The sequence below is a fragment of the Engystomops pustulosus genome, chromosome 5, assembly GCF_040894005.1.
Source record: "Engystomops pustulosus chromosome 5, aEngPut4.maternal, whole genome shotgun sequence".
In the NCBI taxonomy this organism is placed as follows: Eukaryota; Metazoa; Chordata; class Amphibia; order Anura; family Leptodactylidae; genus Engystomops; species Engystomops pustulosus.
In genome coordinates, this window is record NC_092415.1 from 159,921,539 (window position 1) to 160,209,896 (window position 288,358).

Consider the following 288,358-nt stretch of genomic DNA (forward strand, 5'->3'; position numbering starts at 1 on the left):
CATGCCTCCTCCTCCACTGGGTCTACACTACAGCAGCACCCGGCCGTGGCCTTGTGATGACGTCAATGCGCCTGCTGTGTACAGACATGGCAGAGACCTGGCTGTGATGAGTAGAGCTGATTGCCTTCTGTATCACCATAGCAATTCATCCAACTCTATCACCGTCCTGAGGAGAACAGAGGCCACGATATGAGTGGAGTTGGAGGACAGAAGGCCACAATATAAGGAGGATGGAGGACACAATGGGGGTCATTTACTAAGGGCCCGATTCGCTTTTTCCCGACGTGTTACCCGAATATTTCCGATTTGCGACGATTTCCCCTGAATTGCCCCTGGATTTTGGCGCACGCGATCGGATTTTGGCGCTTCGGCGCTGGCATGCACGTGACGGAAATCGGGGGCGTGGCCAGACGAAAACCAGACGGATTCGGAAAAACCGCCGCATTTAAAAAACAAAAAGTGTTGCGGAGCTTGCACTTACCTTCACCAGGAATAGGCCAGTGTACTTGAGTGCATTTCAGCGGAGTTCAGCGCAGCAGCGCCACCTGGTGGACGTCAGAGGAACTACCTTAGTAAATCCCGTCCAGACCCGAATCCACCGCAGAGAACACGCCGCTGGATTGCGAATGGACCGGGTAAGTAAATCTGCCCCAATATCTAGGGAGATGGAAGATAGGAGGCCACAATATGAGGAGGATGGAGGACAGAAGGCCCCAATATGAGAGGGTTGAAGGATAGGAGACCACAGTATGAGGAGGATGGAGGACAGGAGGCCACAGTATGAGGAGGATGGAGGACAGGAGGCCACAGTATGAGGAGGATGGAGGACAGGAGGCCACAATATAAGGGGAGATGGAGGGCAGAAGGCCACAGTATGGTGAGGATGGAGGGCAGGGGGGTCACAATATGAGGGGGATGGAGGTGTTGCATTATGAGGTATTATATGGGTACCTAAGGGAGTTGGCTACAGGAAAAGGGCATTTAACTATGTGGGTGTTCTTTTAGAAAAAAATACTTTTTGTACTTCTTTCTCTAGCTTAACGTTGGGAGGTATTAGGACCTTCAATAAATGTACCACATATAGTGTAATTGCTGCCTGGTGTCTTTAGCTGTGTGGGGCACATCTCTACACTACAGCCCAGATTAATGAATACTGGCGCACGGTTTTCAGTGATCTGGGGCGCTCTGCACTGCTCGGGAAATGGGCACCTTTCATATAAAGCAGGCAACACAATTCTGTCGAGTTGCTGTATTAAATGTGTTGCAAACTCCAACTAAGATGCCCCTTTAAGTGCACATTTTTTCTTGCTGAAGACAGTGCAGTCGCGACACGAAACTGGCGCAGACACTTCATAAATACATGTGCACGATCCAAAGACTTTCTTTATAGTGCAAAGTAATACAGAAAACTGGCGACACCACAATAATAGAGCAGGGCTATGTCTCTAAAGATACACCATGACTTACAGTGTCATGTCACCCGCATAGCAGCTATGAGGGACATTTAGCACATGTACAATTATGCCACAATCTGCAAACTTTACCATATAAAACTTCTGTGGCTGTAGGGGGGCAGCAGGAAAGCCCCATATACACAATGAGGCCAGTGATACATGGAGATGGAAGGGAGAAGGACAGATGGGAATGGTACAGGGAATAAGCCATGCTGGAGCACATGGAGACATGTAGCTGTGGATGGAGGGTCCCTTTCAGAGAGCAGGGCTGTGCTGCGCTGTGGTATATGAGGCGCCATGTTCCACAGGTGAGACCGTACAGACACCGCAGAAACTGCCTATAGAAGGAAAGCTTCCCATCATCACTATGGACTCCACAATCACAGCCACCTCCAGGGAGAGAGCACAAAGCACAGAGGGGGAAGGGAGGCAGCGGAGAGATGCACAGGGAAGGGGAGGGCCCAGCCAATAGCACAGATAGAAGAGAGGAGGAGGAGGCGGGATAGCGGGAGGAAGAGGGGCGGAGGGACACAACGACACCGCTCTCCTTCCGAGAAGATCCAGGCGCTGGACCGGAGCTGTGTGCGAGGCTGGACCGGCAGCACACGTGTACATCCCCCGGTGCCATCACCCCCGGCTGCCGCGCACATCTGGCGGAGGACATGGACGAGGACCGCGCCGGAGAACAGATGAGACCGCTGCTCACCACGGTACGAGCCGCATTGTCTCCGCAGCTCCGCTCTGTATGGCTGCTGGACAGGAGATGTGCCCGGGCACCGCATGCTGCCACCTCAGAGTATAGGCGTGTCACTGCCCGGGGCTGTACGGGGAAACTGCCATACCGACCGTGTATGGGGCATCCAGACTGCAGCGACAGTGTATGGGACACCCGGACTGTACTATAGTGACAGTGTATGGGACACCCGGACTGTACTATAGTGACAGTGTATGGGACACCCGGACTGTACTATAGTGACAGTGTATGGGACACCCGGACTGTACTATAGTGACAGTGTATGGGACACCCAGACTGTACTATAGTGACAGTGTATGGGACACCCAGACTGTACTATAGTGACAGTGTATGGGACACCCAGACTGTACTATAGTGACAGTGTATGGGACACCCAGACTGTACTATAGTGACAGTGTATGGGACACCCAGACTGTACTATAGTGACAGTGTATGGGACACCCAGACTGTACTATAGTGACGGGGTATGGGACACCCAGACTGTACTATAGTGACGGGGCATGGGACACCCAGACTGTACTATAGTGACAGTGTATGGGGCGCCCGGACTGTACTATAGTGACAGTGTATGGGACACCCAGACTGTACTATAGTGACGGGGCATGGGACACCCAGACTGTAGCGTAGCGACGGGGCATGGGACACCCAGACTGTAGCGCAGCGACGGGGCATGGGACACCCAGACTGTACTATAGTGATAGTGTATGGGACACCCAGACTGTACTATAGTGACGGGGCATGGGACACCCAGACTGTACTATAGTGACAGTGTATGGGACACCCAGACTGTAGCGCAGCGACGGGGCATGGGACACCCAGACTGTAGCGCAGCGTTGGGGCATGGGACACCCAGACTGTAGCGCAGCGACGGGGCATGGGACACTCAGACTGTAGCGCAGCGACGGGGCATGGGACACCCAGACTGTAGCGCAGCGACGGGGCATGGGACACCCAGACTGTAGCGCAGCGACGGGGCATGGGACACCCAGACTGTAGCGCAGCGACGGGGCATGGGGCACCCAGACTGTAGCGCAGCGACGGGGCATGGGACACCCAGACTGTAGCGCAGCGACGGGGCATGGGACACCCAGACTGTAGCGCAGCGACGGGGCATGGGACACCCAGACTGTAGCGCAGCGACGGGGCATGGGACACCCAGACTGTAGCGCAGCGACGGGGCATGGGACACCCAGACTGTAGCGCAGCGACGGGGCATGGGACACCCAGACTGTAGCGCAGCGACGGGGCATGGGACACCCAGACTGTAGCGCAGCGACGGGGCATGGGACACCCAGACTGTAGCGCAGCGACGGGGCATGGGACACCCAGACTGTAGCGCAGCGACGGGGCATGGGACACCCAGACTGTAGCGCAGCGACGGGGCATGGGACACCCAGACTGTAGCGCAGCGACGGGGCATGGGACACCCAGACTGTAGCGCAGCGACGGGGCATGGGACACCCAGACTGTAGCGCAGCGACGGGGCATGGGACACCCAGACTGTAGCGCAGCGACGGGGCATGGGACACCCAGACTGTAGCGCAGCGACGGGGCATGGGACACCCAGACTGTAGCGCAGCGACGGGGCATGGGACACCCAGACTGTAGCGCAGCGACGGGGCATGGGACACCCAGACTGTAGCGCAGCGACGGGGCATGGGACACCCAGACTGTAGCGCAGCGACGGGGCATGGGACACCCAGACTGTAGCGCAGCGACGGGGCATGGGACACCCAGACTGTAGCGCAGCGACGGGGCATGGGACACCCAGACTGTAGCGCAGCGACGGGGCATGGGACACCCAGACTGTAGCGCAGCGACGGGGCATGGGACACCCAGACTGTAGCGCAGCGACGGGGCATGGGACACCCAGACTGTAGCGCAGCGACGGGGCATGGGACACCCAGACTGTAGCGCAGCGACGGGGCATGGGACACCCAGACTGTAGCGCAGCGACGGGGCATGGGACACCCAGACTGTAGCGCAGCGACGGGGCATGGGACACCCAGACTGTAGCGCAGCGACGGGGCATGGGACACCCAGACTGTAGCGCAGCGACGGGGCATGGGACACCCAGACTGTAGCGCAGCGACGGGGCATGGGACACCCAGACTGTAGCGCAGCGACGGGGCATGGGACACCCAGACTGTAGCGCAGCGACGGGGCATGGGACACCCAGACTGTAGCGCAGCGACGGGGCATGGGACACCCAGACTGTAGCGCAGCGACGGGGCATGGGACACCCAGACTGTAGCGCAGCGACGGGGCATGGGACACCCAGACTGTAGCGCAGCGACGGGGCATGGGACACCCAGACTGTAGCGCAGCGACGGGGCATGGGACACCCAGACTGTAGCGCAGCGACGGGGCATGGGACACTCAGACTGTAGCGCAGCGACGGGGCATGGGACACCCAGACTGTAGCGCAGCGACGGGGCATGGGGCACCCAGACTGTAGCGCAGCGACGGGGCATGGGGCACCCAGACTGTAGCGCAGCGACGGGGCATGGGGCACCCAGACTGTAGCGCAGCGACGGGGCATGGGACACCCAGACTGTAGCGCAGCGACGGGGCATGGGACACCCAGACTGTAGCGCAGCGACGGGGCATGGGACACCCAGACTGTAGCGCAGCGACGGGGCATGGGACACCCAGACTGTAGCGCAGCGACGGGGCATGGGACACCCAGACTGTAGCGCAGCGACGGGGCATGGGACACCCAGACTGTAGCGCAGCGACGGGGCATGGGACACCCAGACTGTAGCGCAGCGACGGGGCATGGGACACCCAGACTGTAGCGCAGCGACGGGGCATGGGACACCCAGACTGTAGCGCAGCGACGGGGCATGGGACACCCAGACTGTAGCGCAGCGACGGGGCATGGGACACCCAGACTGTAGCGCAGCGACGGGGCATGGGACACCCAGACTGTACTATACTGACATGATGCATCTATACTGTAGTACAGTGATGTCTAACCTTTTAGAGCCTGAGTGCCCAGACTTCAACCAAAAGCCACTTATTTATAGCAAAGTGCCAGCACAGCAATTTAAGCAGTAATTTATTTCTCCTTGTTCTTTGACAACTTTCAATCGTTCAGCCTCCTAAAGACACCAACGCAGTTGAAAGGAGTGGGGCAAATCCGCCTATCATTGTAGGAAGATTCTGTAGGAAGATTCTTTGAGTCCTGTCTTGTGAACTTCATGCTGGGGTGATGGCCCGGGTGCCCACAGAGAGGGCTCCAAGTGCCACCTCTGGCACCAGTGCCATAGGTTTGCCACCACTGCTGTAGTATAATGATGCTTTATGGTACTTCCATACTGTACTGACACTGTATGGGACCTCTATACTGTACTATGCCACCGCTATATGGTACATGGCTACTGTACTATACTGACTCCATGAGGTACATCCATACTGTACTATTAATGATGCTGTATGGTACTTCCATACTGTACTGACATTGTATGTTAAATCCATTCTGTACTATACTCGCACTATATGGTACATGGATACTATACTGACTCAATGAGGTACATCCATACTATAATATACTGACACTATATGGTGCATTCAAACTGACTATATGCTAAATCTATACTGTACTATGCAACCACTATATGGTACATGGATACTGTACTGACTCTATAGGGTTTATCTTAAATGACTCCATTAGGCACATTCATACTGTACAGCCACTAAATGGTAAATGGATACTGTAATGTACTGTCAATGTAAGATACAATCGTGACGTACTGACTATATACACTGCATCCCTAATGTATTTTACTGACACTATATGGTAAGTAGACACTGTGGAAGTACCATATAGCGCAAGTATTTCAATCTGTAATATATATGAACACTATATGATACATGGATACTGTAATATACTGACACTATATGCTACATGGATACTATACTACAGGTAGTCCCCGATTTAAGAGCACCTGACATACAGAAGACTCCTAGTTACAGACGGACCTCCCTGCCCACTGTGACCTCTGGTGAAGCTCTCTGGATGCTGGTAATTCGCTGAACTTTAGCCCCAGGCTGCAATGGTCAACATAAGATTTATCAAAGATGTCTGCAATTAAGTTTTGTTAATCCGTGTTTCCATGAGAACCCAAAATTTTGAAAATCCTATCGTCACAGGGATGAAAAAAACTTTGCTTGGAGTTAAGCTCCGATTTACATTTACCTTAAAGGGAACCTGACATTTCCAGTGAAGAAAGGTTACAGAAGCCCCTTACAGCTGCATTGTGAAGAGGTCTTTCTGCCTTCCCTATCATTGTGTGATTTCAGTTACCTTGCACCCTGACAGAATCCTATTCTGAGTCCCAGGTTTGTTTGGTTTGTCTACATTGAAAAAAAAAAAAAAAAGTTCATCTTTTCTGTGTCACTCACTCACTCAGCTCTCAGCCCCCACCTTTGTGTTCCTGTATAACTCCTCCCTCCCACATTGACATCCACCCACCATGGGGTGAGCTCTTTCCCTGTGTGAGTGTAGGAGGGATGAGTTGTTGTACAGAAGCACAAAGGTGGGTGCTGAAAGCTGAGGAGTGCACAGCCCAGACAAGCAAAAAGACATCATTTCAATGCAGCTATAATGGTCATCTGCAACCTGTCTTTAGTGAAAATGAGATCCCTGGTAACAGGTTCCCTTTAAAGAGGTCCTGGCAGGGAGATTTGGGCCCCTATACTACCACCAGGTAATGATGTTTTGCATCCCAAATCATCCTGTTTGAGGTCTCTCTGGGTGGCACTAGAAAAATAAAGGCTTGGGTGAGATGTGTAAGACCCATCTCTCTGCTCCTTTGCTTCTGCGCAGTAATTTGGTGAAGCTGGAGCAGTGCATCCGGGTTTTATTGCACAAGCGCATGCGCAGTGAATCCGGTTGTAGTACTCAACTTCATTGTGTGACTGCGGAGCCGCTGGAAGCTGCGGACCAAGGTAAATATACAATCTTTTTTTTTTCTTCAATAGCAGGCACAGAGGGAAAACTAAAGATTGATGTGGGACACTACTGGTCCAGGAGGACCTGTAGGTGGTTTAGTGTCCCAAATTGTCCTAACAGTTCCTCTTTACAGGAACACTCCAGTCACAGCTGATTAATTGAATAATGCACGGCGCAGGGTCTGAAGGGAGGAGCATTCCTAGAACTTAGCTGGAGTCTTGCTCCTCCCTTCCGGCTACGGCCACATGTTGCGTTTTGATTGCGTTTGACGCATGTGTTTTGAAACTGCTGAAGAGATTTGCCCAATTACATTGTTGTCAACATTGTGTCTACCAAACCCATGGGTTAACGTGATGTTGACACATGGTACATGGAGTAGCGCTCTCTGTAATACACTGGCACATGGTACATGGAGTAGCGCTCTCTGTAATACACTGGTACATGGAGTAGCGCTCTCTGTAATACACTGGTACATGGAGTAGCGCTCTCTGTAATACACTGGCACATGGTACATGGAGTAGCGCTCTCTGTAATACACTGGTACATGGTACATGGAGTAGCGCTCTCTGTAATACACTGGTACATGGTACCTGAAGTAGTGCTCTCTGTAATACACTGGCACATGGTACATGGAGTAGCGCTCTCTGTAATACACTGGCACATGGTACATGGAGTAGCGCTCTCTGTAATACACTGGCACATGGTACATGGAGTAGCGCTCTCTGTAATACACTGGTACATGGAGTAGCGCTCTCTGTAATACACTGGTACATGGTACATGGAGTAGCGCTCTCTGTAATACACTGGTACATGGTACCTGAAGTAGTGCTCTCTGTAATACACTGGCACATGGTACATGGAGTAGCGCTCTCTGTAATACACTGGTACATGGAGTAGTGCTCTCTGTAATACACATGGTACATGGAGTAGCGCTCTCTGTAATACACTGGCACATGGTACATGGAGTAGCGCTCTCTGTAATACACTGGTACATGATACATGGAGTAGTGCTCTCTGTAATACACTGGTACATTGTACATGGAGTAGCGCTCTCTGTAATACACTGGTACATGGAGTAGTGCTCTCTGTAATACACTGGCACATGGTACATGGAGTAGTGCTCTCTGTAATACACTGGTACATTGTACATGGAGTAGCGCTCTCTGTAATACACTGGTACATGATACATGGAGTAGCGCTCTCTGTAATACACTGGTACATGATACATGGAGTAGCGCTCTCTGTAATACACTGGTACATGATACATGGAGTAGTGCTCTCTGTAATACACTGGTACATGATACATGGAGTAGTGCTCTCTGTAATACACTGGCACATGGTACATGGAGTAGCGCTCTCTGTAATACACTGGTACATGATACATGGAGTAGTGGTCTCTGTAATACACTGGTAGATGATACATGGAGTAGTGCTCTCTGTAATACACTGGTACATGATACATGGAGTAGTGGTCTCTGTAATACACTGGTACATGATACATGGAGTAGTGGTCTCTGTAATACACTGGTACATGATACATGGAGTAGTGGTCTCTGTAATACACTGGCACATGGTACATGGAGTAGCGCTCTCTGTAATACACTGGTACATGATACATGGAGTAGCGCTCTCTGTAATACACTGGTACATGATACATGGAGTAGTGCTCTCTGTAATACACTGGCACATGGTACATGGAGTAGCGCTCTCTGTAATACACTGGTACATGATACATGGAGTAGCGCTCTCTGTAATACACTGGTACATGATACATGGAGTAGTGGTCTCTGTAATACACTGGTACATGATACATGGAGTAGTGGTCTCTGTAATACACTGGTACATGATACATGGAGTAGTGGTCTCTGTAATACACTGGTACATGGTACATGGAGTAGCGCTCTCTGTAATACACTGGTACATGATACATGGAGTAGCGCTCTCTGTATTACACTGGTACATTGTACATGGAGTAGCGCTCTCTGTAATACACTGGTACATGATACATGGAGTAGTGCTCTCTGTAATACACTGGTACATTGTACATGGAGTAGTGCTCTCTGTAATACACTGGTACATGGAGTAGCGCTCTCTGTAATACACTGGTACATGGAGTAGCGCTCTCTGTAATACACTGGTACATGGAGTAGCGCTCTCTGTAATACACTGGTACATGGAGTAGCGCTCTCTGTAATACACTGGTACATGGAGTAGCGCTCTCTGTAATACACTGGTACATGGAGTAGCGCTCTCTGTAATACACTGGCACATGGTACATGGAGTAGTAGTCCTTACACTATAAGGACATGTGACATAAGGAGTAGTTGTCCTTATAGTAGGATATAGATGAGGTATATACAGTAGTATATAGATTAGGTACGTAGCACCCTTGTATCCCCCCCCTAATGACAGACGCCCTGCTCTCTGTAACCCGGGGCCAGAGTCGGCTCTATTACTGCGGAGCTCCTCGCCCTGTACACTGGGGCCTCCGGGCAGCACATGTGGTGTGCGGGGTTTCCACATCCCCGGTGACGATTAATCTGTGTATTTTCTGGTGGAAATGAGTCACACGGAAGAGCTGCCCGCGCCCTCACACACAGGGTGATTCTCCGTGTAGGAGCTGTTCACACTGGGTTCCCTCCCCCGCCCCGGTTTATTCATCAGGTGCAGGACGGGCGGACACTCGCAGTCACACGAGGCAGAACTAGACGATAGTCACCATACACATTGCTGAAGATGTCACTGTAGTTATGTGATGGAGGGGTCACGTCCAGTTATACCTCAGGGAGGATGGGATTCATCAGTGCTGGGGGGTCACTATACACATTGAAGTTAGTGTGATATTACAGGCTGCATGCCCTCCTTCTTTCCTGTTGAGTGACATTTGGTAAGATTTATTATTGGCTTTTAATGTTTCTCTCATTTTATGGCTGTGTTCCTACACTTTGCTTTGGTCACAATTTTTGCACAGACTCGTACAGATTTTATGGGAAGCTCCTCGCATTATAGATTCTGCATTTATCATGTCATCTAAACTGTTTTCTCAGGGTCAATACGCATAATGCGATACCAAATTTATAGTGTTGTGTTTTGTTTTTTTTTTGTTCTTTTTTTATGACCTTCATTTATATAATGGATTATTTTTTTGGGGGGAAAATCTTTTTGCATCTTCTCCTTCCAAGTGCCATAACGTGGATTCGTAAAGACCTGTAGTTTTCATTTGTAGCCACTTGGGTTTAGAAAAACTTTTCATATAATTTATATATAAAATTGTTTATTTTATTTTTATTTCATTTAATATTGTGTGTTATGGATGATTAAAAAATGCTCAGCGTTTTTCCCTTTTTTTTTTTTTCCTCCATTTTTGCATATGGCATAGATACTGTTTTATACATCTTCTACTCTGTTTGGTATGGGGTATTAGGCCTGTGTGTGTGCGGGTGTACTCATTGCGCATTGTGCATTATGCTGTTGGCTTATGATTTATCTAGTAGATCAGGCCTCCAACATGACCTAATAGAAGGTTACTACAGGCCGCCCTGAGGTCTTTCTGGCACCCTGCTATAGCTGCTGCAGGGTGCTGATGGGTGACTGGGAGCTTAGTCTTTCTGCACCTGGTTAAATACCCAGGATCTGAAATTTTCTGATCCTATGTGTTGGGGCTAAGCCGTGATAACACAGCCCAACACTGGCACCAGCAGGACCCAATGTACTGAAATCTTCTGAGGGATTACATCAAGAGTTCAACGTAAAAACAACTGTCATTAAAGGTGCTTTCCCACAAAGAAAAGTTAGGCCCGATCGATGAGACCACCACAGATTGTAAAACGAGGGGTCCGATGGGGTCCCACATACCTTCGTCAGAGCCCCCGTCGTTCTGTTAGACTAATGGAGCAAAACGGTCATGGGCGGTTTATTCGTCTGACGGAGCGACGAGGTGTCCGACGGAGGTACGTGGAACCTTTTTTATTATTTTTTTTAAATCGCCATATTCTGACACTATCGTTGGCATATAAGGAGTATTTATATTTTGCATTCAGCGTGAGCTGATGTTTTTATTGATTTATATTTTAGGAACTGTGTGATGCTTTGATCACGTTTATGTTTGCAGTCTTTTTTTTTTTTTTTGCCACCTAGGTGTTGCTGGTGCCCAATGCTTACAGTGAACCCTTCATCGCTTATGTGGCTGGAGCTTAGGTGTATGATCTGCCGTGGCCTTGTTTAACCACAAGACAATTTTTTAATGTCTAAAAATAATGTCACAAAGAAGTTAAGACGGATCATCTTACGTGGATTGGGATTACTGTGTTTGTTGGGCTTTTTAGGCTATTGTTACTGACTTTTAACGTGCTTTAAAGGGATTACCTATCCATTTAGTGACATTTGATGTAAAACACTGGAAAGGTCAGCACCTCGTAGCAGTTATACAAACAATTCATGAAGGTTTTTTTTTCCCCCTAGAATTTATTTTTAAATTTTTCAGTTGCATTTTTTTTTTCAGTTGCAAGACGATGGCCTTGGAAATGGCGATATTTTTGTTCCCTCTCAATCGTACAATGCCTCTGCCGAAGTGATCCCAGGGTGCATAAACCTGACAACACAAGACGGATGATGGGTTCTGAATAATATTTATATATCCTTAACTAAACGATTCAAACACTGGGGCTCCTGCTCACAAAAGCTTACATTCTTCTATAGGGGTATATGTGAGTAAATGGGTAAAAGTGCTTGTTGTGTCCAATGATCCGATCATCTTTTATACAGAATAGGGTGGTACACTAGCTGCATTGTCTGTTCATTACTATCTGTACAGATAAATAGCGATTTAGGAAGCTGAAGACAATTTTTGGTAATGACCCTTCGTAAGGATGAGTGCTGTCACCAGCTCTTTGTTCCAGATTTGTCCCAGGTTTGTTGACCAGTTTCTTTGTTCTCACGTCTGTTAGCCCGCTGGTCCATTTTGGTTTCGCTATACTATACATAGCTGCTTACCAACTGTGCTTGCCCTTCACCTCCTGCATGTATGGTACAAGGTACCCCACAGGTGACTATGATGTAGTGGTTTCTTTTCCTTATTGGAAGGAGTGTGGGAGTTTGTTATGCATTGAATATGTAATAGTATGCATTAACCTCTTATGCTCCCTCTAGTGGCAGCTGCAGGCAGTAAGAATATTGTTTTGGAACTTTGTGTAGGAAGACCCAAAGCTAAAATCACGTGGGTGACACTGGCTTTGAAAAATGCAGGAGTTGAAAATTTCCAATTGTAAAAGGAGAGGGAAAACGCTTTAGAGGCTGACCAATATTTAGGAACAGTTCTGTAATTTTCCCCACTTAACTATTCTGTTGGCACTTAGTGCAACTTAATTTTTTTTAACTATATATATTTTCATAGTGTAAAAACCTGTCTGAGCTCTTTTTAATCTGCTGGTTTATGAAAATGCAACATAGAGGCGAAAGTTGCTGATCTGATGGGATGTGTATACAGCAAGCGTCTGAATTCCCTAATGGGTGCTTAACTTGTAGCTTTGAAGTGTGTGGGGTGACTGTGAATTCTGACTTTGCTGTCTGTCGGATTGCTGACCCACCTTTTGCTTTGAGCGCTTTGGAAAACTAATCCTTACACACAAAAGGTGAAGCAAATCCATCATTGACAATCAAAAAGTTAAGTCTGAGGCCAGATTATCAAGAGTCTGTGGCAGATGGTGGTTTTTGTCTGTCAGTAATGGAAATTTAATACATGTGTCCATACACACGAGAAAATGAAAGTACACGCTCTGATTATTCTTATTATGTCATGATAAAAAATCTGTTTCATTAGAAAGTCTTAATCTCTTATGGACTGCACGTGGTACATGGTACCTCCTGGAGAGATTGCAGGTGTATGAGGAGGGTTCATTCTTCATACACACCTGGTGTTTGCTGCTAACACCCGAGATCATTGCTGGCACCAATCTCTGGTGTTAACAACTTAAAATCTGCTGGCAGTGTGTCCTGTAACACCTGAGTCTGAGACGCATGGGCCTGGGATCTGTATGAAAATCCCCATACTGTATTATTCAGTATATGATAAGACCGGTTAGTGTCTAAATGGGGAGGGGGGGCAGCTGGTGCAGCATTAAAAAATAAATAAAATAAATGTGTATGTAGTTCCTCCTCGGTATCTTCCAGTATCAGGGGTCTGTGTGCAGGGGTTGAGCCACTAAATCATTTTAATATCGTCATGCAGAGCAACTCTCTATACTACATGAGGTAGGACCTTTTGGTTTGGAAGGCTCGATGTGCCTCTTTAAAGGGCATCTAGCACCTGGATATAGGAAATGTGCAAATGAGCCTGAGGGGCTTCAGGCTCCATAGGTGCTCTGCATGACGATATTTCATCCAGGTGGTAGATGTCCTTTAAGTATAGTTACCCCAGGAATCAGGGCGGATTCACATTTGCTTTTTTTAAAAAATTTCCACTAAGCCATTTTGGCTTTTTTGACAGATAAAGATTTGTTATCTCTTTCTGGCTGCAGTGATTTTTCACTGAATCCTTACTGAACCATTCTTTTCAATGTTCTTTTTCACATTTCAGTTTTTGGCATGGGCTGCTGGCCTTTTAGCTAAAAGTGGCCTCTATCTGGCATTTTCCTTGCACTCCGTTCTGGTGTCAGTACTTGTTACTGATATTTGGCCTTTAGCACATAAGAACCTGTTAGGTGTCTCATCTGACATTAGACCAATATTATTCCAAGACTCTGTGTACGTTGTCATGTAACTACTTCATATGCATGAGTAGGGCCATGCTGACAGTTCAGGATACACTTTCTTTTTTCTTTGCTGTAATCTCTTTCCAGTTTCTTAATTTTGTAAGAACCCAGACATGCTTTTTAACTTCCATAACTGTTTTGTCCAAAGATATTGACCATACAGATAGGTTTGTTCTCAAGTTGACTTTCTATGTAAGACAGGTGTCCTTAAGTAGGGGACCACCTTACAGCACAACTAAGGGTCACATGTACTGCTTTGATTCAGTTTAGAAACGCAACGCAAGGGCATATGCATTTCTATGGAAATGCATGAGATCGATGAGCAGCACCGGGTGTCTTGCCCCTATGCCAAGTGGCCATGGCACGCCCCAGTGTGCTTGTATTTTGATTCTAACGGAAATCAAAGCGGTACATGTGACCGCACCCTAATGGTCCTCTAGAGCTTCCGTAAATAACTGATGTCGTATCTTCTTTTCTGTGACAATAAAAGAAATGCACCCATTTGCAAAATTCCTGTTGCTTTTTCATAGGTCAAATATTGTGATCTCTTTTTAATGGCTAACGGAAACATAAGATGTAACAAGAAAGCTTTCAGGACAGCTAAGGTCCCTCCATCACAAGTACAAACCTTCTATAATAGAAAAGCTCTCCAAAACGGCTCCACGCATGGACAATGGCTGGACTCCAACGATGAGCTTCTACAATGCATGGAACTGATGCTGCCCGGACTAGTGTATTCCAGCATTATGAGTAAAAACTCCTTTTATTGATCACATATTAAAATCTGAACATGTCTATGTCACCATAAATAGTAGATGACGCGTTTCAAGCTTAAGGGAAAGTGCCCTTCATCCTAGCAAGCTCATATGTTCATATTATAATATGTAATCAAGGAGTCATACTTCAAAGGGGACCGGATAGGACCTAACTTGCTGATCTCTGTAATGGAACCCCCACGGATCATGAGAACAGGGTCAGAAGTACCCCTGTGGCAGCCAGAGATGATGGTCACACATGTGCGCCTACCCCGTTCATCTGTACGGAGCTGACTGAGATTGCAGAGTACAAAACCCGGCAATCTCGGTCAACTCCATAGAGGTGAACAGGCAGCCTCCGCATGTGCGCCTGGGGTACATCTGACCCCCATTCTCGTGACCTGACCCCCATGATGAGAAAGTTGGGCCCTATCCGGTGGCCTAACTTGCTTGATGGGACATCCCCTTTAATGTATGAGCTGATGCTTACATGTGACTAAGGCCAGCGTGAGGTCACAGATGTAGGCAGGTGGAATGATGAGAAAAGGACCCCCCCTCCTTTGGGTCCTATAATACAACGATTCACTTGTGTGGGGACATGGGGAACAGTTGATTCCTTCACATTTCTGGAAGCCGTGTTTAATTTGGTTTATGGGAATTTATGCATTTCATTTGCTTTTAAGGGAATGTTGTGACTTTACTACACACAGCAACCTTACAGTGAACTCATATCCAGGGAGACCATAAACAAACGGAGCCCAGAAACATTTACTGAAGGAGTCTGGCTAAATTTAGCGCCGTAAAAATTCTTCATGTAAATTCATTTTGTATAATTCTTGGAAGGTAAAACTATTGCAAGAACAAAAAATTTTCATATGGGAATGAAGTCTTCAGAAATATACGTTTATATAAGATAACACTGTTATCTCCATACAATCGGACCACTTGCTACGTGTGCTTGCTGGAATGACCACCCTGAATGCTGATGAACGGAACCGACCAGGTGGATCAAACTCTCTTGTGTGAAGCCGGCCTTACTCCATGAGCCTCTAAAATTGTGGCTTGACTCTTGTTTTTTTTTTATGATTAAAGTGAACCACCAGAGGTCCTTATTGTCAGGTGGTTAAAGGAAACCTACCATCTCGGATCTATCTATTAATGTAGATCCGGTGGCAGGTTCCTCTAATAAATGCCATTGGAGTCCCTTTTTAAGGGCTAATCCTTCTTTGCTTCATAAGTTTGTAAAGCTTTTATAGCCCTAACATGCAAATTTGTGAAAGAGGCTACTGGGGCTTGGAGTAGCCAGAGCTGAAGCTACACGGCACGGCTACTCAACGCCTAGTAGCTTCTTTCAATCCTCCTACTATATCTCATGCACGCAGCTCCTGGTAGCTGCGTGCACTCGTCTTTGCTTGAGCTGGCGGCTGCGCATGCTGGGCTCTTAAGCTAGAGCTACTGTGCATGCGCAGTAGCTCTGACTTCGGAGTCGAGTATGCGCAGCTGCCGGCACTGCATACATACTCTATGCAGGGCGCGGCAAAGTGTGTGCAACTACCAGGAGCTGCAAGGTGAAGATCTCGGGATAGGCAGATCGAAAGAGGATACTGGGCGTGAAGTAGCCGCGTCGCGTAGCTTCATCTCTGGCTACTCCACACCACAGTAGTCTCTTTCACTAATTTGCATATTAGGGCAATAAAAGATTTACAAGCTTAAATGGCACTGAAGGATTGGCCCTAAAAGGGCTTCAATGGCATTTATTAGAGGAACCTGCCACCAGATCTACCTTAATAGGTAGATCCGAGATGGTAGGTTTCCTTTAATGTCCAAAATCTGCCTGTTTCGGGCTTCCATGTGGGTGCTAAAAAAACAAAACAAACCTGTGTACTTGCATAGAGAATAGGTCTGATGAGGTGCACCTCTGTGCAGTAATCCGGTGAAGCCTTGGGAATACAACATGGCATCTTTGCACAAGTGGCATACACACGGCAATAGATCTCACAGATGAGAAGTGCTTTGCATAAGCATTTTCTCATAGTCGTGCAGCGGTTTGATGATGCCATTTGGCAAGGGACCCTTCTTGCCATTTCCGAAGTGTTTCATTAGTGTAAAGCCTTAATGAGCATTCCTCCATGCTTGTAGTTAAGGAAGCTCTGAGGATCTCCTGAGCACCTGCTGTCCTAAGGAACCTGCGTCATCCTCCTGCTCCCCTATACACTTAGTGTTTTGGTTTTAAGTCTATTAAGATTTATTCTTCTGTAGCCATGTTCCTTCAACACAGATTCATTGCTTGTTCTCAAATGTACGTGATTGAATACCCCTTATACTGGTGGTGCTTTGTAAACCGATCCTTAGTCAACGCTTCTCTTAAAAAGGACCTGTCACCCTGAGAAAACGGCACTAGGAGATGTTACTAAAGTAAGCAGCTCCTCGTGCTAAAACAAACGCAGCAGTGTTATACTGCTAGCGTTATCGGAAACCTCAGATAACGCTATCTAACACTGCAATGCTGTAGACTACAAACGCCGGACTGCTCTCAAAGCAGCCTGGCGCATTCAGGAGGGGGCGGGATTAGGGGAGGTGACTGACGCGTGGCTACGTCGGTCTATGGAGTGAGCAGTGTGTCCAGGGAAGAGACACAAAAATATGTCCTGGAAACTGTTTTTTTTTTTTGCTGGATCCTGCCAATTGTATTTGGCCAATGTGAGGAATGTTGCTTCTTGCGGCTCCCTATTCAAATCAATATACAGGCAGTCCCCTACTTAAGAACACTCGACTTACATACGACCCCTAGTTACAAACGGACCTCTGGATATTGGTAATTTATTGTACTTTAGTCCTAGGCTACAATAAACAGCCCTAACAGTTATCACAGGTGTCTGTAATGAAGCTTTAGTGTTAATATTGATTCTTATGACAACCCAACATTTTTTAAATCAAATTGTCACAGAGACCAAAAAAGTTCTGGCTGGGATTACAATGATAAAGTATACAGTTCCGACTTACATACAAATTCAACTTAAGAACAAACCTACAGACCCTATCTTGTATGTAAGCCGGGGACTGCCTGTATATACTTTAATTTTTTTTTTTACTGTACCGAAATCCCCTATTCGGCCTCTTATAGCAGGATGTTAAGTGCTTGTAAATAAGAAATGTGAATGTTATTTACACGGTGTATAGGGAAAGGGAAAAACCTCCTTAACAATGTTTCTTTCATTGGTGTCTGCAGGCCTGTAATACACCCTGGGAGTTACAGACCCTTGTGTTACTCCATAGTGATTTGTTGTATACAGTCATTCGCCCCTAAGGGAAAAAGTTTTTTGTTTTCTTCTCCTGCTCCTATTTCCTGTGTGGAAAGTAATAGGTTAAAGAAGTGGGAAGCATCATTGTATTGAGGTCCAATATGTCATGTTATCTTTTCTTTGTGCATTCTGTAAGTAGACTGTGGGGTTCTTGCTATTTTACCAGGAGGGTAACCTAAGTGCGATTCTACTAAATGCATGTTCTGCCATCCTTTCAATAAGATTTCCTTGTACTCTTTTTCACCCTTGATGGTAGCAGTGGGCAACCTTTTTTCCTTTTACATAAATTTATCAGTCCCATTGTTTAGTATATGTATGTATATATATATTTATATATATATTATTTTGGTTTGGAGTCCTTGCATATGTGGTAAATTCAATCTAATTGATTGTGTAAATGCGTAAACTATAGTCCCATTTTCCTTAGAATTGTACAACGGCAGATATTTCACAAATCGCTGGTGTTCTTTTGGTTTGGCACAACCTATATTGGGATTTGATGATGCACAATGAAAGTCTCTGTGCATCCCTTCCCTCCATTTACATGATGTGCAGGAAACTATGAAAAAGAATCTTTCAGTTCAGATGAATTATGTACAAGACATTTGGAACATCCCCATATGTCTATAGCAATTTACTCAACTTGATCAATTATTAAAAAAAAAAATATACAAATTTGCACGGAAGTTGTCAGTACTGATGACCATGTAACGTATGACATATGACTGATGAGCCTGATGACTCCATATACTGGAACCCTGGATGAGTCTTGAGTTTGTTCGGCTCAGCGTGTTCATACATGAAAGTACAGAGTGAAAGCACCAGAGCGTCCAGCAGATTCATCTGGCAGATAATAGCGGGGCCTGCAATCAGAAAGCATTTTATCCGCCTGTTTGTTTCCATCATGGCATGGAAGTTGTCTGATGGCCGTATTGATAGATTGCAGCGTGTAACTAAATATAACATGGCAAGGAGAAGAACTGTTGATAAGTTGTGCTAGGAAGAATGTTTTACGTCAGCAGAAGTCGCTATTGTGCCTCCTCCCCATTTGTCTCCAAGGAAAGTGACATCTGGCAAAGTTCATCTCTTGTCTGGCTTGTATGTGCTAATAGAGTAGGTGGGCTGCGCAGTGTATAGTGAGACTGGGGAGGAACATTCAGAGAAATGGGTAGGAAAAATACACATAGGTGCACAAGTTCATGGTGGAGTTCTTGCTTGTTAACATATAACCTATAGAATGAGGCAGAACCGCCAAAGAGGTTCAGTCCCCTCCCCGTAAGGAAAGAGAAAATGGACAACAATGGCCATTTGGCCACCTGTGGAATAACCTATATTACCCCTCTGTTATCCATACAGTATATTTGATATTTATGGCTACCAGTCTTATACAGTATATTTGTTACTCATAGCTCTATTCACTCTTACATAGTATATGTGTTGGATCCAGGTTATCCCTGGAATCGGTGATCAGTATCGCCCTCGGCTATCAGATGCTAGAAGCATCACCTGTGTGAAGCGCTGTCCCATGAAAGTAAACTATGTAGGATGAAGTTCCTGGGAATGTCAATAGACTGCAATCTTCATCTTCCCCTTTTAGTTTCATGCTTTATGCTGCTTTTGGAAATTATTCAAGGCCTTAAAGGAAATCTACCATCAAAATCCAGCAGCATAAACACTTGTAAATCCAGGCACTGTGACTGTGGTAATCTTATATATTTCTTATCCATGGCCTCCTTCCTTCTAAAATCAACTTTTAAAATTATGCTATTAAGCCAGAGAGGCCCTGGGGGCATTACCAGAGTCTCTCATTGCTGCATCTTCACAGGCTGTTGCACTGTCCCTTCCTCCCCCCTGCTCTCTCAGCAAATCTGTCTCCATCTGTCTGGTGTAATCTCACACAACGGAGGGGGGGGACAACTGCATGGAGGTGCTCTGGCAACGCCGCCCTGAATCTTTTTCTGGCTCATTAGCATAATTTGAAAAGTTGCTTTTAGAAGAAAGGAGGACATGGATAACATAAGAAGATTACCATGGTCACTGTGTCTGGATTTGTGAGTAAAGGCCCCTGGTTTATTATGATTGATTTTGATGGTAGATTGAAGGGTCTGGCCTTTTACTTGCAGGGTAGGTACCTGTAGATGGCACTGGTGAGACGGTTCTCTTCTGGTGCAGTGCTTATGTTCAGAACATTTCAGTGAAGCTTTTCACATGCTGGGCCTGTGTATTATACACATTTTTCATTCTTGGAAAGCAACTGAAGCAGCAATTCCTGTGTTTTTGTTATGAGTTACATAAAATATGCAGAGTAGACATCTGCTTATTGACTATTTTTGTGGATTGATGTGTTTTTTTTTTTCAATTTCAGAATTTCGAATAGAAAATTCTTAATGGATGTCTGTTTTTCTGTATTCATTGACTCCCTGTAGTACAACAAATGTCCCTGTAAACTTCTGATTAGCAGCGTAAACCCGACACTAATGTACTACAGGTGATCCTCCCCGGATGCTTTACTTTAGTCCCAGGCTGTAATGGTCAGCTGTTACAGGCTGTCCCCGGGTTACATACAAGATGGGTTCTGTAGGTCTGTTCTTAAGTTGAGTTTGTATGTAAGTCGGAACCGTATACTTTATTATTGTAACCCAAGTCAAAATTTTTTTGGTCTCTGGAACAATTGGATTTTAAAAATGTTGGATTGTCATAAGAACCAGGAGTAACACTAAATCTTAATTACAGACACCTGTGATAACTGTTATAGCTGTTTATTGTAGCCTAGGACTAAAGTACAGTAAATCGCCAATATCCAGAGGTCCGTTTGTAACTAGGGGTCGTATGTAAGTCAGGTGTTCTTAAGTAGGGGACTGCCTGTATTTAGTTTTATTGATAATCCATGTTCCCATGACAGAAAAAAAATTCTGAAAAGCCAATTGTCACTGGGACCAAAAAAATGTTTTGGTCTGGAGTTACAATTATAAAATTTACCAGTTCCGACTTGCATACAAATGCAACTTAAATGCAAAACTAAAGAAGCTACTTTGTATATAACCCGGGGACTGCCTGTGTATCGTAATATGCTGCTTCTTTGTATACAAGTGCTATTCTTATTTTGAGGAAGAACTTTTTGCTTTGACATCTGTTATCAACTGAGTTGGCTTGTTTTCACATGGTTCACACTTTGGGATTCTGTTCCCTAACAACATGTGATTAAATAAGCTCCGAGAATCACTTGTTTCTTAAATTGGTGGGTTAAAAATACAGGATCCTCATTTATTTATTTTTCTGATATAATAATATTTGGACGTATGTAGGGTTTACATCTACATATGGGGTGATTGTTATTTGTTTTCTGGTTGTGTAAATGTTCCTTTATTGTAATTGTAGTGACATATATATATATTTGTCATCCCATACAGTTGAAGGAAATCTACCACCAGGATGAAGGATTGTAAACCAAGTGCACTTGTATGCAGTGTGTGCCCCCACTGGCACGATCTCCTCTTCTTTTGGCTTCTTATGCCCTTGTTTATATGGGGGGGAAGGGTTTAAAAATGATGCAAATGAGCCTGAGGGTCTGTAGGCCCCATATCTGTTAATGGAGGCCGGCTTGTAAGTGTGCTTGGTTTACAATCTTTGATGCTGGTAGATTTCCTTTAAAAAGACTTTTTTAAATATATTCTGTTGAGTTAGATTTTCACTTTGTAATATTCATATTGTTGAATATGTATGTGATTGCTGAAATCTCCCTCTGGCTGCAACTTATGCCTTTTGCTTATGGGGCTTCTTCAGATACTTGACTTTTTAATCTCCTTCGCTTGAGTTCCCATCTTTAGCATTATGTCCTTGTCACACGAGTCCTAAGAACACCCATAAAAGCTTGTGTCAGCGCTGTAAACATGAACTTCATAAAATCTCCTAAAATAACGGAGTCAGGAAGACGACCTCCTCCAAGTCTTACCAGAATGATGAAAGAGCACGGCACAGCATTAAAGGATTGTAGAAAAATGTAGCTATTTCTGTAGAAGGACAGAAAGCAGAGATCTAGAAAAAAACGTGAGGAATCGATACAAAGTATTTTGGAAAGTTGTATAACTTTTCATTATGCAAAGAATAACATTTATTTGCTAAAGTGGAAACACCCCTTTAATTATCTCTTGCCTGACAGATTTGCTGCTAAACAAAACACAGGGGCGTAACTTGAGAGGGTGTGATTGCAACTGAGGCCAAGGGGGCCCATATGATGTACCTTATCCATTTGAAAAGTGCTATAAACAATACATTATAATTGGGACATATTTTGCACTGGGGCTCGGCACTGCCTTTACATTTCGTTAGCATGGACTTTAAAACAATTAGGCTGCGGTCACATGTCCATGACGCAACCCTAGTGCACAGAGGGAGGGGCCTTGGCCCAATTGCATATGCGTTTTCAGGGAAATGCATGCAATGGGTAACAGGGCCCTGGTGCCTTGCATTTCAACAATACAAGATACCGGGGTCTGGTTACCCTTCACCTTAGTTTCCCTGGAAACACATATGCGATTCGCCTGAGGCGCGCCCCGTGCAGTAGCATTGTATTATGAACACAACACTAGCAGAACATGTGACTGCGGCCTTAAACTCTTCAGCTTTTCCAAGGCCTATTCCTCGCTATTCCGTGGATGGGAGATAATCCTCTACTTGGCTACAACCCACACCTAATGCTGGAGTATGTGTGCTACTGCTAGATTTATCCTTTATTGAATGGGGACTGATGTACATGGCTATTTTTGGCTTCATAGCAGTGAATGGAGTCGCCGCACGTGTGACTAGCTGTGCCATTTATTCAGGTGTACAAGGGATTCCTGTTGTGATTGGAGGGAGTTGGACCTCTGGAATAGCCACTGATCTAGTAGAATGTGTATAGGGAATACCTTAAAATTACTGGACTGTCCCTCTAAATTAAACTTGAAGGTAGTGCAATACCTGCTTGGATACAAGAGATGGCGCTGATGGCATTGTCTTGCCTGTGGCGGGTATAATGATATGCATAGTGCAGGGATCTGGGCATCACAATGCTGGCTGGAAAGTGGTGGTGATTGTTCTTCTATACCTTAATATGACCTCGCATCATAAATAAAATACACCGAGTGCAGGATACAAGGCTCATTCATAGATGAGATGGCAATCGTTTTGTGTTTTTGCAAAATTGTAGTGGAAGAACTGCATTTGGTTTTTGATATACTTTTTGGTTCAGTTTGTTTCATTTTAACAGTCTAAACGTCTTAATTTAAAACCTCAGGTACAATTGGTCAAGGTTAATTTTACAGCTTTCAGCTTGTGGCCGGAGCAGAAAAGTTGTATCACTCACCAAGTCTAAACTTTGGTGGTTTAACCAGGGAAGGTGTAAAATAAGATAGGAAAATAAAAAAAAAAAAAGGTTACCCCAGGTGTGCCATAACTGTGTTCCGGCACCTGTTCATTCGGTTTTCCTGGCCTTGTAAGTCCCGCTCGCAAAAATAATGGTATCTCTGAAACAGGCAAATGTCTGGTATCACAGCTCTGGTCCATGTTTCCAATGGAACAATCTGTAATGACGGACATTGACCATGTTTTTCTGGCTTATAATTTCACAACCTGCACCTGATACTGACCTGTTGACGCATTTATCCACTCTAATAAGTCAAACTTGATACCAAGTATTTAGCTCCTAACCCACCAGCGTGTCTGTATGAAGGTGGTTGGCACTATGGGTTTTGTTCCCCCATTTCTACTTTCCAAAAGGAGATTACCAGATCCTTTAAAACCAGCCAATGCCACACGTGGCGTTTTAGTATCCTTGTAAAACACTTCAGTTTTGCATATTGCTTTTTAAATGGGTTTTCGGATAGTGTCTTTTCACATTTGCGGTTTCTCCCTTGCATTTTTGTGTACATGTTTTTGTGGTGCGTTTTCATCGCACATTTCAAAGTAGTTGCGGTTTTGAAAGGCATGCGATTTCATTCACAAACAGAATTTTTACAGTTTATACAAATTCCAAGAAACAAGCAATTTCAATGCATTGAAAATCTCTACCAAAAAGCCACAAAAACACCACATGTGTGCCACCAGTTTTGGGGAGGTGTCACATGTGGGGTTTTGTACCCGTTTTCAGTCCGTTTAAAAAAAAAATGCATGCCTTTTTACGATAACACATTTGTTGTTGTCAGTGTTTAATTAAGATAATTGTGAACACCTGTCAAAAAAACGCATGTGTTTTTTAATGGACTGAAAACACATGACTAAAAACTGGTTCAAAACGCCACGTGTGACACCACGTATTTCATTGTGGAGGGGTTTGGTGTGTTATGGTCATAAGTCCTATCTGCCTGTACTGGATTGACCTCCTGGCTTTGTTACACCATGTCAGAGCTATGTTTTTCAGACATGGGCTACATTCACACTACTGTATGGGGGACGTATATACGGGCGATATACGTCCCCAATAGACGCCAATGGGCGCACGGCGCCCTACGGGAGCGGTCTGGCACAACACACGTGCAGCACCGTGCCACTCCGTACCCCGGATAAAGATAGGACATGTCCTACCTTTCTCCGTAGTACGGCGTCGTGCGCCATTACTTCCTGTGGAGAGTGGCGGGGGTGAGCTGCGCTCACCTCCTCCTCCTCTCCCCGTGCACTTCCGTTGCCCGCTACGGTACGGTACGGGCGGGCAACGGCAGTGTGAATGTAGCCTTGGACAGTAGTGTATAACATCTGATTGGCAGCGCTCCCGGGTGTTGCTCTCCCACCACTGAACTACTGTACTTATGACATATCCTATGGATACTAGGCCCTAAAAACTCCTCCTTTAATAAAGAAGCACCTGAAACTCTTCTGGTGACCTTTGGGCATGGGTGTTTGTAGAGGGGCTTGCAGTAGTATTATGGGTTATTTCGGAGAGGATCTGTTACGTTTTTTTTTTTTTTTTGCTCACATTGAGTGTATCTCTTTTTTTTGTGTGACTTGTAAGCGTATTTGCCAATGTGCTATGTGTCACCTGTCGGCTTTGATAAGAGTGGCTGTAAAGTGGACCGATTTGGGGAGTGGTTCTGATAGCTGTAACATGACAATGGTTGTGTTTGTGTGGAATATACACATTAGCAGAAGTCACGTTACGTAGCAGAAGTCATCTGTTACGTTTTTTTTTTTTTTTTGCTCACATTGAGTGTATCTCTTTTTTTGTGTGACTTGTAAGCGTATTTGCCAATGTGCTATGTGTCACCTGTCGGCTTTGATAAGAGTGGCTGTAAAGTGGACCGATTTGGGGAGTGGTTCTGATAGCTGTAACATGACAATGGTTGTGTTTGTGTGGAATATACACATTAGCAGAAGTCAAGCCTGATATGAGCTTTATGCTGTTTTTGAGCCTGAGGCTCGCTGGAGGCTTTTTTTTTTTTTCTGTTTGTCTATGACATGTGCTCTCACCTGCCACATAACATGTTAACATATTACTAGTTACTTTTGTGCATTCGGGGATGACCTTTGGACAGAGACATTTCCAAGGTCTCTTCATAGCACCTTCCAATATTGCAATAGCATTATCATAGAACTTTGCAGTTCTAGAATACTGTCAAGAATTCTGTAATCCTTAGAGAACCTGACATTTAAATGAACTCGCCCAAAATAAATGCTTAATTAAAAAATATTATTAAAAAGCATTGCCATAATCTCTAAATGACAGGGAAAACGGGACTGTGGAGTCTGAGTCAAAGTTTTGAAAATTGAGGAGTTGAGAGGTTGCTTCGAAGGTTTGGCTTAACAGCTCCTCAAGCCTGCTCACTGTGGGTCAAGTCACTGTCCTGTGAGTACTGTGTATTAAATTTCACTTGCATTGCCTGGCCTCCTTGTTCCTGATTGACAGGTTTCACTACTAGGCCATGCTGCAGTGTGGAACATTGAGAGCTCTGTTTTCATTGGACATTTCATGTCATGTGACCAGGGTGATGTCATCGAAGGTTCTTTACCCAGTTACATTTGCAAAATCTACCCCATGTATGTATCTGATCACATGAAATAACCTCATGGCTCCATGGAGGTTAGGGAGGAGTAGAAATGCATGTCTATTGTAATTTCATTTAATCAGATAAGCCACCCATGTTATACTTTCCCTATTAAAGTTTGCCATCTGCTGCAGGTCATGTGAACCCCTGGCAGCATGACTCAGGACTTCCTATGACGCCCTTTTCTCTGGTGGATTGAGGGGACTACATAGTCTGCATGCCCTCTCCATCACTTCCCACGCCCAATATATAAATATAATGCAAGGATGCCCTTTTTGTTGGCGGAAATGTAATAGTTAATACAGTTTGGCTGTTCAGACGGAACGTCCCTGCATTCTATTTCTGTATAGTGCAGGTACTCCCATCCACTCCTGTGGGATCGTCCCATCGTATGGCACATACATACAGGCTGCACACGTTAGTGTGTAACTGGCCTTAAGGAGACTTGTCTAGTGAAGTCCCAGGATATAGGACCTTCATTTACAGCGAAGTGGACATTCTTGGGAGAGGAGAGCTTGACTTCAGTACTGAATTCTCTGTTTCCATGATTATACAAACAATATTCATCTCACTTCAAACTAGATTTTCTGCATTATACCTCCACACTGGGCCATTAAAGATTCATGATCTGGAAGTTGTTGACCGGTTTGACAACATACTGGTAGTGGTCAGTTTCCGCACACAGGTTCCCTTTAACTTTACTCAAAAACAGTGTGTAGTAAACGGCCATGCATCATAGATGTTTGTAAAGATGTGTCATTGATATATATTTTTTTTTTTTTCTCTTTCCTTGCTCCAGCAGAAATGAGTAAATGACTAAGAATCTGCTGATGATACAGGAACTATTACTTCTAAATGCAGGAAGCTGAAGCTTAAATTGAAGAGGATTTGTAACAAACACTTGGCTGAACTTCCTCTCAAAATATTCTTTACTAGTTCAAACCTGGAAGCCTCTTCTATAAAACAATGGCTAGATAGGGGTCTCATTTGGGAGCTATTGGGCTAGGTACAATTTGGATGGATACACGGATCACTCTTGTCAGTCCCCCACTAAGAGAATGAACCCTCTTACTTAAGAACAGTAGACTCCTTACCCACTTGCTGTAGCATCAGAGTTGATTGTAGCAGTGATTCACAACATTGTAGTCCATGGGAGTCGTGTAAACAGATAATTGCAAATGTAGACTCAAACTAAAGGGAAGTATCTTTAAATTTACAAGATGCAATAACCATGTAGTGCCCTTTACATTTGCATGTATACATTTGTCTGCAGCTCAGAGAAACGTGTGGTTTTGCACCTGCTGCATTGCACACTCCTCCCTCTCGGCAGCCTTTCGTTCTTGCCTCTTTTTGCCAGAGAGGATGATACAGAACAGCTGGTTGCGTGTAAGTGTGCAAAACCATTTAAAGGACTGTGAGGCATGAAAGGTCACATCGCTGGGGCCTATACCTCCCCTCTGTCACCTCACAAAAGATGTAGATCCTTTTTTGCATGGTACACAGTGCCCTTACGTAGTCTGGCACTATCTAGTAGAAGCACACGAACAGGAAAAATGGTCCTGCTCACCTGCCAACTTACTCATACATTTCTACAAGGAACTGAATGCTGGAGAAATGCCACAAAGCAGAGTTGTTTCATGTCATGCATTTAAAGAAATCTACCATTTTATTTCATGCATTATGAACCAAACATAGCTTGATAATGCTGTAGCTACACTGATGCTGGCACATATCTTGTTTAATTCCTGTGCTGAGTGGTTTTGCTGAAAAAACAATTATAGCATTCAGGACCTTGGGAAAGCTGGATTGCCTTCAGCCTGCCATTAATAAACACATTAAACAAGCTTTCTGAACAGTCTAGACAGGACTAATCAACCTGAGCTGGATCACTCATATACAGCAGCTGGGGGATGGTGCAGCGATTGCTTACTTCTGCCTCTCGGGGATAACACAGCGATTACAGCATTCTCTGGTGCAGTGCATAACTTATGTAAGAGGAAAAGCACAGTGCCAGACAAAGGAGCAAGAGGGCCTCAATAGAATAATTTTATAATTTGTTTTATTTTCAGCAAAACCACTGTTCAGGGATTAAACAAGGTATGTTTCAGTGTAGCTACAGCATTCTCAAGGTAAGTTTGGTTCATAATGCATCAAATCAAATGGTAGATTTTCTTTAAGGTAGAAATGCCATTTCTCCTCTATAGACTGTGGGGAGCTCCCATGTCTTGGCTTTAGGCCTAATTCACACGTCCGTGATTCGATCAGTGAGCCGACTCTGTTGTTGCAAATGTATTTTCATCATCTTCTTCCTTTTGTAGTCTCCACGGCTAATTTGGTACATAATAACTGTTACCGATACCTGACCAATACACTACATGGTTAATTGCGGTTTGAAACCCAATTCAAGCATATAATAGGAGCTGCTCTCCAACGCCGATGTGATAAGACCTTAATGCTTACAATCAGAAAATGGCAAGTATTTTGCCAGCTAACTAGGTGTTGCTAGGTCCCTAATGTAAGCTTTTAGGTCTAAATGCTTCTATGATCAGGAGTAGCTAACTATTTTGTGTGCGTGAGGTATTTAATAACGTACTGGGCGAAAAACCTTAATTTTTAGAACAGGTGGCCCCCGATATTTTTTTTCAGGTTTCACCGGCAAAATCAAAATCTGCATCAAAACTGAATAATAATCTTTACTATGCAATGAGGTGTGTTTTTAAATGCATGCGTCCGAACGCTTGTGTCTTACATGTTACCATCCGTTTTGGCTGCTTTTAAAGCGTTTTTCTGCATTGCTGGAAGTGTAGGCAGCTGTGCAAATGGTAACAGAGCTGCTTACACTTCCAGCAATGTAGAAAAACTCTTTCAAAGCATCCAAGTGCATGGTAACTTGTAAAAAACCACATCCCCTAAATGCCTTGTATGATCTCAACCACGGGGTGCATTTTAAAACGCATACGTTTTCATGTTGCTATGCGTTTTGGCTGGAATTTACCATTGAATATTCCACAGGTATCCGCGCACGGTGCAGTTGTGTCCGTGCTCCACTGTGCATGGGTTAAAGATTGTGATGTTGGTTTTGGCCTTTATCAGTAACTTTTGTGGGACTTTTTAGAATAAATGTAGATGACCCTGTAGCCTCTCCCTGGGTTATATAAATATATATATTTTTTTTTCCTAGTCACGACAGATTCTTCTCTAAATTGGGATCAGCCCTGAATACCCCTGCTGTGCCTTTCTCATGACGCGTCTTGGCTGCTATATTTAAGCTGTGCCCTCCGTTTACAAACAGAAAGCTCCTGTAATACCCATGCACCTAATATCTCATTAGTTTCTGATGTGTGTAATAACTAAATGGTGGGCCGCCTACTTTTTTTTTTTTTTGGTGTTTGCAGAAGTTAAAAGTTGAGAGCTTGTCATGTTCCCCAAATGTTGAGGGCTGTGAGATGCAGAGTGCCTGCCCCCTGTGCGGATTGGATGGGAGCTGGAGTGTGTGACTGCACCATCACAAAGCAGTCACGTCCTCTGCCTCGCACATCGCCTCTGCCTGGATTGCATTACACTCCTGCAAGTCAAGGACATGCTCTGCACTTAGGAAACCAGCATGGAGAGGAGCCGTGCCCGCAAGGATATGATGGCTGTAAGTGTGACACGGCTGCCCCTATAGCGGAGCTCTTATTTGGAAAGGCTGTGGTATGGCAGCAGGCAGTGATCTTTCTGGCTGCGTAATCCTGTGTCTGTGCGCACGTTTCATGGCTTTTCTGTTCTACATTATTCATTCTTGTCTGACACTTGAATACTGGTGGATACATGTGGGGGATTTGCATCCTTTAAGCACTGTGTGATCTCCTCGTATGGTTTTGTTTTTTTTCCCCATCTCTACGTTATGTCACAAAACAAAGGATAGAGATATATAATATATATACTGTATATCTATATCTTGTCTTGTTTACGATTACTATACAAACGGCAAAGTATAGAATACACGGACAGCAGCGTCATGTAAATGTGCTGCAGAATGACACTGATCGGCTTTAGGTTTAAGCTAAGCTGATTTCATGCCTGAAGGTAATCAGTTTACAGCCAAATGTCTGCCTTTGTGGGCACCGTGTGCCTCTGACCTCCCCCATTTGAGGCTTTTTATGTGAATCTTCCGCATACAATACAGTTGTGCAAGAGCACGAGAAATTGCTAGCGATGAGAGCAAATCCACATGTTGGGCTGCAGTCGCAGATCTCCTCCCCTCAGTCTAGGCTGCTTGGAAAAGTTTGGTATGTGTGTCATGTCCGTAGTTCTCAGTGAATGCAGCCGAGCTATTGTTCCCCTGGTGGAGGCAATCCTATACCTGTATACCTAAGGCAGTACAAATACTCACTTTATAGATTATGTATGGGGTGAAAAGTTGTTTTGGCTTTCTAAGACCATTCTGAAAATCTGCCTGTCATAAAATAAATGGAATTATTCTTTAAGAATTCTTTTACTTAACCCTTTTTTTGACTATCAATTTTATTTAATTGGGTGGGAGGGTGGAACCTCCTTAGGTAAGCAGAGTAACAGACACTGCAGTTGGAAGCCAGTGATCAGGAGCAGTAACCAAGCTCTGCCACTATGCAGAGAAGGGAGCTAGTAGCCCACAGCGTTCCTGCACAGGGAGCCTTGGGGCTGATGCACACAACACTGGGCATGTGCTGTCAGTTTTTTTGCATGGCTCTTGATTGGTTAGTGGACCATGTGACCAATCTGTAAAAAGTAGAGAATATCCTATTTTTCAGGTATTAATCATAGACTCGTCACTAGAGATGAGAAAACCCATAGTTTCAGTTCGAGTTAGCCGCATGAACAAGACGTATTGCCAGATTGCCGGCTTAACAGCCAATCTGGAAAAATGATGCTAGCCGTGGACAATCGTGTAGCAAGGCAATTTGCTGTATTGGCTGCACAGCACTCAATATATTCATACATTTCCTAAGGTGAATAACAGAGGAACAGCCCGAGAGAGTTTAAAGGGAACCTGTCATCAGAAATTGGCCTACTAAACTATTACCAGCATGGTGTCAACCAGCTTAACAGCTTCTCAATCCTGTTTCTTTTGTGGCGAAGCTTGGTCGCCTCATCTTGAAAATCCGCTTCGAAATCAGGTGTAAATTGGTTGTATAAAGTCAGTGAGGCGGAGAGTTTAAGCATAAGTCAAGCTCTCTCCACTTTTGGGAACACCTTGTGAACTACCCTGGGATTGACATCATGAGTGGACTTAAGAAGATCTGATCAATGATTTCCCTGGATGCAGAACTATCACTGACAGTGAAGGGGGCGTTCAGAGGCAGGGAGAGCTTGACTTCAGTGTTAAACTCTCCACCTCCTTGGCTTCCTAAAACCAATTTATACCTTACTTCAAAGTTGATTTTCTGGATGATACCACTCCAGACCATTAAATAAACATGATCTAGAAGCTGCTCAGCTGATTGATAGCATACAGGTAGTGGTTTACTAGGACAATTTCTGATGACCGGTTGCTTTAATATGCAATAAGTGGTCTTCATGTCTGTGTTTTTATTTTTTTTATTTTTTCTTTTGTCTTTTTAAGTCTGTTCATCCTGTGTACAGAACATTAGCGGACACCCCTCCTGTAAATGGTGACATGACAGGAGTTACCCTGTTATATACACGCCTCTCTGACATCTGTGTTTATTTTCCTTCCTCCTTTTCAGTCTATAAAACGGTGACTGTTACATTTCTAGCATAGACAGCCTTGTGTCCTACTGGTAAGGATTAGAGGCTCATCCAGAGCTTGGCTCGCACATGGCTGTAGGTGTAAAGCTTCTGCATGAAAGAGCTGCCTGTGTTCTTCACTTTTACCCTTCATGACATGTTTGTTGGGGCTGGTAGAATTACATGATGCACGGGGAGATGGATATTTACAGTGTTTTACCCCATTTTATTGAAACTTTTCCTCTCCCTTTATATTTATCTGATGTGAAACTTTACCTTGTCAATCACTGTCAATTGTAGTAACAGCCAAGACACTACTTGTTCCGAAAAAATGAAAGGCATAGGGGGTGATTGGATTTGCATTGCTTTACTCAGTTATAATATATTAGTCAAAAATCAATTCTTCATACATCGTGTAACACTTTCTGTTCACCGTTCTGAAACCTTGACAGAATTGTGGGCATTGTGTTTGTTATTTTTATGATCCCAGTACTGCAATGCAATGGCTTAAAGGAGTTGTCCACTTTCAACAAATGACTGATAATGTTTGTGCAATGAAAAGTTATATACATTTCCAATATACCTTCTGTATTAATTACTCACTGTTTTTGGGACATTGACTTCCTGGGGATATACGCCTGTCTGTGGCCATGTGATGTCACACCGGTGCACGGCTCTGACTACACATCACATGACCACACGCCGTTTTCTAGCCACAGGAAGTAAACAACAAAGCAGAGGATTGTAAAGGAACTGCAATGCTACTTTTTACTATTTCAAATAACAGGAACCACTAAAAATCCATTCATGTCAAAGGACTTTTTATCTGATCCTTTTGATATGGTTTTAGTGATGGGAGATGATGACATGGGTATAAACCCACATGGTAACAGAACCTGATCTGCAGTCCTCACTTCACTGCTGGGTAGAGATTTGGTTGCCATCACTTGCTGTTCTCCCTCCCCTCTCAATAGACGTCCAGGGAGGTGTAATCAGACATCTTGTCATGAGCTTAGTAACATAAACTTCAGCAAGGAGGGATGATAAGAGGCAATTTCCTCTGATAAGATATTTCACAGGGTTTCTTCTATTCACTTGAACTATTCCGTTATGCAGAGTTACTGACCATTTAAGTAGACTTTAACACTGGGGGTCAGTTTAGGGTCGGAATCTGACCTGCTAATATGCGTTGCATCATAATTAAGAGTTTTCCTATAACTAGATTTTTACCCATTCCTTATGATCTGATGGGTGATCCATGCCTGGTTGATGTAGGCATCGCCATCAAGAGCCCCTCCCCTGTTCCTCGTTACTGCTAAATTTATTAGACCTATAGAAAATGAACCGGAAAGTACAGAGCACTACCTTCCGTACCAGGGATCGTTTGGGTCCCAACATTGATCATATGTCCTGTACATAGTTAAAAAGCTCACAAAGCTGGAAACCCCCTGGTAAATGGTGATCACTTCTGTAATACAAGAACCACCTGAAATCCATCCCATTGGCAGGAGATGAGACTGGCGTCACCCCTGTGTTTCTGTCTTCATGCCACGACCTCTTGTGTCACCAGCACATACTGATGCAATTGTGTTGTTTTATTATTACATTTGGATGAGGCTTGAAATATTATTATGTGCCAGTTATGAATGGTCTTCTCTAGGTTGTGAGATACTTTGTGATTGCCAGTGGTTTATTCCTGGATCGTGTTCTGCGTTCCATTTAGTTAACTGCTATCTAATGTAACATCCATATTTACGGGGGCAGGCCTGTCTGTAACACTATCCAAATAGACATGCAGCTCCCACGTGAATGCACAAAACTAGGCTCAGAGGTTACCTTTTATCCGGGCACAGGTAGAGAATCTACAAGAATTTGTAGTCTTTACATTGTATAATGTTGTAAAATGGGATTGAAACCTAAATATTGTGGTTGTTAGAAAACCTGAGCAGCTGATGTTCCTGTTTAATTTTTATTGCTGTCACATCTATGTCCTTGGGCTGCGTCTCTTCTCTAAAGTAAACTGTACAAACTAAAGTGATACATACACTAGTAATATACACTCTCCATCCACTTTATTAGGTACACCATGCTAGTAACGGGTTGGACCCTCTTTTGCCTTCAGAACTGCCTCAATTCTTCGTGGCATAGATTCAACAAGGGGCTGGAAGCATTCCTCAGATTTTGGTCCATATTGACATGATGGCATCACACAGTTGCCGCAGATTTGTCGGCTGCACATCCATGATGCGAATCTCCTGTTCCACCACATCCCAAAGATGCTCTATTGGATTGAGATCTGGTGACTGTGGAGGCCATTTGAGTACAGTGAACTCATTGTCATGTTCAAGAAACCAGTCTGAGATGATTCCAGATTTATGACATGGCGCATTATCCTGCTGAAAGTAGCCATCAGATGTTGGGTACATTGTGGTCATAAAGGGATGGACATGGTCAGCAACAATACTCAGGTAGGCTGTGGCGTTGCAACGATGCTCAATTGGTACCAAGGGGCCCAAAGAGTGCCAAGAAAATATTCCTCACACCATGACACCACCACCACCAGCCTGAACCATTGATACAAGGCAGGATGGATCCATGCTTTCATGTTGTTGACGCCAAATTCTGACCCTACCATCCGAATGTCGCAGCAGAAATCGAGACTCATCAGACCAGGCAACGTTTTTCCAATCTTCTACTGTCCAATTACGATGAGCTTGTGTAAATTGTAGCCTCAGTTTCCCGTTCTTGGCTGAAAGGAGTGGCACCAGGTGTGGTCGTCTGCTGCTCTAGCCCATCTGCCTCAAAGTTCGACGTACTGTGCGTTCAGAGATGCTCGTCTACCTACCTTGGTTGTAACGGGTGGCGATTTGAGTCACTGTTGCCTTTCTATCAGCTCGAACCAGTCTGCCCATTCTCCTCTGGCATCAACAAGGCATTTCCGCTCACAGAACTGCCGCTCACTGGATGTTTTTTCTTTTTCAGACCATTCTCTGTAAACCCTAGAGATGGTTGTGCATGAAAATCCCAGTAGATCAGCAGTTTCTGAAATACTCAGACCAGCCCTTCTGGCACCAACGACCATGCCACGTTCAAAGGCACTCAAATCACCCTTCTTCCCCATACTGATGCTCGGTTTGAACTGCAGGAGATTGTCTTGACCATGTCTACATGCCTAAATGCATGTAGTTGCCGCCATGTGATTGGCTGATTATAAATTAAGTGTTAATGAGCAGTTGGACAGGTGTACCTAATAAAGTGGCCAGTGAGTGTATGTCACTTTCACAAGTTGCTTCAACGAAGTTCAAAACAAAATTTAAATGCAAAGGATTGGGACAAACCCCTCCCCTTTTGCAGTTGAATTACGTTTTGAAACGCAACGTGTGATTGCAGCCTGAGGCCTTACTCGCACATGGCGTTTTAACACATTGTAAACTTCATAGGTATAAGTTTACAATGTATAACATTCTATTTACATTGTGTTAACATTGTGTTTACATATAATGTTAACACTAAGTTAGCACCACTCGAATGCTTCTTGAGGGTGCAGCTTTATGGAGTTTTTTAAAACTTTTTGGGTTTGATAATTTGTGCAGGTATTGTGTTTGATGCCCTTTTATCAGTGCAGAGGGTGCCAGATTCACGAAGAACGGGCGCCCGAAATCCTGAATCTGTCGCACCCTGCACTATACTCAGGCAAACTGCACATAGAACGCACTGTTGGTAGCAAGTGCTCAGTTGCAAGTTCACACTGATTTTCGGTTGTAAAAGTTTCTGCAAGAAATCACTTATTATAAAATACCTTAAAGGTAACCTGTTATTTAGAATAGCTAATAGGGGGTTGTCCTGAACTCCACTGTAAAAACAAAAAAAAATTATTGCATCGTTAACTTTTAATATTTTAAAGTTTGTGGACCTCTGGTCTCCAATAGAAGTAATTTTGGTATGCAAAAAAACTGGGTGGCACAGCGATGGCATTTGTTTGCAGTCTGTTGCGTTTTTTTTTTCCCCCCTCCCTTTCCTGTGACTCTGTGGAATTGGGTGTTTTTGCCATCTAGTTTTGCAGACAGTCTGTTATTTTTGTGGATGTGAAAACAAATGCTGGACACATCGGATCTGGACACAATATTGACACAAAATGGACTGAAAATTAGATGGTTTTTTTGTGGACACGCCTGTGAGATTGAGCCCTTAATGGGGTTTAAAGAATAAAGGCAGAATGACATTATAATTTTTAGAGAATGAAATTCAACTATGACCAGGAAAGTAAAGTGATTGTTGCACAATAAGGTTTTAAGAATTCAAACCGAAAGTTAACAATGCATTCCCTTTAACCACCCCAGTTCCTCTCTGACTGGAACCCATAAAAAATAAATAATAAAAGTTTTCTACTTGCCCTGCTCTTGCTGTCTAGGGTGCAATCGGACTTCATTGCCGATACGTTGGACCTTGATGCCAAAATTTTGGTGTGCCAGTAAACTTTTGAAAAGGCATACAAATGCATGATAAAGGTGGCACACAGCCTGCTATACAGTAAATCTGCATTATTGTGTGTGTGTGGTTTGTTTTGCCATTTTTGGAAAATATAAACTCTTAGATTACGGTTTTTACCACAATCCTTAAAGAGGACCTGTCGCCCAAAATTTCGCAAAGCGGTCCGACGTATTCATGAGGGGGCGGGGGTGGGGCGTGATTAGGGGCGGTGACTGCCGCATGACGCACGGCAGTCACTGCTGGCCTATGGAGCGAGCGGGGAGGTCCGGGGAAGATCCAGCGTCTCAGACTGCCCCCTCATGAATACATTGGACAGCTTTGCGAGTGGTCCGACTATTACATTGTACCCCGCCACAGTGTTAGATGGAGTTACCGGAGGTTTCCAGTAAAGCTTTCCTTCTAACACCACAGCGTTTGTTCAAGCACTAGAGTAAGCAGCTCCTAGTGCCGAAATTTTGGGTGACAGGGATGTCCTCTTTAAAGGACATCTACCACCAGGATGAAAGACTGTATGCAAAGGAGCCTGATGGGCTCCAGGCTCCATTAATACCTATGGAGCCTGGAGCCCCTCAGGCTCATTTGCATACAGCCCTTCATCCTGGTGGTAGATCTACTTGCAAATAATCCTCACAATGCTCTATTGAGGAGTTTTCTTAGCTGTGTAATGATGTGACTGGCCATGGTATAAGCTGGTGAGGAAGCTGTCCTCCATGGAAAACGCCTGAGGCGGATATGTCTGCCAGTCACACAACATTAGCTCAGGATGAGGAAGTAGCTGCTGTGGGAAAGAGCTGAGAGATAGCTGTTTGGTTTGTAGTCATATGCTGGACATATTGCTGTCTGCATATGAAGTAGCTGATATTTCTTTATACGCCTATTTGGATTTGGCAATAGTAGCCGCTTCTCATAGGACAGACCAGGGGAATGTGAAAGATGATGTGGCGGCTTAAACATGTTGTGATTGTACGTGTCACCCATGGTATTTTACTCTTCACCACTGAATCAACACCTGCAAAGAGTTTGTATGACCTTTTTGTGTTTGTGTGGGTTTCCTCCAGGACCTCCGGTTTCCTCCCACACTCCAAAACCTACTGGTAGGTTGACTAGATTGTGAGCCCCATTGGGGACAGGGGCTGATTTGGCAAGCTTTGTGCAGCGCTACGTAATATGTGTGCGCTATATAAATACAGAATTATTATTAAACATGCAAGTAATAATCTCTGGATATCCTTGGCCTCAGTGAAATGGACAGTTTGGCTCTAGAATTGGGTGAAACTGTGCGTGAATGGATTTTGCTGGGTTGTTAAGCTTTTAATAAATGTTATGGCTGCTGTGTTACTGAAATTGCAGGTGCCATAATAATGTAACTTCACATTTGTTTTTCGCCTGAGAGCACAACGCAGTCATGTAGATCTGTAGCACATGGCCACATTCACTACAATGGGCAATGTGGTCACCCGTTTACATGGCTGTATTGCCCACCGTACCGTGAGGCAAGCGTAAAAAATGTAGAGCATGTCCTATATTCTTTAGTATTTTCGTTCCGTACCCCCCATAGAAGTCTATGGGAATGTTAAAAATCTATTTCTCATAGTTGTGCACCACATGTTTCCGTATGGGTGTAGTATCCAGTGATTTTGTGGTCTAGCAAGCAAGTAACATCATTTACCAACTTACCGTATTTTATACTGATACTTAACGGTGACATATGTGCACATACGGTTAAATGTGTATAACGCACTTAAATACATGACTGAAAAAACCATGCGTCCGGGTGAAAGGGGCCTTACTCCGTGTAGCCGAGTTGATATTTGTGAGCCCTTCATACCATGCTGCTAGTGGTTACACCTTGACATCTTGTACATCTTGTTTATTTCTTTCCTCTCCTCCCATCTGCTGAACTGGGTCACAGATCTTCATTTTGTTCCCTGTATCAGTAGGGATTATGTTTCACATGCAGGGCAGCTGTACCAATATATGTGTAATAACAAGTTCTAGAACTTGGGCTTCCTTTAGTTTTCATTTAATATAATCTGTTCCTCCTTATTATATTAAAGACTAATATATTATAGAAATTATATTTCTATATATTTTTTCTTTTTAAGGGTCATGATGAAGAGGCAGTGATTGATTTGGGGAAAACCAGCTCTACGGTCAACACAAACTATGAGAAAGAAGAACTGGAAAGTAAGTCCCTGTTCCATGTGTGTGATACCGCAGCCGTGTGAGAACATGAGCACCGTCCCTTTAAAGCTGCTTACCAACAAGTGTAATATGAATTGTCCTCTGTCCTGATGCCATACCCTTGGATGTGTGCTCTCTCTTTTCTCCAGCTCTGGAATTAGTAGCTTAAGATCGGTTATGAGACTAGCTCTGTATGTGATTTGTGGCCAATATTGCCCAATCTATTAAAGTTCAGGCTGATTATTATTATTTTATGTTGATGGTTCAGCTTTGCACCATTTCCTTCATTCATGCTTCATATATGCAGTATTTGTTGGCCTAGAATGGGTCATCTATATCAGACTGGATGGGGTCCCAACTCTTGGTGCATCACTGACCAGCTGTTTGAAGGACCATAGTGCCATCCATTTATTGGTGTGTGCGCCAGCCGCTACACATTGGGGCACATTTACTTACATTCCCATGCGAGTTCACTGAAAGTGCATTCACTAAGATTGTGCGCCCAATATCCTGCATGGGTCCCTTCCTCACTCAGGCCCGCCGTTCACCATCTTTTTAGTGGTGCATGTAAGTGCATTGTCTTGCAACACAATTTAAATCCCACACCCAGTCCAAATCGGTTGCGTCGTCTGACGGCACGCCCCCCAAATTGCGTTGCATGAAAGCCAGCGCAGCTGCGCCAAAAACAGCGCAGACACCTGTTAAATACCTGTCCAGGCTGTGCAATCCACGAAAAAGACGAACAGTCCAACAAAAGTGCGATCTGCGACCCTTGGTAAATGAGCCCCATTGTTGAGTCTTCATTGGAATTGGATGGAAATCTACCATCAAAATTCAATAATGTTAAACCAGGGACACTTGCTCATAGATCCAGGCACTATGACTGTGGTAATCTCATTTTTGTTTTCGATGGTCTTTTCCTTTTAAAAGCGACTTTTAAAATTATGCTAATGAGTCAGAGGGTGAGACTGTGTAACAGTCTGTGAAGCCAAACTGGCTAAAGTAGCCCTTAGGATCATTAGCATTATTGTAAAAGTTTGATTTTAGAAGGCAGGAGGCTATAGATAACAAATATAAGTATTGCCACAGTCGCGGTGCCTGGATCTATGGATAGGAGTCCCTGGTTTATCATGCTTGATTTTGATGGTAGTTGCCTTTAAAACATTTCCTGCAGTTGCCTCTGTAGTCCATCAGGGTCCCAGCTTTACGTCCAGCTGTAGGATGGCCTCTAGATTTTGACCGGCTGGCTGCCTGCAGGTTTTCCTTGTGTGTTTTTTTTTGTTTTTTTTTCTCCCCTACTTTGCAGATGAAGCACTTTTTTTAGTGAGAGCATATTGGTAAATTATAAATACAAAAGGGCCCAAAGTCCGGAGTTCGGAAGGTGTCTGGTGCCGGCGCTCGTGGATGAACTGCTCCGCAAATGGAAGTTACTTGAAATCGTGTTTTTATTATTATTAATAAAAACACGATTTCAAGTAACTTCCATTTGCGGAGCAGTTCATCCACGAGCGCCGGCACCAGACACCTTCCGAACTCCGGACTTTGGGCCCTTTTGTATGCATTATCACAGCGTCCTCTGATCCTTTGGAGCAGACGACCGTGAGGAAGGAGGAACCGGCAAGCTACATAGGACAACTCTGCATATAAGCGCTAACCCTAGCGCCACAAGGTGAGCGCATGATATTGACACCACATACCTCTAACATTTATACCTACTTACTACACTAGGAAAGCGCCTGTTTTTGTCTCCCTCTCTTCCCTCTTATTCCCCCCCTGCTATCGAGTTCTACCCAAAAGCTTCGGGGGCACCATACAGAGGGATTCCAATACGATTATATTGGTAAATTAGAGATAAATGCCGGATCAATATGCCTAAAATACATGTTGTGCTTGCAAAAGAGCCATAGATGGCTTGCAGGAATGTGCCTACAAAAGTTTCATTTACTGTTGGATGGAGAACCTAATGGACCTGTCCACTGCCATTATTAACTAAATGTTTTTCTGCTGAAAACTTGTGTATTTGTGACCGTTGGGGACACGTTGCCAGGATTGCAACGTGGGGGAAATTCACAAGATTGGGTTCACTGCAGATTGTTTAATCCCCACCATTCTGCTAGATGTACTTATGCATGTAAAAAGGGTTTAGAAATGCTCTTTATTGCAATTTGTATTGTATATAAAGAGCATTTCTGTAATGTTTTCATTCATTTTAGGCTAAAATAGATTTCTGACACCTTGTTGGAGGATAGATGCAATTCATGCAGCTGCTAAGGCAAGAAATTAGTAGTAGCTGAGCACAGAGATTTTCTATCTCTGCCACTAACCTAGACAGTAAATGGGGGTGCCGGAGTTAGCTGTGCACTATGCTCAGCCAATCCCAACTTTCCCATGCTATTAAATGGAGCAGAAAGAAAGAAACTTGCTTGTCCTGCTGCTGCACCCATTAGTAAAAACAGGATCCCCGTTATCCGGATTGCTGGGAGTCCCTTTCTTGTGATTTGGTTGGTGGTCCCAGCAGTTGCCCCTTCACCAATTGGTTAGTTATCCCCAATCCTGTGAAAAAAGATTAAAGGGGAGATTTGTTATACTCAGGCCCTCCTCCGTCAGTGTATAGTAGCGGCCACTACCCCACCCCCATGTCCTGCCGGATACATCAAGAGAACTGGGCCTCTTGATGGATGTTTCCGACGCGTGGCGCCAGGCCTAACTATGCCATGTCGGACCAGGTGTAGTTTTGTGTAAAAACCAGCAAGCAAGAATTTGTGATTCATTCACTGCTTTAATGCCAAAAAAAACTGGCGTAGAAGTGGTGATGAATCTCCCCTGGAATGTAGTAGGATGTGTACGCTCGTTGTGCCGCTCCAGTTATAATAATATGATAATGAGGCCCGGTTATCCAAAATGGTGGGGCTCTCAGCTCTTGAACAGATCAGCTTGTTTCCCCCATCCTGTGAACTGGGGGTAACCTGCAAACTTGGTACAAGCCCTTAACTGTATTAGGCATGAACATTAGAAGGCTTTGCTGTGAATTATTTGATGGACGACTCTCACTATTCAAGAAGAGAAGAATTGAGAAGGTTAAAATGCATCTTTCTTGACTATTCTTTACCCCAACATCTGCCATTGGGAGAAAAGCTGGGAGCCCCACCAAATAATTGATGCAGTACTTTAAAAAGGCCAAAGAAAACCTAATAAAACCTTATTGCTAGACTCTGTTGGCTGCGAAACTGTAATAGAGCCGAGTGTCTAGATTTATACAGCAGTCAGCAGATTTATCTTTTTGGCACATGGTTGAAATCGGATACAGACCAGAACCCTTGGATTAGGTCAGAGTTACAATGATGTGTTTTTGTTAAGGATTGTTTCTGAGATCTCTGAATGTTTTACCGTATCAGGAAAGTGGTTACATAATACATTCCTTCCAGGAAAGTCTAGAAGGACCAGCATGAAACTCTTAGAGTAGGAGTAGGGTGTCCGGCTCTTTTGTGCCTGCTTCTTTGTATTGGGTGACTGAGTACGATAGAAATTTAGTTACTTTTGTTTTTTAAGGGATACACGTTTTTTTCTATTGTTAATTCATAGTTCTCGTTGTGTTGCTTGGCCATTGTTGTTGCAGTATTGTGTTCTCCATGTATGGAACCACTTAGAATACATTAGATGCAAGTGTATGAGCTCAGTTTCTACGTCACAACCAGCAGCTATTTTAAGAAGATTCAGGTTGAATGTGGTTGTAGAAATCCTCACAATTATGACCTCTCTCATTCAAGTCCCCAGCACTGCTGGGATCATTGACCTGCGCTTACACGGGCAACATGCCGAAAGGGTAAAGGCCTATTTACACAAGACCATCGTGTTGCTCGCTGTGGATGTCCGTTGTCCAAATGTTACATTGACCATCAAGTGTTACTCCTGATCTCGTCTCTCCCACACACAAGAACCTTTGCAGCAATATTTTTCCTGTCAGACTGTAAAATCTACAATGTTGCCTCATTACAGATGGGAACATGGCCCAGGACTGGGTACGTGCATAGAATTTTTGTTGTATTTTTGCTGGGATTTGTGGTGTAGGTGCCACAGATCTGTATTCTGGCAGCAATTTGTGCACCCAGATCATGGCCAGATGCTGGAGCAGTTTTATCACTGTATCGGAAGTTGGATGATAAATCTGTGGTAGTATAAGACTGTCTTCTCTAACTCCACTCCTATTAGTTTGGCTTTGACACAAATGTCATCGCACCTTTATATCACCCATTGAAAACGAAAGCTCTTGATAAATGTAGCTCATTATATTTTACACTGTTTATTAGGACACAAATATAATATCATTTTTTTTTTAAAGCAGTAATATAACTCCCCATAACATCACAAAAGTGTACATGCATCCCAATATTGTATATAGTGCAAGACCCCATATTAACCCCTTAACGCTCTGCGCCGTAGCTCTACGGCGCAGAGGTATAAGGGATGTATGTAGAGGGCTCACGGGCCCTCTTTTCATACAAAGGTGGGGGTTTTTGCATTTTGCACAAAACCCCCACCGCTAATAACCGCGGACGGTGCTTGCTTGCGCAAGGGCGCCGCCATCTTTAATGCGATCGCCGCGCCCCCGAACGTCATCGGGGGCGGCGATTGGTTGCCATGGTAGCCTCGGGTCTTCTTTTGACACGAGGCTACATGGCATCTGCAGATTCGTTACAATGAGCCAGTGGCTCATTGTAATGAATGTGTTGCAAAAATGCCATATATTGCAATACAGAAGTATTGCAGTATATGGTAGGAGCGATCTGACCATCTAGGGTTAATGTACCCTAGATGGTCTAAAAAATAGTGAAAAATAAATAAAAAAAATTCATAAAATATTAAAAATTCAAATCACCCCTCTTTCCGTAGAACGGATATAAAACATAATAAACAGTAAAAATCACAAACATATTAGGTATCGCCGCGTCCCAAAATGCCCGATCTATCAAAATATAAAAACGGTTATGGCTGGTGGTGACCTCCGAGGCGGGAAATGGCGCCCAAATGTCCGAAATGCGACTTTTACACCTTTTTAGCAATGAAAACGTCGCCTCATTTCGCAAAAAATGACCCGTCACACATCTCCGTGCGCCAAAGTATGAAAAAGTTATTAGCGTCAGAAGATGGCAAAATTTTTTTTTCTTTTTTGTACACATTCGTTTAATTTTTGAAAATGTATTAAAACACAATAAAACCTATATAAATTTGGTATCACCGCGATCGCACCGAACCAAAGAATAAAGTAGGCATGTTATTTGGAGCGAAGAGTGAAAGTCGTAAAAACGGAGCCCACAAGAACGTGACGTACGTTTTTTTTTTTTTTTTTTTTTTTTTTTTTTTTCAGCTTCGCAGTACACGGCATGTTAAACTAAATAACATTACGGGAAAGTAAAATTTGTTACGCACAAAATAAGCCCTCACACAGGTCTGTACACGTAAAAATGAAAAAGTTATGGATTTTTGCAGTTGGAGAGCGAGAAATGAGCCGAAAAACCCTGCGTCCTTAAGGGGTTAAAATACAGGTTAAATCTCAATATTTTCTAAGATCACAAAAGCACAAATTTTGTGTTGTCTTTTAGGCCAAAAGGTGTTTTAAAAATACAGAATTGTGTTCTTATCCCTTTCTTTTATAATTTCTATGCAGCCGCGCATTGCTTTACTTAGTGCGACTATCACGCGTCACGTGCTGCCTGCTTCCTGGTCTAACAACACTTTTTCTTGTAATCTGCTTTGGCACTTTGCCTTGGTGAACACCCTTATAGTTTTATGGGTTTCCTTTTTTTCTTGTCTCTTTTTAGATTTATTGAGTTTTAGGTTTGTAGAAGTCCAAGTGGTTTTACTAAATGTTTGCCTGGTATGCGGAGATGTGACAAGCTACTTATAGGTTTTATTGCAAAATTTGTAGCAGGCCTCAAGCTATAGGGCAATGTGTATATATAGAACTGGTTTTGTCATACTGAAAACCAACAGTAGGTTGTCATTCAGATTTGGTCATTATGGTTATGTGGCCTTTGTGGGACTATTCATTTTTAATGGCAGAAGTAATTTTGTAAGATGGCCTTTTGATTTTTCTAAGATTCTTCCTTCTCCTTTTCCAGGTCACAGAGCAGTTTATATTGGGGTACATGTACCACTAGGTAGACAGAGCCGTAGACGCCATAGACATCGTGGGCACAAACATCACCGGAGAAGAAGAGAAAAAGAAAACGATAAAGATGATGGTCGGGAATCTCCAAACTATGGTAAACATGTGATGTCTAAAATAGTAACATTTTAACAGTTTTTGTATATTAAAATAAAGGTTCACTGCCCTTATGTGTCTAAATAGGCAGGAGAAATCTACCATCAGATCTACATGTGATAGCGGATTCTTCATGGTAGTTTTCCTTTAATGTGTAGAGAAAGTGTAAAGGTGAATGTGCAGGGATTTACTTCTATGGAGGTCCGTGGTCTGCATGTGAGAAAAGAAAGGGTGCATTCTGCAAAATTTTTTTTCTCACTGTCCACACATCAATTTTTTTTTTCTCACAAATGTGCAAACAAACCCATAGGTATCAATGGGTCAGTATGCCACCGCAAAAAAAATGTTATCAGGACTATGTCCATTGCTAGACATATCTGTAGTATTGCTGGAAAGCTGAATGAACATAGAGAAAAAATGTATAGCAGAAATGGCACATTAATTTTTACATATAGTTTCCATCTTGGTTCCTAGTGGATTCTAGATCTCACTTAAATCTTCCAGTGGATAAATCCAGTCCATGCTCATATGACAGACATGCAGGTGCACGGCTTGTTACCGTTACAGCACCCTAATTGTGAGGCTGAATAAGCAAAAGCTTTTGGATCACATTTAAATATGGAGCAAGTATGCATGTAACCGATGGGGGAGATGTATCAAAATGTCAGAAAACTGAGACCCCTGAAATGCCCTGTGTGCCTTCAGTTTAAAAGGGTTGTAGCCTCTAAAAGTGATGGAACTACCCAGAAAATGGCCCGTGTGCCAGAAAATTCGGTATTGTGGTGCAGACCTACTAATAGGAGGTGCAAAGTAGGTCTCACCAGTCTTCTACTGCACCATTAACCATCCAGCATCAGACACGATGATTAATCTGGCGGAGCAGAGATCTGTCTAGTTCTGCTCTGCAATAGTCCAATGTGTGACGCTACATCTCCCCAACGTGTAAGAACAGAATCTAGTAAACTGTGAGGAATGAATACACTAAGTATATATAAGGAAAGGTTACATATTAAATGAATGGCATATGGTTGTGAATGAATTCTCAATGTATAAGCACAGCACGCTTAAGCCAATTATGTAGATGGTAACCTTATAGCGGTAGTGTATCTGCTTGTTCTACAGATGCACATTGTTATACCAAATACAGCCACGTTATGCTGGTCGGCTCGATGCCCCTGTGTGCACTGTCCCAATATAACTATTTGCAGCCTGCAATGAGACACTTGCCCTTTGACATGTGACCCATTATGTCTGCTGGAAACTTGTTCACATTGGATTCTCCTGGAGATTTACTGCATGTCACCACTGGTGCGAGGCAATATCCTGGGACCACTTTTTTTATTACCTGTTTTTGTTTTTTTTTCTCTAATTGCATTTTTCCTGAATGAATGTGGGAAGTACAATATACATAAAACTGCTGTAAAGATCAGACAAATATACTATGTAAAGTAATTTTTCTGATATTGCTGTCAGACCAGGGTAGCGTTTTAATCTTTTGTGAATGGACCTTATGTATATAATGTGTTTTGTATTCCACGTCTCATTTATGTAATACAATCCTATCCTATGAGATCTGCTTGCTGTCTAGATGAACATCAGTAATCCATTAAAGGACAAGTAATTAAATATAACCCACAAACAAATGCATTGTATCCCAGGGAAGAGTTTCCTTGTTGTATGCGAGGGCTTCATTTGTAATCCTGTTGTAAGCTGCCACTTTGTTGCTTTGACCTTGTGCAGACACCCCATCACAGCGCGTTCAGTTTATTCTGGGCACGGAGGATGATGATGAAGAGCACATCCCACATGACCTCTTTACAGAAATGGATGAGCTATGCTTTCGGGATGGAGAGGAATGCGAGTGGAAGGAGACTGCAAGGTGAGGGGATCCTTCCTACTTTGGAGCTCAACTTGATTTAGTCAAAGTGTATTGCCTTGTCTGTGAGACAATAACATTTCTCAGAATTTTTTTCCCCTTTGTACATGGTCCTTTTTACTGTAATAGTTCACTACCTGTGGACATATTGCATCTTAAAGAGATGGACACTTTTAGCAAATTTTAATATGGTAAGTATGGAGGAGCCTAATAGGGTCAACCGTATGATACTTATGATATATAACCTGATAACGTTTGCCAGGAGCAGCGGGGTCACATGACCACAGCAGGGTGTGACTCCCCGTGTCCTGCTGACTACCGGCAGACAGAGGGGTCTGGGCACTCATTACTGTCTGAACTCCCCTTTCTATTCCCATTTATGCCTCTTTGATATGGTTTTGCAGACAGTAATGAGGGTACGGCCCATTCCATCTGCCAGCAGGACAAGGGATGTCATAGGAATCCCACGTCCTGCTGCTCAGCACTCCAAACGGTGAATGACAGACTTTATCCCGGTAGATGGTATATGGGTGACCCAGTTAGGATCTTTTACTTAGCAAATTTTAACAGGGTAAATGGCCAACTGCTAAAATGCTTCCCTAACGCCTGGGGATTTACATATTTGTCTACCTAAAGAATATTTCCATGTCTGTTTTAATACAATATTTTCATTTCACATCTCTTAAATTGTCTCTCAATGAGGTTTGTCCCTACAAGTATGTAGTAGGGAAGCCCTAGAAACACCCAAATGTTTAAGAGAAATCGCAGGGGTATGATTGAAGTACACAAAAATTGTCTTTGTCATGGGGATATGAATGTTACCAAAAACAGACCTCTGGAGAGGCGACGGGTCCTCTTCAAGGCTTTCCTGAGCTTTCAGATAATGTAACAGCATATGACATCCCATGATTCTCTGCTCCGAAGCCTATAAATAGGCTCCTCTGGAAACAATCTGCACATATTCTACCTTGTCACTTAAAGTAAAGCTGAATGCATAGAAGAAAATGGAGGAAAATGGCAAAGCTTTGCTAAGAAAAGGCAAAAGTATTTGAATAGTGTAGAACATTTGTATTTTGCCTCCTGTATAATGGAGTTGTCCTGGAAAGCTGTTAATAAGCGGTGACAGAGCAGTGTACTGGTAACATGACCTCCATGAAAAGCAGACCCCCTCCTCAGATACTCGAAGGAGAGGGCTTTTCATTCTTTACATATCAGGTTAACTAGCGAGATGGCAAATCATTTGTCTCCATCTATATGTGGAGCTGAGGGCTGAACTCTTTGCCTTTAGTCACAAGTTCCACCACCTTCTACTGACTACTAACCTCAACATCCTCAATCCGTGACGATTTCCGTTGTACATTATTTCAGAGATTTCCAGTAATCGAACCCCATGTACTTCATCCATGTGGTCTTGTGTGTTCTAGTTGCGTCACACATCCAAACCACAATCTCCTTCCAGAATATTCTTAGCTGTGTTTCCTCTTTTAACCCTTGCCCCTGATGCCTTTTTTCCCATTTTTGCTCACTTCCTTTAAAAATCCATAGCTTGTTTTAGTTTTGAGGGTGGAGCTTTATTTTCTAATATAGTGACCCGGCCAGATAGTGCACAAAAACTTTTTGGAGCAGTTGACTTTTTCCTGTGAAGTCTCATTCCCTCTTACCGCGGCTGCATGATTTTTGTCGTATTAGTCAGAAAACTGCAACAAAATAACGTCATAATTTACTTTTGATCAAAACAATTAGTCATTATAAATCTGCCCTTATATGTCCAGTTATTGGTTCCTGAAGGTTATTACTCTTTTTTTGGTTTATATAATCAATATTTTTTTTTTTGGATTTTTTATTTAATTCTCTATTTTTTTTCTTTTGGTAAAGGTGGCTTAAGTTTGAAGAGGATGTTGAAGATGGTGGAGACCGCTGGAGTAAGCCTTACGTGGCCACTCTCTCTTTGCACAGCCTCTTCGAGCTACGAAGCTGCATACTGAATGGCACAGTGATGTTGGACATGAGAGCCAGCACTATCGAGGAAATTGCAGGTGAGTTACCGTGTGTAGAAGAGGTGTAGTAATCTACTTCATATTGTAAAATGGTAACATTCGGGTCCACATTCGTCTACCATCCTGGAATAAATGTTTCAATGTCCTGCCGCTACTAACCGGGTCTGCTACCTCAGCCTGTCCTCAGCTCTGTATGATCAGAATTGGTGATAGCCTCCTTCTTATATGATGCAATTCCACTGGTGTATAAAGTACATGACAGAACCGATATGTGTAGGTTATAAACTATTCAGGATAGAAATCTCTCAATTGATTTTCTTTTGACTCAGAGAACAATGATTCCTAGTGCTGTTTTATTTTTTATGTTTCCCCCGTCTAAAGAGGCAGAAATCAATAGCGAATAACACAATTGCTTGTTTATCCAAGTGAGACTGATATATAATGGCCCCATGGCTGTCATTTATGCAGTTATTTTTACCTCTTCACTGCACATAATGTAGATGTGCTCCCTGTCTTTGGAGCTGAAGTCGGCAATGTGATCAGCGCTTCTAAAATGGGTGTCCTTCACCGCAGTGTTTTGAGCATTACTCTGGGGAAATATGCAAATATGTTTTCCAGGGTCGGAAAAAGAAAACAAATGCCTTTTAACAGCCCCCTTAACACCAAGCATGACTTGCAAGAAGCCTAATTACATGACGTGGGATACAGCCAAACCAGTATATCTATTCCAGAAGGAACTGCAGACAGCACTGTTTTGACCTGGTTGGGTCTGTTCACTACAATTTAGGGAACAAATTTGGCTAAGTGAGACTCCTGACTAGGGTCAGGATGTAAGAGCTCTCCTTATGGAGAGTTTGGATATAATGGTTTGGCTAAATCCCACATGTTATTAGGCTTTGTGTAAATCATGCTTGATGTTAAGAGGGCTGCCTTTTAAGGAAATGAAAAGAGACATTGGGGCTCATTTACTAAGGGTTCGGGGAGCGCACTTTCATCGGACTGTGCTCTTTTTTTGGGGATTACACGGCTTGGACAAGTGTCTGCGCTGGGATTTTGGCTCGCACAAGTGCAGTCACACACACCACTAGGGTACTGGGGAGGACCTCGGCCCGATTGCATATGCAGTGTCTTTTCATTAAAACAATGCAAGACATCGGTTTCTGGTTAGCGATCGCTTGCGTTTCCATGTAAAGACCTATACATATGTCCAAGGATTAATAAAGTCATGATTCCTGGCGCAAGAGGAGGGGCATGGAATCAGCTGGCATGGGGGTGGGGAATGGGCTATAGCCTAGGGCTGTTTTTGGCCCATGTATTTTAGTGTGGTCATGCAAGCGGCCACTGTCCTATCTATAAACCTACTGCCCAAGCAGTGTTTTTCTATTGTCATCGGGTTGTGCGTAGACAGCAAACACAGTGACACGGGGTCCACAAAAACGCACCATGGGATTGTTGTGGTGGTTTGCTGTTGCACACATTGGGGCACCTTTACTTACCCGTCCAACGGAGTTCACTGAAAGTGCATTGTCCAGCGATAATGCACTATGCCACGATTCATTAAGATCGCGCAGCCGTTTTTCTGCATGTGTCGCTTCCCCGCTCAGGTCCGCTGGAGTTCACCTTTCTTTGTGGTGCATGTAAGCGCATTGGATTGCAACACAATTTGAATATTAAATCCCGCGCTCAGTCCCAATCAATCTGATTGTCCGACGGCACAACCCCGATTTTATGTCAAATGCAAGCCAGCTCAGCTGCGCCAAAATCCCATGTAGTTCTCATTCTTTGAGGTATATGTGAACTTTACCCCAATGCTAATCCCATAATTAATCTTGTAGGGTGTAACCATTTGCCCTAGTATTCCTTGTACTGCTGTACCAGTCATACTTGTGACGGAAGATATTCAGTATCTTTTTTCTTGCTTTAAATCCCTGTACACATCTGGAAAGTCCAGTATGATGAAAGGTTTCTTGCAATGCCTCAGGCTGCTGAAACTAATAAACTACATGAGGACGCCCAATGCCCTATATTTTTAGTGCTAGAACATTGTGGTATGACCGGCACATTCTAAGCTGCTTTCATGTTATAAATTCTACACAGATCGTTATACAGAGACCATTATATGGCGTCCTCACCAGTTTAAATGATCAGATAAAAACTAAATGGAAAGTAAGCGTGCCTCTGATTTTAATGAATGAAATTCACATTTTAGTTTTTGTTTTTTTTTCCAATTTGTTTAGGAGATGTGCCTCTGTCCGTTACCTCTTCTGCTAAAAGGTGGATTGCAATGCTGGACAGTGGGTTACTATAATGGGACCGCACCATTTAAAATGGTCGTCCACCAAATCCCAACTTTTTACAGACTTTTAAAGGAAATCTGTCACTTACAAAACTGCTTTTTAAATCCCTTAAAGCTTTAGGGAGCTGCAGACCTGGATGTTTGCTTCCTTAGCCATAAAAACAAGCGATGTTTGCTGAATTAAAAAAAAAAAAAAGCTTTTAAAATGCCGCTAATTACACTCAGACGCTCCTGGCACGTCACACATGGCACACTCCTATTACCCTAATAATGCATGTATTTGTATACACCTCCCTCCTATCCTGAGAGCTGTTGACGTCCCCAAACTCTCAGGAAATATTGTGCATGTAAAGCTGCTGGCAGCGTGCTAGCGATGCAGATTGTGCAAACATGCGCGCGTTCCTTAGAGCAAGGGGGCATAACTGGCTCTCAGGAAGGGGGTGGGAGGTGTACTCTAATAGAAGAGCTCTGTGTGTGACGTGCCAGGAGCGCCTGAGCGTAATTGTCAGAGTTTTTGTTTAGTTTTGTAAGTGGTAGATTTCCTTTTAAAGTGGACCTGTCACCAGATTTTGAACACCCTGAGTAATTATGTCTGCTGATAAAGGGTTACAAGTCCTCCTCATATCACCTAAAATTAGCTGCCAGTGGGGCCCTGTACCTTAATTACAGATGGTTTTTCTGATATGAAAATTAGCTTTTGTGACTCTTGTCTGACATCTGTGACTCTTAGGCTGGCAGTAAACCACGCCCCATTATTGTGAATGACAGCTCTGTGTCTCTTCAAATCCCTGCTCTGCCTCCTTGTACTTTGGGACCATTTGATAATATTCAACTACAGACAACTACAAACTCTATGTACAGATGGGAAATATTGGGTCAATTTTTTTACACGGTTGCTTGTGTTTCATTCATGACATGTGACCAGTGACATCATCACAGGTACTTTATCCTTCCAAGAATAGCAAACTGTACACCATGTATGTGATTACATGAAATCCACCGCAGTTGGAATTTTTTTTCCCCCTGGCCATTCCTGAGCATCCTGCTTATACAGAGCTTTGTTTGCAATTAGTGATGCCCGTGCCATACAAAGTGATTTTGAAATTCTAAGCCTCGGTGGTGCGAGTGTGTTAACCTAATTACCGTAATTAGGTAAAATACACAATACAATTGTGCACACCAGAATTAAAAAAAATGTAGATAGAAGTTAACTGTGTGGCTCTAAAATGCGCAATTTGTAAGCACAATGTGAGCACTGGAAAATGTTGGAACCTACATGCAATGTAAATAGTAAGTGCAAACAATCATATGTATACAGTGTCAAGCACTGAGCAAATAAATTGTACAGTACAACCAATGTGCATTTGCAAGTGTAGGAAAACCAATACAAGGGTGACAGCATAAATGGCTGTGCACAATGCCTTTCACAGGTAAGAGTATACAGGCATTATATGATGAAGTAAACGGGTGGTACAAAGATACACTAGCTAATGGGATAATATACAGAATGCGTTGTCTAGTGAAGCACAAAAATAAGCGATTTAATTAAATCTTCCTTAAAAGCATAAGAAACCAGGGGCACTTGCACATAGATCCAAGCACTGTGACTGTGTTAATCATCTTATATTTGTTATCCATGGTCTCCTTTCTTCTAAAATCAACTTTTCAAATTATGCAAATTATTCTAAACGGCTCTGGGGGCATTACCAGAGACCCTCCTGTTTTGTAGCTTCACAGACTGTTAGTGTCTACCTCCCTCTGCTACCTCAGCCCCAATCTCACAGCAGCAGAGGAAGTTTCAGCACACAGTGGGAGGTGGAAAGTGCTCCTTGCACATTGTAAGATACAGCACTGAGGGTATCTGGTAACACCTCCCTGTACCCTTCTGGCTCATAATCATAATTATGAAGTTAATATTTATTTTTACAAAGAAGGGTTGATGAATAACAAATATAATGGGATTACCACAGTCACGGTGCCTAGAGTAAGTGCTCCTGGTTTATTTTTGTTTGAGTTTGATGGTAGATATCCTTTAAAGGGGTTTTCTCATAATCAACATTTATATTCTGTCTGATATTCCAGTGGTTAGGAATGGTTTTCAGCTGCCCCTGAGGTTCAAGTCCTCTCCAAGGCTCTTGGGTGTATTAAGCGTGTTACTCCATGGCTCTGTCTATATGTCAACCAACTTCCTCCTGAAACTATCTTGGAAATTAAATACATTGGTTGTAATATTTACCAGTATCTTGAAGATTAAACCACTCTCTTGGGTTTATAAATTGTTGATAACTATAATTTGTCCTTCCCTTCTTCACAGATATGGTGTTGGATAACATGACTGCTTCGGGGCAGCTGGATGACTCCATGAGGGAGTTTGTCAGAGAAGCTCTCTTGAAGCGGCATCACCACCAAAACGAGAAGAAGCTCAGTAACCGCATCCCACTGGTGCGCTCCTTCGCTGACATAGGCAAGAAACATTCTGATCCTCACTTGCTTGAACGAAACGGTGAGATAAGTTGTCACAAGCAGCTTATTCTAACCTATTTCGCTATTTGTTTCCTCTAGTAAAGCAGCAGCCCAATTCTTTTAAATTATGTCAGACTTATGATTTGCACAAATGCTTGCGAGATTAACACGTCTGCAGCAACTTTCACTTTTCTACTTATAATTCTGTAATTTAAGCTATGGAAAATTTCCTGCCAAAATCACTAGTATGGTAATCTATTGGTGGGCCCCAATTTATCTGCATCGGGATACTGGCTTCCTAACATCACTTCAGTCATTGGCTACTGCTTTACTTTTGCTTGACTTTTTTCTTTTTCTTTTATTTATTTTGATTTTTATTGTATGTTATTCCTGAGTTGTTTTTTATGGAATGTGTTTGTTGTTTTTTTCCCCCAATAATTGGTCAATAGTAGACAGTCAAATGTCATCTTAAAGAGAACATGTTGCCTTTTAAAGATCCATAACGGGCATATTTCTTTATAGTTTTCAAGGAGATTAATTTAATTTTAAAGATTTAGTTTTAATCTTTTTTATCTTTGCTTTTTTTTGTGCTAAGAAACTTCTTGTCCTCTTTGTGGTCCGAGGATGTGGTGACCGCCGTGTGAAGCCTGGCAGTCACCGAAACCTATAGTGTGGGAGGGGTTATCCGGGGGAAGAGCTAAGGAGAGAGGAGCGCTTCGGACTGCCCCCTCAACCAAGCTTACATCGGTCCGGCGTTTGGAGGGCTAGATAGTGATAAGTAGATTATAACTTCTTTTTCTTGAGATAAAGACTACCTGGTGAAGCTGCCACAATGTGTCGGGCGGAACTATTGCTTTTTGCAGCATTAGACCATGTAGTCATATACGTTAAAGACTGTCCAAGATCTTTTCAGCAGATCTTTTTGGAAATTTATCAGCAGACATTGATCTATTGTTTGCGGCTCGTCTTCCATCGGTGTGTGAGCACCCCTCAAACTGCTGATGTTAAATGACTGCCCGGGCTGAAAAGACGAACTGGAATAAGACCTACCCTATAAGGGTGATGCCACACATGGTGTTTTGAACCCGTTTTTGGTCCGTTTTTAAGCAGTCTGTACAAAATGCATTTGTTAATAAACTGTTGCAATTTAGTCCACCCCACAAAACAGAGTAAAAAATAAATCGCACCTGTTTTTCCATGGTTATCTGCCATGCCGTCAGTCTTGGAGTAACAGTGCTGTCCTTGGGGAATACTGAATTCCCAGTTGCTGCGAAAACTACTTGCGCACTTACCAGCGGTACATTATCTGTTTATTTTTCTGAGTTGGGACATTTGCCGGGTCGTCTATTTCAAGGCCCTCTGGCAGAAGATGGCTTAATGAATATTAGATTGTTCCAGTGCCCTACCAACAAGTCCTGACCTCCGGAGCAATGTCAGCTCACTGGCTTCACACAGATGGATTTAGGATAATTGGCCTTAGGCATTAATGAGCTCTGCATTGTTATGCTTCTCTCATAGACTTTCTTCTTTTTACCAGTAAATTAGCTGTGGCCTATGTATGGGAAAGCATTAAACATTACAACTTGTTACTACAAGCTAAAGATTAGACCGGAGGAAGCACGCTGAAATAAAAAATACCGGTAATAGTATCTACTGAAACTACTTATTACCTATAGCAGTGATGGCGAACCTTTTGGAGACAGAGTGCCCAAACTGCAACCAAAAGCCACTTATTTACCGTGAAGTGCCAACATGGCATTTTAAGCAGTAACTTATTGCTAGTTGTTCCTCCACATCTTTCAATCATATCGGCCCCCTGAGGCAACCAATAAAGTTGAAAGAAGGAGGGTAAATTCAGACTCTCATTGTCGCTTCTATCCAGGGTCTTTCTGTATGTAGAGGAAGAATGGTGGGTCTAGAATGAGAACCTCTAAAGATATTGCAGTTCTGTCAACACCTTTTCACTTTTCCCTCAGTTCCAAATGGTCAATGAAGTGTCGCTTTATTTGGTGAACTCTGTCCTGGAGTGATGGTCTGAGTGCCCACAGAAAGGGTCCTGAGTGCCACCTCTGGCACCCGTGCCATAGGTTCGCCACCACTGACCTATAGTGTTGTATAGTATAGCCATCGCTAAGGGATTTCCCCCTTTCTCAACAAATTTCATAATGCACCTGTACTCTGCTTCAGGGCTTACAGCAGGTGCGTACAACCTTTATTGGTCCAAGGACCATATTATCATACCGCTCAAATTAAAGGGATCACATTAGGAACCAGCAACCTGGATGCGCCAAACTCCACAGTACATCACAAATGCCACTTCAGAAAATATCTAATACTGACCCAAAAGCAGATTATAAATGCAGTGGTCAAACACGACAATAATCCTGGAAATTGCAGACGATTTAAACCGGACCAAACACTTTTCTCCTTTTTATATTTGCATAAAAACTATTGGTTTTTTTTTTGTTTTTTGTTTTTTTCCCAAGTAATCAATAATATAGTTTTGGACCCTATTCTAGACCTTCTGTTCATAGTTGGTCAATGTCAGGTGTATTCGCAGGAAAAGTTGCCTGTGCGGATACCAAACTTTTTTTTTTTTTTAATAGGGCTTAATCTGATGAACATATCTCAGGGCCTTCTGTATATATGAGCATTTTATACATCCCGTAGGACTAGGGAGGTAATTTTGTTTCTAAGGGTTTATTCCAAGATGAACTGCTTTATTTCCTAACACACAATGGTTTCTCTGGTTGACCAGGACATGGCTAGACTACAACTCTCATGATGTGATACGGGATTTCTTGCCCTCTTCTCCTGTGCATGCTTTTCATTGAATTTCTATGGATGTTTCTGGAAGGCATCATACTCATTTTGGCTTAGACTTTGTTCAGAAAGGGAGATGTGTTTCAGAGCACAGACGATGAAGACTGAATGTGACCTCACTTTTTATTTGCATCCAATAACTTAATAGGATGTGTATTACTTGTCTGCATGCAAACCCAGTCTTCCTTTTTTAGTATTTGGGTCCCCAGCTGCCATCCTCTGTTACTTTGTATCAGTAGGTTTATTTAAATTGTTGAGGTGAATGTAAGTTACTGTTTTTGCAAGTGTGCTATATTTTAGTAATTTGGCCTTTTTTGTATGAAAATTTTCTCACAGAAACTGGCTGCTTTGTTGTCCAACCAGTGGGGCCTTTCTTCTATAAGGTCACTTTGAGACAATTTTACTACTAAGGCACTATAATGCATGTCTCTTTTATGATTAAGGCCTCATTCACACGTTATTGATTTTGGTCCACGTGCTGGAGATAATGGAAGACCAGTGGAATTCTGTGTGTATTTTTCTTGACCCCTTCTTCAGAAGGGGGAAAAAAATGTTAAATGTTTGTATTTAATTCTGAGTTGGTGGGTTTGTTAACACCTTAGCGCTCTGCGCCGTAGCTGTACTGCGCTGAGTCCCGTGATTAGCGCTCAGCGCAGTACAGCTACGGCGCAGAGACGATGCCGGTTCAGCGCTGTATAGCAGCCGAACCGGCATCGCTAGCCGCGGGATTTCAGCGGTAATCTACCGCTGACATCCCCGGCTAACACCCGCGGTCGGAGTGGGCTCCGATCGCGGGTGTTTAACCCGTTAAATGCCACGGTCAACGCGACCGCGGCATTTAACATGCCTTCTGGGGGTCTTTACCCCACGATGGCCCCCCCCGCACCGTTTTCGGGGGGGGGGGCGATCGCTGTTTTGGCTCCTCTGGGGTCCGATCGGGACCCCAGAGAAGCCTTGGAGGGTTTACCTTTAAGATGGCGTCTGTGACGTCATCTTAAAGGCAAAGTGTCAGCCTATGCATCTGCATAGGCTGGCACTGATAATACCCTGCAATACATTAGTATTGCAGAGTATTATCAAGAACAAGCAATCAGATGATTGCTTGTTCATATCCCATGGTGGATCAAGTAAAAAAATGTAAAAAAAAAGGTTTTTCAATAAAAAATTACTTTATAAATCACTAAAAATGCCCATAAGCCAGAAAACATATAAAGAGACATATAACGCTCAAAAAAGTCTAAATCATAACACAAACCCCACATATATAGTATCACCGCGTCCGTAACAATCCATAGAATAAAACTAAATAACTATTGAACCCATATGATGAACGCCGTAAAAAAAAAACGTCAAAAACCCGCCAAAAATTATGATTTTTACCTATTATATCCCACTAAAAATGCAATAAAAAGTGATCAACAAAACATATGTACTCCAGAATGATATTGTTGCAAAGAACAACATGTCCCGCAAAAAACAAGCCATCAACCAGCTCTGTAGCCAAAAACGTAACAATGTTATGCCACTTGGAAGACGGCGATGCAAAAATGATAGATTTTTCCCCACATTAGGGTTTTATTTGGCAAATTTAGTAAAACATAAGAAAAAATATTAATGTCTGGTATCCCCGTAATCGTATCGACCCATAGAATAAAGATAACAGGATTATTAGGATATACGGTGAACACGTAAAAAAAAAAAAAGTAAAAAATCCAGTACAGAATTGATGCTTTTCTACTCATGACCTCAAAAAAAGTTCCAAAATTTTCAAAAGGGGGCAACCAGAAAACTAAAATCCTGGCAGCTGCAGGGTGCTCCTTCCCTTCTGCGCCTCGCTGTGCCCCCATAACACAAGTAACGGCCACGTGTGGGGGGTCGCTGCATTCAGGAGAAATTGTAGAACAAATTTTATGGTGAGTTTTCTCTTTTTATCTTTTGGAAATGTGTAAATTTTAGGGCTAAATGAACGTATAACCGACAAAATTTGATAAATTTGAAATTTCTAAATTTCACCGCCATTTTGATTCAATTACTATGAAGATCTCAAGGGGTTAACAATCTTTGTAAAAGCTGTTTCTGATAGTTTGAGGGGTGCAGATTTGAAAATGGGTTGGTTATATAGGAGGTTTTGTTGCTAAATATGTAAAATTTGATTTCAAACAGTATTTATCCCCAAAATAGTCAATTCCGAAAATACGGAAAATCGCTATTCGATTTGTAGGCCGCGTGACGTCAAAATAAATTATCCAAACATTTCAAAAATTATGAAAATGTAAAGTAGACAAATGGGAAATGTTATTCTGCAAGTTATTTAGGTGGTAAATCGATCTGCCTGAAAACGCGGTGATTTAGAATTTCGAAAATGGCAAATTTTTCTAAAAATTCATCATTTTTTTCTTTTTTTTGTAAATAAACGCAAAACTTATCAGCCAAAATTTACCACTAAAATGAAGTACAACATGTGGGGAAAAAACAATCTCAGAATCGCTTTGATAAGTAACAGCGTTCAAAAGTTATTACCACAGGAAGAGACACTGGTCAAATTTCAAAAAAAAGTTGCGAGCCTTAACCTGCAAACAGGCTGCGTCCTTAAGGGGTTAAAAGTGCAGATAGAATAAGGATGTGGTTTTTGTCATGAAACTTTGAAAGATTACACTTTAGAAAAGGTCCCAGATGGAATTATCTCAGTGTTGGACAAAAATGGGTCCCCAATGTTTTTTTACAGACCAATATGTATGAGAAATGGATAAAGATGTGTGAATGAGGCCTAAATATGATGTATGAAATTTAGAATGAATATTATGCCACAAAAACAGGGAATTACTTAAAAGGCAGAGAAAAAAACTTGTGTTATTTTTTTTTTTTTTCTTCTTTCTTTTCTTCTTTTACCTCAGGGGAAGGCCTTTCAGCCTCCCGTAACTCATTGCGAGCCGAATCTCGCCTTTCCCTTCTCCTCAATTATCTTCTTCCTCCCTCGCGAGTTGGAACCCCAGCTGGCTCCAGACAAACCACCCCTGTACCAACCCCCCAAAACACACCACCCGCCAGCCCTAAATTCAGCCGCCTGGAGTCGTCCAGCTCGCAGTGGGTCCCACAACTGCCACCTTTTACTGGTGATGTTATTCCTACAGTAATAGTTCATCCACCAGAGGACGATGACGAAAGTCATGAAGTCTCCATCCCGAAGGAAGAACATGGTGATATTTATCCAGGCAACTATTGTTCCTCTGCCTGTGTGGTGCACCGCGCTGTGAAATCGCTCACACTGGAATGTGTTTGATCACGTTTTTGCCTGAACTTAAATTATTGGCTTCATTTATGTACAACTCACTAAGTTGCTTCAGTGTGCATGCATGCAGTTTTTATTTTTCTACTACTTCGATCAAATCCTGATCGTGAAGCAGTTTGTCACGTTTTATCATAAGCATACCTGTAACGAGAACAGTCAGCTGAGATCTAGTGACATTTGTAGTTCTTGTGATGGGAGTGGTGAAGTAATGTACAGCAGGTGGCCTGCCCCTCACAAATATTACAAAGCCCAATAGTCTATGCATGTACACAGTGCAGCTACAAGAAATTATTGCGCAAATTGTATCCTTTATGGTCTGTGGAAGTGATAAAATAACTTCTCATGCCTCCTTCCTGAAACAAGTTCACACAAATTATGAATTATTTCTCTTGGGTGGATCCTGCTGGTATAAAATGAGTCTTATACACAGTCCCAGTGAGAAGAAGTCTATGGATTATTAATGTCTTCCAGCGTACAAGACCATGCAGAGCCATAACAAATATGGAACAGTAATATTTAGACAGAATGTTACTGCGGACCACAGTGTTTTCTGTACATGGCTTGGTCACCTGATGTTGGTTTTAAAGGTTTAGAGTAAAGGCCTAGTTCTGTAGAATTGCGATGAGTTTTATCCTTCCAGGGTGCAGGTATTTCATTGGTAAGTTTATAATGCAGTCCATTCTGTATGTAGCATGTTACAGAGCAGGAGGAGCAGAGCAGTTTGGTATATAGTTTTGTTTTGATATTTCTCATAGAGGGGTCTGATTGCCATCTCTCCCTGTATAAATGTGCATCATCAGTTTATGACTAATCCACTGGACACGTAAGCTTGGGAAGTGCATGGTTTAATGCTATCAAGTGCACAGAATTTTTTCCTACAAAACCTGATATCCATCTGATATCCATCTGCTCTGCTGTTCCTGCTCTATATCATGCTGCCTGCAGATGGGGCAACACTAAGAGCTTGGCAGGTTATTCCCCAGCGATACATATAGCATTCCCTAATGGTTGTATTATCAAAAGCATCTCTATAATTGGCTTATGGGGCTTAAAAGTACATACAGGCCACCTTTATCCCGTCAGTATGATGTTACATCCAGGGTGTCATCTATTTATATTACAGAAAAAGACCTGCAGCAGGACCTTTTACTTCCATAAAGTATTGGATAGCACAATGGAAACTGTTTCGCACTTCCATTAATCCGGCTGTTTTCATTGTTCTATACTTAACATGTTCTGAACTATTACTAGTCTCCTGAATATCCTGATGGTTTCTTTGCTAATGTTTATCTGATACAGGTACTGCAGTCTCATAGCTAATATCACCGTGTGCTGTATATGTCTGGATGTATGTGTGGTTTCCCTGCTTGCTCTTCTAACCACATAGCATTGTGTGTAGATGTCTCTGGGCTGTCATCACGGGTCACGCAGTTGCCACCCTGTGGCTGGCATGTGCTCCTCTCAGGTAATCCTCAGACATGGATACCCACACAACCTGTCTACAAAATATGGCCCAGATGACCTCCTAATATTACTGATGTACAGTATGCAATCTATGCGTCCTTGACGTGCTGTAACACATACATTACACAGCCCGGGGGAATAGAGCTATATGTAAAGCATGCACCGTCTACGTGAGAGGACCACTGGTTGTAAATGGAAATGCACTTGCTTTAGGTGTCCACCGTGAAATGCATGACATGACTGTATAGTGTTATATATCCAGTTTATTTGTGCAGCTGTGCATTTTAGAAATCCTGCCCATGTATAGTTGGTAGTGGAGGTAACTTATATAATACTGTGTATGAGGGTTTATAATATCTCACCAACTAGTGACTGCAATTGCATCAAAATCTCCATTTAGGGGCACCCACTAGACTAGGGGCTCCACAGAGATGTGCCCTACTTAAAAATGTTTAAGGAGCCTGTTCTCTCAAAGTATTAGAACATATGTGACTGTTGTGCAGGGTAGTGCACCCACCGCAGGCCTGGATATTGCAGGGTAGTGCACCCACCGCAGGCCTGGATATTGCAGGGTAGTGCACCCACCGCAGGCCTAGATATTGAAGTTGTATATTTACTAGAAACTATTTTTTTATTTTTAAATGTTTGACAGTATTTGATTTACCGTACAAGTGTTTGCCTCGAACTGGATTACACAACAAACTATGACAATATTCACTTAGTTTTCAGAGTAATACTACTAACATTCACATTTTTTTTTCTATATAATAATCACTAGGCCTATTTCCTTTAAAAAGGAGACTGAGAAACCAAATCCCGGTCTAACAGTATGCGTTTGTTCTTAGGGCTTTTATCTTCGCCACAGTCGACACCAGCAAATTTAGATGTTAGTAAATCCTCAGAGCTAAAGCGGAACGGAACAGGGGGCAGTCAGGAGAACAGCACTGTGGACTTCAGCAAGGTATGGTGCTTTTTCATTACTTATCTCCATGTGATGGCCTAGAAACTGTACTAAATAAGGTTTTGAGTATTTTTGATAAATGATCTCGTATGGACTGAACAAAACATTCCCTGTATTGCGGCAGATTTATCATAACCATTGGGAAGAGCACTGTGTTGTCCATAGCAACCAATGTGAACATTTAATCTACATTAGCAGTTGAGCATGTTGGTAACTCTTTTGACTTGTCTTGTACTGCTCCTGCCTTGCCTTCAGACATCATGTTTAAAGACTGAAACTTTTACCAATGGCACATACCTTCTAGGGGCCAAAACTTTTAGGGGTTTTTGTGGGCCCAAACTATTAATGACCACTCCTTTAGATGGTGGCTGAAGGTGCGTCACACCCCTGCCGGACACTTGCACGTTCCACAGTGATTCTGTCCCTGGAACCTGCAAGGTAGATGAAGTCTGAAACAATTGTGCACAGAAACAAAATTGTCTGGTAAACATAGCCTTGGATTTCAGATCTGCTCTACGTAGGAGAAAATCTGCTTCAATCTCCTGATTAAAACTTAACACAATTTTTGACAAAATGTAATATTAAAGTTTGATACATAATTCTTTATTAAAGTATATTACAGTGTCTGCTCCTTTTTTTCCCCCTGCCTTTCTTCCTTATTTAATCAGGTCCCTGCACATTGTTACCTGAGACACAGGAACTATATAGTGTCTTATGAATTGACTCTTTACATAGAGACCCTGGATAGTCTAGTCTCCCAAGATTGCTTAATCATAAAGGGAAATAGTCTGTAGTTGCAGATAATCCTTCTCTAACTTATGTGTCTGAAGTGGACAATTGTAGAAAGATTTCAGATAAACTGTTTGCTTCAGGAGAAAGAAGCAGAAAAAAGTACAAAGCAGCTTCTTAATCTAAAGAGAACCTGTCAGGCACAGCTAGTCCCACAAACCAAAGGACCTAAGTCAGCAGCTCCTGCAACTTATAAAATGAACGCACCACACTTTTTTTTCCCCACGCTCATTGTAATACCCAGAATTGTATGTTCCAGAATCTGGCCGCCTCCTGTAAACGTGGCCTCTGCACCCTCCTGCTTGGCTGCAGCACAGGGGGATGAGGAGGAAGGAGGCATTGACATAAAACACACAATTCACTTGATTACCATGCACATTGGAAAAGTGTGGGGGTTCATTTTATAATTTTCAGGAGATGCTGGCTTGTTTCAATATCGTCATACAGAGCACCACACTACAGTAAATGAGGTAGGAGCTTCGCTTTGGTGGAGCTAGAGGTTCCTTTTAATGAAGTATCTTACAAAGTATACGATTAGCACCTTCTCTCTTACCTTCTGAAATAAAGCCTCAGAGTAATTTTTTATTTTATCTCTAAAATGGTTTGGTTTTGTAATGTGGTATTCATTCCTCAGTGTTGTATCTGTACCAAACAATTCAAGCTAAATGTTCATTCAACACTTGCTACAGCTGACTAGCCTGAATGTTGTCCTGTTAGTTGCATGTTCTTCGGCTTTCTCTAAAGTAGGCTATTATTTCATGATTTATTTGTGGTACTACACTATGTGAATATCAAGCGGACCCCAATGTAAGGGTAAAGTCATAAAATAGTAGCCCAATCTGTTGATGTCCGTTTGCAGCCGTCTTCACTCTGGGGTAGGAGTGAATGCATCCTACGTCTTCTGACATATATACACCTGAACCTTTAGTTGGAGATGGGGTATACGTTTCTGATGGCATGGGAACAGAGCCATATGGCTTGGAAAATTGCATAAACTGTTACACATGTTACGTGTTTGCCACATTTCTTGTACCTACTGTGGCTCATATGATCTGACCACGATTGCTTAGTTCTGTGAGTACCTGCCCTAACGTGCATCTGCTGACCTAGTAAATCAGAACAGTAGAGCTATGGCAACTATTACTTCCAACATAATAAGTTGCACGGCTGCCGAAGGTTCTGGTCATATAAGCCACTGTCAGTCCAGGAAATATAGATAAAACGGCATTCATGTTTTCCAGTCTCTTCGGCCATCCAAGAGGGCCCTAAATAATATGCAAAAAAAGAAACTGCTGTCTGTGGGTTGAGTTCTTGTATTGTCTGCAAGTTGACAATACATTTCTAATAGTGTTGATTTTTTTTTTTTTTTTTTGCTTGGCCCTTTCTTTCTCCCCGTCAACAAGCAGGGTTATGACTCCTGGCAGTGTAATTGTGGCACCTTTGTAATGGGACGGAAGAGGTCCGCTGTAAGTTTCTGCAGACAACCACATCAGTGATTTTTAGTCTACAGTGCAAATCGTGTCCCATTGTCCAATGGTGAAGGCTCATTTGTGCTGTAGCGCCTGTTATTATACACATATGACCACTCCATTCATTCAATTTTGTTTTTTGTTTTTTTTTCCTTTTACAACAAATTTTAAACCATAAAATCCATCTCTGGTCTCATTTTTGAGGCAAACGTTTTAGTATTCATATTGTGTATAATACCAACACTGTGTAATATTAAGTATTTTATTTTTATTTCTTGTATTGTAATTGTATTTTCCTGTATGTGATCGGTGAGTATTTCTGTCACTGTCCTATCTTTTTAGTCATGTGTGTTATGACCATGGAACAAGTTCCTCTCTTGACCTTACCCAAATTGAGAAGTCATTTTTTTACCAGTAGTTTTCAGCAGTAATTCTCTTAAAATAGTGTCTTTAATTTTTACTAAGGAACACCTATTCACTGTTTCAAAAGGACCAGCATGCACAAAAGATTTGCAGTTGACAGATTTGCCCACTAAGAAAATTTGTTTCCATCCCAAATCCACTTGTATTTCATGTAATGGGTTAGACCTAAGATATGAGATTTCCTCCGTCCACAGGTATTCGGTGTTCAGTAATTTATATACTGATTGCAGTATGTTTTACTTATAGGTGGACATGAACTTCATGAGGAAAATTCCCCCGGGAGCTGAGGCATCAAATGTCTTGGTGGGAGAAGTAGAATTTTTGGATCGGCCGATTATTGCCTTTGTGCGATTAAGTCCAGCTGTTCTCCTCTCTGGTCTAACAGAGGTACCAATCCCAACAAGGTAAGGGATATTTACTTAAAGGGAACCTGTCACCAGGACTATGTACATAAAACTAGTACCTAATTCGGCTCTTGTGTCAAATTTATCCTATCCTTTCTTGTAACGGATGCTACATAATGATTGAAAACCAAACCAGTTGTGGAAGCAAGGAGCTCAGCCATGAAGTCAAGCCCTCTCCACCATCGTTCTGCCCCTCTTTCACTGTACATCACCCTCCACTGACTCTCAATCATGGCACAGACTCTCTGGGGGAGCTGTATTATAAAGTTTCTGAGGTAAAACTTTTCTAGTTGCCCATGGAAACCAATCAGAGCTCAGCTGTAATTTTATAAACGGCTGTGGGAATATGAAAGCTGAGCTGTGATTGGTTGTCCTGGTTAACTAGAATACTTCTGCTCCAAGAGACTTATGGTAAATCTCCCCCTCTGTGCTTGTTAATCTGGTGTCTAGGCGAAAGAAGAATTTCCAGATGCACTGTGCTTGTGTTGCGATTAGGCGCATGTCTGGTGCCGGGGCATAGGATATGTGTAGGAAGGAAAGAGGAGGCAGGTGTTTCTGTGGAGCGACCAAGTGAACAAGGGGAATTAAAGAAGTTTTTTATAACAATATACAGCAACTATGAGAAGTAAGAATAGGATGGATTTCCACAGATAAAGAGCTGTATAAAGTGCTAAGAGTTAAAACTGTTAGCTCTTATTTCTCCAGTGCACTATACAGAGTTAAAACTCCCATATCACCAGTGTTCCCACATGATTATTGGTGTACTGTACAATCCAAGTCATGACAGGCGTAGGATTACATGACCCATCATATCACTCTTCAGAAGTCACACAGATGACATTCTAACTAATGCTGCAATAAACCTGAAGAAACAGTGTTTATAACACTACGGATGAGGAGCAATTATTCAGAAGCTTTGTCTATTTCTTTTATAAGATGCTTGCCCCAAGTCTTGTCACTAGGCTTCCTGCAAGTCAGACATTGATGCATGGAGCGCTGTCTTATTGAAGGTTGCACAGGAGGAATACCTCGTTTTTTCCCATCTTGTAAAACTAATAACTATTTAGTGCATATAAATAAGTGTTGAGAGGTGACTGCTTCAGTTTCGTTGGAAATTTACTATTCCTCTATCTCTTTTACTGTGGGAAAGAAGATAGACACTTCCGCTCCAGTGCTGAAGGAATCCATGTGATGTAAAATCAATTGAGCTTTTCACATTATTGTTTTGTGCCTCCCCAGTCAGGAGGACGTTTATCAGCAACTGTAATCCATAAACCAATATTTCACAGCCTTTTATCTGTACAAAGTGTCCAAGCCATGAACTAATTAAATCAAAAGCAATTTGTGTTCTGCTTATATCCCCCCCCACACAGTCAGGATATAGGATATCCTCCTACTTTTCTGATTGTACGTCCCTGCTGTCAATCTTTGGCCTCACTCAGACATGGATGGACGCCCGACAGATTTTCCAACGGAAACGCGTGACTGCCCCCTTTTTAATCCTAGATCACAAATAACCTGGGTCACTCTTAAATACAGACAAATTCAGCTTCTTCTATACTGTGCTATAGTTAAAAGGGATTCCCTGGTCATGTTGTTCATATACCAGGTGAGGGCAAAAGTGTTGCCATTGCATTTAAGATAAGAAAAATGGAAAAAAAAGTGCCCTTAAAGGAGTATTCTCATCTGGGCATTGACATTTAATTCATCTGGCGTATGTATACATTTGGATGTTTAAAAAAAAAAAAAAAGTTGTAACCAAGGAGAACTATCTTGTTTCTAATGGCTACGTTTATGAAAATAATCTTCACACTGGTGATTCTTTTTAATAACATCCAATTGAAGAAATGTGTGTTTATAGTAGGTGAATTGAAGTAATTGTGAATACTCATTTTAATTTGCCTTCTTACTGTAATTTTATATCTTTTTGCAGTGTACATTTAAAAAAAAAGTGTCTCGCTCTGAGCCTTCGCCTTAATAATAAACTGACACTTGCTATTCTGTAAAGTTAGAGGTTGTCCGGGATCAGGGTTTCTTTGTATATGAGCCCAGGAGAGGAATGAAAATGACCAGCTGTAGTTGCCTGTGTCTGGTTCAGCACTTCGCCTCCTGTCCCCTCTGGGCATGACATCCACAGCTACTGACATATGTGTGTATATATAAACATTGATGGTGGAAGGAGCTGTGCTGAACTACAGAAAGGGGAGTGCCACTGTTATAATTCCCTATAGGGCCCATCTACAAAAACCAAGAACTTTATGAACTATCTTCAAATATCCGTCTTGGGGTAAGTCCAGATTAACTAACTTTTTTTTTTTTTCTTTTTTTCCTACCAGGTTCTTGTTTGTATTATTGGGTCCAACTGGAAAGGCTGCTCAATACCATGAAATAGGAAGGTCTATTGCAACATTAATGACAGATGAAGTAAGTGATTTTTATTTAATTTATTTTTCAAGTTCCAAAACTGAACAAAGTTTTAAAGAGAAACCAAATGTCAAAATAAAGTTTCCCCATCTGCTCCATTATAGAATTCCACGTATAAGCCTTTTGCTGCAGCCTCGGTCTTGAATAAAGAATAGGTAGTCTTCTGCTGTCAATGGGGACCTGTGTGTCACTCAGAGGTGTCAGACTTTCATTTATAAGGAATCTGCATGGAATGTACCATTAAAAAAAAAAACTTAAAATAGCCTAAAATATTAAGCACAGTGGTTCAGTGGTTAGCACTACAGCCTTGCAGCGCAGAGGTCCTGGTTCAAGTACCATCCAGGTCAACATTTGCAAAGAGATTGTATGTTCTTCCTCCCACACACAGAACATAGAACATTAATTAGATTGTGAGCCCCATTGGGGAGAGGGAATAATTTGCCAAGCTCTGTGCAGCGCTGTGTAATCTGTGTGCACTATATAAATAAAGGAATTCTCATTATAATAAATAATACATACTCGCCTGTCCATTACCCAAGAATTCCAAGACTGCTTCATATTCAGTTCTCCATTTACTTGCATTACTAAATGTGACTGCTGCAGCCAGTTGGTAAAACTTGGCTCCCATTATCAATAAGCTACAATGCCAGTAATACTACACAATATGCATGTAAACAGAGACCATGCTGGAGTCTGAGGAATGGACAGTACATTTATTTTAAGCTTTTTGTAGGGGTTTAAAAGGAAATCAAACCTCAAAATCAAGCATGCTACAGCAGGTGCACTTACTCATTGACTTAGTCATGGTGTCTGGATCAATATTCTTATATTTGTTATCCATGGCCTCCTTCCTTTACAATCAACTTTTAAAATGATGCTAATGATCCAGAAAGGCTATGGGGTAGGTTACCAGAGCCCCTCCGTTGTGAAGCTGTTATTGTCTTACCCACCACCTTGCTACTCCCCCCCCTCCACCTTCTCCCCATGCCTGCTGTATTGCCACACAGTGTAACAGCCAGTGAAGTTACAGCACAAACGGGCTCTGGTAAGACACTTCACAGCCCTTCTACTAGTGTTTATCATGCCGGATTTTGATGGTAGATTTCCTTTTAGGCCTTGAGTAATTTCTAAAAGCAGCGTCAGGCATGATTCATGAACTTTTAAGTGTGGTCCTTATGTCTGTGGGGTCTTCTCTTTAAAGGGTTTGGACTACTCTTATGTCTCATCAATTGTTTACTTTCATTACAGATATTTCATGATGTAGCCTACAAGGCAAAAGATAGAAATGATCTTCTTGCAGGAATAGATGAATTTTTAGACCAAGTAACCGTCCTACCTCCAGGAGAGTGGGATCCTTCCATACGTATTGAGCCACCAAAAAGCGTTCCTTCCCAGGTAAGAGCCCTCCATGGTCTCCCTGTTATGAGTTACATTTAAAGTTTAAGTCCTTCTTGATCTTTTGGTTCTTGCATGTTTAATATTTTTGCCAAATTAATAGTGCACATTGATCTTGGTCTGATGTGCCTTTTTTGGTTGTATTTGAGTGATTTTGGGGTATTTGCGTAACTGCCTTTTTCCAGCAGTTCGCTGTGTAGCAGTGATCCTGGGTTGTGCCTAATTTCTCTTTGTATTTCTCCTGCTTCCAGATGTTTGTGCCTCATTTAGCATTGATTTGTGCCTATATGGGCACAAATAATTGAGCAATAACACACCAGTCCCAACCATGCTTAGGAACGGCAATGGTATGATTTGCGAAACAAACTTGCGCCTTTTCTAAATTTGCTAAAAAAAAACCCTGCATTTGACAAAGAGCCAAAACGACAAAGACAAATGAGGTGCAAAAAGCTTGGAGAAGGGGAAAATAAGAGAAATAACCCTCTATTCTGTAAGCCGCAGTAAAATATTTCTCTGTACTCCAACAGGAAAAACGCAAGATCCCTACTATACCAAATGGTTCCACCCCAACAGGTGAGACGATAAAGGAGGAGCAGCATCATGCTGGCCCCGAGCTTCAGAGAACTGGAAGGTGTGTATCTGTAACCCGCTTCTTTCTATTACTTTCATGTATGTTTTATAGCGTGAGGAGTTAATACTTTTAGAGGATTTAGATTGCACTGCTTATAAGCGTTGTGAATAGGGGTTTGCAATCTGAATATCTTCATTTTGACAATGTAAGGCAAATATATAAAAAGGAAATTGTGAAACTATTCTAACAAAATGCAAATTCACCCACCAATGTACAATGCATGCTTGTTGTTAAGTGGACACTGTCCATGTTGTTGTATAAAATAAACCTATATAAATATGTTTATGTTAAGGTTTTCCCTTTTTTCTCAGCAATTATGGCCTCAGAATGTGTCACGAGTTAAGCCCCATGTAGTTTTATCTTAAAAATAGAAGCTAAAGCCACAGGGGCAGATCTAGTCATCTTATAACAACAGAATTCTAGTAATTTGCATTACAAAATGTCTGCGCCACATTTAGGTTTAGACATTTTGAGCACTTCTATGACTGGTACAACTAAAGGTGCGTTTTTTTGCACCATAAAGTATGTGTGGGAAAAATAATGCAGACCAGACATAATATTGGCCCAGTTTTCTGGTGTAAAATAAGCCAACTATTGGAGGTGCAAATACAACTAGACAGTCTTTGGGTGCATTCACACATTGTGTTTGCATTGCGTTTACAAACACAATGCATATGTCCGGGGACAGGGCTCTGCCTAAACGCTTTTGCGGTTTTGATGGATCAGACTGAGTCCTGCCCCAGGCATTTGAATTGCTTTTGGAAATGCTCTGCAATGCCATGAGTGAATGCGCCGATATGCTACACCATATCACCAGGCACTGTGATGCATCATAAGACTGTCCAGTCACTCTACACTGTCTTACCTTAGACATTTTTTATAAATCTGCCCCATTTGGTTATTGCCCATTTAATTAAAAAAAATCTGTTTTGATACAGAGGTCCCTGTGTTTTATGTAGCACTGAAAAAGTGATGAAAAATTTTAGAGTATACCCAGTGCCAATAAAACACCTTAAACACACTGAAGTATGCAAGTATTCATGTGCAGGTAGCCGAAGACTGAGGAAAGGGAAGGCAGGACACACCACACACATGTCACATATTCCTCTATGAGAACATGAAGATCAGATGTTGAATTCCGTAACAAATCTATTTTTACTTCTGATACCATTAGTGCATGGCGCCTGTAGGCCTCTCTAGACACATTCTGAGTATATTCTGGTGGCTTTTGCTGCTCTAATATGTCTTTGCTATGTTGTACAGATAGGGAATGGTATGTAGAGCCAAATATGACCATTGGTTTTTGTTGCATTTTGTTAATAGCTTCCATGATGCTCCTTTGCAACTATTATATACTGTATGATTTTCTTGCATAATGTTGCCATATTGTGTATATTTTCCTTTTTGCAGTCAGTATAGTAAATTGTGGGAATACAGTGGCCTTTGCCCAATTTAAATATAGTGACATCCCAAAAATAATAAACTAATGGTTATCCGTTGAGAAAGAGAGAAAAAAAGCAAGTAAGGCTTATGGAGCTGTGTACCCATATTAAATATTACATTGGCAACCCTAAGACTGTGGTCACGTTTCGCTAGCGTTGTGTCCCTAACAAAGCTAGGGTGAGTTACCAGTACCTCGGGTCTTGCATTTAAACAATACAAGACACCGGTTGTTGATGAGCGATCACATTTGTTTCACTGGAAATGCATATGCATTCGCGTCAAGCCCAGTGCGCTGTGTGTTTGTTGCGGTGCGTTGGGAAACTCCATGCTAGTGAAACGTTTGACTGCAGCCTCATAGGAGAACTGACCTCATAGATATGGTTGAAGCTGATTAAAGGTGCTGTCAAACTGTGCGTTCTTGGACCGTTTTAAACGGACTGAATACGCATGCGTTATTGTATGTTAGCCATGTGTTTGGTTTTTCTTCATTTCTGGAAGTGTAAGCAACTATGAAACGGATTAAAACCGGCCAAACGCATGGCTAACATAGAAAAACGCATGCATTTTCAGTGCCTTTAAAAACTGTCCAAGAAGGCGCGGTGTGAGAGCACCCTACAAGGGTTACAATAACTGGAGACTTCATTCAGGTGATAGTCACTTCTCGGAGCTCACTAGGCATTGAATATAGCTCTGTATTTTGCTGGTTACATTTTGCGCTTTATGGCTTTCAATTAAAATGTAACTTCAGAGACTGAGTATCTCCTGAACAGGGGTTGTACAAGATATTGTACCCCTTCATAGGGTGTAGTTAATATCTTTCATGTGGGTAGACATCTCCTTTACTACAAAGGAAATCAGAACCATAACTAAGCAAGTAGTTAGACTCCTGCAGTGTACAGTTTGACAAGTTTCATCTCACCTATTTAGGCTTTTTGGTGGTTTGATGCTTGACATCAAAAGGAAAGCTCCTTTTTTCTTGAGTGACTTCAAGGATGCATTAAGCCTGCAGTGCCTGGCCTCCGTTCTTTTCCTATACTGTGCCTGTATGTCTCCTGTAATCACTTTTGGAGGTCTTCTGGGAGAAGCCACACATAACAGAATAGTGAGTACAAAAAGAAAGATTGGTAGTGCCCAGGTTTTTATTAGACCTTCTCAGGAAGGTGTCCTTGTGCATTTGTCTCACATGTTCATGCTTGATCCAAAGAGTCTACCCCACAGTATTTGACCTACCCCCTGCTCACAGCCCTGATACAGTTTGGGGGAGACCAAGTGAACAGAAGATGCAAGGTATAAGGTAAAAACAGTGTTATCCCTGACGGCAGAGAGTCCATAAACAAGAAATGGGGCCACAGCGATCTGCAGAGAGTACTACACCAGGCAAAGTTTTTATTGATATCTTCATGTACAACCAGGTCTTGTTTGTTCTTTGGATTATGTAATCTCTCTTTTGGGTGTTTCTTTTCCTAATAAGCTAACTTGTGCAGGTATTTTTCCCCTCAACACAGTTTTTTTTTTTTTTTGTTTTAGGTGATGGGTTATCTACATACAGTGAACCTAGCGATATTACAGGGTCACATGGCCATAATGTTATAAATGTTATGTTTCCCATCCCTGTGATATTTGTGGTCTAAGTGCTAAAATATCTCCATAGTTGGGCTTCTATATTGTTACCTTGTTATGGCCATGTGAAAACCAAGCAGCATTTTCCCCACACAAAAAAAAGTGTAGATAGTGTGCAGATTCGGTTCCTTTATATTTTTGTGGTTGTCTAGGCAGTGTTTCCTGTCCAGCGTACAGGGAGAGATGAGACTTCATGCTGGGTGGGTGCAGCCTCCTAGGGCTGCTGTACACAGGCCCTGTATTATTATTAGGACCTGTGTACCATACCCATGTGTAATCTGAAGGTTGCCTTGGCTTGTGACTCCGCATTGTGTCCCAAGGGGGGAAAGACCTTGTCTAGACAACCCCTTTAATGGAAACCTACCACATGCTCGCATGATGAAATCATGCGAGCAGACCACCCTATAGGCTACTTAATGCTGATGCCGACACATATTTTTTTTTTTTTTTAGCTAAACTAAAGTTCGCCGAGGCCTAACTAAACTATTTTCTTACATAAGTAAATGAGCCCTCTGGTGCGACCCGACATCATCTTCGAGCTGGCGATGGCTTCCGATGTTTTATTATTCCCACCTCCTTCATATTACCCATCCTCCTTCAGGTTGCGAGAGCCGTGACGTCACCAAGCTTTCTGCACTTATCGCCGGCCGGCTGTGCAAGGCTTGGTGTCTGCACATGCGCGATAAGTGCTGAGAGCTTGGTGACATCATGGCTCTCGGCACCTGAAGGAGGGGGGAATAATTAAACATCGGAAGCCATTGCCAGCCTGAAGATGAAGCTTCCTATTCAGTCGCACGCACGGTTGCGTGCATGGTGCACAGAACGCGTACCACCGTGCATATATACCTTCGTATATAAAGATTACTAAAGAGTTTGAGCTGGTGCACGGCATTTGCTGCTTAGAAGCCCTATTGGAAGTGGTAGGTTTCCTTTAATTACTGGAACTGTTCTTTTTTTTTTTTTTTTAGGCCTCAAAGTTCTTTCTTTTTAAATATCAAATATATCTATCACTACAGTAAAAAAAAAAAACGAAAGGCACATCAAATATTGCTGTATAAATCTAGGACTATTTTTGTGAAGTCTGACAGCTTGATGACGTTGCCTATGAGAATTGTATCAGTAGATTCTGTATAATGTAAAATGTAAAATTCTGTCTCTTGCATCACTATAAACTGTGATGGGCTGAACACTTTATTACCAAATCACTTGTCCAAATCCTTAAAAATGTAGATTTTTATATACAATGATAGAAAAGTGTGGTTATGTATCCTCAATATTTTTATAGTGACAGCTTATTACATTAATATTTAATGGCATTCTTGAAAAACAAACTCTTCACTAGCAATAATTTCTATTCCGGCAACTATGTAAATTGTATGGGTCATCGGTTGTAAGGGATAGAGACACAGAGGTTAAGCCATGTATTGTAATACAGTTTTATTATTCCTTGTGAGACAAAAATTGGTCTGGAACTCAGTGTGTTCTGTATTTTATGTACTGTATGTTTTTGTGTTGTTTTTTTTTTTCTTTTTGTCCAGATCAGTTTTAACAAACTGTGTTAATTGTTCTCATAAGTAGTATCACATTACCTTCTAAATCATGCAACTTGATTTTCAGATCAATTGTGATTTTTATTTTTGTGGGTTTTTTTTGTGTCTTGCAAATGAAAAATGTAGCTTTTCTTTTCAGGGTTAAAAATATGTACCATGTTTTTTTGTATGTGTGTGTTTTTGTTTTGACTTTTTTTTTAATTTTTTTTTTTTTTTAACGTTTTATGTGTTTGCCTGGCTTTCACTGTAAACGCCACATAAATTCTTTTTTGTTTCTCTCAGAGTGCAATAGAGTCTCTATTTGGAGCATCACTAACGGGCATTGCCTATTCTCTCTTTGCTGGACAACCTCTCACGATATTGGGAAGTACCGGGCCTGTGTTGGTGTTTGAAAAAATACTGTATAAATTTTGCAGGTGTGTATGAGTCAGCCTTCTCTGACATGTTCCCCACAAACCAGTTTCACTACCTTTTTGTTTTTGTAGTGGAGGATTACCGTTGAATACAGGTTTTGTGGAAAGGCTTGAGTTGCTTACCGAAGTGCGTCATGCATTCCCATCATTTTAAGACAGTGACTCAGTTTGTACATGCCGTTCATGTGTACAATGAAGAATGTAATGAAATGCATAAATCTGGCTCACTTGGGCTCTTTGTCTAGTATAAGCTTATAATTTCCTTTTAGCAAGTTTCGTTTACAGCAATATTATGTGATGCTGTAGTTTACGTAACCCCATTCACTACTCTTACAAACCCCAGAATCTCTCCAGGTGTCTACAAGTGTTTAAGGGGTTCAACCAACTTTTTAAAATGTTACCCTTTCCATAGGATATCTATCTAACCAATGAGGGTCCAGCAATCTGGAGAACAGGGGTCCAGTTCTGCCTATTGGTTGTAGTGATAGGATGAGCATTCACCCTTCCTCTTCATTTAGTAGTATGGGAATGTCATACATTGCTGAGCATAGCGGCACTCCCATAGTGAATGGGGGTGATAGATAGCCAGGCGTTCCTGACACTCGCATGCTATTGAATGGAACGACATGACACATGCTCGACCTGGCAGTCCACTCATTGGTGATAATGGATTTCGGAGTGGGTCATTTTCATGTGATCAGTAGGTCACCCAGCATTGAGACCCTCACCAGTCTATCCTGATGATACACCACATTAGTTAAAGGAGTAGACTTGTACATCAATTTCATAGTGCAAATTGGACCAAAAAAAGACATTTTTGTAGAGTGGATTTTGGCAGACACTAACAGCTGGGTTTGTCCTGTAAGAAGCCTCCATCTCATAAAATACAAATGAATGGAGTTATATTCATCTGAAACTATCACTATAATGTATACACTGCTGATCCAGTTGCTGCATTTTGGACGCCCATCTATCTGATTATGAAGACCAATCCTAAGTATAGGACATTAATACAGGCGGTCCCCTACTTAAGAACACCTGACTTACAGACGCCCTCTAGTTACAAAGGGACCTCTTTAATTTACTGTACTTTAGTCCCTGGCTACAGAAATCAGCTGTAACAGTTATCACAGGTGTCTGTAATTAATCTTTATTGTTAATCCTGGTTTTTATGACAACCCAACACTTTTAAAATCTAATTGTCACAGAGACCAAAAACCTTTTAGGTGGGGGTAATAAAATATACAGTTCTGACTTGCATACAAATTTAACTTAAGAACAAACCTACAGAACCTGTCTGTATGTAACCCAGAACTTGTACATAACCCTGGGACTGACTGTATCTAGTCTTAGGCGGTTAATAAGCCTCATATAAGCACTAGTTAATGTTGTGTTTTTTTTTTTTTAAAAACTTCCATTTTTCTCTCTTCTGCTCTTTACAGTGAGTATGACCTTTCCTACCTGTCTCTGCGCACAAGTATAGGTCTATGGACGGCCTTCTTGTGTCTCTTGCTGGTGGCCACAGATGCAAGTAGTCTGGTCTGCTACATCACACGGTTTACAGAAGAAGCGTTTGCTGCTCTCATTTGTATTATATTTATTTATGAAGCTTTGGAGAAACTGTATCATTTGGGAGAAAAATATACCTTTAATAATCACAACGATATTGATTTGCTGACACAGTACTCGTAAGTATTTTCGGTCTACAGATCTGTGCTCATTCCACAAGTTTTTCTCATTTCATTCTTTGTGTGAAGTATTTAACACATTCTTGTGTCTTGAATGAACTCTGTGTAGATTTAATATATGTCCCGTAAAAACAAAACCCACCCGTCTGCAGGATTTCCTCTTGCAGTAGATTTGTCAGATATATAGGTTTTCCTTTGGTCCTGTGGCCTGGTAGCATTGTTTACTCTCCAGCTTATGGACATTTACAGGATGGGCACCAGGTTGTTTATCATTTATCATAACTAGTGCAGTCTGTACTATGTGCAGTTTGTCTGTGTAGTGTGTAGAGGGCACCAGATTAATCAAAACTGATGCACGGCCTTCATGCTGCAGAATTGGTAATAAATCTGAGCCGAGACACAAAATTGGGGCACCCCTGAGGAAGTCGCCGAATAGGTGACGATATACGCGTGGGGTCTGCTTATCTCCCTCTCTCTCTGACTATGCCTGCTCGCCTCCCGCATATGGCTTTATGGATTCCGCTCGGATATTGTATATGTTAGGCTTGTGGGCAACACTGCAATAGGGCTCTTTTTGCACAGGTCACTTTTTGCCTCATTCATCGTGTTTTTCGCTTTGGAGCCATATCTTGTTATTTATGGTTTATGAATTATTGTATCACTACTATTCAGGCAGATTGAGACAGGGAGTCCAGGGCATATTTCTGCCCTAGGTGGCACTGTATACCCCTTTGGATGTACTTTAAGTGTTTTTATTCTATTGATGTCCTGTGGTTATGGTTTGTCTGACTTTTGATCTATAAATAAACTTGATATTATATGTGGAGTCCTGTGTACGCATCCAACAGTTTTTTTTCTTTGTTTTGGGATGCATGAATGTTTCATTATTATTTCACATTAGTAGTGCCTGTCTTTACTTTTGTTTTTTAAATAACACATTTTCTAACTCATTGTTATTAACAAAAATACAGCATTTCACAGATATAATTCTAACACTATTTTGGTCGCCTCTGGTTCCGACTGTGAACCTTCTGATTTAGGGTGATTGTTCTTCTGTCTGACGCTGCACTTAGCTGCTCTCTGCACTCCAGCCTCCACACTGACATTCCAGGACGAGCTCACACAGAGACGTCCTCCTGGCATGCGGAGAATAAAGCTACAAGCAGATAAGGTCTTTATCCAGGAGAGGTGGAGGGAGGCACAGCAGATCTGACATCCAACTGTCTGAGTGTGTGTGAAGCTGAGATGTAGCAGTGCCGAGAATGTTATATTCATCTCATGGATCTCATCCCTGATCTGTCTAAGCTCTCTTTCTATGTGTCAGATACTAGTACAATGTTCAGAAGCCAAATGAAAGTGTGTATAAACTCCCTCAGTCGCACACAGCCATTGTCTCTCAACTCCCTCATTCCCCCCTCCCTCAGTAATTCTCCAACGAGTCACTCACAGACTTTTTTTTCAAAGCGCATGTTTTGGCAAATAATTGTAAAGCACAGGTTTAAAATTTCCACTCCATGCATATCAGGAGATGGCTGTGCAAAATGTCATGATTGTAAATGCAACAGTGTTGATTCCTTTAGCAGACTTTGTGTGTAGTCATTAACACAGATTTCCTGGATAAGCTGACCTATTCTTAGGATAGGTCTTCAGTGTAAGATCTGTGTGATCTGACACCCAGCACCCAGTCAACTAGCTGATTGATTGTGACATAGCTCTATATATGCTCATTGATTGGGTCACAGCGCTGTAATAGCAGACGCGTATTATACATTCTGATTGACTGGGCTGCAGCACTCCAGTAGCAGACACTGCACTATATGTTGTCATGGCATTGTCTTTCTGCTACAGATCATGTTGAGATACAGCAGCAAAGTGGTGGTTATTGAAATCTACCATTCCAAATTTGTCATGTCTACCCCAACCTCTGCAATAACGGAGTAAATAGGTGGGTAAGATTGTATGTGCTATCCACACAGTCTTAAGGCAGCGAGGTAATTTGCAGATATTGTTTTATTTGTACATAGGAGGACGACACGTTTCTGGGGTGGAGCACCCCCTTTAATCTGGCTGTAAAATACACTCTCTAATGGTTATTGTTTAATAAAATTTAAAAACATTATATATATATATATATTAGATTCTACATACTGGGGGTCATTTACTAAGGGCCTGATTCACGTTTACCCGACGTGTTACCCAAATATTTCCGATTTGCGCCGATTTCCCCTGAATTGCCCCGGGATTTTGGCGCACGCGATCGGATTGTGGTGCATCGGTGCTGGCATGCTCGCGACAGAAATCGGGGGGCGTGGCCGAACGGAAACCCGGCAGATTCGGAAAAGACGCTGCATTTAAAACAAAAAATCTGTCGCGGAGCTTGCACTTACCTTCACTCAGCCCGAGCCGATGAACTCCAGCGCGTTCCAATGCTTTTCAGCGCAGCAGCGCCACCTGGTGGATGGCGGAGGAACTGCCTTAATAAATCCCGGCCGGACCCGAATCCAGCGCAGAGAACGCGCCGCTGGATCGCGAATGGACCGGGTAAGTAAATCTGCCCCACTATGTGTGTGTCTCAAGATACATAAATATGTACAAACTGATAAAATAAGTGATGTCAGTAAAATTTAGTAGTGGTTAAAAAAAATGTTATATCATTGTGTATATAGTCATATTAGAATATAGGTATTGACTTTTAAGTTGAACAATCAAAAGTCAACAGAGGCTCCTACAATACAGGAAGGAGTATAGAAAATATATCTCTTCCTTAGGGGAATACTGATGAGGCGCTGCACAGTGCTATACACTGTAACCCAGACCGCTGTGCAGCTATATGAAATATAAAGGGATGGTAAGGAGATGAGTTTAGGTAAATGTGAGAGGGGAGAAGGATTAACTATCGGATATGCATAAAAACTTACTTGTTGTGGTCTCTAGCGCCATTACTCTCGCCAAAAGGGGAAACTGTCGTGCCCTAATGACATGACCTAGTTGGCCAGTATTGTCATACTTTTATTGTGTGTGTGTATAGGGATGTCCTCTATGCCATTGTCACTTCAGTGTTTTTTGTGGTGATCTATAATATTATCTGTATATTATTATCTGTATTTGATTTCTGAATGTTGTGTGCTATACAGGTGTGTCTGTACAGAGCCGGCTGAGCCCAGCAATAAAACCTTGTCCTTGTGGAAGGAAAGTAATATCACGATCAGTGAAGTATCCTGGAGTAATCTCACGGTGTCTGTAAGTGTCCTGCCAAGTGTGTTGTATTGTCAGTACTTTTCTGATAATGCTACCTGACCAGCCCATGGTTTATTAGGGTCATATCGATTTGCCCTTATCCTCTTAAATTTACCTGAAACCATTCCTAAATCCTGGTACATTGATTCTCTACCGATTTTTAATGTTGATGTTGATCTTTGAATCAAAGAAGGATTTTCCAGGTTTATTAGAGTAAATATTAAAGGAGCTTTCCCTCAAATGACTTGTATCCCCTTTTCCTAAGATACAGCATAAATGTCCCTGGGAGTCGAATTACTGCTCATTCCCATGGACTCGGATCATCTGCAGGAAGTCTTGACCACAGCTTAATACACTTCTTTGGGACTGCCAAAAATAACCACTACAGAAGTGCCTTAGAAGTGAATGGAGTGCAGGCCAGGCGTGCACACACACCTGTTCCTTTCAAATGCTTGTTCCTACTCTCCTTATTCTGACACGTAGCCTATATGCTGTATATTGGCATAACAAGTTGTGCAACTTTCCAGTTTGCTGGATCACTGCTTGCTGTCATGTTAACATTGTGAAGTTGGAAACTCCACATGTTAATACGCAGCTGATGTATACTGGTGGAGATTCTGTAATATCATGACAATAAGTTGGGAAGAAAGTTGCAAAACTTTTTTTTTTTTCTGCCATGATGAACATTTATGACATAAAACAAGAGGTCCCTTTTTAAAGTATTTTGGATAGTTTACATTCTTTTTAATGCATTTTGACTTTTATCCCTTCTAGGAGTGCATTTCGCATCACGGTTCATTTGACGGTCCAGCTTGTGGTCATCATGGTCCATATATACCAGATGTTTTCTTCTGGTGTATTATCTTATTTTTCACAACCTTCTTCCTTTCATCCTTCCTGAAGCAATTCAAGACTAAAAATTATTTTCCAACCAAGGTACTAAAATATGTTTTTGTGTTTATTATTTAATAACCTGTATTTAGCGTGGTCAGCTATTTCTCAAAGGCTCATCTTCTGTGGCTCTGTACTTGCATGCACAATATCAAACAAACCTATAGCAGTAGTAGAGTAGCTGTGCACTATGAGCTTACAATCTAACTTGAATGAAACTTGTTTCCTCAAGGTACGTTCTACCATCAGTGATTTTGCGGTTTTTCTGACAATAGTCATAATGGTCCTCATTGACTATCTTGTGGGAGTTCCTTCACCAAAGCTTCATGTTCCTGAAAAGTTTGAGGTAAATAAACCAGGTTTTACAAGAGAAAAGACATATATTTTTGGTTGTTTTTCACTTTTCTGCTTTCACTAAACATTCTGATTGTTTCCCCTTTAGCCCACTCTAAAAGATAGAGGATGGATTATAAGTCCTTTAGGGAGAAATCCTTGGTGGACTTTACTTGCTGCTGCCATCCCAGCCTTGTTATGCACTATCCTTATCTTCATGGATCAGCAGATCACTGCTGTGATTATTAATCGGAAGGAACATAAGCTAAAGGTAATAATGTTTTTTTTTTTTCACAGATTCGCTTTAAAATCTTTCTTTAAATAGTTTGTGAAATTCTCTATTACTTTCATATGCTTAGTGTAGATTATCCGTATCAGAGGCGGGAGCATCCAATACCCCCACTCATCAGCTGCGGTGGTCTCCAGTGCTGGGTTTATTGGTACACACTCTAATGGCCATGCCAGGGAATTGCAGGGCATTACCCATTTATAGGGAACCTGTCTGACATAATGACCTATTAGTATGTTGTGAAGCAGCTTAACACCTTCCTGATCCGCTGGAGACATCATCCAGAAAATGAGCCCTAAAGTGAGATATAAATTGGTTGTATAAAGTCAAGGAGGTGGAGAGTTTAGTTCTGCAGTCGAGGTCTATCCGCCTCAGAACTCCCCCTCTGTTGTGATTGACTTCAGGAGAACCTATTAGTATGTCCCTGCAGGTAGGGCCAATGTTTACAGTGAAGGGGGCATTCAGAGACTAGGAGAGTTTGTCGCTTAACGGGAACCTGCCATTCAAATTAAGCCACCCAAAATAAATACTTTGTTAAAAACTACAATTAAAAAGCATTGCTCTTATCCCTCATTTTCTTTGCTGGAATGTTAAAATATCAGTTTGTATACTTAGTGTCTTCGGACTCGCCTCAGGTGAGTTGCATGCGAGTCCTTCATACATGGTTCTTCCTGATCTTGATTGACAGGTCTCACTGCTACCACCATGCTGCCAGTATGGAACTAGTACTTTAAGATCGACTGCCTTGATCGAACTACAGACTTATACAGATCCCTTACGTGTCCCTTGCATACTTTTGTAAGGCAGTAGAGAATTCCTGAGGAGCAGGTGAGGGAGACTGGGGCTTTGGCTCTGCTACATCATTCACCACTCTCTCAGGAAGGTGGGGGTGAAAGAGACACTGGGGGAGATTTCTCATCAAGTTTCTGAGGTAAAACTGTTCTAGTTGCCCATGGAAACCAATTAGAGCTCAGCTTTAATTTTATAAACAGCTGTGGGGAAATGAAAGCTGAGCTCTAATTGGTTGCCATGGGGCAGTTCTGCTCTAAGAGACTTATGATAAATCTCCCCCACTGGCTATATGAAGAGAAATCATCCTTGCTCCTCACCACACCCTCAGTAATTCTCTTCAGCCCGGAAAGCAGTATTCATTTGTAAGGAGGTGGGCTAGCTTGACTGTATACTGCAGCTCCATGTCCCTATTTTAAGAAGAATGCTGGCTCCTATTCCATGGATAAAAGCATCAGTGGAACATGTATAAAAGTTACTGTGTGCGGAGGTTGCTGGTGACAGGTTCACAGTAAAACATCCTTGACTTTTTACAACCAATTTCTTTTTCCCTTCAAAGTTGGCTCTCTGAATGATATGACCATTCAGGGTAATGAAGAAACATAAGGATAATGTTGACCACCTACATGCTGGTGGTGGTAAATTAGGACATTCCCATTAAATGAAGGGCCCTCACTGATTCAGAGTGTAAACCTGTAAGTGGGGCTGCACTACAGTTCTTACCACAGAACTTTTGGCTGCTGCTGACAAAAATACTAAACCAGCCTCTGAGACCCCTAAAGAGAGGATATTGTAGTAATGTCACTAGCCTGTGTAAGCAAATATGCAACAGTAGTAAGTAGCAAGTTAATGGTGACTTTAGTATTACATTATATTATATTACAGTCCTTTTATGGTAATGTGTTTGGTTAATATATAACAATTTGCAAGTCTCCTGAGTAACGTGACTGCTGTTTTCTGTGATTTGTTTGGCTCTCCAGAAAGGGTGTGGTTATCATCTTGACCTGTTCATGGTTGCCATCATGCTGGGAATTTGTTCAATCATGGGCTTACCATGGTTTGTAGCTGCAACTGTTCTATCCATCAGCCATGTTAACAGCTTGAAAGTGGAATCGGAGTGTTCTGCTCCAGGAGAGCAGCCAAAATTCCTGGGAATCAGAGAGCAGCGAGTAACGGGCCTTCTGATCTTTGTTTTGATGGGACTCTCTGTCTTCATGACCTCTGTATTGAAGGTAAGATGAGGAGCACAATTCTTGATGACTTGACAAATGGATTTTAATGAGGATATTTTGGGTCCCTTCCATGTGTGGTGATTGTTTCAGTTTCTCAGAGATATATATATAATATAATAATTGTTCATGTATTCAGCTTATGCAATGGTGTCTGTGTTTTTACAGTTTATTCCAATGCCGGTTCTCTATGGAGTGTTCCTATATATGGGTGTTTCATCATTGAAGGGAATTCAGGTATTCACCATTTTCGTAATCATGTCATTGAATATTTTGATGAAAATGTCTTTGTAAATGATGCCTCTAAAAACATTTAATATTTTTAGACAAAATGACATTTATTCCAATCACCATTCTTTATGAAAGTCCCAAGTCCGTGCACAAAAGTGCATAGCTAGTTCTTCAAGTCTCGGACTCGGAGTCATGTTTGAGAACATATTAGTGAATGGGTCCATTCCATTCTCTACACTATGAACTCTCTTGTTTTGTTGTACACTGAACCAATCTTTTAACGTACACCTTGCAGTTCTTTGATCGTATCAAGCTGTTTGGAATGCCTGCCAAACATCAGCCGGACCTGATCTATCTCCGCTATGTTCCTCTCTGGAAAGTCCACGTGTTCACTGTCATACAGCTCACCTGCCTAGTGCTGTTATGGGTCATCAAAGCTTCTGCGGCAGCCGTTGTGTTCCCCATGATGGTAAACATTGTTTTCAATAATTACTGTAATCGTTTTACTAAAGAATATTTGGAACCTTCCCCCATCATCCCCCATTTTGTGTTGCAGGTTCTTGCCCTGGTATTTATCCGCAAACTCTTAGATTTCTGTTTTACCAAACGTGAATTGAGCTGGCTGGATGATCTGATGCCTGAGAGTAAGAAAAAGAAAGAAGATGATAAAAAGAAAAAAGAAAAGGAGGTATGTATATGGAGAGGGAAACGACCTGCATGATAGAAATGAGGCTTTATTTCTCTAGGATATCCTGCTTTATAGTCAGCTGCCTATACAGTATGCAGTATGCCCTGGCCATGGTCATTTTGTTAATTTTGTAAAGGAGTGATTCGGCTTTGACCTTCCTTTCCCTCTCTTCTTTACTAAACGAGAAGATTGGAGATGATGACCGAGAGGTATGTAAAGTGTGTGAGGTTTGCAGTCATTTACTGCTGCCAATGAAGGGATCAATTCACTTTCAATAAAGTTACTTTTTATGTAAAGATATATATTTTTTTAATTTTTGCTGTGGAAAATGTGCTTAGGATATGCATCTATGGTTGTATGCATTTCTTCTATTTGTAAAAGGAAAACCTTAGCTCTTTTGTTATAATAAGGAAGGCTTATTTACAAAAAAATAACATTTTTAGCAGAAATGCTGTTTCTCACTTTTTTTTAACAATAATTACAACTTCCTGTATCGGTGCAGGGGATGAGCACCACTCACCCACGCCCCTCTCCATAGAAATACACAGCACACGGCGCAGTATTCCGGCGAAAGATAGGACATGTCCGATCTTTCTGCAGGCTATGGAGCAGTACCATACCGCTCCCATACGGCGCCATGAGGCCATAGAAGTGTATGGGGGACATGTATACGCTGTGTATATATACGTCGGCCGTATAAACGTCCCCCATAGCTTAATGTAGCTTAATACCCGAGAGTTTCTCAGGAGCAGGGTTATCCAGTGTGCCCCCAGGCCTCCCTGTATCCATCTACACCCCCTCTTGATCTTTTATGTTTTGATAAATGCTCCATTATTGGCAAAAATTTTGTCATTTCTGTTTTGAATTTTACATAACATTTGCTAAAAAAAACTTTTGTCATGCCATTTTGAATAGCATTTACGCACAGAATCCATCACAGCACTTGGCCATGTTTTCAGTACTGCTGCGATGATCAGAATCTATTCAAACATCCTTCCTCTATCTAAGTATCTTTATGGAGGAAAGGTTTTCTCAAACAGTATTTCGGGTATGGGGATAATTTTGTGATTCATGAAAATGTGATGTTTTTGTATGTTTTCATTCTATAACCAATGTCCTTATGTCCCTGGTGTTTATATACAGTTTGTTTCAGGCATGTTCTGTACTTTATTTAGAACATGACCTAATGAGGCATATTGGACAATCCAAAGCATTGTACTTCATAGGTTTATGTTTTGTTGCTGGTTCTAGATAAATCCTAACATAATTGATGCTGTGGTAAGTTTTATGTTTCGTTTTCTTTATTATTTGTAGGAAGCTGAAAGAATGCTCCAGGCAGATGACAGTGATAATGTGCCGCTCGCCTATGAGGGCACAAATCTTCTCCAGATTCCTGTAAAGAGCTTGAAGTACAGGTATGGAGTATTCACACACAGCGTTTTAAAATGTATGTTTTGTAACACAGTTCAAAGGCTATGACGAGGGGCATGACCCGATTCCAGATGCTTTTCAACTGAAACTCGCTTGGGATCCATGTGGTGCATGTTGCTGCTCGGAAATGTTTCACTGGAAGAGTATATGGGATCTGGCCCAGCACATCCGCGCAACCTTTCAATTGTGTTTCAAAACACATGATTTTTTTGAGGATTTTTTTTTTTCAGTCCATTCAGAGCACCTACCGGCGACTATTGTAATTTCTTTGATGAACATGCAGTTTAGTTATTGAGCTTTGTGTTTAGGTTGGACAGTTTCTGGATGGCTTCCTGATGTTATGAATGTTGTGTGCAGCATGCTGCAAGCATGTTACAGCTTAAGGGGAAAGTGTCACCTGAAAATTACCTGTTTTTTTTTTCAGCTGAGCTTTAATGTTTAATAAACAAATTGATTTATCCTCCGATTTCCATTCTGGACACTGCACCTACAGAGCACAGCAGTCGCGTCATTTACATCACAGATGGGTAGGATTACAACAGAGGGGCTTTTTTTTGCCACGAGGGCCTGTGCCTTAGGTGTCCAGTTACAGAGGGGGTCGTCCTCAGGAGTAGCAATGCTTTTTTCAATGTATGGAATATAGTATAATAGGGGTGGATGACTGGGGGTTATAGTATACAGTGGTGGAGCAATGGGAGTTGTTGTATACAGGAGCATTGGTGATAGAGGAGTAGGGCTTATATACTGTGTATGGGTGGGAACACAGCTCTTGGTGGTCTTTTAGGAATGTGGGTACTAGAAAGTCAAAATGAATAGTAGTCGGTCATAATGGAGTTGTATAGGTATGTGAACAGAGATAATTGTCCCTAGGAGTGTGGGCATATGGCTGTGATGGTATATAGAAGTGCTCATAAAGGGGTTGATGGTCTAAAGGAAGGGGGGCATGGTTGTTATAATGTACATGAGGGCTAATGGGCTCATAGTATATAATAAGTGCAGTTTTAGGAATGGGATGTTATCTACAGGATAACAATTTATGAACATCACCTGAAAAGAAGTTATATACTTGTATATAGATCAATATTAGATGGCAGCTCCCATTATTGTGGACAGTACATAAAATAAAAACTATTCTCCAATAGAAAATAAATAGTGGCACATTTCACATTGGGCTCCACGGTGTTAAGAAAAAAAATTGGTGGCACCTTCCTTTTAACCCTATCTTTGCAGGATGTTTGAAGTTTTCGAACATTTTTTTACCATCTATTTAATGGACTAATGAATTATTTATTTGCTAGGTTTTCTGGGGTTTTATATATGTTTTTTTTTTAATTAAAAAGCCCCCCAAAGCATTAAAGTTGCCTAAAAAGTAAAATGAATCAGCAGTTGAGCAATGACGACCTGCACTGGCACAACACCTTATGATGGGAACTATCATATCAGTTTGGCAAACAACTATACAACTCAGACAAACTCTCTTAAAGGACCAGTTACAGCTCAGCTGCATCAGTTATTGCAATCTGTGACTGGATGCAAGAAATTCTGATTGGGAGCCGCTAAATGGTAAAACTGGATATCTTCTTCCCCAGGACGGAATGTCCAGCAATTCTATTGTTGCCAGCTTTTCCTTTTAAGATTTATTGTGGGAAGTTCCTACGTTCAGGACCACTAATGGCTAAGCATTTGTTTTATCTTGTGTAATCTATTCATGGCGTTTGCCTCCATTTTGCTGCAACACGCTTCTTCTCTGTTACTGAGGAAGTGAAAAAAATGATAATCAGCCAAGTAACTACATTAATGCTTTTGCAGATGCGGCTACTAACCACAACCTATGTTTATTCTCTAGCCTTGATCCATCAGTTGTAAACATATCAGATGAGATGGCAAAAACTGCACAGTGGAAGGCGCTTTCAATGAACCCTGAAAATGCCAAAGTAAACAAGTCTAACCAGAGGTAGCTATCTCCAGTTCACTTATCCATTATCTAATAGCACTTCTGGGTAGTAATGCTCTGAATGCAGAGATGGAATCGCATACAGAAAGTCATGTGCCAACATTTTGCGTGTAGCTTTTGTGTGTTAAGTTGGCTTTTTGATGGGGAACTTCTGTTGAATGAATTAGGGCAACATAAGATGTGTATGTGGCCAACCTCTCTAGTGTAATAGAGATGAGCAGTCTGGAAGTTCAGGCTCTGGTGCTCCCCGGACATATTCCCGGATTGGTTTCCAAACAGCCAGTCTGGAAAAATAACACCCCTAGCTATTAGCCAAGGCTGTGATTGGCTAAGGGACACCCCTGGCCAATGAAAGCCATTGCTAGGGGCGTTAAAGGGAACCTGCCACCACATTTTTCACAAGTACAGCTTGCAAGTACAGGTTCCTATAGAGGCCTATTAACTAAGTGACACCTTTCTTTTAGCTAAAAATTGTTTCCCTCAGATCCCCATAAATCGTCTGGTATCGAGTGATATCCATAGTGAGTCAAGGGGAGGTGTGGCTTCATCGGGCTGAATCCAGCATCTTATCCCTATACTGCTGCATGCTGAGAAAGCAATGTCATGTGATCAGGATAACCTCATCTCAGGTCCTTTAGCCTAAAGGACCTGATATGTCACCCTGATCATATGACATTACTGCTGCATACGGAGAAAACATGGGAATGAGATGCTGGATTCAGCCGGAGGATGTTACGCCACCTCGACTCGCTAATGGTATCCCTGGATACCAGACACAATTATAAAGATGATTATATGGGGATCTGAGGAAAACCATTTTTAGGTAAAAAAAAGTGTCATTTAGTTAAATAGAAATGTACTTGCCACTAGCTATATTCGTGAAAAATGTGGTGACTGGTTCCCTTTAATATACAGGATTCAATGTTCTTTAGCCAATCTGGTAATATGTCCGGGGTACACCCGAACCGGAAGTTAGTCTGCTCATCTGTAGTAATAAATTGTCAAAATTAAGAATGAGCGACTGGCCAAAGTCACAGCTGAATAGATTGGATAAAAATATAAAAATAAATTAATGGTATAATAGGTTTGACAAGATTTTACATTATAAAGCATCACAAGGTATTTATTACAGAGTTTTTTTTTGTTTTTTTTATTTGTAGTTCTGCTTTGTTCCTATTGACCTAATGTGTACTTAGAAGTTAAAGGGTTTATCCCAACTTATGAAATTAGCCCCTATTCTTTGGATAGGGTATAACTAAGTAATCCGGCTGCTCCGAGTACTTAACCTGCAGGGGGTTCCAATCTCTGTAGTTGAGTGCTTTAATGGCGTGGCAGGGGCAGGCTTGTTCTGCGATCTTGGCAGTTGGTATAAACCATTTAATGGTTTGTTTTCTAAAAAAAAAAAACAGGTACCATTTTATTTTGACCCCCATAGTTGGGCTAACACCAAATTGTCTCTGGCAGGTTGTCAAAGTAATGTAAAATCTTCATTTGTTGTCAATGATGTAAAGCATGGGTAAGTGAAACTGTTGAACAACATTTGAGGGACATGTGTAAAATGGAAGGTCCATTATTAAATCCGTTGTCTCTAGTGCAATCTAAGATGCTCACTTTCCCTGAAGGAAATCTAGCATCAAAATCTGTCATGATGAATCAGTGACACTTGCTCATAGATCCTGGCACCGTGACTGGGGTAATCCTATCTTTGTTATCCATGGTCCCCTTCCTTCTAAAATCAAATATTATGCTAATGAGCCCTAAGGGCTCCTGGAGGGGTTTTGCCAGAGCCTCACAATGCTGTATCTTCACAGGCTGTTACAATGAGCAGTGCAGGTCTCCCCTCTCCCTGCATTTGCTGCTGCTGCTAGATTACAAAGGCAGAGGTCAAGAGCAGGGGGTTGGGTTGAGAAATGTTCTGCACAGTGTAACAGTCTGTGAATCTACAGCACTGTGTTGTGCTGGTAACACCCCATCTGGTTCATTAGCATGGCTAACAAATTACCTCTGTCACAGTGCCTGGATCTATGTAGTGAGTAAGTGTCCCTGGTTTATCATGTTGGATTTTGATGGTAGATTTTCTTTAAGGTATCTGTCCAAATTACAATATTATGGGATTTATGATGGTTCCATATAAAAAATTGTGATCCTCAGCAAATAGCCCTCACTTATTGCTACAGATCATGGTACAGAAAGCAACCTGTGTAATAGTTTGGCTTGGCACTCCTGGACATGGCACAGTTGCAGCATTATCAGAAAGCAGTGTTACTATTAATACAGCAGCAGACGCCTTAGAGATCATTGGATCTTGGAGAACTGAGATATGAAGATAAAACCCCAATACAGCACACCATTATAAATTATCAGCCAGTCTTATTTAATGGTATAGGAAATTTTAGACATGTCCCTCAGTGTCCTGCATCATAGAAAGGATTGCTCTTGGCATGCAGAGTACCTGTTTGTTTTGGCGTGAATGTTCTTATGTTGATTGAAGCAAAGTTTTACCGTATTTGTCCTGACAGTACGGCTTTGCAGCCAACCACATAAGAATAATCCAATATAATCTGCATGGACCGTTTGATTATGTATGTTCTTCACCACTAACAAACCTTCTCTACATTGTCATGTATGTTCATGAGTTATGTAGCAAGTCCATTCTCAGAGCATTTCTTTTCCAGTCCATCTATTTTGTCAGTTCTGATGATGGACACAAGAACCTTAGTAAATTCATGTGCGTTATAAGGGTTTAATATGTGTTAAATCAAGTTCCAAAGTTGTGTACCCTGCAGCAGTCTTTTTAGGAGAGCCATTGGTTGAACCCCCACCCTAAACCTTCACCTTTCAGGAAGTTATCAACCTGTAGATGGATGATATCATCTTAATGGATATCAAAATCAAGCAAGATAAACCAGGGGCTCTTATAGATCCATGCACCGTGATTGCGCTAATCTTATGTTTTGTTAGCCATGGCTTCCTTCTAAAATCAACTTATAAAAAAATGCTAATGAGCATGAGCCCTTCTGTGCTATAGCATCCCAGGCTGTTACACTGTGTGCTGAAATGTCCTTTGCAGTTTGCTCCCTCAGATTATATCAGGCAGAGGGAGGAGGGAAGTGCTGAGGGGGGACAGTGAAGCCTGTGAAGTTACAGCACGGAGAGGCTATGGTAACACCCCCAGGAGTCCTTTAGGCTCAGTAGCACAATTTTAAAGGGGTTTTCCCACGAAACAAGTTAGACCCTATTCTTTGTGATGAGACCCTCACAGATCACGAGAACCCGAGATAAGCGGGATAACAAGTTCCTGCATGGCCGTACTCTGCAATATCTGGCAGCTCCATAGAGATGAATGGGGCAGTCCGACTGTGGCCAATCTGGTGGTCCCACTCCTCTCTGGGAGCGATGAGGGGTCTGACAGGGGTACATTAGATCCCTACAGCTAAGAAAAACGGGGGTTTCATCACAGAGACCCCACGATAAGCAAGTTAGTGGATAGAGCCTAACTTGTTGCGTGGGAAAACCCCTTTAAAAGTTGATTTTAGAAGGATTGAGACCATGGATAGCAAATAGAAGAAGATTACCACAGGCACTGTGCCTGGATTTATTAGTAAGTGTCCCTGGTTTATATTTTGATTGTAGATTTAAAGTGCGTGTGCAGTGCCTGCCTCTCCTAGATCATGGAGATATCGATACACAATGCTGGAGGGGTACATGGCAGGGTTCATCTGCTATGTTCTTCTACACCAGGGGTATACAACCTTTAACTGTATTTAAAGCTGTATTTGAGCTGTATTTTCATAGCGCTCAACTTCAAGGGGCTGTACTGGTAACCAGCACCCTAGGAGTCTAGAAACCACAGTACAGGACAGCACAAAAGCTAACCCAGAAACCACTGCATATGTACAATAACTAATACAGAGCAGAGCAGACTACAAATCCAGTGCACAAACCAGGCAATGATAGTACTGGAGACCTCCGCAGAACTGACATGTAAAACTGGAGACAACCCCCCTTCTCCCCCCCCCCCCCCCCCCCCAATAGCCGACAGGGGAGGCGCCATACGGTGAGGACACATGACCTCGTCGCTCTGCCCTGAAAGTAAGAAACGCCATTATTATTGTCAGCTTCCCTTCACTGGAACCAATGATTGGAACCCAGACCATAAACATGCCCAAGATTCAGTCATTTCCATATTGGCTTTATGGCTTTAGGCTTGATGTAATGTTCTGTTCTCATATGAATCATATTTCTGTCGGTTGCCATACTGTACATTAGATCAGTACAAATTGTGGACCTATTAACTTCATTTATTGAATATTTGCTTATTTCCTCAGTCCTGACAAACCAGTTAGCGTGAAGATCACCCTTGAAGATGAAAGTTTCCGAAAATATGTGGATGCCGAAACCTCCCTATAGAACTGTGTCAAGAAGAAGTGTTGTAAAGGAGCGCGTTGCGAGAGTGGATGTGTGATATGTGTATGAATGTGCCACACGTGTATATCAGACCATCAGAGCGTGAAAAACCTTTCCAGAATACTGTATGTGCACCTCATAAATTATTAGCACTGTAAATACTGTATAGGATCGAAAGCAGACAGTCATAATATGGCACAGGATGATCACTCGGCAATTATTTATTCAATAGGAATTTTTATAGACTTCTTTTTAATTGATTTTATTGTATATTTAATAACTTGTCATCACACAATAGTGTTAAAGCTATCAAACAGTTCTCCATTTGTCATTGCCATACGTTCCATACTATGTTGGTTTATATACATTATATTTTTAATACTTTCTTGATTTATATACTTCTTTAGCCAAACCTACGAGGAGTCATCCTAGTAAGAAGCTGTATTTTTCTTGTTTTATTTTCTCTTTCCTCCTTCATTTGGCGACAATACAGATCTCTGACAAAGTAGAATAAGTCATTGCTTATAAAACCCGCGTTGGCACTCCACAGCCGTACATACGTTGACAGGACGCTAGTTACCTTGGACATGGTCACACTCTGTACTAGTGCCATAAGAAGTATTTTAGTTGCAGAATATAGTCTCTCATTGGCTAGCGTCCTTGCTCTACATATGGGGATTCACAGTCTGTCCGCTAGCTCACAATGTTTTACATCGGTGAACTCAGGATGTTTGTGCAAAAGCCACATCACTGCTTCATAGGTTCCCCCCATCCTTTATGACCTTGAATCATTTTGTTTTGCCAAATTTACAGCAATGATGTGTCAGTCTAATCTTTAGCTGCTGATCCGTGATGAGTTCTCGAGCTGCAGATATGGTAATAACCGTAAATTGCTAATATTATATGATTGGTGAATTAAACGACACTATATGAGGCTGTCATAGATTTTTGTTGCATTTAGTGTTCAGGGTTGAAAAGACTTTGGTGACCTTAATATGTCTTCATACAATTGAGTTGACTGTTCAGTTCTTGTTGAGTGAATGTTCAGTTAACACAGTTGTAAACTTTTTAGAACGTAGCGGCTATTATAGACATTCAGACGTTCTGGATGAAAACCTTGTGTCCTTGTTCTCACTTTATTTTGTGTTTAAAAAAAAAATGTGTTTATGTAACAAACCTTCTTTCTGGTTAAAATCTACAGACAAGGGTATCGCAGAAGGCATCACAGCTGAGGCTTCTCTTTTCTTTCTATTTTTCCCTCTCATCTGGTCTGGGCGTGGGGAGAACAATCGTATCCATGATAAATTTAAAAGTATATTAAAATCTATTTTGTGGATGCATGCCGAACCTAATAACTAGAAAAGAACAAGCCATTGTGCTAAGAAATCTTGATTTAACAGAATTGTCTTACTTTTTTTTATTTTTTTTTAAATAAACGGCAAGTAACCATTTTTACCTGAGTAACTGTAGCATGGGTCTGTCACATGACCATCCTTGTCACTATACAATATTACTATGATATAGTATATGATGATATACAAGTACATCTTGACTTCTACGGAGGCTATTGTTCAGATAATCAATCCCCCCCCCCCCCCCCAACTATTGCTTTTACTGACAAGACAAAGGGCACGACTCCTTGAGCTCAGCTACAATACCAGGTACAGCCAAAGACAAGGGTATTACGGTTACTGGAGGGAGTGTTTTTTTTGTTTTTTTTTTATCCTGGAGAACTTCTTCAAAAGGATTTTGCTTTATAGATTCCAAACTGTAAGGGGGAAATTTATCAGAATTTTCTGAGAGAAGAACGGTTTTAGTTGCCCATAGAGAACAATCAGAGCTCAGCTTTAATTTTATAAACAGCTGTTTTTTGTGGGAAACTCGAACAGTTCTGATGAACCTCCTCCTATGTCTCTCTACACTTTGTTTTCATCTAATGGAAAATAATAAAAAGGCTGTAGGCGGCTAAACCACAATTAGTAGATTAGTATACAGCAAAATCAAATGGTATGGTTGGTCGTGGGCAGAAGTGATGGGCGACGTCTGCCAGCTATGTGCTTTTAGAGCATTTCTCTACTGTACTAGTAGTAGGAGTTTACGTCCCATGTTAGTGGAGTGAAAAGAATCAATACTGTAAATAGTTCAAATTTTTGGCAAAATCTCCATCTGCATTCTGTACTGCAGCAGCTGTTGTCTCCAGATGGAGGGGCTCAGCTATTCAGGTACCATTATGTTCTGCCATTTCCACAATGATTGGATTGATTTGGTTTTCATTAGAAACTTGTGTAATGACTTGTTCTCTTGGTCACTTTTTGCTTTCCTCTCTCCATAGGAAGGTTCTATACTATGTGCAGAAAAATTATGTATTATTTGCAGTAATTGTTTATATGTGAGGTTTTATGTTTACTTTGGTAACTTTAATTTCCCTTTTTAATTATATACACCGTTCACACACAATAAAGGTATATATGCTGGCTGCCCCCTGTATTCTTTATAGGCCAGCATCCCATGTGTTCTCTATAAAAAGATACAGAAAGTATATAGAAATGGTTAACTAAATATGTAGAAGTATTCATGTTCCTATATACAGACCACTCATCTGAAGTAATCTGTCGGGAATAATCCATAATCTGTTGATGTTTACATTTCACAGCTCCCTTTACAGTACATTAATAGACTAAAGACTGTTTTTATTTAAAGATATTTTGTATATTTTTTAGCATACAGATAAAATGGGTGATGTGAGTTTGTATGAAACTTGGTGCGATTATTATGTTCTGAACTTGAAACATGGAAGAATTTGGCCACAACGTCTGTTCATCTTTTCATAACAATACAAATAATCCTGGTTTCTACTTCGCTCCTACTTTTCCAGTTTTGAATATGGCCGTGTTGTCTTCCATTGCTTGGTTAACTTATCTGAGCACAGCCAGACAGTTAGTATTTATTATACTGCAGAACTTTATGAAAGCACAGCACCAGTTTTTTATGCCTGTTTTATTTTTATTTTTTTGTATTGAAATAGTGTTTTTTTTTTTGTTTTTTTTCATTTGTTACAAAATCCAAAGCGAGTTCCAAAACCATAAATTATATTTTGTTAGTTTTTACGACAAATTTGTGAGTTTCTTATTGTACCTGAGATGTGAAAACCCTGCCTTTATAATATGTTGGAAAATTTAGAAAAAAAAATGCAAAATATATTTTGTAATGTTTCAAAAGAAAAGGTTGATTTGAAAGCAATAAAAGTCTACTGAAATTTCTATAAGCGGTGCCTGCATTATTTCTTCTTTGTTCTTCCTGCATTCTATTCCTTAGTCCGAGGGGGACATATACAAGTAAAATAATACATCACAGAACACACAGTAATATGGATCAATAAGAGTGAGGGTCCTGTCTAAAGGGGTGAAACAAGAGGTATAAAATCCAATCTACTCCTATTTAAATGATATCTTTCGAACCCGCTTTACACAAAATATTTTTTACATTTCATAATAACTTTTACATGCCATGAAAAACAAATGGAGTCATACACTTCATATTTTATTTACCCTTAAGCCACCCTGACGTTGGGGAACATGGTGAGCTTCTGTTTGTACCGCCATGACGTTCCCCAAAGCTGTTTAGTAGACGGCAATGCAAAATCAAGGGATCAAGTCAAACATAACAAAGCTATAGAAATGGGATATCCGTGCTGACCCATAGAACATAAGTAGCATGTTATCTATGCCATTTGTATAAAACACAAAAAAAAACATCTAAAAATCTATTACTGAATAGATTTTATCTTGCGACCCTACCCCCGAAAAAGTGAATAAGTAAAATATAGTGTTACTGCAATCCTTGAAGTGTGTAGTTTTTAAAATGGGTACAGAGTTTGGAGTTTTTAATGCCCTACTACATTAGGGGCCCAGCCAGTGCGACATAGCGCCTGAAATCTGTTCCAGCAGAAAATCTGCCAATAGACGCTCCTTCCCTTCCGAGCGGCATTCTGCGCCCATACCGTAAAGAAGTTTGTGATCACACGTGGGATATTACTGCATTCAGGAGAAACTGGGTTACAAACTATGGGAGGCATTACATTTTTTAATCCCCTTTTTAAAAATAAAAATTTCAGGGCAAGGGTTTTAGGAAAAATATTTTCATTTACACAAGCCAATGTAATTACTCTCTATAAAAGTTCTGTGGTGGTAAAAAGCTCAATATAAGTAAACCTTGATTTTCTGGGTAGTGTAGTTTCTAAAATATGATAATTTATAGGCGTGTCCACTATTTTCATAGCTCAGTAACATTTTAAATATATAATGGCACCTGAAAACAACCTCATCAAAATCTGCCCTCTAAAAGCTCAATGCCTCCTTCCGTTCTGTGCTCCTAAAGTTGTTTATATTGATAATTTGGGTATTGCTGTGTTTTCTCATTGTATCCTGCATGAAAGTGTAAATTTTATGGCTAAAAAATAATTTTCACCTTCCTGACATGGACGATTTTCTTCAATCTGACCTGTGTCACTGTAAGTGGTTATAACTTCGGAACGCTTTAACATATCCAAGTGATTTTGACATTTTCTTGTGACGCTTTGTACTTCATGTTAGTTGGAAAACTTTGTTGGTATGTTTTGCATTCATGTATGAGAAAATCAGATATTTGGTCCACACTTTTTCCACACATAGTCATAACAGCAAAAAAACTTAAAAACTAAAATTCACTGAATGTCTTCTTTATGTGGACATGTTTTTTTTATGCATTCTCTCATTTTTGTAGGATGTTATGGGCCTTTGAACGTTAGGTGCGATTTGTCACATTTTCATAAACGCAAAATCCCGCTATTGAGGGACCTTCTCAGGTTTCAAGTAGCTTTGAAAAGTAAAACCCCATAAATTACCCGATTATAGAAACTACACCCCTCAATGTATGAAAAAAACCCTTTTAATTGTTTCACAGGGGATGAAACTAAATCGGATGAAATTTTTAAATTCGATTAATGTGTTTTTCATAAAATGTACAAATTTTCAGTGGATAAGATACCAAAACGCTCCACAAAATTTAATACCCAATCCCTCCCGCGTATAAAAATACCCCATATGTGGTGGTACCCTGCAGTATGGGCACACGCCAGGGCATCGAGGGGGAAGCTGCGCCATTCAGAGCAGATTATGGATTGTCACTTTTTATTGGCTATACAATCTTTATTTTTTTGGCAATTTGGACATATAAGGGCTTATTTTTTTCGACATGAGATGCACTTTACAAATATTTCATTTTAGTGGGTCATTAGCTTTTTGATGAGATGTTATTCTTGAATGTATGGAGGAAAAGAAAATTGGCAATTTTGGTTTCCTTTTTTTTTTTTGTATTTTTTGCAGGTCTTAAACTTCTATATTATCTGCATTCTATAGATCACGATTACAGTGATACCTCAAAGTTTTTTAATATATTTTTAAAATTTTACTGGAAAAAATAAAAATCTCATTTGTTTTCGTATCGACATCTTTTCGGAGACATAGCTTTAATATTTTTTGGCTGACTGAGCTGGTTTAGGGCTTATTGTTTACGTGTTGAGTTGTACTTTTCAGTGGTACCATTTTGGTGCACATTTTTGGGATGTTTGTGTTTAGGGGACTTTTACTTTATTTCATTTTTTTATTACAGAAACTTTATTAAATGTTTAAACTTTTATTTTTTTAACACTTTGATCGCTTGTTCATGCCCTTCTTCATGTAACATGGTGTAATACAGATGTACCACACTGTGTTATGTAACACACTGAGCATGCATGACCCGGCTCCCGGGAGATGATCATACAGCCCCGGGCACTGGCAGACCACATGGCTGTGATTATTTTTTTTTTTACAGCTGACACCCACAGCTTCTGGTGCTGGCTCTGCTCAGGAGCCGGTGCCAGAAGCTTGATGTGTGCAGCTTGGGAATGTCTGGATGAGCTACCCTCAGGTTGGACCAAAATGAAATGTAGAATTGTGGAGGACGTTTTTAGAGGAAGACCAGTTTACTGACTGACCCGGGGGAAAAGCTCGCTTCGAAAGATTGAAATTAGGGGACCCTGCTTCATATATAAAATGTTTTTGCACAGACCTGTATCCCAGAGTTTGAGAGTGGCTATTGTTAGAGGAAAGTCCTGTATCTTTTGGGGCCTGACCTGTGGGAAGAGCCAAGGTAAATTACTGGTCTTAGAGTCTAAAATCCTTTCTTCAGTGAACCACCCATCGCTTTGTGTGAAGTCAAAACTGCCACTAGAACTGCACTATTAGGACTACCATATCTTCCTCATGCTGCTAAACATAAGGCTACAAGCAAACTACCAGTGTTTATGTGAAAATGAGCCAAATGTATCAAGAAAGTAGGGCTCATTTACTAAGGGTCCGAGCGCTGCACTTTTGTCGGGTTTCTTGAATATTTCCGTTTTGCGCCAAATTGCCCTGGGATTTTGGTGCACGCGATCGGAATGTGGTGCATCAGCGCTGGCTTTCATGCAACAGAAATTGGGGAGCGTGGCCGTCAGACAACCCGACGGATTCGGAAAAACCGCGTAATATAAAAAACTATTTGTGTCGCAAGATCACGCACTTACATGCACCAGGAAGTAGGAGGTGAACTCTGGCGGACCTCGAAGCGGCAGCGACACCTGCTGGATGTTGGGCGCATGACCTTAGTGAATCAGCGTCAGACAACGTGCCGCAGGATCGCGACTGGACCGGGTAAGTAAATGTGCCCCAATGTATGACCAGTGGTGCACCAGCCATTGGATGAGTTGAGTCTCTTGCCTCAGGCAGCACCACCTGTGGCAAGATGGGGGGGGGGGGGGGAGTCTGTGGGACACAGTTATATGCTACAAAGCAGGACTTAAAATAATGTCTCTTCACATGTGATGTCATCATGGATGGAGAACCAACAAATAAAAACAAATCAACCCAATAATAACTGCACATATTACTAGGGGATTGGATTGGGGATTAGTGGAGAGAGGGCAGTTGTTATGGCCTCATGCAGCAGGGAGTTTAGGTTCACCCTTGTGCATGGCAGTTACTGCAGAGACTTGTATTGTACCATCCTTTATGATGCCCGTTTCCTCACCACCAGCAGGGGGCGACTTCTCCTGTGCACATTAGAGGAGAATGCACCATGCATAAAGCACTAAACTATAGCTGTTACGTGATTGGCTGCAAGCAGTTTGGTTCTCTCATTCTATCGCCGTCAGGAGCTGGCGCGTAGTTGCGCTGGAGATTCCCTGCAGTATACAGGTGCACCAGGTGAGGGCGCTGCAGGTGCAGGCTGTGCGGTGCTGTGCGCCTGCCTGGCCCCGGCCCCGCCCCCGCCAGCGTCATCCTGTCATTCTCACTGTTTACACCGTTACCCGGGAGACCGGCAGCCGGGACCCGCAGAGAGCGGCCACCGAGCAGCGGCCACGGCGGGCAGCACGTGAGTGACACACGGGGCGGGGGGATGCTGGGAGTTGTAGTGTCACTCCTCAATGCCCTGACCCCTATCTACCACATTGCAGGGGGGCGCTGTGCACATACTGGAGGTTTCTGTATCCGATCTCTGTCATTTCAGAATGAGGATGCTACAGGAATGTTTTGTGGTATTTTGTAGGAATATTAGTTTTTTTGCACTGCACTGGATTTAAAAGTGGTACAAACCTCCACTTAAAGGGAAAGCACTGGCCATATGTGCCAGGAGGATGGTTATCACTAGTCTATAGTATAGCGCCCCCTGTGTCCTATGTCTTAGTAATACAGCAGGTTATTGGCTCTCCATGCAGGGTCTGACATCAGGTGTAAAGAGACTGTGGGGGACATTTACTAAGAGTAGTACAAAGTGTACTAAATGTGTAGTGCAGGGGGCACCAGATTCAGGATTTCTAGCGCCTGTTCTTCATGAATCTCGTGCTCCCGGCACTACCTCGACAGAGTGCACCCACTTTTTTTGGTGCACCTTTATTATAGGGTGTGCGACACAATTCGGGCTGACTTTGCATGATAAATCTGGTCCGACTGAGCCCTGGAACGCCTAATTTGTGTCGCATAATACCTAGTGCAGCTGCGCCACAAAATGGTCAAGGCACTTGTTAATTACATGTGCAAGCAGTTTGCACCTATAAGAACGTGCAAAGTCCACCAGAAAACGGGCGCACGCTTAGTAAGTGTGCCCAATAAGTTTCGAGTGGCAGATCCTGCTTTGTAGCATGCTGCTGTCCCATCTTACTGCAGGTGGAGCTGCCTGAGGCAAGAGGCTCAGCTGGCCTTATGGCTGTAGCACCCCTGGTCAGGAGGCAGGGCTTTCCTGCACTAAAAAATCTTTTTCCCCCAAAATTGCAGAAGTTTGGTGACATATGTAAGTATATGGTTGGCTTTACAGGGGATATTTACATGATCAAGGATTATTTTATGAAAACCATCAGTCATGTGTGAAAGATGGAGCAGTGATCACTCATATACACCCTGGTACCAGCTCTTGTTTGACTGTTGGGCAGGTTGTGCAACATTGAGTGCATGTCACCACATGATGCAGTGGCATAACTTGAGGGGGTGCAAAGGTTGTGGTCCTAACCAGGGCCGAATCTAGCCTTTTTGCTGCCTGAGGCGAGAAATTAAAATCACAGATTGATATTTGTGGCGGGAGATTCGGAAGGCCATGGGCGCCCAAATCACCCACATTATATTCCAATATTTCGCCGCTCCAAAAAGGGCTCTGCTATCTGCCGCCTGAGGCGAGAAAATCATCTTGCCTCATGGCAGATGCGGCCCTGGTCCTAACCAGGCCTAATAGGGTTAGGGGGCCCACAAGGTGTCACTTTCCCATATGAGAAGCTTAGTGCTATAAACCATACGTTATAGTCATGGGACTGGCACAGACTTTACATTGGGGCCCATCAGCTTCAAGTTATGCCACTGGTCTCATCCATTCACTGGCCTCAGTACACACTCAGCATGTCACAGACCGCAGCAGCAACCTGTAATTTTCGAAACAATTGATATCTTTGTGTAAACAAGTTCCTCCCTACACAGGGGGTGAGACCGGGCTGGAGCACTTGTTTTCTTCCCTCTACATTGTCCATAAAATAGTTGGAGGTAGAGGGTCATGTGATCTCTGACTGTCCATGACCAATCTCCCTTCAAGGACCTCATGATTGTATTCAGTCTCATTACTGTCACTCTCTGTACTGGAGACAGGGACCTCCTGTGAGTCACTTTGTTTACTTTTCCCATCAAGAAAATGGTGCAGAACTTTTAACAGATGTCCATAGACTTTACAAGAAACTTGCAGTGGGGCTCATCCTTTCACCTAAGGCACTAGAAGCTCATGTAAGATAGCCAGCGCTGGCTTGTGGTATGTTTGGGAAGACCTGCATGACCTGAAAGTAATAGCGCCCACTTACTCAATGTTTGCCAGGTTAATCATCGGCACGCTCCAGGGAAATCATCTACTGCATGTAATAACATAGTAGACTGCATTGTACCACTAAATACAGAACAATTTACAATTCTGTCAGAAGTAATTATCAGATTCCTAACATATACAGCTGATGGAAGGGTAAAGGGAACCTACCACCACATATCTACCTATAAAGGTAGATAGGGTGGTAGGTGGACCAATAGGACGTGATGATAGCCCTTTTAAGGGCTAATCCTCACGTCCCTGCAATCTTTAGCAAACTTTCATTCAGTATATATGTAAATTTCCGTACGTGCCTACTTGGGGCGTGGAGTAGCCGGAGCTGCGGCCACACGTCGCAGCTACTCCACGCCCCGGTAGCCTTTTTGTTCCGCCTACCAAAATCTTCAGCGTGCAGCTCGTCGTAGCTGCGCGCCCTCGTCCGATGATTTTGGTTGTAGTTTGGGCACTCAGCGTCTAAAAGGTTTGCCATCACTGCTCTAGGTCATGGCCCAGAGACAGTGGACTATATGTGTATGTACATATATTCTCTAGGTCACGGCCTAGAGACAGTGGACTATATGTGTATGTACATATATTCTCTAGGTCACGGCCTAGAGACAGTGGACTATCTAGTGGACTATATGTGTATATACATATATTCTCTAGGTCACGGCCTAGAGACAGTGGACTATATGTGTATGTACATATATTCTATATGTGTATGTACATATATTCTCTAGGTCATGGTCTAGAGACACCCAGTATTTTTGTGACACTTTTTAGAGCCTATTACAAGAAAGGATACAAAATAAAGCAGAAGTTTCACTTTTTTCCCTTTGATCTTCTTGGTTTGGCTTTTTGGGCTGTTTTATGCCTTTCATATGTGTAGACTAGCATGGATTGCACTGCTGATAAATAACAGTTCTATGGGGGAAATTCCTGGGTTCTATTCCTCTTGCTCCACCTACACACCTATTGATTCCTGGTTTTTATTAACTCACACACTAATTGGGTCAGGATAGGGACCCAGGATCCTGATGTAGGCTGTAGCAGAATTCTACATCAGGCAGGACCTGGCGCAGGACTCACCCATGCCCACGAGGCCAGAGCCTCTTAGTATATCCGGCACATTGTGCGCTGGCACTATGCACTCAGCTGTGATAAATCCTAGACATACATAGAGGATCTGGACTCTCTGTATATCTAGCTTGTGTAGAATTGCGCTATAACCTGGCGTAGCCTATATTTAATATGCTAGACCAGTGATGGCATGAGTGCCCAAACTTCAACCAAAAGCCACTTATTTATTGCAAAGTGCCAGCACAGCAATTAAAGCAGTAATTTATTTCTCCTTGACAACTTTCAATCGTTCAGCCTCCTAAAGACACCAACATAGTTAAAAGGAGGAGGGCAAATCCGCCTATCATTGTAGGAAGATTCTATAGGAAGATTCTTTGAGTCCTGTCTGGTGAACTTCATTATAGGGTGATGGCCTGGGTGCCCAGAGAGAGGGCTCAGAGGGCTCAGGGCACCAGTGCCATAGGTTCGCCACCACTGCTATAGACACTATAGCTCACTGGTTACTACCTGACCACTTAGTGTGGGAATAGCTGAGGTGATGGTGGCACAAGGAATTGCAACTTTTTCATGGTATTTATGCCTGAACTGTCGGTCATGACATCTATTGCACAGTGTCAGTGTATTCATTGTATTTATTTAATAACTTTTATGTAACTGATCCTGTGCAGGTGATACACAGCAGATCTCTGCAAGTAGATTAAGGGTTAAGTAGATTGTAATGTATTCTGCCACCAATAAGTTACTGCAGCTACTTCCACACTATCCCAGCAGAGTGCTGTGTAGATATATTACTGCAGCTAATGAGGGATTAACACTCGCCAGGACATTACATCCCCCCCTGGATGATGGCATATTGCTTCCCTGCATGTGCCCTCCGATCCGGTGTGTCCAGCGCTGGTGTGCCTGCATCCCCGGGATATCCGAGGAATATGCTGTGCTGGAATCTGATCCGACACCTGCCTGTAATGTGACTTCCATTGTATTCTGCAGGGGAATGTGATCTGTACAGTAAAGACTGATGCCTCAAATGAGGTGTGTAAAAATAGAGCGCAGATGTAAAGTGTAAAGTAGGATGTGTGGTGTGAAATCTTGATGAGATGTGATGGCAGCTTACAAGAGGCAATGTGACACCATCCCAAATTAGATTGTCAAAAATAAAACCGCTGTAGACAAATCATTGTGTTTATGCCCCAGTACTTTCCTTTGCATCTTTTTTCATTTGTCTTCCCGCTGTTTTGTTCTATATACTTAGCTATATTTAACATAGATATTCAGAGATATCTGCTCCGAGGCAAAATAAAAGTAATGGACTGCAAAAAATAGTGCAATAGTTAGTCATTCTGTATTATTTCCATCATCACAAGTGGCGCCGGTGTGACAGGAGCCAATGCCGCTACTTCCTCTGCTACAACACAAAGAACTAGGAAATAAAAGCAGCATTTCAATATCTATGTGCACTTAATATCACTAGAATATTGAAGATTATAGTTATTCCATATTGAAGTCTGTAGGATAGTCCGGACCCCCACTAATAAGTTCTTCTGCTGGTTTTATTTCCTGTGTTGCTTTTACCAACTTGCAGCTGGTCATGTGGGGGGTCCTGAGTGTGAGACCAATCCTACAATCTTCAATATATAAGTTTGGAAATCCCTTTAACAATAAATGCAACTTAAAGGCTTCTGTGCTGGGTTTACAATGCTTTATCCTGGTGGTAGATGTTCTTTAAAAAAAACATCTAAGGATACTCATGGACGCTCCTCTTCATCTTGATCCCAGCACTGCCCCCCGCTAGTCTTGACACGCCGGGACCAAGATGAAGAGGAGCACAGGTGAGTATCCTTAGACATTTTTTTTTTTAAAGTGGTTAATTTTCTTTAAAAATTATATTCCTATCTCACCACCAAGGTGAATGGAGAGGGGGCCATGCACTTACCTATGTAGGGGCCCCCGATAATGGTTGAGCTAGTTATTATTATCCTAATAACTCCCTTAGAAGTGAGTGAAACAGAGGAGCAACTAAAAGTAATCAAATTACCTTATTAGCCTTATCCTTGTCTGAGTGAACAAAAATAAAATTTAAGGGCTCAATTAGACGGCCGGAACTGTGGTCGTAATCTGGCTGCACTAATTGTGGTGCGGCCAGATCAGAGCCACAATAGAAGTGTACGGCTCTCGGTCACAGCTTGGCACGCACACAGTGTTTTTTGGCCACACCACAAAATATAGGAAATGTCCTATATTGTGGCAGATTTGCGACACGGCCACTTATATGCCTATGGCAGGAGGAGGGGTGAAGAGTGCTCACCCCTCCCCCCCACCCCCTCTTCCTCCTTTGCCCTCTGCTTGCCCAGGATCCGATCCGGGCAAGCACACAACCCTCTGAATGTACTTAAAGAATAATAACTTTATTCCTCCCCAAAAGGGTAAATTTCTTTGTCCCAATCAGCTCCAAAAAGGGACCTACAACATAAAAACTTCAATTCTCATAAAAATAATATAAAATGACCTTAATTCCATCCAGCTATTTTAGCCTGTAGTACATTTTGTTTATCCTTCTATGCCCCTAGTAGTTGTCTGAGTGCTGGCAGCTGGGATAAAGGATTTCTTAAAAGGTTCAGTCTTACATCACATCTAAATGAATCTTTCGATAAACACTCTTATGAGCAATGACTATACAAGCAGTCCCATACTTAAGAACACCCGACTTACAGACGACCCCTGGTTAGAAATGGACCTCTGGATGTTGATAATTCACTGTACCCTGTACCCCTAGGCTACAATAATCAGCTGTAGGAATCATAAAAGGTGTCTGCAAATAAGCTTTATTGTTAATCCTGGTTAATCCTGGACCAAAAAAAATTCTGGCTGGGGTTACAATTACAAAATATGCAGTTCCAACTTACATACAATCTCAACTTAGAAACAAACCTACAGAACCTATCTTGTACATAATCTGGGGTAATACTGCCTGTATTGTGCACTGGGAGAGCCGAATTACAGTCATGACCATAATAAGTTTTGAGAATGACACAAATATTATATTTTAAAATGATCTGTTGCCATTTAGTTATCACCTTTGCTTTATGGCAAGGTGCTCCATCATGCTGGAAATGGCATTGTTCATCACTGCTCTTGGACGGTTGGGAGAAGTTGCTCTTGAAGGACATTCTGGTACCATTCTTTATTCATGGATGTGTTTTTAGGCAAGACTGTGCGAGAGCCGATTCCCTTGGCTGAGAAGCAACCCCACACATGAATGGCTGCAGGATGCTTTACAGTTGGCATAAGGCAAGACTAGTGGTATCGCTCACCTTGTCTTCTCCGAACAACCTGTTTTCCACATGTTCCAAATCCGGAAAGGGGATTTATCAGAAAAAATTACTTTTCCCAGTCCTCAACAGTCCACTCCCTGCACTCACACTTGCCTGCTGCCATTCCTGAGCATGCTCTGCACTGCTAGTAGCAGATCCCGAAGCTGAAACACTTTTAAGAGACAGTCCTGGTGCTTGTTGGTCCTTCTGGAGCCTTTTTGGCAACAATGGAATCTCTCTCCTTGAATTACTTGATGATACAATAGATTGGTGACTGAGGTGCAATCTTTCTAGCTGCGATACTCTTCCCTGTTAGGCCAGTTTTGTGCAGTGCAATGATTACTGCACGTGTTTCTTTAGAGATAACCATGGTTAACAGAAGAGAAACAATGATGCCAAGCACCAGCCTCCTTTTAAAGTGTCCAGTGGTGTGATTCTTACTTAATCATGACAGATGGCTCCATTAACACAGTTGTGGGTGTTGAGGAGGACAGGGCTGGCGAGCAATCACTGAAACAATGTTAACTGCTCCTTTTAAGGCAGGCCTGCAATGAAGTTGAAATGTGTTTTTGGGGAAAAATTGCAATTAATTTCTTCTAAGCTGATCACTCTTTATAACATTCTGGAGTATATGCACATTGCCATTATAAAACCTGATGCAGTAGACTTTGTAAAAATTAACATTTGTATCATTCTCAAAACTTATGGCCATGACTGTACTAGCAATTTTTCCACAATGGTCCCTTATTTTCCTTTGTACTATCTTATCCCAGGAATCTAGCGTAAAGAGTAACTGTAAAGTTTTTTTTCCCACTTTACCTTTTGCCTTTTTATCTTTGTTACCTATGCTTTTCCAAAGTTGTGGCAGCATTAAGCAAAGTCACATCCTGAAAACAAAGCAAGTTAACTGCTAAACGCATGTGACACTATAAAATGATGTGGCGCAATGCACACATTAGCGGGGTAAACTGCTCTAAGGCAGATTGCACCAGTTTTCATATAGCTGGGCATATGCGTTTTCTTAATTTTTTTCTTTTTCAAATAAGTTCCTGCAATAGCAATCTCAGTAGTTACAGCTAAGGAAGCAGTGATGTAATAATTAGTTGGTTATTTTATAACTAGTAAAGAGTCTAAAAGTTGCAAAATCCCAGACTTTAAGCATCAAGTTGTGGTGAGTCCGCAGGGGGAGGAGGGGTCATTGTGTCCGCAGGGGGAGGGGGGGTTAGTAAGTACGCAGGGGGGTCAGTGTATCCACAGAGGGAGGGGGGGCAGCATGTCCACAGGGGGAGGGGGGACAGTGTGTCCACAGGGGATGGGGGGCAGCATGTCCGCAGGGGGAGGGTGGACAGTGTGGCCACTGGAGGGCGGCCCACGAAAGGGCCCCCTAAGGCTCTGTCGCTCAGGGGCCCTCTAAAACCTGGAGCCGGGCCTGATAGTAAAGCTGGCTTTTTCTGAAAAAAAGTTAAGTTAAATGAAAGTGAGCCAGTGAGGAGTGGGGCAGACATGTATGACATCCTGAAGGGGAAATCGATGGGGGGAGGAAATATGGGGGACATGGGAGTTTTTTAAATTTGAAATTGATGCATAATGGAGCAGTGGGGGTCACTCCTCATTGGCCACTCCTATGGGACCAGGGACACTGCTCTGAATAAAGGTAAACCTCCATCTAACTTATTTTTGGGGAAAAAGCCAGTTTTATTATAAAAATTATTTGGCAATGTGTACACCATTCCCTATGGGGACATGGGGATGTCAGAAAAGGGGCTTCTTATGACAGGTTCCCTTTAAGGCTACATGCTCAAGAAAATATTTTTGGGCTCTAAATATTTCAATGAACTCACACACATCTCCATGATTTACACGGCCCTGTATATAAAATCAAACCACAAATTATGGAGCAGGTCCTCTCCTAGATCCTAAGGTGGGTCATGCTGTCACCTTAACACCACTCCTGTCTCCCTCTTTGATAATCAGTTGTCACCCTCAGCTGCTCTGACATATGGCACATTAGTTTGGTGAAGAAGCACTATCCAGCTGTCAGATGGTTCTTGCTGTATCACAAATAGCTACTACGATATGTTGGAAGAAGCGAGCAAAAAGTAGGAATGTCCTGATAAAAGGCATCTTGTGCAGATCAGGCACATGCCTTTAAGGAGGATGGATCTTAAACGGGAGGTTTAATATATAGTATATTCCTTTATAGGTATTCACCACATAGATACAAAGAACACAGATGTTTAGTGACAACATTTTGGCCAATTCCCATGCCCTTATCTGGATCTGTAGAGAAGAGTTACTATGTGGATGTAGCTAGAAGTGTCCTGTGTGGTGACAGAGGAGGACACCCTCTAGTCATACTGATACCACAACTTTGTAGGAACATCTGGTTTTCAATCTAAATTGGCTACAAAATGGTATAGACTGTTGTAGAGAGTTGTGGCCACCAGTAATTGGAATGTGAGGGTATGTTTTGGTGGTTGACAACCTGTTACCCTTTCCTCCATAACTGAGCCCTCTGTCCTCTATGCCTTCCTTCAAGGAGACTGAGAATGTATAAAATGGTAAGGACTGGAAATGTATGTCTCTAATCTTCCCATATCGGCATACTCTCACAGGCTCACCCTGTCTCTATGGTACTCACTGACCAACCCAGTCCAGATGAGTTTTTTTTAGCCCACCTTAAATAAACATTTCCTGTCAAATAAACAATCCCACCTTATATAAATAGTTGCTCAGGAGCTCGGCGTCCCTATAATGTGTTTACCCAATGGCGATCCCTCTTTACTACATTTTTATTGCTATACTTGAAGCTGGCAATACATAAATGGTAAGTAAAACCTGAGATTTTCAATAATAAATCCCTACTAGATCGCACTGTACCAGCACTGGGACTGGAGCACAAATGGGTTTCTGAAGATCCTTAGGGAAAGCAGCAACCATCAGGAGCAAAGTAATTGGGAAGTCTAAGGATCTCAGCGATGGCAGCTACCACACTTCAGTCATAGTTTTGCTCCATGCTATTTAATCCTCCGTCACTGGCTCAGCACTTGATCCTTGGAAATAATCTGTGGTTGTGAATTCTCAGGTTACATTTGGTAGTTTCTTGGAACAAGCAGGAGAAATAGACAGGAAAAAAAAATTCCAAAATTCCACAGTGATTTAAAATTTAACTAAACTTTCAACAAAATTGTATAAATTAATAGTGTAGATGATAATATAATATATTTTATAACATTATGTTCCTGTGATTCGCCCAGAATCGCCCTCTATATTCTCTGGTCCAGCTTTTCTTAACTGGCTGTTAAAATAGCAGATAGTTCAGAAAACTGGGTGGCCGTCATTAGACTTGTGTCTATGGCAGAGCGAGGGAACAATACATTCCCTGCTCTGCCAAACACTGCGGAGCACTTAGGACAGTGGTGGCGAACCTATGGCACGGGTGCCAGAGGTGGCACTCAGAGCCATCTTTATTGGCACGCTTGCCATCACCCCAGGGTAGAGTTTGGCTATATACATATTAAGTACTGGGCAGCTGCATATATTACTAGCAGCATTTACTTTAATCCACCACCTCTACCCACTAAAAGTGCGCAAGCTCTACGGTTCCCGAGAGCTTGGTGACGTCACCAGCTCTCAGGAAGGGAAAGGGTGGGCACTGCTGTCTCATTCACGCCGGAGGTGTAAATAATAAGGCTAATGGGAAAGTGCTGAGCACCCTGTGTTATGGTCCCAGGAGCCCTGGAGCCTCATTAGCGTAATTTTAAGATTTTTTTTTTTGTGAAAAAGCTATGTTCCCTGACTAACCAAGTTTAAGATGTTTAGTTTAATATGCATTCTACCAACTGGTAGATTTGCTTTAACGTGTGCATTTTAAACCACAGTGCAACAGCTGAAGAGAGTTTTGTCTAATTAAATTACTGTTAACATTTGTCTTTACGAAACACAAGTTTGTTGTGATGTTAACGAATGTGTTACCGTGGTGTTAACATGTGCATTTTGTTACTGCAGTGTTTTCAAAGCGCGTTAACCCCATGTGTACACACACACTCAAAGGTTTAGTTACTCTTTTACTCAATAAAAGGGTCCAGGCGACTTTTACTTAAGGTTATTTACATCTTTGCAACTAACACAATGTTTTTCTTTTTAGGAATGGAAAATTCAGTTGTCTGAACTAAATTGTATTATAATGCCGGATCAGGATGAGAAAGGGAAAAAAACGGAAAAAGTTTCTGAAAAGAAAAGTCAAGGAGCAGCTTCAAGGTTAGAATTTTTGATATTTTAAGAATTTATTTATTTTATATCATTGTTAGAAGGGTTGTCCCGGATTAAAAAAAAGCTATATACGGCTTGGGGGTCTAAACAATAAACCACAGCAACAGGTGCGTGGCATAGGGCGCCGCGGGTGAACAGGCGCAGGGTATAAGATGTTTATTGTTTGTATTCCCGGATAACCACTTCTATTGTGTTTTAAGCAAATTTTACAACATTGTGGAAAATATATTATCAAAAATGACAAATATATTTCAAAGAAGAATTTTATTTAAATTTTTTCATGTTTAGTGTGTTTTATGACTATTTCAATTCAAAAATGGAATATCTGTCACTTTTTCACATTTCAGGTTATTAGATCAATCAAAGTTGCTCAATACAACCTATTTTCTGACTTGTTATCTTGGTCTAGGATGGGCAAGCGGTGAATGACCACTTTATTGTACTTATTTCTATAGAACATAGAGAGGACAATCCTTTCACTATTGTCTGTTGGAGTGGAAGGGACCCACACATTATCCTTGCATAGAGGATGACCCCAATTCTCCCTATCATATTGTGGCCTATCATCTCCTCATATTGTTGCTCCTGTTATCTCTTCCTAATATTGTATACCTTTGCATCTTTATCTCAGATTGTGGCCTCTCATCTCCCCTCTCATTTTGGTCCCAAACCTCCCACTCATATTATGGCCACTCATCTTCCTTTCATAGTGTGGCCCCGCTCATCTCCCCCACATATAAGGGCCCTCCTCTCACTTATATATTGTAGTCTCTCATCTCCATTATTATATTGAAGCCCTCATTTCCTTCCCATATTGTGCCCCCTCTTACCTCTCACTCATATTGTAGCCCCTTATATCTTGCCCTTATATTGTGGCCCCTTTCATCTTCCTCTCAGATTGTGGCATCTACATCTCTCTCTCATATTGCAACCCCTCTTCTCTCCCTCATATTGTGGTCATCTTCTCCACATATTTAAATACTCTCATCACCTCCTCATATTTTGTTCCCTCCTCTCTCCCACATATTGTGTTCCCTCCTCTCTCCCTCATATTGTGGCCCCTCCTCTCTCCTTCATATTGTGGTCATCCTCATCTTCCCCACATATTATTATATTCTCATCACCTCCTCATATTGTGTTCCCTCCTCTCCCTCATATTGTGTTCCCTCCTCTCCCTCATATTGTAGCCACTCCTCTCTCCCTCATATTGTGGTCATCCTTATCTTCCACACATATTGTAATATTGTCATCAGCTCCTCATATTGTGTTCCCTCCTCTCCCTCATATCTTCCCCACATATTGTAATATTCTCATCACCCCCCCCCCATATTGTGGACCCCATTTTCCCTATCATATCGTAGCCTCTCGTCTCCTCCTCATATCATTTCACTCATATTGTGGCTCCTTTTATCTTGTCCTAATATTGTGGTGACTCTCATATTTCTCTCAGATTGGGCCTCTCATCTCCCCCTATTATTTTGGGCCCAAATCTCATTTTATGGTCTCTCATCTCCCCTTTATATTGTGGCGTCTACAGCTCCCTCTCATTTTGTGGCCCCTCCTCTCTCTCTGATATTGTGGTCATCCTCCCCACATTATAATTTTTAAGGTTTAAAGTAGCAATTGACATAAGCATGCTAATATTTTAATACATAGCTCTTCCTATTCAATAAAGTATCCTTCGTATGTGTAGTCTCTGGTTATCACTAATGAAAAGATGAGTGAATACTTTACCATTCAACATTTACACTACAAAGGAAAATGTCAAGAAACATATATTAATGATAAATCACATTCTCAATTTTTATTTTTCTAATTATTTATTTGTAGGAAATATTCGGATGTCAAAAGGCTTTGGTCCCTCTTAAATGTGCAAGCTAGCAAACAGCAGGTAAATGGATCTGATTTTAAGCTATGCCTGCTAGTGTATTTCTAAAATCATTTTGTGATATCCAGAGGAAATTCAGGCACACCAATTACCCCAGCAGCATTTTATGTTTGACAAGGACTTAGAGCAAGTTGAAATGTCACATTTTTTGGGCTGCATTAAAAGCATCACTTGGTGTGCTTGGATTTCCTCTGGATATCTACCTGTCTGCCTTGTTTCCCTCCGTTGTACAGTACTTCGTTTCATTGAAAAATAGGGTTTTGCTGCTGAGTGAGCCCAAAGCTCAAAACTATGCTATAAAGATCTTCCTCAGCAGTAAGTGGTACCGACCAAAAGAGGAAGTAGTTTTGTTCTTTATTGCCGACACATAACACTATATACAAACTATTTTGGGGAGGGACTTCACAGTTAGCAGGGTGTGACTACATAGATGGTTGTCTGATTATGACATGAAAGTAGCACTGTAGCATCATTTCCCCATAGTCTATATATGGCTGCGATAGTTCCGATCATGCTCAGTGGACATCCATCTATTCCAGGAAGTGCTTCCAATATAAGGCGATCCACAGGCAGGTACCATCTTAGTTCCAGCATTTAGTAAGCGTGTAAAATAAAATCATTTTTATTAATCATACAGTAATACTTCACACTCTATAGGGTGTGAAAAATAATAAACAAACAAAAAAATTTGGATAGTATTTTTCGAAAAGTAACAATACACAATAAAACCTGTAGAAATTTGGTATTACTATGACCGTACCAAACCAAAGAATAAAGTAGACCTGTCATTTGGGGCGCACAGTAAGAGTCGTAAAAACCAAGCCCACAAGAAAATGCTGCAAATGTGTTTTTCCAGCAATTTCACTGCATTTGGAATTTCTTCCTGCTTTCCAGTACACAGAATTGGATATTAAATACTGTCACTATGAGGTGCAATTTGTTACATATGAAAAAAGCCATCACACAGCTCTTTACATGGAAAAATAAAAAAGTTAAACATTTTTGAAGGTGAATTTTTTAAGTGAAAAATAGCACAATAAATGATAAGAAAACTAATTTTATCACCTTTCCCTGAATACTATAATTAAAAAAACCGAAAGGGCACTTTCTTTCTAAAAGTTCTACATTAGTGTTTTCTGATCAAAAAAACTAATCTTATAGATTAAATTATTGAAGCTCCACAGCTTCTCCTAAAGGGTTTTCCCAGTTATAAGCTTTGGGGATATTCACACAATCAATATTTACAGTTCCCTTTATCCTCTTTGGTGCCTCCCCCGGGAATGACAATGGATAATAAAAGAACAAATGTCAGTTCTTCTGTACTCAGCTTGCGGTCTGAGAAAAACTCAGACTACACATTAGGATATGCTAATTTGATCCAAAAAAATCTGTTTTGCAAGGATTTTTGTGTATAAGTACGTTGAAATCAATGGGTCCGGTTGCAGTCTGGTTCGTCAGATCTGGTCTGCACAATGGCAATAGTATTCCTATTTTTGAGGGCCCTTTACTGGAACCCCTATCCCCTATACAAGCTAACTGCTTTACCATGGTAAGGAGAAGTGTTAATAAAGTGGTAGTTAAAGCAAACTTTGTGCTTTTAATCCAAGCATACTTACACACAGGCGTGTGCCCCCTGAAACTGGATCCTTTCTTTATTTAGCTATTAAAGGTTTATTTTTTTAAAAAAGGGCCTTTAAAATTCCCAAATGAGCCTCAGGGGCTCCTGTTTAGGTCAGAGATTCCCATTCTGGTTTGGTCGGCTGCTAATTATTCACGCCTTACTTTGACGCTTATCCCCCCTTCTTCCCTCCCTTCTCCTGCCAGAGAACCAATGACAGCCGAAAGAGTCAGAAAGGGCTTCTGTGATGTACACAGGAGCCCCTGGGGCTCATTTGCATATTTTTAAAAGTTTTTTTTCCACCATAAAATGACAGGACCATCCACATCTGAGGTTTCTGGTCGGGACTCACACTCTGTGGTCCATAATCTTAGGTGATGCCATAGTAATATCCGAATAAAGCATACAGAAGGCACATGACATAAAATATATATGTTTAACCTTTTTAGGATCCTACCCACTGCTTTGAGTGCTGTGGCTTAATTCTTGCCACAGCTTTAATTAGCTTTTGCGAAACCCCAAATTTACAGGTGAAGTAGGGTTGTAAAAATAAATTATACTTCAGGGACACATTAGCGCGTAAACACAACAGCCCGGTGTTATTCACCTAAGAATTCATTTGTGCATTGTTTACCTGCTGAGAATGTTCTTACATTCTGGCACAGTCGACAAGGTATTTGGGAAGCTGTGTTGAGAAGTTGAGAAATTGTTCCTTGAGTTATATATTTTCCTGCTGATAATTATCATTTTATTTACGGTATTAAAATTTAAAAGATAAATCATTTACACAAAAGTTATTTTTTGTTCAGGTTTTTGTACTTGAAGAGAACCTTTCACCAGTGACCACACCCAATTAAACCATCCCCCCCCCCTGCCGCCACAAACCACAAACAATACCTTTTATGGATGTCCTCTCTTCCAGTCACTGGAGGCAGGGAGCTGCAGCATACAACCAAGCTACTCCTCCTGATGCCAACACTGCTTAACCAGCTGAAGATGATTCCTGAGGAAGGGATGAGGAGGTGGTGAGAGAGACTGTGGCTGTATGTTATTTGGTTCTCCTATATCATTAAAGGACATCTACCACCAGGATGAAAAACTGTATACAAATGAACACCCATAGATCTTGAAGCCCCTCGGGCTCATTTGCATACATTTCTTCATTCTGGTGGTAGATGCCCTTTAACCATGCCCTCAGGATAGAGGGGGTTAAAGTGATGCTGGCTATGTGAAGAGAAATTAACTAGCTCTTTACCCCGAGCTCAGAAATTCTCTTCAGCTGGCTTAGCAGTGTTAGTGAAGAGGGCAGGGTAGCTTGACTCTATACTGCAGCTCCCTGCCTCCATGACTAGAACAGAGGACATCCATAAAAGACTTTTTCACAAGAATGGAGCCACTTACCCTATGAACAGGGTCATTAGTGAAACATGTATAAAGACTTGTGGGGTGAGGCGGGGACAGGTTCCCTGTAATGTCCCGTAAGCACAGCTATTTTTATTCTACTAGTGCTTGCTGAGGGCAATTATAAAAGACTGCAGTTTTTTTTATTAATCTCCCCTTTTAACCTTCACCTTACTAACAGCAGCCTTACATACCTCCATTGTAAAGTGTGGGGCTTTGTTGAAGTTACCAGGTGTCCTCACGGACAACACACATAAGGTGCTCTTACACACTCATTCATAATAATTGCCAGGCTGCATCTCATCATGCCGTTTTTTCAGGTCACATGTCCGGGTCCACCTAGTTACATGCAAGAGTGATTGGGAGCGTATAAGCATGATGTGTAGAATGAATGTTTGTTTAGTGGTCGTGTGCCATAATTCCAGACACAGATTCCTGCAGTTTCCTGCAGCAAAACAAAATTCGGGAACTCGTTAAGTACTCTGCAGAAGCCCTTTCAGTCCCATTAACTAGAATGCTAAGAGAAAAAAAACTATTCTTTGATAAAGCCAAGAAAAAAATAATTGAGGCATCCTACACAATGTCTAAGTGCTACTCAACCACTTTTTGGTGCTTGTTGCATATCCAATCTGAAGGCAAAAACTTGAAAAATGGCTAAAACTGAGAAGCAATTAGTATGCATTATTGTTAATTGTTATAGAGGGTCATTATTTTCTGCAAAGTTTTTTATAAATTTAAATGTGTTTTATTTTTATTTTAAGCTTCCTGCTTTGAGAGCTACTGGCACGCCAAAGACTCAGCAGAAGTTTGGAAAAAACCACTCTTCTAAAAATCAGTGGCAAGAATCTACTGAATCTGTAGAACTTGAAAAATTTAGGTAAATAATCCTCATTTACTGTACCAAAAAAAGTATTACATACAAATATAAAGATATGTCTGTCAAGACATTCTTGAGGACTAAACAGCTTTTAATACTGTATATGTTACTCAAATCTACCATCAAAATCAAGCATGGATAAACCTGTGCTACTGAATCCAGGCACTGTAAAATCAACTTTTAAAATTCTGCTATTGAGCCAGAAGGGCTCCTGGGGGTGTTACCAGAACCACCGTGTGCTGAAACTTCCTCTTCTATAGTGAGATTACGTCAGGCAGAGGGAGGGGGAAGTGCTGAGGGGAAGACAATATAACATCCTGTGAAGCTGAGCCTTCTGACTTTTAGCCTAATATAAAAATTGAATTTTAGAAGAAAGGAGGCCATGGATAACACATATAAGAAGTTTATCACAGTCACTGTGCCTGTATCTATGAGTAAGTGTCCCTGTTTTATCATGCTTGATTTTGATGGTGGGTTTCGTCTAAAACCAAGTCCAAGCTTGTGTGGTGTTCATAGAAGCGTCTCGTGGTTTGCTGAAACGTGTTCACTGGACATGGTCAAGCCAGGGAAATGTGCTGGCTCTTCTACAGTAATTCCTCTTCACCTTGAAACTGGACCCACCACAAGATTGTAAGTGACATTGAAATTTTTTTGTCTGCAAATCCTCTGAGAATGTATGGCACATGTACAAGATTTAGATTACAATACAGTGTGCCACTTGACACATCAGTCACTTTGCTAGGGTAGAGTGTGGGAAGGGATTTTTGAAAAAAGCCGGGGCACTTGGTTTGGTCATGTCTAGGTCAACATAATTCATAAGGCAATTTAAAGAGAACCTGTCACAACATTTTCATGAATACAGCTAGTGGTAGGTTCCCATAGAGCCCTATTGAGAGTCCAAGATTTGAAGAGACACAGAGCCGTCAATCAAAATAATAATGTTATTCGCGTCCCCCTAATAGTGTTTCTATGGGGATTTCAAAACCCCCATAGAAACACTAATAGGGGGTCGCGATATAACATTACAGGAGGTAATATAACATTTATAAGGGGACTTCCTCCTGCACTATTGTCCCATAAACCATAGTACCTTACATTATATAGCCTCTGTGACATTGAATGCGTGTGGCTTGTCGTGCCATACCAGTAGCTTATAGTTTTTAGAGACATATATGAGTCTGTGTATTTTTTAAAAAAGAATCAATAAAAGTTAGATTTTAATTATACACTCACAACTCATCCCTTTTCCCAAACTTTCCCCTTTGCTATATACTTAAATCTTCCTGTTGGTGTACATCGTGAGTGTCTGCTCTGCATAGTGTGTACACGCTCCTACTCATGGAAATGAAGGACACAGGAACATATCTCTTTGATAAAGTATATTACAATTTTTTTATTATAATCATCTGCACTAGTCATTTATCCAGTTTTGTAAATGTTTAGTTAAACTTTAATACTGTCAAATATAAAGTATTGATGACCACTTGTCTTCTGAACCCAGTGCTAATAAAGCTCCTGTGCATGTGCATGGACCTAAGAGGGTAAAGCAAAGTATCCATAGTTGTGGTAAATATTAGGAGAGGTTTGCTACTGAATCTAATCAAAGTGCAAAATCAATATTTTTCAATCTATGTGTTATAGTTTTATGTAATAGAGTGTAATGATGTATTCTCTTTAACCTTTTAGTATCAACTACAAAAATGAAAGAAATTTTAGCCAGCACTCGCAGCATAACTTATTCCTTGACATATTCATGGCCCTGATAAAGAACAGGCTTGGATGCAGGTAAAATAAAACGTTTTTGTATGATTTTATAGCATTAGTTGATGTAGACAATAATTATCACAGTTCTTTATCATTACCCTTTTATATAATCTACATTGGATAGAACTAATCGAATATATAAAGCTGAGTGTATCTGTGTGTGTATGTATGTATGCATGTCCGCTAAAGGAATCTGTACCATCGCATTTACAATCACAAAATTTTGCACCCGCTCTCTGTGACTCAGGGAATGTCATAGACCAGGTTTTGAGCCAAAGTTTTAACCCTGCACTTTCCAAAATCCACTTGTTACCCACCATATACAGGAACCATTGTTAGCTGCTGCTGTGGCAGTTGGAAGCTGAGCTGTGATTGGTTCCTGTTTTTCCACAGGTCATTAATATGAGCTCTGAGCTGTGATTGGTTACTATAGGCAATGAGTATAAGATGCTTGTGTGTGAGATACAGAGATAGGGGGAGATTTATCAGAAATGTCTGAGGTAAAACTGTTCCATTTGCTCATGGAAACCAATCAGAGATCAGGTGTAATTTAATAAACAGCTGTGGGAAAATGAAACTTTAGCTCTGATTGGTTGGCAAATAGAACAGTTCTTCTCTCAGACACTTCTGATAAATCCCCCAATAGACAAAGTGACAGTCAGAGAAAAATACATAGATGGCCAGGGACAGTCACAGTCAGAGACAGATGGAGAAAATTGGAGATAGACAGAGACAGACTTACAGTCAGAGACAGACAGTGTCAGAGGCAGACAAAGAAAGTCTGAGAAAGTCATAGACAATCAGAGACAGATACAGTTAGAAACAGAGACATTCAGAGACAGAGACATACAGATAAAGACAGGCGGAGTAAGAGACAGAAATGGTCAGAGACAGACACAGTCAGAGGCAAGCAGAGACAGCAGAGACAAAAACAGAGAAAATCAGAGACAGAGACAGTCAGAGAAACCTGGAGTCAGACAGACAGAAACAGAGACAGTCGGAGACAGACACAATCACAGACACTCCAAGACCGAAACTGTCACAGACAGACACATTCAGACACATATAATATAATAAATGGTGTTGCACCGTCTGTCCTACTATCATCCACTATTAAGTAGTCCAGCAGAAACAATTTTTTCAATGACCGGAGCTCATAATTCCAACATCGATCACTGCACCATTCCTCCTTATTTGTGAACCACTCCAAACACAAGAGATCACTTTTGGGAATAAGTCACCATTCAGACAAGAAACTGCAATATTTTCACTTCTGTCCCAGTCTCCTCCATTCACTGTGTATAAGAGACATATCCAGACATAGTGTAGACAGTTTCAGAATTTTAAAAGCTTTTATTACAGGTTCTACTCACATAAAAAGGTAAAAATGCGCATATCAAAATTATTTTCCACGAGGACGCCAATCTCCGCCCGACCCAGGGTTTCGCCTCTCAGCTTCTTCCAGGGGTTGATTAGCGTCCGTCCTCTAGTCTAATTTATACATATTCAATGTCCAACATAAACTACATTTTCCAACTTATACATGAAATACATAAGAATAATAATTCAATCTTCACAGTATATCTATATCTTTTTAAGAAACTATTCCAAATGTACATGTGTGTTGTGGATTCTTTTTTGATGGTTTCCCTAACCCACGTGGGAATCAACTAATGGTTTCCAACCATCGATCTATCACACAGATTTTTTAAGGCAAACCCACAAACCTGCTCTTCAAAATCACAAGGGTGTTGACCAATCAACCCGCAGATGTGCTCCTTCACTACATGAGGATACTAATGCTCTATTCTGCTCATATTTACGGTACATCGGTGCAGGAGGATATTCATTTATTTCCACCTATCCTTCTTCCTATATTAAATTTCCAAATGTTGCTCTTGGCTGTTCGAGATTCGAAATTTCCAAAAGTGCAGTGCCTCTTTACTCTTGGCTCTTGGCTGTTCAAAATGTACATTTATAACGGCAGTTTACTATACATAACACCAGAATTCTGTTATCTCCTATCTCTAAATATTATATTTTCTACTTAATTCCAAAAGGTTTTCTCTCGACCATATCTAGACATATCAATAAATTACAATAAAGTCACACAATGAATTATCCTAATTTCCCATATCTAGAACCCCATTTTAGACTCCTATATTAAATAATGATTTAGAACCTTAATCCATTTCATATTGCTACATTCAAAAACTATGTAAAATATCAATCCTACTATACCCCTGCATCTTCATAAGTGTATCACCCAACATACCTATTTACCTTGTTTTCTACTATGTGTCTCTTAAAAAACATTTTAGTTCGAAATCTATATTCATACCTCTTGGTGCTAAAGTGCCCAGTCTATAAATCCATTGACTCTCCCTCCTACTTTTTTTTTTTTTTTTATAAAATTTTTTATTGATTTTTCCAGCAATACAATCATATAACAAATAAAGTGCTACATTACATATAAGAAATTTATAACATGTATTAGGTTTCTACCCTTACTAGTTATGGATGCTTGCTAAATAATTGCCAGTCCAACCGGCTAGTTATTTACTTTCAGGTTTAGAGGTGGGCCTCTAGCTTGCATTATACATAGATCAAATCAATCTTTCACATATATTATACATCTACCCATCCGCATAAACATAGCATTACCAATATTAACAATGTTTAAACCAGGACATAGCAAATATTTTAAGCACGTATAAGGTACTACTTTTATATACAACAAACTTTACAATTTTAACTTGGGTAGTCACCGTTATAAAACATGATACAATTTTCCTATATCCCCTTGACCTTCCCCTACCTTCCCTCCCCATTTCCCTTCCCTCCCTACCCCTTACCTACCCAACCCCCCCCCCCCCAGTCATATCCCTAGATAATCACCATAAATCATTAACAAGAGAAAAAAAAAAAAAAAAAAAAAAAGAATTATAAAATTAATGCGTGAACAAAGTATGGCAATTTCATGGCCCCTCTCCCCACTACCATATTGCCTTCCCTATCTCACGGGAAGTTATAATACCCCTAAAATCTTCTTTTCCTCTATTGCAAAATAGGAATCTATCCATTTCTGCCAGTTTCTCAAATAGATCAATTTAGAGCTGGTGTTTGTTCTACCATTTTCATAACCCTCAGCTAGGATTGTCTTGTTCGTGATTCGTTTCCACAAAGCGAGTGAGGGGGGGTCTGAGGATATCCACTTTTTGACAATACAAAATCTAGCGAGAAACAGCAGTTTTCTAACTACGTAATTCCCTAGTGCTCTATCATCTTCCCTATGCCATATGCCTAGAATACAGGTGGTAAAGTGAAATGGGATTTGGGTGTCAAAGCAATTTACAATTTCTTTAATAATTCCTTCCCAATAGTTTTGCATTAATGGACATGACCATAGCATGTGAACATCGTCAGCATTCTCCCCCCCGCATCGTTTACACCGGACCATTTCTCCTGAAAATAATGAAATTTTTTTTGGGGTATAGTATATCCTATGCAGGATTGACAATTGCGTCAGCCTATGTGCAGGGATTTTTAATATCTTTTTTATATCTCTCAGGGTATCTCCCCAGGCCTGATCTTCAACAGTTCCAATTTCCTCCATCCATTTTTCCCTGGGTCTATTAAGTAACCTACGGTGCCTTTGTGTGACTATACTAGAATATATTTTTTGAGTCTTAATCTTTCTTTTATTAAATATCCACAATAATCTTATAATTGGGGGTAGCCCCTCCCATTCCAGGACCGTCTTATTAAGAGAGGACCACCAATGGGCCAATTGTACGTATGCAAAAAAACATGAGGGGGGAATCTCATACTCCTCTCTTATAGCTGAAAATGGCCTTATTTTACCGTTTCTGACAAGCTGGTGGACGTGAATTACTCCCTTCTCTATCCATGGACGTTCTATAATATCGGGTGAACCCAGGTTTGCATTTTTCCATATGGGGGAGAAGGGGAAAATATCTTCAATATCCCATAGGGATTTAATCTCACGCCACACTTGAACCATCAGGGATATTGTGGGATGCGTTTTCCTCATAGGCTGTCTTTCCCAGTTACCAGTCTCTAGAGCTTCAAAAATGTTAAGTTTAAGCGTATGATCCCCTGAACCGATCACACTACCCGGAAGACCTGTCAGGGGAGAGCAATCCCAGGTCAAGATATGTTTAATTTGTGATGTTAAAAAATAAACTTTTAAATCCGGGAGGTTGAAGCCCCCCTCTTCATATGGGAGCATCATAACCTCCAGTTTCAGGCGTGGTTGCCTACCTCTCCAAACTAGCTCCCTAAAGAGGCTTTCTATAATCCGATAGATTTTTACTGGGATCCAAATAGGAGCCGCAGCCAACACGTAAAGGAGTTTAGGGAGAAGTTGCATTTTAATAAGGGCAATTCTACCTATCAAATTAATGGGTAGTTTTTTCCACGTTTTGATCTTACTTCTAATATACCCTATCACTGGCATTATATTAAGCTCCGTATATCTGGTTATGTCTATTGAGCATTTAATCCCAAGATATTCCACCCATCCGTTTACCTCAATCGTCTTAAGTCCCCGGGGTATAGATTTTACCAGAGGGTCCACTGGCAGACATGCCGACTTCTGCCAGTTAATGGTCAACCCGGAGGCCCTCCCAAACACATCAAATGTTGAAAAAACCCTCGGGATGGCCTCATGGGCCCCCAGAAATAACAGGATGTCATCCGCATATAGCGAAATCTTTTCCTCGGTACCCCTTTGATTAAATCCTTTAATATTTGGGGATTGCCGAATTTGACATGCAAGGGGTTCCAAGGCTATGGCAAACAATAACGGGGAAAGAGGGCAACCCTGTCTAGAACCTCGACCTAGTTTAAGTACCCTAGAAACTTCCCCGTTCACCAAAATCCTGGCTAAGGGGCCTGAATATAAAGTTTTTATCAGGTTTATAAACTTATCACCGAACCCCATTATCTCCAGAGTTGCCCAAAGATAGTCCCATTCTATAGTATCGAACGCTCTAGATGCATCCAGCATTAAGATAGTACGTTCCCCCGTATTGGCTGGGATCAACTGGAGATTAAGAAACAGTCTCCTAAGATTGTCCATCGTGGAGCAGCCCGGCATAAAGCCACACTGGTCCACGTGGACCACACTCCTAATACATCTCTTCAGTCTCTCAGCCAATAGTTTAGCGAACAGCTTATTATCTGTGTTGATCAGGGAGATTGGCCGATATGAGTCCAGCTTATTACTGTCTTTCCCTATTTTTGGGATCAAAGTTATGAGGGCTTCCCTCATGGATGGAGGAAGCTCCCTCTTGGTAATCGCGTGATTCCATACTTCCAATAAATGGGATATTAGTTCATCTTTATATAACTCGTACAGTTCAAACGGGATCCCGTCCAAACCGGGGGAGCTGCCCCGCGCCGTGTGTGAGAGGACTTTCAATATTTCCTCATGGGTTATAGGGGCCTCCAACAGTGCTCTCTCCTCCCCTGATAGGTGCGGTAATGGAATCTGCGAAAGATATTTCCTTAACTGATCGCCCGTCATTGTACTCTTGGACTCAAAAAGTTCCTCATAATATTCCACAAAGGCCTTCTGGATGTCTTCCGGCCGATGGAGAGTCCCATTTCCTGACCCCTCTATAGATTTAATTATCACCCGCTTTTTCTCCTCTTTAATTAAATTTGCTAACATTCTCCCAGGGAGGTTGGCTTCTATATAACCCTTTCTGGCATGGTCCCCCATTTTCTTATTTACTTGGGCCTGGATAAGGTCAGAATGTAAATTTTGTGTTTCTTCCCAATTGATTCTATTTTGTTCCGAGGGGTCTGACATATATTTTTCCTCAAGTAATTGTATTTTATTTTCCAAAACCTGTGTATCTTTCTGTGTTTCCTTCTTATGCCTAAGTATTTGTGCCTTAAATATACCTCTAATAAAAGACTTGGCCGTGTCCCATACTAAATCTAATGGGGAGATCCCCTTATTAAACAAAAAAAATTCATTAATTTGATTTACCACCCAATCACTTTTCCCTAATGTGTTTATCCATGATGGGGTGATTTTAAACCACCTAGTATTTATCTTTTTCCCTAAATTAAAATTACATATTAAAGGTGTATGATCAGAGACCCCTCTAGTCCCATAAGTGCATGACGTGCAGAGGGACAAAGTACTAGCATTAATGAGTGCCATATCTAACCGTGAAAAAACATTGTGAGTTTTAGAGAAATATGAAAAACCCCTTTTTCCTTTATTTAATTCCCGCCATGTCTCATACCATCCGAATGACTCCAATAAATTTTTAAGCATATGAGGTTTGTGATAGGAACGCTTAGCCGGACCCAACTGGGCAACGTCCGCCTCTATGTCCAAAACTGTGTTGAAGTCCCCTATTAATAGCGTGTATAATCCTCCCATCTTTGTGCAAAAGGTGAAAAATTCTACTATTACACCTGTGGAAAATGGGGGTGGGACATATATATTACCAATAACCCATGATTTACCCTCTATAATACAATACACAAAGATGTATTTCCCCTCGGGATCCACCTTTACTTGAATCTCCTGGTACTCCAAATCCCGCCGAAAAATTAATGTTACCCCTCTCGAATATGAGGAGAAAAAGGAATGATACATCCATCCAATCCATTTTTTTCCAATTTTGACCGCTGATTCAGTGGTCAAATGGGTTTCCTGTAATGCAACAATATCAGGACGGTGTTTATTGATCAAATCAAAAATCGCAACTTGTTTGTTCCTGGGGCCCAGCCCCCTAATATTCCATGACAAAACTTTCATTCAGTGCTCTCAAGTCGACCAAAACTTATTAGGGGGACTGACCACTCGAACCGAGAGCTGACCACCAATAAAATGCAACAGGAAGAGGGGAGAGAAAGGAGAAAAAGAAAAAGAGAAAAAGAAAAAAAAACAAACAAAAAAAAAAAAAAAACTGTGTGAATACTCTAGAGATATGGCCACCCACCCCCCCCTCGCCACCCCCCCCTCCCCACCCCCCCGCCCAAACCCACCCTTCACCTCTCCCAACCTCCAGATGGCCAAGGGACCGTCCCAAAACCAAAGACCTCGGGGCAGCCCTAACCTCTAAACCTCGCATCATCCCTCCCTCCCCCCCATACCGACACCCCAACGACCTCGCCGGTCATCTCCAGCTTATTCATCAACTAATAATGACACATCATCTTCTTGTAAACCATTCCAGTGCATCATCTGGATCCTCAAAGAACACACTTTTTTCTTTCCACATAACCCTTAATTTAGCCGGGAACAGCATAGAATACTGGATACCAGCTTGGCGTAGTTTTTGCTTTACTTCAAAAAAATCTTTACGCCTATTTCTCGTCTCCTTAGCGAAGTCTGGAAACAGACGAATGGTTTGCCCATTATACTCTATTTTCCCTTTTTCCCGGGCCTTGCGCATAATCATGTCTCTATCTCTCGAGGAAAATAATTTTATCAAAATTGGTCTAGAAAGGCCCCCCGGGATAGGATTGCGGCTGGGGATTCTATGAGCCCTCTCGATGAAGGATGGAAAAGAAGCAATTTCGGGGCCTAAAGTTGTTTTTAACCATTCTTGCATAAAAGAAACAACATCTCCACCCTCCGATTTTTCCGGGAAACCCATACATCGGATATTTGCACGTCTGGACCGATTTTCTAGGTCCACTATTTTTTTGTTTTGTATCGTCAATTCAGATTTTAAATATTTAATTTCTGTCTCTACTTTTACAAGTTTATCCTCAACGTCAGAGATTCGACCTTCCGCCTCATCCAACCGCTGCCCCATTTTTGAAATATCGATCCTGAGTTGAGACACTTCCTTGTTCACCTGTGTGACCTCTGTTGTTAGCATCCTAATGTCACCCCTACAATTCAAGATTGCTTCATAGATCTGGTTTAAGGATGGAATATCTGTATGTTGTTTCCCCTGTATTTTTTCTTGACGATTACTTAAGGGGCTATGACCATTACTATCTTTCCCCGGTATGGTCTCAGCCATACTAACTGCAGAGATGTTATTCACTGAAGTATCTGACGTTATCTCTCCCAATGATTCATCAGAGTGGGCAGATAGACCAGCCTGGGACCCATCCTCCTTATCCTCATTCACCTTCTCACTTCCCCCCAGGGAAAGCCTGCTCTGCTGTGGAATTATTGGGGAAAGGGCGTATTTATTCAATTTAGATTTAGCATTTTCCCTAGCCTTTTCTGCGGCTTTTCTTTGCTCTTTTGGGGTAGTAGCCATGGTACTCGCCCCCCCTTTTACCAGTTTCTTATTATTTGGCATGTTTCCTCTGATACCACGATAGTCGGCAGGAGGATCAATCACATAAATAAACAGTACGACTATACAGAACAGTTAGTGGCTTCCAATTATAGAACCCTGTAGGAATAGCAACCGCTCCCTATAACCAATATGAAGACAGGAAGCATGCGAAGATTAGACATGCATTTAAGCAAAAGCAGTCTCGTTAGTAAACTTGGAGACAGTTTTAAAGCAATAGCACGTTAGTAAACTTGGAGACAGTTTTAAAGCAATAGCACGTTAGTAAACTTGGAGACAGTTTTAAAGCAATAGCACGTTAGTAAACTTGGAGACAGTTTTAAAGCAATAGCACGTTAGTAAACTTGGAGACAGTTTTAAAGCAATAGCACGTTAGTAAACTTGGAGACAGTTTTAAAGCAATAGCACGTTAGTAAACTTGGAGACAGTTTTAAAGCAATAGCACGTTAGTAAACTTGGAGACAGTTTTAAAGCTATAGCACGTTAGTAAACTTGGAGACAGTTTTAAAGCTATAGCACGTTAGTAAACTTGGAGACAGTTTTAAAGCAATAGCACGTTAGTAAACTTGGAGACAGTTTTAAAGCTATAGCACGTTAGTAAACTTGGAGACAGTTTTAAAGCAATAGCACCTGTGGATTAGTGGATTAAAAGAAACACATAACACAATACAGGGCTTCCATATGAAAACCCCAATGGCAGTAGCTGTAGCGCCTTATACCAGGTATTGAAGCCAAAAAAAAGTTAAATATGCGTTAGACAGTTCCACAGATACTTTCTTGCAATGCCGAGATGGACATTCAAACATAAGGAGCAGTCACATTAGCAAAGCACTTGAGGCAGATTTGTAACGCTGACACATGTGTGTTAACAGGGTTAGAGGTGCATAACACAAGACTGAACAGAGAGTGGAATCCAAATGTAAAATGCAAACAACAGCCTTGTCACCTCCTAACGCGTAAATCGGCCAGCCAACAACGTAGGGTTCAACAAACAGTAAGCGACTTCACAGCTGCTGCCGTGTGATAATGGCAAAGTCATGCAGACAGGGAGGACAGTCACGTTAGAATGAAGCAAAGTTAAATAGCCGGCACATAGTTATTAGAAGGTTAGGAAGAACGCTTAGCACAAAGCGAGATACTTAACACCTTCCATCTGTAAATACCCGAGACGACAACTGTGGCGCTTCCTAGGAAGATGTATAGCCCAGGAACAGGAGGGAATTCAGCAGACACTTAACTGCATCCAGTCGAGCTATAGCAACAGGAAACTTCCTCAACTTCTATGCAGACATCGGCATTCGCTCCACCAGGGCAGGCTCCTCTTCCAGGTTCCACACCTCCCCTTAGGGACATGCAAACCAGCCGACAGCTCCAGCCAGGTAAGAAAACGAACGCCCTTCGTCCACAGGAGAAAACGATGGTAGTCTGTGCTCCTCGCTCTGCAGCCCACTCCTTGTTAGCAGATCAGACGTATTGCCACGTGCCTCTCCCTATGGTGCTCATGTGTCTCTAGCTAATTAGCGCGCAGATCGAGAATCGAGCTACGCGCCGGGGTCCAGTGCAGGCTAGAGATGATGCATCCCAGCGAGGCCGTCTAGGTGCCACGGCACGGGGGGCGGGGGCGGCGGACCGGACATCCGCTCACATGCTCCACCCTCCTGCAGACATGTGCTCTGACTCTCCCTCCTACTTAATACAGTATTTAAATGTTCTCCCCTCCAATGTGCAGAAATTTTCTCAATTGCCCAAAATTGCAATTTTTCCGGATTAGATTGACGTGCTCTTTTAAAATGTGCTGAAACATTATGGGGCACATTTACTTACCCGGTCCATTCGCGTTCCAGCGGCGGCTTCTTGGACGAGCGTTCGGGTCTTCCGGCGATTCATGAAGGTCCTGCGCCCGATGTCCACCAGGTGTCGCTGCTGCGCCGAGGTCCGCCGAGTTGCGTCGGAGTTCACTGATCTCTTCCTGGTGCATGTGAGTATGGCCCGTGCGACCAATTTTTTGTTTAAAATGCGGCGGTTTTTCCGAATCCGTCGGGTTTCGGTTCGTCCACGCCCCCCCGATTTCCGTCGCGTGCATGCCAGCGCCGATGCGCCACAATCCGATCGCGTGCGCCAAAAACCCGGGGCAATTCATGGAAATTCGACGCAAATCAGAAATATTCGGGTAACACGTCGGGAAAACGCGAATCGGGTCATTAGTAAATGACCCCCTATGTGTCATCACCCCTTTTCTAATATTTCTTATGTGTTCTCCTACCCTAGTTTTTAATTTCAGACCAGTTCTACCTGCACCGATTTACCGCAAATATGAGCAGAATAGAGCATTAGTATCCTCATGTAGTGAATGGAGCACATCTGCAAGTTGATTGGTCAACACCCTTGTGATTTTGAAGAGCAGGTTTGTGGGTTTGCCTTAAAAAATCCCTGTGATTGGATGAAGGTTGGAAACCATTAGTTGATTCCCACGTGGGTTAGGGAAACCAGCAAAAAAGAATCCACAACACACAGGTACATTTGGAATAGTTTCTTAAAAAGATATAGATATACTGTGAAGATTGAATTATTATTCTTATGTATTTTATGTATAAGTTGCAAAATGTAGTTTATGTTGGACGTTGAATATGTATAAATTAGACTAGAGGACGGACGCTAATCAAGCCCCGGGAGAAGCTGAGAGGCGAAACCCTGGGTCGGGCGGAGATTGGCGTCCTCGTGGAAAATAATTTTGATATGCGCATTTTTACCTTTTTATGTGAGTAGAACCTGTAATAAAAGCTTTTAAAATTCTGAAACTGTCTACACCAGTGATGGCGAACCTTTTAGAGGTCGAGTGCCCAAACTGCAACCCAAAACCCTGCTTATTTATTGCGAGGTGCCAACCAAAAATTAAAGCAGTAACGTATTGCTACCTGTTCAACATCTTTCAATCATATTGGCCTCCTGAGGACAGCAACACAGTAGAAAGATGGAAAATTTGCATCATTTTAGCTTCTTTCCAGTTTCCCTCTGTACACAGAGAATCGTGGGGCCAGCAGGAGGTCTTCCGAAAATAATTCAACCCTGTCTAATTCTTCCTCTTCCTACAGTCCCAAGTAGCGAAGTAAGTATCAAAATATGACTGAAAGCAGCATCTTTAAGTTGCTTGGAACTGCAGGAAGATTCTTTGAGTCTTGTCTGGTGTGCTGGGACGATGGCCCGGGTGCCCACAGAAAGAGCTCGGAGTGCCGCCTCTGGCACCCGTGCCATAGGTTCGCCACCACTGGTCTACACTATGTCTGGATATGTCTCTTATACACAGTGAATGGAGGAGACTGGGACAGAAGTGAAAATATTGCGGTTTCTTGTCTGAATGGTGACTTATTCCCAAAAGTGATCTCTTGTGTTTGGAGTGGTTCACAAATAAGGAGGAATGGTGCAGTGATCGATGTTGGAATTATGAGCTCCGGTCATTGAAAAAATTGTTTCTGCTGGACTACATTCAGACACAGTCAGAGACAGTCACAGTCATACGGTCAGTGCCAGAGACTGTCAGTGCCGGAGACTGTCAGTGCCGGAGACTGTCAGTGCCGGAGACGGTCAGTGCCGGAGACGGTCAGTGCCGGAGACGGTCAGTGCCGGAGACGGTCAGTGCCGGAGAGGGTCCGGGACGGAGAGGGTTCGGGACAGAGAGGGTCCGAGACGGAGAGGGTCCGAGACAGAGAGGGTCCGAGACTAGATAGATAGATAGATAGATAGATCGATCGATAGATACAAATAAAATATTTTTTGTTAACCCATTCTATTCTGTTATAGCTGAGAGCAGTTATTTACTATCCCAGGCAACACTCGGAGCTATAGCTAGTTTAATATAAAATCAAAAAATCTTCTTTCTTTCTTGTCTCTTATCCTAAAAACAAAAATGTGCAACCACAGTGGAATTCTAAATATCTCTTTATTCCTGAAGTTCTGGAATTCCAGAAATTCTAGTCAAGTTTTATTGTGTGACAGTCTTTCACATCTTTTCAGACCAACATCATGTTATTTTTCTCATTGGCTTTACTCCCAGCTTAGCCATTAATAGCCATAGACATAAACAGTAATGTAGCCCACGCTGGTCTCCCACACACTGTATGTTCCACAAAGCATCAGCTGCACAGAAAACTATTAATGCATAATGATCCAATTAGATATTCAAGTTCAACAATTAGATCAAGGCTCCTTCTTCTAAAATGTTTCTTTCTATTCACTTGTTACTACTTCCCACTACAGAGAATGGATTGACAGAGCTCCATCTGTTCATCTACTGCGGGTATTGATCTGCTTGAGGCTATTAATTCGGGATCCATTCTATCAGGTATGGTAGATCAACGTTATCTGTTCATAGAAACATATCAAGAACATTGGAAGTCATAATTTCAGAGAATATAGATCACATTTACACCATTGAAGTGAAACGGTCACCATGAAAATGCATTCTAATCTGCAGGCGGCATATTATAGAGCAGAAGTAGACAAGCACATTGACCGAATTCTATTTGAGGGTTATTGTTATAACTTGTTATTTATTTATATTTCTTTTGTTTCTTAACTGAGATTCAGTTATCGGGAGGGGGGGGGGAGGGGCGGTCCTATCAGTGATTGAAGGGCTGCCAGTCACCCATAGGATTTCTTCCTACTAGATTACTGATTCTAAGTACATGGAAACAGATTTTGATACTATAAAGTCATCAAAAGAGCAAATGTATAATTCAAAAAATGGTTAATGGCAACTCAACCCCACAAACCACCAACATTACTTTTTAGATGTCTTTATACATGTTCCACTGATGCCCCTATCCATGGCATTAGAGACAAAAAAGACTTTTATTGATGTCCTTAGTTCAAGTCATGGTACTGCTGTATACAGTCAAGCTACCCTGCCTTTTCACTGATGCTGACACTGCTAACCCATCTGAAGAGAATTCCTAAAGGGAGGGGTGAGGAGTAAGGTTGTTTTCTCTTCACGTAACCAACATTTCTCACACCTTCTCTTTCCTGAGGAAGTGGTTAATGATGTAGCTGGTCCAAGTCACACACAGCCACTGTCTCTCTCTCGTCTGCTTCTCACTCCATCCTCAGGAATTCTCTGCAGCCTCACAGAGGTGAGAAGAGAAATTTAAGAGAGCTGTATATGTTTTTTTAGTTAAAGGGGTATTCCCATTTCAGCAAATTAATTTTATTGTTTGTACGATGAAAATTATACAATACTTCAATATACTTTCTGTATCAATTCTTCACCTATTTTCTAGATCTCTGCTTGCTGTCATTCTCTAAGATGCTTAATTGTTTTTTTCCAGTGGATAGAAATCTGACCATGGTCACACAGGTGTATTTGCTTAAATGGGAATACCCCTTTAATTACTGGCAGTCCATAAGTACTAGTTCCATACCGGCAGCATATTGGTAGCGGTGAGACCTGCCAAGTAAGAACAGGGAGGCAGGACGGTGCATGGAACACTGAATATGCAGGACTCACTTACTGTGATCGGACTCACCTGAGGTAAATTGCATACAAGTATGCAAACTGAATTTTTAACATTGCAGCCATGGAGAGGAACTACGGTATTTAGGGATAAGGGCAATTCTTTTTAATCTTAGCTTTTAATTAAGTATTTATTTTGGGTGGGTTAATTTGAATGGCAGATTTCCTTTAACCTTTACCCTTTTTCCATAAAATTGAATCAGTCTGCTCATGGTTCCCTTAAAATATGATTGAATATTTTGGTTATTAGTGTTATGCTTAGTATTTTAGCCCTCCGTATGTTTTAAAATTCTTAGAAATACTCAAAACTGAAAAGAAAAGATAAGAAGTTCCCCACACACTATAAATCCCTTCATAGAATATTGGTTTCTTTGTACGAATCAGATTTATTTTACACTTCCACAAGTATATTGTCACCCTCAGTGTCCTAATTATCTACACAGATTGAAATTCCTATAACTGCACTGAATTACATATTTGGCCTCATTTCATTGGAAATCTTACACTTGTCATAATGTTCATTATTATATGCAATGTATCATTTCTCTTAAACAGGGGGTACTTCATCAAATCAAAGGAGTCGACATTCTTGCACAGGTACTATTTTTTTTACTGTGACATTTATAATTATTGCAACGTATATATTTCATCTCATCATTTTATGGTATGGTATGATTGGTTTGAGACAAAATCTACCTTTATACCAAGTTACCCTTTGCTGTTACATCACACTATATCCCCTTTGGGCTGAGTTAATCCTGGCCCCTCCCAGCTGACCATTTGCTTTTGGGCACATTTTATAGGTAGTATTTAAGAGATCCGCGAATGTATAACAGGAAATTATTATTCATCTGTGTCAATAAAGCTTGTCCAAATCTCACTTATCTATAGCATCAGATAAAAGCCATTGAACACATGAACAATGTAATGACAGGTACAGTAATTCCAGATCTGGGCTAACCTTAGGCATGAGGGCTCCTTGTGTAGGAGTAATATACTATTGCTATACACTGTACACTCTTATAATATTATAAAACGTACTAGACTTTTACATCTACATCACAGTTATTTCACAAATATTTCTGATGGTGTATTATTGGTGAACCTACAGCTATTAGATATGCCAATGTAGACCAATGCTGCTGCCGGGGTTATATAATGATGGATAAGATGGTGTCAGTTTGATGAGTACAGGGAGAAGGTGGACAAGCTGGGATTTGGAATCAGCAGGACCCAGTGGGAGTCGTGCAGCCGCTAAGGTCTTGAGACATTCGTTTTGAAAAAAAAAAGAGGATAAAGTAAACCTAACAGGACATTATAATCTATTTTCTGTCACACCGCACATATATAAAGTTATATTTCCTTCCAACCATTTACTCTCCCTTGTTTTTGGGTGTGTAGGGCGTCAAACCTCAACCCCATTTTTTATTGTATTGTCTCTTCATTATCCACCGTGTCATTTTACAGCTTGGGGCCAGACGCAGCAACCCATTAGCCATCATTTGATTGTTTATACATAATTCTTGTAGTTTTCTACTCTTCAGCTAGTTGGCCTAAGTACGCTGTACTGAGACGCCCGGCTCACCAGTGTATTTGCTTGGTTTGAGCCCTTACTGTATTCATCTCTGTTTGTATGTACATATTTCTCAAATACCAAAGAGCCCCCACAACAATTCCAGGCCCATTTGATGCTATAAGCAAGTCAATGCCTTTTTCTTTTTTGAATGCATTGTACCTGTGCTCCCTTAAAGGGAACCTATCGCCAGGAGACCCATTTTTAGCACCCCACAGTCCCCACAGAGCATTGTACTTACACTGAGTTTCTACAAAGAGTTTTTGAAAAAAAAGAAAAAAAGATATGTTATACAGCACCTTTCAATACCATGTGCTCTGTGACTAGGCCATTCGTCCCCTGGGAGTGGCCATAGAGGAGCAGTTTCCCCCCCAACCTTTACGAAACCGCACCTCAGTGTGTCCTTTTCAAATATATGAAAACGCCCATCACCCGGCTTAGTAATGCCCCCTACAGTAATGCTCTTTTCTGTGAAATCTATTTTCCATGGCAGTGTATGTACAGGTTGTCCCCCTCTTAAGGACACCCAACTTACAGACGACCCCTAGTTAAAGACGGACCCCTCTGCCTACTATGACCTCTGGTGAAGCTCTCTGGATGTTACTATAGTCCCAGATTACAATGATCAGCTGTAAGATGTCTGTTATGAAGCTTTATTGATAATCCTTGGTCCAATTACAGCTAAAAAATTTGAAACTCCAATTGTCACTGGGGCCAAAAAAATATACAGTTTCGACTTACATACAAATTCAACTTAAAAACAAACCTATGGAACCTATCTCAGGGTACTGCCTGTACTATGCTCTGTGGGCGCGGGAGTGGTGCAAAAATGGGTCTCTGTGAACACCTGGCACATAAAGAAAAGAAACACAGGGCACATACAGTTTAATACCAGGTGTAGAGACATCATATGTGAACATGATTTAAATTTCTGTCTGTTCTTTTTGAAGAAATTTTCAAATATTAAAAAATTCCCACCTCCTTGTTACTCCAACTAATAACAAAATTTCAGATATCCTAAATGTCCTGTTATTGTGTTGCCTTTTTCACAACGTATTAAATGTCAATATTTTTTTTCTATTATTGTTAGACTGTGATTCACAGGGGCGTAACTACAGCGGTAGCAGCCATAGCAGCCGCTATGGGGCCCGCAGTGTCAGGGGGCCCCGTCATCCTACCTGACACAAAGAATGGAGGATGTGCACCATTATATCTATATTGTACTGCACATGTCCAGCATAATATGTATATAACATATACTGTGATGTATATATGCAGTATCTGTGATGTGTATGTGGTGTCTGTATACACTGTATGTGAGTATGTTGCATATGGCGCTGTATGTGTGTGTATATGCTGCACGCTGCATGAGTGTATTTATATGTGATTGTAACTCACATGTGTGAGTATACTAATATGTATATTTTTGCTAGGGGGCCCAGTCTCTCCTAGTTACGCCACTGTGTGTTCACATATGTTTTTTTTCACCTGGTGCTCAATGATGACTACGTGATGTTAGTGGCATATTTGGCAGTAATATGTCAATGAATGCTTCCAATCCATAACTTACACAGGCTACTATTAATTTTATTTGAGCAAATAAAGAAATACAAGTTCTGTTGTACTTTGAAATCTGCAGGTCTGAACTTACCTCAATGTTTATTTTGTTTTATACCACCATTAAAGAGAACCTGTCAGCAGCTTTAGACGATTTAAACTACAAAATGTACCAAATATTGGCACTTTCACGTGCTCTGGTGGTGTCTTTATACTATATGTTCAACACTGTCTGACACCAGGAAAATGAACTTATATTCACATCCAGGATTGTTTCACGAGGCAGTGCAGTAATCTAGCTCAGGCGTAATCCGATGGGGGGAATAGCGGCACATGCGCAGTGAGCCTCTTTCTCTGTCCCGGTCGCGCAGGGCCAGAGCGGAGATAACCAGCACACTGCGCATGTGTGAGATGTGGTGTGAGGCTGCGGTAGGACAGGGAGCCTCATGGAAGCAGGAGGTGGAGCCTGCCGCAGCTGCGGGAAAGGATGGAGGCGGGGTCTCAGCCGTGAGGAGGGTGGCGGGTGACTACTGTGCCGTTCACCCCACTCCCCTGAATGGAACAAGGATGAAAATATAGGTTTATTATCCGGGTGTCACAGCAACACCAGCAGAGTCCATAGAAGATACATTTTGCAGTTTAAAGGGACTAAAGCTGTTGACAGATTCCCTTTAAAACTGTTAAAGCTAAGAATAAATTATTCTTGTTTTGGTTTTAAAACAGACAAAATAAACTTTACATGTGTGACCAGTATTTCCTACTTTACAAAATCCCATATCCTCCACCTATTGTAATGCTGGTATGCCATCTTCTGGACATTTGTTGAATAACTCCTATTTCTTTTTAGTACATGCAGACAACATGCAACACTTACCTCTCATCCGGTGAAGACGAATTTAATGTTGACAAGCTGGTCAATATGACTTGTAAGTATCAAGTATGTGATTTAAAGTAACTTAAAGGGGTATTCCCATTTTACAAATCCCAATAAATGTGACTGTTTGATGAAAAGTGTAAAAATGTGAAATGTTTTCATACCCTATTTCAAAGCTTTAACCCTATATTGCCCCTGTGCCTGATAGAAGCTCATTAAAGAATGGTTTAGTAAATGTAATGCGTGGGATCCACAAGTGCAGAATCTCCTTCCTTCATGTTTATAATGAGGGGGGTCTGTGATGTTCTATTGAGTATTGTGTTTTTTTCCTTTTTTCATATAAAGAGTTTAATTTCTTTAAAGTAATCCCACTACTTCCGATGGTGGTTATAAGGAGCAGGGTGAGCTGGTGCCGGCGCTTATTTTTGCTATGTTATTAAACAGATGTAAAGCGTTTAAACGCTTTAGTAATCTTTATATACAAGTAGGTGCACCATGCGCGCGACCGCTTACTATTCAGGCGCAGGAAGCAGTCGCGCGCATGGTGCGTGGACCACGGTGCGGTGCAGCTACTTGTATATAAAGATTACTAAAGTGTTTAAACGCTTTACATCTGTTTAATAACATAGCAAAAATAAGCGCCAGCACCAGCTCACCCTGATCTGGTGCACGGCATTTGCTGCTTATAATCACCATCGGAAGTGGTGGGTTTCCTTTAAATGTGACCACTGGTTGTTCTATTGAAATCAATAGACACTTGCTTGCTGTTTTGATTTCTAGGGGAAAACCTATTGGCACAGGTTTGAGATCCAAAGATTCCTTACCTAGAATATGTGGTAGTCCACAATTTGATGGGCCGTATTATGCCATATTGTAAAGATCACAAGTTCTCACTTTACTTGGGCTAAGTTTACACTAACATCGGCAGATCCATTCTTTATCACCATTTTTTTTTTAAAAGGATGATAAATAAAGATAGATAAACTGACAATAACTGATGACATAGTGTCCGTTTATTTAAGGTTTCTTTGTTAAAAAAACAGACACTTGTCTTTTAGTTGTGTCAGTTAGTATCAGTTTTTTTGAAGAATCAGTTTTTTTAATTACAATTTATTTTCACTTTCAATAAATTGATCTACAGCTTCTATAATCTATATATTAATCCCTCAAACAAATCTATCTATCTAGAAAAATTAAAACAATTCAGCTGCACCAGTTAAGAAAAATCGGGTGCTCAGCCTTCAGGTTTGTTAAATCCTATTGCATATAAAGGTCAAAAACGGTGGCACTCCAAATTCAGTGAAAAAGGAATTCTTTTATTCCAAAAGTGCTACGTTTCAGCTCCCATATCTGGTGCCTTTCCCATATCTGGAGCCTTTTTCAAAGGCTCCAGATATGGGAGCTGAAACGTAGCACTTTTGGAATAAAAGAATTCCTCTTTCACTGAATTTGGAGTGCCACCGTTTTTGACCTTTATCGATCTATCAATCTAACTACCTACCTATCGATCTCTCATTTCTAATTACCTACTGTATCTACCTATTGATCTCTTATTTCTATTTGCCTACCTTTTTTTATACCTCACATTTATCTGTAATCTATCCATCATCTTGTTTTCTATTTATGTATCTATACACTCACCGGCCACTTTATTAGGTACACCATGCTGGTAACGGGTTGGACCCCCTTTTGCCTTCAGAACTGCCTCAATTCTTTGTGGCATAGATTCAACAGGGTGCTGGAAGCATTCCTCAGAGATTTTGGTCCATATTGACATGATGGCATCACACAGTTGCCGCAGATTTGTCGGCTGCACATCCATGATGCGAATCTCCCGTTCCACCACATCCCAAAGATGCTCTATTGGATTGAGATCTGGTGACTGTGGAGGCCATTTGAGTACAGTGAAATCATTGTCATGTTCAAGAAACCAGTCTGAGATGATTCCAGCTTTATGACATGGCACATTATCCTGCTGAAAGTAGCCATCAGATGTTGGGTATATTGTGGTCATAAAGGGATGGACATGGTCAGCAACAATACTCAGGTAGGCTGTGGCATTGCAACGATGCTCAATTGGTACCAAGGGACCCAAAGAGTGCCAAGAAAATATTCCCCACACCATGACACCACCACCACCAGCCTGAACCGTTGATACAATTCTATATGCTTTCATGTTGTTGACGCCAAATTCTGACCCTACCATCTGAATGTCGCAGCAGAAATCGAGACTCATCAGACCAGGCAACGTTTTTCCAATCTTCTACTGTCCAATTTCGATGAGCTTGTGCAAATTGTAGCCTCAGTTTTCTGTTCTTAGCTGAAAGGAGTGGCACCCGGTGTGGTCTTCTGCTGCTGTAGCCCATCTGCCTCAAAGTTCGACGTACTGTGCGTTCAGAGATGCTCTTTTGCCTACCTTGGTTGTAACGGGTGGCAATTTGAGTCACTGTTGCCTTTCTATCAGCTCGAACCAGTCTGCCCATTCTCCTCTGACCTCTGGCATCAACAGGGCATTTCCGCCCACAGAACTGCCGCTCACTGGATGTTTTTTCTTTTTCGGACCATTCTCTGTAAACCCTAGAGATGGTTGTGCGTGAAAATCCCAGTAGATCAGCAGTTTCTGAAATACTCAGACCAGCCCTTCTGGCACCAACAACCATGCCACGTTCAAAGGCACTCAAATCACCTTTCTTCCCCATACTGATGCTCGGTTTGAACTGCAGGAGATTGTCTTGACCATGTCTACATGCCTAAATGCACTGAGTTGCCGCCATGTGATTGGCTGATTAGAAATTGAGTGTTAACGAGCAGTTGGACAGGTGTACCTAATAAAGTGGCCGGTGAGTGTATATTAACTATTTCTATCTATATCTGTCTATATCTTTTGTTCCGTAAAACAAACTGAAGCATAACGGATAACTGTACAACATTGATATCAATGGGATTTAAAACCGATCCGTTCTATTTCAGTTTTTTACTATTCTAGGCGGATACTAGAAATGGAAATCACAACAGTAGTGTGAACTGAGCCTTATTGTTTTTAGTGACATCTTCTTAGATGCAGACCAGACGCTACGGTGTCTCCTAATCTCTAACTATATCCTTTACAACTTCTAAATGTAGAGACTTTGATTTGGATTGCATTGTTGTCCTCCTTCTGTAATAATTTAACTTCTATATTTTGTTCCTTTATATATAATGTCTTTATCCCTTCATTTATAGACATACTTTTGTATATATAACACATTTATATAATTTGCAGCTGAATAAGAGAAAATTATAGTAATAGTGGCTGAAAAACAGAACTAGAATAAAATAAGTTTCCAGAGGTATTTCCCAGAGCTCTGTAATGAAAACTGCATTGATACAGACTTCAGCTTTGATAATGAAGTGCGTTATCTGGGGTTCGGTTGTTTTTGGCAAGATTGTCTCTTTTATTTTCAGTTGATTTTAAGCATGGGGCCTGTTGTCTGCAGTTTTAGTGCAAACAATTATTAGTAGATTTGTTTTTGATTTAACTCACAATCACTTTTGTTGTAATCTTGTAACTAAAACAAAAAATAAAATGTTGTCTTACAGATATCTTTCAAAAACTTTCTGCTGCTAAAGATCAAAGAGAGTGGGTTATACAAAGTGGAGCGCACAAAGTAAGAGACACTTTTCTGTTCAAACTTAGAAATAATTATACAGATATTCAGAAATCATTATTGCAGATATATATATACACTCACCGGCCACTTTATTAGGTACACCATGCTAGTAACGGGTTGCACCCCCTTTTGCCTTCATAACTGCCTCAATTCTTCATGGCATAGATTCAACAAGGTGCTGGAAGCTCCTCAGAGATTTTGGTCCATATTGACATGATGGCATCACACAGTTGCCGCAGATTTGTCGGCTGCACATCCATGATGCGAATCTCCCGTTCCACCACATCCCAAAGATGCTCTATTGGATTGAGCTCTGGTGACTGTGGAGGCCATTTGAGTACAGTGAACATTGTCATGTTCAAGAAAGCAGTCTGAGATGATTCCAGCTTTATGACATGACGCATTATCCTGCTGAAAGTAGCCATCAGATGTTGGGTACATTGTGGTCATAAAGGGATGGACATGGTCAGCAACAATACTGTGGCGTTGCAACGATGCTCAATTGGTACCAAGGGGCCCAAAGAGTGCCAAGAAAATATTCCCCACACCATGACACCACTACCACCAGCCTGAACCGTTGATACAAGGCAGGATGGATCCATGCTTTCATGTTGTTGACGCCAAATTCTGACCCTACCATCCGAATGTCGCAGCAGAAATTGAGACTCATCAGACCAGGCAACGTTTTTCCAATCTTCTACTGTCCAATTTCGATGAGCTTGTGCAAATTGTAGCCTCAGTTTCCTGTTCTTAGCTGAAAGGAGTGGCACCTGGTGTGGTCTTCTGCTGCTGTAGCCCATCTGCCTCAAAGTTCAACGTACTGTGCGTTCAGAGATGCTCTTCTGCCTACCTTGGTTGTAACGGGTGGCGATTTGAGTCACTGTTGCCTTTCTATCAGCTCGAACCAGTCTGCCCATTCTCCTCTGACCTCTGGCATCAACAAGGCATTTCCGCCCAGAGAACTGCCGCTCACTGGATGTTTTTTCTTTTTCGGACCATTCTCTGTAAACCCTAGAGATGGTTGTGCGTGAAAATCCCAGTAGATCAGCAGTTTCTGAAATTCTCAGACCAGCCCTTCTGGCACCAACAACCATGCCACGTTCAAAGGCACTCAAATCACCTTTCTTCCCCATACTGATGCTCGGTTTGAACTGCAGAAGATTGTCTTGACCATGTCTACATGCCTAAATGCACTGAGTTGCCGCCATGTGATTGGCTGATTAGAAATTAAGTGTTAACGAGCAGTTGGACAGGTGTACCTAATAAAGTGGCCGGTGAGTGTATATATATATATATATATATATATATATATATGTGTGCGTTGTGTACATAATAGTCCAAGGCTGCAATGATCAGCTGTAAGATGTCTCAAGTTCCAATGATAGTGTAAACTGTAGTTTAAGACCCTTTGCACACAACCTTTTATGGCGGCTATATGCTAGCTGTACGTACAGGAGCTAACATGTGACTGCTATAGGAGTGCATCGTACTCGGCACAGTATGGTGTCGTCGGATAGAGCATGCTTGTGAGGACTGGTCCGAGCAAAATAACTTCCAAATGCAGCCCAAAGCCCAACAAAGGTTCACAGTATGCCTATAAAGGAAGACATTTTCATATATCTGTGTACAATATGCTAAATTATGGCTGAAATGTTATATATATATATATATATATATATATATATATATATATATATATTTTGAAGGAATAGTCCCAATGTGTGACAAAATGTAGAAAAGAACATTGTTGCAAAAAAAATTCAGACAAAGCCTCCATGTACAATCATTTCTCTTTTTTCAATAATTTCAGACACTTGTAAAACTCCTAGCTGCAAGAGACAGTAATGTATTACTGGGCGCTCTCCTGGCTCTTACAAGTTTGGCTGAAAGGTGAGTTATTGAAAAACATTTTGCTTTAAGGAATAATGTTGTCCAAAAAGTATTGTGGGGAATTGCTCTGGTAGATGCTTTGTAGCAGTGCAGGGACACACGTAGAGTTAAAGTCCAAAAATCAAGTGTTTATTCACACTTCTTTGTCAAAAACACAAATTCAGCCTTGGCTCAGGCACATAACAAAGTACAAAATAAACCCTGCCCAGCTGGGCACTGCTTATACATTAACAGCACCTAACTATACATGTACCAGGCTGCCTGGCACACGCTCTTGGCCAGCAGAATATCAGGAGGCACTCAGTTATCTTTGCTGTGTGAACACGGTCCAGCCTTCAGCTCTCCAGGTAGGGCCTCTCCTACTGCTTCTGGCCTGCAGACTAAATCAGGCTCTAACGAGGTCTGTGACCTGCACCTGTGGGCTATACAGAAACCAGGACCGAAGCCCGGATGGTGTGCCACTACCAGCCTACCCCTACTCCATAATAAGCAGCCCAGTATGGACATTACCAATGTGTCCATGTTAGCTAGGCCAACTTGGACCAAACAGACTTCTCCTGCTTACTATATGTCTGCATTAACCCTTGGGTTACTGCAGACAAATCCAGGGCTTTTACCACACATCCTTCATCTGCCTGTATGACAGATAGCGGTTTTCCCAAATGACACCTCTCACTTTCTCACAGTATTTACAATTCTGTTGCCTTCTTAAAATTGTATTATTATTATTATAATATATATAGAACCATTAATTCCATGGTGCTGTGCAAGTGATAAAGGATTCACATACATCGCGTTAAAACAAGAACAATTGCAAGCACACATATAAAACTACAGAGATCTGGAACAAGTGGAAGGAGGCTCTGCACATGAGGGCTCACAACTTATATGGGAGGGTAGATGGAGACACAAGGGAGTACAGCAGAGTGGTTATTGTGTGGTGTAAGTGATCTTGAGCAGGTGGGTTTTCAGGTTACGTTTGAATGATTGGAAGGTGGGGGACAGTCTGACACATTTTGGTAGACATTTTTAGAGTATGGTAGATGTACAGGAGAAGTCCTGGATATGGTTGTGACACAAGCAGATGGTAAACGAGTGAAGCTGAATGCCCTGTGAGAAACTGAGATTATGTATGGAATAGTATTGGCTAAGATGAGAGACAGAGGAGACAGATAGATCAGCAGCAGAGTTAAGGATAGTTTGGAGGGGTGTTAGAGAGTTAGCTGGGAGACCACAGAGAATAATGTTACAGTAGTCCAAGCGGGAGATGATGAGGACATGGACTAGCAATTTTGTAGTTTCTGGGCTTTTGGCTATGATTCACAATGTGTACAAAATTATATATGTTGTACCAGATTTTGGTGTTTGATGCACTTCTTTCAAAACCTTTTTTCAGCCCTGAATGTCGGACTGCAATCAGTGAACTTAGTATAGTAGAAAGTCTGATGATGATACTGCAGGAATATGATCTGCTGTCCAAAAGGTAATCTTGATCTATATGAGCATGAACGTTACTTCCTTAGACCTTTAAATATAACCACAACCCCAAGCACTGGCCATAGTGGAGATTCAGGCTTCCTGCAGATGAACGTGCTGAATCTGTGATAATGGACGTTTTCATTTTTCACTGCAGATTTGCATCAGTCTAGCATCCATTTTTCACAGATCCTTATAAACTATAGTCTATGAGTGATCCGTGAAAAAAGGATTTGACTAGGACACGCTATGCATTTGCATTGATTTGTTTCATATTCTATTACAATAATGACTACGGGCACTGATCACTTCAAGAGTATTGGATTTCGTACATTCATTTTCTATCTACTCTATTAAAAGAAAGGACACATGGCGATTTTCAGTGTCGCGTGCTTCGGCCCTTAGTAAGAAAGATCATCGTGCTCAGAATAAGTGCAACCATTCGTGTCTTCACTTACTGCCCTATGATAAGTGCCATGTAGTGATGCCACCATTGCCTCATGGAACAGGTCTAAGAAATACTGCTGTATGACCATCTAGTTCCACACATATAAAAAATACCAGATTCTAACAGAGTTGCAAATTTTTTTTTACCTCAGCATAAAAATACCAGGCAGACTGGTAGTATCATAAAATACGTACCCGCTTACAGCCCCCCTAGTGATGTTACTGATATACTGGGATCTAGACATGTCATTACAGTACTCACCATGTCCAGGTGCCATTTCCTTAATCTTTTCACTTCGGACAGGACTAAGTTGCCTTCATATCAGATTTAGAGATCAGTAGATAGAGATGTAAGGGTTTATCATCGCTTAGCTTTGATCTATATCTTGGTATAGTTATTCCCTGTTCTTATGCTCCGTGGCCAATATTTTCAAAGATTATCCCAATCAAAAAAATTATGGAGTGTTCTGTATTCGAACATGAAGAAAAAAGATGGATTGGACAGTTATTAACAATAAAGTTGTGGTTGTTCTTTGTTTTATCCTTTGTCACATTACAAGATTTAATTTTCCTATTTATCTTTCTTGGAGCAGCAGCAGAATTTGTCAGGCATTGCATTGGCCTCACATACATCGTGACATTATTTTTACTTCTGAAACAAAGGAAAAAGTAATTGAAATCGGGACATGATGAATATGTGTGTTTAATCTCCAGGCTTTCAGCAGAGCTCCTCCGTCTCCTATGTTCAGAGTCTGACGTAAAGGAACAAGTGAAGATTTACGATGGTGTCCCCACGCTGCTTAGTTTGCTTCACTCTGACCACCTAAAGCTGCTATGGAGTGTTGTCTGGATACTGGTTCAGATCTGTGAAGACCCTGAAATCAGTGTAGAAATTCGTACATGGGGAGGAATAAAACAGCTGCTGCACATTTTGAAAGGGTATAAGGCTATTTTGTCTCATGAAAATATTTAGTTTCATGTTAACATTTTGACAAACATATATGTGACTACAAGAAACTTTGTAACACAGGCGGTCCCCAATTTAAGAACACCCAACTTTCACATGTGACCTCTGGTGAAGCTATCTGGGTGCTTATAATTTACTAAACTTTGGTCCCAGACTGCAATCATCAACAGAAGAGTTATCAAAGGTCTCATGAAAATCCTATAGTTACAGAGATGAAAAAATACTTATTCTGGTGTTAGGCTACATTCACGCGACCGTATGATTTCTCCAGTCCCGTATTTACGAGCCATATGAGCTCGTATATACGTGACGTTTTTCATCCGTATGCAGCATGTATGTAACCCGTATTTTATACATCCCGATAAACTTCTAGGGCTAACGGAACTGAAATACGGGAGAAAATAGGACATGTTCTGTATTTTTATACGGCTAGTATATGGTCCGGTACGCTACGGTGTCAAAAATGGCAATATAAATGGTTGGACGTAGTGTCCATTGAAATGTATGTAACCCGTAAAAAAACGGTACTGTATTGTTCGGATACGGACGTTTTTATAAGTCCGTGTGAATGTAGCTTTACACTTACTAAATATAGCTCCGACAATACTACCACAATCTGGATCAGTGAGCAAGTTTTCCGGATCTATCATGCTTGATTTTAACGTAAAATTTCCTTTAAGAACAAACACAAAATACTTAGGGGGTCATTTATCTTATCTTTGTTTACTTTGGCTTGTTTTTACCTGTCCTTTTTCCATCTGCTATTGTATCAGGAAATAGCAGTCTCACTTTTTCCTTGTGTTAAAAGTTTTTTTTAGATCTCTTATTGCGATATTTGTTAAAATGTCTCAAAAATGTCACACAAATGTCTCAAGACACTTCTTTCCATTTTCTAAGTTTTCCTTAAGTATGGTTTCGTCTGGAGGTTTTTAAGCCAAAAAAGGTTTAAAATTTTAGACAATTTAAAAAGATAAATGTAATTTGCGACATTTAGAAAATCTGGAATAGAAGATAGATGTGTCTTACTGACGATAAACAAATGTCAGGCGGAACTTCAGTGCACATTTCAAAAAAGTCCAAAAAAGGAAGAAAAATAAAGATTAATGACCCCCTTAGACTGCAGTTACACTTAGAAAATATACCAGTTCTGACTTACAGACAATTTATACTTCAGAACAGACCTACAGAAACTATCTTGTATGTAATCCTGGGACTGCCTGTATATTGTACAAAGTGATTGTACACTTACTTTGGCTCTTATTATCTTATACATTGATAGGACAAATCGTCAGCGTTTTATCTGTAAAAAAATTGGCATTTTCGCATCAGATTTCCGACGTTTTTTAAATTTTGTTTAGTTCTGAAGTGTTTACATAGAGGGATATATATGTCCATATGTCCTTATATGGACAGTTACATCTCTGGGGACCTCCTAGAGCAGTGATGGCAAACCTTTTAGAGCTAGAGTGCCCAAACTTCAACTAAAAGCCACTTATTTATTGCAAAGTGCCAGCACAGCAATTTAAGCAGTAATTTATTTCTCCTTATTCTTTGACAATTTTCAATCGTTCATGACACCAACACAGTTAAAAGGAGGAAAGCAAATTCATCTATCATTGTAGGAAGATTCTCCAGGAAGATTCTGTATGTCCTGTATGGTGAAATTCATGCTGGGGTGATGGCCTGGGTGCCCACACAGAGGGTTCCGAGTGCCGCCTCTGGCACCAGTGCCATAGGTTCGCCACCACTGTACTAGAGCATTGACTCAGTGTCTAGGTTGCTCATTGTGTACGTCACCCAGCAAGAGGAAGCATCGTTCTATCATGTGATTCCTGCAGGATGGGATGTATACTTTACACACAGAGGCAAATAGGATGCATCCCACTGCCATTATAGTCTATGTATATGCTTAGTGTATACGCCAAATGATTTCCTGGCATATAGACTGAGCTTATAAAAAAATGTGGTGTGAATGTAGTCTAAGCAGGTAAATCTGTATATCGGCCTTGGGATGGAAACAAACACCCAATAATCAAATTATTGAGAAATCTGAAAACACTGTTCAAAATTATAGTTTTTTTTCCTTTTGTTGCTATGTTATGTTGCAGTTATATATTGTGTCTCTATAGAAGAACTTGGACTAGTACAAGAAACTTCAGCGTTTTACTTCAGTACAGAGACAGCCAGTCATTCATAACACAATGTCGGTGAAAATTCTTGCTTAACATTGCATCATTTGTAATATATCACTTTTACATCCTACCAGGGAACAGTATCTAGTTTCTGATCGTTCCTCTATTGGGAGCTTGTCAAGTGCAAACGCTGCAGGCCGAATTCGACATCTTTATTTATCTGAAGATTTGAGCCCAAGAGAAATACAAGAAAATACCCTTTCACTCCAAGCAGGTAACATCATTTGTCATGTATACTGAGAAAAATAGCTTGGTTTTCAGGTTGTGGAATTATTTACCAAAACCTTTGAAAATCTAGGTAGCAGCTGCCAGGATCTGTTGACTTGTCTTTATTAGGAGTCATTTTACCAGTTTTAAATACTAAATGTCATTTGAGATGATTTTCAATATTGTATAGGGGGTTGTGAACATTTTTCTAATTTTACCTCATCAGCCAGACATTAGAGGTCATGTGATCTCTAACTGTCCTTGAACAATCACCCTGCCAGGAACTTATGATCGTATGATAGTATTCCACAGTAAAGTAGTTGTCCACTTTCAGCAAAAAATTTATATAGTTTGTGTAATGAAAAGTTGTACAATTTTCCAATATACTTTCTGTATCAATTCCTCACGGTTTTCTAGACATCTGCAGGCCTGCTTGTCCTGCTATAAAAGCTTCTATTTTTGCAGGTGCACGAGCCGTTATTATCACACATATCCTATTACTCTCTGTGATAATAACGGCTCGTGCGCCTGCATGTCCATCACATCACATGGACAGATTTTTATCCACTGGAAGTAAACAAAGAAGCTTTCTATGGCAGGACAGCAAGCAGAGATCTAGAAAACCTACAGAATCTAGAATTCATACAGAAAGTATATTGGAAAATTGTATAACTTATCCTTACACAAACCATATCAAATATTTGCTGAAAGTGGACAACCCCTTTAAGCTCTTGGCAGGGCGATTGCTCATGGACAGTTAGGGATCACATGACCCTCCACCTGCGGCAATTTTTTTTTTTCATCACATTTTTATTTGATTTTCATAACATAAATGACAAACACTTCCATTTATTACAGTTGCATTTATCCAACAGTGATACTGTACACTAGGCTATGGCAATAGCCTCATTGGTTACAAGAAAGTGGTATGCTACATATATGATCTTCTTGTGTCATAAGGTTTTTCCTCATTGTTGAACTTAAACAAATAAAACCCTTCCTCCCTCCACCTATGCCCTCCCTCACCCCCAGTGCACCGGAGACCCCCGTCCCCATCTCGTGTCCATCATTTGTCTAGGATTTTTAGTGCACCCAGACTTCCTGCTTCAACTGCCTCTAAATACCGGCTTGCGAGTATAAAGGGGGACACCACTTCCTGAATTTCTTCTCTGGAATATAGATGGGTGATAACTTTGCCCCATTTTTTAAAAAGTTTCTTTGTCATTGTGGTTTTATGTGTTAACACTTCCACCCGCCTGCGGCCATTTTATGGACAGGAATGTCCGGCTGATGAGGTGAAAGACAGGAGGATTCACATTGCATATCAAGAAAGCGGTGCAGAACTTTTTTGTTAAATTACATTTGGTAAATTAAGTAAAGTGGTCAAACCCTTTAATTCTGTACAAGTGAAGTGTGTCTTTGTCTGCCCACTAAAATGCTGAAAGTAAATGACCTGAAAGTATCTTTCTCATTGTAGCTTGCTGTGCAGCTCTCACCGAACTTGTGCTCGATGACACGAATACTCATCAAGTAGTTCAGGTATAGTGATACTTTTCTGTACATTCATTGGAAGACACGGAAGGAACTCTTATCTCTATTATCTCTATCATCTATTTATATCTATCTATCTAGCTGGATTATAGTGTTAGATAATTGCTGTTACTTCCTTTTCCACAAGAGCTGCTTGCTTAGATATTAGTGGATGTTACCCCATTCTCATGATAATCTAGACTTTTAGCATTTATTACAGACACTGCTGTGATAGGAGTGAGGAGTAATATAGTATGTGACTATAGGATCAGACCACGCACAGCTTTTGTATTGTGTAGTCATACAGCATCTTTAGGATCCTTACACACAAAATGGCAAACAAGACTATTTCCATTTCACATGTAATTTAGTGTTCACTTACCCCCTTGTTAAAGTAAGATTGGAGAGGAAAGACGCCCCACAGTTATGATGTTCAGGATTCCCCATACATAGGCATATAACATATAACCAGCCTCCCCTTTAAGTTTGACACTCTGGAAAGGTTCATACAATATAGTAATAAAGTCAACAAGCCTATAAGCAGCTGCACACAACTTAGCAGTGAGAATGAAGTGCAAAGCGCTTTAGAATATGGCGCTATACTGCGACATTGTGTGTCCTGGGGATGGAGGAGGCCGAGCAGTTATTAATGTTTGCACAGCCCCTCCATCATTACTACTCCCATATGGGTGGTTGGAGGGGTTTGCCAAGGACATCCGAACTCTCCTCCAACCACTGCTATGGGAGCGATTATAGAGACTCACTGGACAGCTTTATTAAATGGCTTTATTAAATCTTCTCTTCTATTTGCACGTTATCATTTTCTATTTTGTTATTATTTTCTACACCACAGAATGCACAGTTTTTGTATTGTAAAATGTCACTAAATAAGAGGTATTTGTATTTCTTATCACCTATGTAGGAGAATGGTGTTTACATTATTGGTATGCTGATTTTACCAAGCAGACAACATGACTGTATTAAAAGCAAATGTACAATGTTACAGGTAAGTTTGGAATCACTTTCAACATTTTGCACACTTGGTGGGCCTGCCCTAAGGTCCAGCAGTTTAGATTGGGCTTAGAACATGATTTTTTTTCTTAGACAAGTCATAATATTCTAAACAACCCCTGGCTGTGGGAGACATAATTTGGGAAACATATTTAACCAATTTACCATAGACACATAGGGGGAGATTTATTATTTGCTGCTCGCCGACTTATGATAGCGGCAACTTCCCCCCCGGTTTCCCGCTGGATACATTGAGAAGCTTAGGCCTGTCATTTTCCCCATACAAAAGCACTGGGTGTCAGCCCTGGAGATCTATGTATCCATACATTTTTGTATTTTGCTAGTAGAAACTTGACTGTGAAAAATGCATTTATATTCTCAGATTGTAGCTGGACTTGGTTCATGCTTGTGTGAGATCATTTGATATATTTTGTAGACTAAAAATGTAGAAACTTGTGGATTTACTCTGACGGCATAATGTGTCTACTATTTTTACTATGATAGACACTGCCTGTGATTCTGTGACAGTTTTCCATTTTAATGAGAGAATCAGCACAAGTAGGAACATGCTCACATTAAACTCATCATAGCCACAGACATTTCACAATATTTAGCATGCAATTAAATTTTAGTCAATATGATAGTTGTAGTACAAACTTCCAGATGGTAGCGGATCTCTACAATAAGGATGTACAGCCAGATGGCCTAAGATCATAGACTATGGGAAATGAATGCTGTACTTGGCAGTAATGAATTATTATGCAGGATCCTGCTGGGTGATGCTGCTCCTTGTTGTGGTATAAATATTTTATCGTCTCTGCCTTTTTGTTCTTTTTCTTCCTCCAGTGTTATGCATTCAGAGCCTTAAGATTTCTCTTTAGCATGGAAAGAAATCGAGATCTGTTCAAAAGGTAAAGTATGTAATCTTACATACACTGACAACAAATAAGGTTATAGTTTACTAATTTAATATTGGTAAATTGTGTATAATATGTTAAACAGAGTAGAGGATTAGCAGGACCCTGCAGTTTTCCAGGGCCCAATCATCATGGATAGAAGCCCTGTATTCCTGAAAAACAGGATGGCTTTCTGATGGAACGCTACATAGAACTGCCAATGTTTTCAGAGTCACTGTGGCTTTAGGAGGGACTGTATTTGGCCCTGTTACAGAGGAACTGAAGCTGGCACAGTTAAGGCACCACTGTAGGTAACTTGGTAATGTGGACACTTAAAAAGATTAATATGTATTTTCCTATAAGTTTACAGTTTCCATTTTTCATTTGCTTATTTCACATATTATTATGTTACGTATCCAATAGTAGCTTTATACTTATTGCTAATAACAATCTCATTATTGGATGTTCTGTAGGACACATTTTATTGGGTGTTTTTCACATTATATTAGTTGGGGGATTACTTGTTAACAAGACTAGGAAGAAGTGCAAGTCATGCCCTTTCCAAAAATCTTTGTCTACATCTATTTGCTGGCCCTAAGCTAAACCATAGGCGACAACTGGGCGACAGTATCTACCATAATTTTGTGTACAGAGCAGTAAGACAGACAACTAGGCACAGTCAGACAAACTGGGTCAAAAGCAATATGGCGGAGAGGTAAAGAATGGTAAAAGAATAGTCTAGTTGCAGGAAAAGGTTAGTATAACAGCCAAAAGTCACAGCAGAGTAAAGTAGAATCCCGACTAGAACTATAAACTGCCCTGGAAGCTGAATCATAAAACACCCAGCACACTCATAGGAGTGTGTACACAGCTCATTAGCATAATTGTAAAAGTTGATTTTATCATAGTATCATAGCATATAAGGTTGGAAAAAGATGCAGGTCCATCATCTTCAATCTATAAGATTAAACATTTTTTCCCCCTCATAACCCGTGATATTTTTCTCTCAAAGGCATCCACTTAGATAGGGTATACATACACTTATAGACCATGTAAGTAAAACATTGACTTGTATAAGAGACTCTTTTAGTAACACTATCTGTGTCTACAATATCTACATATTGATTAGCATTATATATTTATTTACTATGTTATTTACTTAGTGCCTGGAAATGGTTTCATGATGTTAATGCATGTTGGTCATTATCTTGTAATCCGTGGAAATCATGCTTTGTTAGTATTTTATAACAAAATAAAAATATATATTCATAATTGCTGCAATTTTTAGTAAGTTATTAAAAGATGGCATCAAGTTAAAGGGGTTGTCCCATGAGCGCCAATGGAGCAAGATGGTCATGCGCTGCCGTCTGCTCCACTAATCTTCGGGAGCGACGGGGGATCCGACTGAGGTACCCCATGGGAGCCCTTGTTCTCATGATCTGTGGGGGTCTCATCATTGAGACCCCCACCGATCAGTAAGTTAGGCCCTATCCTCTGGATAGGGCCTAACTTTGTTCGTGGGACAACCCCTTTAAAGTATAACTAAATTCATATTATATATGAAATATTAAATTATATGATATTGTTAAATTTAGATTATTTATATTATAAATAAATAGTGCAGATTATAATAGTAAACATTGCAATATACTTTTTTGAGAAATATGTTCCTGTGCCCTTTTTTTACTCTTGCCTTTCTTCCTTACTTATGGTTCAATCAAGATTTATTAAAGTATACAAATGTGTACAGAAAGATTTAAATTTAGAATAGTATAATTAAAGAAAACAATTAGAACAGGGGAACTATGGTCCAACAAGCATTTCCCTTTTGTGAAAGGCAGAATACAATGAAAGAAAGAATGAGGATAGACCAACAATTACAGCAGAGGAAGCCTTGCAGGTTCCATCCCGGCCCAAAATGCTGTACTAATTTCTGAAACTTCTTCTTATTGTTTTGTTACACTTTAAGTGCTATCCTTTTGATTTACTAACATGTAACCCTGCATCCTTTATTGATGTCAATGTAACAGTAACATGATCATCCTTAAAATTTATTGTATGTAATTTGCATTTGTTACAGGTTTTTCCCACCAGATTTATTTGAGATGTTTATTGATATTGGACATTATATTCGAGAGATCAGTGCCTATGAAGACCTTGTGTCTAAATTGAATTCTTTACCAGTAAGTGTCCTATTTAAAATCCTGTTAATAAAATTAAATTTAGATATCATCTGGGCTAATGGAATTGTTATTTTATATGGTTTCCAGGAAGACGAACTGAAACAAGTCGCTGATAGTATTGAGGGCATCAATCAAAATAAAACACCCACCAAATTTATTGGAAACTATGCAATTTTAGACCACCTTGGGAGTGGAGCATTTGGGAGTGTATATAAGGTGATTGTTATTGTGTTTTTAAATACACAAGTTGAAAGATAATCAATGGTTTTATATAGCTGTTCTTAGAGCAATATGGACTTCCTGATCAATAAATAATTATATGTACTAGGCTTGTGTAAGCACAAAACTTCTTTACTGCCATGTTCTATTTCCAGTGAATCTGTCAGGTCTCCTGTTCTACCCTATCTGATATACTTAGAGAGAAAACTTTCATTGAGGATATAAAGTTTAAATTGATTCACAGTTGTATCATATCATTCTGAATCCAATGAATAATCTATGAATAATAATAATCTTTATTTATATAGCACCATCATATTCTGCAGCGCTTTACAAATCATAGGGGACAGGTACTAGTAAAATAATACATTACAGAGTACAAACAGTCATATGGAACAATATGAGTGAGGGTCCTGGTCACAAGAACTTACAGTCTGTGCCTGCAGCATGCCACCTGCTGTACCTGCGGTGTGCCTTGCTCCTCCGCTTTATCTGGCTCTCACACACCAGTCAGCTACCGGCTGTCAGTTCCTCAACACTACATGATCCTACATTGTACAACAAATCTGTCCACTGACAATTACTGCACACCTCTGTGAATAAAAGGCACCCCCCAGTGGGAAGTGCCTCAGAGTTGTGGTTCCTGTGAACCTACCAAAAGTGTGCTGATCTGCCGGGTTTAGGATTCTCCAGTTCTGTGCCTAGACTATGATTCTGAATCTGCCTTCTTCTGTTGACAATCCTGGCTTGAACCTGATTCTGATCTGTATCTGACTTCCACAACCTGTGACTTGTATCTTGAGCTCTGTCTGTTTCCTGCCGCTGACCTATGGCTTGTTACTTTGTTTCTGCTGGATTGCCATTTGCCCTTTTACTGGACTGCTGTTACTTGCCTTATACACAGTGCTTTACACCCGTGTCCCCTGACCAGCTGCTATCCATTGTGGGACCACCACCAGCGGTAATGGCCTTACAATCTCTCTGCAGTGAAGTTCAGATTTCTATATATGGGTGAAACCGGAGAGGTCGAAGGAAGATGTCCTTACTAGTGAACCAAAGTCAACCCACATGGATAACACAGTGGGTCCACAACCTGCTGTTTGTTATAGGTGCACTCAGTCAACGGACTCCACTGGCTAAGGCAAGACTCCAGTCTAGGACTTACAAAAGGACATGTGAGATTTATGTTTCACATGTCCTCCAAGCTGTTTTTCCTGAAAGCTAAAGCTCCAGTGGATGGAGGTGCTTTGCTAACTCAAACTTTCTCCAAGGGCAAACTAGTTTCCTGTGGCTTCTACCGTTAACTGCTATTCTGCACTTATTGTCTGTACTAGCAACAATCTGAACCCCCATTATATTAGTTGTGACCTGTTCTTTGCCCACTTTGATTTCATGCTCCACTTTAGACCTTCTGAGAAAAATGAAGAGGCATTATCCACTTTGTCTTTGGATGAGCCAGAACTCCAATACATCTTTGGTCTGTCTCACTGGTTCTGGTCTAGCTGAATTATATTTCTGTATATGGCCTTGTTCCCACTCCCAGAAGGAAAAAATCTGTCTTGGAGACACACTCAAAACTGTCTGGTCATGCAGGGTTTCAGAAAATTTTTGGAGTAACTATGGAGTGAATCCAGTGGTTCCTATCTATTCTTTATTGTCTATGCGAAACACCCTTGTAACCCACTCGTAACAACTTAGTCTCCTGAGGTACCAATAGCAAACTCTGCCTACAAAAACTTAAGTCAAATATGGCAGGATACCAAATTTATCTCTGATTCCGACTTCCAGTCATGTGAAGAGGGAAGCTGACTTTTGCAATTCCAATGAGTTTGGTTGTCCCCTCCTCCTTTCGTGGGTCCATAAAATTTTCTAAAGCAGTTAAATCTCAGCTCATTTATTCTGTGCCTGCTATTGTGTAACTACAATTGTTATCATGTAAGCTTTCTAAAACGTCTGGTCTTCAATAAGTACTCCAGGACTGATTCTGCACTGGTTCCTGTTGGCCCTGAAGAGGAGTACAAAGTGAGGGAAATCCTGAAAAGGAAGAAAGTGGCAGGAAAGTTGTATTATCTGGTGGACTGGAAAGGTTTTGGTCCTTAATAGATATCCAGGGAACTTGCAGAAAATATCCATGCCCTTGCACTTCTTCACTATTTACCCCTTCACTCAAGACCAAAGATGAGGTAGTGTAACAGCCACAGTCCATGCCTGGGGGCTGCCTGATTGTTTTTCCTGTTATCCTAGAAAAGGCACGCTGGATTCTCTGTGTTTGACCTTGGCTTTGTCCCTTGAATATGATTTGGATTCTCCATTCTATTTCACCGACCCTGGCTTGCATCTCACTCTAATCTGTATATACCTGCCTCAACCTCTGGCTTGCACCTTGTATCATATTTTAACTTTATTGCTTTTTATGTTATTAATAAAATCCATTGGTAGAACACTCACCAATCTTTAGCCTTTTCAGTTTAGATGCATTAATCTTGTATTATCATATTCTATGTAGGTCAAGAAGCGCAGTGGACAGAATCTCTTTGCAATGAAAGAAATTAATTTGCACAACCCAGCATTTGGTAAAGACAAAAGAGACCGAGATAGCAGTGCCGAGAACATTGTGTCTGAGCTGACAATAATCAGAGAACAGGTACACATCCCTTTAAGTTTATGATCTATTATTCACGTTGCATCATTGTCTTTGCTAAACAGATATAGTGAGTAATTGTTAAATTATAACATCACAATATCTTACCTAACGATGTGGAGCAAAGCTACTGTAATTAAAATTACCAGTATAATGAATAATGCTGTGGACTACTTTAAGCACTGGAAATTAATTTCCCCTCTTAATCGCATGTTAATTATGCCCTTTCCAAAAATGAATATAAATTGACTAATATTTAACCACAGGTCAAACCTGACTTTGTAAAACCAGACTTTTATATCTAGTCAAATACAAGTTCAAAAGATTGCAGCACCTTATCTGTGGGAAGAGCTCAAACGTCCCGGATGGATCCAGAGCATCCGAAGATTTTGATGAAGAATATTAAGTAGTGTGACCGGAGCTCTATATAATCTACCAGTCCCTCAGCTTTATTCCAAATTCACACGTATTACAAGTATATCTTCCAATGGAGTCCTTTGACCTGTTGAACCATTAACGCCTCAGAAGAAAAATAAGGCACCATCCAGACACGGAACCGCTTAGATAAAAATATACGGACATAGCGTAGACAGTTCCACCAATTCAGTAATTGCCTACGCTATGTCCGTATATTTTTTCTCTATATAGCGGAATATGCTACTAGGAGAATGTTAAGGACTAACATCTAAGAGCAGTTCCGTGTCTGGATGGTGCCTTATTTTTCTTCTGAGACGTTAATGGTTCAACAGGTCAAGGGACTCCATTGGAAGATATACTTGTAATATGTGTGAATTTGGAATAAAGCTGAGGGACTGGTAGATTATATAGAGCTCCGGTCACACTACTTTTATATCTAGTTGTAGTTACATATTCCATCAAGTACAATTTTTAAGTCCTATTCAAATTATTCCAATGATCTTGATAGGAACATGTTAAAGTTGTTGTCTAGTTCCTTGAGAAAGCTCCACCGCCCCAAGTAGTTTAGAATAAAAGAGAAGCTTGGTACTTAATGGTGGACTATGGTGGTCACATTGGTACCACTGACTATCCATTCATTAAAATCTGCAAATATATATTTCACATATTACTAATTAGTGTTTCACCTCCCACCCCCTCAAAAAAAAAATCAAAAAGGTGATCAAATGTCATACATGTACATCAAAATCTATGCGCGCACACAAACATGATGGTCGCTTTCACCACTGCGCATGCACCCGGCATAGAAGTGGGAGGAGCGTGCAAAAGGCAAATGATGAGGTTGAACACTGCCTGGAGAAAATCTGAAGATGTCCTGCATCGTGGGAGCGCAAACAGGAGACGGTAGGAGACATCATGTATTCCTTCAGTAAGTGAGATGTGGAGATAGCCAGGAAGAGAAAAAAGAAAGAAGGCGGACAAGGGACCGCCAGACCACAAAGGTGTATTGGGACAACTCTGGGGAATTCCTAATTAAGGTAACGTATATACTCGAGCCTTAGTTGACCCAAGTGTAAGCAGAGGCACCTAATTTTCCCACAAAAAACTGGGAACGTAATGACTCGAGCATAAGCCTAGGGTGGTAAAAGCAGTGTCTACTCTAAAATAAAATGCCCTGTAGCTACACAGGCTGTTTCACTGTGCAGGAGCACTTTCCCCCTCCTCCTCCTCCCACAGAACTTTCTGTAATCTCAACAGCAGTGGAAGGGGAAGTGCTCCTTCATAGTGTAATAGTCTGTGTAGCTACAACACAGAGGGCTTCTGGTAACATACCCCAGAGTCCTTCTGGCTCACAAGCAAAATGTTAAAAGTTGATTTTAGAAGAAAGGAGGCCATGGATAACAAATATAAGAAAATTACATTGACTGGATTTATAAGTAAGTGTCCCTGGTTTATCATGCTTGATTTTGGTGGTAGATTTCCCATATAGACTATAAAAACAATACCATAAGAAAATGGTGACCACTTCTTTCTTCCAATTCCACTTCATTCTGAATTATTTTCCAGCTTCTCAGTTCATTACATGGCATATGAAATAGCACCATTAGGAAGTACCATTTGTCCCATAAAAAATGAGCCCTCACACAGCTCTGTGAATGAAAAACAAATATTGGCTTTTTTAAGCAAAAAGAAAAAAAAAAGAATATGCAACTTCTTTTCTGTTTCTAGTTATTGTTACTTGTATCTTCCAGGATATTCGTATGAGTTCACCACAGTTTATATAGATGTCCACCCTATTTTGTCTTACAGCTTTGCCATCCAAACATTGTGCGTTATTACAGGACGTTCTTGGAAAGTAAGTAATTCACCGGTAGGACGGTATTAAAATCCAAGTTATTGTCAGTGAAAATGAAGGGTTAAAATGGAAGCTTCTAGACTGTGGATTTTTAAATGCAAACCTACTTTATAATGGATATTCCAATGTCTCCATTTGTTTAGTGTTGTATTCAGAAACATTGGTGATGAATATTTCCGGGTGTGTATTTCAGATGACAAACTCTACATTGTGATGGAGCTCATTGAAGGGGCGCCCCTGGGTGAGCATTTAAAGTCTCTCAAGGAGAAAAAACAACAGTTTACAGAAGAACGACTTTGGTACATTTTTATACAGGTAAATTTGACTTATTTAGAAGGCTGCAGTCATGTATATATTTTGTCTTTTTTCCTGAGCAGATCACAGTTGATGGATTCGTTATGCCTTTTGTGCATCCATTGTTTTTTTAGCTTTATAGTTTTTATAAACAAATAGTGAAATATAGTTGAAATACGCATCGGGGTTGCACGCCAGGTAATAGTTAGTCCTTCCTTCTGTCACTCTAGTGCTATTTTTGCCACTTTCTGGCGCGAGACTGACTATAACCTGGCTTGGAAACCCCAATACACGTTTCAACCACAGCAGGTCTTTGTCAAGGCAAGTTTGCCACTTTCTGGCGTTTATCTACTTATCACTGTCTGTGTCTGCGCTCCTGTGACTTTGGGCCTTTACTCTTAGGTAGCCTTATATACGGCCTATACCATTGCTACTTTATCATTCATATGTACACTGGTTTTTGTATTCTGCTACTTCTGTCCATATTACATTTGCTTTTGTGATTCTGTATCTATTATTAGTTATACTATTTTCTACTCTTTGTTTATTTAGGACCTATTACCTGGCGTGCATTGTGTGTCTCTTCCTGTGATGCACTCATTTTATACACACAATTTATGGTTTCTATTTGTCAGATGATTCATTGTATTGATTAATGTATGGCCCAAAATTCAATTTTCTTTTTGGTTTTATAGTTTTTATAGTTAACATCTATAGTTAAAGGGTCGTGTGTGACACAGTAGCTGCGGAGACACTTCTTAAATACCTGTGCAAGTCATTTTCACCTGAATGTGCAAAGTCTGTCAGAAATGCGGTGCAAAGCCCTTAGTGAATGTGCCCCGCTGTATTCAATAGGTGATGTCATACATTTTTTTCACGCACACAAATGCAACGCGCATTCAAATTTAAGAATGCTCTACTTTTGCTAGTCACGCACATGAAAAAGACACCATGATTGTGACGCATCAAATACACATTGCACTCTGAGACACAAGCAAGTGCAATGTGTTTTTCAGTGATTAATTGCCATAGAAAAGATAGACCACAATCATGAGTCTTTTTCATGGGTGTTTAAAATGCATTGAAAACACACAAAAAAATGCACGTGAACAACAGACAGTGAACACTGATTGAAGTCTGATGAAAAATGTCAGTTTCCATAACGTCCCCCATGACGGCCCACTAGGAGGATGACCCTTGACCTCTGTAGGGACAGGAAGCAGAGAGGTTAAAAGCCTCCCCCCCACATCCTCCCGCCAGTGTCTTCCTGTCCCTACAGGGGTCAGGTCAAGAGAGGGTCTCTCTCCTCCTAAGAGGGGGGGGGGGACGTTTTTTTAAAAAAAAAAAAAAAAGGGAGAAGGAATCTCCATACTCACCTAGATTACCTGGGGTTACGCCGACTGCGGTCCAAGTTCTCCTCCGGACAGGTCCTCGGTTGGCCCGGCGCTGCGGGCTCTCCCTGGACAGGAACATCGTCCGGTTGGCGTCTTCTCCGGCGGGCTGGTCAGCCAGACTCTCGCGCGGACGTGGGAACTACGTTTCCCAGAAATCCTCCTGACCGATGACAACTTCCGGTCGCGACCGGAAGTGACCGCGGCGCCAGCGGGACACGGAGGCGGCCACCGGCAGGGGGATGGGCTCCCCATGAAGGTATTTAAAACCTTAAAAGCGCGTAGTCAGTTGGTCTGAGGTCTATGACTTGGGTTTTCTTTGCTGGCCGTCCCAGACATCATAATGGCTGATGAGGCAGACTTGGGCCTACTCCACCCCCCGGTGCACGTGAGTGGTGCTGTGTGGCAAGATATACAATTGTTATGTTGTGATTACCAAGTCATTGTTTCCTTGCCTTCCTTCCCTAGGAGCAAGTTTCTAAGGGGAAAGGCAAGGAAGAGAAACCAGGGAAGTCTGAAAAGACTAGAGAGAAACCGGAAAAAAGCAGGATTCCTGTTAAAAAATGCAGTATGTGCTCTCGTACCCTACTTGAAGGCTACAAGAAACCGATCTGCAAAACCTGCATTGAAGATTTCATGCGGGAGGAGAAAATGTCATTTATGGACGAACTTAAGACGTTTATAGAAGAGAAAGTGGGTTCTTCGGTGGCGGCGGCAACGCAAGGAGCCCCCCCACGTAAGAAAGCTCGGATCGTATCGGCTTCCTCATCAGAGGAAGAAGAAGGGTGCATTTCAGACTCTCCTTCCTGCTCTCTGGCTGGAGACCAGGAACATCAGGATCGTGAGCAGGCAACAAGCTCCCGCTACTTATTCCAGAATGAAGATCTGGACGACCTTCTGAAAGCTATGCGGGATACATTGAACCTTTCTCGTGAAGATGAATTGTTTGGGGGACTCAAAGCCAGGAAACATCGAGTTTTTCCCCTTAACGATACCCTTAGGGGATTAATTAGTCAGGAATGGAAAGACCCTGAGAGGAAAATCGCGGTCTCTAAGAATTTCAGAAAGCGCTTAGTCTTCGACCCAGAAGAATCAAAGGATTGGGATTCATTCCCCAAGGTTGATGTACAGGTATCCAAGGTCTCAAGGAAGATGGACCTGCCTTTTGAAGATTCGGCTCAGTTAAGAGACCCGATGGACAGAAAATCTGAAGCCCTTTTAAAGAAAGCATGGGAAACTTCCATGCTAAGCCTTAAGTCAAACGTAGGAGCCACCTCGGTGGCGAGAACATTATATTTCTGGCTGGGGAAATTAGAGTCCCATATCCGGGAGGGTACTCCCAGAGAAGCCTTACTGGAAAGCATACCGTTATTAAGATCAGCTACTGCCTTTCTTGCTGACGCATCTGCCGAAGGAATAAGGTTCGCTGCAAAAGAAGGAGCTCTTACCAATGCCACCAGGAGGGCCCTATGGCTGAAGCAGTGGAGCGGGGACATCCGCTCTAAATCCAAGTTGTGCAGCATTCCTTTTTCCGGGGACTTTGTGTTCGGACCCGAATTGGACGCTATACTTGAAAAGGCGTCTGACAGGAAAAGGGGATTTCCAGAGTCCAAAACAATACCCAAGAAGTCTTCCTTTCGTCCTTTTAGGAACACCAGAGAGACTTACCGTGGCAAAGGTAAGCAAGGACGATGGAGTTATCCCAAAGGAGGAAGGGGAAGGGGTTTCCTTTTCTCTAACCTCCCAGAGGGTCCAGGAAACAAGAAACAATGACGCCAAAGTGGGGGGGCGTCTCCTGGGATTCCTATTCCAGTGGACGAAGATCACCTCGAATCCCTGGGTACTGACCATCTTGGAATCAGGATACAGGATAGAATTCTCATCACCCCCCCCCTTCTCCAAGGTTCATCGCCCCTTTACCATCTCTCTCTCACTCTACACATTCCTTCATTTGGCAGGAAGTATTTCATCTAATCCACATGGGAGTGGTGATGCCGGTTCCTCGAGAACAAGAAAAATTGGGATTCTACTCCCGTTGTTCCTTGTCAAAAAACCAGATGGATCAAATCGCCTAATCATCAACTTGAAAGAGCTAAACCGCTTCATCATTTACAGGAGATTTCGCATGGAGTCGGTAAGAACAGCTACCCAACTTATTCACACAGACTCCTATATGTGCACATTAGATCTAAAAGATGCATACTATCATGTACCTATTCACCCCTCATCTCAGAGATTCCTAAGAATCTCGGTTCTCTCTCCCGAGGGCTCTGTCTTACACTTTCAGTTCCGTGCACTTCCATTCGGTATCTCATCGGCTCCAAGGGTCTTTACCAAGATCATGGTGGAGGTGGTAGCCTTTTTAAGACTACAAGATATATCAATCATCCCTTACCTAGACGACTTGCTAATTATAGGGAAAGACAAACAAAACCTAATTTTGGCAAGAGAGTCTTCCCTAAGAATCTTAACAGAGTTGGGATGGTTAATCAACCTGAAAAAATCAAGTTTAGTACCTTCCACTCGAAAGACCTTTCTAGGGATCATTCTAGACTCAACTCACCAAATGTCTTTTCTTCCTCAGGAGAAAGTATCCAACATAAAGCGTCAGATTCACTCATTCAGACGGAAGGATTCTATACCAGTCAGGCAGCGATGAAGATCCTGGGGCTCCTCACAGCATGCCTACCTGCGGTCGCTTGGAGTCAGAGCCATACTCGGATCCTTCAGAATTGGATTTTAACTTTCTGGAACAGGAAGTCTTCAGGTCTAGACAAGAAGATCCGGATTCCTTCCTTCGTAAAGAGGGACCTGCTGTGGTGGACGGAATCAAGGAACCTAGAGAAAGGAGTATGTTGGCACCACCTCCCAAGCATCACTATAGTGACAGATGCAAGCAGCTCAGGCTGGGGAGCAATCCTTCCTTCCCACTACGAGCAAGGGTCCTGGACTCTAGCCCAAGCAAGAAACAGCTCAAATTACAGGGAGTTAAGAGCGGTTTGGGAAGCGCTAAGATCAAACACAGCCTATCTGAGGAATCATCATATCCACATTCTCTCGGACAACATCTCGACAGTGTCCTATTTAAGGAGACAAGGGGGTACAAGGTCCCCAGTATTATCGAGGCTGGCTCGTACCATCTTCCAGTGGGCAGAAGAAAACATCCTTTCCATTTCAGCCACTCATCTGAAGGGATCCCTAAACAGAGAAGCGGATTATCTCAGCAGGAGAGAAATCCTACCGAACGAATGGTGTCTCAACCAAGAGATCTTCCTACATTTAACCAGCATCTGGGGCATGCCCCAAATAGACCTATTTGCCACGAGGGAGAATACAAAATGCCAGCAATACTTTTCTCTGGAGGCAGGCGAGTCCAGGGATCACATGGACGCGTTCAGCCATCGTTGGAACGGAAGTCTCATGTATGCCTTTCCCCCAATTCCCCTAATTGCGAGAATACTCAGGAAAATCTTGCTCGACGGGACAAGGGTGATCTTGATCTGCCCAGACTGGCCAAAAAGAAGCTGGTACCCACTGTTGAGGTCCCTATCTGTCCAGCAACCTCTTATGCTACCGATTCGGAAGGACCTTCTGTACCAAGGTCCGATTTTCCATCCCGATCCAGGAAGACTCCGTCTGGCGGCTTGGATCCTGAATTCGAGTTCCTAAGGTCCCAAGGTCTCTCTCGGGCTGTAATAACTACTTTGAAGGCAAGTAGAAAAAAGGTTACTTTCGCCATATATCATAAAATATGGAAAAAGTTTGTGACCTTTTGTGGGGCTAATCCCCCCTCCCAGACTAACCCAAATATTTTACAGGTTTTAGACTTCCTGCAAAAAGGACTAGAAATTGGTCTTTCCACTAGCACCCTGAAAGTCCAAATTTCGGCTCTGAGTGCATTCCTCGACCATCCCCTGGCGGACCACAGGTGGGTCAAAAGATTTATTGCAGCCGCAAATAGAATTAGGCCTCAGATTCTGAAGCGGGTTCCCTCCTGGGATCTCTCCCTGGTTCTGGATGCTCTCTCCAGACCTCCTTTCGAGCCTTTAAAGGACGCTAGTATAAAAAACTTAACTTTAAAGACTTCTCTATTAATAGCGGTGACTTCAGCTAGAAGGCTGGGGGAACTCCAAGCCATTTCTATTAGAGAACCCTATATGTGCATTCTCCCTGACAGGATAACTCTGACTCTGGATCCAAGCTTTGCTCCCAAAGTGGCGTCTGGTTTTCACAAGAATCAGGAAATAATTCTTCCATCGTTCTTCGGGAATCCTTCTTCAAGCAAGGAAGTAGCGTGGCATTCCCTGGACGTAAGGCGCTCGGTCTTAGAGTACTTAAAAGTCACAAAATCCTGGCGCAAAGATCACAATCTCTTTGTTCAGTTTCAGGGGAAGAACAAAGGGGTAAAGGCATCCAAGACCACGATCGCCAGATGGTTAAAGACTGCCATAGCCTCTTGTTATACAGAGCAAGGGAAAGAAGTTCCTCCTAACCTTAAAGCCCATTCCACCAGAGCCATATCTGCCTCCTGGGCAGAAAAGAGGGGCGCTTCTCTTGAACAAATCTGCAGAGCTGCCACCTGGGCTTCTTCATCCACCTTTGCTAAACATTATCGGCTGGACTTACCCAACTCACAGGATCTCGCCTTCGGTCAGAAGGTTCTCCAGGCCGTGGTCCCACCCTGATTCTACTAATTTTGTAGATCTCCTAGTGGGCCGTCATGGGGGACGTTATGGAAATTGTGAATTAGACTCACCGGTAATTCGGTTTCCATCTAGTCCTCCATGACGGCCTATATATTTTCCCTCCCATGTTTTTCTTTCACTTCGTTGTAAAATTCTGTACGTGATTCAAACAGGCAGAATAAAAATACGTTGTATCTTCCACCGGTGTAGTTATTTGGTAGACACTGGCGGGAGGATGTGGGGGGGAGGCTTTTAACCTCTCTGCTTCCTGTCCCTACAGAGGTCAAGGGTCATCCTCCTAGTGGGCCGTCATGGAGGACTAGATGGAAACCGAATTACCGGTGAGTCTAATTCACAATTTTTCACTGACCAAACCCTGATTGCGTGAAAGTGTGAAAGGGACCTTACTCAACAATCACCTCAATGGAACTTCTGAAGATGTATTTAGCATCTATTCAGAGATCCCATAGAGGTTAATGGAACCTTTTCATGATGAATGGTTGCTCCTATGGATCAACATACAACAGCACTTTTAAGGGAATGGAAGGTTGGCCATTGGAGAGGTAGCCAGAGTTGGAGAGGGAGCCAAACTAAGCGTGGTAGAAGAGCCTTGGTGAGAGGGGTAAAGAAGAACCCCAAATCACCGTGGCTGAGCTCCAGAGATGCAGGATGTAGATGGAAGAAAGTTCCACAAAGTCGACTATCGCTTCAGGTCAATAGAGGTCATTCTATGCGGACCCGATATCTACAAAGCATTTATAACAATTTATGATAAATCCTTTGGAGAATACAGTATCATAAATATCTAACATGGGAAATGCTCTTCAACCTTTTTAATTGTAAATCTGGTAAGTAAATGTTTTTTATTGGCATCTGCTGTAGGGATGGAGGCGAGATGGAAAACGTAAGAAGGTTCATGTGTGTACCAGTGTTTTACAGGGGTGGTAGATTGTTTTTTTCTCCTTTTTTGTTTCAGTTATGTTTGGCATTGAGATATCTACACAAAGAGAAATGGATTGTTCACAGAGATTTATCACCAAACAACATCATGCTTGGAGAAAAGGATAAAGTGACTGTCAGTAAGTATTCAGAGATACTTTTTTTCTTTGCAGTTATTTTCTAACTTAGGCTGCATTCACACTACCGCAAGGGGGACGTATATACGGCCGACGCCTCTGGTAATGTCGTCAGGTACAGGGAAGAAAATGGAAAAGAGTGGTTCCCAAATGGGTGCTCACCGCAAGCCTCCCTGGGTAGTATGCATGTAACCTTTTTATAAGGTGATGGTCTCTTGATGAATCCACGTCCGGACACAGTCAGCTGCTCCTCTAGCCCAAAAGAAAAGCCAGTTCCAAGGCAAGGATCCGGTAGCATGTAGTATAAAAAGCGGGTTGGCTATACCTTACAGGCGCTGACCAACAGTATAGGAGTATCAACGGCAGTGAATCACAGACTCAACTCCAGTGAAACATTTAAAAAAAAATTTTTTTTCATTTATTAGTATAATTTTAACACATAAAATGTTAAAAGCTAAAATCAAACCAAAATATAAAATATAAAGATCCTTCTAACACGTTTCAGGTCGAACAACCGTTTCTCAAAGATAGGAATGGTACCAGTGCTGAGAGATAAGGGCAAAGTGACCTGAAAGTAAAACGGAATTCATGGATTTAAGAATACTAACAAGGGGATGAATGATTAGGAGAATAATTATACAAAGCCATGATGCAGAGATATATAACAGATGATTATAAATATGAAGAACAATAACTTAGATATATTTATAAGTAAATAAATTACAATAAAGGGTTATGGTGAATAAATAAACATATAGATATAATGGCCAAAATACTGTTAGGTACAATCAGAATCAGTTAATAGACAAATAAATAAATATGAATATATAAATAGATAAATATGCGTACAGAAGTAAAACATAAATATCTTATATACTCGAGTATAAGCCTAGTTTTTTAGCACAAAAAAATGTGCTGAAAACCCAAACTCGGCTTATACTCGAGTAAAAAATATATAGGTTTTACAAGGTTTTTGTGGTAAAATTAGGGGCCTCGGCTTATACTTGGGTCGGCTTATACCCGAGTATATACGGTATATATTCACAAGCACGTATAAATCAATGTTAGTGTGAACACTCATCACCAAAAGGTGTTCCAGAATAACCAATGGTTAGATGAAAAATTATTTGTATATTGAATGAAAAGACCCTGAGTAAAAAATCACATATATTCCACGAAATAAAATATAAGGGTAAATATAAGGAATGCAACATGGAAAGTAGAATAAGTATTAACTGCCGTTGATACTGCTATACTGGTGGTCAGCGCCCGTAAGGTATAGCCGTCCTGTCTACATAAGACCTCACAGCTCATAGTGCATGTCAGAGCAAATGAGAATCATGAGGTGTAAGCAACTGCCCAAGAAGCTGAGAGAGAGAATTATGGCAAGGCATATATCTGGCACAGGTTAGTAAAGAATTTCTGTAGCACTCTTCCAGAGTGCTCTGGATCTTAGACTTGGCCGAAGGTTCACCTTCCAACACCACAATGACCCGAAGCACAATGCTAAAATTACAAAGCAGTGGCTTAAGGACAACTCTGTGACCATTCTTGACTGGGCCAGCAAGTGCCCTGACCTAAACCCAATTGGGCATCTCTGGAGAGACTGTCCACTAACGTTCACTGTCCAACCAGAGGAAACTGGAGAGGATCTCCAAGGAACAATGGAAGAGGATCCCCAAATCCAGGTGTGAAAACTTGTATAATTCCCAAGAAGACTCATGGCCATACTAGCTCAAAAGCTGCTTCTACTGAATACTGAGTAAAGGGTCTGAATACTTATAACCATGTGATCTATCAGTTTTTCTTGTGTAATAAATATCTGCATTAGTTTTTTTCTGTCAAGATGGGGTGCAAAGTGTACATTAATAAGAAAAAAATAACTTTTTTGATCTTACTAATTGGCTGCAAAGAATCAAAAAAGTGAAAAACATAAAGGGGGCGGAATATTTTCCATACACACTTTTGTATAGTAGGTGACAAAGCAGCCTGGTAGGTGACTGTTCATCATCAGAAAGCCTACAAATACAAATATGCTTTTGAAAAAGATTTATATGACTAGAACTTGGGTCACTTATTGTGTATTCATCCTTTTGTAGCCCGTTTTGTGAGCTGCACAGACCAACCTATTGGATTTAGTATATGAAAACCATTTATTTCCTATTTACAGGGTAGATAATAAATATGAAAATCAGTGAGGACTGCTATATCCTTCAGTCCCATAGACGTTGATGGAATGGCTGTACTCGTGCAAAAATCCGGGACAATTCAGGGCACATCGGAAAAAATCTCGAAACGCGGCGGAAATGCGTCCGACGGACCCTTAGTAAATGTGCCCCATTGTGTCTTTATGGGACAGACATTTAGCTTTGGAGAAAATTGAGTAACAGAACTAAAAACACTACAATGCCAACATCCATTTCCTACCATCGAGCGCTTCTCTCCAGCTCCCTTATTGATCCTTCCTAGGTTCTCCGAGTTATTTGAAGCAAAACACCAGGCAGCGCTTTTGAAATATTTGATCTCATCTTTACAGCTCATTGTGCCATGTCCCATCTGTCTGTAGTGGTATCATCCCATGCTAGAATTTCTGGAACCTGATGTGTTTGTGTTGTGGTATCCCAGAAATTCCAGAGATGTATGATTACTTATAGCAAAAGATGTATCCTGCTGATCTTGAGAATAAGGAGATATTGCCCCATGTGCTTGCACTGGTGGCTATGCTTACACATTCACTTCCATTGAAATAAACCTCCTCATTTTTTAGAACACAGTTGGCCTTTTCTTCTGGATCCCTAAAATCTGACTTTTATGATGATTTATAAAGTCGTGTCTATACTCTTTTTTGCCACTGCAGGGCGCTGTTGCTCTTCTAATGCAGCAATATAATATCTTTCCTTAGTCTGTTCATGGCAAGGGCTTAGAATGTTTCAGTGTTACAATTATACATACACACTACTATCAATCTTAGAATTAGTTTGATGTGTTCCTAGATTAGATTCCTGCTCAGTGTTTATTTTTAGCTCTGCTCTTCTGATGCTTGGTAAAAATTTACTTAGGATAATGCAACACTTACTTATACACATCAAGCTATTGGTAAAGTTTCTTAAAAAAAAAAATATTACATTATATTCTTTAGAATTGCAATAAAAATTTATATGGATTCTAAGGTGTCCACAAAGGAAGTTGATAGTACACAATAAAAAATGTATTTTTCCCTAAAAAAGGAACTTTCGCCATCTCCAATAATTCCTGCTCTTCAAAATGTTATTGTTGTCTAAGGGTGCATCCACACTTTCAGTTTTTCAGATGCAGTCTTTGAAGCCACTTCTGAAGGACTTCTGTGTTACTCCTCCTTTATTTTCACTCCACTCCTGGTTTGGGCATCAAAAACTGCATCTGAAAAACTGAACCATTTTTTAAGCAGTCTGTTAAAAAAATGCATGCGTTTTCCCAATTATCTTAATGAAAACCAGTCCAAAACGGATTTGTTTTAAAAAAGAACTGCGGATTCGTGAATGTAGGTTTCCTTGAGGCAGACAATTTGGGACACCAGAGAAGTCCCTTTAAAGGGAACCTGTCACTACTGAGTTTGCATACCTACTCACTACCTTGTGGCAGAGTGAAGCATGTACACACATGAGGAGATAAGGTGACACATGACAGAGCGAGCTCACCACGCAAGCTGGGAAAGGATCTAGGAGCCCCCCCCCATTCCCAGGACTCAGCAGATGACTCTAGCAGGGAGCCAGGTAAGCTGAGCTAAAACATTGTAATAAACTTGTAATTCTCAGAAATCTGAAAATAACACCAATGGAATTATCATGTAATGGCCTTTTGGAACATGTCCTGTGTCAAAAATGGGTATCCTGGACATGTTTTCCTTTTAAAATACTATCCAGATATCATATGAGGAGCACCAGACTACTTTATGAAGGAGGGTTTTTGGTTCCATCTGACTATCTTTGCTTATAGACAACCCCTGGTTTGGTGATATGTATGTATATGTATGTATGTATTATACTAACATGTTGTCAGCTGAGTTATATTTGCTGTATGCTGATTAATCTGAATACACCTAATTATAGCCAACTATAAAAACATATATAAGTGAACAGGCTGGTACAGAGCGCCGCAGTTCTGCCTGGGATTTCTTATCTCTTATTAATGTGGGAAATGCTTATTAAAATGCATGGCAACTGGTACATTAGTAGGTGTAAAAAATACACAGATGGCACTTTCCAAAAAACGTGCAAATGAAACAGAACTCCACAGCTTCGGGAAAGCAAATTGATTGTTTTACTGTAAAAATAGATGTGTAACTTTTCCAGTGAGTACATATTAATATTAACTACATTCGTCATTTTGTAGCTGACTTCGGCCTCGCTAAGCAGAAGCAAGAAAACAGCAAACTAACATCTATTGTTGGAACCATCCTGTATTCCTGGTAAGGTCACAATTGTTTTACAAGTTTCTATACACGGCAAAATCCTGATTCAATGATTGTGTATGAATGTCCACTGAAATGTAAATTAAAGGCAACCTGTCCAAAAGTACACAGAGGGAAGTTTGTTATGACTTTTCCTCATGGTGGATGCCATATAATCCAATTGTATATGAAGAAAGGATGAAAGTATTCTACAAGATATGGATTTCAATGTGGCGCAGCAGGTAACATTTTCAGAGAGGGCAACGCAGGACAAAGTATTTTTTTCATCCCTGTGACAATTAGATTTGGAAAATGTGGAAAATTTTTGGAAAATTTTGGGCAGTTAAGGGAACAAGGGTTAACAATAAAGCTTCATTGCTGACATCTTTCATAACTCTTGTGTTGACCATTGCAGCCGGGGCCAAAGTAGCAAAATCATCAGAGGTCAAAGTGGCCAGAGAGGTCTGTTTGTAACTAGGGGTCATCTGTAAATTTGGTGTTCTTAACTTTTTACAAACAGTTCCTCACTTATCAAAAGGCCATACATTCCCCACAATGGTAGCAATGGAAACATCAGCTTGACCTACAAAAAAATGACATCTTACACAGCTCCGTACATCAAAACTATGACAAAATGTTCAGATTTTTAAGGGATTAAAACATAACAAATAATATAGAAATTTGGTTTCTAGAGAAGGTAGAAGCTTTATTTTTCCATTTTGTCTTTTCCATTTCTCATACACATCGCTGCTGCTATGTATCCCGGTGATCACGAGATGAATCCTATGATGCTGGTGACAGGAGGCTGCCATGACCCAGCATAGCCCAGATAATTGTAACTGTAGAACAGCAGTGTGTCTAAAAAGTCACTGACGTCACCCAATACGACACCCAGTTACTCTAAAACAGACAAATGATATATAAAAAATTGTGGCATATTGTGCTAAATACTATTAATAGGTAACACTTAGATACAGACAAAAATAGCTACAATAACAAAAACATAATTTTTTAAGTATTTTTTTAAGCCTAAAATTTTGTTTAAAAATAAAAATTCAGAACATAAAATGAATAAAATAATAATCCCATATTTTTCCACAAAAAAAAGCAGCAACTATCACATCGTTAGCCATAAAAATGTTAGAAATTGGCAAAGTTAGAGCTTAGGGGAGATTTATCAAAGTGTCGTTGAATAGACCAGTGCACAGTTATACTTCACAGTCTTATTCTGCGCAAGATTTATCACTGGGTCTGATGCTGGATGATAAATCTGATGTAGAATAGGACTATAGTATATTTTAAACCAATTATTAGTTTGTCTAGTTTACAACATAAATTTTTCATTTACCAACTTAATTTAAACCTGCTTAGTCACACCATCTTTTCTAGAGACTTCCTGTTTCATATATGTCAGAAAAATGCCTAAAAATGGTCTAAAACCTTTAATAAATGTGGCTAAAGGCAATTTTTGTTCAAATCAATCCATAATTGCGTGATAATTCTCCCCCATTATTCATGGTCCTAAATTGGGTTATATAATATCATGGGCCTAGGTGCCATAGAGCTCAAGAAAGGCTCTAAAAGTGACTCCTATCAAGTTAAAAGTTACTTTTTTCAGCTCAATCGCATGTGACTTTGGAAAAAAAAAAGTTTTAAAAGGTGCAGAGGAGAGTTTTAACACAAAAGAGCCCCAATAATTAGTTATATGTGCAGATGTACTTTGTAAAGAAGATCTGTCACCTCTGCTGACTCATTTATTTATATTTCCCATAAAAAGCGATTGTTCTTAGACTCTACCATTTCACTTGTCTATGAAGGGACACATCCCTGACTGCTAGCACTTAAGTGTCAACTTTTTAGGCCGAATAACAAATGAATAGTAGCAGAGTACACAAAATATGGAATAGGGAATACATTCATCTACTAGACAGACATGTCTGGAAGTCCTCCTTATTATTCAGCTTATGGTTTTTTGTCTTCCAAAGACTATCATTATATTTCTTTTCTGTTCACAAAGTTTTTTTTCAATTTGAATATAGGACTTGTGTTTTGTGGGACTAAAGGTACTGCCAACAGTCAGCACTTATCATGCCTTGCAATGTCCTTGGGTGCTGTAAAAAAAATTCAGAATAAGGTGCAATGATAATAAATTTAGTTGAACCATCTACTTAAAGATTTTAAAACTTGCTTCCATATTCTGAGCCTCATAATGGTTTTATATTATATAGTGTAATTTTTTTGACAGATGAAATTTTGTCAAATTAAATTTTGTCTTGTTGGGCTTTTTGGTGAATAAAAATGTCTCAAAAAAGTCACATTGCTTTTTTTGGGACTTTTCACTGCTTAAAAGGAATATTTCCGCCAGATTCTTTACTTGGGGCTTTTACAAAAAGTCCCAATAAAAAGTTGCATATTTACTCAAGTCCTCTGCTGGTTTTTATGCATTTTGCAACTTTTTTGGGACTTAAAAATAAAATAAAATAAAAATCCTACAGAGCAATTTGAGCATAAGATCATAAGAACATAAAAGGCTCAAAGCCACTTTAAGGGAAACTTACCATTTAAAAATGCACATTCTGACCCACATATACCTTTACACAGTATATATACTGCTCAAAAAATAGTGCATAAACTAAGATAAGTAAAAGTGTATATAAGAAAATTATATATATTTTTTTTATACAAAAATAATTCTTAGGAGTAAAGAAAATCTATTCTCAATCATAATTTTGATTATCAGCTTCAGATGAACTACTTAAAAATGAACAGTTTAAATTATAGCTTTGTCATGAAGCCTAATAAATTGTACTCTTTCTCTTCAGGGTAATTGCCCTTCAATTGGGTTTCTTTTTTATAATTGCTAAGTACCAAGTCTATTGCCCTGCTATTAAAAGAATACTTTAAAGAATATATTTTTATCTTTTTGCATTTATTCTAAACCTGTAAATACTGTATTATGGACATCTTTTTTACATTTATAATATACAGTATTTCAGTTTTAAAAAAGTAAATTAATAAAAGTGCCCAAACTTCCTGCCGTAAACAAAGGAACTTAACCCCTATGTATAATGTCCAGCTTCTGGGACCGGCTCACGAACGGAGCCGGTACCAGAAGCAGCGGCTTTCAGCTGTCTATCACAGCTGACACCGCGCTGTAACACCCGCGATCGGTGCCGACTCCGATCGCGGGTGTTAACCCCTTACACAACAAGCATGACCACGGCGTGTAAGGGTGTTCCTGCTGTGGATCTGATCCCCGTGCCTCTTACCAGGGGATCCGATCCTCTTCTGGGCAGCCCTGAAGTCTGCCTAATGCTCCGGGGCTGCCCGATGTCCCTGCCAGTCAGATCCCTTCCGGGTCTGACTGTAAACTGTCTGAGCATGCGGGAAGTCTGAGGAAAGTGCGTCCGCGGACCCTTAGTAAAGCCCCAATGTCTATTAAAATATCTTTTTTCAACCAACATCGTTTGGCCAAAATGTTTATTTAATGCACAATGCAATCATGTGTGAAGTACTAGCAGCAATTGATTTTGTTTAATGGACTTAACTGCTGAAAGCACCAGGTAGGCACTGCCCCATAGACACCGCGGTCATGGTAAGACAACTTGGATCGCGAGTATCGCACACAGGTGGGCTCCCGCAATAATCGCACGGGCTCTGCCTCTGAGCCCAAGAGAATGCTGTACATGCAGGTACGTCTAAATATGACGATAGACTGCATTTCTCGAAGTACATGTAATGTGTTATTGCGTCATGGGGTTAAAGGGAAGCTTTCACTGACTCCACAAAATCCAACTCTTTGTATCCTTAAATAGGTTATGTTTCACTGATTGTAATGCTGTTGGAATTTTCTTCTTACACACAATTCTAGAGCAACCATTGCAGTTAGTTACTACACACAGTTTATCAAATAGGCCCTCTACTGCACCACTGGGTGGTGCCAGTGGTACCAAGTTGCTTGTTCAGCAGAAAGCCTAAATCAGTGGCTCAGAGGGCAGAGAAACTGCAGCTGTGTCTGAAGTAGAGGAGAAATATCTATTACAGGAGGCAACCAATTTTTTATGTGGAAGGGATGAAAAATCATCCTTTAGTATTTTCAGCCACTCCCAATTTTCTCTAAGCAAAACTACTTAATCTTGGGACATTCATTTCCTAAAAAAAAAGGATAAATGTGGTGTAAGCTATATGATACACTCCATGTATATTCCATTTAGTGGTCTGCATAACAATTCTGCAATTACTGTACATCCATTCTGAGAGGCAATGCAGTATCTGTGGAATCGGAGGATTGAATAGGATTTACAGCTAAAATGAGTTAGATTTGACTAGAAGATAAAAATTATCACAGGGTAGGAAACAATAATGACACACGGGAGGGGGAGGTAAGAGTACTGAGATAAGAATGTATCACACAACAGGATAGGGAAGTTTAGAAGATTTTTAGGCTCTGGGTTCCAAAGGTTCTCCATAAGGGACGAGGGTCAGGACAGGGAAAGATCTACAAGCTCTGAACCTACCCAGTACATTTGTCACTGCCTAATTGCCAGGCCCTACACCAAACCACAGGTGGAAACTGGTTGGTGGACAAAGGAACAGAAAGATACAAGAAAAGTCGGAATAACAAGGTCAAATCCAATCTGGTAGTGAGGTACAGAATCGTAAGGCAATAGTAGTCAGAAAACAAAGCAGGGGTCGGAGTACACAGTAAGCAAAAAGTACTAAAGTAGCAGGATACTAGTATAGTCTGCCCTTAGTGAATTAAGGATTAGATATTGGAATATATGGAATTCCTGGATACCTCCCCAGCCTCTTAGTGGTTCAGCTGTCTTTGACTCAAACCTCAACTGACCCAACATGCAGCCCAGAAACAAGATGTAACCCAGCTTTTCGGAGAACACACACCCTAACTTTGTAGGACAGACCGTGAATCAGCCTCACACAGAGCAGCCTTAGGTGTCGTTCACAAGCAAGAACCGTTTCAGCAAGTTCTGAAAGAAATAGAGGAAAAACTTGGAAATTGTAGTTGATGACAACCATGCAATCACTGACACAGGGAATCAGTTTTGCACCTAGATTTATGGACCACTACATGTGCTCACTTCAACCTCCCCAGGAGACTAACTGCAGATTCTTGGGTTCCTAGGCAGACACCCATATTCCCCTTTATTTTGTAACATAAACTTCAGTGTTATTGCCTTGGGTTATCTTAATGATAACACCAAATCTACTAATTGTCTAGATGTAACATTTCTTTTATGTTGTTCTTCTCTCATGGCTTCATTTGTAACATAGCGTGATGAAGGGGCCTGTGAGCTCTGCAAGCTTGTAAATATAATTTTTTCCGGTTATACAATAAAGATATCATTCTTTAAGCACTTTTTTGTATTTTTTACACAAAAGTATGTTAGGACGAACAGGCCAAAATCTGATAAATGAGCACTTTAAATCAGAGCACCACAAAATTGGGATACCAATTTTTTATTTTAGAATTCATTAACCGCTGCAAACCGCCTTCATAGTATGTTGGTAGGTGGGCGAGGGAAGTATGGAGAAGGCAAACCTGCTGGCACAGATCTTTAGTATTAAATGCCACCAGCAAAGCTGCCATAGGTGTTTAATCCTAACATGGGCGTTGGCCATCTTGGACAAGATTATTGCCCCCCCCCCCCCATGAGCGGAACGGACCCTCTATTTTTATGACTCCAGGTCTCATCATTTTCAGAGATCCATACCAATTTAGATCATGTGCAAATCTACCATATACTGCAATATTGTCGCATTGCACTGTATGGCCAGCGAGAAGAACCCCTAGTGTTAAAATATCCTATAGGGCCTGAAAAATAATTTTTCAGTCCCTATAGGATCACTGAGAAAGGTCACTGAGAAAGGATGTAGAAAAAAATGAAATCACAAATGTTAGATCTCACCACTTCCAAAAAACTATTAGCTACATCCTTACCAAAAATATTGCCAAAATGTCCAAAACAGCACTTTTTTTGCCATTTCAGCTCATTCCGCAAAAGATGACATGTTACACCCCCCCGAAGAGCAAAGTATGAAAAAAGTTATTTTAGTCAGAATGTAGCACAACAAAGAAATGTTTGTGTAGAAAAGGTTTAAATTTTAAGGATCTATTTAAGCATAATAAAACCTCTACAAATTTAGTATCTCTGTGATATAAAGCTCTTATACAACTCTGTTCACGAAAAAAATAAAAAAGTTAGGTTTTTAATTGATTTTTTTCAATGCCTTTGCCTCCTTTGCATCCTCAACTTCAGATACTGTACTTTATATGTAAATGTCATGAAGTTTATGCTTAAGGGGAAAATATGAAATACGTTTAAAAAAAAACTCTCAAAAAGTACAATTGCTACTGAATTATTAATGAATAGCTCAGATTTTATTAGAATCACTATCTCCAGCATATACCAGAATATTTGGGTAATTGTTCCGCTCTCTCTTGATTACTGTTTAGCTAGTTAGTAATTGGCCATGATTCATAATACACTTATCAAATTGCAGTAATGGAACATTCATCATAATTAACACATTTTTATGCTCTGTGGTCTTTAGACGATAATGCCCATAGAGCTCTATAATGTATGCACAAGTCACTCTGCAATGCAACAGTTTTAGTGAACTATGTATTCCTAAATCTTTTTATTGGAGTGGTCATGGAATTATAATTTGGCATGTTGGATGAAGCATCTGGCAACTCTTTACAGGCTGAAAATTATTTATTAAATATATTACTAGAGTTGGCAGTGCCACGCAACATATTTAATAAATCATTTTCAGCTTACAGGGGGTTGCCAGATGCTTCTTCGAACCTGTAAATTTATAGGAACCTCATTGCTTTCCAAGCAATCTACTAAGAAGATTTAACATTGTAATTTACTTACCTACTGACAGGGCAATGTTCTCCAAGTACTTCATGACCCGACCATAGTGTTCATCATAAAGTAGTTACTGAAATAATCAATCATGGTATATTGCAGGCACCAGCCTATAAGGAGAAATTAGAAAAAATCCTGCCCATTTAAAATTTCTTAAAATAATTGAAGATTTATTGTAGGATGGACAATCTTAAACCTCACCAGATTCATGACAGTATCTGATATTGTGTCTTACTTTGCTCCTTACTATCTTGGCCATTACTGTGGCACCCGGTAACGGTGTGGTAAGTACAGGTCAACACACTGTGGCCAAACCGAGTGGATGCGCTGCAAAATATAGGGCTTGTCATATTTTTGAGCAGTTTTGTGTCACGGCTGCTAGTCTTTCAACAGAGAGGGGAGGGTAGAGGAATAGTGGTCACCCCCCTGCCCTTCTCCACTCGCCCTGTGCTCGCTTAGACTATGGTCCGGGTGAGTACATGGTCGTGTGAATAAGACCTTACTTTGTGTGAAAATTCTGATGTATTTGCTTACTTTCTGGTCCGTGCCCTTTTTACTGCGAATCCACGCCCCTTTATTAGGTCTTTCCCTTTTTGTCATATTAGATGAAAATGTGTCTGAAACCCTTGAAATATGTGGCACAAGGCATTTCTCACAGTTTATGTAAATTATTGCAGATTCTTGTCTTACGGATTGATAAATGTCCCCCAATGTTTATATAAAATAGGTGTGGTATTCCTTGTCCCATCTATGAAAACGTATTTGCATATTTCCCAGGATCCCCTAGTGGAACATCAATAGCTAAATCTCCACATACCTGCAAGTCGGCCTTAATTGGAGAACTCTCAGTAATGAGAGCTCTTACTCCCTGACCCCAATGTCTGTGAAATATATACATATATCATACAATCAGCATTCATGACTAAATATACCATCTACATTGGTTTTCGGAAGGGCTAGTAATAATTAGCATTAAGCCACTGATATTAATATACAGTGTGGGGGATTTACTAATTCTGGCGTAAACACAACTGTTGGCATCGGAGATCAGTTTCCTGAAAGCACATCCCGATGTATATAGGCTATAAGTAATTAATGGGTAGACGGAACTAATCAGTCAGCACTATAAAAATGCCGACATCAATGAGATGTGCGCCAAAATCTTACATGGACTGTGCCTTAATTTTGCTTTCGGACTATTTTTTTCCTGGTCTATTGTGCGCCAAAATTTGCGCCTAAAAATGCTGACAAAATACACACAAATGTGACAGATAATGTGGAAAAGCTAGGCCAGGCCCACTTGCGCCCCAAAAAATGGAGGAGTCGGGATAGTCGGAAACATCTATTGTTTCTGGTGCAAACTCATTATAAATGATCTGCAACAATTCTGCGCCAAAAAATGTAAAATCCTGGCATTTTTTGGCGCAGATGCGATAATACATGTCCCCCAGTGTGTCATTATATTGTTGGCATAATGTTTGAACACTGAAAAGTTCTGTCATTGCTGTAGTATTTCAATGATTTATTGCTTACCTATGTGTATCTACTGTAATACTTTGTTTCTCTTCTTATTTGCAGCCCTGAAGTTGTAAAAAGTGAACCATATGGGGAAAAGGCAGATGTTTGGGCAGCCGGCTGTATTCTGTATCAGATGGCAACTTTGAATCCGCCCTTCCACAGTACTAACATGCTGTCTTTAGCAACCAAAGTACGCAGGTTTGCATGGTTAACTATATTTACTTTAGCTTATATACCAGCGGCGGGCAATTCATTTCCTCATGAGGCCAAATAAAAAATTGGAATGGTTTTAGAGGGTCGGATTAATATACTTAATTCAGTTTTATCCAATACCGATATACTGTACAGGTGGTCCTCTACTTAAGAACACCTGACTTACAGACGAACCCCTCTGCCCACTGTGACCTCTGGTGAAGCTCTCTGAATGCTTTACTTTAGTCCCAGACTGCAATGATCAGCATTAAGGTGTCTGTAATGAAGCTTTATTGATAATTCTTGGTCCAATTACATCAAAAAATTTTAATACACCACTGGATCTACAATGATAAAATATAAGTTTCGAATTACATACAAATTCAACTTAAGAACAAACCTATATATAACCTGGGGACTGCCTGTATTCAGTATATAACCTATCCCTTCATATAAAAAACTGTAAATAAAACACTACAATGAATCAATTAAAATATAGAAGACCTAAGTGCATCATTATTTAATGATAGAGAGGGGAGCTCAAATTTTTCATCAATCTCTGGTGGGCCACTCAGAGTTTGTAAGAGGGCTGGATGTGGCCCTGGGGCCATACAATGCCCAGGTCTCACCTAAACAGAAATAACAAGTGCCCCCAAATGTCTAAGCATAAAAGCATGCTTCCAATGTACACTGTGATGGGCACTAAGATTACGATGCTTAACCCCTTAATAACCATCATATAGTGTTGTATGTTGACTATTGAAAGTACTCCTACCATATTAAGATGGTGTTTCAGGAGAAGTTTTGCTGGACATCTGATCTTGCTGAAGCCAGTGCTTACTGTGTTTTCACACCCGAACTATAAATTTAGCATCCTTCAAAATGAAACCAGTCATCAATTGTAGTTTAAAGGAAATCTACCATCCAAAGCAAGCAAGGGCAACCCTTGGACAATAACTCATAAATCCAGGCACTGTGACAGTAGTAATCCTCTTACCTTTGTTATTCATGGCATCTTTAAAAATGAACTTTTCAAATTATGCTAATTAGTCTAAGGGGCTTGTAGGTGTGTCACCAGAGCCCCTCCTTGCTGTAGATTCACAGGCTGTTAAACATTGCAGGAGCACTCACCCCCCCACCCTCCCCACTGTATGCCATAATGTCCTACGCTGCCAAGAGATTATATCAGGCAGAAAGAGGGTTAAAGTGCTAAGGGAGCAGAGGGGGAGGGGGAGTAAGTGCAGCATGGAGGGGCTCTGGTAACACTCACAGTAGCCCATCTGGACCATTTGCATAATTTTAAAAGTTGATTTTAGAAGGAGGTCATGGATAACAAATATAAGGAGTTTACCCCAGTCACGGTGCATGGATATATATGTGGGTGTCCCTGGTTTTTCATGATGGATTTTGATGGTAGATTTCCTTTAAGACTAAAAAGAAAATACTGTAAAAATTTAATCATTCCTTACATTCACACATAAGAATCTATTATAAGAATGATACATTGTGGGACATGTTTCATTATTTCCACTAGTCAAATTGTCTCATTTTTGCAACTGTTGTTGTTTTTGTACCATTTGTTTGCGACTTTTTACTCTGTTGTTTTTAAAGTACGCCTTGGTCTGCACCTTGTGCAGTGCGCCTTATGTATCTTTGTTTCTCAGATGTGCGACTTTTCACATATGTATAACTTTTTTTGCTTATTTTTGCAACTTTTCAGGCATGGCACCTGGTCCAGGACAGGTGCAAAGGAAGGATTTTTTTCATGGACTCTATTTTAACATGTGCAGAAATTTGTTCTGGGTATAGAGCAGAATGTGCCACAATTGTGTTTTGGACACTTTATAAATACCTGTGCAAGCAGGTTGCAAATGAAAGAATGTGCAAAGTCTGACAGAAAACTGGTGCAGAGGCTTTGGTAAATCTGGTTCATTGGGGCACATGTATCATAGTTTGGTCTCTGTAAGGTGAATTTTAGAGACATTTGGCGGCTAGTTTTTGCACCTTATGTATGATCCTGTCTTTTGTGTTTACAAAAGTATTTGCCAATGCTCTCACAAAATGAGGATCTGAACAGCAATTAATGGGAAGAATGGGTACACAAGATAATTCATTCTTATAATTCATTCTATTACACTTTAAGGTCTACATTTCAGCAATTATTAGATTCTTTTTTGGAACTTTTAAAGTTTAATTTGTGATATTGTTCTTTATGTAAAAGTAGTGTCATTTTATTTCATGTTTTAGTCTTATACCACCATTGGTGAACAAAAAAAGAAAGTTTTTCTCTATATACTTTTTGTAAAAAAAAATTCGGAACGAGAACTGCCCACCTTTTTTACTACAATTCTGCCTCTGAAAAGAGTCATACACCCAGGAGGTTCGCTAAGCGCTGTGTTCAATCTGTGAAATCTGCCCCTTTCATTGTCTAGGAATTATAGACCAATTACTATTGCATGTGTTTGGAGAACACCCAATTGATCTGAGGTTTACCTCCATTTCAAATGAATCTGATCTGCAGTAACCTGGTCTGAACACTAAACTGAGAACGGAGCTGTCTACTTTCTGCTCCGTTCATTTCAGATCAACTGCTGATCTGTGTGGGCGCTGTTTGTTGTACCCCAGTAATATGATATTATGAACTTATTTTACAGATAACAGTATATTCTGTATTGTAATAGTGACATTAGATATTTTAGGAGAAAGTTACATTCACTGCATTATGTTTCGACATTACTAGCTGGAGTAGGCTGTTTTAATTTCCAGTAAATCATGGGTAATATTATGCACAATAAATAGACTTCAACATAATTAAATGTTTCAACTTTCTTCTTTTAACATCTTTTCATCATGTCCCATGACTCTTCCCACTACCATATCAAAAGTAAAGAGTACAGTACTTTATTTCTTTTGATTTCAGATAGTAGAAGCTGTGTATGTTCCAGTCCCTGATGGATTGTATTCAGAAAAGGTTTCAAACATAATTAAAAGGTAATTTACTTAATTATCTACAAACTTTTGAACTTTTTTTTTTACTTACAATAGAAGGTGGTAGTACCAATAACACTAAGCAAACCACAATTACCTTTAACTGGAGGGATAAAGGGAAATTTTACTTTTATGTAAGAAAAACTTAAAGGAATTATGTCTTCAAAATCCATCATGATAAACCAGGGACACTTACTCATAGATCCAGGCACTGTGACTGTGATAATGTTATCTTATATTGGTTATCCATGGCCTCCTTCCTACTAAGATCAACTTTTAAAGTTATACTACGGCTTTACTAGAGCCGATCCGTTCTGCCCTGCTCTCCTTCCCCTCTGCCTGATGTAATCTTACTGCAGCAGAGTAAATTTCAGTGCACAGAGGGAAGGGGAAGTGCACCTTGCAGAGTGTAACAGCCTGTGAGGCTGCAGCATGAAGGTGCTCTGGTAACACCCACAGGAGCCCTTCAGGCTCATTAGCATCATTTTAAAAGTTGACTTTGTAATATAGATTCATTATTTTAGAAGAAATATAAGAAAATTGGTTTTTTTTTCTATGTTTACCCCAGAATTCGTTATTACATTTTACAGGAGTTATGGGGGCTTATTAAGATTAGATTGCATAGTGTGTGGAGCTGTCTGCTTCAGGATGTCTACATTTGTTAATAGCAGCTGATTGGTGTGGGGCCTGGGTTTTTCACTCAACTTTTGCACAACCCCTTTAATTACTTCAGGAACTAACAAACTAAAAATAACATCATGAGAAAAGGTGAAGATTTACTTTTATTAAAATTATGCCATGCAAAACAATTGTGCACCTCAAAGCAGCACAGCGAGACTGATGGCAACTGCCACATTTTAATCCCTTTCCGACATGTGACAGAACTGTATATCACATTTCAGGTAAGGATGTATAGAGCAGGCTCAGGGGCTGACACTGCTCCATACACAGTGGGTGTGGCTGCATTATGCAGATAACTCTCACAGCTGGTACCCGTGATTGGTGCTGGCACTGATTGCGGAAGTTAACCTTTTAATTGCCACCATAAAACATGATGGTGGCACTTAAGTGAGCGCCCACATGGGCGCCTCCACCTTGGATCCGGCCAGCACCACCTATGACATCTTGAGTGGGCATCAGCCGTTTGCTATGGCAGTCTGGTCCCTACCACAAGGTTCCGTAGCAGTTATAGCACAATCTGTAAAAGAGACTGATCAGCAGACTCTTTTACAGATCCAGTAAATACATATACAATTTACTTCAATACTGTAGTGTTGCGGTATATTGTATAAGAGATCAGACTCCTTTGGATTACAATACCCTAGGGAGTCTAGAAATACAGTTAAAAAAAAAGTAAGAGACCTAAAAGTTCAAATAACCCCACTTTCCCAAGAATTGAAATAAAAATGCACAATATAAATCATAAATGTATTAGGCATTGACATGTCACAAAAAGTCTCATCTATCAATATATGAAAACGGTTATTCCCCGCAGTGAACTCGGAAATGGCAACAGAATTTCACACATACAGCTCCATACTCCATACTCCATGGTATGAAACAGTTATTAGCGTCAGAATGTGGCAAAATAAAGAAATTTTCTTTTTTTTGTACCAACGTTTTAAAAACCAAATAAAACCTATATAGATTTAGTATTCAAGTGATCATATCAACCCAAAGAATAAAGGAGACGTGTCTTTTGGGGCACACAGTGAAAGCTATAAAAACCAAGCTCACAAGTATATGGCTTAAATTCATTTTTTAACTAGTTTCACTGCATTTGTTTTTTTTCCATTTCCAAGTAAACCGCATGAAATATTAATTATTTTCACCCTAAGTGCAAGTTATTATGCAGAAAACAAGCTCTCACACAGCTCTTTAAATGGAAAGATATATAAAAAAAAGTTATAGCTTTTTGAAGGTGGGGAGTGAAAAATGGAAACGCAAAAAAGAAAAGGGCCTGGTCATTAAGGGGTTAAAGAATGGGAGCAAAAATCGAAAACGTAAAAATTGAAATAGGACATCAGCGTGAAGTGGTTAACTGTAGAATCTATACTTAGCATTTTCCTGATATTTCCCATAACTTGTACAAACTCATTGTATATGTCTCCCTCATTAATTGTTTAGCAGTGCTGTTTAACGTTATTCTAATGACTTTTTCTTTAATTGCGGCTAAGTGTTCACATTAGGAGAAGATGCATGAGACTACCAGAATTATCGAAAGTGTTTACCTGCTAATTCAATGATCAGACACAGTTTCATTTACACAGGTTCTTCTGTCTGAGAGACAGTGTACAAGAAGTATCCATAAATGCTCCCCTTAAACCATCCTAATTATTGTTTCATGAAAAATGATCTCCAAGTATAATTAGAAATATTCTAATGGGTATTGTAAGCAATGTCTGCGAAATTGTGATTTGTTATATTTCATTATATAGAAATAACCTGGAAATATGGACTTAATTTCTACCAGGTGCCAAAGTTTAATAGAATCCTAATACAGGCGGTCCCCTACTTAAGGACACCCGACTTACAGACAACTCATAGTTACAGACGGACCCCTCTGCCCACTGTGATCTCTGGTGAAGCTCTCTGGATGCTTTACTATAGTCCCAGACTGCAATGATCAGCTGTAAGATGCCTGTAATGAAGCTTTATTGATAATTCTTGGTCCAATTACACCAAAAATTTTGAAACTCCAATTGTCACTGGGGCAAAAGAAAAAAAATTGTCTAGAACTTCCATTATAAAATATACAGTTTCGACTTACATACAAATTCAACTTAAGAACAAACCTCCAGACCCTATCTTGTATGTAACCCGGGGACTGCCTGTATTGTTTATAAATGCTCTATCTCTTTTCTTTATTATTCTTCTTACCTATATGTTTTGTCTAAATTAATCACGAAGGGTACTTTTCAGTGGCTTTATCTGTTGCCACAGCAGTGATCACTTTGGCTATAGGTTTCCTTACACTATTGGTAGCCCAATGTCAACTTGGCACACTGGACAAAACATTCCAAATTCTGGATGGGGCAGAAATGGCCCCTTCAAGTAATGTGACTTATGGTACTTGGAGGGGTTGAATTCTCCTTATAGGATATGCAGTACATTGTAGATACAAAACCTGCAGCTTAAATTTCTGCATGTTAGCCTCCAGAAATTGTGTTGTGGTTAACGTTGTCCCTGGCCCAAGGGTGTACAATCAAGAGGTGCCTTTGGAGTATTTGATCTTTAGAAACTTCAAATATCATATAATGAATTGTGGTAATAAAGGTTCTATTATAATAGCCCCCCCCCTTTATTCCTTTACAGTCTGTTTTGAACCTTCAGTTTTTGTTGCTACAGTATATAGTATATATGGGAATGTAGTTTATTTATTGGATTATTCTTTTTAATTATTTTTGGAGAGAATTTGAATAAAGTAGAAAATAGAGGGAACGTTGTGATATGTTGTGATAAAGTAATGAAAAATGTTTACTTTATTTTTTTAGTATTTATGATCCTGACCTTAGACAAAGACAAAAGAAAAATTCTCAATCCTCTAGTGATGTTTACACAGTAAAGACCATTTAAACCCCTTTCTTTACAATTGTACTCAGTTTTATTGCTCTTTTGGTCCTTTGCTTCTATCACTCCCTAAATTGCTCAGTGTAAAATTTCCAGGGTGTGGGTGGGGCCTCCCTAAGCAGACACATTATGATCCATCTAGCTCTGGGAGCAGACAATGGGGTTAGATTATCAAGGTACAGGTTTATATACACTTTCTGGCTTCTGACATTGTACTAGTAGATAAGATGAGAGATGCATGAGATGCCTATTACACAAAAGCTGACAGGCTTTTACACTGTCAGCTCTGCTACATCTCTATTCTCACAGATATTTGGCTGCCACCCCCTTCCCCTGAATCACTTATCTGCTTGTAGTTTGTAATTTTCAGCTTCTGTCTGCCCACGATGTGTTTGCTGGCAGGATGTCAGTGAGTGTCAGTGTGAGCTCCGTGCTGTGCTGCACAGGGGGGCAGGGATACAGGCTCAGAGCAGAGAGAGACAGAAATCTCAGCAGCCAGGTGTCACACAGGAGTCCAAGATGGTGGCCACATGACCCTAAGTCAGTCATTACCCAAGCTATATGGCAGTTGTCCTTTTAACATGAAATGTTAAACATCTGCTTATTACCCATATAACTCTACTTACCTACAGGTGCCTGACCTCAGATGCTGATCTCCGCCCTGACATAGTAGAAGTTTGCGCTTTGATTTCAGATGTCATGATGAAATACATGGACACCTTATCCTCTAGTCAGATTGCCTTGGAGAAAAAGCTGGAGAGAGAGAGAAAGCGAGCCCAAAAATATTTCATAGAGGCTAACAAAAATACTGTCAAGTACGGTCACCGCCATGCATCACTACCTTATGTAAGTACCAATACATCTGTAATGCTAATGAGAATGTTTTTATATTTATATGAATGTTGCTGGGGACATATATAAAAATGTTTTTGTGTGATTTGATGAGTTTTTGTTATGAATATCGCCCTGTGCCCCTTTCACATGAATTTATTAATTTTCCAGTCTTTTATTTTATGTGTCGTATGACTCCGTACATATGTGACATTTTTCATCCATATGTGCACGTATGTCAAATAATGGATGGCTGACTATTGGCTGGCTGATAGAATGCTCCTCCCACTGGTTCCGGTCTCCCTGGATACTGAACATATATACGTCAGCATACGATGCACAACCATATGCAGAACATATGCAACCCGTACAGTATTTCAAACGTTCCTATATACTTCTATGGGGCAAACACGGTAAGATGGACAATACCGCCATTTAAATGGATGGCTGTATTGCCCATTGAAATGAACGTGTCCATATGTTTTTCGTATGAAAACTGTATGATACGGGTAGCATATGGCTGTTTTAATTTGTTCGTGTGAAAGGGGCCTTAATTCACACCTCCTCTATATTTTAGATTTAATAAATGACTACTGTAGGCTACTAAATATGGCTCTAAAACTTTCCTATGATACTTTGTACATGATTCCTGCCTTTGGTTTAGGGAGGGTTAAGTGCTAAATACAGTATGAACTAGAAATGAAAAGAGATATTCAAAAGCCATTGACATCCTTCTTGAGTATCCATCCAGTTTTCATTACCGATTTTGCTACTTGAGAGTGCACATAATACTAAAATCTAAAGAGCTTGGCAGGTGAACATTTTATTGGGGTCATCACTGCTCTCTTCGTCTAAGATCAATAACTGATACAGTGGTTATCAATAAAGATAGACTGGCACAAAGAACATTGCTTTCCTTGTATTTTACAAGTATAATAATGATTTTTTTTTAAGGAGGAAAGGTCATTTGTACTTATCTCAAGACACCTGCTCGCTAGAAAAGATGAGTATTTGCTAAACTGGATGCCATGGTTCCAAGTTGTCAGCATTTTACTGACCATGAAAATTAAATTTTCAGTAAAAGAAAAAAAAAAGAACAGGTGACTTCTTACTGACACTGATAAAGTGCCTATGAATGTTATAATCTTCATGAACATCTTCCTTCTGAAGTCCCTTTTCAATCTGATCCCATTTCTTTAGATGTTGTGTAGCAACTTGTCAGCAAAATAAGTTGACACAGCTTTTGTGTATCATCTTTGCATATCAGTCAGAAATAAATCAAAAAGTAGTATACAGTATCCATGCATTGCAATAATGGACTGTAGCGAGAATCAAACAAAACAGAACTGCTTACAATGTGTTTTACGATGTGTCATATTAGTAATTCTGCCCTGATTTATACATAGGTATTTTAACTCTGATATTTGCTGAATCAAAGCCATGGAGACATCATTGTAATACATAGACAAACGTATTAACTGCTGCAGAGACAGAAAAGTCATAGAAATCTCAGTTTAAGGAGTTAATTGTTCAGTTTTTTGTTTGCATTAACTTCATCTATATTAATGCATAATTCTGAATTTACCTAGCCGTCAATAGTTGTAGAGAGCCTTTGACAACAATTCCAACAATACCGATATCATGCTGTTGGCTTCTTCCTGGCCTGAGATCCAGCCTGATATATCTATCAGCCTTTATCATAAAATTATATTCAGATTCTCCTGTAGTAGGTGGGCACTTTCCACGGCACGGATCGCACACCCGTGTCCCTCTCTGTAGCGGCTCCGATCCCCAGCCTGCTCTTACCTCTCCGCGGTCCTGCTCTTCTCCCAACTAGGCCACGCGTGCGTCCCCACTTTTGAGGGCGCGCACTGGCACTCGAAGATTTAAAGGCCAGCGTATCGCTGATCGGCGCTGGCACTCCCAGGTTTCTTTAAAGGCCTGCTGTTCCCATGATTCCCTGCTAGATCTTTGAGCTCTATTGTCTTAGAGATAGCTTCCTGTTCCCTGCGCTTGTTCCCTGTTCTGTTCTGCCTGAATTCCTGTTGTTACCTCGGACCTGACCTGTGACCTTGCATCTGTTACACTTGCCCTGACTCCATGCCTGTTTTCCTGATGTTGAGCCTGGATCACGTTTCTGTACTGCGACCTTGGCTGCCACCGCGGGCAAGCCACACCTGTGGCACCCTGCCGCAGCATGTTCATCCCACTTTGCGGCAGGCACTGGTGAAGACCAGGTGCCACTTAGATTCCGTTCCCAGGTGTCGGCTAGGACCATCTCCCACGGTAGTCCAGGGGGTCCACTGACCCCGAACCCTGACATGTGGCATCAGCTAAGGATGCTTGAGCTTTCCCTCATCTCCCTAAATGCTGACCACTTTCACATGCACTGTCACTAGAAGCCCAACCACGTGGCACAGAATCTCAAGATGAAGCCTCAGCTCAGCGTTAGATGGATAAAACTTTATTGATCTTCAAAGAGGAAATTTTTGTCATTTCACAAACATATAAAACAACAACTAAAATATGACACACATAACAATACATGCAATACAATACAACGTCATAAACAACATCTACATTAATAGGTACTTGGAGTTAGCTAGGCCCTTCAAGCTCTTTATTATTACTTCTGTACAACACAGATGTGACCCTAACTTAAATTCAATGTTAGTTTTATATCCTCACATCCATACTAACATGTGTAAAAGGTGTAACTATACACACTACCTCGTATGTCCCAACTGTCCAAGCTGGCCAGTGGGAGGTAGGTACTGGGACATCAACTCTTTGAATACAGAGATAATGCAGAAAGCATCTCTCCGCCTCTACTGTGTGTAGCAGAGTGGGCAGGCGTGATCTTATGATGTCATCCTGCCTGCCGGCTTCACTACTACACACAACAGGTGAGCAGTGGAGGAGAGCAGCTGCAGATAGAACGGGTAAAGCTGAGTATTATTTTTTTATTAAGCCGCAACAGGGTGGAGGTGGGGGCACAATGTGAGAATGAGTTGCTGTGGGGGTAATATGAGGGGAAGATTCTTGTGGGGGTAGTATAAGGGAGAGATGTATGGGAGGAATAATCTTCTAACTCCTATTCTTTGAGAATGCAGAGTTCATGAAAGTTGTACAGATGTGATAACTATGTGTCCATCTACTTTATGGCAGGGGTTCTACATCTTTATGAAGACAGGACCCACTTTTTGTGAAGAATTTTCCTTGCTGCCAATAGACTGTTTACATGTTAGATCCCATTTAAAAACTCCAAAAAAGCACTCCCTAGGTTAGGTACAAGAAAGGTTCTTTAGATTTGTTCTTAAGTTAAAATTCTATGTGCAGTAAGTCAGAACAGGTATATTTTCCGGACAAAATTTTGATTTGTCCTTGTGATTTTTACAATTTTGTGCTGTCATTGGAATGACAATTGTCAATAAAGTTTCATAAGAGATACCTTACAGCAGATCATAACGGCTTGGGACTTCACCAGAGGTCACAGTGGCCAGAAAGGTCCGTCTTCAACTAGGGGTCTTCTGTAAGTTGGGTGCTTAAGTCAGGGACCGCCTGTAATGGGTTTAGTCTTTGTCTTCCTTTATTCTTCATAACTTCTGCTATGCTCCTGTATTCTACCCCTCTCCTGTATTGGTCCCCTACTCCACTTTTATATCTCTTCTTTGCTCCAGTTTTATGCCTTCTCTCCATTAACGTATAACGCTTCTTTTCTCACTATGTGTATCTCAGCATAATGGCATCTTGTCAGCAACTATGACATGAGGAGGAGGGAGAATTAACTTATTTTTATTGGTTATTAAATAACCATATAGTTGAAAGCTGCCAACACTTTTTTTGTGGCTTGTGACTCCGTGGAGGTCTGTATACAATTCCCCGGTATGGAGGGTGGGAGTGGGACCCACAGTTTTGGAAACCATGATGTATGATATGAAGATCACTTTGGTTGCATTTCCTTTTTTCAGCCCCTTTTGTAATACAAATGCTTGTTGATACATCACAGGACAGCGCAGAGAAATTAGGAAGGTCCCACAAAATATTCGGTTCAGATGTGTACTGTGTAGAAGACATTCCAAGGAAGCCTTTTAAACAAGGCAAAGCTAGTGGGGACTTGATGCACTTCATGGTGTTTCCTCTAGGGATCAGCCTCTGCAGAGCAGATTTTCACCTTTTACAACTGAAAAGTGGATATTTAATATTAGTTCAGTGAGACTCCATTTGTCATTTTAACTTTTCTGCTTGGATGGGTATAGTAGTTTGCTTTTACACTTTTTGTGCCATGTAAGTCGAAGAATTTGACCTCAGGAAACTTGTCAAGAAACACATTTTTTTACTTTCTGTTATTGGAAGCATTTAACTGGTACATATTTTTGTTGAAGATAATTCAAGTGACATTTTTTTAAAGAAAACTAACAAAGATTTTGGTACACAAGAAAGGTATCACAAGAGATTTTTTTTTTCAAAGAAAACAAAGCATATAAGGGAAGATTTATCAAGCTGTCTAAAAGTCAGAATATTCTTAGTTGCCCATGGCAACCAATTACAGCTCAGCTTTCATTTTACCAGTGCTCATGAATATTTTAAAGGGGAGCTGTGATTGGTTGCCATGGGCAACTAAGAATATTCTGACTTTTAGACAGCTTGATAAATCTGCCCCATAATTTCTTATTGCCAATTCATAATTTTAAGATTATCGTAAAGGGTCCACATATCAAATTTATAACCAATGCCATTGTATAATTTCTGCAAATTAAGAATCAATTCTTAAAGGGTACCTGTCACCAGAAGGCAGAATTTCACTTGTGACAAGTCTAAATAGACACTGCAGAGCACATTAAATGACACCTGGATTGATAGTTCTGCTCCCCTCTGTTCCCGTAATATCCTCTAATAAAGATTACCCTGCCAACAAGTCCTTGCCAAGTCCTGGGGTGATGTCTCTTTTCAAACTGATACGCTCGCCTGCTTATTTACATAACCTTCCGCTCAGCCCCGGCTGCTAATCATTCATTTATTTCCCCTCCCACTTGCTCCCTCTTCTCATGGTGACGTCAGCTCACGGCACAGGACACCCCACCCCACGGTGAGGCGTGCAGCCTGGTGCCTACGCAGTTCGGGGCTTGCGGTGTTCCGTCTCTCCGCATTTCAACTTGGCAGCGCTCAGGTACGCAATCTACACAGGGAGTTTGTGTACCTGAACACTGCCTAGTTGAAATGCGCAGAGATGGCAAGCATGCACAGTTTGCTGCAGGGTGCATTAAACCGCGAACTGCGCAGGCACCAGGCTGCACGGCTCACCGTACAGGCGTGAGGTTTCCTGTGCAGTGAGCCGACGTAACCATGAGAAAAGTGGGAGGGGAAATAAATGAATGTGCTTCGTCATGTGATGTTACACAGGTGTATGGCTCATTATAACATACAGCTCTGACTACTCTCTGCGATGTAACGAGCCGTGCACCTGTGTGACATCACATGACCATGGACCAGTGTTTATCAACAGCAAGTAAACAGAGATGTTTCCTGTAGAATGAGAGCAAGCGGAGATCTAGAAAACCTTGAGGAGTTGATACAGAATGTATATTGAAAAATGTTATAGTTTGTAATTACCGGAACAATATTAATTATTTGCTGTAATGCGCTTAAAGTGGATGACACCTTTAAAGGTGTTTGTTGTGATATCCAAGAATTTGATCAAAAATTTTTAAAAAACAACAATAGTTACCTATTTAATCCCCAGTAGCTTTAAGTTCAACGCTGTAGGGATTGCTATCAGTAGAAACATGCATCTATGCTTACGTTGCAGTTATTCAAAAATCTCAGTAGTGTATAGTATGTGTCATGTCAGGAGGGTGGAGAGTGCCCCAATACAAAACTGTCCCCAACTGAACTAAGTTCCCTGCACTGAATTATGTAAGAGACACGGAGAAGGGAAAGCCAAAAGTAATCAGGGGTAAATGTAGTCACAACCAGGCCGCAACAGTGCCGCAACAGTACCGGATGTGTGTGTGTAGCAAGCTCTAGCTGCAATGCAAATGCAATACCGGGCAGCTAGGGCAATCTCTAAATAAGTGTTGTATGTCTAAGTGTATCCTGGTATGCCTCTGATGACGAAACAATCAGTAGGGTCGATGCAGAAACGCGTCAGGCAGGGACATAATTGAGACAGACCTACTATATACAGCCACTGATAATAGGTGTTACAGCGGGAAGCTAACCTGTGCTCCTGTGATTGCGCCTACTTGTTTCTTGGTGCATGTTATCGGACTTCGGTGGGCACATATGTGTTTGGATTGCCATCTGAAGGTGTACCTTGAAAAGCCTGAATGAATACTTATGGCTATTTCTAGCAGATTTTTAATGATATTTTGAATAAAGATTTTAAACGTTCTAATCAGGCAGATAATTCTTGTGACAACAGCAGGACGTGAACAGTGTATTGATAATACTTTTTGAAGCTGCTGAATGAAAGGGCTCTTCAGCATAATTTTCTAAGTTGATTTTAGAAGGAAGGAGGCCATATATTCACAAATATATGAAGATTACCAAATAAATGTCCCTGTTTTATCATGCTTGATTTTTATGGTAGATTTCCTTTTCATTTATTTTAATTTATATAATTGAAAATTATGTGTTTACAACTGTGAATGATTTTGTAATTTTTTACTTCTGTCATAGGACCAATATGAGAAAGCCAGCATAAGCAGTAGCAGCAGTAGCAGTGGGATCGCAAGCTGCAAGAGTGACATGTCAGAGAGCACTTACATTCCCATTGGACTGCTACAACCAAATAACAGTGATAAAAGTTCAGATGTTTTTCTTCCAGATCATTGCTACTCCATAGACAATCTTGGCAAAGGTATGTTAATTTTTTAAATTTAGGTAAAATATTGGTTGATATGAGAGACAGAATCTATGTGGTATAAATTCAGTTATCTTAGAGAAAGGTCAAGTCTGATATTGTCAGGTTTTCTGCAGATAGTTGCACCCTTCAGAAATATGGAGGGTAATGTTATAAGATACTTCCCTGCGTTGCCAATTACAGTTCAGATGGTAAGGATTAAAATGATGCAAAGCTAAATTAAAGGAAATTTACCATCAAAATCCATCATGATAAACCCGGAACACTTCCTCATAGATCTAGGCACAGTGACTGTGGTAATCTTCTTTGTAATCCATGGCCTCCTTCCTTTTAAAATCCACTTTTTAATTTATGCTAATTTGTTACACTTTAAAGAGCACTTCCCCCTTCCATGTGTACTGCAACTTCCTATTTTGCAGTGAGATTACATCAGGCAGAGGGAGGGGTGAGGTCCTGAGGGAGCAGAGGTTGAGGGTGAGACTGTGTAGCAGCCTGTGAATCTGCAGCCTGGAGGGGATTTGTTAACTACCCCATGAGCCCTTGAGGCTAATTAGCATCATTTTAAAAGTTGATTAGCGCAGTCAAGGTGCCTGGATCTATTAGAAAGTTTGTCATGCTTGATTTTGATGCTTTATTTCTTTTAAGTAAGAACTCTCCTTAAGGAAACTTTTCCCGTCCTCATGAAATAGATAAACTGGTTTGGCTTCCATCTGTCATATCATTTCAGCATTCCAAAAAAGTCATGCTTAATGTTAAGGGGGCTGCTTTACCTGATAGCTAATAGGCAATGTTTTCCTTATCCCATCCTGGAAATGTATTTGCATACTTCATGCACGCATTCCAAAATTGTCATATTCTTTGAAACCTTAAGTATACAGTTATAGTAGCTCTTTTTAAGTATGTTCTTACAGAATCTCATCTTTCCAGAAAAAAAAAACTGTAGTAATGAACAGCACGTATTTCACCCCATTCAGTAAATAGCTATACCTTCTAAAACTACATAGTTCCCTTACAAATAGCTTTATTACACACCATTCACGCTTGGTTAAAACACTGCCTGATATTGTATTTTAATGTAAATCAGTGGTATAACTATTGCACAAATTCTGATGCTTACAGTTTGGTTTGACCATTGAAATAAATGACTGGGACCGGTAGCCATAAAAACAGCCATAAGTGATAATTGTTTACTTAGAAGGGATTGGCCACTTTACCTCATGTTTTTTTTTTTAATATGTGTGTAAGTGTGGGCGGCAGGATATTAGGTAATTTACAAATATACCATATATTCTGGCGTATAAGACAACCTGGTGTATAAGACGACCCCCCCTACTTTCCTGTTAAAATATAGAGTTTAAGATATATTCGCCGTATAAGACTACCCCTTTTCCAACGCATACAAATCATCGGTAAAAATAATTAAAAAAAACAGATTTGAATTCAACATTTTTTTCATTTAAATTCTTATGACATGCAGGTATATAGCAGGAAAACTGTCCCTTATAAACATAAGGCATACAACAACAACATTACCATCGTCCATTTTACTGTAAATGTTACCATACTGTACCTTAAATTTTTATTTTATTAAATATTTCATGCCATGTACTCAGAAGCGGGAAAAAAATTCCAAATGCAGTGAAAATGGTGAAAAAACGCATTTGCTCCATTTTCTTGTGGGCTTGGATATTACGTCTTTCACTGAGCGCCCCAAATGACATGTCTACTTTATTCTTTGGGTCGGTACGATTAAGGGGATACCAAATTTGTATAGGTTTTATAATGTTTTCATACATTTACAAAAATGAAAACCTCCTGTACAAAAATTATTTTTTTGATTTTGCCAACTTCTGGCGCTAATAACTTTTTTATACTTTGGTGTACGGAACTGTGGGTGGTGTCATTTTTTGCGAAATTTGATAATTTTTTTCAATGATATAATTTTTAGGACTGAACGACCTTTTGATCAGTTTTTATAGATTTTTTTTATATTTTTCAAAATGGCAAAAAAGTACCATTTTCGACTTTGGGAGCTATTTTCCGTTACGGGGTTAAACGCATTGAAAAACCGTTATCATATTTTGATAGATCAGGCATTTTCGGACGTGTCGATACCTGATGTGTTTATGATTTTTACTGTTTATTTATATTTATGTCAGTTCTAGGGAAAGGGGGGTGATTTGAAATTTTAGGTTTTTTTTATTTTAATTTTTTTTTTTTTAACTTTTTTTTATTTTTACTATTTTTCAGACTCCCTAGGGTACTTTAACCCTAGGTTGTCTGATCTATCCTATCATATACTGCCATACTACAGTATGGCAGTATATGGGGATTTTCCTCCTCATTCATTACAATGTGCTATCAGCACATTGTAATGAAGGGGTTAAAACGAAATAGTCTTGGGTCTTCGGTAAGATGGCGGCGCCCATGCACCGCTATCTTTTTGAGGCTACCGGCAGCTTTGCCGGCAGCCATCGCTGTGAAAACACCCGTGATCGGTGCTAGGGTGTTACCGGTAAGCCTTTGCTGCAATATGCAGCAAAGACTTACCGGTTATGGAGAGGGCTCAGCCCGTGAGCCCTCTCCATGCAGCGCGACCCAACCGCCGCCGTGAATACACGGCGGGCGGTCGCGATTACCGGCGTATAAGACGACCCCAGACTAGACAGAAGATTTTTCTGTCTTCAAAAGTCGTCTTATACGCCGGAATATACGGTACATCTATTAAAAGTTCTGCACCACTTGATATGTATCAGCCAGACATTAATGGGTGCAGATGGAAGGTCATGGGATCTCTAGCTGTCCATGAACAATCACCAGTTAGAAATCACATGACCCTCCATCTGCGACCACTTAATGGACAGAAATCTCTGGCTGATGAGACAGGAGGCTTCACTTTACATATCAAGAAAGCAGAACTTTTAACCTCTTCCATACATGCGCTGTAATAGGGTGGAGCCCTCTCTATAGCCGGTAAGTCTTTGCTGTTATCCCGTCGATCACCACCAGCAAAGCTGCTGGCAGCTTCAAAAGATTGTGGCGCATGGGCAGCGCTATCTTGGTGAAAATCGTCGCTCCCCGTGACGTCATCTGGGGGCAGTGATCAGTTGCCACCGCAGCCTCAGGTCTTCCAAAGCTGTCTCGTTTTAACCCATTCATTACAATATAGTATGGCAGTATATGGTAGGATCGATAAGACAACCTAGGGTTAAAGTACAGTAAAGGCATTTTTTTGCCATTTTGAAAAATATTAAAAATTTAATAAAAAGTGATCAAAAGGATTTACTGTCCTAAAAGTGGTAGCATTGAAAACGTCATCAAAATTCACAAAAAATGACACCACCCACAGCTCTGTACACCGAAGTATCAAAAAGTAATTAGCGCCAGAAGATGGCAAAATAAAAAAATTTGTACAGGAGGTTTTAATTTTTGTAAATGTATGAAAAAATTATAAAACCTATACAAATTTGTTATAACCGTGATGGCACCGACCCAAAGAATAAAAAACACATGTCATTTGGGGCCCACCATGAAAGCAGTAGAATCCAAGCCCACAAGAAAAAGGTGCAAATGCGTTTTTTCATCATTTTCACAGCATTCGGAATTTTTTTCCCGCTTCCCAGTACACGGCATGGAATATTAAATACCATCACTATGAGGTGCAATTTGTTATGCAGAAAACAAGCCATCACACAGCTCTTTAAGTGTAATTTTTGTGATTTTTGAAGGTGGGGAGTGAAAAATGCAAATGAAAAACAAAAAAGGGCCAGGTTGTTAAGGGGTTAATAGATGTATTAATGGTTAATTAAGATGGTTAATTACCTAATATCCTGCCCCCCCACAATTACACACACATTACAAAAAACATTTAAGTGGCCAAGCCTTCTTATGTGTACAACATATGAGTACACATGACATGTTATTATTAACTATGATTCCCATTGTATGTTTGTGCTTTACCTGATTATGTGATAATCAAGACTTGTTGTTTTCTGTCAGATGTATTTTCAGAACTTGAAGATGAACTGGATGCCTCTGAGAACTCAAGCTGCTCTAGCTATTTTAAAGGACCAACGACAGGTATGAATATTATAATATCTAACACATGAAGCTGTTTGTGTGTCTGTGTGTATTTATGCATGTATGTCCAGTAAAGGAATCTGCACCGATACATTTACATTCACCAAAAAATTAATTTGAGCTCTGATTGGTTGCCATGTCCAATTAGAGCAATATTGCTCACAGACACTTCTGATAAATCTCCCCAAACAAAGTAACAGTCAGAGACAGTCACTGAAAGAAATGGTCAGAGAAGTCACTGAAAGAGATGGGCAGAGACAGTTTAAACCCTTACCATATTTGGACGTTCCTGAATGTCCTGTAGTGGAAGGGGGAGTATTAAGAGGGCTCACGGGCTGATCCCTCTTCATTATGCACAATGCAGCAAACACACACGATCGTTGCTAGCGAATGGGCACTGCCATCTTGGCTCCGATTGTCGCTCGACATGACGTCATTGGGAAGTGGTGATCCATTGCCCTGACAGCCTTGCTCACACAAAGACCCGAGGCTGTCATCTTTTAGGCTGTCTATTACAGATGATGTGCAAAATCCTTATATACTGCCATACTGTAATATGGCAGTATATGGTAGGATCAATCAGACAACCTAGGGCAGTGGTGGCGAACCTATGGCACGAGTGCCAGATGTGGCACTCGGAGCCCTCTATATGGGCACTCTTGCCATCACCCCAGGGTAGAGTTTGCCATACAGGACTCAAGGTCACTTGCAGTCCCAGGCAGCCCAGGACCCTGTTCAATGATAATTCAAACTACTTCTCCTTCTTTCTACTGTATTGGTGTCCTCAGCTGCCTATACAATTTAATCCTGTGAAAGAGCAGGGAGTTATACGTTACTGCTTCAATTGTTGCATTGGCACTTTGCGAAAAATATGTGGGTTTTGGTTGTAGTTTGGGCACTCGGTGTCTAAAAGGTTTGCCATCACTGACCTAGGGTTTAAGTAACCTAGGGGATCTGAAAAATAGTCAAAAATAAAAAAATTTAAAAAGTAAAAAAAAATATATATATATTTTACAAAAACGTGAAAAGTAGTATAACGGAAGTACTTGTCTGTTGTCCCATCCCATGATTCTGGTATTTTGTATTGTATGACTGCAATTCATTAATTACCTTAATGAATTGCAGTCATTGTAATTTTCCAGTCAGCAACTATTCGAGTATAATTGAAATGTTTTTGAACAAACTGCCTATGATAACAGTATTTTTTTAAAACACTCAAAATGGATGTTTTAAATTATTATGCACAGCAGAGTTTTCAACCTTTTCATTTTTATTAAGAACCAAAAATGGTCATTTGTGACATTATAAGCATAAGCCGGTTATCACAAACTGAAATCAAACAGTTTTCAAGTAAAAAATTTATTCTAGGCGATGTTACATTTGCACATAGGACCCCTTGTAGGAATGGAGCTTCTGAACTCTCTCGTCCATTGAATTGTAAGTTTTTGGCTGGTTTCTGCTTCAATTGTTTTGCATGAGGACAGAATACCATCCCAGAGCTGTTGCTAAGATGTGAACTGCCTCCTGCCATCTTAGACACTCCTTTCGATGATGCTCCATAGGTTCTTAATGGGGTTGAGGTTAGGGGAGCATGGTGGCCACACCATATGTTTGTCACCTATTATGCCCATAGCAGCTTATAAAAGGATTAGGCAGTTAAAATGTAGCTTCCTGATTCTTTCCTTGGAATATTTGAGGGATTGGCCAAAACATATCTAATTTTTAGTTGAGCTTAGGTAAAATAATTTATATACTGTAAATTATCAAACCTGATTAATACTGTGCAGTGGATCGGTGTGGGGCATGCCGCTGCTACGTAATGCTTATAGGTTGTGCCCATTCAGGTCAGACCTGGCGTAAAATTGCTGTGCTGCGCTGTCGGCCGCTGGGATTTATCAGGCGGATGGAACCTCAGAATAACTTGGCGAGTATGGGGCAGCATCATCACACAAGGGTGAGCTTAGCTGATGTGCTATATTTTAATGAGCAGGAACCAGTGTCCTATACTTACCACTGTCCCTAGGGACTCAAACTATAGGCTTTTGCCATAGGTCCAGCTTAGGGCTGATAGTACCTCACTATTTCTGGATAATATAGGGAGAATCCTGTCTGCAACTGCATAATAATGAATGACATTTGGGAGGCAGTGAAATTAACTCATCTCATCTAAACACATTGTTGCCTCTTGACAGTGTCCCTATATCCCATGTTACTAGAAGTTTGGGCACTGCTTGTTTGTAACTTTAAGTTTCTTCACTGAATCGGTCTTAATAAATATGAAATAAAATTTACATTTTATCCTATCACCTTTGCCCAGGTGGATAAAAAGGGATTCTTTGGTCGCAAGCTGGCCGACCTTTTGGTAAAATTTGTCATTGGTCGGTACCCTTGTCCACCCAGTGCCTCTATTCCTGTAGGGTCCAGTTATTCCCCCCCCCCTCATTTGGGGGCTTGCTTTTTTGTTTAGCATCATCACACTTAGTACCAGCTTATGATTAATATGGCCCCAAAACTCCACTGCTATGCTCCTCCTTTTGTTTCAACTCTATATTTTGTATCAACTCTATATACAGGCAGTCCCCGGGTTACATACAAGATAGGGTCTGTAGGTCTGTTCTTTTTTTTTTTTTTTTTTTTACATTACATGACATCTTTGTATTATCATCAAATATCCATAATACATTACATGAGATCTTTATAATAACATCATATACAGAGCTCCCTGCAATTAAGAGCTTCCAACACGTTGCCAAAATGTCATGATATCAGCATCCGCGTTAATAAGCGAAATCGGTCGATAAGATTCCGCTTCCAGTGGGTCTTTATTTTTTTTTTGTATCAGGACTATACTTGCCTCATACCACGAATCAGGCAACTTACCCTCCCTTTGAGCAAATTCCCAGATCTCCACCATAAGTGGTAGAAGAATAGCTCCGAATCTACTATAGATTTCCAGAGGCAACCCATCCAGTCCCGGGGAGGAATTACGTCTGGAGGATGCAAGGGACTCCTCAAGCTCCGAACTAGTTATAGGGCGAGATAGCATATCTGCCCTCTCCGTCGAGAGAGAGGGAAATTGGATGTTATCGAAGAATTGCCTTATATCCCCTATTGACGCCTTCAGATCTGAGGAGTAAATACCTTGAAAAAATTTTTAAAAAATTTCTCTGATCTCCTGAGCATTGGCAGTTACCTCCCCAAAATTGTTTTTAATAGCTGTTATTCTATTTACCTCCTGTTGTTTTTTAACTTTCTGCAGAAGCCCCTTTGAAGGGGCACCACTCTCACAATGTGCCTTCTGATCCAAAAAAAATAATTTCTGCATCGCCTTGTTTGCAATTAATCTATTATATTCCTCTTGTGCCCTATTAAAGCTATCGTGCCGCTCTTTCGATCCGCTCTCCAGAAAGGCCCTTTCTTTTTCTTTCACCTCCTTTTTTAATGTCCTCTCCTGTCTGGCCCATTGCTTTCGCAGGTATATGATTTCTGAATTTAATATCCCTCTAAGAAAAGATTTCATTGCATCCCACATTAGCCCAAGGTTCTCCGCGGTTCTATTGGCCGAAATAAATCTACATAACTCTTCCTTAATTTTGTCTTCATCCGTCAATAGAACCAGCCAGTGCGCGTTAAGTTTCCAAAACCTAAGAGCAGGTTTCTTAGAACCGGATAACTCAAGGACCAATGGGGAATGATCAGAGATGGAGCGATTATCATATCGGATTTTCCCCACCCAATCGATGGCAAGATCATTGGCCAAAGCTAAGTCGATCCGGGAAAAGGTATTATGGGAGCGATTATGACATGAGAATATCTGCCGTTCCCCCTTTAAGGATCTCCACACATCTCTCCAACCCACTTCCTGGCAGAACCTAGCGAAGGGGGTGTCTACCGCCTCTATGCCTGCCAGATTTCTTTTCCCTATACGATCTTTCTTGTCCGACATTACAGCATTGAAGTCACCGAGAACCAGGACGGGACAGTCGCCCACCTTTTCCAAAAACCGCAATAGACTTTTCAGGACATCATATCTAAAAGGGGGAGGTATATAGACTCCTGCCACAACACATTTGATACCCTCTAGTACACCTAACAAGAATACGTATCTTCCGTCTGGATCACACCTTGCATCCAATACTTGGAAGCCGACTGATCTATGAACCAGAATAGAGACACCTCTAGAAAATGAGGAGAAAGCTGAATTATACACATGGCTGGCCCACCTCCTATCTACTAGAGCCAAGGAATCTTTATCGAGATGTGTCTCCAATAATATAACAATTGCGGGTAGTTGTTTAACAATATAGTCAAAAATAATACAGCGTTTCAAGCGGTCTTTTAGCCCTCTTATGTTCCACGATATAAACCTAGTACCCATATGCAACACCCTCGCCGATGCAATGGCGAGGTAGTGCTTGCGAATACGTCCCACCTGCATGTACCTACATTACGTTACATGGTCCTGATAGGACATAGGGGTATTGCAGTGGTGAATCCTGCCTGGCAAGGCAGAGGTTAAGTATTTTGTATGATGCAAGATGCTATTGTCCAATCATATGTGTTACATCCTGTCCTTTGTAAGCTGAGATGTGATTGGAGGAGCAGCCACCACCTGACCAAAGGGAGGTAATAAAACCTCTGGTCAGGAATGTTCTAGTGTAGTCTCTCTCAGGAGAGAGAAGAGATTCTAGGAGGATTCCAGTAGGTCTTTCCAGAGATCTTTTCAGAGAGATTCTGTTGTAGGAGAATCAGTGAGTGAGTGAGTAATCTCTAGCATACCAGACCAGTGCAGGAAGAGCCTAGCCCCTGCCTGAAGAGTGGAGCATTAGACTAGAGTTAGTGTAGTGAGGAAAAGGGGTATCATCTTACCTTTGAAGGTGATACCTGAAGCCCTACAGGACAAGCTGAAGCTTCCTACCAGGACACAGCTGCCTCCCAGCCTGCCCTCTACTCCCAGGCTGGTGAACTATCTCCTGAGGCTCCCTCCAACTCACATCTCGGCACCCTACCTACCTGTTAAAGGCACGTTGCTGCGGTTCCTGCCGGTTCAAATAAAGAACTGTAAGTTGTTTTCTTCAACTTCTGTCTCCGTCTGGTCCCTGCTAATACGGCTGCCTTCATCACCGGCACCCTGTCCATCACCCAGAGACTCACACTCGGGACATTAAGGGGTTGCCCCAGGGAGATCCGCTATAGCAGCCTCTCCCTCATCTTTTCTTGCCAACACCACCCTGCTGGAGACCTGCCAGGCTGTAGGACAGCCCTCCGGTTCCCCCGTACCAAGCACCGTGACCATAGCGTGCTTAGGCCGCAACCGCCAGCCACTCCGGTACCGCGGGCCCCGGCTGTCTCCAGGCCTCACCTCAAGGGCTAGGCCCCGGTGGGGGATGTTGCACATATATTATACCTACACGGAAAAAAAGAAGGAGAACAACGGACAAAAATAGAAAGCACCCTACGACCAAACAACATCCCCAGCATCGGATCATCCCTCCCCCCCAAAACCCACCAACCTGTCCTACCATAGTAGAACTCTTCCTACTTCAGCCACTTACCCGCCCCCACCCAACCCCATCACCCCGATTGCTGACCTGTACCAGAATATAGTGAGATAAATATCTACATTCATAATCCCTTAAGATCTAACCAGTCTGAAACTTGTTCTGGCATACTGAAAAACTGGGACTGACCTTGAAAAATAATTTTTAGTTTGGCCGGAAACATCAATGAATAAATAATACCCTTATCTCTCAACCTTTTTTTCACCTCCAGAAAACTTTTTCTTTTCTGGAGGGTGTCCTTAGAAAAATCCGGGTATATTGCAACTTTAGCGCCTTGAATTGATAGTTCTTTTAGTTCACGTGCTCGTCTCAATATCGTATCACGATCTCTCGAGAGTAACGTTTTACAGATAAAGGTACTGGGGGTATTCCCCGGGATATAAGGACCCGCCGGGATTCTATGTGCTCGCTCGATGTCAAAATTCGGGGAGAGTTGCTCCTTCCCTATTTCCTTCAAGAGCCACTCTTTAATGAAACTTACAGGGTTCTCTCCCTCAGCTTTTTCTGGTATCCCTATTAGTCTTAAGTTAGCTCTTCTTGAGCGATCCTCCATATCCGCAATTTTCCCTTTAAGGGCCTTATTCTCTACCTCCAACCAAGAAGTGATTTTTTTGAGAGTACCCACCTCCTTCTCAATATTGGTCATTTTATCCTCTGCGATTTTCTGTTTGTCTCTTATCCTATTCAACTCCTCTCTCAAGAGGGAGACATCTCCTCTCAGAGCTCCCACCTGATCTGTAAGTCCCAATATTGCTGAGTTGCATGTTTTTATGGAGTCTAAGATCTCTCTTAGCATAGCGTTTTCTCCCCCGACACTTGCATCGTCCCCATCCTGTTCCTCCCCCTCTAGCATAGCAAATCTCAAACCTTGTAATTTATTTTTAGGGTTTTGACCATCATTTTCCAGATTTTTCTGCGTAGTCAAACCAGTACGTGTTTTAACTGGGGGAGACTTCCATAGTTTATCCAATTTGGTGGAATTATCCCCTTTAGCCCCTCCTTTCTCTTTCTCCTTAGGGGAGGCTGCCCCCACGGACTTCCTTGAGGTATTTTTGGGAGGCATAGCTGACGTCAATCTCTGGCCAGTATGTGTACCCCCTAAACAGCCGATGCTATACTTCCGGACATATATCCGGACCCAGATATTGCAACCCAGAAATAGAAAAACATATACTGCACAATTGACAATAAGCCCAAAATATCCTGCATACAAAGATTGAAAATGACAAAGAAACCAGCAAGTCCAAAAAGCGAGTCCGCTCAACCTAACACAGTATTAAGTTAACAAAGAGTTAGTATACAGGGTTAGTAAACAGCTGTTATATTATAGACTTGGTTCTTAACCTCTTAATGCCCCCATGACAAGAGCTTGCAGGGAAATGCCTTGCCACCCACAATGTTAAGTTAGTTAAATTAGAAGATGCAGACAGCTGGCAAATAGCGGGCAGATAGCAGGCAGTTAGGAGGCGGATAGCAGGCAGAAGTTAGGTTGGTTATACCAAAATCGAAGTTAATACCGGTTGGCAACGAACCCGGATATTGCAGCTCCGATATAAAAAAACATATACTGCACAGCAAACAAAAAGCCCAAAAATGTTCTGCATACAAGGATTGAAAGTGGCAAGAAGCAAGCGAGTCCAGAAACTGAGTCCGCTCAACCTAACAGGGTGTTAAGTTAGTAGAGAGTTTATATACAAAGTTAGTATAGCACTAATGCCACGTTATTATTATATTATAGTCTTAGTTCTTGACAGATTAATGTCCCCGTGGCGGGAGCTTGCAGAAATATAACTTGCCACCAACGATGTTAAGTTGGTTAAATTAAGAGATGCCGATGGCTGGCAGATAATGGGCAGATAGCAGACAGATAGCAGGCACATAGCAGGTACATGTTAGGTTGGTTAGACAAAAGTCAAAGATGATGCCGATTGAAGGCAGCTTAATACATGGGAGAGGAGGATTAGGTCCAGATACATCTCACCCGTCCAGTCGAACGACTCCAAACCGCAGTCATCTCAAACGTGGAAAACAGGGACCAATCACAAGGGATTCTCGTCAGCTCTACCACCGGTCACGCCGACACCGAGGACAGCACTCCAGCCACACCGCCTCAGCAGCAACCCTAGAACGCCCTCCTCCGGGTCAGCGCACATCCGGCACGGAACAACAGCGGATTCCCACTCGTCCTCTGAATACCTCCGAATTCCGTCCTCACGGAGCCGTGCGAGCGCCGGGATGTCTCTGCGCCAGAAAGGGACTGCGGGCGGACAACCTCCTCCAACGGGCACCAGGCGCAAAGGGGCCACGTGCCTCGCAGGGCCGCAGGGCCGCCGCGGCACCGCTTCGGCCGAGCCCAAGTCCTCCCCTCCCGGACACATAGGCAACGGTCCGCGGGGTTAACAGCCTCCGGTGTCCATCACAGGTCAGCGTGGAGAGCGGGGAAGGGTGGCGGGCGGCTGTGCAGCGTGACGTGCCTACGTCATGCGGTTACGCTTCCCTGTAGGTCTGTTCTTAAGTTGAATTTGTATGTAAGTCGGGACTGTATACTTTATCATTGTATTCCCAGACAGAACTTTTTTGGTGTCTGTGACAATTGGATTTTAAAAATGTTGGATTGTCATAAGAACCAGGAGTAACAATAAAGCTTAATTACAGACACCAGTGATAACTGTTACAGCTGATTATTGTAGCCCAGGACTAAAGTACAATAAATTACCAACATCCAGAGGTCTGTTTGTAACTAGGGGTTGTATGTAAGTCAAGTGTTCTTAAGTAGGGGACCGCCTGTATTACGAGCCATCACAGGCAGGGTTCTCCTACCAATTGTGTTGTTTCAGTCTAGTTTTGTGTCTTTTGTATTTATTTGTACATTTGTTTTAATGCAATATATGTGAAACCCTTTTCAAATGTACAAACTCATGGAATTAATGGTGATCTTCATTATAATAGCACAAATAATAGTAACAATATCACACAACAATGGATATAAAAGTGGCATCTTGTGACAGCCAGCCAATAATCTATGCACATGGAAGGGTTAGAGCTATATGCGATATCATAAATCTGCTTGCAAAGTTTAGCACTGATGTCAAAGTTGTTAAAGTGTAGTAGCAGAGTAAAAGACGCATAATACCAGAACCCTATCATTTTAACTAGTTTTATAAAATGAGCTACAATGTGCATTATTCACAGTGTTCCGAATATGTAGACATTGATGTGAAAACAAAATTCTTCCACATTAAAGCACTAAATAGAACAATGTGCGAATCAAGAGGTTTCTAAAGCTTAAACAACATGGGGCCAATTATTCAAATAGAAACATTAGAACACAATCTTATATTCCAATTTATCAACTGTGACTATTTAATTAGAGGGAGAGTAATCGGTTGAGGAAAGCGGCTGCTTTATAAATGTGTGTTCCGAGAAAGCATTGCTCTGCCATAAAAGAAACGAAGAAACTTATTTTGTTTTTAAAGGATTATAGTCGTGTCTTCTCTAGATCTATTCCTTCCCTGACCAGTTCCCATATAGACTACCAGGGACTGGAACCAGTTTATGTCATGGCAATCACAGCGACAGGAAGAATGAGCCTTTTTTTATCGTACATGTGTCAGAACTGCAATTATTTCATAAATTAAATAGGGACTTTAAGTTTTAATATTCAATCAACAAGTTAAAATTAAATTAAAATGTCTTTTAGGAAGACTTGTCATCGCCCTTAAATGGGTTTTCCCATGAATTCCGCAGTATAGGGCCAAACTTGTTTATCGGTGGGGGTCTCAGTTATGAGATCTCCGTCAGCTCCATAGAGATGAATAGTGCAGAACTCTCATGGAGCGACGAGGGATCTGACTTAGTTTTCGTGATCTGTGGGGATCTCATCACTGAGACCCCCACCGATAAGCATGTTAGGCCCTATCCTGTGGATCCTGTGCATTTGTGGGAAAACCACTTTAATAACCAGTTCAGCTATTATTTACCTACAGCAGTGTATAAAATGATAGCATAGCTGGGATTGGTTGTTATGGGCAACAAATATACTCTTCATATTAGACTCTTGAAAAAGGCTACTATTAGCCAAAGCATTGCAAAAGACAATGAAACAAAAGAATACAGAGGTTTTTTACAACTGGATTTGGAGTACTGCATTTTTTAAAAATATAATTCTACTTTTACTAGTAGTTTTGGTAAATTAAGGAAACTAAAAAAACTTTTTTTTTGCAGATTTTACACTTGATTCTCTTTGTATTTTGTAGGCACACTAAAACGAAGTATCAGTGCTTCTGGAGGAGAAATATCTCAAACAAAGTAAGTATATTTAGGTTTTGTTATAATTCACCTCTTGCCATTGTGAATTTGAAACATCTTAATTATTTAAAGTGAACCTGTCATCAGGACACACATTTCACCTAATGACAGGTTTCCATAGCTATTTTAATACTAATTACTAATTTGCTTTTATAATTGACATTAATGGTTCCAGTCACAATTAAAAGTATCTATAAGTATTTCTGGCTCTCTTCTAGCAAACTGTATTGAGTCACTGCGGTGTCTGTTACAAAGCTGCAATCTTTCTGTTCTTCCTCCCTTCCTCTTCCATCCTTCATCCCCCTCCCTCGTGCAGCCATTAGCTGACCCCGTTCTCAAAGCCAATCTCTGTCATCTCACGTCTGTTTGAGGAATGTAGATATAGCAAAGCAGATGATGATGATGACAGCAAGAACTCCAACACCCCTGTGACTCAATGAAGTTTGCTGGCAAGGAGCCAGGTATGCTTTTATCAACTTTGAAAAGTGTGAGTGGAGCCAATAATGTTAATTCTAAAAGCAAATTGGGAAACAATTTTAAAATGTCTATGGGAACCTCTTATTAGGTAAAATGTGTATTCCATATAAAAACAGGTTCCCATTAAAAAAGCATCTCCGTATGACTAATTATGCAGTAATATAAAGGGGTTAATCACGTGCTGAAGCAATTTTTTTAGCAAATACATTTTATTATTTATAATAATAAATTATAAAAAGTTAATAATTTACCAATGTACTTTCTGCATCAATTCATTATGGTTTTTCAGATCTCTTATTGATATCATTCTATAGAAAGTGTCTATGTTTAATGTCATTGGATAAAAATCTGTCCATGGTCATGTGATGTCACACAGGTGCACAGCTCATTATAACACACAGCTCTGAATACTTTCTTAAAAAACTTACAAGCTGTGTACCTGTGAGACATCAAATGATCATGGACAGTAACTTGAAGTAAATATAGGCAGGCAGAGATCTAGTGATCAATTGATACAGAAAGTATATTGGAAAATTGTAGAACTTTTCATTACCCAAACAATAACATTTATTTTCTGAAATTGCTAGCAACAACTTTTTAACAACTGTGTAAGTAAATCTGACTGGTCAAAACCTTGTTCAATTGAATTGTACTGTTCATTGTGTTCTGGTGTGAATCCTGCAGCCAAATTTAGACAACAACTTGTGTGTACCTGGCCTTATTTTGACAACTATTCCTATCCTATTGTGAAAATTTTAGGCGTATAAGGCATTTAAATTACTTTTATTTCTTCCTAATGTAACATGAGTACAAAGAATTCATTCATTATTCAGGTAATTGGTGCTCGAATTGGTGATCGAATCACTTATTTTTAACCATTCAATCATAACAGTTGAAGTGAACAGTTCCTCAATATTATATGTCAATAACACTAATAATTTAGTAGTAATACATGTTAAATGTGGCTCGACACCCAATAATACACCATTTCTGTCATATAATGAACATATTTCACTATTAGATTTCATATTATGGCAACTACAAAGTAAGCTCATATATATTTGCTGACAGAGCTCTCCAAATAAATGGTATGTGGCTACCAAGGGTCTAATGAGGGCAACGGGGAACAAACAATTGAATGTAGATATTTTATTGTGTTAGGAAAGCATTGGAGTAAGCTTGTTAGTAACAGTTTTCGACTTCATTGCAATCACTGTAGAATGTACAAAGCGATTCCTGTCTATTAGGTCCATTGGTCATTATAGACATATGACATGATCTTTTGTGTTTGCTTTGATAAGTAGAGTAATAAAATATTTAGGTAGACAGTTTAAATTGGCTATTTGGGTTAGAATACATATCATGAAGTTATGACACTATTGTAGCTCTAGCTAAGTTCTGCATAGAATAATGTGTGTGCTCCTATGTCCTAGCATTATAAGAGCCTCACAGTTTCAGGGAATAAAAATGTTTACGTTAATGTTTTACAAGTCTCAGTGTTTGTCCTGTATTCAATTCTTTAAAGGGCTTTACATTTTTGCAGAGAAATGCGACGGGACATAATCATTAGGTGGAGAAATAAGTATGGATGAAAGGGACAGTGTTCTTTTGTGCATAGTCTCCTTCAGGGATAGTACCTACTTAATGACTGCAAGCAGGACATTTGAATCCCTTGCTCCCCCTCCATATAATGTAACTAACAGCAGTAGGCTAAGAACATAACAAACATGCAGCCTTATGGATGAGGTGCCCTCTATTATCATTCTCAGGATCTCTGCCCCAAATGCACAGATTTATTGTGGCAAGAAGGTTTGGTGTGCATTCTCTTGCCCAACGTCATTACCTGGCACCACTTATCTAAAGGGAGGCTGTCACCAGGAGAGCCATTTTTAGCACTCCCCAAGTCCCCACAGAGCATAGGACAGACACTGCCAAAGAGTTTTTGTATAAAAAAAGGTTTTACAGAAAAAAAGATATGTTATATAGTATCTTTCAATACCATGTGCTGTGTGACTAGGTACTAGGCACCTGGGAGTGGCTGTAAAGGAGCAGTCCCCCCCCCACCCTTGGGAAACCGCTCCTCCATGTGTCCTTTTCAAATAAGGGGGTATCGCTAAGCCAAGTGATGAGCGTTTTCATGTGTTTAAAAAGGACACATGGAGGAGTAGCTTCCCAAGGGTGGGTGGAAACTGCTCTTTTACAGCCCCTCCCAGGTGCCTAGTCACAGAGCACATGGTATTGAAAGGTACTATATAAGATATCTTTTTTTTGTAAAACCTATTTTTTTATACAAAAACTCTTTGGCAGTGTATGTCCTATGCTCTGTGGGGACTGGGGGAGTGCTAAAAATGGGTCTCCTAGTGACAGGTTCCCTTTAACCATGATTGACAGTGCCCTATGTGAAACTAGTTTATGTAAACCTTATCTTGCAGTATAAAGTATAATATATATATAAAGAATACTATATGCTGTAACTTTTGAAAACCTTTGATCTCCTGAAATCATAGCATATCTTTCAACACCTTTTTTCACAATGCTTAATGAGATCTACTTTCTTCTTTGCCTTATGTATAAATGTTCCATGATGTCTTTTTCAGGGAGCACACGGGTAGCACAAGTTCGAAACCAAGACCAGGTAATTCTTCATTTTCTGGACACAGATACTTTAATGATTTTCTTAGGATGTAACATGAAATACTGTCTCTTCCTTTCTTTTCTTCAGCTTTGCTGCCTTTTGATCTTCTTCTGAAAGTTCCTTCACTGGTGTTCAGGTCTCAAAGTAGGAAACTAGCGACTTCGTTAGGGGCAGAATGGCCTACGCACAGTTTTTCTACTGTGGTTCTTCATAGTCTGAAACATTCTGGTATATATTTTTAGTGGAATTTTGTCATGTTTCTAAGATGTTGAAAGATTTTACATGCAGCTTTGAAGTACTTGATGTAAATGGGAAAAGTTTATTTGAAACAAAACTCTAATTATTTAACATCTTATAGCTATCTACAACTAGCACTAGCAGATCCTCAAAGGCATGTCACCTTGTCTGCCTTAATATGGAATATGCAATTGGTCCCCTTTTGGTTCATTTATAGTAGGATAGGTGCATAAAGTGTCAACTAGATACATTAACAAAAAAAGAAACCTGCCTACATAGCTTGAAAGAGAGAATGTTACAGATAGAAAGGTTGGACATGAAGAAAAGAAACTCGCTATTTGTAACTTCTGGTTCATAGATCGAATATAAGTTAAACACATATATGTAAAGAAAGCGGCTTCTACAGAATGTTCCACAGTTCAAAGCCTCAAGAATCCATTTTCTTTAGAACATAAAACAAAACAGTTAGAACATTTTTTTTGGCTCTATCTTCAAAGGGTATATGTTTGCAGACATATTCTTCATTCCTGTAGTTCATGCATGGTTATGGTAGTCAGCTAGGCTATCGTAGTAGAGCGAGAAACATTTTTGTCAACTTTTTTTGCCCTTCTTACCTTTGCTTATCAGTCATTCTCTGCAGAATACTAATGACTCAAGTACTTCTCTAACTAGATCTTTATTCTTCCTCTTTATTCCAGATATATTATAGGGAACCTGTCACTACACTAACATTCCCCAAACCCACAAAAAGTACCTTTTTCTGTAATATGAACGTCCCCTAGAGGTCTTTTTAACATATTTCTAGGTTGCAGCATGAATGAAAAAATCATCTTTCATTCTTTTGTAGGATGCAGTCAGGCAACCCCGCCTCCTGCATCCAGCGCGGCCCTACCTCCTAGATCTCCAGACAGACGGACGCCAGATGGCGGGGATGCCAGATGCATGGAGCGGGCAGAGCAAACTGACTGCAGGGGGTGGGGTTGGCTGACTACAGGAGGCGGGGTTGCCTGACTCCATCCTACAAAAGAATGAAAGATCATTTTTGCATTTGCTGCAACCTAAAAATATGTTAAAAGACCTCCAGGGGACGTTCATATTACAGACGAAGCTGCTGTTTGTGGGCTTGTGGGGGGGGGGGGGGGGGAGTGTGGTTCCCTATTACCTAAAATGCCTAAAAATCTGCAAGGTACATCATAATCAGGAAGAACTTATCACAAACTATATAATGACGATGCTTCCCTTTTTTATAGCTACTTCACATAAGTGATTATTATTGGTACTGACAACCAAGATGTATTTTTGTAATTATGGTAAGCAGATAGAGAATGTGAGATGTAAATCTCCCATAGAAGTAAAATACTGTGGAATTTCTCTATATGGTCTCAATATGGTCTACACTTATTATATGTCCTTTTATTATGTTTCTAGATGAAGATTTATCAATCTTACTATTCATAAGATAGGAGGAGTGCAGTGTATCAAAATATTTTCTTACCAAGTATTTTTTTAAAAACTTTATTCAGTTTTTCATTATTAACTATAGACAACACAAACATCAGGGCAGGTATGCAAACCCATAATACAAGAAGGCAGACGAAGAAAATGATTGAACCATGTGATACTATTCCAGTCATACATATATAATATCAGTGTATTAAAAGTAATTGCAGTGTGTGACATGCATCTCATGAGAGAGTGGGCAAAATGGACAAGGCGCTGGACAGGTTTGAGATGTGATGTGGGGGCAAGCAGAAAAATTTATACTAAACTATTATGTGCTTTTATTGTTTTTTTTTCCCCATAATGTTGTAACTTTTTGTTTTCTCCACAACAGCATCTGCAGGCATTGCAGTGTCCCAGAGGAAAGTTCGACAGATTAGTGATCCTATTCAACAAATATTAATCCAGCTCCACAAAATTATTTACATTACACAGGTACAGACTTTAATCTTTCTTTTAATACAGTATCTGAAATCCTATTTTTTGTTATTACATAGATCAAATATCAAATTACCCAAAGTAAAAAGTTCTACTCATCTAATTTATAACAATCATGGTTCAATAATTATTTTAATCAGGGACCTAGTGGTCTCCCAAGTAACAAAGTACAGCACCTGCGTAAAGAAATCTGTGATTCAGGTTTAATACATGATTAATTCTCAAATGTTTACATTCTGCAGCAAAATGTTTAGAAGGCTTTAACTTACAAAAGTAATTTGGCTTCATGATAGAATTTATCACTATCATGACTGTCATTGTATAGATAATTTTTGTGTTTATGAAGTTATCGTTAAAAAAAAAACGGATAGTCTTAACACCAGAATCTGTTTCCAAACCAATGTTTTCATGATTTTGTACATTTCCTATTAGGGCATTAGGCACATTAAACATCAATGTTCCAAAAGAAATTTCAGATAAATTATTTTAAGGATCAATTTATTTCTACTGATGCTTTGAAATGCCTCTTTTTTAGAAATCATCCAGAAATCAACCCATTAAAAAAAATTAAACCTGCACTCCTAAAACTATTGAAAACATATTTTAGGAAGCTTATTTTGCTTTTAAGCAATAAATTGGAAGAAAATGAAGGTTACATTTTTAATTTTCAAATTTTTTACCGTAATGCATGAACTAGATGTAAAATGTACATGTTCAAGCAGGATAAAAGTTAAAAAAAGGCGTGTTGTGCAGTTTCTCCTGGAAATATGTAGCTGTTATCTGTTCAGGTACCACACCACTCAAAGAAATTATAAAGTTCTATAGTGAGAATTTATAGGTTTTATTGGTCCAGGGAAATCTACATTTTCTTTTGAACGAATGTCTCAGTGGCGATCATAAATCTTCTGATCGGATTCTTCGGCTTCTCTTGTCTGCACGCTGCAGTACTCTCTGCCTCCTGCCCCTCTCCACTGCATTACAAGACTAGCTCAGACACACTACAGACACATTGGGGCAGATTTACTTACCCGGTCCATTCGCGATCCAGCGGCGCATTCTCTGCGCTGGATTCAGGTCCAGCCAGGATTTATTAAGGTAGTTCCTCCGCCGTCCACCAGGTGGCGCTGTTGCGCTGAAGAGCATAGGAACGCGCTGGAGTTCACCGAGCCTGGCTGAGTGAAGGTAAGTGCAATTTTCGCGACACTTTTTTTTTTTAAAATGCAGCGGTTTTTCCGAATCTGTTGGGTTTCCGTTCGGCCACGCCCCCCGATTTCCGTCGCGTGCATGCCGGCCCCAAAATCCCGGGGCAATTCAGGGAAAATCGACGCAAATCGGAAATATTCGGGTAACACGTCGGGAAACCGCGAATCGGGCCCATAGTAAATGACCCCCATTATGCAGAGTTTACAAACTACAGACAACATAAGGTCTTCATCCAAGGGGAGGATGGCATAGCAATGCTTACTGTGTCATTGTGCCTTATAGCTATCTTATGACCATTAATTCCATGGTGTTGTACAAGCCATAGGGAATTCACATACATTACATTGACACAATTGCAAGTACAAAAATGAGATGAAAAAGATCAGGAAACAAGTAGAAGAAGGAGCCTTCGCGTGAGGGCTCACAATCTTTATGAGAGGGAAGATGGAGACACAAAGTAATGGAGCAGAGCAGTGCAGTGTTTGAGGCAATCTTGAACAGGTGGGTTTTCCAATTACGTTTGAAGGATAGGAAGGTGGGGGGCAGTCAGACACATTTTGATAGAGTTCCAGAGTATGGGGGAAGCACAGGAGAAATCCCTGATACTCTTGTGAGAAGGACAGATAGTAAAAGAGTGAAGCTGAAGGTCCTGTGAGGATCGGCGATTAAATGTGGGATGGTAATGGCTTATTAGTTCATAGATATATGTAGGGGACGGGTTATTTATGGCTTTGTATGTCATGGTTAGTATTTGAAATATGGATTAGCCGGGCAGCAGAGTTAAGGATGGATTTGAGGGGTGTTAGGGAGTTAGCTGGGAAACCAGAGGAAGGTTTCAGTTGTCCAAGTGGGAATATCATAGTCAACCTGTAACAAGGAAGCAGTGCAGTGCAAGTTAAATTTACTATACAGGACTCGCTTAGTGTGATGGACTCATATCAGGCGAGTTGCATATAAGTTTCCAAACTGTTTTTTTTAACTTTGTAGCCATGGAAAAGAACAATTTAGGGATATGGGTTCTGCTTTTTAAATATAGTTTTTAAAGTACTCTTTTTTTTGGGTGAGTTAATATGCATGACAGGTTCTCTTTAAATATGTGTAACAGCAAAGGGTCTGAATACTAATGATCATGTGATATTTCAGTTTTTTTTAATTTAATAAATTAGCAAAAATATCTACATTGCCATATACTTCCTATTTGCACATGCCCCATGCAGAAAGGACATTTATAAATGTAATGACAGTGACCAACTTCAAACAACAATATTTCCTGAATCCTGGCATCCTGATAACACAATTCTGGTATCATATTAAACAGGAGAATCCCTGTTAATATGATACATGGATTGTGTATGGATGTTCCACATAACCGGAGATATCTTCTCTTAAAGTTATAGTAAAAATTTTCTGATTATTATGTACAGCTTTCTATTTCTGAGATTGTAACTTTAAGAGTGGACATCTCTTACTCTGTGAAGCATCCATACGCTATCCATATATCATATTAAATGAGATTCTTCTGTTTAATTTGTGTTTCTAGGTGCCAGGGTTTAGGAGATACAGCCGTTGAAATGAGCACCCCCTCTAGCTGGTCATCTTAGGCAGAATGCAGAAGGAGCAGTTGGAAATAATTAGCTTACCATTTATATAATTGTAATCAGGTTTACTACTTATTTAAAAAAACCTTTAATCAGAAAAATACGAAAAATAAGAAAAAAGCTTATTTTTTTCATTTACTATTCATTTATCGGCTAATTTTATAAAGCAAAAATATGTAATTTAAAAAAAAACATCAAGTTAAAGTTTAACATGTATTGAAAAAAACAAAGTACATTTTTTTTTGGAGCGCTTCAAAAGATATCATGATACAAACAAGTACATAACAAAACTGCAAACATTGACCTAGACTTTCAGACATCAATGACCATCGGTCACAAAGGGGTTAAAGGAAAACTACCACCAGATTTACTTGTTGTAGACTGTCACCAATGTAATGCTCGTTACCTTAGGGGTCAACAGGCACCGTTTTTCTTATGCTCAGCAACGCACTTTCTAAAAATATGTCACCTGGCTCCGTCCGCTACTAAAATATGCCCTTCTGCTTCATAAAAATTAATTTATTGGGCAAGCGCTGCAGACAGCCGGTAGATTTGTTGGGCCCGGCCCCAAGCGCTGCAGACAGCTGCCGGTGACTTCTGAGTTCCTCCAGTTTATTAGCATTTTTTTATAAAGTTGTTTCTTATGTTGCTGAACATAAGAAAAACTATGCCATTAGGTAACAAGCATTACATTGGTGACAGTCAACCACTATTTTGATCTTACCAATTGGCTGCAATGAAGAGGTTTGAATACTTTCCATACTCACTGTACATTATAATATACATTGCCCTCCATTCCCCATTCAGTATCATTGACATACTTTACAAGTTACTACTAAGGCCAAAGACACCATTTTGGGTTGGCTAGATCTTTATGATGAAATATTAACTTTTCTAGGGCTAGTTTGTTTTTCATTGATTAGTAGTGCTTTTCATTGATATAATTTACACAGTGTTATGATAGTTTGAATTGCGATTTAGTACACATGTGATGTATTTGCACTGATTCTCACTTTTTGTCATTGGTTGGCCAGGTTGCATAGAACATTTTGGATATTTTTGTATCTTTTTGTTATGCATTTTGTTCACTTTTGTTCACTTTTTTATGAACATCATTTTTAATTTATTACCTCCATTTTTTTTTTGTTCGCTGCAATATTTATGTATGGTAGTGTGTTTTACCACGCAGTCCATGCATAAATATACAGTAGGCTGATGGAGAGACTTTTAGATCTTGCCACAGGATCAATCTACATTATCATTTCTAATGGACGTCCCAGGTCCCTGCTCAGAACCCAGGGGTTGGAAACAGTCTCTTGGGATTGAAGCTTAGGAAAGCCCTTAGATGTCTCGGTCATGTGTAAATGTTGCAACTAATGGTCTAAACAGCTGGTTAAAGTAATTTCATAAAAAGAGTATGTCTGTCAGATTCCTGTCCAGCGAACAGTGCAAGCTGTCAGACTGGGTAAGCAGTGGCAAGCTCACCCAGTCTGATAAGGGTGAACCTTCTAACATATTGGTGACAGGAATAGCTTACTTCATCTGGCAGATGCTGGATGGTGGTGTGGACAGGTAACAAGAAGTCAGAGACAGACCAGTGTACACACAAGGCACAGAGGGACAGATAAAGACAAACCAGCGGAATCAGAACCGTGTCAAAAGCAAGATGGCGGCAAAGCACAGAATTGTATCACTAGAGAGAGGTCAAGTAAATGTAGCAGAGAATAGCAAAGCAATAACACTCAGCAATAGGGAAAAGTATAAGGAGATTCAGAGAACCAGCAAGGTGTAATGGGACTGGGCAGGTATATAAAGTAGTTCCTGAATGCCGCCCACAGCAGCTGACTGGATCGGCCTTCCATTACTCTAGTACTCTTGCTGGACGGGACTAGGCTGCAGGGAGCTGGGTGTGGCTTAATCCCAACATGGTAGCAAATTTAGCACACATAGAAGAGAATAAGCGCCTTCTAAACCGTCTTCTGCTGACAGAATACAATATTGGCACTGATCTCACAATGTCTCAACAGGATGCAAAACAGGATGCTTTGCCTTATATCCCTGTATTTAAAGACATTGCATGCAATATCATGCTACTCTTCCGGATTCCATATACAATAATATTGTTTTATTTAATGTGTAGATTATTTGTCAATGAAACGTTAGTTACTACAGATGTCTGGCAGGTGCACATAAGGCAAATATTCAATGTATTTGTTGATTTTTTAGGCGTCATGGTCTTGTCAACGCTTTCAGGAATTCATTGCCTTCACATTTTTCATATTTACTGCAGCTTCCCCCAGCTCTTCATGATAACCTGAAAAGGAGGGTTGTGGAACGATACAAGAAATCTCTATTCAGTCTCCAGAGCAATCCCTGCAACCTGAAAGCAGAAATTCAAAAGGTACTGTAAGCATTTATTGTAGAAATATTAAACATATGGAAAATATGTAAAATGTTCCTTCCTTACTTATATGTCTTCACTTTACATATTTTATAGAAGACCAAAGATATCTACCAGCAGATCTTTCATTAGAATTTATTTTTCTTACATTTATTTAAATTAGTGCTATTCACTCATATAGAGATGTCAACTACTCTAAATGTTTCACCACCCCAGTATCATGTCTCTCTCAGAGATGTATGGGAAGCTGGAAATACAGTAAAGAGAGGTTTGGTTGATTTCTTGCACTTTATATTCCCTTTTTCTGAAGAAATAGTGCTGTTCCTGGAAAATTTTTTCAACTCCTTAAAGTAACTGTTATTTCACATGGTTCCATAAATCAATAGTACAAGCAGTGATAACTGACCGTGTAATATATCTATGTACATTTAAATGCTTTTTCGATATTCCTTTTCTGATCAATGACTCTCAGTTCACTAGTAGAGATGAGCGAGCACTAAAATGCTCGGGTGCTCGTTATTCGGTACGAACTTTTCCCGATGCTCGAGTGCTCGTACCGAATAACGAGCCCCGTTAAAGTCAATGGGAGACCCAAGCATTTTTTCACTAACACAACACATTAAAAGAACAGTAAATAATAACACATTCCACATGTTCCACACAGATGTTTTAATTGTAAGAATACATTAAAAAACACTATTCTTCACTTTACAGGTGTTCGCGCGTGTCTCCCGCTAAGTTCGGAGATGTGCGTCGAACATCTGGATGTGAAGAATAGTGTTCTTTCAATGTGTTCTGCAATTAAATGGTCCTGTGTTCACTGTTTTCACAGTTTTAACTGTTTTAATTCTATTCTTCACTTTGCAGATGTTAGCACAAGTCTTCCGATAATGTCGGAGATGAGCGCGCACATCAGCAATGTGAAGAATAGTGTTATTTGAATGTGTTCTGCACTTAAATGCTCTTGATTTCACTGTTTGCACTGTTTTTATTCTATTCTTCACTTTGCAGATGTCCGCGCATGTCTCCCGCTAAGTTTGGAGATACGCGCTAACATCAGCAATGTGAAGAATAGAATAAAAACAGTGAAAACACGAGCATTTGAGTGCAGATTGCAGAACACATTCAAATAACACTATTCTTTACATTGCTGATGTTCGGCGCACATCTCCGAACTTAGCGGGAGACACGCGCGAACACCTGTAAAGTGAAGAATAGTGTTTTATTAATGTATTCTTACAATTAAAACATCTGGAAACATGTGCTATGTGTTGAAGAACAGTGTAAACACTGTTCTTCACTGGCTTTTATTAATTTAATGCTCGAACTCGAGCCAGCGAGATACTCGTCGGAGTAACGAGCCGGTCCGAGTATGCTAATACTCGACCGAGCAGTATACTCGGACGAATATACTCGCTCATCTCTATTCACTAGTAAAAATCCATCAGATAAGAAGATGGATTATCAGGTTTAATGAGAGATCGTCCTAAAGCTACTAACCATACAAGTGTATAGAGTGGGTATGAGCTGCTGAGACAGGCAAAGGCATAAGAAAACATGCTTTGTGGTTTCATGGTTAGAGATGAGCGAACATACTCGTCCGAGCTTGATGCTCGTTCGAGCATTAGCGTACTCGAAACTGCTCGTTGCTCGGACGAATACTTCGCCCGCTCGAGAAAATGGCTCCTCCCGCCGTTTTGCTTTTTGACGGCCAGAAACAGAGCCAATCACAAGCCAGGAGACTCTGCACTCCACCCAGCATGACCCTTACACGTCGATAGCAGTGGTTGGCTGGCCAGATCAGGTGACCCTGGGATAGACTAGCCGCTGCCCGCGCTGCTCGGATCATTCTGTGTCTGGATGCCGCTAGGGAGAGAGCTGCTGCTGGTCAGGGACAGCGTTAGGGTGCTAGTAGATTACTGTTAGGCAGGAATGATTCAACAAGAACCCAACAGCCCTTCTTAGGGCTACAATAACGTTATACTTTTTTTTTTTTTGTTTGCTTGTGGCTTGGCTTGCTGGCACTAGTAGTGCAGCTAGTACCATATTGTGAGGAATTTGCAGAGGGACTTGCTACCGTTGTGTTTAGCTCTTAGTGACACACATATCCACCTCAAACACCAAAGTGGGAAAATTTATTAGGGGTTGGATTTTAATTAGGCACAGTCTGTCATTTCCTTTTTATTTTACGTTTATTTTTTCATAACTCAGCGTCATCTCATCAGTGTGCTTTTATACTTGGCTAGAAAATAGCCAAAGGAGAATCCAAACGGCTTACTTACGCCTACAATAGCGTTATATATATTTTATTTCTGGTTGATCTGCTGGTGGCTGTCCTTGCTGCAGTGCATATACTAGCCAATTGTGAGGAATTTGGAGTGAGACTTGCGACCGCTGTGTTTAGCGCTTAGTGACGCACATATCCATCGAAAAGACCGAAGTGGGAAAATTTATTAGGGGTGGGATTTCAATTAGGCACAGTCTGCCATTTCCTTTTTATTTTACGTTTATTTTTTCATAACTCAGCGTCATCTCATCAGTGTGCTTTCATACTTGGCTAGAAAATAGCCAAAGGAGAATCCAAACGGCTTACTTACGCCTACAATAGCGTTATATATATTTTATTTCTGGTTGATCTGCTGGTGGCTGTCCTTGCTGCAGTGCATATACTAGCCAATTGTGAGGAATTTGGAGTGAGACTTGCGACCGCTGTGTTTAGCGCTTAGTGACGCACATATCCATCGCAAAGACCGAAGTGGGAAAATTTATTAGGGGTTGGATTTCAATTAGGCACAGTCTGTCATTTCCTTTTTATTTTACATTTATTTTTTCATAACTCAGCGTCATCTCATCAGTGTGCTTTCATACTTGGCTAGAAAATAGCCATAGCAATAGGATAGCATTGTTTGGTTTTAAAAACTAAAAAACACAAAAAAAAAATAAAAAACACAAAAAAACACAAAAAAAGTTAAAAAAAAAATTAAAGTTATATAACTTTCATTTTCAAAATGTTTAACCCGAGGGCTAGGGGTAGAGGACGAGGACGAGGACGGGGACGTGGGCGTCCATCTACTGCAGGGGTCAGAGGCCGTGGTCCTGGGTGGGGTGAGACACCACCTGCTGATGAGGGAGCAGGGGAACGCCGCAGAGCTACACTCCCTAGGTTCATCATGTCTGAAGTTACTGGGACTCGTGGTAGAGCACTGTTGAGGCCAGAACAGTGCGAACAGGTGATGTCGTGGATTGCCGACAATGCTTCGAGCAATTTGTCCACCAGTCAGTCTTCCACGCAGTCCACCCATGTCACCGAAATCGGCACTCCTCCAGCTCCTGCACCTCAGCCTCCTCCCCCCAGTCTGCCCCCTCCCAGGAAAATTTGGCATTTGAACCGGCATACTCTGAGGAACTGTTTTCTGGACCCTTCCCACAGTCACAAACCACTTGTCCGGTTGCTGCTGAGCAATTTTCCGATGCCCAGGTTTTCCACCAGTCGCAGTCTGTGGGTGATGATGACCTTCTTGACGTAGTGGAAGAAGTGTGTAAAGAGGTGTCCGACGATGAGGAGACACGGTTGTCAGACAGTGGTGAAGTTGTTGTCAGGGCAGGAAGTCCGAGGGGGGAGCAGACTGAGGGATCGGAGGATGATGAGGTGACAGACCCAAGCTGGGTTGAGAGGCCGGGTGAACACAGTGCTTCTGAGACGGAGGAGAGTCCTATAGCAGAACAGGTTGGAAGAGGCAGTGGTGGGGCCAGACGGAGAGGCAGGGCCAGAGCAGGTGCATCAGCGCCAAATGTGTCACGTAGTGAAGCTCCCGCGGCGAGGGCTAGATTTTCAGAAGTCTGGAGGTTCTTTAAGGAAACACCGGATGACCGACGGACTGTGGTGTGCAACCTTTGCCAAACCAGGATCAGCAGGGGTTCCACCACTACTAGCTTAACTACCACCAGTATGCGCAGGCATATGAATGCTAAACACCCGAATCAGTGGCACCAAGCCCGTTCACCTCCGGCCGTGCACACCACTGCTCCTTCCCCTGTGTCAGCTGATAGTCAGCCCCCTGCCCAGGACCCTGGCACAAAAACCCCATCGTTGCCTCCACGATCCTCCATAGCATCCACCAGCGTTCAGCTCTCCATACCCCAGACGCTGGAGCGGAAAAGAAAATATAGTGCAACCCACCCGCACGCCCAAGCCCTTAATGTCCACATCTCCAGATTGCTTAGCCTGGAGATGCTGCCCTATAGGCTAGTAGAGACCGAGGCCTTTCGCAACCTCATGGCGGCGGCCGCCCCTCGGTATTCGGTCCCCAGCCGCCACTACTTTTCCCGATGTGCCGTCCCAGCCCTGCACCAGCACGTGTCAGACAAAATCATCCGTGCCCTGACCAACGCCGTTTCTGACAAGTTCCACCTGACCACGGACACGTGGACGAGTGCTGCCGGGCAGGGCCACTATATATCGCTGACGGCACATTGGGTTAACTTGGTGGAGGCTGGGACCGAGTCTGACCCTGGGGCTGGTCATATACTGCCGACGCCGAGGATTGCGGGGCCTACCTCGGTCCAGGTCTCAAAGGCCTACTATGCCTCCTCCTCCTCCCACCCCTCCTCCACCTCCTCCTCCGAACTACCATCCGTGGGCATGGCGCCATCAGTCGGTAGCTCTAGGCACAGCAGCAGTGCCGTCGCTAAGCGACAGCAGGCGGTGCTCAAACTGCTGAGCCTAGGCGATAAAAGGCACACCGCCCAAGAACTATTACAGGGCATCACGGCGCAGGCTGATCTGTGGCTGGCACCGCTGAACCTGAAGCCAGGCATGGTTGTGTGTGACAACGGCCGTAACCTGGTGGCGGCTCTGCAACTCGGCAGACTGACACATGTGCCATGCCTGGCCCATGTGTTAAATCTGATAGTTCAGCGTTTCCTCAAGACATACCCCAATCTGTCAGATTTGCTCACGAAGGTGCGCCGCATCTGTGCGCATTTCAGGAAGTCCAGCACAGATGCTGCCACTCTCAGGGCAGCGCAGCGCCGCCTCCAACTGCCCGCTCACCGACTGTTGTGCGACGTGCCCACGAGGTGGAATTCAACATTAACCATGTTATCCAGAGTTTACCAGCAGCGCAGAGCGATTGTAGACTGCCAGATGTCAACTTCCACCAGAACTGGTAGTCAGGTCAGTCAGCTTCCTCAAGTCTACAATGAGGAGTGGACGTGGATGTCTGATATCTGTCAGGTGCTGAGTAACTTTGAGGAGTCAACACAGATGGTCAGTGGCGATGCCGCCATCATCAGCCTCACCATCCCGCTGCTTGGCCTGTTGAAAAACTCTCTGATCAGCATGAAGTCGGAAGCTTTGCGCTCGTCACAAGAGACGGGGGAAGAAGATTCCCTTGTTGATAGCCAAAGCACCCTCAGGTCTGTTTCTCAGCGCATATCGGAGGAGGTGGAGGAGGATGAGGAGGAAGAGGAGGAGAATGTTGGCGAGACACAAGAGGGGAGCATTGCTCAGACCTTCACTGTTCAGCGTGTATGGGCAGAAGAAGAGGAGTTGGAGGAGGAGGAAATGGGCAGTCAGGCCAGTGAGGGGAGTGAATTCTTGCGCGTTGGGACTCTGGCGCATATGGCAGATTTCATGCTAGGCTGCCTATCCCGTGACCCTCGCGTTCAAAGAATTTATTCCAGCTCCGATTACTGGGTATTCACTCTCCTGGACCCACGGTACAAGCAAAATCTTTCCACTCTCATCCCTGGAGAGGAAAGGAGTGTGAGAATGCATGAATACCAGCAGGCCCTGGTGCACAAGCTGAAACAGTATTTCCCTTCTGACAGCGCTAGCGGCAGAGTGCGTAGTTCTGCGGGACAAGTAGCGAGGGAGAGTAGGCGAGCAGGCAGCTTGTCCAGCACTGGCAAGGGTACGCTTTACAAGGCTTTTGCCAGCTTTATGTCACCCCAGCAAGACACTGTCACCTGTCCCCAGTCTCGGCAGAGTAGGGCTGATCTTTACAGAAAGATGGTGAGGGAGTACGTAGCTGACCATACCATCGTCCTAAATGATCACACAGCTCCCTACAACTACTTGGTTTCAAAGCTGGACATGTGGCACGAACTGGCGCTGTACGCCTTGGAGGTTCTTGCCTGCCCTGCCGCTAGCGTCTTGTCCGAGCGGGTTTTCAGTGCAGCTGGTGGCATCATCACCGATAAGCGCACACGCCTGTCGACTGACAGCGCTGACAGGCTGACGCTTATTAAGATGAATAAAGCCTGGATTTCTCATAATTTCCAATCTCCACCAGGTGAAGGAAGCTCAACCTGAATAATTTATGCACTCCTCCTCCTCCTCATTTTCCTCCTTCTCCTCCTCTTTGTACACTTAAGCAGAGGAAACTGGCTATTTTTTGACAGGGCCCACTGGCTCTAGCTATAGTACTTTATGCATTTAATTTTTCTGGAGGGCCACCTACCCGGTCCTCTGTTTTAAACAATTTTTGGGAGTGCCACATACAGGCACTCAATCTATTCAATTTTTCTGGAGGGCCACCTACCTGCTCCTCTGGTTTGAAAACTTTTTTGGACTGCCACATACAGGCACTCAATCTATTTCATTTTTCTGGAGGGCCACCTACCTGCTCCTCTGGTTTGAAAACTTTTTTGGACTGCCACATACAGGCACTCAATCTATTTCATTTTTCTGGAGGGCCACCTACCTGCTCCTCTGGTTTGAAAACTTTTTTGGACTGCCACATACAGGCACTCAATCTATTTCATTTTTCTGGAGGGCCACCTACCTGCTCCTCTGGTTTGAAAACTTTTTTGGACTGCCACATACAGGCACTCAATCTATTTCATTTTTCTGGAGGGCCACCTACCTGCTCCTCTGGTTTGAAAACTTTTTTGGACTGCCACATACAGGCACTCAATCTATTCCATTTTTCTGGAGGGCCACCTACCTGCTCCTCTGGTTTGAAAACTTTTTTGGACTGCCACATACAGGCACTCAATCTATTCCATTTTTCTGGAGGGCCACCTACCTGCTCCTCTGGTTTGAAAACTTTTTTGGACTGCCACATACAGGCACTATCCAAATTAAATTGTCTCCATAGCAGCCTCCACACGTTGTCTCCATTGCTACCTCCAAAAGTCGTCCATATAGCTGCCTCCATACATCGTCCCCTTATCAAACGAGGTGTGTCAGGCAGAAATTTGGGTTGTTTTCATGGATTCCACATCAAAATTGTTAACTTTGTCGCCACCCTGCTGTGTTATCCACAAAATATACTGGCAAACTTTTATGATTAACCGATATTATTTCAGCACTTCTTGCGCATCTGTTTACATTGGGCTGGGGCTGGTCATATACTGCCGACGCCGAGGATTGCGGGGCCTACCTCGGTCCAGGTCTCAAAGGCCTACTATACCTCCTCCTCCTCCCACCCCTCCTCCACCTCCTCCTCCTCCGAATTACCATCCGTGGGCATGGCGCCATCAGTCGGTAGCTCTAGGCACAGCAGCAGTGCCGTCGCTAAGCGACAGCAGGCGGTGCTCAAACTGCTGAGCCTAGGCGATAAAAGGCACACCGCCCAAGAGCTATTACAGGGCATTCCACATCAAAGTTGTTAACTTTGTCGCCACCCTGCTGTGTTATCCACAAAATATACTGGCAAACTTTTATGATTAATCTATATTATTTCAGCGCTTCTTGCGCATCTGTTTACATTCCCCTCACCCGCCATATCCCAAACTTATAAGAACGCTACTACACTTGATCTTATACAAAAGGTTCTTAGAAGTGCTGTTTGGGGAGTAGCCTAGAGACAGGGGCTTGGATTGGCGAAAGCTCGCCTGGCAGCGGAGTGCCAGCTTCATGCCAAGATCCAACTAACATAGTTTTAACTGCAGCACCTTTAATCTACTACTAGTTCACTGCCTCCATACATGGTCCCCTTATCAAACGAGCTGTGTCAGGCAGAATTTTGGGTTGTTTTCATGGCTTCCACATCAAACTTGTTAACTTTGTCGCCACCCTGCTGTGTAATCCCCAAAATATACTGGCAAACTTTTATCATTTACCGATATTATTTCAGCGCTTCTTGCGCATCTGTTTACATTCCCCTCACCCGCCATATCCCAAACTTATAAGAACGCTACTACACTTGATCTTATACAAAAGGTTCTTAGAAGTGCTGTTTGGGGAGTAGCCTAGAGACAGGGGCTTGGATTGGCGAAAGCTCGCCTGGCAGCGGAGCGCCAGCTCCATGCCAAGATCCAACTAACATAGTTTTAACTGCAGCACCTTTAATCTACTACTAGTTCACTGCCTCCATACATGTTCCCCTTATCAAACGAGCTGTGTCAGGCAGAATTTTGGGTTGTTTTCATGGCTTCCATGTTAACTTTGTCGCCACCCTGCTGTGTAATCCACAAAATATACTGGCAAACTTTTATCATGTACCGATATTATTTGAGCGCTTCTTGCTCACCTCCTTTGGTTCCTCTCTGCCACCCATTGGTTTGAAGCCTGAGTCCATTTAGGGTATGTCGCCATGACACTCTCTAGCCTGCTGCCGCTGCCTCTGCATGCCGTCCCCTATAGTGTCAGGGTCAATTATTGGATGTTTTAGATGCTATCTAGCTTCATTCTGTCACTCTGTCATGGCCATGCTGTTGCCCATAATTTTGGCATAATGGTGCGATTAAGCAGCCTCAGAGGCATCCATGTATGCTGCCCCTGCTGTTTCCTGTCCATTTCCGTGGTGTTTCCATCCTTTTCTGAGGTTCCCAGGTGTTTGGCCAAGCTTCCCTGTGCAGAGCCTTGGTCCCCTTGAAAAATGCTCGAGTCTCCCATTGACTTCAATGGGGCTCGTTATTCGAGACGAGCACTCGAGCATCGGGAAAAGTTTGTCTCGAATAACGAGTACCCGAGCATTTTAGTGCTCGCTCATCTCTATTCATGGTAGTACCTCTAATAATTGCTCTATAATGTTCTCCGTGCTGCTGTGTATTTGTATATGTCAGACATATATATGGGAGCAGGATAAACTTGTTTCTTTTTTCTGCGTGTAGAAGGCACCTAAGCTTAGCACAATTTCTAAATATAATCCAATATTTAAAAAAAACATTGTGTTCACTGTCCTAAATCTTTCTGTAGTGAAGACTGTGCCAAGCAGTACCTTATAATCCAGTATTTTAGACATCTATATATTATTAGACTATTTGTGCTATGATTATGTTTTATAAGACTCTAAAAAACATAATATATATATATATATATATATATATATATATATATATATATATATATATAAAACAATTAAAAAAAATATGTATGTGTGTATATATATATATATATATATATATATATATATATATATATATATATATATATATATATATTTATATATACCAGTGGTAATATAATTATCAATTAGTGCATTCATAACAAAACTACAATTTTGCTAATAGTATATGCAAAAAACTCTATATACCTCTACAGGATTAATCCCTGATTAATATATATCCTTTTAACTGTTAAAGTTAAAGTTATGTTAAAATGTAGGAGGAAATGGAATTCTAAAATGAAAAATGTAGATGTAGTTCAAGGTATATAGGATCTCACTTCAGGCTCCGGGTCTCCAGTGTTTTATACAACAGGGATCCACCTGGTGCTATGGTCCATGGCTGGAGACAACTCTGATGATGAACAATTAACCCTAAGATGTCACGATCTCATTAGAACAACACATCTGAATGCTTTCATTGAAAGGGAGATCAAGGGAAATAAAGGTGGAAATAAAGTAACTGAACCCTTCAGAGGACACTCTAAGTATATAATACATGCAAGCAGAAAATAAATATCTGCCCATCTGACCTCAATCTAAATGCAGAAAGTCCTTCATACAAGATAATCTCCAATAACACAGTGCTCATAAGGTCCTTGTGCCTGAACGGCACTTTGTTGGCATAATCCTGAATCTTCATGTTCTGACAGAATCGCATTTACTCTAGTTATTATTCAATGTAAGTGCAATGAAAATATATATTGGAGGATAATAATAATTTCTTTATACGCAAGCCAAAAAAAGTTCTACAACCAAACCCACTGCAACTGTCATTTCAAAAAGATCTGGGCTAAGAACTTCATTTGAAAAAAAATGCTCAGCAAACTAGGCAAAAAAAATTAGCCATCTTAATTGGGCAGGTAAAAAGTACAACCTTTACATTATCTAACAAGGTTCACAAGACGTAGAAACTTTGATACTTCTCCAATTATATCGCACTGATCAAGTCATTAAAATAATAAAATCAAAACTTTGCAAATGTAAAATCAACCTTAAAACTCGTGACCCTGTTTTACTTTACTAATAACATTTTCTGACACCACCATTCTCTGCCATAAAGAGCTTAGGATTTCAGCTTCCATAATTAACATCATCCGGTTTTCGTATGAAGAACATGCTCAATCAATTTGACACCATTAGTCACTCCATTAGCAAAGTCAGTAATAACTTTATTATTAATTACAACTTTCAGTTACTGTCCAGTGTAGCCACTGTTCAAATGTTTTTCCTTGGTAACATAGAAATTAGAAGCCTAAGTTGATAAAAAGAGAAAGTATTCTCCTATGAAACATGCACTCTGCAAACTATCAGCTCTGTCTCCCTCTTCTTCCTTCTCCATTTTGCCTTCAGCTAATAGGCTTGAGGGTGGCATATTTTAAACATTTCAAAGTCTCTCACATTTTGCCCACTCTTCTTTATGTTACTTCAGTTCATTGAGACTTGTGGGCATATGTTGATGCACAAGATTTTTAAAGCGTAATTGTAAAGCTATAGTGATTTTAACAAATTATTATATGCGATTCCCCCTTTGAAAACAAACACAACGATGACTACTTTGTGCTGCTCGCCCTTTTCTTTCCAAAGTTATGGCATTTTCTGTTCTGAAAGTGTTTGACAAAAATCAGTTTTTTTAACAAGTTAGGTAATGTTCCAGGATTATTAAATTACAGATTAGGTCAGAGACAGGAAGGAGAAATCTACCATCAGATCTACTTCTGATAGTAGAGTCCTCATGGTAGGTTTCCTTTAAACATTTAACAGGCTTACTTGAGATCCATAAATGTAGCTCTCTGACGTTTGCATTTTTTCTAAGCATTGCATGGTCTGACATTGGGTTTAATTGGCTGGAACATTTACTCCTGAGAAGATTGTCAATTATCTAGCATGTTTTTACTTGTGAAAAATATTATCTTACTGTAGAATGATTGGCTTGTAACTCATGGTCTGATGGACCCCGGCTCCTATCTCCTCAGGCAGAAGCAGGAGGTGCAACCACATCGGGGGGAAAAATAAATTAAAACCCAGGGATGCAGAGAGTTGCTCGGGTGACGTGAGCCTGAGCACCTCCGGCTCATTTATGGACTTCTCCTTCCTTGACTACTGGAATTAGCACTGAAACTTAATACTTTAAGACATATTGACAGCTCACTGCAGGATAAAGTTACATATGTAGAGTTAGAGGAGGAGCATCTAGACAGAGACAGTCACAGACATGGACATTGCTGATGGTTCTTTTTTCTTCCCACTTCTGATTTCATAGATAAACTACTTAGTGCTGTTTTATAATGGCCCTTATCCATAGGATGCTAAGGATGTATAAGAGAGCAGGATCTCCTCTCCTCTGTGTGTAGTGTATGAAAGACATCCTAGCAGCTAGACTCCACACACTATTTAAGGGACTTATTACTTCTATGTCATGAATTGTTTGGAAAAAAGAATTGTTAGGTTAGGGACAGGAGTGCAGAGAGGAGCTCAGCGCAGTGTCGGACAGGAGAGCAATATATCGTCCCAACCCTACCCAGGGGCAACCAAAATTGTGTACACCAAGACTGATAGAAACAGTTTGGAATTATTTTTGTGAAATGCTGTATTTTTGTTAATAACATTGAATTAGAGAATATGTTATTTTATTATCCTGAGTATATTTAATAATCTAGTCTTCGTGGTAATACCTCTTTAAGAATGAAGATTGTTAGTCAGAGCTACTGAGAAGGCCTGGATCTAAAGTTTTTGTTTGTTGAATTCCCATTACGCTGGTCATGTAAAGGTCCAAGATTTCCTCAGACTATTAGCGGTGAGCTGATCTATGTTTTCACCTCCCCGTTTTATGATCTTATAAAAAATCATATTAGCCAGTATCAGAGTTTATGGAAAACTTCTCCATTCAGCCAGAGAATAATTAGGAATAATTGTGTGTCTTTGCATGTCTTTTCAGGTTGTGCAGGGATCTCCTGAGATAATAGAATTTTTTGTTGATGATTGCCATGGATTGCTGCAGTCATATGGGAAGTTGCTGATCTCCGATGACAAGACAGGTTTGCTTTAAAAAAAACATAAAATAGCATCTTGAACTTTACTTACCTCCATTTCAAGTAAATTGAACTTATATAAGGTGCCTGGCCCCTTGGTGATTGAATTATGGTTATTAAATTACCCACAAGGCGAGAGCTTAGATGAGAGAATACATACACAGGTAAAATCAGAGACGGGGGACTAATAATGTCATAAAAAACCCAAGCTATCATGGTAAGACAAAATGTAGATAAAATATTTCATTGAAAGCTATTACTGCTCTTATAAAATTTTATTTGCAGATTTGTCATAATCAAAGCTGAGTACAGATCAAAGTGCTGCTATATAAAAGAGGCACAATAAAAATGGAAATCATAAATTATGGCATAAAGCAGTGCTTTTCAAAGTCTGCTCTGCTGGGGAGGCCTGTGTGTATACACACTTCTACTTTGATCTGCTGCTCCTGCCTTCACAGCTTATGGTGCGCCCAGCACAAGGCCAAATAATGTAACTAAATGCATCTGCTATTAGAGGTACAAACAGGACATCTGCTTGTAACTGCTGCTTGTCTTATTTCTGCTGGGATATAATTTGAGGTAGCCATCCTTTCTGGAAGAGTCAGTAATTGTAGGTGTAGGATGACTACCACTAGTATTTTATCTCTAGTTTTACCTTTCCCCTGACCATGCTATTTTAAAATTATGTAAGTATATGCATATCACTTAAATCACCTCAATTTAAAACCAAACAATGTATATGTGCTCAAAGTCTTCAAAAACAGCAGAACACGGCAGATCCATGGGAAAAACATTAGGAGGGGGAATTTATCTGACAAAAAAGTCTCATATTGTTAAGCAGTTCTGAATTTGCTAATTTTGTGCGACTTTTCTGTATATTCATCCAGACTAGTTGTGCACTAGGCTGAGCAAAATGTCCTAGGCATACTCTACATATCTTACTGATACAGATGTTTACACACATTTTGGACTAATTGGCCTTCTGCAACTTTCTAAAATGCCAAAAAGTGTCCAAAAACTAGCCAGCTAGCTGACCAACTTAGGTACCAAAATATATTAAAAAAAGATATTAAAGGGAACCTGTGTGGCACATCTAGCCCCACAAATCTACCTCATTTACTATAGCAAGTTGCTCTGCATGATGATATTGAAATGGGTCAGTGGCTCCTGTGAATTACACTCACCGGCCAGTTTATTAGGTACACCATGCTAGTAACGGGTTGGACCCCCTTTTGCTTCAGAACTGCCTCAATTCTTCGTGGCATAGATTGAACAAGGTGCTGGAAGCATTCCTCAGAGATTTTGGTCCATATTGACATGATGGTATCACACAGTTGCCGCAGATTTGTCGGCTGCACATCCATGATGCGAATCTCCCGTTCCACCACATCCCAAAGATGCTCTATTGGATTGAGATCTGGTGACTGTGGAGGCCATTTGAGTACAGTGACCTCATTGTCATGTTCAAGAAACCAGTCTGAGATGATTCAAGCTTTATGACATGGCGCATTATCCTGCTGAAAGTAGCCATCAGATGTTGGGTACATTGTGGTCATAAAGGGATAGACATGGTCAGCAACAACACTCAGGTAGGCTGTGGCATTGCAACGATGCTCAATTGGTACCAAGGGGCCCAAAGAGTGCCAAGAAAATATTCCCCACACCATGACACCACCACCACCAGCCTGAACCGTTGATACAAGGCAGGATGGATCCATGCTTTCATGTTGTTGACGCCAAATTCTGACCCTACCATCCGAATGTCGCAGCAGAAATTGAGACTCATCAGACCAGGCAACGTTTTTCCAATCTTCTACTGTCCAATTTCGATGAGCTTGTGCAAATTGTAGCCTCAGTTTCCTGTTCTTAGCTGAAAGGAGTGGCACCCGGTGTGGTCTTCTGCTGCTGTAGCCCATCTGCCTCAAAGTTCAAAGTACTGTGCGTTCAGAGATGCTCTTCTGCCTACCTTGGTTGTAACGGGTGGCGATTTGAGTCACTGTTGCCTTTCAATCAGCTCGAACCAGTCTGCCCATTCTCTTCTGACCTCTGGCATCAACAATGCATTTCCGCCCACAGAACTGCCGCTCACTGGATGTTTTTTCTTTTTCGGACCATTCTCTGTAAACCCTAGAGATGGTTGTGCGTGAAAATCCCAGAAGATCAGCAGTTTCTGAAATACTCAGACCAGCCCTTCTGGCACCAACAACCATGCCACGTTCAAAGGCATCAAATCACCTTTCTTCCCCATACTGATGCTCGGTTTGAACTGCAGGAGATTGTCTTGACCATGTCTACATGCCTAAATGCACTGAGTTGCCGCCATGTGATTGGCTGATTAGAAATTATGTGTTAACGAGCAGTTGGACAGGTGTACCTAATAAAGTGGCCGGTGAGTGTATAAAATGAACCCTCCCATTCAGCATTGTAATCCTATGTATTGAGTCATCTGGGTGTTCCTGAACAGAGCAGAGTCAGGCTGCAACACCCCCTTCCTCCGCTGTCCTCTGCACACACCTCCTGCTAAGCTGTAGCACAGTAATGGAATGAGCAGGGGGCGTGTTTACAAGAGGACACAGGAAATAGGGTAACCTTTCTGGAGAGCAGAACTTTCACAAGTTATGGGGAAAAACCAAAAAATGTGTTTAATGCTTAAATTTTGGACCTGATGGACTTGCGTCCTTTTCCAGTCTTATATACTATGATACAATATCATCATGCAGAGCAACTCACTAAGTAAATAAGGTAGAACCATTGGTTTGGGGGGGGGGTAAGATGTTAAATGTTGACTGTGAAACTTACATTCCAGGATGGTAGCTGAACTTGGACCCGAATGTTACCATTTTACAATTAAGTAGATTAATACCCCCCTTCTACACACGGTAACTCACCTGCAATTTCCTCGATAGTGCTGGCTCTCTTGTCCAACATCACTGTGCCATTCAGTATGCAGCTTCGTAGCTCGACTACTGTGCCAGCGGTCTCCACCATCTTCAACATCCTTTTCAAACTTAAGCCACCTTTACCAAAAGAAAAAATAGAGAATTAAAAAGATCAGAAAAAATATTGATTGTAAAAACCAAAAAATAGGTCTTCCTTTCTTATTTTTTTATTTTTGTATAACATGGAAAGCAAGTTTAGTATTTTAAAAGTAAGTAAGGATAAGTCAGGTTTGGTACACTATAAAACATGACTCTATAAAGATCCATGATATGTGAAACATGACTGTCAATTAAGAAACTACATTATGACTGCTATAAATATGGATTTTTAGCTTGTCAGGATTTATCTTTCTGACTAAAATTGGTTTCAACTAAAATTTTTACTAAAATTTTTTATTTTGCACCTCACATCCCCTGCAATTGTTCCAACATAGTCAGATGATGAAACCTGAGCTGCACTACACACTGATGAAGGTGGACTATGCATTGTTAGATGACTTGGCTGGGTATATGAGCATGTAGGGGTTGCATGAATGCTCCACACTATTATGGCCACTTTAGAGCTGATTTTCTGGATGATCCCATGATCATAAAGTTTTGTAAATGTTAAGATGCTTGACAACATACTGGAAGGTCATTTTCCTCTGACCGTTTCCCTTTTTTCCAGCATATTGAAATATTTGCGTTTTTTATTAAAACAATATAAAGGTACACAGAAGGGTTGCATGATGCATAAAAATCTCGGTACTTATACAATACTTTCAAAGCCGGAAGGGTTCAATACCACTGACTTCCACAGACTCTACAAACTCCTTATATCTGTCTGCAGAGGAGACATCTGGCAGGGAATCCTTTGTGATGGGTTAGCGGCAGGGCAGGGACCTCGTCAACAGGGTGATATCATCATCTGTCCATATATGGTCTCTAAATCACCAGGGCTTCCCCAGACACAAGGCTCTATTTTATTCAATTAAATAATTTTTCCCAGCCCAGGATTCGAACCCACAACCTCCACACTCCACCTGCCATAGATATACAGGACAGAGCATCAATCCACTAGACCAGTGGTGGCACTCAGAGCCCTTTCTGTGGGCACTCAGGCCATTGACCCCAAGACAGAGCTCACCAAACAGGACCAAATTCACCAAATCTTCCTACAGACCCAGGCAATTTAAAAGATGCTGCTCTTAGCGCTGTTTTAAAGTGACACTTCATTGGCTGTTTGGAACTGCGGTAAAAGTGAGAAAGTGTTGATAGAACTGCAGCATCTTTGTAGATCATCCCACTGGACCCTACATTCTTACTGTACAGAGAGACCCTGGTGAGAAGCTACAATGATAGTCTGAATGTGTCCTCCTTCTTTCAACTGTATTAGTGGCCTCAAGGGGCCGATACGATTGATAGATAAATGTTGAAGAGCAGGTCGCAATAAGTTACATGCTTAGAATGCAATATTGGAACTTTGCGGTAAATAAGTGGATTTTGGTTATAGTTTGGGCACTCGCTCTCTAAAAGGTTCACCATCACTGCACTAGACTATGGGTTTACTGTCAATGGGAGGATTTTATGTAACGAAGAGCTTCACTGTTAGGCTGCATGCACACTGCCGTTGCCTGCCTGCCGAAGCATGGCGGGCACACGGCAGCGTGCGGGGAGAGGAAAAGGAGGTGAGCGCCGCTCACCCCCGCCCCTCTCCACAGGGATGTATGGCGCACAGCGCCGTATGCTGTGGAAAGAAGATAGGACGTGTCCTATTTTTTCACCGGGTACGGAGCGGTACAGTGCCGCATGTGTGCTGCACTGTACAGCTCTCGTGGGGCACCACATGCTCATTGCCGTCTATAGGGGACGTATATCAGCCATATATACGTCGGCTGTATATATACGCCCCCATACATTGGTGTGAATATGGCCTTACACTGTGATACAGGCTCCATGTATTGGTATATAGAGGAACATCTTCTCAGAGATTGTTATTATTATTATTATTGAGATAATAATAATCTCAAGAATAATAATAATAATCATCATCATCATCATCATCTCAGTAATAATAATAATAAACATCCTAATTTACATAATAATAATAATAATTAGCTCCATAATAATTATCTCAATCATAATAATAACAATCATTATTATGGAGATGATGATGTTTATTATTATTATAATTGAGATGATGATGTTAATGATTATTATTATTATTATTGAGATTATTATTATTATTATAGAGATCATTATTATTATGGAAATTATAATATTTTAAGCATATAATGCAGTTAAATTAAATGAATAATAATGTATAAGACAAAAAATAAGGGCTCATTCAGACAGGCATGTCCTCTTCTCATCTGCAAAAAATGCAGACGTGATGTCTATGATCAGTCCATATTGTATTAATACACCATCCATTATTTTCACATATGCAAAAAAAGCTGATGGGTTTGTAATCTACTTCTTTCTGCAATTTTTTTTTCACTGTCTGCACATCCGTGAAAAAAATGGACTTGTGAACAGACCCATAGGAAACAATGGGGCAGATTTACTTACCCGGTCCATTCGCGATCCAGCGGCGCGTTCTCTGCGCTGGATTCGGGTCCGTCCAGGATTCATTAAGGTAGTTCCTCCGCCGTCCACCAGGTGGCGCTGCTGCGCTGAAAAGCATCGGAACGCGCTGGAGTGCACCGAGCCATCCTGGATGAAGGTAAGTGCAAGCTCCACGACAGATTTTTTTTTTTTTTAATGCAGCGGTTTTTCCGAATCCTTCGGGTTTTCGTTCGGCCACGCCCCCCAATTTCCGTCACGTGCATGCCAGCACCGATGCGCCACAATCCGATCGCGTGCGCCAAAATCCCGGGGCAATTCAGGGGAAATCAGCGCAAATCGGAAACATTCGGGTAACACGTCGGGAAAACGCAAATCGTGACCCAATGGGTCCGTTTTCCATCTGCAAAAAAAGAATAGCCTATGGACATCAAAAGTGTCCGTCTAAATGAGCCCTAAATTATACTATTTAGTATACTATTTTTTATCAACATTACCAGGACAACCTTTACAAGCCATATGCTACACTACCATAAAACACTAAAGCTCTCCTGGCAAATCACTGGTTGATCATTGCCGATCACATGTGTTTCAAAGGAAATGCAAATGCGATCAGACTGAGCCCTGCCCTCAGATTGTTTGCATTGCATTTCTAAATGTAATGCAAATGCCCCCTGTGACCGCACCCTAAACGTTCAGATAATACTTTTTTTCTTGAAAGTATCATATCGGGTATTGCAATACTTTACTGGGTATCATATCGCACTCAAAATACTGGTATCGGTGCAACCCTAATACACAGACAATTTACATTCCATAATTAAGGAATTACAGTGGTTTTATGTGTTTCATAGGTAAATAATGTTTAATGTGTTTATTTTCCCGTACCAGGAAATGCTGGCACCTTAGAATTTGATGGTGGAATAACCTATGAGCAGCTGCAGGTACAGTCATATTTTATTTACCTTTTGACTGTGTGAGGTCATGTCTAACGCTTGGTTAAAATCATGTTTTTCTTATCATTAAGACAATGATTGAAGAGATTTTAGAAGACAGCGGCTACTATAATTTAACTTCAAACAGGTAAGCAATAAAAATAAATGGGACAGATTTACTAATCAAGCCACAATTCTGATATAAATGGAGCTAAAAAACTCCAAGCTTTCTTCACCTTACTTGACAAAGGGACAAGACTAAGGGCTGATGCGAATGACAGACGGCACACGGATAAATGCAATACTTTTTAATGGATCAGTGCCTACAGCTGTTATATTAACGGACCATGCAACATATCCACAACCAATCCGGCTCCAGACAGAGCAGTGTTTCTCAGATAACTCAGACTATAGTTTCATAGTAACTACCTTGGTGCTAACAACCGTGAGTAAACATATTACAGAGGAAAACAAACAAATGCCCAACTTAAAACATTTATTAAAGGGAACCTGTCACAATATTCACTAATAAGCCTAACAACAAGTTACCATAGTAATATACTAACTTGTACCCACATGGTAAAAAATGCATATTTCCTGTCCCCAAAAAATGAAGTTTGTAAGCCTACCTGGCAACTTGCTTGAAGGAGCAGGGTGTGCCAAGGGCGTATGCTATGCATGTAAGGCAGTGTTGCTCTCTCCTCATGCCTGCTGGCAAGTCCCTCCCCCCCTGGGCTGATGAGTGATACACTGCTCTGTACTGCAAGAGGGAGGGCAGAAGAGCAGACATGAGGTAAGGGACACACTGCCTTGCATTAATAACACACACTCCTTCAGGCAGGGTGCCGGGTAGACTTACAAACTTCATTTTCTGGGGACAGGATCTATGCATTTTTCATTTAAAAACAGTGTGGGCACAAGTTGGTCCCATATATACTCAAGTATAAGCCGATCCGAGTATAAGCTGAGGCTCCTAATTTCACCACAAAAACTGGGAAAACCTATTGACTCGGATATAAGCCGAGGGTGGGAAATGCATTGGTCACAGCCCCCCAGTATATAGCCAGCAGCCCCCCAGTAGTATACAGCCATCCCACTGTAGTATATAGCCAGCCACCCCCTGTAGTATATAGACTGCTAGCCCCCTGTATATATACAGCCAGTAGTATATAGCCAGCCAGCCCCCAGTATTTATACAGCCATTAGTATATAGCCATCCAGCCCCTGCCTTCAGTACATAGCCAACCAGCCCCTGCTCCAGTATATAGCCAGCCAGCCCCTGCTCCGGTATATAGCCAGCCAGCCCCTGTGTAACATACTCTCCCATTGTTCCATTTTCACGCCGATAATATTCTCTGCTTTTCTTACGATTTTCCAACATTTACAGTGATCTTGAGGGGACAGACATAGGCCCCAGGCACATTCCCCGTATGATAAGGAGCTCAGTACTACAGACTCCTAAAAAGTTGTCAGAAAATAAAAAGTGTATACAGAAAAAGCCCTAAGTGATCTCAGGAAGAACAGCTTACCCGTTGCCTTCCTATATGCACAGTCCACTTGAGACTGCCACTTTAGTTTGTCATCAATCATTATTCCCAAGTATTTGTACTCCTGTACACGTTCAGTTTCCAACCCATCTACTATCAACGGTTCGACCCAGTCAACTACAATTTCTTTGGTTTTTGACAGGTTCAGTTTCAGACTACTTACCGCACACCAGTCACAAAATGTTTCCCGTACCAGGAAATGCTGGCACCCACCCTTGGCTTATACTTGAGTAAATCTTTTTCACCGTTTTTTGTGTTAAAATTAGGGGCCTCTGCTTATACTCGGGTCAGCTAATACTTGAATATATACGGTAACTTTTACTTACAAACCATATCAATAATTTGCTGAAAGTGGACAACCCCTTTAAATATCATAAAATAATGAATTTTCCTTGTCTTTATTAAATCTAATATAGAATGTTCCACAACCTTCTATCAAGCTCATGTCTTATATTGTGGAAATGAAGCTGATGGTGGCTACATTTAGTAACATATAGCATTCTCTATTATCAATCAATCAGACAAAGTAGATTGCTTACATCTGACAGAGGTCATTGCAAACTTAGTTCTGCCATTTGAGAGGAGCCTGACTATTGAACGCAACGGCTTATCCTGTTTACAAAGACACTTAATTATATTTTGTTGTTATCATATCTGTCTTTTTCTAGATACTACTCATTCCCAGTGGGAGTCAAGAACCTTTTAACAATAAAAAGATGATGGCGTTCACCTTTACAAGACTCAATGTTACTGTGTTTTCTCCCAACTGAAATAGTTGGTTAACTTAAAGCTGCTTAACATATATGGAAGAAGATAACATCATGGCCTGAATGATTCCCATTGGAAAACTTCAGAAAACTTGCAAGGGACTGTATTATCAGACGAGCTGCGCTTGTTTTGAGATGCTTTGCATAATAAAATGCTCTATAAAGTGGATACTATATCTTTTATATCTTAATGTAAAGACTTTCTGTATCTTAGTCTTTGCCTGGTGTGATAATGTATAAAACAGCTTTTCTGCAGATTAATGGGATCTGTAAATGTTTTGCACAGGAGGAAGATGCAGATATAAATAAATTATTTTGATTGGAAGATTTTCTTTTGCTTGTTTTTTTTGTACTGTTTGGTAGAACTAATGGTGGTCAGTTCATCTTGTTTTTTGAAGGAAACCTACCTGTATGCTGTAGCTACACTGATGCAGGATCATATCTTGGTTAATCCCTGTGCCGGTTTTGGTTTTGCTGATAAAACAGATATAACATTATGATAATTAATCTCTGTCGCTTCTATGGCTGGTTCAGCGCTTCTCCTTGCACGTGAGTTATTCACTGCAGGAGAGGGTGATGTAATCCCTGGTTTGTGCCTGAAGGCAGAATAATCAAAATGCTGCATCATCCCCCAGCTGCTGTGTACGAGTGATCCAGCTCAGGTTGATAAATCATGTCTTGACTAACCTCCATTTGTAGTTATAAGCTCCATGTAATTTGTTTATCTAGGCAGCCAGCCTGACCCAGCTTGCCCAAGGACCTGAACGTTATAATTGTTTTTTCAGCAAAACCACTCATCTCGGGGATTAACCAAGATATGAACATGCATCAGTGTAGCTTACAACATTCTCAAGGTATATTTGATTCATAATGCATCAAATCAAACTGAAGAGAAAAATACTAAGTGTTGAACATAATGTAGCTGGCGCTTTCAGAAAATGTCTGTACCTATGATTTTGTGCTTTAAAATAGAACAATATGTAATATACTTTGCTCTCTGCTGAGAGCCCACCAATCAGTTTCCCTTGTCTCTGATCATACAACATATATAGTTGTGAGTAGCAGCATTATGTGCATGTTTGACCACAATTGTTTCAATTGATTTTCCATAAAACAATATTATAAGTGATACTAAGATACCTTGAAATATATCTTATAATAAGTAGAGATAAGTATAATTTTTATATTTCACTTCTTTTTCCTGTAGTCCTCCTCCAGATGTTTAGCCTGCAATCAAGGCAGCCATTTGGGATGAATTTACGTCAGGACTTGATACACTGTCAGGTCCTTTTCACGCAAACTGATATTTTCGGCTGTATGCCAACCGTATCTTACGTTACGATACGTAGCCCATTTTTGGAATTGCCCCCCTCCTGCTGGTCCCTGAAAAATGTTGCTGTGTTCAGTAAGTTCCTGGTTCAAAAAAGATACTGGACAACTGCTTAAGGGATCTAAAATTATATGTAAAAAAAGTTAAGCATTGAAAAGTAAATCCACCCACTTTTCGCCATTTTACATAAAAAGATTAATCAACTAAAATGAACATGCTATGGGGTAATTGATCTTATTTTTTTGTTTTACATATACAGTCACCGGCCACTTTATTAGGTACACCTGTCCAACTGCTCGTTAACACTTAATTTCTAATCAGCCAATCACATGGCGGCAACTCAGTGCATTTAGGCATGTAGACATGGTCAAGACAATCTCCTGCAGTTCAAACCGAGCATCAGTATGGGGAAGAAAGGTGATTTGAGTGCCTTTGAACGTGGCATGGTTGTTGGTGCCAGAAGGGCTGGTCTGAGTATTTCAGAAACTGCTGATCTACTGGGATTTTCATGCACAACCATCTCTAGGGTTTACAGAGAATGGTCCGAAAAAGAAAAAACATCCAGTGAGCGGCAGTTCTGTGGGCGGAAATGCCTTGTTGATGCCAGAGGTCAGAGGAGAATGGGCAGACTGGTTCGAGCTGATAGAAAGGCAACAGTGACTCAAATCGCCACCCATTACAACCAAGGTAGGCAGAAGAGCATCTCTGAACGCACAGTACGTCGAACTTTGAGGCAGAAGACAGCAGCAGAAGACCACACCGGGTGCCACTCCTTTCAGCTAAGAACAGGAAACTGAGGCTACAATTTGAACAAGCTCATCGAAATTGGACAGTAGAAGATTGGAAAAACGTTGCCTGGTCTGATGAGTCTTGATTTCTGCTGCGACATTCGGATGGTAGGGTCAGAATTTGGCTTCAACAACATGAAAGGATGGATCCATCCTGCCTTGTATCAACGGTTCAGGCTGGTGGTGGTGGTGTCATGGTGTGGGGAATATTTTCTTGGCACTTTTTGGGCCCCTTGGTACCAATTGAGCATCGTTGCAACGCCACAGCCTACCTGAGTATTGTTGCTGACCATGTCCATCCCTTTATGACCACAATGTACCCAACATCTGATGGCTACTTTCAGCAGGATAATGCGCCATGTCATAAAGCTGGAATCATCTCAGACTGGTTTCTTGAACATGACAATGAGTTCACTGTACTCAAATGGCCTCCACAGTCACCAGATCTCAATCCAATAGAGCATCTTTGGGATGTGGTGGAACGGGAGATTCGCATCATGGATGTGCAGCCGACAAATCTGATGATACCATCATGTCAATATGGACCAAAATCTCTGTGGAATGCTTCCAGCACCTTGTTGAATCTATGCCACGAAGAATTGAGGCCATTCTGAAGGCAAAAGGGGGTCGAACCCGTTACTAGCATGGTGTACCTAATAAAGTGGCCGGTGAGTGTATATATATATATATATATATATATATATATATATATACACACACAAAAATATACACAAAAATATATACATATATATATATATATTTGTGACTTTTTTGGGAGTAGACTTTTTCCTAGAGCTCAGTAGGCTGCATGCAGGGAGCCAGGTAGGAGCTCTAAGCCTAGGGTCACTCTTTAATGACCTTCATTGTGGCGCATATCAGTAATAAATGTGGCGCAAACTAGGAACACACACCTCCACGCCCCTTTAGGTGCACCGTTTTAAAAAGAGGCAGACAAAATGCAACTGTGACACAAAGATAATAAATATACTTTTTTTTTTTTTTAAAAAGACTGACAAAAAACAGGCACAATAATATTACCAGGTCATTATGTAGTACCATGTTTCTTACACATGGCCTATATGTAAAGCACAATATTTAGTCCCCACAGTAGAAAAAAAATCCTAGAAAATTATACTCCTAGAAAGTAAAAAAATATTATTGTCATGCATTTACTGCATAAAAATAATAATAATAAAAAAAATTAAACCCAGAATTGCACATATTAATATTATCACAAAATAATATTATTAATAATCATGTTAGCCAACACATTAAAGGAAACCTGTCACTAGATGTTACCCCATTAAACTAGCAACCCCCCCCCCCAGTTATGGTATGAAATGTCCTTTCAAGAATTCCTTATTTTATGTGAAATTTCATCCTTTTTAAAAAAAATAAATAAATAAATAAAATTCCTCCAACGTTATGTGAAAATGAGCAGAAAGTTGTTAAGTTCTATAGTCCTTATGTGAGATACAGACCCAGAGATACAGACAGGTAAAGACAACATTTGAAATAAGCTGTAGATAAAAATTACTTATTTTTCAACTTTCTGTATTTCGGTTACTGTAGCTTACAGCACCACAAGCCTGATTCAGGGTGAAATTTAAGATTCTAGCATGTTTCTAGTTACTTTATAATGGAAGATAGGCGTCTAAAGTGTCACTACCCTGCAGCCTCTAAACCTGACTCATCCCATAAATATGACTCATCTCACCTCATTTTCACATCACTGGAAGAGATGTTTTAAAGGTAAATTGGTGATATTTTACATAAAACAGAGAATTCTAGAAAGGACATTTTATACCTTTCTTGAGGGGGGCTATTAATGGGCCAAAAGCCATTGACAGGTTCCCTTAATTAACTTTAGGATTTTTTTTTCTCCCAAGGGTAAATGCAAGTTTATCAATAAATTTATAGAATCACCCCCAAGATTGTGCCATTAAAAATCCAATTCAACCTGCAAAAAAGAAAGTCCTCATATGGCTATAATGACTGAACAAGTAAAATTTATGGTCTTGACAAGGTGAAACTGAAAACATAATTATTAAAAGTGTTTGGAAGTCTTGGCCTAAGATTTTAAAGAGTTCACCATGAGAGGCTATGCAGGTTTCTAATTTCACAGTTATAGATGCAGATTTAGGAAATTCTTGTAAGGTAAGACTAGAGTGCAGAGTTAGACTAGACAGTCTTATGCTGCAGAATATTCATATCAATGTCTGGTGCTGGATGAAAAATTTAGTGTTTTTCATAGTGTTTTTTGACCCTTTGAATTAAGCTGTATTTCTATAGATATTGTACTATAAATATATAGGGGCACATTTACTTACTCTGTCCCCAGAGTTCACCGACGATAATGCACTGTGCCCTGATTCACTAAGATCGTGCGCCAATATCCTGCATGTGTTGCTTCCCTGTTCAGGTCCAACAGAGTTCACCTTCTTCTTCCTCGTGCATGTAAGTGCTTGATCTTGCGACACAATTTGAAAGTTAAATCCCCCACTCAGTCCGAATCAGTCTGATCATCCGACGGCCTGCCCCCCAATTTGTCACATGAAAGCCAGCCACGCCATAAAAGGATCCCATGTGCCACAATCTCAGCACAGACACCTGTTAAATACCTATCACAGCCGTGCAAAACCCGAAAAAAGGTGCAAAGTCCGACGAAAGTGCGACCCTTAGTAAATGAGCCCCATAATGTTATTTGTATTATATATATGTGTGTTATGTTGCTCCAGGTGTATGTGGCTTCTTACCGCATACATTGGGTATTTATACTTGTAGTCTCTTTTGTTTTTAAGTGCTTTTTCTCTCTTCTAAAACAAATCTAACGCTTCTCTAATGATCTGGACGCTGGTGTTGTGTGCAGTCTGCGTGTCAGTTTGTTCTGAATTATTTGGCAGTATTCATTTCCTCTTGACTGATCCTGCACGAGCAGTTTAATGACCTCTCGTTCCAAAATCATGCTGGCATTCTCTACTCTGGGAATTAAACCAGTGATTATGTTCTGGATGATATTTCAAGTAACATTGCAGGTAAATAGCTTTTTATCCATATTATCTTATGCTCAATTTTTTCATGCTTTGCTGTGTAGTAATTTTTTGCCTTTGTTTTTCTTTCAGTTGGAAAATAATTATTAAATAATTGAACTACATTAAGACTCCATTGATCGAATGTATTGTAATCCAAAAATACTGAATGTGCTGAAATGCTGTGTGGCACCTAAAATAGAAGAGTAAGCTAAAAAAAAGCTTATTCAAAGGTATAATGTAATACTAGATTTGTTTTTCTAACATTTTATTTTGGCTGCTTTCAGAAATATTCATAATTGTTACAAGTCTATTTCGTGTACTTTTCTCCACTAAGTCTAGAACGTCTAAAGGAATATTTCCAAGCATAACAGTTAAAAGAACTACCGTAATAATAATAGTAATAAAAAAAAAAAGAACATCTGAAGGGATTATCTGACAATTAAATTCTTAAACAAACATAATATTTTTCAATTATTTTTATTTTCACCAACTCTTTTTTTCTCACTCCCTCATTTTTCACTAGTTTACATTTACTGATGCATTTGATAGGGCAGTCCCTCTCCTCCTTCACTTTAACCATGATTCTTCACCTACTTCTTTTCACAATGCGCAGACCATCTCTTCTCCCATTTCTTTAGCTTCTTGTTCTGCCAAATATTTTATCTTCTACAAAGCCCAAGGCTATATTTGCACACTATGGGGGCATTTATTAGGGCTTGTATGCTAGTTTTCTGAATTAATCCAATTATTTGCAAACTGCCTGGAACTGTTACTGTTTCCCACTCAAGCCACCTTAATGGCAAGTGGGTGTGAAAGGGGCTGTGGCAGGGGGCAAAGTGGACCGGCATGGAGCAGAAACTCCCCTGTGTCTGGCACTGCCACCAGCTGCTGGATATGTCAGGAGGTTGGAGCATTAGATTTCACCATAAGCTGGTACCCCCTACGCCAGCATATGATAAATTTCCCTGAAATATTGTTACAACAATCAATGTAAACCACTACAAAACAACAGCAAAAAACATAAGCATAAAAACAAATCTTGTAGGCATAACAAAGCAAACAATGTATGCAAAGCGTAAACACTTTACTTAGTTAGTAGTTTAGCATGATGAGATCTTTCATTCCAGGGGTGGGGGGTTGTTTTTCAGGACAAGGAGTTATTATCAACATACAAGAATGTCACTTAGTCGTGTGAATACATGATGTATTATGCATCATTGAGACAGCAATTACTGGCTTATGTGTAAGTGACTGAATTAAAAATAATTGGATGACCTCTTTCACTAGTGTAAATTTTCATACTTGTTTGGACATCTAAGAAATGGGGTACTTTGATCAGTCTGATTGTAACTGAAGAGCAGATAAAAGTTACATTTTTGGGCTCTTTCTGCTGCGGCTGTTTGAAATGGTTTGCAGGAGTACTGCATGCAATTTAATGACAACGCTATGTTTGAGCGCTCCCTAGTGGTAACAGTGACAAGCAGATTTTTATTGTTAAATGAGTTTTAACGATTTAAAATAATCACATATCCTCAAGCATTTATGTGGATCCAAGTTTCAATGCCTGCACCCATTATTTACCATATATACTTGTCTATAAGCCGAGTTTTTTAGTACAAAAAATGTGCTGAAAAACCTCATGTCAGCTTATAACATGGCGCGGCCATATTATCTCAGCAGCAGCCTCGTCATAGTATGCGCCTGCCGGCAGATAACATGGCCGCGCACTGCAGGCTGTTACAGAAGACCAAAGAGGAGCTGCGGGGAAACCAGAAGAGGAGCTGCGCTGCGCATCAGGGAGCCGCGCTGCACATTGGGGCCGCCGGAGGGTGAGTATATAAGTTTATTATTTTTTTATGTGCTGGCTGGGCTGTATACTACAGGGGGCAGGCTGGGCTGGCTGTATACTACAGGGGGCAGGCTGGGCTGGCTGTATACTACAGGGTGCAGACTGGGATGGCTGTATACTACAGGGGCCAGGCTGGCTGTATTCTATAGGGGGCAGGCTGGCTGTATACTATAGGGAGCTGGCTGTATACTACAGGGGGTAGTCTGGCTGTATACTACAGTACTACAGGGGCTGGCAGGCTGTATAATACAGGGGGCTGGCTGGCTATATATTACAGGGGGCTGGCTGGCTATATACTGGGGGGGGGGGGCTGTGACCAATGCATTTGCCACCCTCTGCTTATACCCGAGTCAATAGGTTTTCCCAGTTTTTGTTGGTAAAATAAGGGGTCTCGGCTTATACTCTGGACGGCTTATACTCAAGTATAAATGAAAATGTTGCTGACCGAGCACATTTCCTTCCACTCCATTCATTTCTAACATTGCTATAGAACTAAATGGAGCATTACCAAGCATGCTCATAAATTTTTCCATTCAAACGGAGGGGGGGGGGGGGGGGGGGGATTTGGGCAAAATACATATTCTCATGATAAGTTTAGGATCAGTGGTAATCCAACCTCTGGTTCACACACTACTAACCTACCATGTTGATTGTTAAAAGTAAGTCATTGTGAAAGGGAAAGGAGATTTATTATTAAGAAATGTATTATGAAACCGATATACCTGATATATTGTGAATGTTAAAATCTTGTAAACTGTTCCACATGTAAAAACACTGCATTGATATAGTCATTATCATTTTAATTATTTGCATATTTATGTTTGCATTATTGGGTATTTGTGTTACTATTAAAATTCACAATGTTACTTGTCCACAAACAGAGGTCACTAATCATTGAATTTTATAATTGAGTATGATTTTTTTTAAATTTCATTTGGCTTCTGCTTATTCCACACATTGATGTAAGCAGTATATTTCCTTGATTTGTATGCTCCGATAAGCCCAACAGCACATCTTGACAACCACAAAATAAAATATTCAGTTGAATGTATCATTATTTCTAAACATCATCATAAAAGCCAAGGCGATATTGAACCACAGGACGTCCCTACTCAATTTGCTGTGTTGTAATAGCTCAGTTACCATTTTTCTGTAAAAATGCATACAGTATATACTGATGGAACATATTATGATTGTAATTTAATGTGCTCTTATCATTTTGAGAAAGTTATAGATAGAGATCCATAGCCTTCTCAAAATGATAAGAGCACATTAAATTTCACATTGATTTACATTGAAATTTGAACCACTGTTTACCTCAAGGGGGGGGGGGGGAGTAACTGCTTAAAAATATTTATATTTAACCAAAACCACATAAATACTTATACCTATGTTTTATGTGGCATGCTTGTTTTATTAAATGTTATCTCTTATGTATTTTAGTAGCTTTTGGTTATTACAGCACTGTGCAGGAACAATTTCTTAGAACCAATCTGTCAATAAGGAATATAAATTGGTTTAGAATATAAAGAATGTTAAAAAGTATTGAAAATGGTTGATGATGGAGCCTGCGGCTATAATGGGCTTTTCGTATTGTTGTGATCAATAAGCAAGAAAAACCAACATTAATATCACAGATAACAGAGCATTACACTAATAGTAACAGGTGATATATACACCCTACCTTTTCTTCCCTTTAACTGCAGAGTGACTATTACACATAATTCATATGATGTGCACAAGATATTTGAGACCAGTTTACAATCTTCCTGTGGTGTGGGCCTTACTATTATTATTTATTATGAGGGGCTTAAGGGTATGGCCTTAAAGGACACCTTTCACCATGAAAATGGAATGTAATCCACAGGCCATACATTACAGAGCAATTGGAACTGCACAGGAGGATATATAAGTATGTGTGAAAAGATTCAGTACAACTTTTTCTACATTTACAGTATATACATCTGCTTTTCCTATGTTGCAGAGTAGAGGAGGTGGTTGTATCAGTGACAGATCGCTAAATCCAGTAGTGGATTATGAAATTGGGTTGTATGGGTTGTAGCCCGGGGCCCAAGCCTTGTAGAGGGGGGGCCATACTGAGAACATTTGAAAACGTTGTGTGTTTACATTTTAGCAAACATCCACGGTGTGCACCACCTTACTGAGAACGACCTTCACCCATGAAATCCTCCAAAGATAATGAAACCACAAATTGAAAGCAAGAAGAAGGGACACATCCTCCATTCCCCTTGAAGCTTGATTCTAGTACTAGTGAATCCTAGAATTTTAGGGGCAATAATATTCATATAACCCAGGGCCCACGGCCGTCTAACTTTTCCCTAGCTAAATCTGAACGGCCAGTCATAGAGGGAATGCTGTATTCCACTGATAGGACAAAGAATTAGCACAGACATAGAAAAGAAATACATTTACTGAGAACAGTGCAAACTGCAGTAAATGCCTGTGTAGTGTGCACCAAATTCAGGATTTCTGGCGCCCCCTGTACTGCCCCGACAGACTGCACCAACTTTTTTTTTGGCGCATCTTAACCGCGTAACGGCGCAGCCCTTTTTTGTTTTTGCGTTTTCATTTTTCACTCACCATCTTCAAAAATTTGTATAGATTTTATAATGTTTTCATACATTTAAAAAAATTAAAACCTGATAGCACATTGAAATGAGTAGGTTAACTCGAAGTAGCCTCGGGTCTTCAAGAGACCCGTGGCTACCATGGAGATGGATCACCCCTCCCCGATGACGTCACGGGGAGCGTCGATCTTCAGAAAGATGGTGGCGCCCATGCGCCGTCATCTTTTTGAAGCCGCCGACAGCTTTGCCCGCAGCGATTGGCGGGAAAACACCCGATCACGTGTGTTACCGGTAAGCCTTTGCTGCAACAAGCCCGTGAGCCCTCTATAATTCACCCGCACCCGGCATGTGACGTAGTATTATGTCACATGATGGTAAGGGGTTAAACATGGGGTGGGCAACACAATTCTGTCGGACTTTGCATGTTAGATTTGGTGCATGGTTCGACTAAGCACTGGAACGCCTCCTAATTTGTGTCACATAAGGACTAGCGCAGCTCCTCAACAAAAGAGTCGCATAAGACACAATTGTGCAGACACTTCTTAAATACTTGTGCAGGCAGCTCACACCTAATAGAACATGCAGTCCAACAGAAACAAGCCTCAAGGTCTTTAGTAAATGTGCCCCATACTCTTTTCCCACAAAACCATAAATTAATCTGCTCAGCTCCTCCTGTACTGTCGATTACACTGTATTTTTATGGATACAGCTTGTATTAAGTAAATATTTTGTCATGAATCTAAATTACTCCAATTACACAAAATCTAAGTAAGGTTAAAAGACACCTGTCATCAGGTCTGTGTCACTATTTCTGTCACCTCGACCTGTTGAAGCAGCTCACAAGGATGCCATCCCAGTCTTTATCTAGTCAATTCATACATTAATCCAAAGTAGTGTATAGGAGTGACATCATGTTAGGCTGTTGCAACTGCTACAGGATGCAGCCATGTGTATAGGAGCTTCTCATACACACACAGGCAGCATGGGGCGCCAGAACCAGGAAGCACATAGAGGAGCCAGCACCAGGAGTGTCACATCATTATAAAGGCTGTCAGTCATGTGTATAGGAGTATCTCATACACACACAGGCTGCAGGGGTACCAGCACCAGGAAGCACATAGAGGAGCCAGCACCAGGAGTGTTACATCATTATACAGACTGTCAGTCATGTGTATAGAAGTATCTCATACACACACAGGCTGCAGGGGGCGCCAGAACCAGGAAGTATAGAGAGGAGCCACCACCAGGAGTATCACATCATTATACAGGCTGTCAGTCATGTGTATAGGAGTATCTCATACCCATGCAGACTGCAGGGGGTGTGGCCAGGTGAACCAGGAAGCACATAGAAGAGCCAGCACCAGGAGTGTCACATCATTATACAGGCTGTGAGTCATGTGTATAGGAGTATCACATACACACACAGGCTGCAGGGGGCGCAAGAACCAGGAAGTAAATAAAGGAGCCAGAACCAGGAGTGTCACATCATTAAATAGGATGTCAGTCATGTGTATAGGAGCATCTCTTACCCACACAGGCTGCAGGGGGTGTGGTCAAGTGATCCAGGAAGCACATAGAGGAGCCAGCACCAGGAGTGTCACATCATTATACAGGCTGTCAGTAATGTGTATAGGAGTATCTCATACACACAAGCTGCAGGGGGTCTGGCCGCCATCACCAGGAAGCACATAAAGGCAACCAGCACCTGGAGTGTCACAACATTATACAGACTGTCAGTCAAGCACTGGGGGGTGTGGCTGTGCCTCCCACTCATGAATAAGCTGGACAGCTGAACATTATAATGACTCATTGAACCCATCTCAGGTCATTTGCATAAAGCTTTAGGACTTGGATTGTTTAAAGAACATCTACCACCAGGATGTTCGATTGTAAACCAAGTACACTTACGTGCTGGTGTGTGTCCCCTCTGTTTTGTAGCTTTTAATATTCTAAAAGGCTTTTAACATTATGCAAATGAGCTTGAGGAGCTCCAGGCTCCATTAACATCTATGGAGTCTAAAGCCCCTCAGGCTCATTGCAAAAACAAGGGCATAGGAAGTTTAAAAAAAACAGATGCTGCCAGAAGGGGCACGCACCACAATATCACTTTGCTTGGTTTACAATTCTTCAATTCTTCTTACAATTCTTCAGGTGGAATATGTCCTTTAAGTGAACAGGCATGTGGAGGCAGAATGAAGGGATTGGGCCAATGCTTTCTAATGTCAGTTTATGAAAATATACTTAGTTTGGGGGTTTTAATTTAGTTTATCTCTTTAAAACAATAGTCAAACTGCTTAGCTTAGCAGTGGTTGTAAACTATGGAGAATCTACATAGGAATCCCTATAATCTATTATCAGCATAAATATTTACTATCTCAGGAAATGGAAAGGGATTTATGTTTTTTGGTCTGGTGAAGGGAACATATCTCTTTAAATATCTAGCATTTCCCTAAGAACTTTATCTGGTATCCCAAATATGAAGCGCAGACTCATAAATAAACTGAATCCACACATATTTATTAAAGAATTGGAAAAGGGGTATATGTCATAGCAATGTAATGCATTCATCTACTTGTATGCTAACTTGTGTTGTTTTCTGTTTAATGATCTCTATGGTACATGACACTCTAACAAGCAAATTGAACTTGGTGAACATTGGCTGCTTTTATCTGCAGCCAATTATTTTTTTAGCGGCATAGTCTGTACAATTCTCCACAGGAAAAAAAAAACTCAAAAAAATTCTTCATGTTCATAATGAAAGAACCACAAAGTCAAACCTCATTAGTAGTCTAGCCAGCGATTTTTAACTAGTCTCCTTTGCATTTTTCTTTTGTTCCATCAGTTATGGGGTTATCACAATGCCAACAAACCCAACAATACAAAGAGAATACTAAAAAATCTATCATTTAGAAAATTAGAAACTTACTATCAACTAAAAAAAAGTTCTTAAAAACTAAACTAAAAAATGTGACAGCACTTATCTTTGACGTCATTATATTTAAACGAAAATTACCATCAAAATCAAGTATGGATTAACCAGGGACACTTACTTATAGAACCGAGGAACTGTGACTGTGGTAATCTACTTATATTCGTTATCCATGGCCTCCTGCCTTCTACAATCAATTATTAAATTTGTGCTATTTAGCAGAAGGGCTATGTTACCAGTGCCCCTTGGTGCAGTAGCTTCACAGGCTGCAACACTTTCTTTACTGGCTGTTACAGTGTCTCCCCTTTCACTTCTACTCCCTCAGGACTCCCCCCTCCCTCTGCCGGGTATAATCTCAGAGGAGCAGATGCAGTTTCAGCACACAGTGGGAGGGGGTACGTGCTCCTGTACATTGTAACAGCCTGCAAAGCCAGAGTATGGGCTCTGGTAATGCCCCCGAGAGTCCTTCTGGCTTCTAAGAATCATTTAAAGTTGATTTTAGAAGTCAGGAGACCATGGATAACAAATGTAAGAGGATTACCATAGTTATGGTGCCTGGATCTTTCAGTAACTGTCCCTGGTTTATCTGGTTGGTTTATCCTGCTTGATTTTGACTTTTTTTTCAATGTTGCCACAGACAAATAAAATCATCACAGATTTTTTTACATGCAGGGTGTGTTTGTTATAGCAGGCTCATCATACATGCCCAATCTCAGATCATTTTGTCACCAAATTTTAAAGTAGAACAAAAAGATTATTTTGATGTGCCTTTTGAGATGCGCAACCAAAGGTGGAGGCCACTATGGCTGCACGTCCATTTGATGTACACCCAAAGAAAAAAGTTAATGGTAGAATGGAAATGTTATTACCAAACACCAGCTGCTACTCTATGTGGTCAACTTACATTTTGGTAAAATACCTTAAAAACTACCTTAACCCCATAGCGCAATAAGACGTACCCTTACGTCTTACTGCGCATGGGGGAGTGTGAAGAGGGCTCACAGGCTGAGCCCTCTTCATACTCACCGGGCATTAGCTTCATAATGAAGCAAACGCCCGTCGCTAACACCCGCGATCAGTGCTTGCACCGATCGCGGGTGTTAACCCTTTGATTGCCGCCGGCAAAGCTGCTGGCGGCATTAAAGAGCCGGCGGCGCATGGGCGCCGCCATCTTGGCTCCGATCGTCACTCCCCGTGACGTCACCGGGGAGCGGCGATCCGTTGCCATGACAGCCTGGGATCACACAAAGATCCCAGGCTGTCATGATCGAGGCTATCTATTATAATGTGCGATCTGCACATTATAATAGATGGTATGCAAAATCCCCATATACTGCCATACTGTAGTATGGCAGTATATGGTAGGATCAATCAGACAACCTAGGGTTAAAGTACCCTAGGGAGTCTGTAAAATAGTAAAAAAAAAAAATAAAAAAAAGTAAAAAAAAAAAATTATATTAAAAAAACATAAAAATTCAAATCACCCCCCTTTCCCTAGAACTGATATAAATATAAATAAACAGTAAAAATCATAAACACAATAGGTATCGCCGTGTCCGAAAATGCCCGATCTATCAAAATATAATAACCGTTTTTCACTTTGTTAAACCCCGTAGCGGAAAATAGCGCCCGAAGTCGCAAATGGCATTTTTTTGCCATTTTGAAAAATAGAAAAAATTCTATAAAAAGTGATCAAAATGTCGAACAGTCCTAAAAATAGAAGCATTGAAAACGTCACCAGAAGTCGCAAAAAATGACACCACCCACAGCTCCATACACTAAAGTATGAAAAAGTTATTAGCACAAGAACAAGGCAAAATGAAGAATTTTTTTTCTGTACAGGAGGTTTTAATTTTTGTAAATGTATGAAAACATTATAAAACCTATACAAATTTGGTATCCCCGTGATCGTATTGACCCAATGAATGAAGTAGACATGTCATTTGGGGTGCACAGTGAAAGCTGTAAAAACCAAGCCCACAAGAAATGGCGCAAATGTGTTTTTTCATCATTTTCACTGCATTTAGAATTTTTTTCCCGCTTCCCATTACACGGCATGGAATATTTAATACCATCAGTACGAAGTGCAATTTGTTACGCAGAAAATAAGCCATCACACAGCTCTGTACATGGAAAAATAAAAAAGTTATAGAGTGAAATATAAAAACGCAAAAACGAAAAAGGGCCTGGTCCTTAAGGGGTTAAATAAATTTTAAGCAAACTAAACATCGGACGATTATTGTAAATTAGAACTCAGTCACTCATTTTAAAAGCAACTCTACCTTCCTAATGTAAGTGCAGTATATTTGTCATGAAATTTGTATGTAAATGCCATGACCGTAACGTACCACCGTCCCACCGGATTAATAAAGTCGTATCCTATATTATAGTGACAGGCAACCGGGTCAGCAGGTAGCCTGCAGTATATTCATATTTTGCTATATACATGTTCTCCCAATATCATCCTTCCTCCTGATTGAAGGCCATTGTGTGCATCAACTTATGCTATGATATTAATGCATTATTTTTTTATCAAACAAAGAGAACTCCTTAAGGCCAGCTCTACAAGAACAGAAATGGAAATGGGCCCATATGTTGCTTTGATCCCATGGACTGAACACATTTTACAGGAAGGGAATCCTTGCATCATACCTGTTTATGTGCAGCCGACCTATAAACATTAAAAAAGCACCAGCATAAATGTTGTTTTTGGTTCATCTTAATAGACAAAAAATGGAATGCAAATCTTCAGAAGCTCTTTTTATGTGGAATGGTATCAGGGAAAAGTAGAGTCCACAAAGAGTTCCATCAATGAACAAATAAAGTTCTGAAAATCCGAACATGATTACTCAAAATTTTTTTTTAAAAAGTTTATTTATGATGAAAATCTGTTATCTGAAAATGAATACATAAAAAATTGAGCTTCTCATTTGCATCACGGTGGCTTTGTGGTTAGCATTACAGCCTTGAAGTGCTGGAAGTCCTAGGGTCAACATCTGCAAAGAGTTTGTATGTTCTCTCCGTTTTTGTGTGGATTTCCTCCGGGTCTTCCTATTTCCTCCCACACTCTGTGCAGCGCTGCGTAATCTGTGTGCGCTCCATAAATAAAGGAATTATTATTATTTATTATTATTATTATTAAGTCTAATATAGAAATCATGCTGGGTTTTAAAAAAGAATAATATGGTATTTGTGGTGTAAGGTAAAAAAAATGGGTCAAAATTGGTGTATTTACGGCACAAGCCCCCCAGAAAGAGCTTGAAAAATTTAGTTAAAAAGTTATAGGCACCCGAAATAACACTGCCAATAGCAATGACATTGATAAAAAAATTAGATGTAGTCTCACAAAAAAAAACAAGAGAAGAAAAAAGTTACAGCTTTTACAAATCAACAATGAAAATATTTTAAGGGAAATAAAAATATATAGTATAGGGAGGTTCTGTGGGTTTGATCTTATGTTGAATTTGTCTGTAAGTTTGAACTGGAATTGACAAAAAAGCTTCATTGCGGACACATTTGATAATTCTTACAGTTGACTATTGCAGTAAAGTTAAATAAATTAACTCCATCCAGAAACCTTCACCAGGGGTCACAGTGGGCAGAGAGGTTTGTTTGTAACGAGGGGTCGTCTGTAAGTGGGGTGTTCTTATGTTGGGGACCGCCTGTATATATTTGCAGCTGACATTAAGATAAAACATGTGACATTTCAACTGTATAATTAGAATAAAGCATTGTTTATACTTGTATGTGTACAATATATATAATTAATATTGGAAAAGGTGGTTGGGAAAGGCACATATACTCATAAACTCTGCCACCAAGAGGTGTCAAATGGATGAAAAATCATAAAATTGAATTACAATATATTTAATGTGTACATTAGAATAGTAGTTTTCTTGTAGATGACTTTGATTATGGCTTAGAGAACAAGACTAAAATATGGTAACTTCCCTGGCAAGGTCCCAGGTAATGTCCTGTCTCCAAGCACAGAGCAAGGTCATAGACTATGAACATATTACATTATTATATACACTTATTGAAATCTTTATGAGAAAGGAAAGATAAAGCTATAATGGAGCAGAGTGACAATGAAAATAAGGACACAACTAGAAGGTTAGTCATTACACTTCACTTACACTGTATTAGGTTATGCCAAACCCCCCAATGTACAATGCAATATCTTTTATTATTTCAGAACCTATTTAAATTTAACTGCAGAAGCCACATAATTTAATTTTTGGTAGTATAAAGAAAAGAAGGGTTAATATTTTATCCTATTTATATCTGTTAAAAAATATGTGTATCACTCCTATAATAATCAGAACTTGAAACATGATATTAACTTAACCATATAATATCATACATAACCATATAATCAATAGTTTAAAATCAAGATGGCTATTTATTTCGAACAAAAAAAGTCAAAAATAAACAATTTGTTCTATTTTTAGATTATTTTGTTTCCACAACATAAATTGACTAATGGGGAAAAGTGGGTAATTTATGATACACTTGCGACACTGTGATTGCGTGTATAAATGTTGTTTTAACAATACCAGTATGCCTATTAGATCCAACCTTTAAGATTGTGTTGTGGGGGGCATGGCCGAAGTTCCCCCGAAAGTGTATTGTCTGACGATCCACGATTCACTAAGATTGTGCACCCGATATCCTGCATGTGTCGCTTCCCCGTCCATCTTCTTCGTGGTGTATGTGAGTGCATGTCTTGCGACACAATTTGAAAGTTAAATCCCGGACTCAGTCCGAATCAGTCGGATCGTCCAGCGGCGTCCCCCTAAATTGTGTCGCATGGAAGCCAGCGCAGCTGCGCCAAAAAACGATTGCGTGTGACACAATCCCAGCGCAAATACCTGCAAAACCCAAAAACGTTGGAAAGTACGACGAAAGTGTGCACACAGACCCTTAGTATATAAGCCCCTCTGTGTTAAAGGTGCACAAAAAAAGTTGAGGCATTCTGCTGGGGCAGTGCAGGGGGCGCCAGATTCATGAAGAACATGCGCTACAATTCCTGAATCTGGCCCCCTCTGCACTCTTCACAGGCAAACTGCATCTGGTGCAGTTTGCACTCTTTTTTGATAAATGTGCGCATATATGATGCACAGAAAAGACGCAGTCTGTAAGAACTGAATAGTCAGGACTCAGGAGATGGACTTGAGGTCAGAACGCACTTTTTATGTTAACATTTAATTTTTGCTGAGGTCAAACCAATATAACACTGTGGTGATATATCTTCTAAAAAAGCGCTAACTAGAAACCGTACTGCAGGATTGTTTCTCCTGCACATGGTGCTTGTCTTATCATCCTTTTATTACTGACAGACTTTGACAATTTGTCTTGAAAGTTATTTTTCTGTTGATGTGCAGAGTTGCTTAGCCACATTCTGATTCATGACCCCCTGACGGTTCTTGGAAAGGCTGCTTAGGATTTGTCGCTGCATATGTAACGACAAATCTGAATATATCAGAATTTACCTTAAGAACTCCCCAATGTAATAAGTCATTCCTACATGGGATATAAGTGAGTTCAGTATTTTTATACTTAGTTATAAACCAAAGTCAGATACATTTATTATGTAAAAAATAGAAATCTCTGCTTCATGTTTCATTCTCACTAGTTTCTATCTTTTAGTCACTGCGGCTTCATTTACAATTCTCAGGCAAGAGATCAGTTTTCTCTGTCACAACCTTTCTAGAGGGAGGAACATCCATGGATATTCATAACCTCATGTAGTGAGCAAAGACCCATGATTCCAGTGGCCGCAGGTGGTGAGCACAGGGTGGTTAATGCGGGTAAAGAGACCTTTGAATTTTGGTTCCCAATAGGATAGTCTTGCTTCATAAATGGGATGAAGGTTGCTGGCTAGGTTATGGTCACTGTGTCTTCTGGCTGGTGCTGGGATTATACAGTGAAAAAGGTTGCAGTATGGTGTGAGCCCCAGGGCAAATACCCAGCGTGTATGCAAACTTCTGGCCCACAGATGGTCAATTATGGTGCCCTTGATGTTGATAGCTATAAAGACCAGGAGGCAGGAGATGCTATCCAACAGGCAAACTTACAGTTTACAATTAACTTTTCTGTTACAAATGTCCAAAAATTTAGACAGCTTTCAATTTAAGGTCCTCCCTCATATTGTGGCCTCCTGTCCTCCAGGATCCTCTAAATGTGGCCTCCTGTCCTCCAGCATCCTCCTGTCCTCCAGCCTCCTCCTGCCCTCAGCTACATCATGGGCCTGTCTTTCAGCCTCCTTCCATGGCCTCCTGTCCTCCAGCCTTGTCCTGTGGCCCCCTTTCCTCCAGTCTCCTCCTGTGGTGTCCTGTCCTCCAGCCTCCTCCTGTAGCCCCCTGTTCCCCAACCTTCTCCTGTGGCCTCCTGTCCTCCAACCTCTCCTTTGGCCCCCTGTCCTCCAGCCTACTCCTGTAGCCCCCTTTACTCCAGCCTCCTCCTGTAGACCCCTGTCCCCTAGACTCCTCTTGTTGACTCCTGTCCTCCAGCCTCCTCTTGTGGTTTCCTGTTCTCCAGCATCTTCCTGTAATCTCCTGTACTCCAGCCTCTTCCTGTGGCCTCCTGTCCTTCAGCCTCCTCCTGTGGCCCCGTGTACCCAGGTATTTAACAAAAAGCCCCCCATTTTATAACTTCCCTCATTCCCTGTAGCAGTCACTTCCTCATCTCCTGGCTCTGACAGCCTCCGGAAGGGACGGGGCTACCTCCTCACATGATCCTGCCTCCTCTTGGTCTTGATGTTTCAGCAGCTTTGCAGCTCTAATATACGGGCCCAGGAAGAGCTGTACTGTGGGAGAGAGGAGCAGTGTGGTACAATCTTCTAGCTGCTCAGGGTGGTGACACAGTGCACAAAAAACTGGAACAGTCCCGCCGAATCCGGGATGGTTGGGAGGTATGTGCTTAGCTTCTCTTAGCCCTTCAGCCTGAATCTCTGTAGCTAGGGTGACGTCTCTAAGTCTCTGTGCTGCAGGGAATGAATGCTGGAATATTCACCCAACAGCTCCTGGGGACATTGTGATTGGTGTTGTGGGTACTTTTTTCTGCACTTTGAGGTGGTGATGATAAATATTTCTCCTCATCTCTCTCCTCGTCTATGAGCTAGTCATAGGGATTTTTGTGTGTATTTGACTGTAACTTTCTCTCACGCTCTAAGGATGGTACCCCACGCTAGATGTCTCATTTAGGGCCGGGACAAAGGAATTTGGTGCCCTAAGCAGGCAAAATATATACCAGCATTACATGTACTGCACATCTGGGCTGCACTCGGGCACAGTCATCACTTACTGCTGCCGCTGTTTCCTTCTATGTCTGTGTTGGTCCGGTCTATCCCGCTCTTCTTCCTGTAGTCTCCTCATTGTTGCTAATCCTTCTCCATCAGGTAGAGAATATCATGGAAATTTCTCCCAGTTGTGACTTATCTCTGCAGACCAATGACCACAATGTGCCCCTTGTATTTAGAGCTAATACGCAGTATATATTAGTCACCACACACGTCCCTTCAGGATCTATGTTGTCCCCACACATGTCCCCAGTATAAATTTGGTCACAATACATGCCCCCCAGTATATATTTAGTCCCCACACATGCCCCCAGTATATTTTTAGTCCCCCCACATGTCACCCAGTATATTTTTAGTCCCCACACATGCCCCCAGTATATATTAAGTCCCCACAATTATCCCCATTTTATATTTAGTCCTCATATATGCTCCTAGTATATATTTAGTCCCCACACATGCCCCTAGTAAATTTTTATTCCCCACACATGTCCCCAGTATATAGTCCCCATACATGCCCCCAGTATATTTTTAATCTGTACACATGGCCCCAGTATATTTTTAGTCCATGCACATGCCCCTAGTATATATTAAGTCCCCACACATACATCCCAGTAAATATTGAGTCCCCACATATGCCCCAGTGTATATTTAGTCCTCATGTATGCCCCCAGTATATGCAGCGCAGATTAAAAAATGTATACTCACCTACCTGCAGCAGCCGTCCATTCCTTTCTATCTCGGCAACGGTGTTGGCGGTGGCACTTGAGTCTTACAAAGGATGGAGGCAGTGGTAACTTTGTTGCCTGCATCCAGCAATCAGTGCTATGTGCATCTTAGATGCACACAGCACTGATTGCCATTGAGAGTCGGGACAGTGCCTCCAAGATGGGAGGCGAGGTTAGCACCCTAGGCGATTTCCTTCCCTTGCCAACCCTTCGTCCCAGCCCTGGTCTCATGTATAGGTTATAACTATGCATCTAGCAGGGCTTGAACCTAAAATGGCATTGCCAAAAGTGTGTAATCACATTAAAACACTGTAAAAAAAAACTGCTCAAATGCATACAAATCATCACATAACAATAATGTAGAGGACCAAAAGATGAATTATGAGACATTACACACAGCCCCCACATTAGGAGAAACATTGCATGTGCAACATCCCCCACCAGCACCAAGCCTTTTCTTGGGGCCTGGAGGCAGCCAGGGACCAGAATACCGGAGTGGCTTGCGGTTGCAGGCTAGGGCGCGGTGATGTCACAGTGCTTGGTATGGGGACCTGACGGTTGGCCTACAGTCTGGCAGGTCTCCAGCAGGTGGTGTCAGCAAGAAATAAGGAGGGAGAGGCTGATGTACTGGTTCTCCCAGGGGCAACCCCTGAGTGTCTGTAAGATAGGTCTCTGGGTAATGGATGGGGAGCCTGTGGTGGTAGACAGCCATATCCAGGAATTAGACGGAGGCAACGTTGTGCAAATTAACTCACGGTTCTTTATTGAACAGGTAGCAGGCAACAGGCCTAAACGGTTAACAGACTATCTGGTACTGGAGTAGTCATGGAGAGTGGTCCTCAGGAATAGTACACCAGCCTGGTAGTAGATGCAGGCTGGGATGGAGATGTGTCCAAGCTGTGGATTTGAGTCTCCTGACTCTGGTACACTGAAGGTGTACTGGACACTGTCTCTCTCTGTTCACTCTGTCTCTGTAGACAGACCATGCAGTCTAGAGGCCTGTGCTCACACGGCACAGGGGTTTTATAAATCCCCTTGGTCAGGTGGTAGCACCTCTCCAATCACACTCCAGTTTACAATCCAGCTAACTCATTGGTCAATAACATACACCCATTTAACTATCGCCTGTTCAGGCAGGATCTACAACTGCTATTACATAATGACCAGGTGGTAGAACCTTCACAGATGGTTCGTGACTCCCCCTAACAGCTCCTGACCTGGAGAGGGTGCTATTCGCAACTACCAGCCTGCTTATGTATTGGCAGGGGTGTTGCATGCAAATGCTCTGTTAGGCTTAACAAGAATGTAAGTGCTATATAGAGATGAGCGAACATGCTCGTCCGAGCTTGATGCTCGTTCGAGCATTAGCGTACTCGAAACTGCTCGTTGCTCGGACGAATACTTCGCCCGCTCGAGAAAATGGCAGCTCCCGCCGTTTTGCTTTTTGGCGGCCAGAAACAGAGCCAATCACAAGCCAGGAGACTCTGCACTCCACCCAGCATGACGTGGTACCCTTACACGTCGATAGCAGTGGTTGGCTGGCCAGATCAGGTGACCCTGGGATAGACTAGCCGCTGCCCGCGCTGCTCGGATCATTCTGTGTCTGGATGCCGCTAGGGAGAGAGCTGCTGCTGGTCAGGGAAAGCGTTAGGGTGTTCTATTAGCTTACTGTTAGGCAGGAGTGATTCTCCAAGAACCCAACAGCCCTTCTTAGGGCTACAATAACGTTCTACTTTTTTTTTTTTTTATTTGCATCTAGTACCATTTTGTGAGGAATTAGCAGGGGGACTTGCTACCGTTGTGTTTAGCTCTTAGTGGCACACATATCCACCTCAAACACCAAAGTGGGAAAATTTAGTAGGGGTTGGATTTCAATTAGGCACAGTCTGCCATTTTTCCTTTTTTATTTTACGTTTATTTTGTTTAATAACTCAGTGTCATCTCATCTGGCATAGTAGTGTGCTTTCATACTTGGCTAGAAAATAGCCATAGGAGAATCCAAACGGCTTACGCCTACAGTAGCGTTATATATTTGATTTCTGGTTGATCTGCTGGTGGCTGTACTTGCTGCAGTGCATCTACTAGCCAATTGTGAGCAATTTGTAGTGAGACTTGCGACCGCTGTGTTTTGCGCTTAGTGACGCACATATCCATTGCAAAGACCGAAGTGGGAAAATTTAGTAGGGGTTGGATTTCAATTAGGCACAGTCTGCCATTTGTCCTTTTTTATTTTACGTTTATTTTGTTTAATAACTCAGCGTCATCTCATCTGGCATAGTAGTGTGCTTTCATACTTGGCTAGAAAATAGCCATAGGAGAATCCAAACGGCTTACGCCTACAGTAGCGTTATATATTTGATTTCTGGTTGATCTGCTGGTGGCTGTACTTGCTGCAGTGCATCTACTAGCCAATTGTCAGCAATTTGTAGTGAGACTTGCGACCGCTGTGTTTTGCGCTTAGTGACGCACATATCCATTGCAAAGACCGAAGTGGGAAAATTTAGTAGGGGTTGGATTTCAATTAGGCACAGTCTGCCATTTGTCCTTTTTTATTTTACGTTTATTTTGTTTAATAACTCAGCGTCATCTCATCTGGCATAGTAGTGTGCTTTCATACTTGGCTAGAAAATAGCCATAGGAGAATCCAAACGGCTTACGCCGACAGTAGCGTTATATATTTGATTTCTGGTTGATCTGCTGGTGGCTGTACTTGCTGCAGTGCATCTACTAGCCAATTGTCAGCAATTTGTAGTGAGACTTGCGACCGCTGTGTTTTGCGCTTAGTGACGCACATATCCATTGCAAAGACCGAAGTGGGAAAATTTAGTAGGGGTTGGATTTCAATTAGGCACAGTCTGCCATTTGTCCTTTTTTATTTTACGTTTATTTTGTTTAATAACTCAGCGTCATCTCATCTGGCATAGTAGTGTGCTTTCATACTTGGCTAGAAAATAGCCATAGCAATAGGATAGCATTGTTTGGTTTTAAAAACTCAAAAACACACAAAAAAAAAAAAAACACAAAAAAAAGTTAAAAAAAAATTAAAGCTATAACTCTCATTTTAAAAATGTTTAACCCGAGGGCTAGGGGTAGAGGACGAGGGCGGGGACGTGGGCGTCCAACTACTGCAGGGGTCAGAGGCCGTGGTCCTGGCCGGGGTGAGACACCACCTGCTTATGAGGGAGCAGGGGAGCGCCGCAGAGCTACACTCCCTAGGTTCATGTCTGAAGTTACTGGGACTCGTGGTAGAGCACTGTTGAGGCCAGAACAGTGCGAACAGGTGATGTCGTGGATTGCTGACAATGCTTCGAGCAATTTGTCCACCAGTCAGTCTTCCATGCAGTCCACCCATGTCACCGAAATCGCCACTCCTCCAGCTCCTGCACCTCAGCCTCCTCCCCCCCAGTCTGCCCCCTCCCAGGAAAATTTGGCATTTGAACCGGCATACTCTGAGGAACTGTTTTCTGGACCCTTCCCACAGTCACAAACCACTTGTCCGGTTGCTGCTGAGCAATTTTCCGATGCCCAGGTTTTCCACCAGTCACAGTCTGTGGGTGATGATGACCTTCTTGACGTAGTGGAAGTGTGTAAAGAGGTGTCCGACGATGAGGAGACACGGTTGTCAGACAGTGGGGAAGTTGTTGTCAGGGCAGGAAGTCCGAGGGGGGAGCAGACTGAGGGATCGGAGGATGATGAGGTGACAGACCCAAGCTGGGTTGAGAGGCCGGGTGAACACAGTGCTTCTGAGACGGAGGAGAGTCCTCGACCAGAACAGGTTGGAAGAGGCAGTGGTGGGGCCAGATGGAGAGGCAGGGCCAGAGCTGGTGCATCAGCGCCAAATGTGTCAACTAGTGAAGCTCCCGTGGCGAGGGCTCTTGCGGCGAGGGCTAGATCTTCAGAAGTCTGGAGGTTCTTTAAGGAAACACCGGATGACCGACGGACTGTGGTGTGCAACATTTGCCAAACCAGGCTCAGCAGGGGTTCCACCACTACTAGCTTAACTACCACCAGTATGCGCAGGCATATGAATGCTAAACACCCCACTCAGTGGCAACAAGCCCGTTCACCTCCGGCCGTGCACACCACTGCTCCTTCCCCTGTGTCAGCTGATAGTCAGCCCCCTGCCCAGGACCCTGCCACAAAAACCCCATCGTCGCCTCCACGATCCTCCACAGCATCCACCAGCGTTCAGCTCTCCATACCCCAGACGCTGGAGCGGAAACGCAAATATAGTGCAACCCACCCGCACGCCCAAGCCCTTAATGTGCACATCTCCAGATTGCTTAGCCTGGAGATGCTGCCCTATAGGCTAGTAGAGACCGAGGCCTTTCGCAACCTCATAGCGGCGGCCGCCACTCGGTATTCGGTCCCCAGCCGCCACTACTTTTCCCGATGTGCCGTCCCAGCCCTGCACCAGCACGTGTCAGACAACATCAACCGTGCCCTGACCAACGCCGTTTCTGACAAGGTCCACCTGACCACGGACACGTGGACGAGTGCTGCCGGGCAGGGCCACTATATATCGCTGACGGCACATTGGGTTAACTTGGTGGAGGCTGGGACCGAGTCTGACCCTGGGGCTGGTCATATACTGCCGACGCCGAGGATTGCGGGGCCTACCTCGGTCCAGGTGTTTCAGGCCTACTATGCCTCCTCCTCCTCCCACCCCTCCTTCACCTCCTCCTCCGAACTACCATCCGTGGGCACGGCGCCATCAGTCGGTAGCTCTAGGCACAGCAGCAGTGCCGTTGCTAAGCGACAGCAGGCGGTGCTCAAACTGCTGAGCCTAGGCGATAAAAGGCACACCGCCCAAGAGCTATTACAGGGCATCACGGCGCAGACTGATCTGTGGCTGGCACCGCTGAACCTGAAGCCAGGCATGGTTGTGTGTGACAACGGCCGTAACCTGGTGGCGGCTCTGCAACTCGGCAGACTGACACATGTGCCATGCCTGGCCCATGTGTTAAATCTGATAGTTCAGCGTTTCCTCAAGACATACCCCAATCTGTCAGATTTGCTCACGAAGGTGCGCCGCATCTGTGCGCATTTCAGGAAGTCCAGCACAGATGCTGCCACTCTCAGGGCAGCGCAGCGCCGCCTCCAACTGCCCGCTCACCGACTGTTGTGCGACGTGCCCACGAGGTGGAATTCAACACTGACCATGTTATCCAGAGTTTACCAGCAGCGCCGAGCCATTGTAGACTGCCAGATGTCAACTTCCACCAGAACTGGTAGTCAGGTCAGTCAGCTTCCTCAAGTCTACAATGAGGAGTGGACGTGGATGTCTGATATCTGTCAGGTGCTGAGTAACTTTGAGGAGTCAACACAGATGGTCAGTGGCGATGCCGCCATCATCAGCCTCACCATCCCGCTGCTTGGCCTGTTGAAAAACTCTCTGATCAGCATGAAGTCGGAAGCTTTGCGCTCGTCACAAGAGACGGGGGAAGAAGATTCCCTTGTTGATAGCCAAAGCACCCTTAGGTCTGTTTCTCAGCGCATATCGGAGGAGGTGGAGGTGGAGGAGGATGAGGAGGAAGAGGAGGAGAATGTTGGCGAGACACAAGAGGGGACCATTGTTGAGTCCTTCACTGTTCAGCGTGTATGGGCAGAAGAAGAGGAGTTGGAGGAGTTGGAGGAGGAGGAAATGGACAGTCAGGCCAGTGAGGGGAGTGAATTCTTACGCGTTGGTACTCTGGCGCATATGGCAGATTTCATGCTAGGCTGCCTATCCCGTGACCCTCGCGTTCAAAGAATTTATTCCAGCACCGATTACTGGGTGTTCACTCTCCTGGACCCACGGTACAAGCAAAATCTTTCCACTCTCATCCCTGCAGAGGAAAGGAGTGTGAGAATGCATGAATACCAGCAGGCCCTGGTTCACAAGCTGAAACAGTATTTCCCTTCTGACAGCGCTAGCGGCAGAGTGCGTAGTTCTGCGGGACAAGTAGCGAGGGAGAGTAGGCGAGCAGGCAGCTTGTCCAGCACTGGCAAGGGTACGCTTTACAAGGCTTTTGCCAGCTTTATGTCACCCCAGCAAGACACTGTCACCTGTCCCCAGTCTCGGCAGAGTAGGGCTGATCTTTACAGAAAGATGGTGAGGGAGTACGTAGCTGACCATACCATCGTCCTAAATGATCACACAGCTCCCTACAACTACTGGGTTTCAAAGCTGGACATGTGGCACGAACTGGCGCTGTACGCCTTGGAGGTTCTTGCCTGCCCTGCCGCTAGCGTCTTGTCCGAGCGGGTTTTCAGTGCAGCTGGTGGCATCATCACCGATAAGCGTACACGCCTGTCGACTGACAGCGCTGACAGGCTGACGCTTATTAAGATGAATAAAGCCTGGATTTCTCATAATTTCCAATCTCCACCAGGTGAAGGAAGCTCAACCTGAATAATTGATCCACTCCTCCTCCTCCTCATTTTCCCCCTTCTCCTCCTCTTTGTACAGTAAAGCAGAGGAAACTGGCTATTTTTTGACAGGGCCCACTGGCTCTAGCTATAGTACTTTATGCATTTAATTTTTCTGGAGGGCCACCGACCCGGTCCTCTGTTTTAAACAATTTTTGGGAGTGCCACATACAGGCACTCAATCTATTCAATTTTTCTGGAGGGCCACCTACCTGCTCCTCTGGTTTGAAAACTTTTTGGGACTGCCACATACAGGCACTCAATCGATTCAATTTTTCTGGAGGGCCACCTACCTGCTCCTCTGGTTTGAAAACTTTTTGGGACTGCCACATACAGGCACTCAATCTATTCTATTTTTCTGGAGGGCCACCTACCTGCTCCTCTGGTTTGAAAACTTTTTGGGACTGCCACATACAGGCACTCAATCGATTCCATTTTTCTGGAGGGCCACCTACCTGCTCCTCTGGTTTGAAAACTTTTTGGGACTGCCACATACAGGCACTCAATCGATTCCATTTTTCTGGAGGGCCACCTACCTGCTCCTCTGGTTTGAAAACTTTTTGGGACTGCCACATACAGGCACTCAATCGATTCAATTTTTCTGGAGGGCCACCTACCTGCTCCTCTGGTTTGAAAACTTTTTGGGACTGCCACATACAGGCACTCAATCTATTCTATTTTTCTGGAGGGCCACCTACCTGCTCCTCTGGTTTGAAAACTTTTTGGGACTGCCACATACAGGCACTCAATCTATTCTATTTTTCTGGAGGGCCACCTACCTGCTCCTCTGGTTTGAAAACTTTTTGGGACTGCCACATACAGGCACTCAATCTATTCTATTTTTCTGGAGGGCCACCTACCTGCTCCTCTGGTTTGAAAAATTTTTGGGACTGCCACATACAGGCACTATCCAAATTAAATTGTCTCCATAGCAGCCTCCACACGTTGTCTCCATTGCTACCTCCAAAAGTCGTCCATATAGCTGCCTCCATACATCGTCCCTTTATCAAACGAGGTGTGTCAGGCAGAAATTTGGGTTGTTTTCATGGATTCCACATCAAAGTTGTTAACTTTGTCGCCACCCAGCTGTGTTATCCACAAAATATACTAATAAACTTTTATCATTTACCAATATTATTTCAGCGCTTCTTGCGCATCTGTTTACATTCCCCTCACCCGCCATATCCTAAACTTATAAGAACGCTACTACACTTGATCTTATACAAAAGGTTCTTAGAAGTGCTGTTTGGGGAGTAGCCTAGAGACAGGTGCTTGGATTGGCGAAAGCTCGCCTGGCAGCGGAGCGCCAACTCCATGCCAAGATCCAACTAACATAGTTTTAACTGCAGAACCTTTAATCTACTACTAGTTCACTGCCTCCATACATGGTCCCCTTATCAAACGAGCTGTGTCAGGCAGAATTTTGGGTTGTTTTCATGGCTTCCATGTTAACTTTGTCGCCACCCTGCTGTGTAATCCACAAAATATACTGGCAAACTTTTATCATGTACCGATATTATTTGAGCGCTTCTTGCTCACCTCCTTTGGTTCCTCTCTGCCACCCATTGGTTTGAAGCCTGAGTCCATTTAGGGTATGTCGCCATGCCACTCTCTAGCCTGCTGCCGCTGCCTCTGCATGCCGTCCCCTATAGTGTCAGGGTCAATTATTGCATGTTTTAGATGCTATCTAGCTTCATTCTGTCACTCTGTCATGGCCATGCTGTTGCCCATAATTTTGGCATAATGGTGCGATTAAGCAGCCTCAGAGGCATCCATGCATGCTGCCCCTGCTGTTTCCTGTCCATTTCCGTGGTGTTTCCATCCTTTTCTGAGGTTCCCAGGTGTTTGGCCAAGCTTCCCTGTGCAGAGCCTTGGTCCCCTTGAAAAATGCTCGAGTCTCCCATTGACTTCAATGGGGTTCGTTATTCGAGACGAGCACTCGAGCATCGGGAAAAGTTCGTCTCGAATAACGAGTACCCGAGCATTTTAGTGCTCGCTCATCTCTAGTGCTATACATGGTTTGGAACTATCACTTTCCCTCAGCACTGATTCAGTTGTTTTCAGGATGTATTTAGTCCTTCAATGACAGATAGTATGCCCAGGATCCAGATTCATTGTAGTAAATGGTTCTATAAGTCACTGCCTCCACACGAGACCACAAGACTTTACTGAAGACAATATAGAACAAGAGTACCAAGTGGAAGCAATGGCTTACAGATCATGGATGATTATAATAGTGGTAGTAGCAATCAATGAAGACATATTACAAATAAGATATGTTAATAGTATCTTATATTCACTTGTGGTGTTGATTTATGCAATGTTCCTTGCCAAGTTAGTGACCATTCATCATAACCAAGAAACACATTGGGGCAGATTTACTTACCCGGTCCGTTCGCGATCCAGCAGCGCGTTCTCTGCGCTGGATTCGGGTCCGGCCGGGATTCATCAATGCAGTTCCTCCGACGTCCACCAGATGGCGCTGCTGCGCTGAAGTCCGCTGGAATGCCTCGAAATACATTGGCCTACCCAGGATGAAGGTGAGTGAAATTTTCGCGACACAATTTTTTTTTTTAAATGCGGCGGTTCTTCCGAATACGTCGGGTTTTTCGTTCGGCCACGCCCCCCGATTTCCATCGCGCGCATGCCGGCGCCAATGCGCCAAATTCCGATTGCGTGCGCCAAAAACCCGGGGCAATTCAGGTACAATCGGCGCAAATCAGAAATATTCGGGTAACACGTCCGGAAAACGCGAATCGGGCCCTTAGTAAATGACCCCCATTCTCTTATAATGCCTGTTAAGCTCACTATTTTTAGTGTAGAATTGGTTTTAATAACTTATCGTCTAACTGTACTCATGGGGTGCAGAATGCCATCTCTGCATAGTGCATACCCTGTTTCCCCGAAAATAAGACAGTGTCTTATATAATTTTTGCTCCTAAAGAGACACTAGGTCTTATTTTCAGGGGATGTCTTATTTTTCCATGAACAAGAATTTACATTTATGATTGAACAAAAATTCTTATAACTCTCCAAACGCTGAATTTCATGCTGTATTTCTTGTGACTCCATTTCTATTAGGATCATTGGCCCCAATCTCTCATGTTTAGTAAAAGCACTTTACTTCAATGCTTCAATGACTGCCGCTAGGTCTTATTTTCAGGGGAGGCCTTATATTTCTAAGCCTGAACAATATTGTACTAGGTCTTATTTTCGGAGATGTCTTATTTTAGGGGAAACAGGGTATCTCAGTCCACTGGGTGTCTAGGGCTGCAATGTGTGGGTTGGTATTTGAAAACAGGCCATTTGAGGAAATGAATGATGCCAAAGATTATCTACATGAAGTCAAGTCTCTTGGTGTCTACAGTTGCGAGGTGCTTGATGCTACCATATTATCTGCATTGATGAAAGGTGCTTGAAGCTGCCATTTGCAGGCCATGAGGCTCTGGTCATCGGTCCAGTGGGTGTTTATAACAGTGAGGTGTGTGATGCATCCTTCAAACAGGCCATTTGCAATGATGTATTTGCATGAGGCTATCAATAAGAAGTCCAGTACAGAGGGTGTCTATTGACTCAGGGCCGGTTCTAGACAAAGTGGGGCCCTGGGCAAAACTAAAAGTGGGGCCTCAAAATAAAACTATTTTATGACCAGTCACAGTCAGCAAGAGGCTCCCTTTAGTATGGTAAAACAAACTGTAATATGGGAGAATTTTATAGGAGATAGATAGATGATAGGGAAATTGATGGGCAGCATGGTGGCTCAGTGGTTAGCATTACAGCCTTGCAGCGCTGGTCAACATCTGCCAAGAGTTTGTATGTTCTCTCTTTGTTTGCGTGGGTTTCCTCGGGGTCCTCTGTTTCATCCCATACTCCAAAAAATGACTGGTAGGTTGATTAGACTGTGAGGCCCATTGGGGCAGGGACTGATTTGGCAAGCTCTGTACAGCGCTGCATAATCTGTGTGCGCTATATAAATAAAGAAATTATTAATTATTATTATGATTGAAGATAAATATGAAAGAGATTTCTAGATGAAGAACTATAAAGTAGATGATATACACAGTGGATATATATTAGAGATAAATACAGTAGAAGAGAAATAGAAGATTGATTAATAAATAGATAGAGGAAATGCGAGTTATAAAAATGGTCAGATTATGGGAGATGGATAACTAGAAAGTTATTCAAGGAAGACAGCAGCACTCCAGTTGGTAGATTCAATCAGGGTGATGTTTATTTCAGATGCGACGTTTCGGTGTATCCACCTTTATCAAGCATGCTTGATAAAGGTGGATACACCGAAACGTCGCATCTGAAATAAACATCACCCTGATTGAATCTACCAACTGGAGTGCTGCTGTCTTCCTTGAATATACTAAATTGGTCCGTGCCACGGATATCCAGATTTTGCACCCAGAGCATTGGGGTTGTGCTGCCTTGGACTTCTTTTGTTTTCTAACTAGAAAGTTAGATATATAGACAGGAGATAGATGATAAGCATCTTCACCCAGGAATTCAACCAAGGCGTATCAACCCTTTAATCCCACGGCATTTCTGGATATTTTGGCGCGTTATTGACCAGAGCAATTTTTACAATTTTGAGGTTTAAAAATAAAATCAAAATTACAGCAAAAAGAATCAAAGTAAACCCAAATGGATTAGATATACTTAGGGCCACGTGTGTGGTCTGGACCTATAGTATTACTATCTTTTTACAAATTTTGCATTTCTGCAAACAAGGAGGTCCTTCGACCAATATTGGTAATGATTTTGTTAAAATATAACTTTTATTAATTGTTCATTTAAACCATGGGGAATAGTTATATTTTAACAAAATCATTACCAATATTGGTCGAAGGACCTCCTTGTTTGCAGAAATGCAAAATTTGTAAATAGAAAGTAAACCCAACAAACCACAAATTTTATGAAAGCAGAAACTTGCCCCATTTTCAAAATTGCATTAAAGAGTTTATAGACATAGGCGCCTTCATGCAATTTTGATTCAAACTGAAACATTTTATAAAAAATACTTAAAATTTGACTGTGATGGCAAAAAATTTGTTCACAAATGTGCCCTATTGCTATGTTCACATAAATAAATCCAGATAATATCACTAAAACTGTAACTAGATATCTGCTTTTCAGCTAGAAATTTTAAGACAGTCACAACCTGTAAAAATATATGAATAAAACAGAATAAAAAGTAAAGGCGCCATAAAACCTATAGAATTTAGAAAGCAGAGAACCAGGCAATGCATTTGGCAATTAACATGCAAAATTTCCTCTAAAAATCCATGTACAAATCCAGAATACTTATAAAAAGAAAATATACTTTCCTAAAACAGTAAGATGTGAGGAGATCATACAGACCCCACATGTGTATATTCACCAAAATATGCACCAAAGGGAATGTTAAATCCACAGGGGACACCAAACTATTTTTGCAGAAAATTGCACTGAGCGTCACACATATCTATCATTGTATTCTCCCTTACACAATGGTAACCCAAATAAATAACTATATATCCATAAACCAAGCTAATGAGATAATAAAAGTCACTTTCAGATGTGCGCCAATGTATTAGCCGCACAATAACAGAACCCTCCGCGCTTCATAAGAATTTGAGTGAGAATGTCATAACATAGGTGTAAGTAATGGAGGATGGTGGGAAATAATAACTTTATTCCAGAACATGTGAGTGTTTTTGGTGTTACATAGAACTTTATGGACATGTTCTGGTCGCGGTGTAGTCACATTAGGCGAAGAGGATCGAATGTTCATCGTATCAGTCAATTTTCGCCCAAAAAAACGATCAAGAAATAAAAGGCAATAAGAGAGAAAGTGTGTTCTTAGATAGTTCTGCATAGAGAAGGGTTAAAAACATAAATATTAGTTGATTTTATCCCTTCTCAAAATGTAGTTACATATAGGGGCAGATTTACTTACCCGGTCCATTCGCGATCCAGCGGCGCGTTCTCTGCTGTGCATTCGGGTCTTCCGGCGATTCACTAAGGTAGTTCCACCAGGTGTCGCTGCTGCGCTGAAGTCCGCCGAGGTCCGCCGGAGTTCACGATCCATTGCCGGGTGAAGGTAAGCGCTTGTCCAGCGACACTTTTTTTTTTAAAAATGCGGCGGTTTCTCCGAATCCGTCAGTTTTCATTCAGCCACGCCCGAAGACCACAATTCAATCGCATGCTCCAAAAGCCCGGGACAATTTAGGGAAAATTGGCTCAATCCATAGTGCCGGCCCTGTATTGACTCAAGGATTCTATCTTCTAGCAAGTCATTGAGGTGAAGGAAGGTACACAAGGCTCCCTTCATAAGGTCAGGTCTAGTGATTTCCCATAATGGAAGTTGCCTTCTTGAGGGCGTCTATGACCGTGAGGATCAGAATGCCATCATCAAGCAATGTAGTTGTGGTGATAGGAATTGCACAGGGATACCAGTCAAGTCTGGGTGTCTATGGCTGTGATGCACAAAATGCTATCTTTAAGAAGGCTATCTGTAGTGATAGAATGTACATGAGGCTTGGTTCATCATGTAAAGTTCATATGGTTAAGTTAGGTGAGGGATGCTACCTTCAAGCAGGCCATTTGCAAGGATGACAGGTTTGCAGGGTTACCTTCATGAGTTGAGGTCTGATGGCTGTCTATGGCCTCAAGGTTGCAGGTTGCCTCCTTTAACCCTTTCACGACCCGTGACGTAATAGCACATCACGGGTCGGCCGCGGGTGCATGGAGAGGGCTCACGCGCTGAGCCCTCTCCATAGCCGGTAAGTCTTTGCTGCATATTGCGCGAAGACCCGAGGCTACTTTTGGTTAACCCATGTATTACAATGTGCTATCAGCACATTGTAATGTATGAGGAGTAAAATCCCCATATACTGCCATACTGTAGTATGGCAGTATATGATAGGATCGTGCAGACCCCCTAGGGTTAAAGTACCCTAGGGAGTCTGAAAAGTACTAAAAATAAAAATAAAAAAAAGTTAAAAAAAAAAAAATTTAAATAAAAAACCCTAAAAACTCAAATCACCCCCCTTTCCCTAGAACTGATATAAATATAAATAAACAGTAAAAATCATAAACACATTAGGTATCGCCGCGTCCGAAAATGCCCGATCTATCAAAATATGATAACGGTTTTTCACTGCGTTTAATCCCGTAACGGAAAATCGCGCCCAAATTCGAAAATGGCACTTTTTTTGTCATTTAAAAAAATTAAAAAATTCTATAAAAAGTGATCACAAGGTCAAACAGTCCTAAAATTGATAACATTGTAAACGTCATCAAAATCCGCAAAAAACGACACCACCCACAGCTCAGTACACCAAAGTATAAAAAAGTTATTAGCGCCAGAAGATGGCAAAATCCCCAAAAAAATTTTTGTACAGGAGGTTTTAATTTTTTTAAATGTATGAAAACATTATAAAACCTATACAAATTTGGTATCCCTGTAATCGTACCGACCCAAAGAATAAAGTAGACATGTCATTTGGGGCGCACAGTGAAATCCGTAAGATCCAAGCCCACAAGAAGGCGGCACAAATGCGTTTTTTTACCAATTTCACTGCATTTGGAATTTTTTTCCCGCTTCCTAGTACACGGCATGGAATATTCAATACCATCTCTATGAAGTGCAATTTGTTACGCAGAAAATAAGCCGTCACACAGCTCTGTACATGGAAAAATAAAAAAGTTATGGATTTTTGATCATGGGGAGTAAAAAATGAAAATGAAAAAACAAAAAAGGGCCAGGTCCTGAAAGGGTTAAGGGCCGTTTGTTGTGAGGGATCGTGTATGAGGATTTCTTTATGCAGGTCAAGTCCAGAGGAAGTCTACTGCTTCAAGGTGCGGGACGCAACCTTCAAACTGCCCATTTGCTGTGATGGAAGGTGCATGAAGCCACATTCATGAGGCCACGATCACAAGAAACAACATGTGAACTGTGTGCCTCCAATGATTCAGTGGCTTGAGCGATTGCAGGACAAGCAGTGATCTGAAGTGATTTGAACTGCAACCCTGCAGTGCTGCACAGATTGGAGGAAAGGAAAAGTCACATATGCCATTTTAGAGGAGCTGCCCAAAGGAAAAATTCCTTGGAAACTAAATGTTCAGGCAAAGCCTGACCCTCCTTGTAAGTGGTGTTTGTATAGAGGTCCATGCTGAGTCTTTCAATTGTGTTTCATTTGTAACAAACAATGCGTAGCTCACCTGTTTGGAGGGCATGACCCAGAGAACTGCACAGTCACCGCAGTAATCACCTGAAAGTATACAGTTCAGCACCTCCAAATAGAGTCCATAAAACCAGCATATTACATCAAGTCCCCACAAATCTTATGCATTTCTAATTCTTTGCAGGTTCGTTAGTTATAGAGAATTTTGTAGGCAGGTTAGCACACCTAATATTATGAGAGGGGAGTCACCTTCCCTAAAACACATGTGTAAAACCGCCAATACGGAACAGAGCAGGTATATACACCGTCATACAAAGTAGTTAAAACATCAATTAGAATTACAAAAAATAAGCTGATCTTAATATACAGAAATAATGCCTTTGGGATAGTGGTATCATGAAGATCCAATATCCTTCCATTTATCAACGTTCTTCTATGGTCTCCCCCATTGGGGTAATCTTAACTTTTTAATATCAAAGAATTTAAAGGAAACCTACCATTACGGATCTACCTATTAAGGTGGAGCCACTGCGCATGCAGCTCTCACAATCAGCGACTTCGGCTCCGGTAAGCCAAAGAGATGCGTATGGCTATTCAAGATTGAGCAGAACCGCTTAATGGTTCAGACAGCCTTGGTCCTCATTCCTAGTCCCACAACTCCTTCATGTGGGCGTGCTCATGGGCCCCGGCTTAGAGCGCACACTGAGTATGCAGTATGCAGAGTCTATCCAGTGGGGGAACATGGGGCGGTGGCTGCAACAGCCTCACATCATCACAGGTGCAGCTCCTTCCTCATAGACATTGGGAGTAAAGGATTAACCCTAAAAAGGGCTATCCTTACATACGTTAGATGCACCTACCACCGGATCTACCTTAATAAGTAGATCCGTAGTGGTAGGTTTCATTTAATGGTAGAGACATCTCAATAAAGTACTTGGAGGTATTGGATAAACTTTTTTTTCATGTAGTTTTCTTTGCTCCATTTTAATTTTCCCTGATTCCTTCCATTAAATTAAGACTTCTTGTATTGCAGTTGATATACGCATTTATTGTCTGCACAGAGCCTGTAGATTAACTTTAATTCAACCCATTAAATTAAATGAAATCTACAAAATCCAGTAAAGAAAGTCTACCATCATAAATCAGGGGCACTTACTCATAGTTCCAGACACACTGGGGGACATTTAACAATGTGTCTCAGGTTCTGCCAGCTTTTAGCTGGAAAACATTAGTCTTTTGCTGCGCCAGATTTATCACTGATGATGAATTCTGGGGCAGTAAAAGACTGTTGGTTCCTACTTTAGACCTACTTTTGTTGGTCTAAACTGTGCGCCAGAATTTTGGGCGCACGGACGATTTCCCTGAAGGCCACGCCCCTTAATAAGACAAGCCAGGAAAGTACCAAAAAGTCTAAAAGTCTTGATAACTGTGGCGCAAAACCACCAGAATTGTGGCACAAGTGTGTTTATAAATCTCCCCAGTGACTGCGATAACATTACCAAATTCACAGTGCCTGGATATATGAGTAAGTGCCCTTGGTTTTTCATACTTGATTTTGATGGTAGATTTCCTTTAAAGCTGAAATTCTCTCCTGCATCTAAATTGTTTTGCTCAAAATTCATTGTAGTAATGTACATAACAAAAAGTTGAAAAATGTTGACTCAATTCAAATGTTTATGGACCTAAACTTTTTGGGTTTGGAAAGAGCCCTGAGCAGCCCACTCTCTATTTTCTGGAGTTCCTACAGGGGTGTCAGGTCTCCCTTGTTATTGTCATATAAATACCTCTTTGTATTTAGCATATAAAATGAGAATAAACTGTTAAAAAAAAGGAAAAAAACACATGTTCAGGATCTCTCAGCACAACATAAACCTTGATTTTAAAAGGAATTAAAACAAACTGATTTCTTAATAATGATAAACATAATTTTGGTTGGTAAAATTCCATAATTCAATTTTTGTACAGATTTCTGTTAATGTGTTAAGATTAGATTGGAGAAGAAGGATGCTGGATATAACCACGATTGGAAAAGGAGCTGAAATCCCAGATGCAGAAAATGAACAAGAGGTCAGAGTTTGCAGTTTGAAGGAAAAGGTACAGGTCCTTAGTGGGCAGTTTCCTTTAATAGCAGAACCCTATCGCTTGTATCTTCAGCAACCAAAAAAAAAGATAGTACAAAAAATCTGCAAAAATTACTAACCCTTTCGTAACCAGTTTTCCTAGTTTCATATTAAATACGGTGAGAAAAAATGTACCGTAATTCTACAGTATACAGTGCTGAGCATAAAAACCCTGCATGGCTGATGCCAATTGGCCCAAAATAGGCAAAAATTTCTACCTGTAATATGGCGATCAGAATAACTCCCTGGATCAACAGAAACTACTAACAAACAGAGGTGATATTATTTTAGGTCTGGAATGCTGCATTGTAATTATTATTTTTTTGTTAATTCCGTACCCTTTTCAGTTTTCCAGTTTTAATAATTTTCTGCCCTTCTTCTTAAAAGTGCTGTTAACCCTGTAATGGAAAATAGCGCCCAAAGTCGAAAATGTAAAAAATTCTATAAAAAGTGATCAAAAGGCCATATAGTCCTTAAAATGGTAGCATTGAAAACGTCATCAAAAGTCAGGAGATGGTAAAATTAAGTATCTTTTTTTGTACAAGAGGTTTTAATTTTAAATGCATGAAAATATTATAAAACCTTTACAAATTTGGTATCCCCGTGATCGCACCAAAGAATGAAGTGGACATGTCATTTGGGGAGCACTGTGAAAGCCGTAAAATCCAAGCCCACAAGTATATGGTGCGTATGCATTTTTTCATCATTTTTACTGTATTTGTAATTTTTTTCCCGCTTCCCAGTACATGGCATGGAATATTAAATACCGTCATGATGAAGTATAAATTGTTACGCAGAAAACAAGCCATCACAGAGCTCTTTACATAGAAAAATAATTAGTAATATAGATTTTTGAAGAAGGGGAGTTAAAAAATTGAAATGCAAAAAATGAAAAAGGGCCTGGGCATTAAAATGATGCTTGATAAAATCTTTTTTGATTAAATGTTAAAGGGGTTTTCCCAAGTCTGTAATATTTCATAGGATACATCATCAATTTGAGGTCTGTGGAGATCTGACAGCAGATTCTGGTAGTCTCTGGTGTCAGAGCAGAAACATAGAACAGAGCCTGAAGTGCTGCTGCTTCTCCTGTGCACCGGTAGAAAGTGCAGCTGAGCTCCTATTCACTTTAATTGGAAGCTCCATCAATGAAAATGTCTACTACAATAAAAAATACCCCAAATTCCTTTTTCTTAGAGAACAAATAAATTTGATAACATTTAGTTGAATCCCGTTTTAATTAAAAAAAAGTTAAACAAAAAGACAGCTAATTAATTTCAACCAGAAAAGTTTCACTCCAGGTAAGAAAACAGAGAGCAGAGGCTGGAAACAGAAGAGTGTGCAAATGAATTCCAAGTGATAAGGCTCTCGAATGACATTTCGTTATCTCACAAATGAAATCAACACAAAAGTTAAATTGCTTCTATGACACTGCATACTAAATTCATGCTTAGAGCGGCATTTTCCAATTTAATTTATATAATACCTCTCCAGATTCTTCTCCAACAAACAGACTATGCTAAATATCTGCCACCAGCTATTGTGTAACTGTCTGTGTCCTGCTTTCATTAAAGCTCAGCTGCAGGAGAATATTTCTTTTAAGGTGCTGTCCACGACTAGTAGAATTGTAATATAATCGTAAAGAGATCTGCAATTCCTCATATTAAAAGGGGTGTTTCCATTTCGGCAAATAAATGTTATTTTTTATATAATGAAAAGTTATACAATTTTCCAATATTCTTTCTGTATCAATTCCTCAATGTTTTTTTTAGATCTCTGCTTGCTGTCATTCTATAGAAAGCTTCTATGTTTACCTCCAGCGGACAGAAATCTGACCATGGTCACACAGGTGAACGGCTCGTTAGTATCCTACAGCTGTGATATAACGAGCCGTGCACCTGTGTGACCATGGTCAGATACAATGAAGCTTTCTATAGCAGGACAGCAAACAGAGATCTAGAAAACTGTGAGGAATTGATACATCAAATATATTGGGAAATTGTATGACAAACGTATCATTATATAAACAATAACATTTATTTGCAGAAATGGAAACACCCCTTTAACACTTTAGATACTGCCGTATTGTGCTGTGCGTTATCATACAGATTTTTTTTGTATCTGTTTTAGGGATTTAAGACAGGTATAGGTCCCAGAGGTTGGACCTGCAGATATAGAACAGTACTGTACAGATCAGGGGTTACATATACAAACAAAATTACATTACATTACAGAGTAATAGCAGAGGAAACAATAGTCCCTGCTCACCAGAGCTTACAATCTATGAGATAGCAGGGGTGACACAGGAGGTGTCCAGCTGTTCTTTTTAAGGTATCACAGTAAATAGATAATTAGCTATTATTTATTGTTTATTAGTATTTCTCTATGAATTGTACAGGCTCCATTTTAGTATATACAAGCCCTCACTTCACTTCTGTACTAACTATGTAGAACACAAATTAACATGGAAGATGTACCCAGAAAGTGCAGTACCTTGAAGCTGATGGGCCCCAGTGCAATGTCTATGCCAGGCCCCTGACTATAATGTATGGTAATATAATAATAGTACTAGTCTTCTCATATGGGAAAGTGACACTTTAGGTCCCCCCAGCCTCTTGGGCCCGGTTGCGACTGAACACTCTGCACCCCATGGGCCCAGGCTTAGAACCTTTGTAACCCATTCAGTCTCAGGACAAAAGTGTGACATATACTGTGCATAAAGTAAGTCGTTTTTGATGATAGGAAAGTAGATAAAAAAATCTAGTACATAAGTGTATGACAAGCTGCTAAGAATAAACACCACTTTACTATATAACGTACTTTAAAATAGTTGCAGATGGATAAAACTTGTGTCATTTTTTTTCTTCTGCTGCTGATTTATAATGCTGTTTCTTTAATGTTATTCACTAGTCTTAGAAATTCAGGATATTGCTTTTCTCAACAAAATGGTTATTGTGTCAGTCTATATACACCTCAGCAAAACTAATGGGAAGAAATCCAATAGAAAGCAAGTGCACTGCAAATTTTTTATTTTTTTTTTGAAAGAAGGATTTATTAATCTTAAGTACAAAAAAGCCTGTGGGTCACATTCAGAATTGGAGAAATACATCAGTGTCCTAAACATACGGTGATAAAAGTATATGAAGACCTATGTAATTAAATAGGATATGAATACAGTATCGGCAAGCCATACGGTAAATTAATGTTGCCCTAGCCACAGACTTTAGAAAATACCTAGCAATCTTCCTCATATCAATGATCCATGTACAGGTAGTCTCTGGGTTACGTACAGCATAGGTTCTGCAGGTTTGTTCTTAAGTCGAATTTGTATGCAAGTCGGAACTGTATACAGTATTTTATAATTGTAACCCCAGTCAAAAATGTTTTGGTCTCTGTGACAATTAGATTTGAAACATTTAGATTGTCATAAGAATCAGGATTAACAATAAATCTTAATTACAGACACCTGCGATAACTGTTACAGCTGATTATTGTAGCCTAGAGCTAAAGTACAGTAAATTACAAACATCCAGAGGTCCGTTTGTAACTAGGGGTCGTATGTAAGTTGAGTGTTCTTCAGTGGGGGGCCACCTGTATTAGCTGGAGACAAGAATAGGTATCTGCAGGGTGTCTTCCCCCTACCACCTGATGTAGCTTAATTGCCAGGGTCCTCCTTATATGCAAGTAACTAGTGACTAGTGATGAGCTGGTTCAGGCTCAACAAATGCAGTCAAACCGCTAACATTTTACCGAGCATCGTCACTCCCCATGCAAATGCCAATGGCATTTAAAGGGATAACACATGTGACTGGTGAAGCAGCGATTGTGGGTGTTAGCGGTGTGTGTGAAAAGCTATTTAATGGGCTGCTCAGCTCTTGTGGATGAGCTTCAATGCTGAACCCAAACCCCTGACTGAAATCCAGGTTCGGGCACAGACCCAAACCTTTTGGTTTAGGTCCACTCATCACTACTATTGAGCTATAAATCAAGACAAAGTGGCAACCAATAAGAAAATGCTGACAACATTAATAACTGATGACAATGACACTTCATATACTGAGAGCAGTCATACACCAGCAGGTTAGTCAGTTACTTCGGATCCAACACAGGCATTAGTGGAATCTAGTAGATCACAGGAAACATTACTTCTCCTTTGGGTCCAGAAGGGCCATTATTTGCGACTGCACATTTTTACCAGATGTCTTCAGCTCTTGGAACCACATCACCCACTGTGCACCTAAAAATGTCACCCCTTTAATAAACCGGTAGTAGCCCATTTTATTTGATTCATTATTTTAATATAAGTTCCCCCCAAATATTAATTTACATATAGCTCCTGCCCCCCCCCAAATTATTACTATACATTTAGGTCTCCCCAAAACATTAGTACACACCACAATATTAGTAGGTCCCCCGAATTAATAATTTAGATATAGCCCCCCTATATTTTTACTTTAGACAGTGGCCCAAATTTATTAAAGGGGTATTCTCGCCTGGGCACTCACATTCAGTTTCATTAATCTGCCATATGTAAACATTTCTTCAATTAGATGTTATTAAAAAAAATGTTCCTGTGTGAAGATAATTTCTCATAAATGTAGCCATGTTGTCCCTTAGAAACGAGATAGCTTCCTCGGATACGGCCACCTCTGCTGAAGGGATTGCACAAAGAAACAAAACATTATTGTATATGAAATGTCCAGGAGTTACTACATGTGGCACAGCCACCCTGTGGTAATGATTGCTGAATCCTGGTGGTCCTGAAGGACTCTATAGCGCAAGTCTGGCCACCGCTGCCAGAGTGTGACGTGGTCATATCCGAGGAAGCTATCTGGTTTCTAAGGGATAACATGGCTACATTTATGAGAAATTATCTTCACACAGGAACATTTTTTTTATTAACATCCAATTGAAGAAATGTTTACATAAGGCAAATGAATTTAATTAAATGTAAATGCCCAGATGAGAATACCCCTTTAAGTTACATAAAGTTCCCGCCAAAATTTGTCTGTCTCTAAAATGTGGCTATTAAAGCACATTTTCTCACGCATCCTCTCTCCCATCATCTTACTGCTGCACCAACCAGGAACAGGGTGCCCGGTAATGTGATGTCATCACCCGACCACACATCCTAGGTAATAGTGCACCGGGGAAGTGCCCCAGTTATGCCGCCTTGTTGGAATAGGTGTTGGGGTGAACAGGTAAGTCCGACCCTGTGCATATTTAATTCCCAGATTCCCCAGCGGAGCATTCTTGGTCTTTCAGTATCTGTATGTACCTTAATGGCCATCTGTCCATGAGGAGAAGTCTTTCTTCCCTGAAAAATACCACAGTCACGTACAGTATAGTGTCCCCTAGATATACATACACAACACCGCCTTAATGAAGTTATATACAGAGCCCACATTTATGACTTAATATGAAGCACCCCTGCTATAAAGTCCATCTCATTCATTTATATACAGCTCCACTCTGCTATACTCCAACCTGCCACTATACAGTATAAACCTCCAAAATTTGTATACAGTGCCCCCTTAATAATTTTATTTACAACCTTTCTATAATACATTCCCCCATAAATGTATATACAGCACCTCCTTTCTGTCACACAGTGCTCATCTTCTTTACAGTAGTAGCTTCACTCCACTCTACAGTATCATCTCCTCTATAGGGAGCCCTCCATTGTGCGGCAGCCTCTCCTGCCCCCTCTACTATACAGCGACCCCTAAACTATACAGCACTGCCCTCTGCCTATTCTCTGTACACAAGCCTCTTGCCTGTTAGACAACAACTCACCCTACCTCCTCTATACTGTGCCCGCTCCACTGTGTCTCCCCTTTATACAGCACCCCATAACTAAAAAGCAACCCTCCCATGATACATCCCTGTCTGCCCTCCTCTATCTAGTAACTGCCCTGCTATACTGTGCTCCCCATCCTGCTCCTCCTCAGTACATCACCGCCTTACAATAAAGCACCCCCTGACTATACAACTCCTTCCCTGCTCTCATCCAATGGCCCCTTACTATACAGTGGCTGTAGTGTGAGGACAGGGTGATAAGTTATACATTGGGCCATCTTTTTTAGGGAGAGGATGCACACAGAGGTCCTTCTACATGCACCTTCTCCCACTCTATGGTCTATGTGTCTTAAAAACGCAGTTCCATACAATAGCTGGTGGGCCCCTGGATTCCATAGTAGTCAAAAGGTTTTCCTCCATTGAAGCAGCAATTACCCTATAGTCAAAAATTGATCCTTTGGCTCCTTGTACAAAAATATACCCCTTCATTTACCCAAAGAGTAAGTTCTGGTTTTGATTTCTTCAGCCTATAAGCTATGTGCTTCAGAAATGAAGGCTTCATCTGTGTATTTCTATGCCTTTATGATTCGGATTTGTTGATGTAATTACTTAGACTTTCTAATGGCCAATGTGTCACATCTTCTGAGTTTACCCGGATGAAACGCAGGTGCATTGTATCACGCTGACCCCTTCACCATATAGCACTTACAGCTTTGTCTTTCCTTTCCCCTGAGAAATCTGAGGAAGCACAAAGTGAATTCATGAAGCATGCTTTTTATAGCAGTTTGGCAGGCTATTACATTGGCAGTAAACAGAGAGACATTGTTTGATGTGAAAAATAGAAAAATGATACAGCATCTGTACGTAAACATGCAACAGCAGGAAAAAGGAGCAGCAAACATCAATCTAGTCCCCGGTATGTCACCAAGCAAAAGATTTTATTCTAGCGGAAACCATGCAGGAGATTTTATCCAGCGGGATGTGTGGCATCACATGCTTTATTATGATCTAGTACATATAATATATAGAAAATATATCCAGTTATGAATCTTTCAGCACGTGCTAGAAAACAGCCTTTCAGTGGGGCGTTGATGGGTGTAGAACATTCATTGCCTTGACACAGTTATTATAGTATCAGCAGAAATACTCTGCTTACTGGAGCCGACTGTGTCAAATAGGGAAATTACATTTACATGTTTCTAGTTCCTGACAGCAAATGACAGTTCATGGTTGAATATTAGTAATTTTTTTATGGTAAAGGGGTATTACAGAAGTTCTTTATTGATCAATATCGGAATGGGGACACCTGGCACCCCTGTCGAATAGCTGTTTGGAGAGGGAGCTCTGCTGACTGTAGGTCATTGACGTCACATCCATGTGTCACGTGGCCTCTTTGCTGGAGAGGGAGCTCTGCTGACTATAGGTCATTGACGTCACATCCATGTGTCACGTGGCCTCTTTGCTGCTCAGTCCCATTCAAGGGAATAGAGGTCAGCTGCAGTACTAGGCACAACCATTATAATATGAATGGCACCCTGCTCAATGAGCAATGAAGACACAAAGCAGTGGCATAACTTGAAGCTGATGGACTCCAGTGCAAAATGTGTGCCAGGCCCCCAATTATAATGTATTATTTATAGTACTAGTCTTCTCATATAGGAAAGTTATATCATATCGGTTCCTAGGCCTCTTGGGCCCAGTTACACCACCAAACAGAGGCATCTATTCAAACAGCTATCCTAAGAATAGGCAATTGATAAAATATTACCGGTGTAGCAGGCCAGAAAAACCCTGTCCCAGATTATAGCCAGAGTATACTCTAGGCTAGGCCAGCGTATACCCCTCCAGAGTATATCCCCAGGCCTGAATGTACCCCTCTAGCCTGGGTATAGTCTGGCTCAGGCCAAAGCATACCTCTGTGTATAAGCTTTATACCAGGAAGTATAAAGTAACTCAAGCCTGATCCATCCAGACCTTAATGTTATCACTTTACTGGTTTTCTCACCTGGTCCTGGTTTGAGAATTTGGCGGTGTTCTGGTTTTGGTCACTGACGGCTTGACCAGAAGTCCTGCGGGGCACATAAACTGCTTTAGACACTCCATGGCCACCTTGGACAACCAAATGTCATTGCCTCTAATGAGTTGGACCACGATAAGTACACCTTAAGGTGGATTTATCAAGGCTTCTACTGGTGCTTAGGCAGGAATTGTGACCCTTCCGTGTGGGTGAGGAGTGAGCCATGGCAGGGGTGCCCCACTCCATGTCACTAGCTATAACCTGCACCAAAATCAGACACTTTTTTTTCCTTTTTGCTTTTTTGCTTCCTGGGTGGAGCATTTACAAGTCAGTAATTTATGAAGAAAAACAACGTCTTTTATTTTATACATTTACAGTAGAATGCTTTTTTAATAGTACAATGAAAATTTAGAACAAAAAATTAAATTGTCATTGTACTATGACAAGGCAAAGCAAAATTTACTTTGTAGTTCAATTCAAAGTGTAAAAAATTTGGTGAATGGAAATCAGGTCAATGGAATCAAATCTCAAAATATAAACTCTAATTCTAAAAAATTCACAAAACAGTTTTCTGAAACCCAAAGTACAATCCACATACTGGAAGATAAAAATATCTCCTCTTAAGTGTAAGAACTCGTACTGTCAACAGCTATTAGCCAAAGGCCAAGGGGAAGATGAGGGAAAGCCTCTCCCTTGGTAATTCATTCAGCAGAGTGGATTCATAATGGATTCAGATTATTTATGGCATATTAGTTTCTATTGCAAAATAGTCAGGCATATTAGCCATTAGAGCATGGTCAGGCATATTTGCCATTATTGTGATTCTAACCCAGAAATAAACCAGAGCCGTTCTTCCCAAAGTTCTGCCATGTACAGCACAAAATTTTCTCTTTTATTAAAAAAAAGTGTTCATTTAATAGCATTCATTAAATGAAGGTATTCTCTATATTTTAATCTAGTGGAAAAGATTCTAATTAAAATATTGTGTATAAATATAATTTTAAAATGAATCTTGCCCCAACACAATGCCCAGTATAGGGAATAATTTGCTAATAGGTGAAGGCAGGGTCAGCTCCAGGTATCAGTAGGCCAATGGGCGACAGAGCCTCATTGGGCCCCTTTGCAGTGAACTCACGTGGCAACATAAAAAATTTAGAAAGTAAAAAAGTCTCCAGTTCCCTAATAAATACCGTAGTTTATCATACCGAACAGCTCCCCCATGGTTATTTTATATAACCCCCCCCCCCAACACTCTGTGGATTCATTAGATACAGCCCCCTTTACCGCCATGGATTCCTTACATACAGCCTTATGTGGCCCCCACCAGCAACTCTGGGACTGGCATTTTCCCAGGTATGCCCAGTGCTGGTGCCAGCACTAGGTGAAGGTCCTAATACTGGAACCCCAACCAATCCTTGACGTGGGGTTCCCTGCTGCAAATGAAGGGAGTGATAGATTTTGCATGCACCTTTATTCTCTGTGGCACTGTCCTAGATATGAAAGTACTATCATTAACATAGAAAGAGCATGGAGCAGCAGGTATATCCTCCCATATTTTAACCTCTTGCAACAGATGCCCTTTTTCCATTTTGTGTTTCAGTTTTTTTGCTTCCCTCATTTCAAAAGCCAGAACTATCTTAGTTTTTAGTTTACTGGGCATGTTTTCTGTATAAAAAAATTGTACCTCCTAGTGCTACCATTTAGTATTCTGTGCTATGTACTGGAAAGCTTAAAAAAAAATCCAAATGTGGTGAGATTTACAAAAAAACACATTTGTGCCATTTTCCTATTGGATCTCTTTTTTGCACTTTCATTATGCGCTCCAAATGGCACCCCTCCTTATTCTTTGGCTCATTTTGATAACAGAAATACACAGTTTATATAGGTTTTATTAGGTTTCAATACAATTTTTTATTTTTTTTTTGCCATATTCAAAGGCCATATACACTCACCGGCCACTTTATTAGGTACACCATGCTAGTAACGGGTTAGACCCCCTTTTGCCTTCAGAACTGCCTCAATTCTTCGTGGCATAGATTCAACAAGGTGCTGGAAGCATTCCTCAGAGATTTTGGTCCATATTGACATGATGGCATCACACAGTTGCCGCAGATTTGTCAGCTGCACATCCATGATGCGAATCTCCCGTTCCATCACATCCCAAAGATACTCTATTGGATTGAGATCTGGTGACTGTGGAGGCCATTTGAGTACAGTGAACTCATTGTCATGTTCAAGAAACCCGTCTGAGATGATTCCAGCTTTATGACATGGCGCATTATCCTGCTGAAAGTAGCCCTCAGATGTTGGGTACATTGTGGTCATAAAGGGATGGACATGGTCAGCAACAATACTCAGGTAGGCTGTGGCGTTGCAACGATGCTCAATTTGTACTAAGGGGCCCAAAGAGTGCCAAGAAAATATTCCCCACACCATGACACCACCACCACCAGCCTGAACCGTTGATACAAGGCAGGATGGATCCATGCTTTCATGTTGTTGACGCCAAATTCTGACCCTACCATCCGAATGTCGCAGCAGAAATCGAGACTCATCAGACCAGGCAACGTTTTTCCAATCTTCTACCGTCCAATTTCGATGAGCTTGTGCAAATTGTAGCCTCAGTTTCCTGTTCTTAGCTGAAAGGAGTGGCACCCGGTGTCGTCTTCAGCTGCTGTAGCCCATCTGCCTCAAAGTTCGACGTACTGTGCGTTCAGAAATGCTCTTCTGCCTACCTTGGTTGTAATGGGTGGCGATTTGAGTCACTGTTGCCTTTCTATCAGCTCGAACCAGTCTGCCCATTCTCCTCTGACCTCTGGCACCAACAAGGCATTTCCGCCCACAGAACTGCCGCTCACTGGATGTTTTTTCTTTTTCGGACCATTCTCTGTAAACCCTAGAGATGGTTGTGCGTGAAAATCCCAGTAGATCAGCAGTTTCTGAAATACTCAGACCAGCCCTTCTGGCACCAACAACCATGCCACATTCAAAGGCACTCAAATCACCTTTCTTCCCCATACTGATGCTCGGTTTGAACTGCAGGAGATTGTCTTGACCATGTCTACATACCTAAATGCACTGAGTTGCCGCCATGTGATTGGCTAATGTGTTTGTGATTTTATTTGTTTGTTTATATGTTGGAAAGGGGGGTGATTTGAACATTTTAATAGGCAAATAGAAAATGAATAGTTGGCACTCACCATTGAAGATTAAAACATCATTTCTTTATTTTCGATCCTTTAAAATACATACCTGCGATCAGGGAGAGGGAGGGACGCAGGTAGCAATGTGAGCGGGACGAATCGTTTAGCGCTAAGATGAAGCGCTTAGACAGCGCAAAACGATTCGTCCCTCTCACATTGCTACCTGCGTCCCTCCCTCTCCCTGATCGCATGTATGTATTTTAAAGGATCGAAAATAAAGAAATGATGTTTTAATCTTCAATGGTGAGTGTCAACTATTCATTTTCTATTTGACTATTGGATAAGAAGACTGCATCTTTGATTATAGTTAGAGCACCACCTGCACTACTCCCTGTTTCGCACCATGCAAAGTTCTGTCCTATATAGGAAAAGGAGAAGTCTCATTTAACAGACTGCTAATAGTGCCCCTTAAATTTTTCTCTGAACTTTCTTTGTTATTTGAACATTTTATTTTTAACCTTTTTTTTAAGAGCATATAAAGGCAAAGTCTTGTATGTTGAGCATTTTTTGCTGAGAGCAGGGTAAACCAGATAATTTACAGAGAGCATGAAGAAAACGGGATGCTCTCTTAGTGATGACCGCAAGATAACAGAGATGTGTCTTCGTGACCTAATGTACACATGATTTGTTGCTCTGCAAAACCTTAAGCTCTTTCTATCGATATCTTACTGTGCTGCAAAAAGCGAAAAAAGAACTGGGTCTGAACTTCATTATATTGGGTAAGAATTGTCTCAGGAATAGTGCACCTTAAATATATTTGATGATTCAGTCATTATCGATAAAGATCGGCTTCCCACAGAAGTTTTGCTGTAGTAATCAATAGTCAAAAACCTTCGCTGCTGCCAACAAAGTCTCCTCTAGTGGAAGTGTTCATATATGTTAAAAAAAGGATAAATTATGTATTTTCCTAAATATAAACACATCAATAAAATCAATGGCATAAGTAGGAGAGGCAATTGGATCCCGGCTTTTGTTATCAACTTTCAGATGGAAAACTGGCCGATTTTTTCTCTATTTCTGCGCCTTTTGTGCTTTATTTATTGTGTAAAAATAGTCCACAACAGTAAAAAATTTAAAATAAATGGCTTCAAACTTTATTTGTACACTGGATTAAAAACAAAATAAAAATGTACACAAAAGACGTCTGTTTTAAGGGAGTGGTTGCAATATTACCACTTAATATAGGGTGATGATATATGAAAACCTTCAATAGGTATCTAATAACAAATTATATACATTCAATATAAGGTGTAATAAATACCAATAGTTCCAGCATATAACAAATACATGAGGGGGAGGGGTGGGGGGTGGGAGGTATTGGTATCAAGCCCCACACATATCAAAACACTCAGGGGTGACTTGGTGCCAAAGAATAAAGATACATATATATATATATATATATACACACATACATACACACACATATATATATACAGACACACTAAATCATTGGTTGCCAGTGGCCTGTGCGTTCTTACTTGTGTAATAGCACGCTCAGTCAGTGTCGCAATACTCCCATGTTATCGCGTTATCTCCTCCTCCACATCAGGGTAGCGGCACATGCCCATGGTTATCGCGAGAGTAGGAACACTCATAGGGAAGCTAATCTATGAAGTCTGAATGCACGCATATATTCTGCAGTAATGCCTTTTGAGGAAGAGGACAATCAAAAACCTTTATTTTGGGGTAAAGAGTGTCCCAATGGAAGATTTAAGGCAGGATTATGAATTATATTAAGGTGCCAATGGATAATAAATATGAAATTTTACATTTTTACACTAGACAATACACATATACATTACTTAATAAATAATTGATAGCCTCTCATTATATGTAACAAACTAATATATATGTAAATAACATAATTTCTGAATACAATAATGATATGCCTATAGAAAAAAACATATATGCATACAAATATCCAGATACACAAAATACATTTTTTTAAAGTGTCTTGTGTACAAGTATATTGGTGTTATAAGGGTTTATAATTTCATGACTTGTAGTATATAGTGACTGGGCCTGTTAAGTGCTGCAAAGTGTTAAAGTGCTGTGGTAAAATAAATATACATATGGCATGTGCAGCTCCCCTGGAGGAAGAGGTTTGGTGCAGCCGTGCATAAGTGTGGTGTGCACGATAATGTTGGAGTATTGCAGCACTGAGTGAGCTTCACGCTATTGGCAGCCACTTTAATGATTTAGTTTGGATATATACTTTATATACGGTATATCTTGATTCTTTTAAAGCCACTAATAAAGCCACCTTTTGTGCAGTTTTTGATGTATTTGCTATAAGCTGGGACTAGTGGTCTTTATTGCGCGTTATATGGAATGAATATAATTTATTATTAGATACCTAAGGCTTAGCCAGTCCAGTTATTGAATGTTTTCATATATCCTCATAAGGATGGGGGTTTTGTAGGGGGGAGTATTTTGGTTAGTTTGCAACCACTCCTTTGAATTGCACACTTTTGTGTGAATTTTTAATGTGTTTTTAAGCTGGTGTACAAATAAAGTTTAATGCTATTTATTTGGAAATTTTTTCCTGTGGACTAATTTTTCACACCAATCTGTTTTGTTGGAGACATGGGTTTATTCATGGTGTGGATCCTAATTTAGAAAAGAAACGTATTCAATCAATCCAGCTCACCTGGCGTTGCACGGATCCAAAAGGCTGAAGTGCTGGCTGCACCCAAACAATAGGAGAAGATTGTTGAAATGAACCAGCAAGTTCACAGGTATGAATTCTCATTAAAACTTTTTCTTTATTTCTTCCTCATAAAACCAGTAACAGACAAGTTGGCAACATCGGAGAGTAAAAAAACAAAAAAAACAAAGGTGCCCCTTTAAAATAAAAAAGGGGGAAAAGGGGGTGGAGGCACTATTGAATGAGTAGGACAAACCAACTGGAGTAAATCAAATACTTTATTGATGAAAAGTTAAAACATATTAATAAAACATTACTGGGCACCCTGAATAAGGTGCGAAAAGAAATGTGCAGTACAAAGCGATGACACAGATGAGATGAAGTCGTCACCCCGGACAGAATTGGAGGAATTGCAGGTAAACAAGATAAATAAATGCATATGGTAAGGAGAGATGGTAGGTGTGGATTATGCAGGGAGTACAGAGAGGCACACTGATGTCTCTATACTGAACATATGTAGTTAACAAATGAATAGATAGTAATTAGAGATGAGCGAACATACTCGTCCGAGCTTGATGCTCGTTCGAGCATTAGCGTACTCGAAACTGCTCGTTGCTCGGACGAATACTTCGCCCGCTCGA

General features: G+C 41.2%; 2 protein-coding genes across 20 annotated transcripts; both read left to right on the top strand.

Moving 5' to 3' along the window:
- Window positions 1-1,945: 1,945 nt before the first annotated feature.
- On the top strand, window positions 1,946-94,794 carry SLC4A7 (solute carrier family 4 member 7). 15 transcript variants are annotated; one of them, XM_072153590.1, is made up of 28 exons: window positions 1,946-2,164; window positions 38,292-38,373; window positions 44,490-44,633; window positions 46,373-46,511; window positions 48,384-48,544; window positions 53,116-53,304; window positions 58,982-59,299; window positions 61,686-61,801; window positions 63,994-64,056; window positions 64,729-64,886; window positions 67,223-67,310; window positions 68,559-68,705; window positions 69,233-69,336; window positions 71,707-71,881; window positions 74,232-74,365; window positions 75,805-76,050; window positions 79,185-79,290; window positions 80,062-80,223; window positions 80,411-80,524; window positions 80,621-80,782; window positions 82,570-82,821; window positions 82,987-83,055; window positions 83,345-83,518; window positions 83,606-83,737; window positions 85,052-85,152; window positions 87,015-87,122; window positions 88,587-88,638; window positions 91,451-94,794. In XM_072153590.1, exons 1-27 carry the CDS (start codon window positions 2,117-2,119, stop codon window positions 88,597-88,599), a joined length of 3,705 nt encoding a protein of 1,234 aa, XP_072009691.1. In that variant the 5' UTR covers window positions 1,946-2,116; the 3' UTR covers window positions 88,600-88,638; window positions 91,451-94,794. The 15 variants fall into 15 exon arrangements, with proteins under 15 accessions (XP_072009691.1, XP_072009692.1, XP_072009686.1 ...); XM_072153585.1 differs by lacking the exon at window positions 88,587-88,638 and having other exon boundaries at window positions 1,947-2,164; XM_072153586.1 differs by lacking the exon at window positions 88,587-88,638 and having other exon boundaries at window positions 1,947-2,164; window positions 63,997-64,056.
- A 4,086-nt stretch (window positions 94,795-98,880) lies between these two features.
- NEK10 (NIMA related kinase 10) lies at window positions 98,881-237,124 on the top strand. 5 transcript variants are annotated; one of them, XM_072153601.1, is made up of 37 exons: window positions 98,881-98,963; window positions 109,461-109,573; window positions 111,416-111,476; window positions 115,254-115,369; window positions 117,056-117,154; window positions 129,697-129,781; window positions 131,504-131,545; window positions 134,926-135,004; window positions 138,532-138,599; window positions 140,413-140,492; window positions 141,889-141,975; window positions 143,130-143,354; window positions 145,649-145,788; window positions 147,259-147,320; window positions 148,234-148,317; window positions 149,169-149,233; window positions 151,299-151,401; window positions 151,489-151,617; window positions 154,127-154,264; window positions 156,488-156,533; window positions 156,727-156,848; window positions 163,880-163,982; window positions 168,351-168,426; window positions 176,883-177,012; window positions 179,935-180,005; window positions 184,205-184,418; window positions 191,085-191,265; window positions 195,268-195,348; window positions 205,166-205,217; window positions 208,292-208,329; window positions 208,417-208,557; window positions 210,401-210,501; window positions 215,596-215,706; window positions 227,980-228,079; window positions 234,448-234,500; window positions 234,584-234,639; window positions 236,707-237,124. In XM_072153601.1, exons 2-37 carry the CDS (start codon window positions 109,500-109,502, stop codon window positions 236,756-236,758), a joined length of 3,465 nt encoding a protein of 1,154 aa, XP_072009702.1. In that variant the 5' UTR covers window positions 98,881-98,963; window positions 109,461-109,499; the 3' UTR covers window positions 236,759-237,124. The 5 variants fall into 5 exon arrangements, 3 of the variants coding, with proteins under 3 accessions (XP_072009702.1, XP_072009704.1, XP_072009703.1); XM_072153603.1 differs by lacking the exon at window positions 208,417-208,557; XM_072153602.1 differs by lacking the exon at window positions 151,489-151,617.
- The last annotated feature ends 51,234 nt before the right edge of the window (window positions 237,125-288,358 follow it).

Coding starts and splice junctions, on each gene's coding strand:
- SLC4A7 (XM_072153585.1), top strand. CDS start 2,117: ATGGACGAGGACCGCGCCGGAGAACAGATGAGACCGCTGCTCACCACG. Junction 53,305..58,981: donor TCACTTGCTTGAACGAAACG/GTGAGATAAGTT, acceptor CTTTTACCTCAG/GGGAAGGCCTTTCAGCCTCC. Junction 61,802..63,993: donor GCACTGTGGACTTCAGCAAG/GTATGGTGCTTT, acceptor CCCGTCAACAAG/CAGGGTTATGACTCCTGGCA.
- NEK10 (XM_072153601.1), top strand. CDS start 109,500: ATGCCGGATCAGGATGAGAAAGGGAAAAAAACGGAAAAAGTTTCTGAA. Junction 135,005..138,531: donor CAAGCTGGTCAATATGACTT/GTAAGTATCAAG, acceptor GTTGTCTTACAG/ATATCTTTCAAAAACTTTCT. Junction 145,789..147,258: donor TACCCTTTCACTCCAAGCAG/GTAACATCATTT, acceptor TTCTCATTGTAG/CTTGCTGTGCAGCTCTCACC.